Source organism: Dermochelys coriacea, chromosome 1 (genome assembly GCF_009764565.3).
Source record: "Dermochelys coriacea isolate rDerCor1 chromosome 1, rDerCor1.pri.v4, whole genome shotgun sequence".
NCBI classification, from domain to species: domain Eukaryota; kingdom Metazoa; phylum Chordata; order Testudines; family Dermochelyidae; genus Dermochelys; species Dermochelys coriacea.
Window position 1 is genome coordinate 7865076 of NC_050068.2, and position 226732 is coordinate 8091807.

Genomic DNA, 226732 nt, shown 5'->3' on the forward strand with positions numbered 1-226732 from the left:
AAGATTACCGATATTATTGTAAAGGGGTCCCTCATACACACGCAGCTGGGTGAGGGCCGCTTCTCCACTCACACCTGATTAACAGCGTACCTCTGCCAAGGCCTCTTATGGGCCTCAGCCAAGTCAAGGGCTCCATTATGCTCCAGGCAGAGTAAATGACAGAGCCTGTCCCCACTTGTTGTATCCTTGTAACTAGGCCTGGCTGAAAATTGTCTTTCATGGGAACTGTGGCTCTTCTGTCAGCTGGGCTATATCACCCATCATGCCTCAGAGCCAGGGACTCCCATGATGCAATGCCTCCCCTCTGCAAGAAGGGGGACTGAGGTGCATCATGGGTGATGTAGTCTGACCTGGGGAATGGAAATATTTGGGGTTTTCAGCCTAAAATGTTTTGGTACTCACATTTGTGCAGAAAATAAACATCTTCTGTGGGAAGAGAACCCCCGTCTATAATACTGCAGGGAGCTGAGGAGAGTCAAGCTCGGGATATTTGAATAGCTTCAGCATCTGCCTGAGAAATGGAGATTGCCTCCTGTTGCCTCCTGCCTGTGGGAAGGATCAAGTGGCCCCATCCCCAAATCCTCTGACTTTAGCTAATCATTCAGCTACCCTTCATTCACTGGAGAGCAGCTCTTCACACTGGGCTAGCAGTTTTCAAACTGTGTGCACAAGAATGGGCCACTGCTGTCCTTTTCAAGAATTAAAGCGAGACCTTTAAAGATCTCTGGTGCTTGCCCAGCTGGTTCTTGCTGATGTGCTCAGGAGCTAGTTGATCGCCCTGTGTGCAGTCAGGAGGGGATTTCCCCCCAGGTCACATGGGCACTGACCTTTGGGGGTGTTTTTTCCTCCTTCCTCTGCAGCATGTGGGTGCAGGTCACTCACTATCGTCGGGATATGTCTCATTTAATCATTTCCCCGCCATGGCAGGGGCCTCAGGCATTGGTGCACCTTGGAGCCTCCTGTTCTCTGCCTGTGGCATAGTCCAGTCTCCTGTGGGCTGTAATACATTGGTTTGATTTGGGTTGCTGGGTTTATATACAGGAGGCCAGACTGGATGACCTAGTCCCTCCTCTTTTCCATTGTCTCCTAAAGGCACATTGAACTTGTTCTGTTCAGATGTGGTCCATTACGCGTCACTGTACGGTTTGAAGCTTATCTAGCAGACTCATGTGGCTGCATCCATACCCACCAAGGCTTCCCCCTTCTGCCTACCCAGCCCGCGCCCAGTAAGTGAATAAACAGGCTGTGTCGGGCCAGCAGGGGGCGTGAGGGGCAGTAGCTGTAGCATCTCTGCTCACCTGTGCAAATGCCAGGGGTCATCAGGAGGGTTTAAACCCAGGCCCTTAAACACCACACCGCTGACATCTGCTGCTTGCGTTAAAGGAGTAACTCCATCCGCTGGCAGCAGTGGTAGGCTGTTCTCACTAGAGGGGGATGTGACACACTCTGTGTTCGTGCACATTGCAGTATGGCATGACTGAAGCTCGGATGTGCACCCGAAGCATGAGGGGAGCTCTGACCTGCACCCAAATTAGAAGCCAGTGCTGGTTACAAGGCACCTACTTTCCCCAGGTGCAGAACTTTGCTAAGCACTGGGAGGCCGTGTATTGCGGTAGCCATGTTCCACTCCAGAGGTGGCTGCATTTCAGCTCGGGGGAGGGGGAGCAATTCCAGTCTCTCATCAATAAAGCCCTTCGGATGCAATGTGCCACAGGGGAAGGTGGTTGTTAATAAGAGGCTGGCCGGGGGTGAGTTCCGGGGACAGCGCCTGAGTGAGACCGGTTGTGCATTGTCCTGCAAGCCAAGCAGCCAGAGTGGGATGGTTTCTACCCAAACCCAGCTGTTTGGCGTCAGAAGGAGAAGGTTTCAGAGTAGCAGCCGTGTTAGTCTGTATTCGCAAAAAGAAAAGGAGTACTTGTGGCACCTTAGAGACTAACAAATTTATTAGAGCATAAGCTTTCGTGAGCTACAGCTCACTTCATCGGATGAGAAGGGTCACCGAGTGTTTCCAGGAAACCCAAACTCCCCTGCGTAGAAATGTGCAACCTGGCCAGCTCCCGAGCACACACACGCTCTGGAGTTCACAGGCCACAAGCAGAGCCAGCCCCCTGCTCTCACGCAGCTCTGGGCAGCCGGAGTGGAGATGATGATGATGATGATTATTGCCTGAGCCCGTTCCCCACACTGGCTGCAGCAGCTGTGTACGGCTCCGTCCTGAGCTGTGCAAGCCTGGAGTAGGAGGCAGTGTTGCTCAGAGCCGAGCGAGGGTGGATCTCTCTCCCTAGAAGCAAGAGGGGAAGCTGTCAGTGGGAGAGATGGAGCAGCCGTGTCTGAGAGCAACCTCCCTCTAAGGGATCCTCTGTGTGTGTGTGTGTGTGTGTGTCCCTGGTGCCTTGGATTCCCGCCTGTGCCCGTAATCTCATGGCTGGTTTTACATCCGTGCACAACAGCTGGGTTTGTTCCATTCTGTGATCTCCAGAAACAAAGGCACTTGAGAGCCGGACGGACACACGCCCAGCCGCCTTGTTGTTATTAGACACGGAGGAAGGCGACAGCCCCGTGGAGTTCGCTGCGTCGTCTGCAGCTGGGGTTTGTGTGGGTGAGAGCGCGAGCAGCAGTGCCTGCCGAAAGAGACCTTGGCTTCCTTGGCTCCAAATTAACATCTGGTAATTTTCCACACCTCTCTGCTCCTTCCCTGACTCCCTGACAAGTGGCTGGAAGGTTGGCCTGGGCCATGGGAGACAAAGGAACCAGGTTGGTTAATATATATATATATATTTTGTTTACAAGGTGGGTTATTCTGCTGCAGATATTGATTCTTGCTCTTGCATTATTTGGATGTTTGCTGGACTGTAGATACCACTAAGGAGCTGTCGTTCAGCCTGCAAATCCCAGTGCATGTCTATCCACTAGGATTTTTTTTGGGGGGGGGGGGAGAGCTAGGCATTTGCTTTGTGTGCAGAGCAGCAGAGCTGTGCATGGTATTTGATGGCCCAGGAGAGAGAATGCAGACTCCAAGCAGTCCGCTCTCAGATGAGACATTCATAGCTCAATGAATCACACGTTATCCTGGGCTCTCGCTCTCGGTGGGCATTTGCCACCCGCCAGGGTGCCCAGCGCACGTCGCTTTGTTTGATCGGAGCGCGGCAGCTCCAGCCCTTGGGAGATGAGGCAGCTAGGCTGGAAAAACGGGACTTTTCAGAAGGGAGGGGGGCTCCTTTGGGTTTTCTCCCTGGCCTGGTTCCCCAGGAAGAGATGAATAGACCGGCGGCGGTTTTGCAACACGCAGCTCCCTCTCCCGGGCTATTTGCTGGGGTTGTTGACATGCTGGGGCAGTTGCGGGGTGGTCACATTTTTGAGGGGCGAGCTGCATTTCCCAGCTTGGGCTTTGCCTGGACCCAGTCCAGGGCAGTGTGGGCTGCTAAGGAATCCTTGTGCATGTTGATTTCCTTTCGGAGCCAGGCCCCTGCTAGTCTCTTGCCTGGGGGAGCAGGGCTGGCTCCCCTGTTGAGTCAGGGATTGCACAGCTGCAGGCTGGGTGGGGGGGGTCTATGGAAGCTGGTTCCGTGACTCCCCCCCACCGCAAATCGCAGTCGCTTTCCCATCTGATCTCTCCAGAATACAAAGCAAAGGGGATCAGGGCTGGTTGGCTCCAGGCCACGTTTAGATTCATGACCCGCTCGCTGAGAGCAGATGGACACAACACTGTCCCTGCAATTGTCTGGCATGGTTTGGGGTTTTGCCGTCTCGCCTGGGAGCGTGCAGGGCTGCATTATGGCGGGGTCCCTTTGGGGAGGGGGTTAATGGTCACCCCCCCACTTCCTGTTCACGTGAGGTGCAGCTGGCTCGCTGGGCAATGTTGTGGTGAGCCATGGCTCTCATGTGGGGTGAGCCAGGACCCCCATTCAGTAGCATGTGCAGCATTACCTAATCAGTTTTGCCAGAAGCTGGGAATGGCTGACATGGATCACTTGATAATTACCTGTTCTGTTCATTCCCTCTGGGGCACCTGGCACTGGCCAGGGGGCTTGTAGTAGGTGTTTGGAGTCGGTGCTGGGGAGAGTCTCCCGGGAACAGCTGTCAGCCCTGGGCAACTTGAACCGCACTGCTGCTTCCCACTCCATACCTGATGCTCATAGGTTTGGATCCGGGTCCATATTTCAAAATCCCCTCCCAGAGCTGCCCCTCCTCCTCCTCCTCAAGGGAGGATGGTCTAGTGGCTAAGACACTGGTCTAGGACTTAGGAGCTGTTAGTTCAATTTGTGGCTTTACCATAGACTCCCTGTATGACCTTGGACACTGCGTCTCTCTATGCCTCAGTTTCCTTACCTGCAAAATGCAGATAAGAATCCTCCTTTTTCCCCACCCACCCCTTGCAAGCTCTAGACTAGGGACTGTCTCTTACTATATATGTGTACAATGTCTCCTCATCTCAGAGTGCATAGGCTTTAGGAGCTAGGCCAGCCACAAAAATTAGGTCCAGGTAATGGTTCCAAGTCCCTTTCCTTCAGTGGATTATTCTATACACATAAAAATTAATTCACCCATAACTAAAATGCACCTTTTGTTTTACTCATAACTGAAATGCAGCCACTTCTGGGGTGGGATTGTGGCAGCTGGTTAACAGCTCACAGCAACACTACACAACAGTGTGGAAAAAGGAGACTACCCTAATTTCTAACCCCAGACCTGCCCATCTGGGGAGTGCAGTCCAACAGCATTTCCTTGCTAAGAAGTACCATATGTTGCACTATTATTTATTTGTATTGCAGTAGCACGTAGAAGGCTCCGTTGTGGGCCAGAGCCCCATTGTGCTAGGTGCTTTTATAAACACGAGAGGGCCTTGTGCCAGGCCCTGAAAGCAGTTCTGCTGGCGTGACTCTACCGACCTGATGGATGTGTTCGTTGATGCAACCGAGGAACTGTCAGACTGGATCCCAAAGTTCAGCCTGAGGGAAATTTTCAAGGCACAAATGGAAGTGCCTTGAAAGTTCCCCCCTTTGTGTTTGAAATAAAAAGGGGTAGAGTGGAGACTTTCCTTTCGCTATTAGCAGTGTAGGGCCTAAGACACACACTGGAGCAGTTATAAGTCCATCCAGCACAGGGTGTTGGTACCTGCGTGTATGCACGCACACACACACTATGGATAGCGGTATCTGTTTCCATGAACTGGAAGAACTAGTAAGCAATGAGAAGTACACAAGCTCTGAAAAACTCTTCCAGTTTCCCGTGAGTCAAGAACCTTGGGTGAGATCAGATGGTTGCGTAGCTCTTAAAATCTTTGATAACGCAGGTTGCCTGTGTGCATATGTACACAAACACACACACTCCTTCCAACCATGGGAGGGAAACGGTGAAGGCTGTCCAGCCTGATGCGTTGTAGTCACTGAGCTAAGGGACTGAATAGGATTCTTCTCCTGACAAGTTTCCCTTTCACAGGGACCCCCTTTTTGCACCATGGTGTTGTGATTAATAATTTAGACCTCAGGTACTTAAGGGACCGTCTCTTCCCATATGTTGCTCCAAGGCAACTGAGCTCAGCTGGCTTATCTCTATTCTCCACTGGAGATCAAGCTGGGACAAGTTCAGCTGCCCAACCGTCCCCTCCCCCATGAGGAAAGTGCCATCATACCTGGGGAAACTGAGTCACTGAGGTTATTGTGCTGAGAAGAACCAAACTCTGCTGCCTGTAGGCTTAGGGCACCTTGCCTCTCTCCCTGAGGCACTACTCTGAGGACTGAATCGTTTATGCCCAAGGTACTTAAGGGACCGTCTCACTCTCCTTCCATCTAGCCTAGACAGCTGGGCTTCCTCTGCCCTGATGTAGCTGATTCGAGTCTGTGCAGGGCCAGTCAGGCTCGGATGTCTCTTGTAACCCCTTCCACGACCACACACAAGGAGAGGGTGGGTGTTAGGGTCCAAACATCTCAGGAGCACAACTATTAACAAATCCAGCTGCGAGGTCATGGCTGTCACTAAGGTCCGCATCGTGGCCATTCTGACCTCCACGGGGCAACAGGACTAGAACTCAGGTCTTCTTTCCCCCAAGTGCTTAAGCTAAAGGAGACTCTCTAATGGCCATTCGCAGTATAGGGGGAGTGATACGCACTTGAGCAGTTCTGATTCCATCCAGTGGGGGACATATATTGGTCCATATACATTATCAGTTCAGGATGACACAGCCAGTTGCTGGGCCCTAACTGGATCTTATCAGTCCAGGGTTGCGCCGTACACAGTGTGTGTGTATGGGGGGGGTGGTTGCTATACCCAGTGTGTCAGTGGGGGGAATCATACCCACTGTGTATGGGGGGGCAGCACCTTACCCAGTGGGGCGAGTGGCAGCTTACCCAGTGTGCCAGTGCAGCAGGGGTGGAGGCTCTCTGTACCTGGTGTGTGTCAGTGTGTGTGTGTCGGGAGGGTGTTTTGTATCCTTGGCACAGAACGTCCCTCATGCTGGGCCCTCGGGAGAAGGTCCTGCTAGGTTGAAGAGAAAAGGGTGAGCTTCCCATGGCTTGGTGCACACAGTGAATACTGCATGCAGTTCTGGTCACCCATCTCAAATAAGGTATATTGGAACTGGAAAAGGTACAGAGAAGGACAACCAGAATGGTTAGGGGGAGGGAACAGCTTCTGTATGAGGAGAGATTAATAAAACTGGGACTTTTCAGCTGGGAAAAGAGACGACTAAGGGGGGATATGATTGACGTCTATAAAACCATAATGGGGTGGAGACAGTGAATCAGGAAGTGTTATTTACCCCTTCCCATAACCCAAGAACCAGGGGTCACCCAATAACATGAATAGGCAGCAGGTTTAAAACAAAGTAAAGGAAGTATTTCTTCACTCAATGAACAGTCAACTTGTGGAACTCATTGCCAGCGGATGTTGGGAAGGCCAAAACTGTAACGGGCTTCAAAAAAGAATTAGATAAGTTGATGGAGGACAGGTCCATTGACGGCTATTAGACAAGATGGGCAGGGACGCAACCCCATGCTCTAGGTGTCTCTAAACCTCTGTTTGCCAGAAGCTGGGACTGGACGACAGGGGATGGGTCACTCGGTAATTGCCCTGCTCTGTTCATTCCCTCTGAAGCACCTGGCATTGGCCGTTGTCGGAAGACAGGACACTGGGCTAGATGGACCATTGGGCTGGCCCAGTAAGACCATTCTGATGTTCTTAGGTAGTACGGAGGCTGGGCTGTTTCGCATCCCCTCCCCCAGGGACTGGTTCCAATCCTGCCTAGAACCCTAGAGGAGCAACCCCCCCCGGCATTTCTAGAGGGGCCTGAGGCATCAGGAGCAACTCGTAGAGAAACCGGTTGGATTTTCCTAGGACACGGCAGGTTTCATCCCTGCTCAGTCCTCCCGGACGGTTCTCTGAGGGCACTGAGCAGCAGGCAGCCCCCCTGGGGGCACAGAGCTCATGCATCCCCTGAGATCTGCCCGGTCTGTCTGTGGAGGCCATGTGCCTTTCTCCTCCCTGGCACCAGGACTCCCACAGCCCCCCGCTACCAGGGCCTCTCCTGCCCTGAAGGGAGTCCCCCCAGCAGAAAAGCTCCACGTGCCTGCGGGGGGTGAAGCGGGCGAGGGCTGATGCTGCCCTGGCAATCGACACACAAGAAAGCCGGAGCCCTGGCTGCCTTGCTGCCCACAGCGTGGAAGGATGGCCCAGTTAGGGTGCCAGCCTGGGACTTGGGAGACTAGGGTTCAATTCCCACCTCTGCCACAGACGCCCTGCATGACCCTGGGCAAGTTACTGAGGGCCAGGTAGCCAGCGGGGCTGGTGTGCTTGTGAAAATCCCCCCAGGCCCCTCTTTGCAAGCACCTTGATATCTTTGTCAAGCGGCCCTTAGGCCGCCTTTGCCTTAGTTCCCCATCTGGGTAGTGGGGGTGAGGATCCCACCCTGCCTCCCAAGGGGCTGTTAAGAAAAACACATTTGGTGATGGGGCCCTGAAAATGCCTCCACAGGGTTGGGGCTGTGCCTTAGCGGAGGTATGACTTGCCTGGCCACGTGTGGAGAACTGTCTGCCCAAGCTGACAGGTTTCAGAGGGGCAGCCGGGTTAGCCTGTATCAGCAAAAACAACGAGGAGTCCTTGGGGCACCTTAGAGACACACTTTTATTTGGGCATAAGCTTTCGTGGGCTAAAACCCACTTCATCAGATGCATGGAGTGGAAAACATAGAAGCAGGTATATTTATACATAGTGAATGAAAAGATGGGAGTTGCCTTACCAGGTTGGGGGGGGTCAGTCTACAGAGGCAATTCAATTTGAGATGCCAGTTGAAACCACCAAGTGGCTCCACAGCACCTCTCTAATTACACTTTTCAGAATAGCAGCCAGGTTAGTCTGTATCCGCAAAAAGAACAGGAGTATTTCTTTTTAATTACTCTAAAAGAAAAGGAGTACTTGTGGCACTTTAGAGACTAACACATTTATTTGAGCATAAGCACATTGGATGAAGTGAGCTATAGCTCACGAAAGCTTATGCTCAAATAAATTTGTTAGTCTCTAAGGTGCCACAAGTCCTCCTTTTCTTTTTGCGAATACAGACTAACACGGCTGCTACTCTGAAACCTTTAATTACACTATTATCTTCACAGGCAATTCACTGCTTATCCGGAGTGAGAAATGCTCTCCCCACACGGGCAGCAGCTCATATCACCGAGTCCCTGCTCTGCGTTAGCTCACAAGTTCCAGTTTCACTCCTGTTGCAGGGAGTGTTTCGGTCTCGCTGGGATAACGGCCAGCAGCCACATGTCCCAGGGCATCTCATGGGGCAGCTTACAAGCAGTGCAGCTGGGACGTAACCTATACCCTGAGCTGGCATTTTCACTCCCATTGACTTTCAACTGGTAGGCTCCTCTGGAAATCCCAGCTCAAATCTCCTCTGCACCTGACCAGAGCTGTGGGCTGGGAGCAGGTGAGCTAGAAAGTGCAACAGGTCACCATCCCAGCAGAGAGTAAAGCAAAATATGAACAGATCTTATAAATATCTGGGGTGGTTGTCCCCACAGGACTACGATGCCTTTTGTTTTCTGCACACGGTGCCTTTACATTCTCTGAGCCCCTGCAGACTCACTCACTCTCTCTCTCTCACACACACACACACACAGAGCGCAACCTCCTGGAGCCTTGACTTTTGTTCTTTCTTGTTGTTTCTCCATGACCTACATTGCACTCAGCCTGAGTTGTTCTTTGCTGCTGAGCATGGCAGGGTGTTCTGGCCACATGGGCAGAGAGTGGGGGAACAGAACATCTCAGGTGGAGGGACCAGGAGACAGAAGGGAGCAGGCAGAGGGAAGGGCTGGCTGTAGAGGAGGAGGTGTAGGCAGGGATGGGGCCTTGGAGAAGGCTCAGTGTAATGCAGATAGCAAAGGGAAGTCAGTATAGAGACTGTGATGGCGGCAGGAGGGAATTGGCCCAGCTTGTGTGTTTGAGATGGACTGGAGCAGGCCGAGATGGGAAAGCGGCAGCAATCATGGTAGGGGAAAATTACAATTTGGGGCCCACTAAAATCCTGCCTCACTTTGAGCCCTGCATGGAGAAATCAGAACCTAGGTACCACTGCAGCCTTGCTTCGCTTTGTGCTAGCTCTTTGCACACCCTTAGTCACCGGGTTTTCTCCTCACCCCTGCCTGAATAACTCTTTCACCACGCCCAAGAAGAGAGGAGCTGCTACCTGCAGCCAGTCCTTGTGGGGGTGAGGCCATCCTGCCGGCTGCCTGCAAACCGGCTTTGGTAATTGTTGTACATGGCTGAGCGTCGGGTGCCGATCTTGTGTCTAGAGGACCGCAGGGATCAGTCAAGCGCCAAGGCAGCAGTCACACAGAAGTGAACCGGACACATGGCCTCTATCCCCAATCTCAGCTCTGGTGGGGGCTCGCAGGCCCGGGGGCGGATGGTGAAACTGACATGTCCCTCCATGCTTCCACCCATCATGTACATATAGGATCGCTTGCGGGCGCTCTGCTTGCACGCCCGCACGCAGAGAGGAATAGATAAGGAAACTGACATTCCACCACACAAGCCCCCGTCATGTACATATAATCTCACATGTTGCAGATGCTCTCTCTCACTCACACACACACACACAGAAATATATTACAAATTTCACATATCCTGCCAGAATCCCCCCTTCATGTACATAGAATCATAGAATATCAGGGTTGGAAGGGACCTCAGGAGGTCATCTAGTCCAACCCCCTGCTCAAAGCAGAACCAATCCCCAACTAAATCATCCCAGCCAGAGCTTTGTCAAGCCGGCCTTAAAAACCTCGAAGGATGAAGATTCCACCACCTCCATAGGTAACGCATTCCAGTGCTTCACCACCCTCCTAGTGAAAAAGTTTTTCCTAACATCCAACCTAAACCTCTCCCACTGCAACTTGAGACCATTACTCCTCGTTCTGTCATCTGCCACCACGGAGAACAGTCTAGATCCATCCTCTTTGGAACCCCCTTTCAGGTAGTTGAAAGCAGCTATCAAATCCCCCCTCATTCTTCTCTTCCACAGACTAAACAATCCCAGTTCCCTCAGCCTCTCCTCATAAATCATGTGTTCCAGCCCCCTAATCATTTTTGTTGCCCTCCGCTGGACGTTTTCCAGTTTTTTCACGTCCTTCTTGTAGTGTGGGGCCCAAAACTGGACACAGTACTCCAGATGAGGCCTCACCAATGTCAAATAGAGTGGAACGATCACATCCCTTGATCTGCTGGCAATGCCCCTACTTATACATCCCAAAATGCCATTGGCCTTCTTGGCAACAAGGGCACACTGTTGACTCATATTCAGCTTCTTGTCCATTGTAACCCATGGGTCCGTTTTTGCAGAACTGCTGCCTAGCCACTCAGTCCCTAGTCTGTAGTGGTGCAAGGGATTCTTCCAACCTAAATGTAGGACTCTGCACTTGTCCTTGTTGAACCTCATCAGATTTCTTTTGGCCCAATCCTCTAATTTGTCTAGGTCCCTATCTCTACCCTCCAGCATATCTACCTCTCCTCCCAGTTTAGTGTCATCTGAAAACTTGCTGAGGGTGCAATCCACACCATCCTCCAGATTATTAATGAAGATATTGAACAAAACCATCCCCAGGACTGACCCTGGAGGCACTCTGCTTGATACCGGCTGCCAACTAGACATGGAGTCATTGATCACTACCCGTTGAGCCCGACAATCTAGCCAGCTTTCTATCCACCTTATAGTCCATTCATCCAGCCCATACTTCTTTAACTTGCTGGCTAGATACAATCACACATACATGGGTGCGCATCCACACGCACACGCAGGCTGCTGCTTCGGGCCCCTGGAAAGCAATAGTTGCTTGTGGAGTCAGCTGGGACACCCCGGCAGATCCTTTGATTTCCTGACCCATTATCCTGCTAACTCTTTCCCTGGAGAGAGCTGGGTTTTACGCTCTGGGGAGGATAATAGGAATATTATCCCTGACCTAACCTCCCGGGTGGGATTTGAGGCTTAACTGACATTTGTCACATGACCGGATGAAAGATTCCCTATAGATCTCTCCTTTGGGTGGGTTTGGAAGTGCCACGCGTTGGCAGGTGAACGGAAAAGCAAGCCTTACTGAACTATTTGCAGGGAAACCGCTGCAACCACTGCTCAGCCTCAGCCAGCAGGAATAGCAGCGCGGGGAGAAGTGATGTTATGTTACACCCATCCACGCACAGCTTCTTTCTCCTACTGCATGCCTTACAGGCCGGCTAGGGATGGGTTAAACTGACAAATCTCTCTCTCGCGCTCTTTTTCCTTTAATTTTCTGGGTGCATTTCCTCTAGTGTGCAACGTTTTGGAATCAAATCCCTTGGAATCTTTTTTTAAAAAAAAAGCTTTGAGGGGTATTAAAATGCCCATGATTAAAATAACATCGGCCTGTATCCTGCAGAGAACAAGCGTGGAAATTAGAAAGAAGCCAGACCCTGGAGGGTTCTGTTGATTTGGCGCAGCTGTAATTCATGTTTTGATCCTGATGTTTCCCTAAATTACAAGGCCCAGGTGTGCCTGGGAGTGTCATTTCAAAGGGGCATGGCCATGGATCTGCTTAGTTATGAAACCTGACCGGTGATGGGAGCCCTTAAGAAGCAAATGCTTAACCAATATTTGACTTTTCCATCATCTTTCCTACATGGAGAAGTTCCTGCATTTCCAAATGCCCGAGTTAACCCTTTGAATGGTAGGGCTGCCTTGAGAGCATCATGCTTGTTGCTCACCTGCTAAAATCTGCAGGCCTGAAGCTTGGCTCTTAAAGTCTGCTCCAGCAGAGTCTGTCTGTAGCACCCCCAGCTGTTGAGATCAGGAGCTGGGTGGGACGAGGAGCTAACTGCTTAGGGATCAGGGTGGGAATGACTAGGGGCCTTGTATGATGCTGAAGGGCAAAGTAGACTATCGTAATTGTTCCCTCCGGCCTTAAATTCTGAGGGGTTCCCTGGACCACTGTGTCATACCCTGGGGCACCTTGTGCTGTGTATTGTACAAACACACGGAGGAAACAATCTACTCTTAGATCTTACAAACTAAGCTGATCCTGGAATGAGATCCTATGTGAAAAGACCCCAGTGGGAGCGGGGAGCTTATGGCACGACCAGTGCCTAAATTGAAGGTAGATTTAACAAACCCCATGGGTAAAAGGTCTGAAAACAGGGGCACCCCAGTTATCCAGACCTCCACTTCTACAGAAGGGTGGCATATCCCCCAAGTGTGCCATACAATTAAGGTTATTAATAATGATTTCATAGGAGGGTCCCATGCGGTGCACTAATGTTCATTGTTCGTGGTGCTTCATCTTCACATGCTTCTTGCGCTCCCCTGGCAATCCCATAGGAGAAGGGGTGAGTTGGTATCTTACAGCTGAAAGCCCGAGGATGGGGGGTAGTAAATTGAGGCCTGCCATCTTTCTCCAGGACATCTCTGGCCACCAAAGAGCAAGGGTCTCTGGGAAGCCGGACGTCTCGGCTTTCAGTGAAATGCTTTTATTTAACAATTACCTCAGCGACATGATGGATGCAACCAGATTCAGTGTCTGAACCCTGCCCACTTCCGCAACTTTCTCTAGCCCGCTTCCGGTGACAGCCGGCAGCATGCACTAGAGGGCGCTATGCCACACCTTGTTTCTGAACGCCTATGAGCAGGCTGGGCAGAATTCAGTTTGTTTTTTATGTAATTTAGGCTGATCAAATTCATGTTTCGTTTTAAGCTTTTAAAAAAATATGGATTTTTACATTTTCACAATTGTGGGGAAGTATGGGAGGGTCAGACATTGCAGGGAGGGGAAGTCAGACAATAATTTAAAGCTTTATAAATGTTAAAACACAAATCACATGTCAAAATATACAAAGTCGATATCCTTAAATCAGACTCTAAGAAGTTTTCAAACAGCATTTTTCTTCCTTTGCCTAGTTGCACATTTCGATTATTGGTTTTCCCTCGGTTTGTGTGTGTTTGATGAAATCGACATTTACTGATAATAAACTAACCCTACCAAGCCTAAGGATCTCTTTTAGAAAGACATCCGGTCTTGATTTAAGGACTCCATGTGATGGAGAACCTGTCATGTCCCTAGCTAAGTCATTCTTTGGGTTAGTTACATGTTGTTAGTGGTGGGAACTGCCTTTTGCATATTTTGTATTTCAGGTTTTTGTTTTTACCAACAATTCTATCACTGTGAAATAAAATAGCCCTTGTTTAGGTAGGACCTATGCTATTTTGCATTCTGCAAAGCCAGCATATGGGAGACCAGGTTAACTAACACCCTCCGTTCTCAGGGCAGTGCTGAAATCACAGGGGATCCTGGTGCACATTCATGAAAGGGAAAGAACCCCAGCCATCACGGTTTGTGTTTCACAGGACATAAAGCAGTGTATATGGGGCAAGGGAACAGTTTAGGGGCAGGTATGTTTTTACTGAGTTTCCACAGGAGTAGGTGAGGTTGTTTTGGAAGGAAGGATGGTCCAGTGGCTGAGCCAAAGGCGTCGGACTCAGCTGACATGGGTTAAAGTCCTTGATTTACCAAGGACTCTGTGTGTGCCACATGAGGCAAATCACGCAGATGCTCTGTGTCTCAGTTTCCCCATTTGTAAAATGAGGTTGATGATAAGAGCTAGGTGTTGTTATTATGAATACTTGAGGGTACCGGCACAGGGAGAAAGGATCCTTTCACTTCTACGTTGCTGCTTCAGTTCCAGTCCAAGATCATTTCAATCTGGCAGGTGTGGCAAGGCCAGTGTAAGCCGTGTTTGGTGGGTCTGGGTCCACTTCTTCCCGGAGCAGCTTCCATATCTCAGCAGCCACCGTCACAACTAGTACCCTTGCTTCACGGAGCCTGGCCGTCCCTTCCCCACAAGGCAGGAGCATTGTGTGGGACACTTGTCCCGCCGCTGCCCTCTTGGCACCTGCTCTGAGGATGTCGGTCACCACGGAGGTCGATCCCACACCACGCATCGAGGTGATATGTCTTTAAACCATCTGCCGCCCGTGCTCCAAAGCTCTGTGCTGGAACTGATGGCAGCATCTCCAAAGGAGTAAACAGCGAGGCAGGCAGCTCCTGCTGCTCATGCGGCCAGGCCGGCACAGTAAACACTGAAACATGTCACCTAATTATTTGCAGCTTCTCTAAACAAGCATCCCCCAATCCTCCCCCAGCACATGTGCTTGCTGTACCCCAGCCAAGGAAAGTCACTGACAACGAGGTGGCGCTTCCAGCCCTGGCCTACTTTGTTTTCACTAAGGCTCAGACAAGACATAGGCTGGGAACTGGCAGGCCCGGATCCTGCAAAGTGTGGAATCCAGCTTGCTTGTTCCATCCCCGGTAGTACTGATGGAGACCTGGCAAAAGCTGGTGCAAGCATGTCCCTTTTAATTGCGAGGATCAAGCATCTGGGCCTCATGGGATTTCCTTCCCCAGTCGTCTGGATAAAGGACCCATAAAGGCTCATGCATTCAGCCCCTGAGGTCCAAAGAATAATCCCTGTAGGCAACCTGCTCAGGGGCATCATTACACGTGTTACGGGGAGTGTCCAACGGAATCATTTCACAGCCACTGCAGTATGTTTCCTTGCAGTCTACAGTTCAGCCACTAAATGTCTCTATGTGCTATATAGAATTCCTGGTAGACAAAGGAGACCAAGCTGGAACATGAGCTGAGTGGAGGCATCTTAGTGGTTGTAGAGTGTTGGGATTTGATGAACGCATCCTGTTTAAGGAGGACTGTGATTCCACATATCATAGCAGACCCTCAGGAGAGTCCTCAGATTGGCCCGGTCCTGTGTTGGGCTATGAAGGGGAGAAATCAGTTATGTTGGGGGGGCAAGGAAAGGGAACCTTTTGCCCCAGAAATGCAAAGTCCCAGTCATAATGAGGGAGTGGAACTAGCACAAGAGTTCCTGCTCTGCAGAGAGACCGGCCTGCCCCGCAGCCCAAAGGGATGTGGATATGTTTCCACATATGTTATGTGGATGCTTCTCCCAGCTTCTGGATCTTTCTGAGGTTTCACCCATCCCTCCCCAAGCGGTGGTGCTATATCATTGCACAGCCCCGGGTGCCTTCTCCATTGCATCTCTCTCTCGCATGCTCTTTCACACACACACACACACACACACACACACACGTTCTCACTTTCAAAGCCCTTCTCCATCTATCCCCACATCACATATCCACCCCATCCCCAGTCTTATCACGTGGTTGACCCCTGTGTTTACTGCCCCCAGAATGCCAGCCTAGATCATTTGCTTCTCCCACAAGAATCTTTGTGCTTTCTCTTATGCTGATGCTTAAACCATGGGAAAACTCCCCATCAACTTTCAGAATGCCGTGGCCGAGTCCTCCTTCGGATCCCTGCTTGGATTCAGAGATTCCAAGGACCTGTCTGACCTCCTGTGTCACACAGGCTAGAGAGCTTCCCTGCATTCATTCCGGTTTGAACTAGAGCAGAGCTTTTAGAAAAACAGCCCGTCTCGATCTAAGAATTGCCTGGTGCTTGTGAGCTCAGGAGGCTCAAAATCCAGAGCTGAAACTGGCAGCTGGCCCTTGTGTGTAACGGCCTGAACCAAAACCCCGATCAGAAATCCGGGGACGTTTGGCTCCGGATGGGAGCTCTGAGACTTGGCCTTGCTTCTATTGCCAGACTGCAGGGGCAGCAGGCCTGTCTTAGATACACGGATCCATCCATCAGCGGTCCCTGGACTTCCTCCCTCCTCCTACACTGCCAGCGTGAGCAAATGGTGCTCCTACGCTGCCTTACAACCCTCCGCAATGCCCACCCCGGCCTGGGCAGCCAGAGACTCGTTACGCTCCTTCTTGCTGATGTTCACCCAGCGAGGTGCTCAGGCTCCTGCCTCAGCGCTGTGGTGGGACCATCAATACCACAGGTCTGGCGGATCTCGCCAGAGGTTGCAGGGCTCTGGCACAGGGCCTGTGTCATGGGGTAACTGAGACTTCAATCGCACACACACACACACACACACACGCCAGGTTGTTTTCCTGCCTCATTACGCTGCGTGGTGGGGGAGATGGGCCGTTTCTGCCATATTAATCCACTGTCGTGTTACCAGGGTGAAGTTTAATCGCTGATTAAAGACCTGGCTGGCACGCGCTGCCTGTCAGAGGGGAAAGGACTTGTTAAGCTGCGGCACCTGTGTTTGGAAGCACACAATACAGGGCAGTGCTGGAGAGGGCAGGTGGGGGACAGGGGCTGCTGAACAGCCTCTGTCTCTTTGCCACAGGAGTTCTCCACCTGGGGCTTGGAAGCCTGCCTTGCCCATCCTGCAAAGTGGGTGCTGGGGCACCGCTGGGGCAATGGGGGGCCCACCCTGGGCTAATCGTGGTCGTGGACATGTTACAGTTCTGCAGTGGGCACAGCCAGGCGAAGGGATTCCACGTGGGACGATCAAACTCCCCTAGCGCTGTTCGCAAGGGGTTCCTGCCTGGATTCCAGCCCCTGTGGGTGTAACATCCTCCCTCCCCCCGTTTTCTGGGTAGTTCCAATTTCTGCTGAACCCTGTCCGCCGCCAGAACCTCCCCCAGTCCCATGACAAGCAACCTGCCCCCTGCGAGGTGCCCAAGCATCTGGCTGCCCCTCCGCATGGTTCCCCTCCCTCCCACAAAGGGCCCCAGCCTAGCTTCCAGTCTTCAGCCAGGCTGAACTGAGCTTGGCCAAGTAAGGGTTAAACCCGCCGGTGAGCAGACCCCAGATCACGCTGAGTGCTTCTGTTAGGTGTCGATCGCCTCTGGGTTTCCCGGGTCATGCCAACTGCGACCTCCGCCCCACCCCACCCTACATGTTCTGACACACGTCCCCTCAGTGCCCACATACGTCCCCTGTCCACAGCTCCGTCTCCACGTCAGCTCCCTGGGGCTCCCCCATGGAGCCGGTGCCAGGGTGCCCAGGCGCTGACTTTTGGTTTTGCCGGTGAGTGCTCCTCTCCACGCCCGGCCCACACCTGAGTGGTGGGCGGGGCCTCAGGGGGAAGAGTTGAGCAGGGGCAGGGCTTCAGGGGAAGAGGACAAGCGGGACAGGGCCACGGGGCGGAGAACGCGTGGAGTGGAGGGTGGGGCCCACAAAAAATTAATCAGCCCTCTGTGCACTGAGCACCCACGGAGTCAGCACTTATGAGCCAGCAGCACTGGACTGGGACTGGGGACGTGGGTGCTGAGTGATCTTTGGGCATCCATGGGGTAAGCTCCCCACTGTGTCCCTGCCCCACAGAGCTAGCAAATCACTTGGCACCGGTTGGCTCTGCCAGCAAAGGCCATTACCCGAGAGTGAGCGGAATTCACGCCTCCCTTCAGCGTTCAAAGGAAATCGATGGCATTGCTTTACTATTCCAGCCTGGCCACAGGCAGCACTGAACTACTCATCAATCTTCAGAACAAAGATCAAACAAGCCCCACTCAATTATCCGCCACTAAATAAGTTGCTCGTTAGCGCAGTGCATCCCCTGACATGTGCCGAATGAGCTCATTAAACTACCAAGCGAATCCATGGCCACACAGACAAGGATAACCACCAGAGCCCCGGATCCTATTCTCCACGGAGAGGAAAGAGTTCACGTTGCTCTTCGTTAGCGCTGGGGGGTTGCCAGCATGTCCCCTCCTGCTCTCACTGGGGGCTGGTTGGCTGCTGCCCTCCGCCGACAGTGTGGCTGTGGGTGCATTTCAGAGGGGCTGCGGGTATGGTGTTTGCCTGGGATCCTCCTTCCAGTAAATGTCTCCTCTGCAGTGTAGACAGCAGCTCCTCCCATGGCAGCTCCCTCTGTAGGCAGATTGTGCGGGGCCAGTGAGCAGCATGGGCTGGTGATATTCTGTGTGGGAGCCAGAGACACCCGCACGGTCTGTCCGTGTCCAGCAGCTCCAGTAAAGAATCCCCTGGCTTTGCTCAGCTGGCAGAGGAGTTGCACAGCCTGCTTTGCTCACAGCAATCAGCTGCCTTTCCCAAGTGTGGTCCCACCCCACCTAGGTATCTATTGCTGATGTACATCAATCCGGCTAACAGTAGCCCATGGGCAGTGGCGGATTACTGGATTATCGGGGCCTGTGCCCAGCCTTGGGCTTCCCTGATGTGCTTGCTGCTTGCCCTCAGAGGGCCTTTATAAAGATGGCTTTAGCTGGGCTTCTGTGGCTCTTTCCTCATCTTTGTGGATGAGGTTGGGTTGGAAACGTTGTCATTCCTGGTATTTCAGTGATTTCATTTTGGGCCCTGGGCAGAACTTGGAAGAGCGGCGGGGGTGGGGGGGGGGAAGAGTGGGGAAGAGTAAAGGCAGGTGTGAGGGCCGGATAGCCTTGTATACCTGGCACCAGCTTGGGACTCAGGCGGTCAGAGAACTAGTCAGGGCTCTGCCAGTGATGCGGTGTGAGATGGTACTGTGCCTCAGTTTCCGAATTCAGAAAACAGGGGTAATGATCCTTCTCTATCTCAGAGGCTGTGCATGTGTGTGAAACTTGGTTTGTTCACATTTGTCAAGCGCTGTGGGCAGTGCTACAGAAAGGCAAAGGGCTGTTAGAAATTCAGAAATGCCACCCAATAGTTAAACCATGTTCTTTTCAAATCGCTGGGGAAAAACCAGCTCAGGTCTGAGTTTGAGTTTTGGGTGGGTGAGTTCTCGTATCTGAATGGCTTGGTCTGCTCCTATCTGCTGTCATTTGTCTCCTGCTGGGGAAGGAGGAAGGCAGAAAGCTGGCCTGGACCTTGACCCTGTTCTCACGCCAGAAAAACTCAGAGCTCCTCCCTTATCTGGTAGAGCAGCGGCCAGTTGGAGTCTCACCGCTGTGTGATCTCCATTATTGCTGTCCTATCATTACGCAGCGTTAGACGAGGGCCCCGCTAGCTGTCTGGGAGAGTGAAATCTATCTGGGCCTGATGTGAGTGGGCAAGGGAGGGCTACTGTACTGTGGAACATAGCTAGAGCTCTCAGGGTCCATCAGAGCCCAAGCGCCAGCCTGAACCGCACCTCAATTTGTAGCGTAGTGGCATGTGCCCAAGTGGGTCGCCCCGGGGTCGGACACTCCCTGCCGTGGGATGCGTCACACGCACTGATCGCTGAGCTGCACCTGGAACTCCCGTCTCGTCATTAGCTGTAGACAGGGATCTAGACAGCCCAGCCCGGAAGCTCAGCAAGGGAATTCACAGCATTTCCCCATGGGTCACTGGTGCAAATGCAGCCTCAGGGCTGCTCTCACTTACACATTCTGGCCATGCCCCCCAGCTGCCCCGTGCCCTGTGAGCTGAGCTTGTGCAGATCCCTTGAGCCATTTCTACATGGCCAGGGGTTTCCCTGCACAGAAAGGTTCCAGGGAGTGGGGGGCTGATTATGCCCATTTAGAGACCCCTTTACGCTTTCAGAGCAACATAAAATAACCTTAAATGTAACTGAGAGGCAGGCCCCTAACTGGGAGCTGGGCTCTCATGTCCTCCCTGGATGTGTGCAGTTGTCAATGATTAAATGGAAGAGCTCCCCAGGCAGAAGCAATAAACTCAAAGAACAATTGCCTTCCACACCCCTGCTGCTGTATTTGGGTTGTTAGAAGATGGCTAGGTGTGTCCTGATGGCCAGGCGCAGGGCATCTGTGTGACAGGCCCACGGCATATTGGGCTGCATTAGTAGGGGCATTGCCAGCAGATCGAGGCAAGTGATTATTCCCCTCTCTTCGGCACTGGTGAGGCCACACCTGGAGTACTGTGTCCAGTTTTGGTCCCCCCACTACAGAAGGGATGTGGACAAATTGGAGAAAGTCCAGCGGAGGGCAATGAAAATGATTAGGGGGCTGGGGCACATGACTTACTAGGAGAGGCTGAGGGAACTGGAGTTATTTAGTCTGAAGAAGAGACAAGTGAGGGGGGATTTGAGAGCAGCCTTCAACTTCCTGAAGGGGGTTCCAGAGATGATGGAGCTCAGCTGTTCCCAGTGGTGGCCCATGACAGAACAAGAAGCAATGGTCTCAAGTTGCAGTGCGGGAGGTCTAGGTTGGATATTAGGAAACACTATTTCACTAGGAGGGTGGTGAAGCGCTGGAATGGGTTCCTTAGGAAGGTGGTGGAATCTCCTTCCTTAAAGGTTTTTAAGGCCCATCTCGATAAAGCCCTGGCTGGGATGATTTAATTGGGGATCGGTCCTGCTTTGAGCAGGGGGTTGGACTAGATGACCTCCTGAGGTCTCTTCCAACCCTAATATTCTGATTCTATGATAGACTGGCCCCCAGTGGTCAGCCCCTCCCTCTATGCAAGTGAAACATCTCATTGCCTAGGAGCACTGGCTATGGTCCTGAGTGCAGCACAGCCTGACCTGCTCAGTAGAAGCTGAAAGGTTGTCCCAAGTGCCGAGATGCCTGAGTCTTCGTTGCCCCTTCCCCATCACCTTATTCAGCCTCACCACTGCTTTTTTGGGCTGTCACTTCTACCCATGCATTCCAATGGGGTAGCATTTGCACAGGTATAATTGGCTGCCGAGGTGCAGGGCAATGGCAAATGGGACCCCAGCAGGTAAAGCAGGGATGAGCAGATGGGTGCCCAGAGACACCTGCATACATGTGTGTGAGATCCCTCACTCTCCCCAGCGCGTCTGTGTAGAATTAGTGTCATGAGAGCCATGTAATAATAGAGCCTGGTGTATTGTCCACGGGCTTGTAAGGTTTACTAAAGTTATTGTTATGCACTGCATGGTGTCCTGAGTGTGGCTCTGAACACGGGGGATTGTAGGGGAGGACTTCAGTCTCCAAGCTTATTTGGTCCTTGGCTATTCTTTCATAGAGTTTAAGGCCAGAAGGGACCATTGGATCATCTGGTCTGACCTCCTGTATCACACAGGCTGTGAAATCCACCCAGTTATCCCTCTGCTGAGCCCCATCACTTGTGTTTGGCTAAGGCACATCTTCCAGAAAGGCAGCCAGTCTGGATTTGAAGACATCAAGAGATAGAGAATCCACCACTTCCCTTGGTAGTTTGTTCCAATGGCTAATCACCTGCATCGTTAAAAATCTGTGTCTTATTTCTAATTTGAATGTGTCCGGTTTCAGCCTCCAGCCATTGGTATTTGTTCTGTCTTTCTCTACTAGATTAAAGAGCCCTCTAGTACCCCATGTTTTCTCCCTCTAAAGGCACTTATACCCTATAATCAAGTCATTTTTCATCTCCTTCTTGTAAACTAAAAAGATTGAGCTCATTCAGTCTCTCACTGTCAGCCCATGGAGCATTTCTGGGGCTCTTTTTTCCCTCGTCTCCAATTTCTCACCATTCTTTCCTATCAAAAACCTTGGGGAAACATTAATTTCCATGTGCTTTTGGTGGTCCAGGGGTTAGGGTGTGTGACCCAGAGATCTCCTGATGTCAACTGGCAAAGGGGTCATAATGGTTACAGGATCTGGTATTTATGTACTAGGTGCCCAACAGGGTTGTGTAGGGTTTCTACAGAAAGCCTGTGTCACATTGAGCCTCGTAATCATTGTGAAATGTACATACGGATAATAGGGAAAGAGTTACATGTATATACTGAAAATTATGTTCTGAAATCTGTGACTTGGTCCCCAAAAGGTGAGACACAGGTTCCTTTCAGGCAAGAGAGGTTCAGTTATCCATCTGGCTACATGTAAACTGGGTATTGTATGGTTCACAATGGACACCCATTGACAGCCTGAGCCGAATGCTAGAGAAGGGATTGTGAGATCTTCCAGAGAGGGAATTGACAGGAAGAACTAAACCAGCAGGATAGGGTCCTGTTTACAAGTGGATTTGGGGGCTGCCACTGGCGGTGCAGAGCTACATTCTGCAGCCTTTCCTGAGGGCACCAGCTGAAAGTGTGGCTTGTCTCATGAAGGGATCGCAGCCTACCTGGCTGAAAAACACTGATGAGCAATACTAGGCTGTAGAAGGAGTGGTCTGATGGTATTTTAGACGTAATCTCTGGTTTCCAACACTTCCAGCTACCTGCTGTTACTTGACTCTCTGTTCCTTGTTAAATACACTTCTTGGTTTAACTACAAACATATCTCAGTGCTGTGTGTTGAGTGGCGCTGAACTTGGGGAGCTGGGGCATGCTTTTCTCTTGGGAGAAGCGGATCTGTGCATTCTGTGAGTGCCCAGTGGCACAGGGGCTGGGTATTCGCTGGATGTGGGCGTTTGAGTGTACCTATTGATAGGCTGTGCAGATATAGGGGGCCTGCGGAGGACGGGAAGACAGTTCTGTCCTGAACCAGCTCTGGGGCATTCGGAAGTAGAATGTCTGGAAGGAATAGGTGTCTGTTGATGCCATCTAGCCATTGTGTTTTAGGTCTTCCGAGGTGTCTTTTCCATCCTGCTTTTAGTGGGTCGAAGTCAAAGCTGACTCTTGCAGAGAAGTTGGTAGGTATTCGGAGCAGATGACAATACCACTTTAGAGAGCACAGGGTGACTGTTTGAGAGAGTGGGACCTGTTTAGTTAGAAAATGGATCTCTTCATTCAGCTTGAATTCCAATCATTTGATGTTTTCGATCATTTGGAGATACTTCATCTAAAAGGCATCCTACTTCTTTTTAATCTTGACAGCGAGAGGCCATGTTTCAGTCCCATAGGTCAGGATACTGACCACCAAAGCATTGTATAGCCTCAGCTTTATCTCGCTATGTAGAAGGATCTATAATTTGCAAAAGATGTTCTTGTTGAAATGCCCCATGACTGAGGACACTTTTGTCTCCCATGTTATCTACAGCAGAATGAAGGTAGGTGAAATCAATGACAATCTTAGCTGGATGGTCACCTGCAGGGGGTTTGAAGTTGCTGCCCAGAATAATTTTGGTTTTACCCCAATTAATTTTCAGGCCAGCTTTTACCATTGAACTTTAGAGGGCTTTAAGTGCTGCAATCAGCTCATCTATTGATTCGACAGCCAGCCCTATGTTGTTGGCAAAATCAACGTAAGTGACATTCTTACTATCCAGGCATGTGCCATAAATTGTTTACTGAGTATCTGGTCAAGCGCATAGTCTGTGATGGCACTGAAGAGTTCTGGGCAGTGACACATCCTTGTCCTGACCTCACTCAGAAGAAGGTGGTTCTTTTCCCATTCACAGGAACGCGACTTGAGCAGTCATCATATGAGAAACAGAGCATTCTACAAGACTTGTGAGTGAGGCCTGTAAGTTTCAAGATCAGCCAGAGCGATTCCCTGTCAACAGAGCCAAGCGCTGCCTGGATTTCCACAATTGTAATGCGAACGGGGAGCTTGAATTCTCATGCCTTCTCAATATGCTGGCGTACTGTAAAAATTGCTCCACCGTGGATCAGCCAGGGGGCAAGCCGGCTTGTTTGCTCTTCTCTTGCTCCTTCAGAGATCAGCGGCTCCAGGCAGCAAGACAGAAGCTAAATTGTTCCCGGGACGGATACAAGAGTAATGGTGCAATAGTCACAACACTATCATTTGCCGCCTTTGTGTTTCCCAAGAGGGAAAACATGCCTTTCTACCAGTCAGATCAGACTGACTCTGTTCTCCAAAAGACAGTGAACACTGTCTGAAACCACGAAAGATCAGCTGGGCCAGAGCTTTTTAACAGCTCTGCGGGGATTCCACAGATTTCTGCTGTATTATTTCCCTTAAGCGTCTTTGTGGCTCTGTGGCTTTCGTCGATAGTTAATTCCAAGGAGCATTTTGTGTAGAATGGGTCAACTTGGGGCAGTGCCTTTAATGTCAGGGTCCAAAGAAATTGGGGCTGCCATTAGGAGCTGACTGGAATGGTTACTCCGGCGTGCCACGCACCTGGCTTCTGTATGGATTAGCTGACCAGAAGTGGAGTCGGCCACGCCGAGTGAATGATCCTTGTCATCAACATGGTCGTGCAAATGTTTATATAAGGAAGTGACGTTGTTCCTGGCAGAAACGTCCTTAAATGCAATAGCTTTCGCTTCCATAAAAGCTTTGTGGTCAGTGTGTTACTGTGAGCTCCATTTAGCTTACGACACCTCTCAAGCGAGCTGGGTGACTCAGAGATCCAGGGCTTCTTTGCTCGTTTTTTGGCCCAGTGACTGTCATGGTGGCAAAGATTATCGGGGACCTGATGTCTGCCCTTGCAGACTCAGCATCCAGATGCTCAGGCAGGGTCTCAGACTGCACAGTGGTTTTGAGAGTGATCGATTTTTAGGTTAGAATACTCGACTCTTGGAAACCCAGCTGTCACTTTGCCTGCACTTTTTAGTCCGAGATGGAAAATTGCAGGGACTAATTTGTGGTCGGTGTTACTGAGCTCGGCAGACCACTAAGTTCTGCAGTTGCTGATGGACGATTTCCAGCACTGGGAGATGATAATGTCATCAGTCATCTTCTTTGTTTGGCTGTCATTACTCGACCAAATAAATTGGTGAATTCGCTTTCTGGGAAAGCAGATGTAATGACGAGCTTGTGAGAAACACCCAACGGCAAAAGGCCTTCACCATTGCTGTTTAAGGTCTCTGGGGTAACAGGTCCGATCATGGTTTTCCATGCTCCACTCAAATTATCAGCGGCAGCATTAAAGTCACGGAGGAGAGTGACGGTGTTGTGATTTGAGACTTGGGAGGCCAAGGTTCAGTTCCCTGCTCCACCACAGACTTCCAGTCTGACCTTGGCCAAGTCACTTAGCCCCTCTGTGCCTCAATTGCCCATCTGTAAAAATGGAATAGCACCTCTCTATCTCACAGGAGTGTTGTGAGGATAAGTACACTAAAGACTGCCAGGTGCTCAAATCCTATGTTAGTGGAGGCCATACATGTACCTAATGGAGAGATAAAACATTGCTTATATCACAGACCTATTTCCCACTCAGAAAGAAGCTTGTTTGTGGTGAGAAAAATAAATAAAACTGTTTTATTTTCCCTGGAAAATTGTCCTGTTTATTTTCCATGAAAATTGGATTCATCCGCACAATTTACTGGGCTTCAATACAGGGATAACTGGGTGAATTTCTCTGGCCTGTGCCATACAGGAGAGCTGACAAAATGATCTAATTGTCCTTCCTGGCCTTAAATATCTCTGAATTCTGCAATTCTAAACAAAATGTGACTAACTCAATCAAAATGGTGAGTGGCTTTGCCTCTTGAGCCTTCCTAAGCCTCTACCTTGCAGAGCCTTTCCAGGAGAGAAAAGCCATGCGCCGGAAGCCCAGCTCCGAGGAGGGTAAGAACTGTGGCTGCTGCTGGGTCTGAGATGCAAAGTCCACTCTGGGTGTCACTAGTTTTCTGTGGTTGCTAGGTGTCAATTTCCCAGTCGCCCCATAAATCAGCCAATGAAAACTTGTGCTGATCACGTGTCAGGGCTGATTCCCCACTCTGGCACTTCAAGTGCAGAAGGTGGGGGCTCGCAAGGATTCTAACAATTAATACTGGCCACTCCAGGCTTGTATTAAATGCCCAAGGTTACAGCTTCTCTCTGACCTCGGATGGGTAGATGCTGCCACCACCCAAGTGCAAAAACCCCTTTGAGAACTTAGGAAGGCGTACTTGGCAATTTCTTCCTGTGGGGTACCCTCAAGCCCTTTCATACACACACCCCTCCTGGGGAAGAGCTGAGAAAGAAAAACAAAGGAAATCAGCTGTTGCCACCAGCTAATTAAACAACATGTGCACAAACCTCTTAGGACACAAAAATCCAATCCTGTTCTTAAAAAAGGTAAATTTTATTAAAACAAAAAAGAAAGAAAATACATTTGGAAACTCAGGATATTACTAGATTTTAAAAAGAGCAACTACAAGGATGAAGCATCAAGAATAGTTCTTGAGGTCCAGCTTAAAGGTTACAAGCAAAACAAAAGCACATGGGGTTAGCACAGAGGAGTCCACAAGCCATAAAGAAATAAAAAAGAGATAAACCTAATTGCATCTTCCTAGACATTCCCTGATCTACTTACATATCTGGGGTTTCAAATGAGTAGTTTCTAGGTATGATCTGATGATTTTTCATACCTGGCCCAATGCTTTTTCAGCATCGCTGCTCTGTTCCCTCTCTCCGGAGAACAACAACAGACAGACAAAGGGGAAGTTTTTTCCCCCACTTTAAAAAGTTCTACCCTTCCCATTGGCTTTTTTGGTCAGGTGCCCACTCCTTTCCTTTTACCTATGCAGGGAGACTTTTTAACCCTTTACAGGTAAAGCAAGTAGAGAACAACTACTAAGAGGGATTTTATAGCTAATTGGCTGGCTGGGTGTCCATAAAAGGGAGCTACCCGCCCCCCCCGCCCTTCATTTATCACAGCATGTCACTTCAATGAGCTGGGGTTTTTAAAGAAACTGGAAGTGCTGCTCATTTACTCCTGCCATTTCAGCAACGCTGAATCACGTTAATGTCTCTTAATAAAAGCCAGTTGTTATTTTTCTAATTCCCCTCTGGACACTTCCAATAACAGCTGGATATTCTCTGCTGAGCACTTAGCTGCCACCTGACACAATGCACCAGAGCTGTGCTTCCATAATTCCAAACTTTAATACAGAGATGATTGCATTTTAGCCAGTCATTCAGTCATTTTTTCCTTATCATTTTGCCACAACGTCATTTCATTGATGGAGGGGAAAAAAGGTTGTTCTGGCCAAACATTTCTTTGTCTTTTGAACCAACCAACCGACCAAAAATTCTTCTCCGTGTTTGGCCTGTTTCATTATTTTGGTGTGAAGCCTTTTCCCCATCTGTCTTGTTCTAACCCCAGTTGTCTTGCAGCTCCATCACATCGTTTGTAAAGCTCCAAGAAGCTGTCTGGTGAAGTTGCTTTTGTTCCTTCTGCAACTCACAAATGCTTTGCATTTTCATGGTTGGTTAATGGGGTAGATTTCATGTTGGAAAGGACTCGGAAATGTAAATATTATTGGCCTTTCTTCTCCTTAGGAAAATAACGCGTGCTCTGGACTTGGTGGTTTAAATAGCCAGTTGCATTTTTGGTTCTGTTTTGAGTTTCATAGAATATAGAAAGGTAGGACTGGATGGGACCTCAAGAGGTCATCTCACCCCCCGCTGCTCCCGCACTGAGGCAGGACCAAGTAAACCTAGCCCCTCCCCGACAGATGTTTGTCCAGAGGAGTGTGTTGGCAAAGGTGGTGGGGCTGGAGCTGGGTGGAGTTTGGCTGGAAGTTGGCAGTACGTTAAAAGCATCCAGGCGTTGTCAGTCTCGGCCGTCTGACTCCCAGCTCCTCAGAGTTGTCTGATTCTGCCTCTCAGTCCCAGTGACAGTTCCACAATGTCCCTCTCTCTCATTGCCCCAACAGACAGACTCACTGTGCCCCTCAGAGCCTTGTCAACGTAGGAGAGGATCGCAGGGTTTGCCTCAGCACCTTGGCCCAGTGGGCTATCCATTCTGGCGCCCATAGCTGATACTTCAGAGGAAGCTGTGGGAAACCCACTGATAACCTTCCATCTAAGAATCTCAAGGTGTTTTGCAAACGCTAATAGGTTAAACCTCCCCACCCCCAAACCCAACAGCACTCTCCCTATTTTACAGATGGGGAAACTGAGGCAGAGAGGAGGAAACAATTTGTCCAAGGGCCCCCAGCGGTCAGAACAGACTGCAGCTCTCTTAACTCACAGTTCGCACTCTGCTCACTAGGCCGTGCTGCCGCTGACATGCTGTCACTCTCCTGCAGCGACATTGAGGACTTCAGGCTCTGGGGCCATTCATGGCACATGTGTGCCCCTTTAGCCTGTGCCCCCAGGCAGTTCTGAACATGGTGGGAGGAGTCCTGAACCAGAGCCAAAGTGCAGGCCAGCAAGTCAGCGTGGGCCAAATTCGTCTCCCGACTGTTGGTGGAACTCCAATGGAGTCAATAGCCTTGCCCCAGGGTCAGTTAGGCTTGCCCTGTCACGTTGGCTGTTGTAGTGGTTCATCGTGAGTACTGTTGCCGCACGAGCATGACACTGCAGAGTTATTTGCTGAGCAGGAGGGGGATTGTGGGACATTCCAAACCATCTGCCCAAGAGATCTTGGCTCTGCGATGGGCTTAAGGTTTGTGCAAACTGTTTATACAACCCGGCAAAGAATGTAACAACCCTTGTCATTCCCATGACGTTCCTCTAAGGCAGAGCAAACAACCTCTCAGACTCCAGACAACCTCCCTGTGAACAGCTGATGGGTCGGGAGGATTTTATATATTGGCAGGGGAAATAAATCGCTGGTGGCATAAAACTGTCCTATTTGCTCTGTAACAAAGATAAGGCACCTAATGTCCTTGCTCCCATTCCCCCTGCACTATGGATGACCACTTGGCTCCAAACCTCTCTGTTTATTTCACTCACTGCCGCTGCAGGAGGTCGGCTTGCGTTCCTCTCCAGGATGCCTGGTGATTAAGAGATTAATTGGTCCCAATATTTCCCTTCCCATCCTGCATTTGGTGTGTGGGCAGAAAGCCGGAGGGATGAGCACCTGTCTTTGACTCCTGTATGCATGATCCAGCTGAGGGGGCAATAGGAAGCATCTGGCTTCTCATCCTTTTTGGGTCAAACTTTGAACTCTGTAGGTTTTCAGGCCCAAGATTCAGCTGGTACACATCAGTATAGCAGCATGGTGTGCTGATTCTGTGCTGCTGCCTTATTTTCCAGGAGCTAAGCTTTCATTTCATAAAGAAATTAAATCTCCAGCTGTTATGGCTGCTGAGATTGCCTGGAAAATGTGACCCCTGCAACTGATGCAATGACGTCTACCTGCATTTGCAAAGAGCCCAAAACCATAACTCGGAGAGGTGTGACCAGCACCATTCATCTCAATAGGGCTAGCTCAGATACATGATGACATATTTAACTTGTCAAATATTAACTATCTCACTGCTCATCAAGTGGGGAAAGGGTTCTTTTATGGTGATCTGTCTGCACAATTTACAGTGACAGGTTTCAGCGTAGCAGCCGTGTTAGTCTGTATCCACAAAAAGAAAAGGAGGACTTGTGGCACCTTAGAGACTAACAAATTTATTTGACCATAAGCTTTTATGAGCTATAGCTCACTTCAGCAGATGCACGCAAGCTTATGCTCAAATAAATTTGTTAGTCTCTAAGGTGCCACAAGTCCTCCTTTTCAATTTCCTGTGAGTGACAGTTCGTTCTAGAGCCATGAGTGAGTGGGCTCAGGAGGTACTGTCACTTTTCCCCATCTTTCCAATCAGGAAAGAGTCTCGCCTAAGGAGCCTGTCAGAACACAGCAGGGCCTTCAAGACCCCCCCGCCCCAAGGGAGCCAATCTCAGTGGGGCATGTGAGCCTCACCGTGGAGAAGCGCAGCAGAGCCTGTGGCTTTATTTGCACCCCAGAGAGGGGGAGCTGAGCTGAGCTGTACTGTGAACAGCTGCAATCTCCTGTGAGTGGCATCTCATGTGGGAGGAGCTTATTTTGTGGGTGGAGCTGAAAAAAATACAACCATCTATTTCCCCCGCAATCTACATTTTTTTTTTTTTTGCATAGGCCCTAATCACATTAATATCTCTGCTAGTGGGGTGGAGGGTCTTGCTTAAGCATCGGCAAACAAAGTGTTAACTCCCTGATCTTGGAGTAGAGTCCAGAGGCCCCATGCAGGATCAGCCTTCTGTTGTGCTCGCTGCTGTACGCCCACCTATAAGAGACACAGCCCCTGTCCAGCTAGTTTGCCAAGCCCCGGTTACAGCATCTGATTGCAAAGGTCATGAGCTCAGGTCAGTTGAGCCAGCGAAGTCTCCCCCAGTGTCTCCCTCTAGTCCGGACCAGAAGCCACGATCTTTGCAGATGGCCCTGCTGGCTGGTTGTCCCCTAATGCAGTGGATGTGCAGATGACCCAAAGGCCTCTCCTCCTGGTAGCACTATGAGGAGTGGAAGTGGAGCATGAGGAGCAGGTTTCAGAGAGGCAGCAGGAACGCAAGGCCAGGTTGCTGCCACTCAAACCGGAGATGATGATGATGATTAATGTGGGTTTCCATAGCGCCTCAGACTGCCAGTCACCGGCCAGGACCCCCATGGTGCTAGCGGCTGTACAAACACAGAACAAAATCACCAGTGTGCCGGGAGTCCCACAATGCACTGAGGCAACCACAGCCGGGCATGGACAGGCCAAAAGGCCTCTGCTGTTGGGGCGGGGGGGCACTCAACACCCATCTGCTTCATATCATCGGTGCCCCTGCCAGAGTTCCCTGAGTGTTTCTCCTTGCTCCCCGGCTGCCTACAGGCCGGGCACACTGGCCTCGTGGTGAGGTAGCCTAGCCCCCGTGCAGCAGTGAGTATGTGCAGCCAGTGACTCATGCTGGAGCTGCTGCAGGTTGGCAGGGCAGTCGGGGGCTCCCTGCTCAGTCGGGTCAATTTCCAACGTGACCATCCTGCAAAGCCTGGGAAACGGTTCCATTCCCTGGGGTGCGGTGGCCATGTGGTGGGTGCAGTAAAGGTGCTGGCTGCAATGGGATCCTACACAAACCTCAGTGCTGTACGCCCCGTGTATCTGCAATGGGCTGAACCAAGACATCCACCTGGGATCCTCGCAGCCCCTGCCTGGATCCAACCCCCGGAACCTAGGGACAGTTGGGCCCATCTCTAGTCCTGAGAGCTGGCTTCGGTCTGGCCATGCTGCTCCCTAGATGTGTGGTGGGGAGCCCAGAGCGCAGGGTTTAGCAGAGGCGAGGTCGGGGCTGAACCTGCAGCATCTGATACCTTGTTACTCCAGGCCGGGAGTTACACGGCCTTACTCAGAGACGTTAAGGCCAGGAGGGACCATTGTGATCATCTAGTCTCACCTGCTGCACATCGCAGGCATTTACACTAGCTCAACCCAGCAAGTGACCCCTGCCCTATGCTGCAGGGGAAGGTGAAAACTACCCAGAGTCTCTGCCAATCTGACCTGGGGGGGAATTTGGTGATCAGTTAGACCCTGAGCATGTGGGCAGGACCCACCAGCCAGACCCCTGGGGAAAGAATTCTCTGTAGTACCTCAGAGCCCTCCCCATCTAGTGTCCCATCTCCAGCCACTGGTGATATTTGCTAATAAGAGTCATGGATGGGCCACGTGCCATTGTAGGCACTCCCATCGTACCCTCCCCTCCATAAACATATCAAGCTCAGTCTTGAAGCCAGTTAGATTTTTGCCCCACTGCTACCCTTGGGAGGCTGTCCCAGAGCTTCAGTCCTCCGATGGCTAGAAACCTTCATCTCATTTCAAGCCTAAACTTGTTGATGGCCAGTTTACATTGGTTCTTGTGTCCACATTGACCCTTCACTTAAATAACTCTTCTCCCTAAAGTGGCTCTAATAGTGAGGCCTTGGGTGAGGGTCTATTGCAAGAACTGTGGAGGGAGGCGCCAGACTGGAACAGCAGGGGGGTGCCAAAGGTGGGTGGGGGAAGCAAAATTAATTAACAGAGCTCTGGTGTTGCCTCCAGGGGTTGAATCCTGGTTCCACTGAAATCAACGGGAATTTTTCCAGTGACTTCAGTGAGGTTGGGATTCCTCCCCAGGAGTAGAGAAGCAAGGGGTGCTGAAAGCCAGGACCAAAGTGCATTGGAATAACTGGACATGCTGCAGGCTGGGGAAAGGTGCATTGGCAGAGCCGGGTGCTGGGGTGTGGAATAGCTAGGCATGCTGCAGTCTGGATGTACGGTGAATTGGTAGAGCCGGGTGCTAGGGTGTGGAATAATTGGGCATGCTGCAGGCTGGGGAAAGATGCATTGGCAGAGCCGGGTGCTGGGGTATGGAATAGCTGGGCATGCTGCAGGCTGGATGTACGGTGCACTGGCAGAGCTGGGTGCTGGGGTATGGAATAGCTGGGCATGTTGCAGGCTGGATGTATGGTGCACTGGCAGAGCCGGGTGCTGGGGTGTGGAATAGCTGGGCATGCTGCAGGCTGGATGTACGGTGAATTGTCAGTGTTGCAGGGGGCAGTGGGTAGCTGGCACTGCCTGTTTTATGCTTGGGTGAAGCAACAATTTTCATCAGCCCGTCTCCTTCACCCCCCTCCCATCTGCCCATGCTGAAGCCTCACCTGGCCGGGCCCTGTAGGCGCAGGGCGCCCTGTATGTGCTTTCCTGTGCGCTCCAAGCGCTGGCAGAGTGCGCAGGAAGGAAGGGCGTGGGCAGTCTCTGAGGGCGCCCATCTCCTTCCCCTGCAGCACAATGCTGTGCTGGCCCCAACCAGGGGTGCCTGGGCCAGGAAGGCGGCAGCAGTGTTTGTGTGCACAGCTCTCTCGCTACCTCCAGATGTTTCCGCTGATATGCTGGCACCCTGCCAGCCCACTTCCCATGCCACCCTCCAAGCCTGCCAGGGAAAACTCAGGCAGGAGGATCCCCCAGCTCTTGCAGGACATTGTCTCAGCCCGTCACTGATCCAGTGTTTTCTCCTTCCATGTCCCTTCATTTCCAACCCTGCCCCGCCCAGGTAGCCCTGGCCCCTGCAGCTGGTGTGTGATCCGGGTCCTGGGTGAGGATTAAAAGCCCTGAATCCCTTTACACCTGCAGCCACTGCTGCTGAGTGAGCAGGCTCAGTGCTGGGCTCAGATTTCTGCTGCCTTGGCAAGACCCCTCGACGCTGAGATCACAGAGCCCCCCCCCCCTCACCACCACCACAGCAACAGCCCTGCAGTCTGTGCCCCTGGATCTGTGCACCCGGAGGCGGCAGTGCACCATGGCTCCTCTCTGCATGGCTCTGCCCATTTTCCTTAACCAGTGGTGTTAAGTGCTAGGCTTTTTCTCTCAGGGACGTGCTCCAGCTCTCTCTCTTTCTCTCTCTCAGTGCATCCGAGCACCTCCCTGTCTGGAACGTATGTAGCCTCTTCACGCCCCTTCCCAAACTCAATCCAAACCTGCATGAAGGGTCACCAGAGTTCGGCAAATGCTCTGGGTTCTCACCCCAGCTCTGCCACTGATTTGCTGGATGACCCTGAGCCAGGCTTGCTCACCTGGCTGTGCCTCAGTTTCTCTCTCTGTAAAACAGGGATGTTAATTCCAACCGACATCAGCAGGAGCTAGATTTTTGACAGTGCAGATTTGACCCGGTGCAGCTGGTGTATGCTTAGCTCCCAATGTGTGTGTGTGGAGCTGGGGCTGCTTGCAGACATAGAGATGGGGTCCGCACATCGGCCCACCAGCCCTAAACCCACCAAGTTCTCCCGTCTGAGAGCATCTTTCACTAATAGAAAACAGCCGACTGCAGTTACGGGGAGCCGTGATCGCACTCACTAAGTCTGGGTCTTACGGGGCAAGTGGGAGGGGCACATGCAGACCCCACTTTGCATGCTTTAGCGGAGAAAATCTGGGTTTGAGAGCTGCACCCGCAGGCTGCCTGGCAGATGGTTGGTCAGAGGTGCTGTTGGTGCAACAAGTCTTTGACAACGTGGTTTCTCTGCACTGGGACACCCCTGAACAATTTCCACTTTGACAAATGGGCTTTTTCTGATGGAAAAAAACATTTCACAGGCAAATGCTCAGCCGCCTCTAAGGGTGGAACTCTCGCCTGCATATGCATGAAGCTGGATTTGAACCAAAGCACTAAAAGCGACTGGCCTTTGCCAGTACCCAGAGCCATTCATCTGCTATCTGCATTGCCTTTGCCACACCTAACTTTATGGTCAATCCAATGATCTTGCTTTCTGTCTGGTCTTTGATTGCTTCTCGCATGGAGATTGCCCTGCCGATAACCTGCGGTTATAGAAGGAGGTGGGGTAGTTTTAATTCATCAGCGTTTTTGGAAGTCCATCGAGCTTATGAATTATAGAGTTACCGGAACTTTTATTTCTTAAAGGGAGTATTGACGGGGGGAAAAATGAACCGCCAGCATTAGAAGGCCTGAGCTGAACATACAGAAGGAGAGGGTGCTAGCGAAGAGAGCTCTCCTCCAGCCCCAGAGAGCAATTCATAGTGCATCTGATAGCAAACAGGAATGTGAGCCAAAAAGGAAGGAGAGGAGCTGACGGAAGGGGGAAGAGGGAGAAAGCGAGAAGCGCAGTGTTGACAGCAAGTCACCAGCCCTGGCCTAGGGCTTAGAAGAGCTTGGCTCTGCTGCCAATTCCCTGCGGGATCTTGAGTGAATCCCATAGACCATTTATCAAATGTGACTGACAATTTTGGATGCCCCAGTTGTTGGGCACCCAAGTCACTGGGCACTTTTATGGAAGTTGGCCGCAATCATTCTTTGCCTCAGTTTCTCCTGCATGAAACGGGGATGACAATTCTTCCGGTCTTGTTCCCTTTGTCTGTTCAGATTGAGTGTTGCCAACTCTTCCAATTTCGCTGTGAGCGCTGTGATACCTGATGATTTCCCTTCAATCCCCAGCTCCTGGAGTCATGGAATTATGTACAGATTGCAACTTTCATTTCTTAAAAACAGTAAAGGCCATTGCTAGCCTCCCTGGCTGCATAAGAAAGCCAGGAAAGGGAACATGAGTGCCCGCCGGGGGTTGGCACTACTGTCAGCTGAGTGCTCTGGGGCAGGGTGTGTGCAGCACCTGGCACAAGGGGGGGGCTGATCTCTTTTCTTAGGGGGTGGGTCTCCAGAATATAAATGTTAATCCCTTTGGAATTGATGGCAAGGGACACTACTCAACAGGATCTCCTCCCCCCCGCTTTTTCTTTAAACTCATCTTCTCCTCTGGCTCATTTCCCAGGCTGAGTCCCTCCCGGTCCCCATGGTCACTGGGCTCATCTCAAGGAGTGTCAGTTACACCAAAACAAATATCCCAGGGGGACAAAATGATCCGTGGGGAAAAGGGCTAAGAATGGGGTGCACGGGGCTTGTTCGCTTTGGGGCGAACTTGGGCACGGCCTTCCAAAAAGGGGCGTGGTCCCTTGTCTCTTAGGGTACATGTAATGCTGCAGTTAGACACTCACAGCTGGCCTGTGCCAGCTGATTCAGGCTAAAGTGCTTGGGATAAAGGGCTGTTTAATTGCAGTGTAGATGCTCAGGCTCGGGCTGGCACCAAGGGTCTAGGACCCTGCCAGGGGTGAGGGTCCCAGAGCTTGGTCTGGATCCAGCCTGAGCCCAAATGCCTGTACTGCAATTAAACAGCCCCTTAGCCCAAGTCAGCTGGCATGGACCACCCGTGGGGATCTAATTGCCTTGCAGACGTACCCTCATACACATGGGCCTGATTCAGCACCCATTGATGTCAGTGGCCTGGGTTTCCCTCCAAGAGGAAAAAAGTCATGGTTTCAGCCAGCTGCGGAGTGTGTGTGTGGGGGGGTGTTCTGCAACAGCTGCCCACCCCCATCCCGGCCATGCTTTGCTGGGGGAAATTCCCAGGCTCGCTGCTGGAAAAGCCACGGCTGCAGCCTGGGTGCTGCTGCTGGTGAAGCGCGCCCAGCTACTTCCGCAGCACCGGCCGCTGGGGGATAAGTTGAACCGCTGCAATCGCTGGCCCAGCCCATGTGCCTCACCCCTGACCCAATACACCCAAGAGGAGAAGAGGAGGTCGGTTCTCCATGATTCAGTTGATCCTTGGCCGCCCTGCTGGGCTTACCACCATGAGGGCCAAGTTTTGTGACCAAACGCTGAGTATCTGGGATGGCTTATAATAAAACCGCAGCAGAGTGTAATGCACAGTGTGCGTGGGAGAGATAGAGAGAGAGAGGAAGCACACGCCCAGAGACTGCAACGCCTGCCATTCTTCAGCTTGCATGGTGGGCTTTGATCCTGGCTGATGGTGACTGCCATGTCTGTATGAAGCCACGAGGCACTGCGATAACAAACTTAGACCGTTATACCGCACTGGGATTTTTATTTAAAAGTTTTAACTAGGCACAGTTAGATCTGGTACCTCCAATCCATCCCCTTTGAACTTGGATCTGGCTCAGATCTTTGCAGCTCAGGCTTAACTCTTAACAATGTCTAGTTTCCACCCCATGTGATGTAGGGTGGTCAAGTGCCAGGTTTTTGACTGGAAAGTCCAGTTGCTGACATTGTCCAGTCAGATCTACTGACCACACACCCAATGTCCAGTTACTGCAAGTGGGGGAGGCAGGAAGGTGCCAGGTCATCACCTGCTCCAGTCCCTACTCAGCTGGGGCCTACTCCTACCTTCATCATTTGGATGCAGCTTCCAGCACCGACTCTGCAGGCAGGTCCCTCCTGACCTGGGGGGGCGGGGGTGGGAGGGGAAAAGCAGCGAGCGACGGGGGGGAGGCAGGAAAAGGAGTGGATGGGGTGGGGCCTCAGGGGAAGAGGCAGAGAAGAAGAAGGGCAGGGCGGGGCTTTGGGGGGGAACAGGTGGGACAGGGGTGGGGCCTCAGGGAGGTTCCCGTACTCCTGCTGGAGTGTCCAGTTTTTAAATATTACCAAGTTGGCAACCCTAACATGATGTGTGATTCATTGTCCTCCTTTGTGACACCAGGGGCTGATGGGACAGGGGGTGAACTAGTGTGGCATTAGTTCTGTACAGCTGGACTGGGTTTCATTAGTTCTGTGTGACTGGACTGAGTGTCAGACACATAGATGAACATAATTTGTTGGGGAAGAGTCAACATGGCTTTGTAAAGGGAAATCATGCCTCACCAATCTATTAAAATTCTTTGAGGGGGTCAACAAGCATGTGGACAAGGGGAATCCAGTGGATATAGTGTACCTAGATTTTCAGAAAGCCTTTGACAAGGTCCCTTACCAAAGGCTTTTAAGCAAAGTAAGCTGCCATGGGATAAGAGGGAAGGTCCTCTCCTGGATTAGTAACTGGTTAAAAGATAGGAAACAAAGGGTAGGAATAAATGGTCAGTTTTCAGAATGGAGAGAGCTAAATAGTGGTGTCCCCCAGGGATCTGTATTGGGACCAGTCCTATTCAACATATTCATAAATGATCTGGAAAAAGGGGTAAACAGTGAGGTGGGAAAAATTGCAGATGTTACAAAACTACTTAAGATAGTTAAGTCCCAAGCAGACTGCGAAGAGCTACAAAAGGATCTCTCAAAACTGGGTGACTGGGCAACAGAATGGCAGATGAAATTAAATGTTAATAAATGCAAATTAATGCACATTGGAAAACATAATTCTAACTATACATATAAAATGATGGGATCTAAATTAGCTGTTACCACTCAAGAAAGAGATCTTGGAGTCACTGTGGAGAGTTCTCTGAAAACATCCACTCAGTGTGTAACGGCAGCCAAAAAAGTGAACAGAATGTGGGAATCATTAAGAAAGGGATAGATAATAAGACAGAAAATATCATGTTGCCTCTATATAAATCCATGGTACGCCCACATCTTGAATACTGTGTGCAGATGTGGTCGCCCCATCTCAAAAAAAAGCTATAATGGACTTGGAAAAGGTTCTGAAAAGGGCAACAAAAATGATTGAGGGTCTGGAACAGCTTCCATATGAGGAGAGATTAATAAGACTGGGACTTTTCAGCTTGGAAAAGAGACAATTAAGGGGGGATATGATCGAGGTCTATAAAATCATGACGGGTGTGGAGAAAGTAAATCAGGAAGTGTTATTTACTCCTTCTCATAACTCAAGAACTAGGGGTCACTGTAACAGGGTTCACTCAGCACTGTGGCATCTCCTGCTGGCTATCTTGGGAATTAGCTCTGTGCCCTCTTCAGGTGGTGTCTCGCCACCATCATTCCTGCTCTAGGACCCACATCTCTCCAAGGACCGCGGCATCCTCTTCAATGACACAGCCCTCCGGCTGTGCCGCACACTGTGCTCCCCCCTTCCGGGGGACCTGCAGTCCATTGTTCAGCCACTTCCCTTAGTGGCTACTGTGTCTCACTTTTCCGGTCCCTGCTAGCAGCACTGCTCTGTCCAGGGTGCTGGCAGTTCTCTAAGCCCTCCAGAGACACAGTCCTTCCTCTCTGGGCTCCCAGCGGATAACTGCCTTCCTCTGCCCTACAACTCCCTTTTTATGTAGGCCTGCTTGGCCTTGATTGGCTGCTCCTTTCAGCTCTTCTCTGATTGGCTGCCTCCTGCACAGCCTCCCTAGGGCTCTATTAACCTCTTAGAGCCCACTGTAGGGCAGGCACCCCATCATAGTCACCAAATGATATTAATAGGCAGCAGGTATAAAACAAACAAAAGGAAGTATTTTTTTCACACAACGCACAGTGAACCTGTGAAGCTCCTTGCTGGAGGATGTTGTGAAGGTCAAGACTTTAACAGGGTTCAAAAAAGAACTAGATAAGTTCATGGAGGATAGGTCCATCAATGGCTATTAGCCAGGATGGGCAGGGATGGTGTCCCTAACCTCTGTTTGCCAGCAGCTGGGAATGGGTGACAGGATGGATCACTTGATGATTACCTGTTCTATTCATTCTCTCTGGAGCACCTGGCATTGGCCACTGTCAGAAGACAGGATACTGGGGTAGATGGACCTTTGGTCTGATCCAGTATGGCCGTTCTTATGTTTAAGCCCTAGGAGAAGTGTGCTTCGGGGCTCCATGCTAGTAACTGGAGGACATTAGCCTGCATCACAGACTCATCCCATAATTCAGAACAATTGGCAGCATCTGACCTGAGCAGCTGGTAACAGGAAAGGCAAAGGGTATCGCAGGTCCGGACTGGGGATCAGCAGCAGGGCTTTGTGCATGAGTGGGGGGCTGAGGCCTGCAGGTGGAGATGGAGTTGCATTGGCAGAACTGGAGTGGGGAGCCTGGGACCGACATAGCATCAACGGAGCTGTGTGTGGATCCAGGCCTGTATGTCTACCAGGAGCCTCTCGTCATGCACTAGTTCACCAGTGAGGGGCTCTGACAGAGCTATTTGGAGGGCCCAGACCTGCAGTGGGGGTGCAGCAGGCTGAGAATAAGGCCTGGCGAGGGCCCAGAACTGCAGCCAGTCAGTACTGCAGGTCACTGGACGTCTCTGTACTTATATTATGCTGTTCAAGAAACTGCAGGTCCTCCCAGTGTGCCTGTCCTTCCTCACTTTCTCCTCCCACAACGTACGCATGCAGGAAGTTTGCCCAGCAGCTGCCTGGCCCTGAGGTGCTACTAGGCCTCATTTCATGAGTGCTAAAAAAGTACAAAATTCTCCCCGTAAAGGAAATAAATAAATCAGCAAAGGGATGAGAGAAGGGGCCGCTTTGCGCTCTCAATCGCATCCGTGTTTCATCTATAGAAAATAATGAAAAACTTCAGCTGTAACGGCCCTGGGGGAATAGTCTGAGCCTTGTGGCTGGGAATGCAGCGAAATGTATTAAGAATTAATAACACATGAAAGCAATAGCCTGAGCCATTTGATGCTTGTAAAAATTTGTTGCTGAGCTGAATTTGTTCTCGTTTTGCCTGCACCAGTAAGAGGTGCGGAGGTGCTGCACGATCCCCATTGGTTTGCTGACAAGCACCTCTCTTCAGCGATTGGTGGCTGAAGATGGCTTGACTAAGCCTTTGGAGTGAGCAATGCAGTCATCTTGAACTCGCCTTAGGGCAAACTTTACAGCACGTTGCATTATCCCTTACAATCCATAGGCAATATTTTTCTACACAATGCATGATTAATCTGTGGAACACACTGCCACTAGAAGGCATTGAGGCTGGGTGCTAAGCAGGAGTTAAAACTGGATCAGAAGTTTCAAGTTACATTTGACTGGATAAAAACATAGGTGGAAGGAACATAAATCCACATGCTTCAGGACATACACCAATCTCTAGCTGATGGTGGTCAGGAAGAAACATCTCCTAAGAGAAGGTTATTGCAGAGTTGTCTGTTTCAGGATTTCTTTCACCTCTATTTGAAGCATTGAAATCTGAGAGATAGGATACCAAGTTAGATGGACTACTGCTCTCATCCAGTGTGGCACTTCCTATGTCCCTATAAACGCTGCTGGCAATTGCAATTGATGCTAGAGCTGTGTGAAAGTGCAAAATGTTGACATTCCACTTTGGGGCCTTCCATTTCACTTTTTCTTTCCCTTTTGAAGGCCCGAGATGGTGTGTAGTTTTGTTCTTTCATAGAAAATCTGGAGAAAATGTGAATGATCTAGAGTTGGGGGGATTATTCCTTGCACATCTGTGAAATGATCAATTCCACCTTTTCTTCTCACGGTGAATTGTTCAAAAATAGATCCTGGTTCCTATGAACAGTGCCCAGCACAATGGGTCTTTAGCCTCCAGGCACTTCTCCAATGCACTGGATAAGACTAGGGATGCACTTTACCTTCACAAGCATCTGCCAAAGAGTTTTTGTGACCACATTTTCAGCCTAAGGGTCATTTGCAAACTGTTTGCTTCTCTGAGTCCCAAAAGGATGTGAGTTGTAGCCAAGAATTTTGCAGAAGTCAAGGAGGGATTGGCGGCGATATGGGTAACGAGAACATCCAGCATTCTAGCCATTAGTGCTAACAAAAGAATATTGATAGGGAAATCAAACCTCATGTTTCAGGGTTTAAACCAATCTCTAAAGATTAGGGATCAGGAGGAGATGCTCATGAGGGGCAGATTATTCCACAGCCACTGCTACAGGTCCTTCCGCCTTACTCTGACACATGGCTTGCTGGCTGCTGTCCGAGCAGGACACTGGCCTGGGAGGACTGATCCTGTCTGGCAATTCTGATATTCCTATCATGTGTGCCCATCACATATTTCTCTGGGGAAGAAGGTACCTTGCTTGCTCCACCATCTGAGCCCTTGCCATGGCCGGCCACCCCACCAGCTGCTGTTCCTCACCACCTGGGCACCCCACCAGTTGTGTTTCCTCTCTGTGGGCCACCCCACCAGCCACAGTTCCTTGCCACCTGGGCACTCTGCCAGCCACTCGTTCTGCTCACCGCCTCACCAGACACTTGTTCGCTGGCCGACTGTCAGTTATCTTCTGCTGCCACCTGCCTCTCTGCTGTGACCTCTGCACATCAGTCTCATAGTGATTGTCAGCTCCCTGCAGGCTGGGCAGAAAAACCACCCCACAAGTGATTTCAGCTTTCCTTCAAGCACTTCAACATAACAAAAGGCTCCTAATGGAGCCTATTTAGCTCTATCTTTGAATAGTGGGGAGGAACAGATTAAATCAGACTGGGGACCCTTAGGGAGAGTCCACACCTCTTGGCAGGGACACCTGTCTCCACCCCTTTTACTGTCAAAGAGGGCTGGCATTCAAGCCCCTGGCTTAGTGGATTCCTTTCAGCTGAGGGTGACAACATTTCACTACCTCTGCATTCCATACTAATGCGATTTGTAACCCAACACCAGCCAAAGCTGATCACTTGGAGCTAGACAGCTCTGGTCTGCTAGATACCTATGCAGAGTATGTGTGTTCATATAAATACAGTTTGTTCCTGAAGTCTTCCCCCCCACCCCCCGAACTAGCTGTCAGGGGAGAATTCATTCAGATCCTGCTTACATCCAGAATTAACTGTTTCCAGGAACAAAGCCACTGTTCCATATATGCCCCCAGAAATCCCTGCCTAGGGTTTGGGTCGAGTGCGGTTCTGTTGTGTGGATGCTGGGATTGGCAGTGGGATTGGCTAAACTGGATGCCTGGACTGGGTAAACTCTGCAGTGGAGACACCCTCAGAGGCCTATTTGAAGTACTGTTTCAAGGCTTGAATTCCCTAAGGGCTGGCCTGCACTGAAAACTTACATCTCTCAGGGGTGTGAAAAGTCCACATCGTGGAGACGTGCAGCTATGCCAATCTAACCCCAGGTGTAGACAGCACTAGGTCATCATAAAAATTCTTCCAGCAACCTAGTTACCACCTCTCGGGGAGGTGGATTATGTACAGTGACAGGAGAATCCCTCTCATCTCTGTAGTGAGTGTCTGCACTGAAGCACTACAGCAATGCTGCTGTAGTGTTCTAAGTGTAGACCAGTCTTAGAGACCTGTATAGTCCTCATCATGCACACAGTCCCATGGAAATCAATGGGCTTGCTATTCCTCTCACTTACAATGGTGATGCTCCATTAACTTCAGAGGAGTGACTCCTGATTCACGCCGGTGTAAAGGAGAGCAGAAACAGACCCAACCCAGAAAGAGGTCCGCAAGGCTTTGAAGGGTTGGTCTCTTAGATCTGCAAGCTGTTAAAAGCTGTAGCTGTGATGGCACAAAGGAGTTGTTTGCGCTAAGACTGGGGTCATAGGAGCTTACTTGGGTGTGTTTCCTACATCACAGCTTTGTCCTTTCACAAGCACCCTCCCATGACCCCTGTTCAGAGCTGCTGTGGGAATGACACTACACACGCTTCCCCCCTTCACAAGCATCTGGAAGACAATGTTGTTTTGAGAGAGCCCAGCAAACTTGCTGCGCTTTATTTTAATTGTTTCCCCGGCCTGAAGTGCAGGAGATAATCTTCCAAGATAGCATTAATAGAATTGAAATGCAAGCACAGATTATCCAAGGACAAACCATTATTTGTGGCCTAATGCCAGGCGAGAAAGTTAATAGCATTATAAATCAGGAAGCACAAGGAGATGAAGATCTTTTCAGATCTCCTGCTTTCCTGTCTCCCTTTTTTGGGAGGTGTGGTTGTGTTTGCATGTGTCTCTGTGGTCACAGCTGGGAGCTATGCCTGTAAAATATTCCTGGTAGATGGTTTTACAGTTCAGCCCTAGTTTTAAGTGGTCAGTTTCTGTGGTCAGTTATACCATTGTCGATACAGCACTTAGACTGTTATGTCTCTGGGGCAGAGACCAACTTTGTGTTCTGTGTTTGGAGTCGGAGTCCCTGAGCAGTTGTACCAGTGTAATGAGCTATTTGAGGTACTTCCATGGTTTCCATGGCTGTAGTGTCTGAGCGCCCCTCAATATTTAATGTATTTATCCTCCCCCGCTGTGAGCTAGGGCAGCGCAGTTATTCGGGTGCTACAGATGAGCTCCCTGGCACAGTGAGACTAAGACCCAGATCGTTAAAGGTATTTAGGTGTCACGTCGCTAAGTGTTGCAATGCCTAACTGACTTAGGAGCCTAAGTCTTACTGAAAGACAATGAACCTTAGGTTCCTAAATCAGTTAGGCATTGCAACATTGAGTGTAGACATGTCCAACCCAGGGCTCCCCTGTCCTAGTTTAGCACCATAATCACCGGGCCATCTTTCCTGCCAGAGAGGAGAACTGAGTTCCATGTCTGCACATAGAAGAGTAGAGCACAAGTTTCTGACAGCCTGATTTTCAGACTTTCTGGGCGGGCCCAGCTCCCACTGACTTCTGCTGGACTTGTGCGTGCTCCGAGATTCTGAAAATCAGATCCCAAGCGGCTCTCTTCGGCTGCGTCTTCCCGAGGAAAACAAGTGTTTTATGAGCTCGCATTAACATCCTAGTGAAGACAAGGCAGTTTGTAGTTTTCACCTGTATTCAAGCCTATGGGGAAACTGAGGCTTTAACTCACCGCTAATTAGGCCTGGTCTATCCTACAGAGTTAGGTTGACGTAAGCTGCCTTGCGTTGACCGACTATGGAAGTGTCTTCACTTCAATTTTTGATGAAATTTGATGTCCCTACACCAATTTAGTAATGCCACCTCTCTGAGCGGAGTAGAGTCCAGGCCGATGTCATTAGGTCGATGCGCTGTCAGTGTAGACACTGCGTCGCTTATGTCGACAGTTACTGGCTTTCAGGAGCCATCTCACAGTGCCCCACTCTGACAATACAACTGATACAAGCGCTCCTGGTGAGGATGCTCACCGCCACCACAAGGAGCCAAGTGTGCACCCACACAAGCGATTTTATAACTGCAGTGGCTGTGTGCCGATGTATGTTAGGTCGACGTAGTTTTGTAGTGTAGACATGGCCTTAGTGTGACAACCACTAACTGCCTGGTCTTCCCTAGACTTTTACCTTGAGTTGAGAACACACCCTTTTTCCCAGTGAAAACAAAGCCTAAGGGTGTGCACTAGCTCCTCTGCACTAACTCCCCATGCGGACACACTTACTGTGCATTAAGTGTGCATTTGTGCACATTAGCTGAATGCACTTTGGAAGCGTATTAAGCTAAACCGCCTGAGGGCTCTCACCGTGCAGTAGGAGTATGGTCATTGGGAGTTAGGGAGGAGTAGCTAGTGTGCTTTGAATGCAGACCTTGGCTCACTGTGCACTAACTTCCCCTTGTAGACAAGCCCATGGTTACTGCAATAATGGAGTCTAGGGGCTCAAATCCTGATGTAACATTCTGTCCGAGGGCCTAGCCTGGCAAGGTGCACCATTAGTGGACGTTAAGGAGGCTCGGGAGTCCCCTGGAGAGGTTAGCAGTTGGTGGGGCTGGGCTCCCAGCTGAGACACGTTGGCTGGGGCAACATGTGGGACCCTTGCCTGGCAGCTACCCGCCACTCATTATCTCTCCACTCTGCAGGGCTCTTGCTCTGGCACTTTTCACCAACCATCCACAGACACAAAATATCACGAGCCTCACACTGCTCGCACCACGGCCCCTGTATTCTGTTCATGGGGGATTTTGTGCTGCACCAGACGAGACCTAAGGGGCTGTTGTAATAGAAAAGAAAACCGGATCGGTGCGAGGTGCGGGTTCATTTAAAGTAAAAAATACACAGGCCCTCAGGGCAAGCTGTTCAGGATAGATTGACGGTGATCAATATGCGCTTGTCACAGCTTTAACTCAGGGAACGGTTGGGCTGACTATCCTACAGCATAGCACTGGGGGCAGCTGCAGGGGGTCCATGGTGGAGCAGTGTTGAAGAGGAAGTCCATATAAAAAAGGGGGTTTTTTCGTCCTGGTCTTATTGCCTGCTTCCTGGGAGGGAATTGCTGAGACAAGAAAGTGTGACCCCTCCTGTCTCAGGTGATCTCTTGTGGCTTCCATGGAGGACTTCTCTGCTACTTTGTCCCATGTGTGTTTAATCAGATTTTGCACCACTTATTCAGCACTTGATGCAAGCAAAGGCTTCCCCCACATTAGCTAGATAACGCCCGTGTGATGACAGTACCGTTGGGAGGGGGGCTATAAAATTATCCCCATTTGACAGATGTGGGAAAGCAAGGGAGAGCAGTTCAGTGTCTGCCTCAGGTCAGAGATATGAGTCATTGTCAGAGGCTGGCTCCTGGCTCCCAGACCTGTGCTCAGCCCAGCTAGTTACATTCCCCTCCTCGGTTAACCCTTTCCTCTCTATCTCACAGACCTCCTAGCATGCAGCACCTGAACAGAGCAGGCTTGTAACAGCCTTCCATGTGTTGGTCTGGGGGAGGAAATCTTATCAGAGGCTGATCTGCAACAGCCTCCCATGTGCCTTCCACGTGACAAAGGTCCCTTCCTCCATCTCTCTTGCCCTTGTCCTTCTCACCTGGTGGCATCTTATCCTGGCCTGTTTCCCCGCTGGAGGAGAGCATCTCTGGGGCTTGTGAAGGGCTAGCAGAAAGAGGCCATTCCCAGGAGCCAGATAACTCCTGGCTGCCACTGGTTCCTCTGTGCAGACAAGTCAGAAGATGTGGTGAGGCGGAACAGGGCATTCTGGGAAAAATGAGTTGACGTCCGGACGAAGAATGGGAGGCTCTATCAAGCAGAGGGATACAGGCACACAGCATGCGGAAGGAGGGGTGGAGGCAAGTTATGAAGTGGGCCGTGAGTTATGAGGCTTGGGGAGTATTGCAGTAGTTTCAGCCACAATCAGGTTATTTGTACTAAGTGCTGGCAAACACCGAGGGAGAGAGGCCTTTCCCTGAGGACCTTCCAGTCTAAACAGACAAGACAAAGGGTGTGGGGGAAACTGAGGCACAGAGCAGGGAAGTGACTTGCCCAAGGTTACCCAGCAAGTTAGTGACTGTAGCAGGAATGAAACCCAGGTCTCTTGACTTCCCGCACCCTACACACTGGACCATACTGCTCTGCAAGACCACCCACCACTTTAGTTCCTTTCAGTCCCAGTAGAGCCTTTCCGTTGGATGGTTCTTCAGTGTCCCATGGAAAAGACATTGAGCTCAGCCTGGTTCCCGAAGGCCAGGTGTTCCCACGGCAGCAGGCGGCCCCGGCAGGCTCAGTGCCGGGATTTGTTCCACTTCACCGGCAGCCGAGAAACACGAGTAAAGATGGAAAAACAAACTGAGTCATTTTTCATCCTGTCAGCTCCAATCTGAAAGAGGCTGGAGACCAACGTCCCCCGCACTCAGTGAGGGGTCCCACCAGGTCAGCACTGACCCTGTTGGCAGGGGCGGATGCGGGAGAAGTGTGGGTTGCAGCCTGCACCGGGCCTGCATGGTGGAGCTGGAAGGCAGAAAGCTCTGGTCTCCAGGGCCATGGACCGAGCATCTTTTCTCCAGCCGGAAATTTATTCTGGGCCTGATCAAAGCCCATTGACGTCAATGGGGAATCATTCCAGGCTCTTAAAGGGAACAATGCTGGGTAGCTGTTTCTGGACCCATCAGCTGTTGCATGTTAATATTCCCCTGAGCTCATCAACACCAACGTGTATTTGAAGTAACCAGACTAACCCCAGTGTCCGGGAGATTGTATCTGGCCAGGGGGTGGCACTGGGACGCCCTCTAATTTCAGAGTGTGCGATGCCTGCTCTTCGATCGCCCACCGTCATTAAGTCATTCCGTTGTTTTCTGAGCAACGTCCAGGCTCTTTTGAAATGCACCGTGCGTATGTCCATGCGTGCGTGGATCTCGGAACGAATTGCCAGCGTTGGTTTGCACAGCCGAAACTCTGTGCTGCCTCCTGGATCTTCACCTCTTTGTGCCGCATTCCGTCCTTTCTCTCGCTGGCTGCCACGTCCTAAAAGAGTGGAGAGGGTGCATTTCAATGGCTGTCGTCTTCTTCCTGTGATTGTTTCCTCATTGTCCTCGCTAGCACCGGTTCGTGCAAGAACACCCTCTCCTGGCATTTGTGTGGCCAATAGTTCCATAGAACTTTCTGCTGGCTTTTCTTTCTCGTCTTCCCTTTTTCCGGTGCTTTTCCTTCCTACGTGACCACGTTAACTCGAGATGCTGTTATCGGGAAGTTTCTTGAACAGCAAGTTGCTCCTGAGCAGAAGTGTCTGCATTTGCCTTGCTGTGTCAATGAAGCTCTGGCTGCATAATGAGCACCACGAATATCTGTGGTGGTGGGGAGATGTCCCTGGTCCTATTGAAGTCAGTGGTAAACTGCTCCCAACTTCATTCAGTGGGTGCAGCACTGGGAGGTTTGCTACCCAGGCTTATATAGCCGCTGGTATCTCTGTTGAGTGCCAGTGTAGGTGCAATTGTGATCTTTTTCTGATGGGGACCTCTTGTATGGGACTGGGATGCAGGCAGTCTGGCCTAATGGTCACAGCTGGGCTGGGGTAGGCGGTGAGCAGGGGTCGGAGAAATCGCTAGGGCCGGGTTCAATAAGCAAGAGCCAGGGTCAGAGTCGGGCCAGGGTCAGAGATGGTAGACCAGAGGTAGTCCTAGGCTGGAGTCGCAGTCAGACGGGTGTTCAGGAGACAAGGTGAAGTCTGCAGTCACAGCAGGCCAGAAGTCTGTGTGATTGCCCAGATGCCTTCCTGGGGTTAACTAGTGTGTTGGGCAGTCAGAGGGCTGCAGGGTGCTGTCACTATGGGTCCTTCGAGAGGTGCTTCCTGCAGCGCCCACTCTCCTCAGGGCTCCCTGGCTGCGGCTCTGCCTTGCCCCTGGAGGTACCATGGGACCATCCGCTGTCCCAGGCTCTGCAGATCGGGGTTCTCATCCATGGATCTTTACACCCCTCCCACTGGGAACGGGGGCCATGCAGCTCATTTGGTACGAGTCGCTGAACAGTCGCCCTGTCCTAGAGCAATGGCGTGTGTCCGCTCCCGGAGCCGAGCTGGGAATCGAGAGGGGAAAGGCTCGGCAGCCTGTTACAAGCGCATGCAGTTCAGGCACTGGATGGAAAGTGGGTTCAATTCCCAGCTGTGCCTCAGACTTTCTCAGGCCAGTTCCGTGATCAATCTGTGCCTCAGTTCTGCATTTGTAAATGTGACCGGTGTCCTTCCTTGTCTCCTGGGGGGCTGTCAGCATAACCCAGCTGCTCAGATGTGGGGGTGTGGGTGGGCATGGATAGAACCTTTTATTCTCCTGTGATTGCTTTTATGTGTCTATGTACATTGCCTCTTGGATTCGTGACACATTCGGAGTCCCATGGAGTGATTGACGGGGACTTGTCTGACCTTTTACTAATCCTTGTTTGGAGAGGTTTTGACCATGCTGTTTTCTGCCTTGCTTCTCAGTGGTAACGAGACGGCAGCCTACAAGTACAGGTACCGGCTTTTCTATCCGCGTGTCTGCATGCCTCACGGAATGCTGCATTTCGCCCCCTGACATCACGCCCCTGGCCAACGAGGGCTGGACCATTTGCTTTTCAACCCATTCAGTGCTGCACCCCCCCACCCCTCTGCCTCTAAGAGTGAGCTGGATTGTGCCTGATGCATTGGCAGCACAGCTAGTATGTTCTACCTGAGCATACCTGGTCTATTTAGTACCACTGCAGGTGTGTTCTACCAGCACTGCTTAGTGCATTTAATACCACCACAGGTATATTCTAACTGAGCATACCTGGCAATATTTTGCAGTGCATCTGCCTGGTCTAATCAGCAGCAAAGCTTTTAATTGCATTATAAATATTTGACGAATCGTCTGGTGTTTATTCTGACACTGGGTGGCCTTTTTGCCAGCACGACACAGTTCTCGAGCTCGATCTCCCCTTCGTGATCCCACTGTGCACTTCATTTGTTTCCGTCTGTAAAAGGGCTTAGGCTGCAAACAGCCTGTGCAGATGGAAAATCCTGTCTGTCAAAAGGCCCCGCCTTGTGCTTTCTACCTAGCAAAGCCATGGTGAAAGGTTCGTGTTTCTGCAGAGCCGAGGGAACGTACTACCACCGCCGGAGCAGAAACACAGGGTGACCCGTGTCTCCAGTGCTGTCACTGCAGGGACCTCATCCAATTGAATTTGACAGTTGGAGGAAGCTTGATGGATCCAACTGGGATGCTACAAGCATAGGCTTTTTCACTCCTGCCGAGGTCATAGTGTCCCGGCAGAGTCCCCAGTGGCTGGTCTGGAGCAGGTCCTTTCTTAGACAGTGGGTAGCACAAACCATAGAGTGAAATGCAAAGGAAGCAGACCCTTTCAGAACTGTGACTAGGGTTGCCAGGCGTCCGGTTTTTGACCGGAACACCCTGCCGAAAAGGGAGCCTGGCAGCTCCAGTCGGCACTGCTGATTGGGCTGTTAAAAGTCCGGTTGGCGGCACACCGGGGGCCTGGGGCTAAGGCCACCTCCCAGCCTGCCCTGACTCCACAGGGCTCCCGGAAGTGGCCACCAGGTCCTTGCATCCCCTAGGTGCATGGGCAGCCAGGAAGGCTCTGAACGCTGCCCCCGCCCCCAGTGCCAGTTCCGCAACTCCCATTGGCCAGGAACCGCGACCAATGGGAGACGCGGGGGCGGTGCCTGCAGGCATGAGGGCAGCACACGAAGCCTCACTGGCTGCCCATGCGCCCAGGGGCTGCAGGGACTTGGCGGCCACTTTCTGGGCAACAAAATGTTGATAAATGCAAAGGAATGCACACTGAAAAACATGATCCCAACTATACATATAAAATGATGGGGTCTAAATTAGATGTTACCACTCAAGAAAGCGATCGTGGAGTCATTGTGGAGAGTTCTCTGAAAACATCCACTCAAAAATATGCAGCGGCAGCCAAAAAAGCGAACAGAATATTGGGCATCATTAAGAAAGGGATCAATAAGACAGAAAATATCATACTGCTACTATATCAATCCATGGTACCCTCGTGCTTTGCATGCAGATCTGGTCACCCCATATAAAAAAAGGTACATTGGAACTGGAAAAGTTACAGAGAAGGGCAACAAAAATGATGAGGGGTATGGAACGGCTGCCGTATGAGGAGAGATTAATAAGACTGGAACTTTTCAGCTTGGAAAAGAGACGACTGAGGGGGGAGATGATCGAGGTCTATAAAATCATGACGGGCATGGAGACAGTGAATCGGGAAGTGTTATTTACTCCTACTCATAACACAAGAACTAGAAGTCACCAAATGACATTAATAGGCAGCAGGTGTAAAACAAACAAAAGGAAGTATTTCTTCACTCAGTGCAGTCAACTTGTGGAACTCATTGCCAGGGGACTTTGTGAAGGCCAAAACTATAACTGGGTTAAAAAAATAATCAGATAAGTTCGTGAAGGCTAGGTCCATCAATGGCTATTAGCTAGGATGGTCAGGGATGCAACCAGATGCTCTGAGTGTCCCTAGCCTTTGAGTGCCAGAAGCTAGGAGTGGACGACAGGGGATGGATCACTCAATGATTGCTTGTTCTCTTCATTCCTTCTGGGGCACCTAGCTCTGGCCACTGTCAGAAGACAGGATACTGAGCTAGACGAACCATTGGTCTGACCCAGTCTGGCCATTCTTATGTTCATATGACCCAGATGAAGTAGCATAACAAATTTGCGGTCACCTAGAACATCATGGTTGTCAGTATACTGGACACCATAACAACTCAGAGTTTAGCAACAGATGTTGAGCTAGAAACCAGGCCTTCCTGTTCCAAAAATCTCAAGCTTCTTCCAGTTGAGCTAAAGGAGAATCTAGCCCCTGTCACAGACAGTATCCTGGGCTTGATGAACCATTGGTCTGACCCCGTCTGGCCATTCTCATGTTATTAGAGTTCAGACTCAAGATACCTCAATGTTTTAGGGTGCCCAGCATCTGATCTAGGGGTTGGAGCCATCTGGCCATCCTTGCTTGCCATGCCACGCCCATCACTGTGATGTCTAAGTGCTTCTCAGATATAAGTAAGGTGACCACAAGGTCTGGGCAGGTCTGTCTATACTACACAGAGAGCGTGCCTCCCAGCCTGGCGAGACAGATGGGTGCTAAAAATAGCAATCTGGACACTGGGGCACGGGCTAGCCACCTGAGTCCACGCCCGTCTACCCCTTTGGTCCGAACTCAGGTGGCTAGCCCGAGCCACCACCCATGCTGCAATGTCCATACAGCTCGCGCGAATCTGTCCTCCCAGACTGGGAGGCCCACTGTAGCCTGTGTCTCCCTCGCTCCCTGAAGCAAGGTTACTGTTGCATTGTTTCACAGCCGTGATTTTAGGGGGTGGCTACTGGGCGGGAAGGTCAAAGACAGGCTAGTCCTGCCCGAGGCAAGGGCAGTTCGTCCATGCTAGTCATGCCGGACCTGACTGTGGCATTTGATTTGCTGCCAATCACCGAGTTCCCCTGCCTCCGAGGAGCTGCAGGGATGAATGGAAATGGCCTGACATAGCTCAGGTCCTTCCTCTCTAACAAAACCTCCAGGGTCGCTATGTTCCTTTGCCTCCAGCCTCCCACAGGGCTCAGGCTTCTCCTTCATGTCGTACAACATCTGTAGGAAGCCGCTGGGGGAACTGGTGAAATGGCCCGAGCTGAAGCACCCTCAGTACATAGGCAGCACCCACCCCTGCTTGCCCAGTGCCTGGCCAAAGTCAGCCCCTGGGTGGGGAGCAGTTGAATGCAAGCCAGGCTGAGGGGCGCTGCTCGTATGAGGACGGTGGACTTCCCATTGTGCAAGTTCATCCCTTTGGCTTAGCTCCCTCGTCCTTCGCACGCTCCCGCACACCCAGCAGCCTCACCACTCGTCACGCTGTTACGCCTCCAGCTGGGGAAGGAAGAAAGAGGGAGATTGTTGTTTCGATTTTTAAATACTTGGAGGCACCCGGCACTCCTGAGGCTCCTGTCAGGTGGAGAGGGTTATCTGGTTCTTCCCTTCCACTCCTGCGGACTGAATCCAGACACCGTGGCAGCCCCAGGGCTGGTTGAAGCAATTCTGATATTTCTCCCAGTCATTTGCACGAGCCCTTTGGCAAGGGCTTTGGGACCCACTCGGATGTAAAGGGCCGCACAGACGCAAAACCATCACTGTTGCCAGTCCAGCGCTGAACGATGCAATGCAACGGAGCTTCTGCTTCTTCCCACGGGAGGCCGTTTGACAGCCTGATGGATTGCATCTGAAAGGGAGCCTTCCCAAAACTCTGCTCACATTTTTCTTTGCTTCATTAAACAAACAACACTATCCATCTTCAGAGCACGTCACCAGCCTGTCCAGGAACTCCTCACTTAACGTCGTCCCGGTTAACGTTGTTTCGTTGTCACGTTGCTGATCAAGTAGGGAACATGCTCGTTTAAAGTTGCACAATGCTCCCTCCTTACGTCGTTTGGCAGCCGCCTCTTTTGTCCCCGGCTTGCAGGAAGAGCAGCCTGTTGCAGCAAGCGGGTGGGGGCTTGGAACCAGGGTGGGCCGGCAGCCCCCCATCCGCTCCCCCCTCCCCTAAGTTTCCTGTGTGGCTGCCGCCCAGCAGGCTACCAATTGCCGGCAGTTGCCGTCCCTCCTCCCACTGCCGTGTGCTGCTCCTGGGATCCTCCTGCTTGCTGTGCAGGGGGAGGGGAGAAGAGGGGAGCTAATGTCAGGGTGTCCCCCTCCCCCCTACTCCTGTCCCCCCCCACCGCTTACCCCTTCTCCATATAGAGCAGGGTGAAGACAGAACAGGGCTCAGGACAGAGAGAGGGAGAGACCGCAGCTGCTGTCTCAACTTCCTGATCTTTTAAAAGGCAATGTACTTAGGGTGGGGTCAGCATACTTAAAGGGACAATCCGCATCTCTCTTTCTCTCTCTCTCCCACACACAGGGCGTGTGTCTCTGTCTCTCTCTGCCATGCTGTCTCCCCTCCCTCCATTCGTGCTGCCTTGTAGAGTGTGAGGCTCCATTAACAACAATGTGTTAACCCTTGAGGGCTCAGCCGAGTGCTAGTTCATCATTTAGCAGCAAGGCATTCCCTGGGAAATATCCCACCCTCTGACTCCACCACCTCAACCGAGCTTCACAATCATCATTGCTATGTACAATATTAAATTGTTTGTTTAAAACTTAGACTGTGTGTGTATATATATGTATGTATATATATAATATAGTTTTTTGTCTGGTGAAAAAATTTTCCCTGGACCCTAACCCCCCCATTTAGATTAATTCTTATGGGGAAATTGGATTTGCTTAACATCGTTTCACTTAAAGTCACATTTTTCAGGAACATAACTACAACGTTAAGGGAGGAGTTACAGTATGTGTTAATGCTTCACGCCCCTGTGGATGGAGGATGTCCTGTAACAAATGCATCACCACCCAGGGGCTTTGCAGTGAGGTGAAACAAGCATGGCACTTTGGAACGTCATGGTGACAGCAAAGAACCAAACCCTTAGATCATCAGTTGCTACAACTTGAGCTGAAGGAGAATCTGTCCATTAGCGGTTAGCGATCTAGGGCCTGTCGACACCCATGCACTAGAGAAGGGGCCATTGCTCATACACACTAACCAGGTGTGACGAGGTGGGCTTTTCCCCCTTGTGATGTTGCATGTGAGTCTTACTGTCCTGTACTAATACTGTATGTACCTCAGTTTCCCTGTGTACTGCACCAATGCCTAGGTGGTGGGAATTGGGTGTGTGACTTTTCCTGAGGCACTCAGGGCAGGTGAGGCTGCCCAGCTGCTTGCCCATAAGCTATGGACAATGCCACTATAGCCAGGGCAAAAGACCTACGTGGCTTTGGCCTTCTTGAGTCTGACCTCAGAGCATTCAGCATCCCCATTCACCATGCGCTTCCCACAGCGAGTCCACCTGAGTCCCGACTGGCTTCTTTTAGAGCAGTTCCAGAGCATCGGCCCGTTGACACAACACCAGGTCATTACCGTATTATCCACATGGAGAAACTGAGGCACAGAGCAGTTACGTGCCTTGCCTGAGGTCACAAAGGCGAGTCCCTGTTAGAGCTGAGATTAGAAATCAAGCGCTCCTGCTTTCTTGTTCGGGGACTGGAGCACAGATCTCCAGCTGCATTCAGTGTGTGGACCCCATCGAGGACAGAGAGACTGGTATCCATCAGATCTCTGGACTCGTATGGGCTTGAGGAATAAAATCTCCGAGCAATCTTCACCAAGAGAAGAGACATAGTTTTAGGATCCAGTGGTTTGTGGGTAGCTCCAGCCATTGCTCATTGCAAGCTGGCTGCAAGCCACCAAGGGCAAGATTTTGCTAAGCATCTTGGCAGCATGATCCAGTGGTTTCATGGATTACCAGAAGGTTGAGCATGCACATTTAAGGACAACCACCCTGCTCCGAACGCTCAGAGGTATGGATTGTGGCTTGTGGCGAGATGGGCAAAAACAATAACAAGGGAGAGAATAACGCTGAGCGTTTCTTTCTTTCTTCAAGGAAATCGTTCATTAACAAAAGCTATTCCCCAAGCGCCAGCCCAGCAAGAGCCATGAAACCACTTACGGCGCATCCAGGCAGCCTGCTTCATTGTGCTTTCAATTTGTTTCCCTCCGTCTTTCACCCACACTCTCGTCCTTGTCCTCCGTGGCTCAGCGTTTTCCCCGGAGGAGGCTGGTTGCCTGGGGACCCACGTGGAAGGAGTTGGTGACCTTCGGTTCTGTCCCACGCCACAGACACCTGCCGCAGCAGTACGGCCGGTGACTAGACACGGCTCTGTTAGCTGAATGAGATGGAGCAGGCGGTGTAGACTGGAGTGAATCGGGTTCAGTGTCATGTCTGCTAAGTGCATTTACGACCACAAGCTCTGCGTTAAACTGACTGCTTTTTTCAGGCCTGGCAGAAGGGATCTATATGATCATCTAATCTGATCCCCTAAGTAGCTCAGACCAGAGGATTTAGTCCATTGATTCCTGCAGTGAACTAAATACATAGTGGCTGAACCAGAGTGTAGCTTTTAGAGAGACGTCCAGTTTTGATTGTAAGGCCTGATTTTCAGTGGGTGCTCAGCAGATCCTAAAAGCACGCTCCCTTGTAAGATGTCTCAAGTTGAGCACCCAAAATTTGAGGCACCTAAAGCCAGGCCAGGGCTTCACCGCTCTGTGGCCTCCATTTCCCCAACTGTCAAACAGGGTGATAATGCAACCTCTCCTTGCAGGGGAAGGGGAGGGGTCAGTGACAATTGGTTCATTACTGATCATGGGGCACTTAGATCCAGTGGTAACGAGGGCCGTGTAAGTGTCTAGCTCCCCGTCTCTTAACTGTGTCCATCTGTACGTGCAGTAGAAAGGTCACGCGCCGAAGGCACTGTGCATGCCAGCTCGTTCAGAGCTAGCGTGGGTATGTCTCCTTGAGCTGGGAATTCCCCCTCCAGCTCCAAAAGTATGCAGACCCTTAGACTGGGAAAAGACCTGTTTAGGCATTTGTCACGTGTCCGTTTCCAGCCCAAATGGAAGTGCTCCATTCCCGAAGGCAACGCTGACGTCCCCAGAATGGCTACTTGCTGTCAGCTGCAGTCACAGGGAAACATCTCAAAACGGTCGCCTCCGGGAGGCAGAGGGGAAACTCAGCAGCTGGTTTTCTGACACTGATCAGTAGCGACCGTCCTGGCAAACTCGCTGACAGGGAAATTCCACTTGGTTCTCAAAGAACTTTCTGATGACAAATAAACACCCTTGGAATGGTCTAACTTTCCTGCGCCCTGGAGCAATGACAGGAATTCAGATGGAAGGGGGCCGTTTAATCTCTTTCCAATAACAGAGTGAAACGTTGTTTTTTTCTCTCGTTCTGAAATATTGGTTTGTAATCCAGACAGTACAAACAGGCATAAATCAGTCACTTCAGTAAATACAAACTGTTCATCTCATCCATCAGTATCAAGAGCAGCTTATGTCATGGTTAGTGCTTTCATTCGTTATGGGACTTTAACAACCGGATACATTCAGCCTGACAGCCCTTGTTATTGGTATCATGGTAGCACATTGAACCCGCGACCAAACTCAGGGCCCTGTTGTTACCCACGAGACAGTCCATGGCTGCAAAGAGCTTACACTCAAAAATGAGGCAGATGAAGGGAGGGGAAACTGAGGCACGGTGATTTGCTCACGGTCATACGGCTCGATCCTTGATTAACGAGGTCGTTGATCACTTGGTGATTGCATGTTCTGTTCATTCCCTCTGAAGCACCTGGTGTTGGCCTCTGTCGGAAGACAGGATACTGAGATGGATGGAAAAATTGGTCTGACCCAGTGTGGCCATTCGTATGTTTTGATACAATGGGTCAGTGGCAGAGCTAGAAAGGGAACGCTGCTCTCCTGATTCCCTCTCCAATACTATCTCCCCAGGACCACACTGCCTCTCACTGCCTTTGGGCCTGCAGCCAGGGGGAGGGCTGCCCCTTCTCCAGTTTCCCAGCAATACCACTTCTTCCTTGGAAGAACTTGGACAGCTCTTCCCTCCGGTTGGTTCCCTTCCAGGGAGTGGCTTCATTTGCTCTGTTGACACCATATGACCAAGGTGTGAGAGGCAGGAACTGCTGGCCTGGGTCACCTGAGATAAGGCAGGGTTACAAGAGGTGAATTGTTCCTGTGATGTCCACTCACTCCAGTGGCTGCTGTCCTCGCATCTGGAGCCCAGGGAGCTTGCAGAAACAAGGCACGGATTGTGGGTGGCTGTTAGCAGGCGTGAGCCATTCCCTCTCTCGGTCTGGCCTGGCAGGCACCCTGTGGAGCAAACTGCACTAAACCCACCGTCCTAGAAATGCCACGAGCCGTCCCAAAGGCCCTGGCAAGAGGGGAGTCACAAGGGTGGGTCTGGCTCTGGATTTGGAGCCAGCCCTCCCAAAGGAGCCAGGGGCACTTTATCACAGGGCTTCTGTTGGACACATTTCCAGGTCAGCTAGTGTTGGGATCAGAGGCAGGGGAATCCAGCTCCTGGTTCCCATGCTCATGTACAGCACTGTGCACAGAATGGAGTAGGAAGCCAGGGTCATTGCGGTTTTGGGAAGCAGGACTTGAAGTAAGTGGAAGCTGTGGTTGGGCCTGCCCTTCTCTTTGGGTTGGCAGAGCAGCAGGCCCCTCCTCCTCGGGTGGGGTGGCGAGACCTCCCCCAGCTGTTTCTATTGGCTTTATCACCTCCTCTGCCCCATGATCAGTGTGGAGAGATCAGAACCTGCTGCTGCTGCAAGGGGCCCCGGAAGCCACAGACCTAGAGTTTGGTGAGAAGGGGGGGCGGGGGGGCAGTGAAATTGTCTCCTGGTTCTGCAATGCCACATTGGTCCAGGAAACCCCAGAACATGGCTGGTTCAGATCCAGGTTCCATCCCTTCCAAGCAACACATTTGATTGGGTGACGGGGAGGGAGTCCCAGTTTGGGACGGTCTATAACTTTAAGGGAACAGGGAGCAGGCACATGATTGCTAAGCAGCACTTTCCCTCCCCCTGCACGATGCAGATCTGGAAGAGCCCAGAGTTTGCTTGTCAGCAGCTTGAGATAATGGCGAGTGGTGCTGACTGTTCCGAATCAGGCTGGGTTAAGAAACAGCCTTTCAGCCCGGGAAAAGCTCAAAGGGAAGAGATCTGTCTTGCTTTACCCCTGCACTGTTAAGGGAGATGTATTGCAAAAACACATCGCAACGTGCAAACCACCGGGGGGGAGCTGCTTTCAGGGGCAGAACAGCAATAAGGCACAGGTCAGGCTTTGCCAAGGGGAAGAGTTGTGTCTGAACGGAGCAGAGAGCGAAGCCCGACAGAGAGAAGAACACGGTGATTAAAAGCCGAGGAGGAATCGCTGTATTGGCAGAACCTAGAGGGAGCCATTGTGTGGGGTTAGAGCTGTTTGAGCCACTTTCTGCCTCGTGAAGCGAACATCCTGCCCTTAGATCCTGTTTGTTTTTCTATGCAGGGACGGGCATGGGAATAAAAAATTGGCCACTTTTGGAGGGGCACTTTTTGTGCCCTGTGGCCAGAGGAGCTGGTTCTCCTCCCCCACCTCCACCCCCGCGGCCAGAGGACAGCAAAGGTGATGATGGCTCCTGATGGGACAGGCGGAGGTAGGAGCAAGCTATGGGATTCTACGGCTGCTGGGGACTCCCCCATCTTGGAAAGACCACAGTCTTTACTGGGATTTAAATGGGCCCTAGGTTTCACAGGGGGGTGAATTTCACCTCTAGTGCAGTGTGAAGTCCCCTGGCCTCTGCAGCACGGATCTGTCTGCTGGCCCCTCGCTCTCCGCCTGTGGCTGAGGTTTCCTGGCTAGCCTAAGCCACCCCCTGCATAGTGTGTAGCCGCAGCTCAGATGCTGTTGTAGAGCTGCCCACCAGTGCCTTGCCACAGGAGATCCTGGCTTTGCAGCCTCGGCAGTCAGCTTGGGCTTGCTCAGGGGCTGAGAGGGGCTCCTGGAATATCCTGTGGATCCTATCGCTCGGGGCATCCCAAAGACAGTCAAATCGGAGGCCCTCCTGGCCAAGCCGGCCTTGGAATGCCGAGAGACCTGTCAGAACGCCCAAAGACCATCATGTGGGCATGACATCACGAGTACGCGCTGTCTCTGGCTATCCATGTGGCTCTGAATCCCTTCACCGGCACCAGATCCAAGCTCAGATCAAAGCCAGACTCATGCCTCCCCCAGTTCACCTTATTCTGACTCCCTCAGCACCAGGGGATGGGCTTGGGGCACACGCTGGGCTTTCTCTTCTGCATCTTTCTTACCCTGAGAAACCACCCGGAGCCCTTCCACAGTGACTGAGCCATGGAGCAATTCCCAGCTAGTCCCCCCCTGCTCCCTCCCTCTCCCCAGCTGCTGGAATCCTTCCGTGGGCTTTGACCACGAGGGGCTGGGCTGGTAACACTCTTGCAGTGCCTGCCATGTGAATGTGTCCGTCAGGAAGGTGCGAGATTCAGGCATGCTGGGGAGAAACTGCTGACAATGGTTCCGTTTTCCCGAGGGTTTCATACCCTGTTCATGGTCAGTTTCCTCTGACTCCAGAAGCTCCTGTTACGATGTCTTGCTCTAATGACTGGCCCTAGTGATTATAATGACCTGCTACTTAAGCTGTGCATACACTAGAAATGCTGGAGCACCGTAATGTAGACACTTACCCCAGCAGCGGAGGGGTTCTTCCATCGCTGGTCTAGATCCACCACCTCTCCGAGAGGCAGTAGCTAGGGTGATGGGGGAATTCTGCCATGGCTTGAGAAGGTGGCACACTCTTAGCCTGGCAAGCCAGTGTCCAGTCGTGGGCCATGTCTTCCATGGCAGCCTGCTTCGGGGGCTTGATTCCTCCTTGCCCAAAGTGCTGTCGTTACATTCAGCTGCCCCTAGGAGACCTCACTGTCCCAGCCACCCCGCTGCACTTGCTGCTAACCTTGCTCCATGGAGCCCAGAAGCTGGGAAGGCAGCTCTGATGGCTTCTAACAAGGAAATATCGGAACTCCTTACAGCAGCTGTCTGCCAGCAGTAAAGAACAACATCTGTGCTAATGCACATAGCTTGGCTGCCAAGCAGCATTTCCAGAATACCATTGGCCATTCCAGGCAATGCATCGGAAGATTTCAGCAGTGAACATACTGCAGCGAGAGCCAAGCCAGCCTTGGGCTGCTCCCACTGGCAAGAGCCCTTAGGTTTTGCTATGAGGCCTTCCCTTGCATTGACAGGCAGCTAGTAGAAAAGGCATTAGCTGGCTCTGCAGGAGTATGGGGCGTTGGAGAGCGTTGCAGTGATTGGATGGGCTACCCTCTGAGGTGCTGAAGAGACAGTTGACTTGGTGCAGGTGAAAGGGGCCAGTTGGAGAGGCCTGGAGAATGAACTCCTGTGTTTATCCCCAGGACGGGCACAGCGTAGGTACAGCCTGGCAAGCTTTCCCCGCGGGTGGGAATTATCAGGGCAAACCTCTCCTGCACCCCACTGCAGGCCTCTCCAGCGGGAAAGGGCTTCCAGAGACAAGGCTGTGCCGTGCCGTGTCGCCCCCAACCTAGAGCCTGATTAAGCCACACGCGATGATGAGTCATTCCTGTGCTAGGCTCCAGCCAATCCGCAAACCAGGAGCTGGTCTGGTGACCCTCAGGCCGGGTATATAAGCCCCACGGGAAGAACTGCAGCTCAGTCTGCCCAATGTCACTTCATGGCTTCGGACTCTCCCCTGCCTGAGAGTGGGGAGAGACCCCTTCAGGCCTCAGCCTGCTCCTGCCTAGCTCCCAGCCCTGCTCTTGCTTTGTTCCCTACCCATGATTGACTCCTGACTCCAGCTTTGACTTCTGGCTCCGGTTCCTGGCCTGGCTGCCTCTGCTCCAACCACTAGACCCAACTACCACGGCTCCAACACTAGGCCTGTCCCTCCATGTCTTGGCTTCCGACAAAGGGAGTCTAAATCTCCATGGGCAGCCCAGTTCTGACCCCCTCAGCGGAGCCAGCTAGTTGTGATGGGGTTAGCCGTAGACTAGAACTGGTTGGCAATTTTTTGACGCAAGGTCTTTTGCCAAAAACACCGACTCATCAAAACTGAAACCCTTCACGAAACAGCGTCGGTTGAAGGATGCTCCCGACGCAAAACTTTTTTTTTTTTTTGGTAAACAAAAAGTTCGGCGATTGTTGAACTGGAAAGGTTCTGCTTTTTGAGACAAAATGACTTTTTGCTTAGAAATGTTGGTAAATATTCACTAGCACAAGGTTGAAATCGAAAGAAAACATTTGGAAATGATCAAAATGAAATGGTTGCAGTGACCCAAACTGAGTTTGGGGGGGGAGGGGTTTTGGTTCACAGACGCTTTTGAGATTTGTATTTTTTGTCCTGATTCAAAATGGGAGAAAAGTTGCAAATGTCAAAAATTCTCAGGGAGCGAGAAAAGCTTTTCCCTCTCAGCCCTACCGTACACACCTGCCCACCGAGAGCGGGACTCAGCCCAGCTTCCCATTTCATATAGGCCACCAAACAGGCATTGGATGATACAAATTCAGATTAGTGGCATCGCGACAGCTAATGCAGTTTGCCGGTCCCCGGAGCTATGCAGTCTCCCTCTCAGGAGACAGCCATCCACAGCTCTGGGCTCATCTTCCTTCCCTTGACACCAGTATCTTTTCCACTAATGTTGATGGGGCCAGCCTAGATTTACGCTGGGCTTGTCTAGGTGCAGAGTCACCCCGGTTTCAGTTAAGACGTCTTCATGAGAAAGTTGCCCATGTTTAACTAAACCAGTTTAAAATCACATTTTAAGAGAAACTGGTGGGAAAGGCTGTGTGGATGTTTTGATCAGGCTCATTTCAATGTAGTGTGAGTTACAGGCGCTGAGTTTTATTTTTCCCTGTGGTTGCTCCCCACTGTTCTCCCCAAGGTCCTGCCCCCACTCCGCCCCTTCCCCTGAGGCTCTGGTCCTGCTCCTTCTCTTCCCACTTCTGCTCCACCCCCTCCCCTGAGGCTGCCTGCCCTCTCGCTGCTCTCAGCCCTCCTAAGTGCCTCCTGTCTGCCACCAAACAGCTGATCGGAGGCCCTGCGCCGAATAGCTGATCAGCGACCCTGTGCTGAACAGCTGTGGCTGGTGGGTGCTGAGCACGCACTTTTTTCCCCCAAGGGTGCTTGAGTCCCGGCGCACCCATGGAGTCAGTGCCCGTGAAGTGAGTCGATTACCTAAGCTAAACCGAAATAAGCCACTCTTCACCGCAAAAGAGTGTGCACACTGGGTTTTGCACCAGTTCAGTTATGCCAGTGCACTCTTCTTGCATGTAGACAAAGCCTAAGTGAGAGGAGAATCTGGCTGTCCCTCACCCTGAACAATCATTAAACTGTTACAGACTTGACAGCAGTTTTGATTTAAGTAAAAAAATAAAACCCAGCCACCCTCAGACAAACAGCTGCTTTGCAAAGGGGTTTTGCATGTTGTTTACACAAGCATATAAATGATCCCGCTTCAGGAAGCCCGTGCGTCACTGGGGAAGCTGCTCCCAGCTGGGGACTCTGTGGTTTGGACGGCGCAGGACGGCGCTGACTTACTGCGGCCATTGTTCTTTAATTAAAACGCCACAGTCTGACTTCAGCTGAGGCACAAGGCTTTCCACCACAGTTCTGGGCCATGCGTGCCAGAGAGGAAGGGAGAACAATGGATCCAAAGAATGACCCACGTCCAGATGAACTGATCCCCGGAGCAGTCTTCTCCCTATTTTTGCCATTAATTTTCTTCTTTTAAAAAGCAATGACCCACAGCCTCATGCGGAGAGGCATGGTGCCAGGCACCAGCGTGGATCAAACTCAGGACCTTCAGCACTGATCCTGGCACTGAGTTAAGCGACAGCTCTGGTAGATGTAAGAAGCAGGTTGTTATAATCACTGAGGGCCAGCCACAAGGGGGCGATATGATCTAATTTGCTAAGCTGTTGTAAGATGCCTTGTCTTCTGACCACCATAACATGTCCATGGAAGCCCTCAAGGACAAGGAAAGATACGTGAGACAGTCCAAGCAGTGCACGTTGCAGGAAACAAGCAACATTCTCCCCTGGGGGAGGAAACGGGCAACATGGAAGGGGGCAGGGGGCCAAGTCTCCACAGGGACTGATGGCCCCCACATCTGTGGCTCATGGGTCAACCTCACATGGAGGCAGTCACTCTCCATTGCTTCCAGTGTCAATCACTCTGCTGCTGATTGGAGAGTCCGTGCTATCTGTTGGTCTCAGGGTTTTATACAGCCACCCATCACCATAGCATCTGGGTGCCTTGCATGAAAACTCAGTAGCAATAGCAGAGTCCCTAGTGAACTTCATGGAGTCTCTGGTGCTTTTCCCTTTTCAAGGTTCATACTCCGTCTGGGGTAGGGTTTGGGGCAGGGGGTGGTTGGGGCGGGAGTTTGGTAGGGGGTTGGGAATAGAAGGGGTGTTTGTATTGTGAGTCACTTTTGGCAGAAAGGAAGGGTCTGCAGCATTTCCCAAAAATGGTCAGACTCAGTCTCATCTCCTGTGGAAGTTCGATCCAGTGCCAGATCCCCTCGGTCAAGCGTGCTTTGAACCCAGCTCTCATCTGTTCCGTCCTGGACTGAGATTTGCTCCTTGCCGGGCCTGTGTGTCAGTTTCTTGCCGATGGATGAATGTCCACAGGGTATAATGAGTTGCAGGACTGTGCAGCCAGCCCTGTCATCGAGGGGGGGTGTGGCTATGGCGGGCAGAATGGCTCCGTCCCCTCTGAACAGCCACGCCTGCACCATATGCAGATATGACAGCAGACAGCTTTCCTTCGACCGCTGCTTACAAGGAGGGAGCATGCCAGCCAGCTGCCTTTCCTCTGTCCACACGTGCCCTAGCCCCAGTGCCGAGCGAGCACTGTGCGTCTGCTCCTAGCGAAGCAGAGAGGCTCCAAACTTCGGTGTGTTAATGGACAACACTAGTCTAACCTGGCCCTAGGACTCCATGTGAAAACACTGGAAGGTGAGGAATACGCCTGCAGCTTGAAGTGTGGATGTCCCCAGCCGGACAAAGGGGATAACCTTGCCTGGTCTCACGACACTGTTTAAGGCGAGGTCCTGGTCTCGTCAGGATCATTCAGTCTGACCTCCTGCATAGTTCAGGCCATGGAGTGTCACCCAGTAATCCGGGCAGTAAGCATCATCATTTGTGGTTGAAGAAGCGGGTGGGGAAGGCAGGGAAAATGAGACACAGATGTTAAGAGAATTGCCCCAGTTCTGTCTGTGGCAGAACTCAATTCTCAGGAGTCCTTGCTCTGTGCTTTAACCAGCAAGCCCGTCTCCTGGGCCTTGCCTTATTGCCAATTTTGCCGCCCCAAGCAGTCGCCACCGAATTGCTGCCACTGAATTGCCGCCGTGGGACAGGGACTGCTTCCCCATTCTGAATGCCACCCCAAGCACCTGCTTGGAAAGCTGGTGCCTGGAGCCAGCCCTGCTTATTGCATTTCTAAATTAAGACTCCGTTTGTTTGCAGAGTTTTTTAAACCGGGGTAATGTTCTCTAGAACACTAAATAAAAGGCTCCAAGGAGCTCTCCGATTCATTTGAGAACAGGGGGGGGCGGGGAAGGAACCTCAACAAACTAAGCCAGTGCTAAATCAACAAAGCATTCCCTGCTATTTACTCAGCTTTCCATTCCAGCTCCCTGCAAAGGCAGACTGACGTGAATCCAATCTCAGCAGCCGGGGGATGCTGAGCTGCTCGACCACAATTTACAGGGTGGAATGACTCTGTCTGGAACAGACTTGTTTATCAGCAGTCCAGCGTAGAAATCTAAATTGGACTTTGCCGACACTCACCACAACCTGTGGATTGGGAGTGTTCTGTATTTCTGCCACTCCTAGAAACATAGAAAGTATTTAATTGTAGCCTTGCACAACTTAGGAATCATAGAATATCAGAGTTGGAAGGGACCTCAGGAGATCATCTAGTCCAACTCCCTGCTCAAAGCAGGCACAATCCCCAATTTTTTTTTTTGCCCCAGTTCTCTAAATGGTCCCCTCAAGGACTGAACTCACAACGCTGTGTTTAGCAGGCCATTGCTCAAACCAAATCATAGAATATCAGGGTTGGAAGAGACCTCAGGAGGTCATCTAGTCCAACCCCCTGCTCAAAGCAGGACCAACACCTCAAGCTTAGCAGGGTACTGTATTTTGGGTTGGTTCTTTGGGGAAAGAGAAACAGCAAAGCAAACCAACCCATCCGTTTTCCTGTCCGTCATTTCCTTACCTCTGAGAGGGCTCATTCTGTGCAGATGTTTGTCCCGGCCAGACATTTCAAAACAATTTGGGACCTTGAGACGGATAGACCCCAAGTCTGTTGACTCCTACGGTGCAGTCCTCTCCACCAGGCAGCCCTGCCCCGCTGAGTCCCTGAGCAATAACAGGGATCTGGTCTGGGAGAAGAGGAATGTAACCTATCAGCTCCATGCATCACAGAATGGGCAGGGGACGGAGCGATGTGCAACCTGTGTGGAGGATCAGAGCCCCTAGAGATGCACAGGTCTATTGGCCCATCCAGTCCCAGCTAACGCAACATTGTTCCCTACGGACCATTCCTTGGTGGCTTTGATGGGCTCTATCATGGCTCAGCCACACTCTCCTCTGTGCCTTGCAAGCCGGAAGAGGCCGTTCCGCAGCAGCCAGAGCTGGGTGCCCTGCAGAGCTGAATTAGACAAGGTCCCACAAATGGCAGCACGAACTGAGACCAGGGCTCAGACCTACAGCGGTGCTGAAGGCTGGTGTGGCTTTGCAATCATAAGTGCCGACTTCCACTGTTCCTGGTGGGTGCTCGACCCCACCCCCACCCTGGCCCCGCCACTGCACCGCCCTCGCCCTGGCCCCATTCCACTCCTTCCCCAAAGTCCCCGCCTCGCTTCTTCTCCGCCTCCTCCCCTGAGTGTGCTGTGTCCCCACTCCTCCCCCCTCCCTCCTGGAAAGTCCTAAGCGCCACCAAACAGCTGTTTGGTGGTGGGAAGCACTGGGAGGTAGGCGGAGGAGCGGGGACGCCGCACGCTCAGGGTGGAGAAAGAGGTGGGGAGCTTGGCTCCCGGTGGGTGCACAGCACCCACTAATTTTTCCTGGTGGGTGCTCCAGTCCCGGAGCACCCACGGAGTCGGTGCCTATGTTTGCAATCGCTGTCTAGCATCCTGTGCTTGGCCGGTGCGGCTAACGCTTCGGACCACACACCGTGCAATGCATTACTAAAGGCTGTGGCTTGGTCTATTAATCATGTGATGAATATTAATAGACTGTTTATTGGTGGGGCCTTAATTTAAGCTCTGGTTTCACACACACACCTCCCTTCGGGCTGCTTGGGGAGTGCTTACCAGGCAGATTTGGGCCTGGCTGAAGCTGACTCATTATCGCATTGTAAACACTTTATCCGGCTTGATGGGAGAAATCAGAGCCTCTTCTGGGCATCTCACTTAACCAAATCTCTGCTAGCTCAGGCAGGGCTGACAAGAGGGGAGGAGAAAGGGCAACAATTGTGCTGGGGCCCTGAGCTCCTGGGGGGCCCCCAAAACATGGGTAACTGAGACGAAATGGGAGGGGATGGGAAAACAGCATGTACATTTCGTTTGACGGGCCAGGTTGCAGGGGCCTCAGGCACTGGGGCACACAGTGGTTTAGTCTCCTGAAGCCTGTAATACTTTGGTCTCATTTCAGTTGTTGGGCCTGGTGTGTGTGTGTGTGGGGGGGTGGGTGGTGATCTTGGGGATCCAACCTTCCTGAGCTGCAGGTTAGAGAGAATTCTAAACTCCGAAGACATCTACATGCCCACCACAAGGCCTGCATGGTGTCCTCTTACTCTTCCTTTGCACCCATAGAGTCATTGCTCCGCAGGATCTCAAAGCACTGTACATGGGTGTGTGAGCTGAGACTCTCAATCCCTCTCCAACAGGCTGGACTCTGTTAGGGAAAAAGGTTCCCTCCCGTCCAGGGTTGGGAGGGTAGCCTTCCCTGTACTTCTGTATTAGCCAAACAAACACAGAGTTGTGGCTCTTAGACAAAATGAGGCACTTTAATGCTAGCAAGTACGACAGCTGAAGGGCTCACCAATTGCCTACACAGAGGAAAATGGCAAAGCCCTGAACAAAGAACAAGGTTGAGTTTTTATAGCTTGGCTCAACATGAATTGTGACATTTCTTCCAGATCAAACTGGTTAAACCCAGTCTGTTTGAGTCCTGTGGTATGAACATGGAGGCTTCTATCCTTATAAGGAGTTCTTTCCCCGCGCAGGAAGTAAAGGTTACACATAGTTCAAATTCTTTCTACCCATAAGCATAGAGAAAAGACAGAAGCATAGCTTTACATGATTGGGTTTTTTTCTTTTCTTTATCAGTTCCCCCCCTTTGAGCCTGAAGATAATTATCTTTCATGGCTCATTATTGATTGTTTAACAGGTTCATATGCTTTTCATCTTGGTTAACGCCACCCTTTTTTCCATATAATATTTTCGCTGGGGCTATGGCTTTGGTACATGCGCGCTGAAAGAAAGTACAACTGGACATACAACAGAACAGCAGGCCTGTAATTATAAAGAATCCCATTCTGTACACAAACAAGATTTTTAGCCATTCAAAGTTAGGCAACCAGCTAGTGAGCCAGACCCATAAGTCAAAGCCAGTGCTGAGAGCGGTAGAGGCTTGCTTATGGACGAAAGCTGATACGCTGGCAATTATATTTGTGTCTGTAACTATACGACCACTTTGGTTTACATACAGGAAACATGAAGTGTTAAGGAAGGTACATACTCTTCCTTGCGTACTTAAGAGTTGATCCAGAGCCAACCTATTTTGCATACTGTAGCGAGTTAATGAGTTTATTTCTTCTTGCAGAGCTTGGATTGCATCTCGGGTGGCGTTTGCAAATATTTCCATTTCAGCTGACATATTTTTTAGAGCATATTTGAGTTGGCCCACCCCCATCCACGGAAAAAGAATACGGAAGGCTCGCATACCTGCGCTGCCTTCTTCAACAATAGTGTTATATCTGGTATCTCGATGGGTTCGTCAAGTTGTGTCCTTGTTGTCCATTAAATTTCTACGATGCATCCCCCCTGGCCAGGCATAGGCCACGTGCATCATCCCAACCAGTTTGGAGGCAAGGTTTTTCCTGCCCAAGTGCCACATACCCACCACAAATGGTGGTCTACTAATATTATGCTATTGTTGCCCTTATTGCCCCCAACATTTTGAGAAACGTCCTGCAATCATCCTACTAGGGACGAGGCATCATCAGGATCAGGTCCTATGCCTCCCAGATTCCATAATGTCATTTTTTTTTGTGAGATTATACCCCACATATCCTTCATGACAATAGCTGGCCGCCTCAGTACCATTAGGATACTGCAAAAGAGTAGCACCTGCATTTATTCCTAAAATTAGAATTTTCTCACATTGGGCTTTTGGGTATTTTCCCAGGCTCGTTTTACCTTGGGAGTGCAGTGACCTTTTTTCTACACAAAGGGGGCCTTAACAAGCAAGTCTGGGTGATGATTCGGGATCCAATTCCTAAAATCCATGGATCCCCTACCCCTTTTCCCTTTTTGGCCATACCATACTTGGTCGTTTGTATTTAACCAAGAATCAAGAAGTGCTGGATTGGCAAGATGGGGAAACCTTGCAAGAAATGAGAGGAGAGGTGGGAACACACCCAACAATTACTAAGATTCCATGAGTTGGTTAGATTTTGGGCTAACTGTAAAAACATGTTTTTATCCCAACCCCCTAGGGCAAAGTTCCAGGTTAATGCCCATAGCCACACATACTTTATAAACACTAACAACTAGTAACAAAACAAAAAGTAACACAATAATTGTAACAGTATAACTAATGCTCCAGAATTCTGTAGCTGCTTCTGATCCTGCTGACCGACCGGTACACAGTTCATGTAGGAGCGTCGGTCGTGATGGCCGTCGTTGGAGATGTTGGAGCAGGAACCTTTTTACAGTGGCTGCAGTGCACCCATCTATTGATGCCCTCGATCTTTACCTCAGTCGGAGTAGTCAGAAGGACTTGGGCAGGGGCCAACCACCGTGGTTCCAGGAAATGCTTCTTTCGATGGATTTTAACACAGACAAAGTCACCTGGAAAAAGAGATTTCAGAGTAGCAGCCGTGTTAATCTGAATTTGCAAAAAAGAAAAGGAGGACTTGTTGCACCTTAGAGATTAACAAATTTATTTGAGCATAAGCTTTCGTGAGCTACAGCTCACTTCATCGGATGAATTCGGTGGAAAATACAGTGGGGAGATTTATATACATACACAGAGAACATGAAACAATGGGTGTTACCGTACACACTGTAAGGAGAGTGATCACTTAAGATGAGCTATTACCAGCAGGAAGGAGGGGGGGAAGGAGGAAAACATTTTGTGGTGATAATCAAGGTGGGCCATTTCCAGCAGTTAACAAGAACTTCTGAGGAACAGTGGGGGGTGGGGTGGGGGGAGAAATAACATGGGGAAATAGTTTTACTTTATGCAATGACTCATCCACTCCCTGTCTCTATTCAAGCCTAAGTTAATTGTATCCAGTTTGCAAATTAATTCCAATTCAGCAGTCTCTCATTGGAGTCTGTTTTTGAAGTTTTTTTGTTGAAGGATAGCCACTCTCAGGTCTGTAATCATGTGACCGGAGAGATTGAAGTGTTCTCCGACTGGTTTTTGAATGTTATAATTCTTGACGTCTGATTTGTGTCCATTTATTCTTTTACGTAGAGACTGTCCAGTTTGACCAATGTACATGACAGAAGGGCATTGTTGGCATATATCACATTGGTAGATGCGCAGGTGAACGAACCTCTGATAGTATGGCTGATGTGATTAGGCCTATGATGGTGTCCCCTGAATAGATATGTGGATAGAATTGGCAACGGGCTTTGTTGCAAGGATAGGTTCCTAGATAGTCTCTACGTAAAAGAATAACTGGACACAAATCAGACGTCAAGAATTATAACATTCAAAAACCAGTTGGAGAACACTTCAATCTCTCTGGTCACTCGATTACAGACCTAAGAGTGGCTATCCTTCAACAAAAAAACTTCAAAAACAGACTCCAATGAGAGACTGCTGAATTGGAATTAATTTGCAAACTGGATACAATTAACTTAGGCTTGAATAGAGACTGGGAGTGGATGAGTCATTACATAAAGTACAACTATTTCCCACCGTTCATCAGATGTTCTTGTTAACTGCTAGAAATGGCCCACCTTGATTATCACCACAAAAGGTTTTCCTCCTTCCCCCCCTCCTTCCTGCTGGTAATAGCTCATCTTAAGTGATCACTCTCCTTACGGTGTGTATGATAAAACCCATTGTTTCATGTTCTCTGTGTGTTATATAAATCTCCCCACTGTATTTTCCACCGAATGCATCCGATAAAGTGAGCTGTAGCTCACGAAAGCTTATGCTCAAATAAATTTATTAATCTCTAAGGTGCCACAAGTACTCCTTTTCTTTTTTTTGGAAAAAGAGAATGTGCACAAGTATCAAGTGGTAAAGGTGGGCATCCTTTACTTTGGCCCACGCATCACTTAACGCATCTTGCAACATGTGACAATAACCCGCAACTTATCTTGCCCGGCCACTAAAGAAGTTTTCGCTGGGACAAACCTGTTTACACTGATACGGGGGATTTGCAAGGGTTGGCCAAATAGAATTTCTAACGGTGTCAATGAATGTTTCTATGGGGTCTATTACGCAGATTGGTTAACACTATGGGTAACACCTCAGGCCACTTTAATCCAGTCTGTTCACATAGCTTTGCTAAGTGGGTTTTTATCAGCCCATTCACCTTTCCACTTTTCCTGAACTTTGTGGATGATAGGGGGTATGCAAGGCCTGTTTTATGCCTAGGGCCTTCGCTAAGTGTTGAATAATTTGGGAAGTGAAATGGTCCTAGGTCACTTTCCAAATGAGTCATTACTCCAAAGTGGGGAATAATATCCTTGAGGAGGCACTTTGCTAAGGATACTGCATCTGCTTTTCGAGTGGGGAAAGCCTCAACCCATCCTGAAAAAAGGTCAACCAGGACAAGCAAGTGTTTTAGTCCTGTCACTGGTGGTAAATCCATGAAGTCCATCTGGACCGCAGCAAATGGGTACTCAGGCAATTTGCTATGTCCCATAATTTGTGGTTTGATTGCTCCTTGATGATTATGCCGTTGACACAACCCACACGGTGCAGTGATGGCCTTCGCAGCTGCATGGACCCCTGGAGCAAAAAACAACTTTTCCATCTGAGCCACTAATCCCCCCTTTCCCAGGTACGAGGCCAGATGGAGTGCCTGGGAAACCTGAGGGAGGAGTTGTCTTGGAAGAACCGGACGACCGTCCGGGGTGACATAGAGGTTGTCCTCATTTTGGTGGCATCCAATGGATTTCCAACGGTTAACTTCGGCCAAGGGCGTCGCCTGCTGGGCAGAGAGCAAAACAGCCGGTGTCACTGGTTGCAGTAGCGGGGTGCCAAAAAAAGGAAAGGGGCTGGAACCCCATAGAGGGCAGCATAACGGGCCGCCAAATCGGCTGCAGCATTTCCCTTGGAAACCTCATCTGGCACGCGGGAGTGGCCCTTACAGTGCATAACTGATACAGCCGCAGGAAGTTGAATAGCCTCTAACAAGGCAGAAATCAGGGCAGCATGGGAGATCTGAGAGCCACAGGAGGTAAGGAACCCACGATGTTTCCAAAGTTGTCCAGTAGACTGGCACACTGAAAAGGCATATTTAGAATCAGTATAGATGGCCACAGTTTTGTTTTCAGCTAATTGGCAGGCTCGAACAAGAGCCACGAGTTCCACTGCTTGCACCAACTTTTGAGGAGGTAAAGAATGCGCTTCAAGCATTGTCATCAAGGTAACAATTGCATAGCCAACTCGTAAGGCTCCAAACTCGTCCCGATGGACAGATCCATCACAAAACAATTGGAGGGCAGGATTCTGCAATGGAACATCTGAGATATCAGGACGAGGCGTGGAGATCAAATCCACCAAGTGTAGGCAATTATGAGGTTCCCCGTCCTCAGGCAGAGCCAAAAGGGTTGCAGGATTCAGGACTTCCAGTGGTGTAAGGTAATAGTCTGATTGGTGAGCAAGGCCAACTCGTACTTGGTCAATCTGGCTGCTGTGAGGTGCTGTGTGGAACCACGATTGAGAAGCGCTGCAACGGCGTGAGGCACCTGAACTAGAAGAGGGTGATTCAAGGTAAGCCCCAAAACTTTTTCAACCAACACGGTGGCAGCCGCAACAGCGCGGAGACAAGGCGGAAGACCCAGAGTGACTGGGTCAAGAAGGACTGAAAAATAAGCCACCGGTTGCTGGCCAGGTCCAAAGGGCTGAGTTAACACTCCAGAGGCCATGCCATATCGTTCATGGCAGAATAAGGTGAAAGGCTTAGCATAATCCGGTCTGCCCAGAGCTGGTGCAGAAGTTAATGCCTGTTTGAGGGCTGTAAAGGCGTTGTCCTGTAGAGTCATCCATGGCAGGGGTTCGGGAACGGAATCCAGCAGCAAATTGGCAAGGGGGTGCACTAACTCCGCATAAGCAGGAATCCAGGCTCTAAATAGCCACTTGCCCCTAGTAACTGGCGGAGTTGTTTTTTTGTGGTAGGCCTAGGCATGGTAAGAGTGCTTTCAATCCTGTCTTGAGTAAGTGCAGTGGAGACATACGAAATACGATGCCCTAAATATTCCACCTCAGGTTGGGCAAACTGTAGCTTGGAAAACATCACCTTGTGACCTTTTTCGGCCAATGCAAAAAGAAGGATTTGAGTATCTTGTACGCAGGCATCCTTGGCTGTAGAGCGTAATAGCAGATCATCAATGTATTGTATCAAAGTAGAACCCATAGCCAACGAAATAGAGTCCAGATCGTGCTTTAAATACTGGCTGAAGATGGTAGGGCTCTCCCTGTATCCCTGAGGGAGGCGGGTCCATACGTATTGATGTCCATCAAAGGTAAAGGCCAATAGGAACTGTGAGTCTGGGTGCACAGGGATGCTGAAGAATGCTGAAGACAGATCAATCACAGTGAAATAAGTAGCTCCTTGGGGAATAGCAGTCAAAACAGTTGCAGGATTGGGAACAACCGGAGCTCTCGGAATCACAATAGCATTAATCAGTCGGAGGTCAAGCACGAAACGGTAAACTGGTTTGCCATCAGGGCTAGGCTTGGGTTTCTTAAGAGGAAGAATAGGTGTATTACAAGGGCTGGTAGCCTCTTTAATGATTCCTTGAGTTAAAAGCTGTTGTAGGACTAGCCGAATGCCCTCTATGGCCTCTTTAGGTAATAGATATTGCATTTTTCGGGGCAGAGGGATTTCTGTACGGTAAGTGATATAGACTAGTTCTGCTGACTTCAAAAGTCCAGTTTCAGTGGAAGTCGAGGCCCACAATGCTTCAGGAATATCAGAAAACTCAACAGGGACAGTGGGGGCAGTGGGTGCAGATGTAGCAGCTAACAATGCCATTACCGTAGCTTCAGGGACAGAAGTAGGGACTGAGAGATATAACCCATCTGGGCTCAAAAAATAGTTGCTCGCAGTTTACATAACAAGTCTCTGCCTAATGGATTTGCAGGACAGGAAGTTGCAATTAAAAAGCTATGATCCTCTGATAATGGGCCAAGCTGGACCGTTTGCTCAGCAGTTAGAGGAAGGGCGCACACGGTGACATCAACGCCTATAGCCTTTACAGTTGCAGAAGTAGTAGGAAGGTTGGGGTCCTGTAGAGTACTTCTATCTGCTCCGGTGTCAACTAACATTGAATAAGTTTTTCCTCCCACCACAATGGGAAGTTCCGGGTGGTTTGCATCCAACTGCACTGTCCAAGAAGTGGAGGGGGTTTCTGGCCAGGGGAGCGAAGCATTGTGGGTGGCTAGCTTTCAATCAGTACTTCCTTCTTCTCGCCCCCTTTCCTGAACCCTTTAGTAGGCTTGCATGAGAGGGTCAGCTGACTGGGGGGGGGGTAATTCGGGCACTGGGCAGCCCAGTGTCCCTTTTGTCGACACCGCCGGCACTCATCTGGCCCTGCCCTCCCGAGCCATGGCTGAAAGTTCTGACTTTGTGGTCCCCATCCCTGGGTAGAGCTGCCTCCCCTTCTGCCTCGTCCCCGAAAGCCTCCCCACCTACGGCTGGCGTCTCATCCCCGAGGGCCGTCTTGAAAACCTTGCAACTGCAGAGTAAGAAGCTTTTCGGACCTCCTAGTGTCTAATTTCTTCTTATTCCTCCAAGCATGGGCTGCTAAACCCACCATCTCCTCCAGCGTTTTGTTTTCATAAGCTGGTTGACTATACACATACTTCCGAGCGAATGGCAATAGGTTTTTTACATACTGGCCGATCACTTGTGTTTTTGCTACAGGGGAGGTTGGATCTAAGCCGCCATGGTTTTTCAAAACCTTACAAAGGCGGTGGAAAAATTCCCCTGAGTGCTCATCATGCTTCTGAACGCATGCATCTACTTTTCCCCAATCATAAACAGGCTTAGACATATCCTCTAATGCTTCTAAAATTCGCTTTCTCATATTATCCCACTCACGAATGATCTCCGGAACATCCCAATCCATTTCAGGTTTCTCTTGCGGATAAGCCGCCTTGCCTCGCACCGCCTCTCTGGCTTTCTTATACGCCATTTCCTTCTCACCTTCACTTAGCACTTGATTCAAAACCATCTCCACATCATCATAGTTACAATTATACATTGTGAAAATACCCTTCAACTTTTTAATAAATTCTTCCGGACACTTTCGAAATGGGGGAAAAATAGATGACCAATTCATTAGATCTGTGCTGGTAAAAGGGACATGCACCATTTGCGTTCCCTCCCTACCACTTGGCAGTTGTTGCATGGGCATTTGGACTGCACTAGCCATTGCAGCACCAGTAGCTTTTGCCTTAGGTGTGCCTTGAGAACTATGAGAGCGGGTTTTTGCGGGCGTTGCGTCACTGGGGTGTCGTGGATCAGGACGTGCCACCTCCCTTTTAGAGGAACCAGCCTCCTGAACATCCCCCGACTCTGTGTCAGATGTGGATGCATCGGGGTCGGGCTGTGGTACCCCGCCCCACATCCAGGTACACTCTTCCAATTGTATAGGATCCCCTGCTTCTTTCAATGGGAGTTGGATAAATAGACTTTGGCGCTTTTGGCTTCCAGTCAGCGTTACCGGATTCCGGATTATAGGGTGGAGGCCGCACGGACAAGGTCGTCTCCTTACTGGCTTCTGCCATGGCTTTAACTTTTTCTACCTCATTTCGTAAACTAGTAGTTACACTGGTGCTTTTGCGCCGTTCGGCTTCTCTTATCCATACATCAGAATACTTAAGTTGCCGCGGTTTCAAATCATACAATACTTTCCGTATATGAACAACATTATGTAACTCAAATGTTCCTTCCCCCGGCCAGCGATTTCCTGGCTCCCGGTCGTCTTGCGTCATTCCCACCCAGGGACCTTGACACAAAAATATAAACCTATACACAGCTTTGTTACTATCTGATTGTAAGGCCTTGATATCCCTATCATAATGTTTTAACATATAGCCCAGAGGCATAGAAGGATCAACAGTTCTACTGGACCCCCACGCCCCCATCTTTTCCCAAAGACAGAACCCCTGACTGTTGTCTAGACAATCACAAAGGAAAAATTCAGAACTCATGAAGTTCCCACTGGCCAGTGTTCACCAATAGGTCCGGACCCTAGTGTCTTCGGGACGCCTTATTTCGCCGAAACGATGGGTGGAAGCAAGACGGGAAGCCTTCGGGGTTAAAGCAACCCGGGTGCCGGCAAGAAGGATTCAGAGTCCCAACCATCCACCGTTCCGGAGAAGCGGCGATCCTGGACAAGCCCCGAAATTGTTAGGGAAAAAGGTTCCCCTCCCATCCAGGGTTGGGAGTGTAGCCTTCCCTGTACTTCTGTATTAGCCAAACAAACAAAAGTTGTGGCTCTTAGACAAAATGAGGCACTTTAATGCTAGCAAGTATGACAGCTGAAGGGCTCACCAATTTCCTACACAGAGGAAAATGGCGAAGTCCTGAACAAAGAACAAGGTTGAGCTTTTATAGCTTGGCTCAACATGAATTGTGACATTTCTTCCAGATCAAACGGGTTAAACCCAGTCTGTTTGAGTCCTGTGGAGTTTTATATCCTTATAAGGAGTTCTTTCCCCGCGCAGGAAGTAAAGGTTACACATAGTTCAAATTCTTTCTACCCATAAGCATAGAGAAAAGACAGAAGCATAGCTTTACATGATTGGGTTTTGTTTTTTTTTCTTTATCGACTCCACCTGAGCGGCCTGGCTGGGCTGTGCATTTTCTCTCGTGGCTGCATGTTTTGCTCCAGAATCTCAGCTTTCATTTCAGAATGTTTCTCGGGGTGTTGTGGCGGCAAAGAGAGCCTTGGAATGCTACGCCGATGTCTGCCTGAGTCTGCCGAGAGCCTGCAATGATAGCGCTCAGAGAGGTGGGAACTGGTCCTGCTTGTTGCTATGGGTTGTTGGTTCTGGTGGTGCGGAAAGATAACTCACGTGTCAATGTTGTTAACCGTTTAGCTGCTGATCAAAGCATGCCCGAGAAAGACTGTCGTAATAGGCAGATCTTCACACTCTAGTGAGAAGAAAAGGAGTACTTGTGGCACCTTAGAGACTAACAAATTTATTAGAGCATAAGCTTTCGTGAGCTACAGCTGTAGCTCACGAAAGCTTATGCTCTAATAAATTGTTAGTCTCTAAGGTGCCACAAGTACTCCTTTTCTTTTTGCGAATACAGACTAACATGGCTGCTACTCTGAACTCTAGTGAGAGTGATCTTTCATTTTGGCAGCACAGTTGGGTGGAGCTGGGAGAAGCACCACCCTTCTTTTCCCCTAAATCGGATTCCTGGACATAGGCAAGTATCCTGTGATCTGCTGGCTCTCAGCCCGGAGCCTTAACTACCTCCCATGTCTAATTAGTGACTACTTTAATTGCATTGTGACAGCTGATATCTAAGATGCAGGGTGACAGGCAGGACAGTGCACAGGTGGATTAATATCCTCTGAGCTCCCCATTCCTTTCCGCCGTTGTCAGGAGAGGTGGCTGACGCCTGAGCTCCCCTCAGACTGTCTCGTAGGCTTTCGGGATCTTTTGGAGCCTTTCAGCAGCCCTGGCTAACCATTTCGCCTCCCACTGCTCCTGGTGCCAGCTTGGCTCAGCCTGTGCAGGGAGCCGGGGCTGCAGCAAGCTGAAGAAAGGGAGATAATAGAATAAGGGGGAATATTAAAAAGGTCAGGATCATCCCAGGGCAGCGCTTTGATTCGCAAGGCCCGTTTGGCAGCAGCAGGCTCCCACTGCCACCCGTTCTTATCCAATCCTGCAAAGCTCCCCTTGGGCCAGCCCCAGCCCCGCAGCACCGGCGTGACGCCATTGACACAGAATCTGAGAAGTGTCAGGCTCGAAATGTTGTCGAGTCCAGCCCCTGTGCTGAGGCAGGGCCAAGTACACCTAGACCAGCCCTGACAGGGGTTTGTCCAGCCTGGTCTTAACATCTCCAGTGAGGGGATTCCACAGCCTCCCTCGGACACCTGTTCCAGAGCTTCACTGCCCTGAGAGTTAGAAAATTTTTCCTGATATCTGACCTAAACCTTCCATGCCATAGCTTAAGCCCATTACTTCTTGTCCTACCTTTAGCAGAAATGCAGAACAGTTGATCAATCCTGTTGAGAACAAACCTGAACTGTTCTCAGGTCCTCCCTCAGTCTTCTTTTCTCAAAGCTAAAAAACCTCAAGTTTTTTAACCTTTCCTCGGGTCAGGTTTTCTCAACTTTTTATCATTTTCGTTGCTCTCCTTTGGATTCTCCAATTTGTCAGCATCTTTCCTAACGTGTGGGTCCCAGAACTGGACACAGTTCTCCAGCTGAGGCCTCACCAATGCCGAGTAGAGCAGGACAGTTACCTCCTGAGTCTTACCTACCACACTGCTGTTAACACAGCCCAGGATGATGATAGCATTTCTTTGCCACAGCATCACTTTGTTGACTCATATCCGACAGGTGATCCACTATAACTCCCAGATCCCTCTCAGCAATGCTGTGAATGGGACATTTTGACAGTGTTGGAACTTTTTTCTGGTTTTCTTCCAGAATGAAATTCTAGCAAAATTGACCCCGTTTCACAAAGTTTGATTCCAACAGAACTGCATATTCTGGTGGAATACGGTCCTGTTGAAATGTCTCCGACCAGTGCTAGGTGATCATTTTACTGCCAATTAAAACTGGGTTGGATGCAGTCATGAGAATGGTTTTTTTGTTTGTCCATCCAGCATCTTTCATCTGAGGATCTCAAAGCAGCGTCCAAATACTAATACCCTCACCCTCCCTCCCACCCTGCCATGAAGTAGGTAAATATCAGGAGCACCATTTACATATGAGGTGCAGAGAATGTAATTGACTTGCCCACGGTCATACAGAATGTGAGAGGCAGAGTGGGGAACTGAAACCAGGGGTCCAGAACCTTTGCCCCATATTTAACCACTCAACTGTGTGATGGCAGCTCTTGGGGTCTAGAGATGCTGACCTCTGCTGCGTGACAGGAGTACAGTGCTTTGTAACCCTTTCCAGCGTCAGGTGTCTGGGGCTTGGAGGGAAAGTTCAGTCTCTTCCCAGCACTCCTGTATCACATCCCAGAGTGCCCAATACGCCATTTGGCTAAACAATTGACATTTGTGTAACAGGTTGGTTACATGTGGAATGTCCCCTCTAGTGGGTGTTTTCATAGTGTATAGGGGTTGCTCAAGCGATAGGCGTCTGTGCTTTTCAGTGATGGACATGCCAGGTGCATTCCCTGCTTATGGCATGTGGTGGTGGGAACTCTATGGGTTCATTTGTTAGTGGGAGCTATAGCAGGCGAGTGAGAGAGACAGAGGAAACTGAGGGCTGGATCCTCAGCTAGTGTAAATCATTTGTTGCGGCATTAAAGTCAACTGACTGTGATGCTTTTCACCAGCGGAGGATCTGGTGCAGTAGTTTCATTTCTTCCTCTCCTCTCAGCATCACCGCTAGAAATCAGGGCCCTGTTGTGCTAGGCACTGCACAGATCCATGTGCCCAGGAAAGCGCCAGAAGGGGGGACAATGGAAATCAGATGGTTGAACAGGAAACAGATGAGAGATGATAGGCACAGATCAGAGATTTCAAGGCCAGAAGGGACCATTGTGATCATCCAGTCTGACCCCCTGCATAGCAAGAAGCTCTGCTCTAGGAATTATTTGGGGACAGGTCGGACACCTGTCCCCAAATAATTCCTAGAGCAGAGCTTCTTGCAAAACAGCCATTCTTGATTTAATAATTCTCAGTGATGGAGAATCCATCACGACCTCTGGTAAATTGTTCCTGGATAATTGTTCACTGGATAATTAACCTCACCATTAAAATGTATCCTTTATTTCCAGTCTGCATTTGTCTAGCTTCAACTTCCAGCCATTGGACCATGTTAGATCTATCTGTGCTAGACTGAAGAGCCCCTCAAATATTTGTCCCCCATGTAGATCCTTAGACTGTAATCAAGTCACCCCTTCTCTTTGTTAAGCTCAATAGATTGAGCTCTTTGAGCACTACAAGGCAGGGTGTCTAATCCGCTCCTGAGTGCACAAGTCGGAGGCTGGATGTCATGGGAAAGGAGGATCTGGAGGTTGAGGGAGACGTTCAGTTTTTGACAAGTTGAGTAGACCTCCTGTGGCTGGCAGATGGTGTTGTGGATAGTGGTGGCATGCGGCTCCATTCAACTCTGCCCCCCAGCCCTGTCCATTCTCATTCCCCTAACTTCTTGCTGCAGCTTTTCACGCTGGGCCAGTTAATTGCACACTTGACTTCTAGAGCGCCATCCCTGGCGAAGTGCCACAGTGTCTCAGCCTGAGGGAGCCAACCGGTGATCTGTCCTGGCCCCTTCTTGCCTAGCGCTGGCTGGATTAAATCTACTATGAATGGGGCTTTCTCTGGTTTGACCTGATTGCATTACACTGCCTGCTTTGCCCTCTGCGGGTGGAGAACGGAGCAGTCTGGCTGCCCCTGGCTTGTGGAAGTCCAGCGTCAGAACAGGGCAGCAGTCCTGGTTGTGCTATTGGTGGGAGTCAGCAGATGGCACCATTACAGGCAGGCTCTAACTGAATGCGCGGGCAGGTAGATCTGGGAGGAAGTGCTGTTATCAGGCAGTGGGCCATGGAAGCTAGGGAATTCGAGAAATGAAGCTGGTTCACTGAGTCTCCCTGACTGACAGGGCAAAGACAGAGCCACTGTCGACAGGAGACACCTAGGCAAGCAAATAAAAGCACAGCAGCATCCCAGTGAGGTGGAGGGAAAGACAGGAAAAGAAAGCAAGGAAGAGATGGAGATGGAGATGGGGGTTGCTTTGGGGCACTATCCAAGTAGCCCCATGTTTTATACCAGCTCTGAGAGATGGGTACCAATCCTGCACTGGATCAACTCTTTCTTTGGTGAGTCTGATTGCCTTCTCGAGTTAAAAGGCAGCCTTCCAGCTGGCAGGGCTTGTCCGGATCTTACTGCCTACTGAACAGGTGAAATCTTTCAGCAATCTTCCAGCCCTCTCCTGTGGGATTTGGGTTTCACAGCATTCCCTTCCACTCCACCCTTTCCTCCGTCAGCAGGTACGTCTGTACCGCAGTCCCTGCAGCTTGTGTAGACATCCCGGGACTAGTTTTACTCTAGCTAGCTTGGGTCCTGCTGCAGCAGTGAGGCCATGGTAGCCCAGCATGGATTCTGGGCAATTCCTCTCAGGGTGAGCGCAGGCTGCTGCCAACCCACCTGCAAAGCGCTCACACAACAGCAGAACCAGAACCTTGTGACCCTGCACCCCTCTAATCTGGTCCTCAGAGGTGGGTGAATCTCCCCTGGGTCCCCACAACCCTCCCATCCCCTGGATCACTTTGCGCCGTAAATCGGTTTGGACCCTCCACCAGAGAGAGTGTGCCATGTAACGGGACCCTGCAGCCCGCTGAGCTCCCTGAGCTTGCAGGGAAGTTGACAAGAGCTGCGAGTGCTCAGTGCCTTGCAGAACCGGGCCCAGAGAGAACTGCAAGCACTCGATCTCTCAGTGAACAGGGTCCAGCAGTGGGATTTGTCTTAGGTACTTACCTGGCCCCCATCACCAGAGCATCTGAGCATCTCACAATCTTTATCCTCATACACCCCATGGGGCTGGGCAGGGCTGTTATCACCATTGAACAGACAGGGAACTGAGGCACAGAACGGCTAAGTGATATGCCCACGGTCACACACGAAGTCTGTGGCAGAGAAGGGAATTGAACTACCAGCGTTTTCTCTACTGGCTGGAATATCCGACCTGCTCAAGCGTAGAACTATATTGCCCTCTGGTGAGCAGAGGCCCACCCAGGCCACAAGCGCTAAGACGAGTCACAGTTGACAGCTTGAGCACCAAGCGCCAGCATCTCTGGAGTTGGAGATCCTGAAATCTACACCTTCCCCTCCCCGCTTGAGTGTAGAAGCAGGGGAGGGTTTCCGTGTGCACCAGCTTGTAGCAGGAATGCTGGGAGCAGGTCTTGCCCTGATTGCTAAGCGCTGCCTGCCAGTGCTCTATTGGATTGATGGGCCCATCCTTTCACCCGGCCTGCCCGCCTACTAAAAACATGCCACCCTGTGGTTTTAACCTTTTGATCCCCAGGCTGCTGAGCTCTCAGGAGTTGCAGGCATCCTTTATTTTTCAGCAGGACCTGGCTATTTCTATCCCTCCACGGCCCTCTGCTGAACGCTTAGCACTGAAGAAAGGTTGGCCCCTTGGCTTCTCAGATCCAACTTATTAGCTTCTGCTGCGAGGAGAAAGCATTGGAGATTTATGATCACGTAAAGCAGAGAAGAGAGAAACGGAGCCATTCCCAGTCCATTAATGTAATATAGTAGCTTGGCGGGGCCTCCTAGGCCAGGGTTGGAATAATAACTGGAAGGTGGCACCTTTCACTAGGGGAGATTTATGGGAAAGGCTTTATTGAGGGGGTCATTACACCCTGCCAGAGCTGTGTTATCTGCCACAGGCCGTGATTGTGTGGCGAGGACTGTCCTGACTGTGCAATAAATCGGGAGCTGGGTTTGCACTCGGCTTTGCCTGTGAGGTCTGTGTGACTCCAGCGCATAGTTCCTGCAGTACACGGTGTCTACGAATGAGACCAGCTTACTTTGGGACGTTCCAGTGGGGTTCAGAGTATGGCCTCCTCCTAACTCAGCAATATCCCCTCCAGGTTCCTGGCTGGGACTGTGGAACAGCTAGGAAGAGACAGGCAGACTCACCGCCGCTGGCCACCCCTGCAAACCCAGCCCCGGTTTTACGCTTGGCCCAGTGCATGCTGGGACAGATCCATGAGCCCTGTGGGGTCAGTGCAGATGTTATCATTGGTGCTACGGTAGCCCCTTGTGACGGGGTGTACTGCCCCCCTTGGGGACAGCCTGGTACACAAAGCCAAAGCCACCTGGGGCAGTCAAGATGCCCTGCCCCTCCTGGGGCTGGGCCCTGTAAACAGGAACAGGCAGTTGACTAGGGGACGACCAGAAGCTGAGCTGGCTGCTACAGCTTGCGAGCCCTCTGTCATGCCCTGAGCAGGGCTCCAGGTTTTCTGACTCTAGGTTTGGTGGCTCTGAGGCTAGGGCCATATGAACTGACTTAAGCGGCACCTTGCCCGACCTGCTGCTTGGCAGTCTGCTGGCTGGGGTCACTTGGGAGGGACACTCCTAGAGGACCTAACTGAGATCAGGGCCCCATTGTGCTGGACTCACGCAGTAAGGGAGAATCTCTGTCCTGAAGGGCCTGCAATCTAAATCTACAAAGGAGGTGGTTTTGTGTCTATTACACCAGTGGGTAAACTGAGGCATGGAGTGTAGTGATGCAGGAAGTCAGAGCCAGGAATTGAACCCCCACCTCCCAGTCCCCGGGCTCTTAACTGCAAAATCATCTAAGTGCGTCAGCAGGAGGAGTAAGTAGGAACCTGGACCGTAACACCAGGAGTGTTAGCCCCATGGCAGCTGTTTGCGCTGCATATTTCGGGATTAACTCAGCTCCAGATGGCATCCATCTCCAGCTCAGCACAGCCTGGCTCAGTAGAGGCCAAAAGGGAGTTTTAGGTTAGTATTAGGAAAAAATGTCTAACTCTAAGGAAAGTTCCACATTGGGATGGATTCCCGAGGGGGCTGTGATCCCCATCACTGGAGGTTTTTAAGAACAGGTTGAACACCTGTTAGGGCTGGTCTAGGTTTACTTGGTTCTGCTGACATTGCTCTGGGTCTCAGTGCAGTTCCTGAATCCTACATGGCTTTGGCTCAGCCTCCATCCCTCACAGCTGCACCATCTTAGAGGCAATTTGCTCAAGGTCTTACTGCTCCTCTGACGGTACTTCCGAGCGGGAGATCAGACAGCTGCATAGAAAGGCAAATGGGCTACGGCTTCTGGAGGAAGGAAGCAGAGGGACCCTGGTTGTTTCCACGCTGTGGGTCTGTCCCTAGCAAAGGAACGGCCCAAATACACGGAACTAACTAACCAAAGGGTGACAGCTGCATGAGCGCTAAGCACCGGGGCCACATGAACTGGTGCCATGTCTCTGGGCGAATTGCCCAATGAGCAAATGAAGGGGAGAAGTAGCAGACCCAACATAGTGGAGCAGGGGGTTTGATACTATGACTCTCAAAATCTCCCTCAGTGAATTAATTTGAATGGATTTGGGGAGAAACACTGTCTGGTGGTTTGAAAACTGGCTTCAGTGCTATAGATGGAGAGACAGGTCTTGTCCTGCTGCACTGCTCCTGGACTTGTGCGTGAAAATCTCCAGATGGTCTAGAACTACTGAAGCTGCTCCTACTCCATCTCCACGACCAGCCCCAGGAACAGGGGGTGTGGAAGAGGTATCTCTATGCCCTTTGGGGCCACTGGCAGCTGGTGCAAAGTAGAACAACCCTGAGGTTGCTCTGCTTTATGCCAGAGATTACTTGGGTAACTGGTTGGACCCAGGACTGACAGATGTAAAGATGGCAAAAGTCTACCCTTCCCCCTGCCCACCCCCAGCTCTCTGAACTGTGCTGAATGCCACTGCCATGCAGCCACGGATCTAGGCCGAAGTGTAATGCTAAACATTAGTGGTATCTGTTTGGGGGAGTTGCCTGCTGGCACATAACTCAGGGATCAGTGTTGGGTTTGGTCTTATTTACCATCGCCATGAGTGACCTGGAAAAGGGAGCAGAGAGCATGTCCGTGTGCAGCTCACACCGACATGTGAGGAGCTGCAAACACCAGGACGGAGAAAGAAGCCAAAGGGAGTGGGAGGTTAGAAACTGTGGAACAGAGATTGGCATGAGGAGAAAAGCAGGCTAATGCACTGTGGGGGAGCCAGGTGAAAGCAGAGGAACTTGGTGGGAGACTCCCAGGAAGGTGTGACACTGAGTGATAGTGGGGTGAACGTGCCACAGATACAACCAGGGCCAGCAAAGCCAAACGGCAGCAAATAGGCCTGGTGGGGCGCAAGCTGTGTCCACAGCAGCACAAAGCTGGACAGGAATGGCACCTGGGGGGACTGTTCGGTTCTGGGCATGTTGGGAGCAAGTGTACCAGGAACTGGATGCCGTTCAGAAATGAGCAGGAGGAAAGACAACAGGAGCTAAGTACTGTGGACCCCTGGCAATCAGAGCCCATACGCTGGGGTTGCAGGGGGCAGAATTTTGCCCTACGTGTATAATGTGGCCGAGAGGAAGTTAAGTGATGGTGATTTCGCTTCGGGGGGTTTGCTAGGTAGGGGGACCAGATGTCCCGATTTTTGGGTCTTTTTCTTATATAGGCTCCTATTAACCCCCACCCCCTGTCCTGATTTTTCACATTTGCTGTCTGGTCACCCTATCTCTAGGAATGATGGGATGTGCCTAAGGAAAGTGTATGCTGAACATCAAGGTGGGAGGGACGCTCAGGGGAGCATGCCTCTGGTGGGTGGGTGGGGGGCACATATGGCCCTAAGCGAGCGCCGAGTCTGATCCACAGCTCCCAGGACTCATCCTCTCTTGACGCATCCTGCTTGCCCCAGCATGTCGCTGCAAGAAAACATTTTGACCGCTGTCAGCAGGAGCATAAAAACCTCTGGTGAATTGCTGGTGTTGGCAGCGACCCCCGTGTGTGCTCCCCTCTCTTGCCAACCCCCCCCCACACACCACTCCAAGATTGGAAAGTGGCTCTGGAACCTGGTCAGACTTGTTGGCACATGCAGCAGCATAAACTGACCCAGCCTCCTGGCGCGCCCCATGGTGACCCCCATGATGCCCTGAGTGAGCTTAGATCTGGTTCAGAGCCAGCAGGCCTCTGAATTCTGTCTTGGCAGCTCAGGATTTCAGCTGCCCTTCATTGGTCCGTAGACAGGAAATGGCAGAAGACAGCTACGGCTGCCATTACAACGCCAGTGCCCCGTGTTCCCCTGGGATCCAGCAGGCTCGGCTTCCTTTCTTGTCCACTCCCAGGCCAGAGCCACGAGGCGGCTGCGATCAGCCCGCTCCCTCAGTCGCACCTTGATTTCTGTTACAGTCACATTACACCGAATTGAAATCCGTTCTATCTTCCCCCCTTCCCGAAGGAGGGAGGGGGAAATGGAGGAGTGTGGCAATGAAAAATTCATGCAGGCATGACTAAAATATGAGCTTTTCCAGGAAAACGGAACGCGTTTTCACCTCCTTTGCCTGGGGCGGGCTGTAAAATACGCCGGGGGCCGGTTTGAGGTGAATAATGGGATGGGGGAGGAAATGCTAATGGAATCAGAGCTGCTAATTAAAGATCAACAGCACTAGGACATCTCTGAGCAGCTCCCCCGTTAGTCCTCATGGGCTCATTCCTGCAGTGCTCCCAGCCAGAGACCACCAGTTCCTGGGCACTGCAAAGGGCAAACTTCGCTGCAACTGCCTTTTAATGCAGGCTCGGATTGCATTTCAGAGCCATTTAAATCCCCAGCGCACGCCCCACTGTTACCTGAACTTAAAGAAGTAACTCCATTAGCTGGCAGCAGTAGGTGGCTGTTATCCTCTGCAGACTAGCCACTAGAAGGGATCATGGCATACACGGACATATTTTTCAGTACTCCCTCTGGACCCGGTTGCTGTACACACCAGCTTGTCCTGCCGGTTGGTTCTTTTTGTGCACGGACTCGGTGCTTCCCCCTGGAATTCGCCCGGGCAGGTGGGATTGTAAAGCTTCTGGACCATGACTTTCAGTGTGATCTGCCCTTGCGTTGAACGGCACCTCGTGGTATAAAATGGAGATGGTCGTACTCTGCCCTGGATTCGTGGGCTTGGATTAGGGTACTTCAGTGGTTTGGAGAGCCTTAGATGGAGGGCTAAACAGCGATGTTTCGAGTCAGTTGTTGCAGCAACCAGAGGTTAATAGACAGGAGCTGGGTGCTTCCTGTGAAGGTGATGGGAGCTCAGGCTGCTCGCTAGTCTGTAGGGAATGCTGGCAAGCGGGCGTGTGTGCTGTGCAAAGGCCTGGTGGTAGCGCCTCACTCTCTCCAGGGAAGGAGCTGTGTAGCTGAGTTCCTGGGCTCGGTAATTGCTTGTGATGCAGCAAACTGGGTCAGTTGCTGCAAAGGAGAGGGGCACCGCCTGCTCTGGGTACGGCAGGCCAGGGAGGAGATGGAAATGTTTCGCTGTCCTCAGGACATGACACCGAGTTGGGCAGGGGAAGAGCTGGGGGTGGTGGCGGGGGAGACTGAAAATGATTAGAGGAACACATGACTTACAAGGAGAGACTGAGGGAACTGGGCTTATTTAGTCTGCAGAAGAGAAGAGTGAGGGGGGATTTGATAGCAGCCTTCAACTTCCTGAAGGGGGGTACCAGAGAGGATGGAGCTCGCCTGTTCTCAGTGGTGGCAGATGACAGAACAAGGAGCAGTGGTCTCAAGTTGCAGTGGGGGAGGTTTAGGTTGGATATTAGGAAACCCTATTTCACTAGGAGGGTGGTGAAGCACTGGAATGGGTTACCTAAGGAGGTGGTGGAATCTTCATCCTTAGAGGTTTTTAAGGCCCGGCATGACAAAGCCCTGGCTGGGATGATTTAGTTGGGGTTGGTCCTGGTTTGAGCAGGGGGTTGGACTAGAAGACCTCCTGAGGTCCCTTCCAGCACTGATATTCTATGTTTCTATGATTCTATAACTGAGCAAAGCAAGGCTATAGAGGGGGTGAGCTATCTCTGTGTTCATGGGCACGTGCGGCTGTGTTTTTGGTGGTCAGGTGGGCATGCATCTTTCTGGGTGTGTCTGTGTAGTGCCTCTCTGGAAGCTTTGATTTTCCCTGTGTCAACATCTCTGTGTTCTGGATTTGGGCTCACCTGTGTGTGGGGTTCCTTTCCCAGCCTGTTTGTGGGCACGCGTACCCGCCTGCTCCACTTCCCTACGTGTGCATAGGGAGCTCTCCGCCTCCATGGGACCCTACTGCAGAGCTACCCTCAGTGAGCGGGGAGCAAAGGCGCTGGCTAGGGTTGGCATCTCGTTGGTCCTCCGCCAAGCCCCCCTCGCTCTCTTGGCTGAAGGAGCCTGCAAATTGGCCAAAGTGAGCAGGGAGCCAGTGTCCTCACCTGCCTTTCTCGCAGCTGTCGCTGGGCCAGAGCAATGAGCACTGACCCTCCTGCCACTGCCTCTTGGCGCATCACGCCTGCAGCCTACTGACAGAGAGGGGGAGCCTTTGCCCTCGAAGCCCAGAGGATGCACAGCGCCATAAACAGGCCAGCGCTCGCTTTGACGACGGAGACAACTTGGCTGAGGGGCTGATTCCACAGTCTTCAGGGAGAACCTCTCTCTTTTTCAAAAAGAAAAGAGCTACAGCTCACGAAAGGTTATGCTCAAATAAATGTGTTAGTCTCTAAGGTGTCACAAGTCCTCCTTTTCTTTTTGCGAATACAGACTAACATGGCTGCTACTCTGAAACCTCTCTTTTTCAGTCACTCTGAGCTTCCCGGGGTGGCTTTCCCCCCTGGATCACAAAGCTCTGGAATGAACTGAGCTTCCCAATCCCCCTGGGAGGGTCTAGTACACCCACTTTGTAGCTGGGGGAACCTAAAGCGTGGAGAGACCAAGTGATGTGCAATCACAGAGCGCGCCAGAGCTAGGAATAAAACCCATGCATCCCGAGCCCAGCTGGTGTTCTGACCGCTAGGCTACACTGTCACAGCAGTAGAACACGCTGACCCCACATACCTTTGCCTCAGGATGGAGGGGAAGATGCCACCCTCTATCAGTGAAATGGAGAGTGCAGGCAGCATTCGTTGGGTAGGATGCCACTGCACTGCCTTTGAAATGACAAGGAGTCAGAGCAGCTGGCAGGGACATCAAAGGGAAGGGAAGTATTATTCCAATTATGCCGCGATTCTCTGAGCATCCGTGAAGCTGTTGCTGCTTCGTAGCGAATGGGGAGCAGAACAGAAGCACAAAGAATCTCTCTCCAGCTTCACTGTGTGCAAACAATAACCCCCAACATCTGCAGGGAGTCCGGCTCTCCATTGGGATGGCACACAACCGATTTGGGAGAACAAGAGCTGAAGATGTAACATTGGGCAGGGGAGCCTGGGGTGGCAAAGGTGTTGACAATTCTTAGCACCGGGAAAAGCTTCAACACAAAGCATTTAGCTGCTGCTGAGTCAATAAAGCAAGACTGAGTTTGGGTTTCGGCTTGTCATCTTCTCTCTCCCATGCTGTGGTTGTTTATTAGCATTACAATAGAGGCCCTGACACAGATGGGGATTCCATCACGCTGGGTGCTGTATCATAGAATCATAGAATCATAGAATATCAGGGTTGGAAGGGACCCCAGAAGGTCATCTAGTCCAACCCCCTGCTCAAAGCAGGACCAAGTCCCAGTTAAATCATCCTAGCCAGGGCTTTGTCAAGCCTGACCTTAAAAACCTCTAAGGAAGGAGATTCTACCACCTCCCTAGGTAACGCATTCCAGTGTTTCACCACCCTCTTAGTGAAAAAGTTTTTCCTAATATCCAATCTAAACCTCCCCCATTGCAACTTGAGACCATTACTCCTCGTTCTGTCATCTGCTACCATTGAGAACAGTCTAGAGCCATCCTCTTTGAAACCCCCTTTCAGGTAGTTGAAAGCAGCTATCAAATCCCCCCTCATTCTTCTCTTCTGCAGACTAAACAATCCCAGCTCCCTCAGCCTCTCCTCGTAAGTCATGTGCTCTAGACCCCTAATCATTTTTGTTGCCCTTCGCTGTACTCTTTCCAATTTATCCACATCCTTCTTGTAGTGTGGGGCCCAAAACTGGACACAGTACTCCAGATGAGGCCTCACCAGTGTCGAATAGAGGGGAACGATCACGTCCCTCGATCTGCTCGCTATGCCCCTACTTATACATCCCAAAATGCCATTGGCCTTCTTGGCAACAAGGGCACACTGCTGACTCATATCCAGCTTCTCGTCCACTGTCACCCCTAGGTCCTTTTCCGCAGAACTGCTGCCGAGCCATTCGGTCCCTAGTCTGTAGCGGTGCATTGGATTCTTCCATCCTAAGTGCAGGACCCTGCACTTATCCTTATTGAACCTCATTAGATTTCTTTTGGCCCAATCTTCCAATTTGTCTAGGTCCTTCTGTATCCTATCCCTCCCCTCCAGCGTATCTACCACTCCTCCCAGTTTAGTATCATCCGCAAATTTGCTGAGAGTGCAATCCACACCATCCTCCAGATCATTTATGAAGATATTGAACAAAACGGGCCCCAGGACCGACCCCTGGGGCACTCCACTTGACACCGGCTGCCAACTAGACATGGAGCCATTGATCACTACCCGTTGAGCCCGACAATCTAGCCAGCTTTCTACCCACCTTATAGTGCATTCATCCAGCCCATACTTCCTTAACTTGCTGACAAGAATGCTGTGGGAGACCGTGTCAAAAGCTTTGCTAAAGTCAAGAAACAATACATCCACTGCTTTCCCTTCATCCACAGAACCAGTAATCTCATCATAAAAGGCGATTAGATTAGTCAGGCATGACCTTCCCTTGGTGAATCCATGCTGACTGTTCCTGATCACTTTCCTCTCCTCTAAGTGCTTCAGGATTGATTCTTTGAGGACCTGCTCCATGATTTTTCCAGGGACTGAGGTGAGGCTGACCGGCCTGTAGTTCCCAGGATCCTCCTTCTTCCCTTTTTTAAAGATGGGCACTACATTAGCCTTTTTCCAGTCATCCGGGACTTCCCCCGTTCGCCACGAGTTTTCAAAGATAATGGCCAAGGGCTCTGCAATCACAGCCGCCAATTCCTTCAGCACTCTCGGATGCAATTCGTCCGGCCCCATGGACTTGTGCACGTCCAGCTTTTCTAAATAGTCCCTAACCACCTCTATCTCTACAGAGGGCTGGCCATCTCTTCCCCATTTTGTGATGCCCAGCACAGCAGTCTGGGAGCTGACCTTGTTAGTGAAAACAGAGGCAAAAAAAGCATTGAGTACATTAGCTTTTTCCACATCCTCTGTCACTAGCTTGCCTCCCTCATTCAGTAAGGGGCCCACACTTTCCTTGGCTTTCTTCTTGTTGCCAACATACCTGAAGAAACCCTTCTTGTTACTCTTGACATCTCTTGCTAGCTGCAGCTCCAGGTGCGATTTGGCCCTCCTGATATCTTTCCTACATGCCCGAGCAATATTTTTATACTCTTCCCTGGTCATATGTCCAACCTTCCACTTCTTGTAAGCTTCTTTTTTATGTTTAAGATCCGCTAAGATTTCACCATTAAGCCAAGCTGGTCGCCTGCCATATTTACTATTCTTTCGACTCATCGGGATGGTTTGTCCCTGTAACCTCAACAGGGATTCCTTGAAATACAGCCAGCTCTCCTGGACTCCCTTCCCTTTCATGTTAGTCCCCCAGGGGATCCTGGCCATCTGTTCCCTGAGGGAGTCAAAGTCTGCTTTCCTGAAGTCCAGGGTCCGTATCCTGCTGCTTACCTTTCTTCCCTGCGTCAGGATCCTGAACTCAACCAACTCATGGTCACTGCCTCCCAGATTCCCATCCACTTTTGCTTCCCCCACTAATTCTACCCGGTTTGTGAGCAGCAGGTCAAGAAAAGCGCTCCCCCTAGTTGGCTCCCCTAGCACTTGCACCAGGAAATTGTCCCCTACGCTTTCCAAAAACTTCCTGGATTGTCTATGCACCGCTGTATTGCTCTCCCAGCAGATATCAGGAAAATTGAAGTCACCCATGAGAATCAGGGCATGCGATCTAGTAGCTTCCGTGAGTTGCCGGAAGAAAGCCTCATCCACCTCATCCCCCTGGTCCGGTGGTCTATAGCAGACTCCCACCATGACATCACTCTTGTTGCACACACTTCTAAACTTAATCCAGAGACACTCAGGTTTTTCCACAGTTTCGTACCGGAGCTCTGAGCAGTCATACTGCTCCCTTACATACAGTGCTACTCCCCCACCTTTTCTGCCCTGCCTGTCCTTCCTGAACAGTTTATAACCATCCATGACTGTACTCCAGTCATGTGAGTTATCCCACCAAGTCTCTGTTATTCCAATCACGTCATAATTCCTTGACATCACCAGGACCTCCAGTTCTCCCTGCTTGTTTCCAAGGCTTTGTGCATTTGTATATAAGCACTTGAGATAACCTGTTGATTGCCCCTCATTCCCAGTATGAGGCAGGAGCCCTCCCCTCACAGACATTCCTGCCTGTGCTTCCTCCCGGTATCCCGCTTTCCCACTTACCTCAGGGCTTTGGTCTCCTTCCCCCGGTGAACCTAGTTTAAAGCCCTCCTCACTAGGTTAGCCAGCCTGCTGGCAAAGATGTTCTTCCCTCTCTTCGTAAGATGGAGCCCGTCTCTGCCCAGCACTCCTCCTTCATGGAACACCATCCCATGGTCAAAGAATCCAAAGCCTTCTCTCCGACACCACCTGCGTAGCCATTCGTTGACCTCCACGATTCGACGGTCCCTACCCAGGCCTTTTCCTTCCACGGGGAGGATGGACGAGAACACCACTTGCGCCTCCAACTCCTTTATCCTTCTTCCCAGAGCCACGTAGTCCGCAGTGATCCGCTCAAGGTCATTCTTGGCAGTATCATTGGTGCCCACGTGGAGAAGCAGGAAGGGGTAGCGATCCGAGGGCTTGATGAGTCTCGGCAGTCTCTCCGTCACATCACGAATCTTAGCCCCTGGCAAGCAGCAGACTTCTCGGTTTTCCCGGTCAGGGCGGCAGATAGATGACTCAGTCCCCCGGAGGAGAGAGTCCCCGACCACCACCACCCGCCTTCTCCTCTTGGGAGTGGTGGTCGTGGAACCCCCAACCTCAGGACATCGCATCTCATGCCTCCCAACCAGCGGAGTCTCCTTCTGCTTTCTCCCCCCAGACATATCATCTGGTCCACTCTCCGCAATGGTACCTGTGGAGAGAACATGAAAGCGGTTAGTTACCTGTGTCTGTGTTACTGGAACCCGGACATTCCGCTTACCTCTTCTGGAGGTCACATGTTGCCAAGCTTCTTCACTGGCCTCTTGGCTCCTCTGTGCAACCTGCTCTACATCTTTAGAGCTTTGTGCCCCTAGAAGGCTATCCTGAGTTTGGTCCAGAAAATCCTCAGTCTCTCGTATACAACGCAGGGTCGTTACCTGTTGCTCCAGACCTTCAATCTTTTCTTCCAATATGGAGACCAGCTTGCACTTTGTACAGACAAAGTCGCTTCTGTCCTGTGGAAGAAAGACAAACATGGCACATCCAGTGCATGTATAAACCTGCAGAGAGACCAGCTCTGCCCTGGCAAGCTCGTAATCTATATAGCCAACACAAAGGGTGTGAGGGGAAACTGAGGCACAGAGGGGGGGGAAGTGGCTTGCCCAAGCTCACCCAGCAGCAAAGCAAGGACTAGAACCCAGGTCCCTGACTCCCAGGCCAGAGCCTGCCCCACTGAAGCATAGTGCCTCTCAGGGGCTGAGTCGATGAACCTTTTCAGAAGGGTGGATTAGGTGGGTGAGAGCTGCCCAATGTTGACAGGTGGCCTCTGAAAGGGGAGGGAGAGTTGGTGAAATTGACACACAAAGGTGACCCGCAAGCTCAGAGGCAATGTATTGTGCTGCGTAACAGTCGTGTTATGTAGGGTGTGAGACACGGAAAGGAAAGACGGGTCTCCCATAGAGTGTCCTGATTAATGTGACAACCTCAACTTTAGAACGGGGGACATAGCGCTGCATCCCATCAGCTGTGGTGGGCCAAGAGTAAATGAGCTCCTATTCCAATGAGGGGTGACTTGGAACGGACCCTTGGGCTTGTCAGTTCACTCACCGCCTCTGTGGCACCCTGTGACATGGGGAACCTCCTGGAAGGGAAGTAGGTGGCCAACTCCCATTGAGTTCCAGTGCCTAAATCCTTCCAGCCCCTTCAGAATCTCAGCAAAAGTTCCCGCAGTGCTCTGAGTGCCTGCCGGTGCTAGAAGCATTGGAATAGCCTTTGTAAAGAACAGATGTTTTTCTAACACAGAGATCCCATCTTGGGCTGGCTGACCTGGTCTTTGTCTAACCCAGATTCTGTTAAAACACTTTGGGTATGTTGGATCCAATAGAGATGAAGGAGCAAATCCCAAGCCCTGCCTAGCCCAAGGCAGGAAGGCCGCGGGAGCTGGGACCCTGTACACTCCTTGGCATGTTTACCTGTTGTTACAGAGATTACGTGAAGAATAAACTCTTTGGGATAGTCCATACGGCACCAATGGGGTCCTGGTCCCTGACCGGGAGTCCAACATGCTGTTCCATACAATGAATCATAGCAAGAACTCACAAGTAATATTCTGAAACAGCCTGTGGAAGTTCTGGCAGATCGTCTCAGCTCCTAGGAGCTGCCAGGCTGGAACAGACCAACACCCCACCAAATCCAGCAGCCCGTCTCAGAGCGTGGCCAGCACCACATACTGCAGCGGAAGGTGCAAGAGTCCAAATGACAGAACAAGGAGCAGTGGTCTCAAGTTGCAGTGAGGGTGGTCTAGGTTGGATATTAGGAAAAACTATTTCACTAGGTGGGTGGTGAAGCACTCAAATGGGTTACCTAGGGAGGTGGTGAAATCTCCTTCATTAGAGGTTTTTAAGACCCGGCTTGACAAAGTCCTGGCTGGGATGATTTAGTTGGGGATTGGTCCTGCTTTGAGCAGGGGGTTGGACTAGATGACCTCCTGAGGTCCCTTCCAACCCTGATATTCTATGATTCTATGAATCTATGAATCTCCACAGTGGGCAACGAATAGCTATTTATCAGTGTTAACGTCCGCTGGTGCTTGTGCAGTGCCTGATCCCTGGGCTGACACCCCAGACATGGAATCAGGCACCTCCAGAGCCAAGGTTCCCCAGTAGTCATGGGCTGTCACAATTTATATTCTCTGTGGGTCAGGCACAGAGGGTGACTTGTAACACACTCACGAGTGGGTTATTCTTGTATTATGAAGGGGTAAATAGGAGCAGCTGATTTCCCTTCTCTGCACCAGTCAGCGCGTCCTATACCTCCTCTCATTCAGCTTCTCAACTACACAACTCCAGTCTTTTCAGTTTCTCCGGCTGTGGGATTCTCGCCAGGCCTATCTAATTATTCTCACAAGCTGCCCCCTGTCTTTCTGTTCCATCTTTTTGGAGATAGGGTGACCAGAACTGACCCTGGTATAGCTAGATAGCATAGTACAGATGGCTAGAGCGTCTCACTGCGCCCTCCAGGTTTGTCCCCCAAGTGGTTACAGTTCTGTCAGATCCCAGCGATGTATGCCACAATCTCAAATTGGTCCTCTCAAGGCACCTCACTTTGCATTTCCTGGCACCGCCATCACAGTGCCCATTCCCCTACCTCCGCTAGGTCCCTCTGACATTCCTCTCTGCCTTCTCTAGCCCTGATTAATCTCAGTGACTTTGTGTCATCTGCATGTGTCCCCTGTCCCCGTTCTCTCCCTCTTCTAAAGCATTAATAATTACTCTAAACACCATCCCTCGCATGGAGCCTTCTGGCATCTGCTCCCTTTAGCCATGATGAAAACTGATCATTTAGCCCCAGACTTTTGTTTCCTGTCTCTTAGCCCACTGTAAATTCAGGGCGATACTTCACCTCTCAGTCTGTTAGTTTCCCTAATAGCCTCTCATGAGGGACTTTCCAAAGGCTTCTTCAAAGTCCAAATAAATTATATCAATCATAACTAATCTCCTTTATTCCCTGTTCTCAGAGAACTCGGGTAGATTAAAGAGACACCAGATTCCTTTCCTATCAGTCTAGGTGAAGATATTCTAAGCAGGCAGAGCTGGGTGCAATGGGCACTAACCCCATAGGGAGTCCCAGTTAATTTTACCCCATCTCTATCCATGGAATGGACTTAAACATCCATTTAAATCAAGGGAATGACTCCCTTTGCCTTCAATGGGCGTTGGATTAGGTGCATAGCTTCCTGGAGTCAGGCTGCCTGCATTCTCTCCCAGCTCTGCTGCTGACGCTGGGTGACCATGGCGGAGCTGCTCTGTGTTTACTCCATGGGAGGTGCTGGGGACCCTCGGCGATGACCAACATCACAGGCTAACCAGACAGACGCTCTCAGGAGGCATTTCATACAGCAGTCAGACTCAGGAGGACGCAGTGAATTATTCCCAACCTGCAATAGCAGATCCTCTCTACTGGCTCGGCACAATTATCACTCCACCAGCCTCCTTAAAGAAACCCCGTGTTTGACTTTCTGATGGCAGCTGGGATCTGGACGTGCAGCAGAGACAAGGGGTCCATTGCCAAGCACCGGGCGGTTTGTCGCTAGCAGTCAGGTGAGGATTAGCCCCTAGTATGGCTGCTTCTTCCGAGGGATTTTCATCTTCCTCAGCATGATGCATGATGCTAACATAGAATCGTAGAATATCAGGGTTGGAAGGGATGTCAGGAGGTCATCTAGTCCAACCCCCTGCTCAAAGCAGGGGCAACCCCAACCAAATCATCCCAGCCAGGGCTTTGTCAAGCCGGGCCTTAAAAACCTCTCAGGATGGAGATTCCACCACCTCCCTAGGGAACCCATCCCAGTGCTTCACCACCCTCCTAGTGAAACAGTGTTTCCTCATATCCAACCTAAAACTCCCCCACTGCAACGTGAGACCATTACTCCTTGTTCTGTCATCTGCCACCACGGAGAAAAGCCAGGAAGACAGCTCTCAGCCCAGACTTCTCCTGCTTCCTCCCTCAATGCTCCCTGGTTTCTCGCAGCTCCAGAGCGAACGTATCTGACTCCGCACAGAGCATCAGCTTTGGAGAGAATGTTTTCTAAGGCCACGGGCCTAGGGTGACCATACATCCCGTTTTTCTGGGACACCTGCCCCTTTTTTAAGCCCTGGCCTGGACAGGCTGACTTTTTTGGGCAAAAATGGCCCGTTCTGGCCCATTGCAAGTTTCTCGGATCAGCTGGCAAGAGCAAAGGGAACAAATGTCCAGTTTTGCCAAACAAGTGGGTTGAGCCCCCAGGGCAGTGCGGGGCTTGGGCAGTCAGCCCTGGGGCGGTGCGGGGCTCAGATGGACAGCCCCCAGTTCCAGGCGCTGTGGGGCTTGGCAGTCAGTCCATGGCAGTGTGGGGCTTGGGCGGCCGACGCTAGTCCGGGTGGCATGGGGCTCAGGCAAGCAGCAATGCCAAGTGGCTTGGGACAGCCCTGTGCAGGGTGGGGAGTGTCTCAGGTGAGCAGCAACACCAGGCAGCTCAGGACAGCCCCGCACGGTATCCTGATTGCACTGGTGACAGGCCCCTTTAATAGGGAGCAGGGTCAGAGCACGAGTGACTGGCCAGCTGTCTCCCAGCTGGGCTTGAGAGAAGGCACCTGGTCTATATAAAGGAGAGCTGTGTGACAACAGACTGAGGAGGGAGGGTTTAGGTGAATGATGCAGGAAGGCTCATGTAGTGGGCCCTGGGAAATGAGGGGAAGAACCAGTCTGGCAAGGGCAAGCTGGGCCTAGAAGCAAGGGATTGACTGGAGGGGGATCCCTGGAGCAGGGGTAGGACTCTCCAGTGAGGAGGTTGGGGAGTGGAACTCTGTGGGTGGCAGGAGAAGGCTCATGGGGAGACATGGGTCCTGGAAGTCTCAGGTAGGAGACTTGGAAAGTGGGGTGCTGGGAGAGGAGCTGAAAGAAGCAGGGCAGATGGGTTACTCACTCTTGGGTGAGTCACCTGGGGATGGTGCCCTTTGAATGGGGGTGAAGCGCTACCGTGTTGTACCTGGGGTTTCCTTTGGGAGGAACTGATTTTTCCATGAGGGGTCTGCTGACTGTGGTACTATGAATAAAAGGATTTGAATTTTCTACTGAGAAAGACAGTATTCCTTTGCATGGGTGACTAAAGGGGACAAAGGCAGGCATTGGTGAGACCTCACCTAGAATACTGTGTGCAGTTCTGGTCTCCCATGTTTAAAAAGGATGAATTCAAACTGGAGCAGGTACAGAGAAGGGCTACTAGGATGATCCGAGGAATGGAAAACTTGTCTTATGAAAGGAGACTTAAGGAGCTTGGCTTGTTTAGCCTAACTAAAAGAAGGTTGAGGGGAGATATGATTGCTCTCTATAAATATATCAGAGGGATAAATATAGGAGAGGGAGAGGAATTATTTAAGCTCAGCACCAATGTGGACAGAAGAACAAATGGGTATAAACTGGCCACCAGGAAGTTTAGACTTGAAATCAGATGAAGGTTTTTAACCATCAGAGGAGTGAAGTTTTGGAATAACCTTCCAAGGGAAGCAGTGGGGGCAAAAGATCTATCTGGTTTTAAGATTCTACTCGATAAGTTTATGGAGGAGATGGTATGATGGGATAATGGGATTTTGGTAAGTAATTGATCTTTAAATATTCAGGGTAAATAGGCCAAATCCCCTGAGATGGGATATTAGATGGATGGGATCTGATTTACTATAGAAAACTCTTTCCTGGGTATCTGGCTGGTGAATCTTGCCCATGTGCTCAGGGTATGGCTGATTGCCATGTTTGGGGTCGGGAGGGAGTTTTCCTCCAGGGCAGATTGGAGAGGCCCTGGAGGTTTTTTTTGCCTTCCTCTGTAGCATGGGGCATGGTTGACTGGAGGGAGGCTTCTCTGCTCCTTGAAGTTTTGAACCATGATTTGAGGACTTCAATAGCTCAGACATGGGTGAGGTTTTTCATAGGAGTGGTGGGTGACATTCTGTGGCCTGTGCTGTGCAGGAGGTCGGACTAGATGATCAGAGTGGTCCCTTCTGACCTTAGTATCTATGAATCTATGAATCCTTGGGGTATTGGAGTCTGCCACAGAAGGGGCCACCCTATCACATAGGGAAACTGAGGCACAGGGGGAGCGATATGCCCAAGGTCACACAGAGCTGGCAATATAACGTGAGTGTCCCAAGCCCTAGCCTACCTCCCCTTCTGCTAGACCACGCTGCCTCCTGTTAGCTCAAAATAGTGAGTGTTAGCTGCAAAATGTGCTGCCAGAATTCAGTCATCTGCTCCTGTCCCCACCCTTGAGAAGACTGCTGGCTTTAAATAGTCTCACAGTCACAACTCAGGCCCGGCTGCCATTGATTTCAGTGGTGGCTTGCTTGAGTGATGACTGCACTCTGCTGGGTTTTGTCCAGCTTGGAGAAGGTGTTAAAAGATCAGCTAATGCTGATGGGAGCGTCTAGCAAACTTTAGGGACTCTGGTACTACCGGATTAAGTACTGGGTAGACAGACAGATTATGTCAAAATCCATATATATAGATGCCTCAATAAGCCCTGGGCTTGCCTATATTGTGTTTTGGCTACCCTGGTTTAGCTATGCCAGTACAGCTGCATGCACCTGTGAAGTTCACCCTGGTTTCAAAGTCTCTCTTCTGTTGTTGCTAACTAATCTTTCCCTTCCTTGTTTTGCAGAGTATTTAAGAAAGCGAGTCCCAACGGAAAGGTGAGTCCATCATCCTTTATCTTTGGGTTTTGAAAGCCAGGAGCAGGGTATGTCAAAAGCCATTTTTTCAAGTGTGCTCTGTCAAAATTCGAGGGCCGCTTGTGTGGCCGTGATGTGACAATGTCTGAATGTGCTATGAAATGGGTGCATGAAGTTTAATGAAGGGAATACAGAAGTAAGTAACCTGGCTGATAAGACATTTTTAAACCACAAAATGTACAATGCTTATTTCAAAATAGGGAAGCTTGTTCTTCATTTTATGGTACCCAAATGTCTGCTAGATGCTTCTTGGAAGATATGGGGAGCAATGGCCCCTGCCTCACACTGCAAAATTCAGATCTGGACACAGTCTTGACAGCCCTGGGTGTTCACATATCATGAGTCAGGTCCAAAAAAATCTTGAGATTGGTGTAAAAATGAGTTTGTTTGTTTGTTTTTTACATAATGACTTTTGGGCTCTTTTTTTATTTGCCTTTGGCTTCTGAGCTATAAGGGGTTTGTGATGGGTTCCCCCCTTGGGGTGCTGCCTGGAACTGGGGTACAACTGAGTCCCCTGACCCACCAGCCTGGGCTCCCACTCACCCTGTAATGCTGTGACAAGCTGCAGACACGCTCCTGGTCTCTCACTTTCACCCGCACACAGGTAGGGACATGCCCAACTGCAGCTACACACATGGGTGCTGAGATCAGCTCTGTATGGGAAGGCTCAGCTAAAGCACCTCCCAGTCCCTAAGGCATGCACCCCTCGCTGGAGTGTAACCCAACATTATACTGTTGTGCACTTCACAGAAAACTGAACGGCATAAGCTCATGAAATTCGCCTCCTTCCTCAATGTGGAGAGAGAGATGCAACAGCTTTCTGCCCCAGTTAGGATTTCCACACACTGGTTTTAGACAAAACAAAAACAGATTTTAAGTGATGATAAGGAATAGCAAACAGATCAAAGCAGATTACCTAGCAAATAAACAAAATGCTATTTAGACTTAATATACTAAATCGGTAGGATATAAATTAGGAAATTCTCACCCTGGGTGTTAACAGGCTGGCACATTCTTAAGGCACAAGCTGCCTTGGCTCTCCCAGGTGTTCATACACAGCCTAGCAATCCCTTAGCATGGGACCATCACTTCCCTCCTGTTCAGTATTCCTCAGGTGTTTCCAGGGGTATTGTAGGGAGAGTGAGGTACCATCATGATGTCATTGTTGGAATCTGAGTAGAAGCGTCATGAGCACTGTTCCCTCTACGCTGTGTGCATGTGGACGTGCACACAGAGCCTAAACGCCACACACATGGCGAAACACCCCGCACACAAAAATTTGCACAGAAGCACAACAATTTGCACAGAAGAAATTTTTTGCGCACACGGCCTGTCAAAAATTAGAGGGAACGTTGGTCATGAGACTGGTCACGGTCAGGTGAATGGCCTGAAGAGTGGGACTCTAGAACAAGGGCAGAACAGAACTAGGAACCAAGGGGTGGGGGATTCCTAGGTGACGGTAATGGACAGTCATGGGACCTCTATATATTTTACTGCGTGAATCGGGCGTGTGGTTGTACCATGAAGGTTTTATGGACTATTGTACGTAGAAATGAATAGATTACATCTGGGGGCAGGCCTTGGTATCAGACAGTGAGAGACTGTCCTCTTTTTAATGGCTGGCCCAAAAGGAAACTGGGGCAGATGCACTGACTACATGACCTGCTGCCAGCGGGTGCTCTACGACAACAAGGTGGTATAACAGATATGAACAAGGCTCTGGAGCTTCCCCTCTTAATGAGCCAGTTCATCACAACAGCTCTGGGTCAGTAACAGCTTCACAGCAGTGATGACCGCAATATTGGCCCTGAGACCAGAACTCGGGTCTCGAGAACAGAACTGCCACTGTTTTGCTGGATGACCTCGTTGATCACTTTCCCTCTGGGTGTGTCTCTTTTCCCCGTCCCACTGTTTGTCTGTTTAGCTTGTAAGCCCTGTCTCTTCCTATGCATTTACACCCCCTGTGCAATGGGGCCATGGCTGAGGCCTCTGGGCAGCACAGCTCTACAAATACAATACATACTCCTGTGGGAATTCTGCGCTACTGCACATGCATATAATTAATAAGCCACACATTTTAAATTTTTTGTGCAGAAGAAAGTTTCTGCTGGAATGTTGCTGTAGTTCTGCCTTTTGCCCACCAGAGGGTGCTGTGGTGCTAGAACAGAGCCGCAGCTCCCAACCAGCTAGGGAAGAGAAAGAGCCTGCCTTCTTTGCAGCGTCTGTCAGGCCAGGTCAGGAGACAGGCGCTACTGGGAGACAGACAGTGTGGTGTGCTGGGGGGGTCAGACAGAGGCTCATAAGGGCTAATGGGGGAGGACAGACTGGGGCAGGGACTGAATGGGAGTGCAGGTGCAAGGCCACAGTGAGGAGGGAGGTGCAGGGCCACATCGTGATGGGGCAGAGGGTGCAGAGCTATATAGGGACAGGGTGGCTGAATGGGGGCACAGAGACACATGGGGACAGGGGAGGGGATTCAGGAACACATAGGGATGTGGTGGCTGAGTGGGGGCACAGACGGGGACAAGGGGAGGTGGTGCAAGGACACATAGGAAAAGGGGAGAGGTTGAGTGGGGGAATAGACACATGGGGACAGGAGGAGGGGGTGCAGGGCAACATGGGGATGGAGGAGTGGATGTCTGAGTGGGGGTGGAGGGACACATGGGGACAGGGCAGATGTGCCTGACTGAATGGGAGAGGCTAGGGGTCAGCCATGGTCTGCATGGGGGAAACTCCCTAATAGTCCCTCCCCGCGCGCGCGCACACACTCAAAAACAAAACACCTGTTCAATACTTTTCCCACCCATACCCAACAACCTTCCAAGTTCACACCCAGGCTCCTTCCCAGCAATTACTTCCCCCTCCTTCAGCTCTTCTGTTACTTCGGACTCCCCCCCCAGCCTTTACACTTCTTCTGAGGGGTGGAAGAAATACAGTTCTGTATTGTAGTATAAATGAATTATTACTCAGTTCTGTATTAATATGCCTAGTAAAGAATCTAGTTGTCAAAAAAAAATTTCCTGAATCTTTTTCGTTGTCTGTATTTTACAGAAATACTTGCTGACATTTATTGTGAAATAAATGACCAAAAATTATTGAAACTGTGATTATGTTGTGTTATTTTGACACACAAAATATGCCGAATTTGAAAAATTGTACACAGAATTTTTAATTTTTTGTTGCAGAATTTTAAATATTTTGGTGCAGAATTCCACCAGGAGTTACCATAGGTTGGAAGCCATTTTTGAGGAGGGTGTGTACAGAAATTAGCAGCTGCTTGGCATGAAAATCAGAAGTTTCATGTATTTGCTAACTCAGAAATGGCCTGGGCAACCTGCTCAGCAGAAATCTAGCCTCTCAGTGCAAAGGGCAAGTATTTGGGCAACATGGACTAGGGTTATTTGGACAAAGTCAGAAGGGAGTAAATGCAGGGCTTAGAATGAAATGGATATTGCATCCTTCAATATGGAGCCAACTTTCTTAGGTGCAGAGCCAAAGAAACATTGAGAGATTGGATCATAAGGAAACGTGATTCCTCTTGCTTTACATTTGCGCCCATGCAGAGAACCAGTGGAGCATTTTGAACAGATAATAGAAAACCTCTGATCATATTGTCAAATCCAGTGAGTGTGCATGCAGCACATTTTGCACTCTTATAACTTGGCCAAATGAAAATGAACTTTCACCAGACCACGTCTGCAATGGAAGGACCACGCCTCTGCTAAATTTCAAGTTTTGTCTGTGTCCTTCTGAGGTGCTAGAACTATGTTTTCAAAATGCAAACTTTCTCCTTTATAAGGATCAAAGAGTGTACTCTGCTTTCTTTGTCCTCGAAAACCAGCGCTCCGTTTTGCTCAAACTTTTCAAAGCCCTGTAAGGGTACATCTATACATCAAAACAAAAAAAGGGAGATACCTCCGCACAGATCAGCTGACTCAGGCTTGCAGAGCTCAAGCTGTGGAGCTACCAAAAGCAGTGTAGATGTTTGGGCCTGGGCTGGAGCCTGGGTTCTGAAACCCAGCAAGCAGGGAGGATCTCAGAATCCAGGCTCCAGCCTGAGCCTGAATGTGAGCTGTAGCTCACGAAAGCTTATGCTCAAATAAATTTGTTAGTCTCTAAGGTGCCACAAGTCCTGTTTTTCTTTTTGCAGATACAGACTAACATGGCTGCTACTCTGAAACCTTATGTTGCTACTGTTAGCCCCACAGCGCCAGCCTGGCTCAGTGGACTGCTGCTGCAGGGCTGGTTTTGCTGTGTAGGCATAGCCTTGGATGGGAACACAGCAAATTTCAGTCTCAAATGTCCAAGTTTGACAAAGCTAGAAGTAAAGTGGGGGGAAGGAGAGGAGGAGGAAAAGGGGAAAATTGTGACCCCCCATACACACAGTTTCCCTCCCGCCTTTCTTAAAGTTTGAAATTTATCAACGTTGGGGGAAATTTTTTTTTCACATTTCAGAACATTTCAACCAGCTTTGGAATTGGATGGAAAACGAGGTGGGAAATTTCATCAAAATCTTTCCCGGTTTATTTATTTATTTATTTTTAATTTTTAAAAATGTGAGAATTTCATCAAAATCCAAAAAAAATCCACTCCCAGCTCTGGGTTAGACACATCTGAAAAGAACCCTTGAGCCTGGAGATGCCCAGGTAATCTTAACAAGAGGCATTGCTTTGCATTCACCAGCACCAGACCTCATGTGTCTACTCCCCCACTGCCCAAAAATAAGTTTAATTATTTTTTTTTAAAAACCTTTTGAAGAGACAGGCCTATGTGTACCCCCCTTTCCCAAAGGATTCCCTGTCTCCGGACCAGATTATTCCGCATCTCATCAAACTAAAACTGAAATCTGACGGCCAGCAAAGCTCTACGTACCCGTTGACACACTAGCAGTGATCGGTGTCCTATTCTGTGCTCCTCTACCACTGGATTCAGGCCCTCATAAGGGGTTGGATTCTCCTTTGTGACAGATTTAACTCCACTGGGTGCAATGGGAGTGAACTTCGGATTTGCACTGGTGTAAGTGAGCACAGAATTGGGCCCAATCTTTATAGCAAGCCAAATAAAGAAGACAAAGCTAGAAGCTGCCATGTGTCACAGGTGCATTACAGTGCCCTTGCTCTGCAGTTGTAAGAGAAGCCTCTAGTTGAAATAGTTACTTCTATTGATTGCACACCAGTTGGTTAATGAAGTCCTATTTATTGTGACTATGTAGTGGTTACTCAGCTGTCTGGTCATACTACATAGGACTGCAATAGCCCATAGTACAACTGTCCCACCAAACTTAAAGGATGCCCTTAGACTTCAAAGGCTAGATTTCTTCCAGCCCTCCGCATAGGGGTCAGATTTTCAAAAGGGCTCAGATCCCATAGAGGTCCTTAGAGAAGGGTAGATTCTCTGTGCCCAGCAGTTCCCTGTGTGATGCTGATAAGCAGTTTCACAAGAGCACCCAATGGGCTGAGCTGCTGAAAATCAGTCCCCTAAATGGGGACTCATCGCTGCAGAAAATCTGGCCCCTAATGGAAAGTGGGACCCTTTGTCATTTTGAACTTTACCAGTTTCTCAGGCCAGAACGGTGAAGGAGGGTTAGAGCAATCCAAGGGTGTCTGAATAACTGACTGCCATTGATACTGTGCTTTGCATCCAGATAGCCCAAAGCACTTGAAAAATGTACATGTACTCTCTAACGCTCTACTTCACCCTGCATGGGAATGCAGCCACCTCTGAGGTGGAACACAGCCTCTGCTTAACAGCACACAGTGATGCTACCCAATAGTATAGAATTGACGGCATGATTCTCAGTCACCACAAGGACTCTTCAGGCCACTCTGGTAGTGTAAAAAAGCCATAGACTGGGTGGAAACAACTCCCTGAGAATCCCTCGTGTGCTTGAGTCCTTCCTAGCTACTGCAGAGCTAGTGTGATCAGAGCACACTGCAGAACAGCTATTCTCTGCTTACCAGGGCCAATAGGTGAGGCTATGAAAAGCGCAGTGTAAATTAGAGCAGCCCTGAGGCTGCTCCAGCTTATGCCAGAAGCTGGGGAAACCCTTTTGTGGCCCCAGAATACAGGGAGCACAAAGCTGATTTAAAGCAACCTCCAACCCAATTGCCTTGATCCTAACCCCAGATGCAGTGACTTGGCAGAAATGTGCATTGGAGGGAAGACAGCTACTGGCTGAGTGGCCAGCCTCACTTCCTGCAGCACCCTGGATTCAGGGGCAGGACTCCTGCCCAAGTACCTCCCTTGCCTAGCCCTGCTTATCTGAGGAGATCGTGACCCAGTGGTAAAGAGACCAAGAAGGCAGGAGTGTGGAGTGAAGGGAACACGGGGAGGTGATCCAGTGTGAGGGAGAAGAGAGAGAGAGTGGGGGGATGCAGAGTTGGATAAGCACCATTCCTCGCTGCCCCCTGGGCCTGCAGTCTCCCAGCGGTCCTGGCTACAAGGGAGAGTCAATGCAATTGCTCAAATGTTGCAAGCTAAGCCTTAAAAGGGGCTGGTCGTGCAGGGAGAGTGTTGAAAACAGACAATGGTCTCTTGAGCTCTCTCTGCTGCTAGATGACGAGTCCCACTCCGTCACATCACTGTGAAATTTGGTGCAACGGGCGTGTGCAGAGAGAGCCTAGGGATGGCAAGGGGAGACTCCAGGGGCTGACATATTTCAGCTGTGAGGCTAGGACACGAAGGGCCAGGCTGGGGAAGGGGAGAAGGGCTCCACCATGAGTGTGGATGAGATGGTGCTTGTGTGGGGGTGGGGGAGAAGCCACACAAGGCATTGAGAGTGTAAGGATCTGCCTGAATGAGCTCATAGCAGCTGGTAAGGTGGTAACAATGCTAGATGCGCCTATAATAGTCTTTCCTCTGGGGATCTAAGTGGTAAGCTGGGGAAAGACAATGCAAGCTGTGTCACCTGGCCACTAAGGGACCCGCAAAGAGTGATTTTTCCCAGTAGGTGGGTGGGTGAGGATTTCACCACAGAAGCTGGGAGGAATCCCTGAGGGGCTGGACTCTTGCTGATTTGACACCCAGAGCTCAGTGATTGCGTATCAGTTGTGTACAGTGCAAATATTTCCACCCTTCTCATACATTGCTGGCCAGGCAAAGGCCTCCCAAGTGCTGATTTCTGATGTCAGAGAGCCCCTGTGCAGCCGAAACGCTACTCTCTTTTCTGCTCACCCGAGACATTGGGGCAGTGAAAATCAAAGATGACTATTGAATAGCTGCTGGGCTTGGAAGCTTTAAAGCAATTCACAGAAATAGATTAAAAAAAAAGTTCCTAGAAATGCCACAAACACCTAAGCAAAGTAGAGCTTTCCATCCAGAGACCTCCACGTGCTTTACAAAGGGGCGGGGGTGGGGGTTAGGATTATTGCTATTTTAGCAGAGGGCAGTTGAAGCATAGGTAGATTAAAGGACTTGCCCATGATCACATACTGAGTCAGTAGTGGAGCCAAGGATTCATAGCGTTTAAGGTCAGAAGGGAACATTAGATCATCTAGTCTGACTTAATGTACAACCCAGGCCATTCAATTTCTTGGGGCTCTTTTTTTAATTGGACCATGCCCTCCCCAGCATGATGCAAACCAGCCTTAGCCCCGGCCCCCACACTGTTCTCTAACCCCACCCTCCGTGAGTTTGGGCTGCTTTGTAGACCATGTCATTCTGACAAGCCTTTGAGCGGACTCTAGGCCAGGGGTTCTCACAACACATTTTTAGTGACCTCAGAGCGCAGCCACCAACTCTTGCTGTGGGCCGCCGTGACGATTTTTCCTAAAATACTTACGTAACCTAGGATAAAGAAATACGACTGCACGTCCAAATGCCGACCCGTCTCTGTCCCTGCAGCCCTTCAGCGAGAGCCCGCCCTGGGGACGGTGGGTTGGGAAGTCACCGTCCACCTGAGGTGTGCCAGGCTCTCTGGGCCTCGGGCGGGAGCTGCCCAGGGGAGCGCCCCGGTGACCAAATGCTGCAGCTGCCTCCACTGACAAGAGCTGCTTCAGGCACCGTGCACACCGGCCCCCTTGTGTTTCCAGAGACGCTGCCGGAGCCCCTGAGGAGGCTGCGGGGTGCAGGGCACCCATCCCTGCGGGCGGCACCAGCGCAAACACCAAGGTGGTGCATCTCGCTGCCCTTAGTAACAGCGATTCAGGAGCAACAGCTGGGCGCTGCAGGGAAGGGCCATTGTTTTCCGGGAGAAGAGGCTGAGGGCAAGGGGGTGTGTGACACCAGCTATTTGGGGGGGGTGGCTGAACCTTTAAATTGTGCCCCCAAATATCAACATATACAGTGGCCGTCTTTGGAAACACGGCTCTAGGTGTTAGTTAAGGGGGCCTCACCTAAAATGTCTTTGATGGAGTGCGTGTTCACACCTCAGCTTGGGAAAGGTGTGACTCGATCTCTGCAGATCCTTACACGCTGCTGGGTTATTGTTAGCAGCAGCGCTCAGCCGCTAGGCTGGCACTGGGGATCGGGCCCCAAGAAGGCTGGAAAACCCAAGGCAGCAGCTTCTTGGGAATGGCTGCTTTGCACAGAGAGGCTGAGCCATGAATAGTCATACCTGGGTGTGATCCACCAGGCTGGGCTCCGTGGAGAGGGGCTGTATTCAGTAGGGGGCAGCCACCGCTTTGCAAGGCGAGGTGGCAAGAGCTCCAAATGCCCAGAAATCGAGGCCACACAGAAGATCGACTGGTGGGGTAATTAATCCGGGAGTTGAATAGAAGCTTGTTTTCTGAATGTCTCTGTGCGTACAGCTGGCCAGTGAGTCATACTGCTGGCTCGCTAGCGCCCGCGCTCTAAATGTGATTGAGATGGAAGTTGATTCAATAAACTAATCGGATGAATCTTGGGGTCGGGGAGCTAATGAGTTGCATCTGGAATTCCAGGGGCGGTGCGGGCGAATTCCAATCTGATTTGTTCTGACAGCCAATCAGACATCTGAGCCTGGGCGGCGGGCAAGGCGGGGGATGTGTGTTCTCATGGATAATGAAGAGGTAGACCAGAATGGGGGGGGAGGGGGAGGAAATTTAAGGGCCAACCCAACCCTGATGTGACCTATTGACTGCAGTGAGTTTACACTGGGGTTGGCTTGATCCTTACAATGGGTTTTGTTGAGGAATAGATTCTTCTCTCTGTTAAACCAAAGAAACTCCAGTGATTTCCACTGGGATGCCCTAGATTTACATCTGTGTAAACGAGAGAATCATTTGACCCACACTGACTAGCGGCCCCTAACAGATCTAATACATTAGATGCAAAGGAATGTTGGCTGGTAGTTAGAGCAAAAGACTAGGGGATTCCTGGCTTCTATTCCTAGCTCTGTTGCTGATATTAGTAAAGTCACTTAGCCGCTTTGTGCCTCAGTTTCCCTTCTGTAACATGGGGATGACAGCACATCCTCCCGGGGGGGGTGGGGGTTCTGGGGCTTATTTAATGTTTGCAAAGCGCTCTAGGATCCTGGGGCTAAGGGTGCTGTAGAAAAGCAAATAACGTCACTAATATACTGGTAGCATCGCGAATATATGAAGCAGCCCTCGGGCAGGAATAAACCACCTGGACGCAGCTGAAGCAGTGACTTCACATTTCTGAACTGGTCATTGGAGGCTTCCTAGGACACGCTAAGTGGAGAAAGTGGTATCTTCCATTGCTGACCATAAGAACGGCACCCATGAAAGCAAACAACCTGCACGTGGTCGTTCTATGGAGGGAGCCCGCTCCCCAGAACACGCAGAATGATTTCCAGCAGGGTGGCCGATGAAGGTCCTTAGCTCACTGTGAAGTGCTTGGATTGTCTGTCCTATCACCAGAGCCCCCATCACTGAATTAGCAAAGTTATGTGCACTCTAGGGAGGATGTAGCCCCTCCTGTGAATGGCGAGCTATGGCCAACAAGTTCCTTTTCAAACTAGCTCCTGAAAGCAATAAGCCAACAGATCTGGAGCCATGGACGGGCTTCCTGGTGTTGCCCGCTGGCCAGTGTGTTATGAATGTCTCTCTGACCCCAGCCCCCAGAGGAGACGAGTCAGGCACAGTGCCCGGCTAGGCAGCCTGGCTATTTAGTTCAAGCAGCAGACTTGGTCATGCTTTCAGCTCTGCGGATGCCTCGTTCCATGCCAGGTGTGTTGGCCGAGATGGAGATTGTCCCTTCTGCTCAGACAGGCAGGTGGCAGGAGCGTGTGGCCTGTGCTGGGGTGTGGGGAGCTGGATCAGCAGGGGAGAGGCAATGAAGATAGGGGCAGCAATGCAGCTACGGGAGTGGCATGTGTGCACAGCACTTCTGAGAATGGGGAAGGATTTGCAGAGCCCTGCAAATCTGTGGATAGCTGCTTTATAGCCGCAGACCACGCTTGCGGGTCGTGGGTCGGCTGCAGATACAAATTTTGTATCCATGCAGGGCACTCCAGATTTGCCAGTGTAGAGTAGCTAGGATCGGGGAATTTCAGGGTCAAAGTTTATTTACATTTAGCCATAGCTTAATATTTGGTAAGGGCTAGGGTGATCAGACAGCAAATGTGAAAAATCGGGACGGGGTGAGGGGTAATAGGAGCTTATATAAGAAAAAGACCCCAAAATCAGGACTGTCCCTATAAAATCAAGACATCTGGTCACCCTAGTAAGGGCTCCCCCAGAGGGTGAAATTCACCCTGTGCAGAGGGCTAGCCCAAGGCCTACGCACCATTTAAGACGCTCCTAACTACCCTGTACCACAGCAGCTCCATCTCCAACCCACCACTGTGAATGTCTTAGAAGAGGCATTTTTACAGCTTTTCTATCGGAAAGCTGTCGGCATTGCTGCTTTCACCATATAACACACACAGCCCCGCCGTTCCATCCTCCCCAAGAGCTGGAGCATCTGGAGAAATTCTCCGTGCATTAACCTCATGTTGTCACGGAGGAAGTGTCTGCAAGGACTGGTTTTGGTTTATTGCAGGGCCAGATTGACAGGCCCTATGAACCCCCGGGAACGAAGAGCAGGCCTTGGGCAGATGCGTCCATTGGTACAGACAGCTCTAGCCGGCATCAGTCACCTGAGGGCAGGATTGGCTGTTCCGCGGAAGCTTAGAAATGCCACGTATCGGATGGAGCTGCTCTCTGAATGCGTTGGTGGCACGAGCTCTCGTAGTTATTGGAAGAATATAACTGGATCTGTGCATTGTACTCTGCTCTGGCTCTGCCTCTGTGCTGCTGGACAATGACAGCAAACCCTGCATACGCATAATACCTGGCTCTTATACGGTGCTTTTCATCCATAGATTTTAAAGAGAGGGTACCTCTCACACTGCCTCAGTTTCCCCACCTGTAAAATGAGGACAATGGTGCTTATCCTCCCTTAAAACTTATGGATGAATATCATGTCACCCATATGGGCAGCAGGTGAACCCCCCCCCCAGCCTGACCCCTAAGCTGCCCCTGGCCACCAGCCCAGATCACTGACCAGCCTAAGCCCTGAGTTCCAGGCCGCTGGCTGGAGCTGAGGACCCCCTGGCTTCAGGAGAGAGGGTTGGAGTAAGGGCAGGGCCTCAGGGAAGAGCAGGGCAGGGCCACAGTCTGGGTTAGGGGAGGCTTAACCTCCCCTGGCCTACGATACCCCCTACCCGCGTAGCGCTAGGAATAGAACCCAAGTCTTCTGACTCCTAGGCCAGTGCCCCTTAGACCCCACTGTATCTCCCCCAAAATAGCAAAGATTTTACCTGCTACAGACATCTTTAGACCAAAGGGGTTCAGCTATAGAGCCAAATCCGGACATACCTAATCAGCTTCTCCAGGGCTAGTCTGGCTTGGCACCAATGTCGCTAAATCAAAATCTGCCTCATAGACTCCCTTAAACCACAGGTTCAAATCCCGAGAGCAACATCTTGGTCCCCTCATCCTGGTGAGGCAGACAAATGGAGCGTTGGGCAGTTTACGATGTGTGGGTCTTACTGGACGAGACCTTAAAAATGAAAGTCTGCTCTGCTCTCTATTATTCAGTGACGTTTATAGCAGGGTAGCTGCCAGCAGCACCTTCCAGATTCAGGGCCCAGGTGTGCTAGGCGCTGCATGTGCACATAAAATGCTCTATAACTAGTTTCCCTTTGCTCGTTTTCATCCCACCTAGCTACGACCCTTTGGGTCCCCCTGTAGAATTTTTCCCCCTCCTTATTATTTCCCAGAAGATGAGGACTTGCGAAGTGGACCTTGTTATTCCTGGGGAGCAGAAAAAAACTAAATTCAAATGGCTGGATCAGCGCTGACCGGCGCACTGCCATTTTATGGCTGCAGTTGGTGTGAGCAGGCTGCCCTCTGTAGGCAAAGCGTCAGAGCAGCTCACCCCAGCACAAGGTGTGGGAGCGATTGTGTCACCCTCCAGTGGACACAGCTGAATACACTTGCTGCAGATTGAAATCTGCCTTCGTTCCTTGGAGGGCTGTAGTTTTGGAGCAGAAGGTCTTGCAGCTCACTGCAGGTTTGGTGCGGAGCATAAGGTGCGACCACAATTAGTGGTGTGGCTATGGATGCTGTTACACCAGCTCAGAGCCAGGCAGCCTACCTTCTCTGCCTGCCGCACAATCCTGACTCAATACAGCCAGACTAGGGTCTCTTAAAGGGACCAGAGCAAGGCTATTGTGGCCACCCTTTACTAGTGTAACGTAGTATCACAGTTTCAGAGTAGCAGCCGTGTTAGTCTGTATTCGCAAAAAGAAAAGGAGTACTTGTGGCACCTTAGAGACTAACAAATTTATTAGAGCATAAGCTTTCGTGAGCTACAGCTGTAGCTCACGAAAGCTTATGCTTTAATAAATTTGTTAGTCTCTAAGGTGCCACAAGTACTCCTTTTCTTTTTGTAGTATCACAGTGTGCATCAATTCTCCCTTAAGTGGCCCGTCCGCTAGGAGAGAACAGCCTACTGCTGCTACTAACTAAAGGAAATGCTCCTGTAGCTCAGGTGCAAGAGGTCTGTGCTTTGCATCTGCAGGTTGTGGAGCTGAACCCTCCTGGCTGTTCGACTAGCTCTTGGAAAAACCCTTTCCTTCGTTCGACAGAGAAACGCTTTCCCCAGGCTGTGTTTCTGCCCCAGTGCTGTGTTGCTAGCACTTGGAGCTGTACTCGGAGTGGAAGGAGACCCTCGACTGGCTTGGGTCTGATCCTGAATACGCTGGGGGGAAAGCAAATCCCTTGAAATACTGACATCTGCAAATCCGGAGACTCGAGATTAAAGCCAGGACACAGCAACCTTTATTCCCTCTATAATGGATGAGGTTCATTACAGCCCTGAATACCGGCTGCTGGGAACCCTGCTGGTTTGCTTTCCCCACACAGAATCCAGTGGCGTTTAATTGCCTGCAGCTCTCAGCACATTGGTGTGTCTCTCCACCAAGCGGCACTCTCTTTGCTTCATCAGACAATGGCTCTACTGGCACCTCTGGCAGGCATATCACAGCCGGGGCTCATTTTTGTTCTGTGGATGACAAAGCCCTAGGCTTGCTTGTTTATCTTGCTCTGTACAGGGCATCAAGTGTGTTGCTTGAGCAGTGCTCTGGGAGAGATTGCTCTCTTTGTTCCCGGTTCCACTGGGCTCGGCTGGAGATAAGCACAGAATAAGAGGTGCGTTGGCAAGGCCTCCAGATAAACAGCGGGGTTTTGAGTTAATTCCCAGCAGGTGGAAGATGCCACATCAACAGCCTTGAAGGATGAAGACATCTGTATCTACAGAGCAGGCAGTGCCTATAACCTACTGCACCCAATGTCAGCCCCTGCCCTATCTCGCTGGCCCCACTCCTGGGGTCCGTTCCAGACGCTGGGGAACATCCAACACCCCTTCTTCCAGGATCTAGTTCATTAAACCAACACAGTTCAATAAAACAAAGGCTGACGTCCTGCAGCCTCTTCTGCTATTTGATCAGGGGTCTCTGAATTTCCCCTGAAGGGCTTTTGCCCTTGCCCCTTATCGTAGGTCATGCCATGCAGGCCGTTCCCTCTGGCTGGCAAGCAGGAGTCATATGCTTCCTGTGGGGTCTGTCTCTCTGGCTCCCAAATGAGCAGCACTTTGACTTCAGCAGAGCTATGTGGACTTACTCTAGTGGAGAATTTGACCCTATATTGTTGCTTTATTTATTATTTTAACAGCGTAAGCAACCCCCTCTTGGGCAGACAGCAGGAATCGATCCCAGGACCTCCAGCACTCCAAGTACCTTGATTGCTTGAGTTAAAGGAGCAGTTTCTATGGGAGCAGCAGTAGCAGACTCAGAAACCTCTTCTGTGTCTCAGCCAGGAGAGGTGTGTAAAGATGTACGCTCCTTGTGTGTGTGTGTGTGCAACAGTACCACACACTGCCTTACATATCGACCCATCCTTGTGTGATCCTGAGACCCCTGTAAGCCACAGCTCCTCCTTACGCCCATTCAGACTCCTTTATACCTACCGGCACCCACAGGCAAGGAAGGCTTAGCTGCTGCAGCTTGCTCGCCAAGATGTACGATAATGCAGCTACGCCTTAGAGGAGTTACTGTTCGGTGATGCACAGCACCCTTCTCACCACCAGGGGGCCCAAATGCACCGCCCGCCAGACATGCCAAACCCGTGGGAAAAACACAGAAATTGGGCTTGTTTTTGGTTTAATTGGCTTGTGAGTTGCTTGTTGGCTAGTTTTTGGCTTGTAGCTTGTTTGGCTTGTAGCTTGTTGCTTCTTTTTTTTTTTTTGGATCATCTCCCGGCAAGCAGGGGCAAGGAGAGGAGAGAGTCGGGGTGCACAGTGGGCCGACCACAGACCCAGACTGCAGGCCGGGGGATCTAGTCACATAGAGTGTTGGGGTTCTTAGGGACTGGCTTGTTTTGAAATGGGATTAGCTTGATTTTTGGCTTATTGTGAAAGGCGGGGTGCTTATTTACCACGGGAAAGTTGGCAGCTGTGGTGCCCACGAGACTTTCCATCCTGAAGACAAAGTGGGGACATAGGCCAGGCATCAGGTTCCAACAGAGGGGGGTGACTATGAAACAGCATAGTCTAGTCGTGAGGGCACAGGGCTGGGAGTCTGGAGAGCCAGGGTCTAGTCCTGGTTCTGACCTACTGTGCTCCACGTGACTTCCCCTTTCTGTGCCTCAATTTCCCCCTGCATCGTCCTGTCTGTTTAGCTACTTCCTCCCCTGAAGAGTTGACACTACCTTACTACGTGTAGGCCCAGTGCTTAGCACCATGGGGCCCTGGTCTCAGTTGGTGCCTTTTGGTGCTACGATAATACAAATAAATAATAAACTGAATCTGAGTGCCTATTGCAGTGAGGGGGTCGTCATAGAAGAGTCGATATGGTGCTTGGGTTGGCACAGAGTGGGGTTACCTGCGTCAGTCCAGAGGAAAGGCAGTTTGTTTTTTTTCCCCCCACTGCCTTGACAGAGAAAGCACACGCTTAAAGCGGCTGCAATCAGTGTGAAATATGACTGGAGCTGTGTTGCTGGAATTGGTGTGACCCTGGGCTTAGCTGGAACTGACTTTACAACTGCAGGGAGCATGAGCTTGCCCCGCACGCCAGCTGTAAGCCTTGGAAACAAGAATGCTGCAAGGCTCAAAGAGGGACTTAACCAAGCGATTTAATAGGCGCTTTCCTACAGAATGTCCCATACGCAGATGCTGCTGCAGACAGGAGCAAATGTTTTAGGGGGGTTACATGGGCAGAATTAGATGCATCTCGGGGCCTAGATACCTCAGGGATGGCTGCAGATGGAGCCAGCTTTTAGCTTCTTTATGAACCTCTGGGCTGCTGAGTCGTAATGTTGGTATTCTGTCAGCTAAAGCAGGCATGGGAGTGCCTAGAGTGTAGTACTGCGAGATCTCAGTTCTGCCCCTGATCCCACTCTGGGATCTTGGCCAAGTGTCTCAGTTTCCCCAGCTACAGTGGGACTGCTGATACTTGCCCACAGCTGCAGTGGCTTTGAGAGCTCTGTCGGGCGCGACAATGGAGAAGAGCTGGGGGTAGGACTTGGGTCTGTAAACTGCTCCTGTTGGCTTTGGATCCTCTGTATGCTCAGAACGCTGTGCCATGGGATTTTGCCCTGGCTTTGGGGATGTGTGAGTGACGTCAAGTGACCTAATCCCCCAGTGTCGGCAGATGAGTTCTTCTGTCAGCCTAGCTACCTCTTGGGGCAGTGGAGTAACTACAGAGACCCCCTCCCCTCACTGTAAGGAGTGTTCATATTGCAGCTGGGCCTCCTTAGATATAGACATAGCCCCAGGCTGTCTGCAGGGCTCTGTCACCAGTTGTTGCCTCCTCCGGAGGGAATACCAGGTGTGTCCGAATCAGAGCTAATTTCTCTGCATCTCCTCCCATCACGTGTCAATTCCGAGCTGCCTTGGGGAAGGGGAAACGGTTCAAGGTCCCCTTCCAGCAGGAGAGCTGGGCCTGAGCCAGCTGGTGGTTCAGGAGCTAGGCTAGATTCAGTTCCTGGCTCTGACTTGAGCAAGTCCCTCAATCTTTCTGGGGCCGTTTCCCATCTGTGAAATGGGGATACTGACTGATCCTTCCTCTGCCGGGTCTGTAAGGCAGAGACCATCTCTTGATGTGTATATACAGTGCCTAGCACAATGGGCTCTTGATCAAGGTGCTACTATCACGCACATAATAGTAATATTGAATCTCAGCTGTCAATTTCCTGGGAAATTTATCCCCCATCCACTCATCTACCCCACATCCTGCCACACAGAGCTGTGTGTGGGAGAGAATGAGGCCGTGTAGCGGCAGCGCCCCCAGTGGACATCAGCTAGATCAGCAGTGCTCAAAGACGCAGTGGAGACGACTCACCCTTAGAGCAAAGCCACACTAGGTCTGCCCTTACAGAAAAGCCCTGTAGCATTTAGCAGGGTTGGATGGAGACTTATGACCTGAACAGGGAAGGAGATCCTTTGCACGGGTGGCTGTTGAACCAGCTCATAGCTCCTTCATGTGGCAGGGACACACTGCCCACTGAAGTCAGTGGAAAGACTCTTAGGAACTTCCTTAAATTGGGGCCATAATTCTCTCTCCAAATATTGTTGCCTGACCCACAGAACTGGCAGCGGGACAGCTCTGGGGCACTGCAGTCTCTCGAGCTTGCCCACCAGTGTGGAGTTTGTTCCGTAGTCTTTGCCAGCTGGGCACCAGACATGGCTCTCCACTTGGGCCATTCCAGCGGAGAGCAGAGCGTGGCACGCTGGGTGCTGCCTGCACGGCCGAGGCCTCGCTAGGTCCCTCCTGGCAAATGCATCAATGAAGCTGGACTCTGCTGGGAGCTGGCCATCAGCCTTCCCCGCCACTGCTGCCCGTGGAGATGCTCCACCCCGCCAGTGCTACGCAGCCGGCTACCCGCTGCCGACAGCAAGACGCAGCCAGGGATAAAGTGCAGCTCCGAGGCTGTAAATGTTAAAAAACAAAACAAAAACAACCACCCCCCCGATCCGTGGATGGGTACTTTTTATAAAATTACACTGATATTCTGTAGAATCAAAAAGTTATGGTAAGGCCGCTTGAGTGTTCAGCTTTAATTGGAGCCACGCTGGCAGGGAACATCAGTCCTCTTCTCTCATGGCAGAGCCGTGTTGAGCCTGCTGCTAAGGAAGAGCCAGTTCTGAGCGCAGGCCAATGATCTCTTTATGCAAAGCGAGCTGTGGCAGCACCTGTAATTAAAGCAATTCCCCAGTTAACACAGTTCGGCCAGGAGACAATTAGAATTGAAACCAGCTCTGTTTTCTTCCTCCCTTCCCCTGTCTCCAGATGAACAGCTTGTTTCTCTCCAGGCTGCCCGCTTCCACTTATCCAGAGAGCAGAGCAGGGGCAGGCTGGTCCTGCCAGCCGCAGGAAGCCTGATCTGAATTTCAACAGCTCATGAAGTGGGGGGGCATGACGCATCGCGGCAATGCCTGCAACGCAGTGGGAACTGTGTGCATCAGTTACCCAGGGGTGTGCACGGTGCACCCTCTCTGCTCCTTGCTCAGCCGGAGGCTGAGCTGGGAATAGAACTCGGCTCTCCTGAGTCCTATCCAGGGTCCTAGCCACTGGCCCACACTACCTCAGCCCAAGCAGGGCTTGTCACGGAGTCCCCGGGGGATGCTCTGGAACTGCTCCCTACGAAGCCAGGCAGGACTCTGGGGAAGTCTCCTTTCTGTGAGCAGACGGTCTGCAGGACACACAGCTCACCCGGCTTCCACCTTCCTGGGCCTGACCTCAGACCATTCAGTATCCTCTGCCCCTCCGTGCGCTTCCCATAGCGAGTCCCCCCAGGCGGGATCCTGGGGAAGCCAGAGGGTCCTGCCCCCCAACTCCGCAGTCAGACGTGACTCAGCCAGCCAGTAAAACAAAAGGTTTATTAGACGACAGGAACATGGTCTAACACAGAGCTTGTAGGTGCAGAGAACAGGACCCCTCAGCTGGGTCCATTTTGGGGGACAGTGAGCCAGACAACCACATCTGCACTTCACTCCATGTCCCCAGCTAGCTCCCAACTGAAACTGTCTCCAGCCCTCCGTCCTCTGGGCTTTGTCCCTTTCCCAGGCCAGGAGGGCACCTGATTCCTTTGTTCTCCAACCCTTTAGCTCTCACCTTGCAGGGGGGAAGGGCCCAGGCCATCAGTTGCCAGGAAACAGGGTGTCGGCCATTCTCTGTGTCCAAACCCCTGCACACACCTGCTCTCTAGGGCTCTGCAATGATCATACACCCTTATCCCACCCCCTAGATACTTAAGAACTGTATAGGGGAAACTGAGGCACCCCCACACTATTCAGAGGAAACATTAAGAACAGTCACACTTCGTCACAGGGCTCGAGAGCCGTCCTAACACGGGCTTGTAGGCCCTTGCATGGTTAAGCAGGGGCACATGGATGCTGCTGCTCATTAACCTGAGCAGGCTTGCTTCACTGTTTCCCTTGCCCTCCCCCCACCATTGTGTTACAGGGGGAAGCTGTACAGAGCATGCCAGAGACTCCTGGAAGGCCACACGGTTCTTTGTTATTGCTACTGATTTTATGGGGAAGATGCCCAGATGCTACAGTGATGGGTGACTGAATCAAACCCTTGGGGGGAGTTGAACGCAACACCGCCAGAACTTGCACACTGCTGATGCTGCTCGCTCGCTGTGTCTGGGTCATTTCTTTGCATTTGCTGGAGTCCCTAATGGAATCAGAGCTCCCTTGCTCAAGCTGCTGAGCAGACACGTAGCAAGAGCCTGAAACAGGCAAGACAGACAAGGGCTATAAGAAAGGGACTATTATCCTCATTTTGCTAATGGGAAACTGAGGCACAAAAAGACAACAGCGCAGACCCTCAGTGGTATTTAGGTGCCTCCCTCCCAGTGGGAGTTGCAGTGCCTGCAGTGGGGAGTTTGAATCCCAGCAGTACCTACTCGTGGTTTTACTGCTGCCTTCCCTCTTTGTCTGACGTGGAAACAGTCAGCTCTCTGGGGCCAGAATTTGGGTGAGACCGGACACAGCCCGGACCCCCGCCTGGGGTTCTCAGGTGCTTCCACGATCTTAAGCCTGCAATCCACTGGGCCATTGTCATCCAGCCCTTGCCAGGCATATGTCTACAGCTCATCCGCCCTGCCCGTTACTCCGCATGGCAGTCGGATGCCCTTTCCACGGAGCCAAGAGCCGGTGGATTGTGTGCAGGGAGCGTGCGTAGGTGACCTCATTTTGTAGAGCAGAGCTGGGCACAGGCCTCCTGGCACCTCCCGTCACGGTCACAGGGCTTGTTTTATGGGCCGTTAACAATCGCATGTGTTTATACAACCCTCTCCTTCCAAGTGCTGCTGAGAAGTGGGCCCGCTCGCAGCCAGAGCTCTGAAGGGAAATGGAATTAGCCAGGAGACCACATGTTCCTAGGCCAGGCTGCTTCCCTGGCATCTTTTCAATCTCATTGTCCTCTCCGCTGATGCCATTCTGTGGCTGTTTGGATTAACCCCCTGCCACAGGGTCTGACTCTCAGGAACCGCGCACACAGCCTCTCCCACCCAGAGCCCTGGGCTGGCACGCTCCAGCCGCCTGGCTCTCGGACTGACCCGCTGTGAGGCTCGCTCCATGGTATCTCTGGGGCAGCGTGGTCCTGGGGCCGGGGCTGGAGCGCTAAGCAGGCGCTAAGCGGGGGGCCTCCATTGGGAAGACTTGAGCTTGTAGGAGAGGGAGTTGACCGCAGAGAGAGGGGGGAATGGCTTTAGTGAGGAATGAAATTCCAGGCACCAAGGGCAGGCTTGGGGGTAAGAGCAGGAGAAGGGATGGGGTAGCAGGGCCGGAGGAGGGGGCAGGGGCCCAGAGGGGGCGGTGTTGGGGCCAGACGGGGAAGGCCGGAGGAGGGGGGCCCGGAGGGGGCGGTGTTGGGGCTGGTCCCCGGCCGGAGGAGGCGGTGAAGGAATCTGGAGGGAGGAGTGATGGGAGAGGAGAGGGCCAGCACTCCTTGTTGCAACAGAGCTGGGGAGAAGCAGGGAGGCCTGCAGGAGTCACGGCCGCTGGGTCGGAGGAGGAGAGCCAGGAAGAGCTGTGTTAGACACCGCTGCGGGGTGGTGCTGCATTGAGAGCTCAGGAGAGCAGTGGCCTTTGAGTATTCCTCACCAGGCTGTTAGTAACGACTTCTAGGTGGGGCCAGGAGCTCTGTGTCTATGGCCTCTTCCGGCCAGGGAAGGGCAAAAGCTCCGTGACTCTTCCCAGCCCCACCTAGTCGCACCAGGGAAGGAGACTGGTTAAGGGAGCAGCTGCAGGTCTGGAGTCTCGGTTATAGTCCTGGCTCTATCACTGTCTCCCTTTGGGCCCTGGGGCAAGTCACGTCACCGCTCCGTGCCTCAGTTTCCCCATTGGGACCATGAGGGTAGTAATGCTGCTCACTCCCCTCGGCAAAGTTCTCTGAGCGCTACACCCTTCCAACCAAAGATGGCAGGTCCCTTTCCCGTTCAGGCTTGGATGCCTCCCTATTAGTCGCGACTATCCTTACGGCCGTTAGTGGAGGTGCTTAGCGAGTGAGCGCAGCAAGTCGCAGCCAAGTACCCGCGACAAGCTCTGGCCCCGACAAGCTGCCAGTCCCTGCTGTGTTTTCATTGGTGGAGTCCCACAGGGCCTCTTTGGTCAAAGGACGGGAGCAAGAAGAGCGGCACAGCGGCATGAGCCTGGCACCTGAGACCAAGTCCCCTTGCGGCCCCCGAATCTCATGTCCAGACCTGACACCTCCCCTTCCTGCAGGGGGCAGCACCAAGGCCTTGCTCCTTCCCATCCCCCGCTCCTAGGGACCGGTGCGGCTTCATGGTTCACGCCCAGCTCTGGTTGTCTTAGTCCATCTCTTGTGATGCCCAGCGGCTAACGGCTTGGCGGGCGCCTCGCCATGCCATCTGGTTAGAGAGCGGCTCCCCCGGGAGATCCTGTCACACAAGCAATCTCAGAGCGCTTTGGCAGGGGCACATCTGGGGAGCTGGCACCTGGGAAAAGTTTACAGCACAGCAGAAAGCAAGCAGCCGGGTGGCCAGCCGGTCCTGAGCCACAGCCAGCTTCATTAGCGGGGAGATCGGCAGCGGGGCACTTGCTACCGATCGGCTGCCTGGAGTCTCAGCGCCGAGCAGGGAAGGGAAAAACTATGTAATGAGAAGCAGGGGCCTTGTCAAGCTAGCCGGGCGTAGGGTTGCCAACTTTCTAATTCCAGAAAACCGAACACCCTTGCCCCAAGGCCCCGCCCCTTCATGAGGTCCCCGCCCCCGCTCACTCCATCCCTCTCCCTCCGTTAGGACCACACATTATCACAGCTGCAATGGGTCCGTTAAAGGCCCACTCCTGAAGCCTAAATACAAATCCATACAGCACAACCACAGAAATGCACCTGTCCAGGTACCTCTATAAATAAATCTGTAGAAACTGACTTCCACACCTACAGGCAGATACACATGTGTATTCATGTGTACACATCTGGCATGCACTAACACATATACTTCCATATTATTTAATATTACAATTGTTGTTCAGTGCCTAGAGACCCCAGCTAAGATCAGGGCTCCAGGGTGGTAGGTGCTGAGCAGACACATAAAAAGAGAGAGTCTGCAACAAAGAGTTTATAATGTAGCTAGACAAAGGTGGGGAGAAATGTCTGGTACATCGGCTCTTCTGCAACTACCAGTCAACAACATTCACTTTTTAAGAAATAATACATTGCTTTTAGAGTGCCCTCCTCTTTTAAAAACTTGATATGAAATGAAAACACACATATTTTATGTCATCAATCTTTTTGTGCACAGGCCAGCGAAAGGAATAAAAGTCAAAGAGTTAGGCTGCAAATTGTCTTTACCCAGGTATACACACATGCGGCAATACACGCACCTCCCTAAACAAAGACACACAGTCTCTTACACACATACAATGCATGCACACACCTACACAGAGACACTTTTTCCATACACTTTCCCAGGGGCTGCCTAAGTCATCCAACCGGGAAGGGAGGAGGGTGGGCTGGAGGGGAAAAGATGTGGTGGGAGGGGCGGGAGTGGAAAATGCCCAGATGCTAGGGCGTTGGGCATCGCTATGAAACCTTACGATAGGTTGGGCCAGGGTGATTTTATATCATTTTCCATTACAGCTAGAAGTGGAAGCACAGGTCCAAACACACATTCACACCAAAGCACAAAGGAGATTTCCATATTGATCCCTCTGCACCATAAGTATCAGGCCATCCCTGCGGGACCCAGAGGTCAGGGCGAGCACTGACAGGATCCCAGCCCTTCCTAGAGAAACACTTGTCTCCCGTCACTCAGAGCTGCAGCACTTTAACTGTAAGTTGGCTGCTTCTTCCCCTTGGGGTCCTTGCAACAGATGAGGGGTGGGGGGCAAGAGATACAGCACACATACAGCCAAAGTGATCAGGGTGCTGCTAGGTGCCTGACTTACTAGTTGTTTACTGTGGTCAGTTCTACCTCCTTTCCTTGTAGATGGACAATGGGTGAAAGATACCGTAGCCTGTGACACAAACACTGGTGACTTGTATTTCTTTCTTCAGCGCTGTGTGGGGAATTCAGCTTTCAGAACTTCTCATTTAAGCAGATGATTGTCCTCCAGGCAGGACTTAGGGGCCAAATCATGATAAAATCGGACACCGACAAATCAAGTATAAGCCACTGGATTGATTAGGGGCTTTGCAAATCTTATTTAAAGCCATGTCAGATGGATGTGATATACAAAAAGTTGTGCTTCCAGAACATCTAAACCAGCTTGTAAGCTGTCTGATACCATTCGTTGGTTGCATGTACATCTAATAGCTCGTCTCAGAGAGTCCCTCCGACAGCCATATTACACTGATTCAAATCTTCACCCCTCTGCTCTCCCTGCTTACGGATTTGTTTTGGAGATGGAGCCAGAGAGACCCCACCCATGCAGGCACCTCAAATAGGACTAACTGGGATAACTAACTGACTTCCCGCGGGACGTTCCTTCGGCCACAGGGAGAACTGGAAATATGTAACACAGGTAAATAAAGACATGAGGAATCCAGCCTGATGCCCCAGCTAGCCACATCGGCTGTGCCAAACAGAGGATTTTCTCAAGCTTGTTAACGCATTTAAAATAAGAAGATTAACTCGAACTGGGTTTCTGGATGCACCTGACTGGATTCTGGCAGCAATCCCAGTGAGCTGTTTTTACCTTGTTACTGTCTAGAAAACCATATGTTCACTGATGATCATTGCCCTTGGGAATGCGAGCTCGTGAGAGGAGAGAACCCCCCTAGCTAAACTCCAGATAAACCCCAAATCAAGGCAAAATTCAGCCCAAATGGCCAAGTTTTTCCTAGTTCTGGGATGAAAGCATGATGGACGCAGAGCCTTTAGGTGTTTCCTGCTTGAAACCATGAATTTCATCCCTTGCACCCAAACCCTAACTCGGTGCAGGCCCAGAGTGTTATATTGATTTGCTTGATACTTCTGGTGTATTCAGCAAAGGCTTGGTAATGTAACGACTGCCATCTTGGTCATCACCAGAGATTGGCCCTGGGACCTTCAGAGCTACACAAATCTGCCTCTACAGCTTGAGCTGAAGAACAAGGCCCCTAGCTGGGAGATGTAGCAGCTTCAGCCTGCACAGAGCAGGCATGTGGGCTGGTGGGCAAAGGAGGGGGGATTCATAACAAACGCTGATTTGCGGGTTGCCATAGTGTCAGAAAACCTTTCCTCCAATGAAGTTTGAGTTTCAGGTTTGTATTGCATCCGGGTCTCTCCTTTAGGAAATGATCAGGAGACCCAACATGACGGAAACAGATACAGCTCTCTGATTCAGGGAGCATCCATCATCCGCTGGTGGGAACGGACTGAGCAGAGGGTAGTTGAACCAGAGGTTTTCTAGCTATCCGACCAGGCGAGAGCTGGACGATCCAACTGCACTTAGGGTCCATCCCATGGAACAGATATACACAGCAGCCGAAAACTGGCACCATAATGGAAACGAGACCCAGGCATGAACTCATAAACAAGCTGTCGTGTTTAATGGGGTTATCCTATATATTAAAAGAAAATCATTCAATAAATAACCAGGAGGAGCAATGGGAGAGACCTTCCCCAGAGTAGGGTCCTTTACCTCTTCACAAAATACTGAGGATTTTCTTTTTAATGTTAATTCTTGTCCTACTTAAGGACCCTAGTGGTGAAAATTTGGCAAACACAGTGGTTTTAATGGCTCATTCTTGGCCAGTCCAGCCAAGTGGGGGACCTGGAGTCGACTATTTAGATCTGGATTAGACCATGAGAATGTCCATATTGGGTCAGACCAATGGTCCATCTAGCCCAATATCCTGCCTTTTGACAGTGGCTGGTGTCAGATGCTTCAGAGGGAATGAACAGAACACGGCAATTTCAAGTCACCCATCCCCTGTCGTCCTATCCCAGCTTCTGGCAGTTGGAGGTTTATGATTTTCTTTCAATATACCCAGAGCATGAGATTGTCTTCCTGACCATCTTGGCTAATAGCCATTGATGGACCTATCCTCCATGAACTTATCTAATTCTTTTTTGAACCCAGTTATGCTTTTGGTCTTGACAACATCCTATAGCAATGAGTTTCATAGATTGACTGTATGTTGTGTGAAGAAATACTTCCTTTTGTTTGTGTTAAACCTGCAGGATCTAAATTTCATTGGGTGTCTCCTGGTTCTTGTGTTATGCAAAGGAGCAAATAACACTTCCATATTCACTTTCTCTACACCAGTCAAAATTTTATAAACCTCTATAATATTCCCCCTTAGGTTTCAGTGGTAGCTATGTTAGTCTGTATCAGCAAAAAAATGAGGCGTCCTTGTGGCACCTTAGAGACTAACAAATTTATTTGGGCATAAACTTTCGTGGGCTAGAACCCACTTCATCAGATGTATGAAGTAAAAGATACAGGAGCAGGTATAAATACATGAAAGGATGTGGGTTGCTTTACCAAGTGTGACGTCAGTCTAACGAGATAAATCAATTAATAGCAAGATACCAAGGGAGGAGAAATAACTTTTGAAGTGGTAAGAGAGTGGCCCACTAGAGACAGTTGACAAGAAGGTGTGAGTAACAGTAGGGAGAAATTAGTATTGGGGAAATTAAGTTTAGGTTTTGTAGTGACCCAACCACTCCCAGTCTTTATTCAAGCCTAATCTGATGGTATCCAGTTTGCAAATTAATTCCAGTTCTGCATCTTCACATTGGAGTCTGTTTTTGAAGTTTTTTTGTTGAAGAATTGCCACTTTGAGGTCTCCAACGAAGACTGTAGCTGCACATTGAGTGGATGTTTTCAGAGAACTATCCACAATGACTCCAAGATCTCTTTCTAGGGTGGTAACAGCTAATTTAGACCCCATCATTTTGTATGTAGAGTTGGGATTATGTTTTCCAATATGCATTACTTTGCATTTATCATCACTGAATTTCATCTGCTATTTTGATGCCCAGTCACCCAGTTTTGTGAGATCCCTTTGTAACTCTTCCCAGGCAGCTTTGGACTTAACTATCTTGAGTCATTTTGTATCATCTTCAATTTTTGCCATTTCACTGTTTGCCCCTTTTTCCAGACAATTTCTGAATATGTTGAATAGGACTGGTCCCAGTTCAGACCCCTGGGGGACACCACTATTTACCTCTCTCCATTCTGAAAACTAACCATTTATTCCTACCATTTGTTTCCTGTTTTTTAACCAGTTACTGATCCATAAGAAGACCTTCCCTCTTACCCCTGACAGCTTACTTTGCCTAAGAGCCTTTGGTGAGGGATCTTGTCAAAGGCTTTCTAAAAGTCCAAGTACACTGTATCCATCAGATCACCCTTGTCCACATGTTGTGGACCCCCCTCAAAGAATTCTAATAGATTGGTGAGGCATGATTTCCCTTTACAAAAGTCCTGTTGACTCTCCCCCACCAAATTACGTTTATCTGTGTCTTATAATTTTGTTCTTTATGATAGTTTCAACCAATTTGCCCACTACTGAAGTTAGACTTACCAGCCTGTAATTGCCAGGATCACCTCTGGAGCCTTTTTTAAAAATCAGTGTCACATTAGCTACCATCCAGGCATCTGGTACAGAGGCAGATTTAAGTGATCGGTTACATACCACAGTTAGTAGTTCCACAATTTCATATCTGAGTTCTTTCAGGACTCTTGGGTGAATACCATCTGGACCTTGTGACTTATTACTGTTTAATTTATCAATTTGTTCCCAAACCACCTCTAGTGATACCTCAATCTGGGACAGTTCCTCAGATTTGTCACCTAAAAGGAATGGCTCAGCTATGGGAATCCCCCTCACATCCTCTGCAGTGAAGACCAAAGGAAAGAATTCATTTAGCTTCTCCACAATGGCCTTATCTTCCTTGAGTGCTCTTTTATCATCTCGATTGTCCAGTGGCCCCACTGACTGTTTGGCCACCTTACTGCTTTTGATGTACTTAAAACACATTTTTTGCTGTCAGTTTTTGTGTCCTTTGCTAGTTGCTCCTCAGGTTCTTTCTTGGCCTGCCTTATTAGACTTGCCAAAATTTATTCTCCTTTCTATTTTCCTCAGTAGGATTTGACTTTACACATTTAAAGGCTGCATTTTTGCCTTTAACTGCCTCTTTGATTGTTTTTCTTTTTAATTTGGAATATACCTTTAATTTGAGCCTCTATTGTGGTGTTTTTAAATTGTCTTCATGCGGTTTGCAGGTGTTTCACTCTTATGACTGTTCCTTTTAATTCTAATTTCCATTTAATTAGCTTCCTCTTCATTGTGCAGGGTTCCTATTTTTGACATTAAATGCTATTATCGTGGGTTTGTTAGGCATTTCCCCCCTTCAAGAATGTTAAATTTAATTACATTATGGTTGCTATTACCAAGTGGCTCAGCTAAATTCACCTCTTGGACCAGATTCTTTGCTCCACTCAGGACTAAATCAAGAAGTGCCTCCCCGCTTGTGGGTTCCAGGACTAGCTGCAGAGGGGTGTAGAGATATAAAGTAAATTATGCGATGACGTTGCACTCTATATGATTTTATGAAAATATGCTAATGAGTGTGAATATAATGTAACTGGAATATGCTTCTTGCAAAAGGTCTCTGGTAAGGTATCATTACAAAGCTTATAATCTACTGAGTGTGGTCATTCTATTTGTATGTATGTATCATTCTTGTATCTGAAACTAGAAATATGAAATATAACTCTGAGGTCCTATTGTAATTATGCAAAGTATGGGCCATTAATGGTGGTTTGGAATTTTGATGGCTCCCATTAACTAGGACAATTGACAGTTGATGGCTCTGTTTACTTGTAAGTCTTCCTGTATACCTGTGGGCTGGCAAGGGGTAATAAAGTCTTACAGTGACAGTGATCATGTCACCTGAACTGGAATCCATCTTTAACCTGGTGCTTTTCCATTTAGAGGGAGTGGTGGGAACCCAGAGAGGGACAAAGGATTCCCACCTTGTGCAAAAGTTATACAAGGGGGTGGAACAGAACAAAGGAGGTTGTAGTCATGAGACATCCCCTAGCTACCACCTGAACTGGAACAAGGACTGTACCAGGGGAAAGGATTGGATCCAGAGTAGGAAGGAGTCCAGTCTGTGGAAAAAGCTTACTGAAACATCTCTGAGGGTGAGATTTACCTGTATTCAGTTTTCTTACTGTATTAGGCTTAGACTTGCGTGTTTTATTTTATTTTGCTTCGTAATTCACTTTGTTCTGTCTGTTATTACTTAGAACCACTTAAGTCCTACTTTTTGTAATTAATAAAACCAGTTTTTACTTATTAATTAACCCAGAGTATGTATTAATATCTGGGGGGGGGGGGCAAGCAGCTGTGCATACCTCTCTATCAGTGTTATAGAGGACGAACAATTTATGAGTTTACCCTGTATAAACTTTACACAGGGTAAAACAGATTTATTTGGGGTTTGGACCCCACTGGGAGTTGTGTATCTGAGTGCTGGAGACAGGAGCACTTCTTAAGTTGTTTTCAGTTAAGCCTGCAGCTTTTAGGGGACGTGGTTCAGACCTGGGTCTGGGTTTGTAGCAGGCTAGTGTGTCTGGCACAACCAGGCAGGGCACTGAAGTCCCAAGCTGGCAGGGAAAACAGGCTCAGAGGTAGTCTCAGCACATCGGATGGCAGCTCCCAAGGGGGGTTCTGTGACCCAACCCATCACATGGGTCTTGCTGTGTCCACCTCCAGAGCTAGAGGAGCACAGTGGCTTCATTAGCAATGTTCCTTGCTGGTCATTCTAAAGTGTCCATGACAAACAGGGCGGTTAATTATCACTGGTGGCCAAAGAGGCTAAAATCTATTAAAGAATTGTTAATGCTGCTCCTTAAACTAGATATTATGTCCCACCCCTCTGCCCGCCAACAGCCATCCCAGAGATCACATCTCACCACCGCACAGAACATGTCCTGTCCCATGACCTGGAGACAGCTATCCCAGAAATCACATCCCAACCCACCACCCACCAGACCATGTTCTTTCCCCATTGCCCACCATCCATTCCTTCCCCATTGCCCCCATTACCCACCAGAGCACCGCCATCCTGGAGACTTTAGATATTCTGCTTTGGTGGAATTATAGCACTGCTTCCCCTAATCAAAAGGTGAGCATTTTTAACACTTTAAGAGTAGGCTAAATTCACCAGTAAAAAGCAAACAGTCCTAGAGGTTTTAACTGGAAGTGAACTGAAACCACACTGAAAATAAAAGGTCTTGCACCCCATGTAGTCGGGCTGGGAGCCACTGCCTTTGTATTCTGGCCTCTCTTGGACACAAGCGGTGTTGAGGAAAGGTGAAATGATGGCAATGCTTTGTCCTGCTTCTCATTCCCTTTGTGTTTGTCTCTTCTCCTTCCAGCTCACCGTCTACCTTGGGAAGAGGGACTTTGTTGACCACATAGATGTTGTGGATCCTGTTGGTAAGTCAGCCTTCGGTTTGGTTTAGTGCAATGTAACAGGGACTTGGTTGAATTCACAGGGCAGACATGATGTTACTAGAAAACCCTGTGTGCTGGTAGAAGATGCTTTTGTTTTGTATTAACTCCAAGTACAGCACGTCCAGAACTTTGTTCTTTCATAACAGGTTTGTTGCACATTCCAATTAGGCATCAGATTTAGAGGTTTTCCACAGGAGCATGTTCCCTCCGTTGCTAATGGGGTTTGTTCCAATGCCAATTTTAAGCATGAGGAGAGAATGTTCTCTCCTCTAACTGCTAAATCATTGGATTCTACACTCCTGAGATTGAGCATTATTGTTACGGTAGCACCCAGGGGCTCAGGATAATGGCCCCACTGGGCAGGATGGTGGAAGACCGTTCATGCCTCAGAGAGCTCACATTATTATGCAAAGGCCCAATGCAAGTTGATTAAGTACTATTATTCAACACTTGGATTGCAATAAACAATAAGATCCAGATAAAACAATACAGTAGATAGGAGCAATCCCAGCTGGCTAGAGGCCTCACAAGAGGGTCTTCAGAGGGGTTTGGAAGGAGACAGGGCAGAGGTTTATGGACTAGTTCTAGCCATAATGATGCAGACCCCTTGCGTGGACATGCAGTGCCAGCATAAAGAGGGACTTGCAGCTCATGGCATATACGTCCGCCTTGACACCGCTTCAGTGCATCAGCGGCCTGGGTTTCCATTGCTGTGGCTGTGTTGTTGTGGCTGCTCAGGCAGGGAGACGCCCGCTGCACACAGCCCTCAGTGACCTGTCGTGCTCTCACTTATCAAAGTCGGTGGCAAAACTCCCCATGACTGTGGTGTCTGCAGGATCGGGCCATCGGTCAGCATCAGATTCTGCTTCTGACCCAAACTCGGCAAGCAGAGACGCCCAGATTTGGAGAACGCTTCCCTTTTAACTCCCCTCCAGTTGCAAATGAGCTGGTTTCTGTGTGTCTAGGCCATGCACGTCCCAGGATAACAGCTTCACTAGCTCTGGGGGGAGGGTTATTTTTTGTTTCATGCGTGAAATTCCGAAAGCGGTTTCTGATACAATAAGAGGAGTTCCGGCTGTGCAGCCGCTGAAGACTAGTATCCCCCTTTGGAAAACAACAATGAACTTGCCCCATTTTGGGTGCAGTGACTCTTTCTTATCAGGATCCCCATGGGGGCTTGTCATGTGTGCAGCTCACATGCCTGCGAAGCACTGTCGGGATTTCAACACAGCACACAGCCCCCTGGGCTGAAGTGAGCTCCTGGAAGGGTTTGACACAATGGGATTCTGATTTGTGGAGGGGGAACTAGTTCAGCTCCGTTCCCAGCAGAGTTCCCGGTGACGCTGGGAGATCATTTCCCAGGATTTTACTCCACCTTATTTATTATTTGTATTGAAGTTGCACCCCTAAGCCCCTGCTGAATCATAGAATCATAGAAGATTAGAGTTGGAAGAGACCACAGGAGGTCATCTAGTCCAACCCCCTGCTCAAAGCAGGACCAATCCCCCAACTAAATCATCCCAGCCAGGGTTTTGTCAAGCCGGGCCTTAAAAACCTCGAAGGATGGAGATTCCACCACCTCCCTAGGGAACCCATTCCAGTGCTTCACCACCCTCCTAGTAAAATAGGGTTTCCTAATATCCACAGCCTAGACCTCCCCCACTGCAACTTGAGACCATTGCTCCTTGTTCTGTCATCTGCCACCACTGAGACTAGCTGAGCTCCATCCTCTTTGGAACCCCTCTTCAGGTAGCTGCTATCAAATCCCCTCTCATCCTTCTCTTCTGCAGACTAACCCCAATTCCCTCAGCCTCTCCTTGTAAGTCATGTGCTCCAGCCCCCTAATCATTTTCGTTGCCCTCTGCTGGACTCTCTCCAATTTGTCCACATCCCTTTTGTAATGGGGGGACCAAAACTCGATGCAATACTCCAGGTGTGGCCTCATTAGTGCCGAAGAGAGGGGAATAATCACTTCCCTTGATCTGCTGGCAATGCTCCTACTAATAGAGCCCAATATGCCGTTGGCCTTCTTGGCAACAAGGGCACATTGCTGATGCATATCCAGCTTCTCGTCCATTGTAATCCCCAGGTTGGAGATTGGAGATACATTATGCTAAGCACTAGACACACACGTAATAAGACAGCCTGTGCCCCAAACACCTTAAAATTTAACCAGACACCAGCCCTGTCATCCTCTCCATTTCCCAGCTTGGAAACTGAGTGCAGAGAGATCCAGGGATTTGCCCCAGGTCACATGGGGAGTTTGTGACAGCTGGGAATTGAACCCACATCCCCTGAGCTGGTGCTACAAGACCAGCCTTCCTGCTTCTGTCCCTGGGTAACATTGTCAGAAGTGACTTAGGTACCTACGTCTTTTGAAAATGGGACCTAAACCACATAGTCACTTTTGAAAATGTTCCCCATGCTGTGGCTCTCTCTCACTTATCTCTGCCTGGGCCTGATCCAAACCCCACTGATGTCCCTGGGAGCCTTTCCGCTCCCTTCGCTGGGCATTGGGTCAGGCTGTCTGAGAATGGGAGGCAGCCATGGAGAGACTGTCACTGTAAAAGTGCCAGTAAGGGAGCAGTGGCTAGCTCGGGGTTGCAAATCCGGCTCAGCTCAGCAATAACCAAAAACTGTTACTGTCTGAGGGCAATTAAAAACATAAGAACAGCCAGACTGGGTCAGACCAAAAGTCCATCTAGCCCAGTGTCCTGTCTTCCCACAGTGGCCAATGCCAGGTGCCCAGAGGAAATGAACAGAACAGGGAATCAGCCTGTGATTCATCCCCTGTCGCTCATTCCCAGCTTCTGGCAAACAGAGACATCATCCCTGCCCATCCTGGCTAATAGCCATTGATGGACTTATCCTCCATGAACTTATCTAGTTCTTTTTTGACCCCTGTTAGTGTCTTGGCCTTCACCACATCCTCTGGCAAAGAGTTCCACGGGTGAACTGTGGAATTTCATAATTCCCCTGTCATAAGAATTTTGCATCACAAAATCCAGTCCATAGTGGTACAGGATGGGGCGGCCCAGAGAGACTGAACTAGAGCGACCACCAAGGGAGTACTTCCATCAAGGAAATAATAGGCAACAGTTTGGAATTGGCCTGACTGAGGGCTGAGTAGTCAGAGAGCCAGGAGCAGTGGTCTCTTGCTATGTGGCTGAGGTGCAACAGGGCCTGGAATATCGTGCTTGGACCCAGGTACCATGTTGGCAGAAATATATTGCCAAATGGGTGGGCGTGACGAGAAGAGCAACAGAAAGGATCAGGAGAAAGGAGGGCTCCATTTATAAGGAGGTGCCACAGGGTGACTGGCCCCTTGAAGGGGAAATGGGGCCAGCCCTACCTGTCCCATAATTAGTGGCCTCCCAGCTTAAGCAGGCAGGACTAATAAGGTCAGATGACAGCGTAAAACACTTGAGTGGAAAGACTTAAGGGAGCCTGAAAGACTTAAGGGAGCCCAGAAGATAAGCGGAAAAGGAGCCCAAGTGGGCAAAAGACCTTATTGTTTGTTTGGACTTCAGTTACCCTGAAAGGTGACTGGACTCGGAGCTGCCCAGCTGGTGGGATGAGCCGCATGAATCCCTAAGAGATGGAGCACCCTAGTAATGGGGAAACTGAGGCAGGCTGTTGCAGCGCCACCCTAGGCCACAAGGGGGGGGTTCGGGAGTGGTTGCCCGGCCATGGGAGGACAGATTAAAAGAGATGAAAATGTGCAGGTTGGCAAAGTGACTGCTAAAGTGGGGAAGCAGAAGTCTCCAAATACTTGAACCCTGTGAACAGCAGGAAGAGAGGAGAATGACTGAGAGTGGTCCCTGGAGGTAGAACAAAGAGGAGCTGGGTAAAATTAAGGCCAAGGTTCAGCAAAGCACTTAGACACCCGTTTGAAATAAATGGGACTTAAAGCACATGCTTAAAGTCAGGCACATGCTTAAGTGGGTTGCTGCATCTGAGCTTCAGAAAGGGAAGATTGTGGCTGAATATCATTACGTGCCCTTAGTGTGAAGGCATTTTTTCTGTGCCTGCCATGAGTCAGCTCCCTGAAACCATCAGCCTCTGGCAGCCAGGCCCCCGCAGGCCTTGCCCTCTCTGCATCGGGCAGTGAATGGCACACGCCAACACCCACAGCCTCGGAGCGTTCCCTGCAGTGCCCAGCCCCTTCTCACTGGACACTCACAGAACTACCAGGCCGGCTGTTCCCAAAGGAACAGGAGACGCCAGCTTGTAAGATTCAACCCGAGACCAACACTTTGCTCCATACCACAGCCCTGAGCTAGATGCATAGTGAAAACAAGAATAAGTTTATTGTCAAAGACCAGAGATTCAGGAGCTAGTGTGTAAGGATGTTGGAAGCCAATAGTTACATCTCAAACAAAAACATGCTTTCTAGAGACTAAACTTAACTAGCCGGTTACCCTCCTATTGAAAGACGTTTGCTCCTCCAGAGTCCTCCTCAGCGTTTTCAGCCAAGGCTGATGGAGACCCTGCTTTCATGAATGCGAATGCACGGTGCCTGGCAGGACACTTCTGAGAGTACCAATTCAGGACAAATTGCTGAGAGCAGGGCAGTTACAGCCCAAGGCTGGGGTTCCTTTGCACACCAAGGCAGACAGAGAGGACTTTGGTTTTATCCCACTGGCTAACCACAAGTCACACAAGCAATTCCCTTAGATACTCCTGTTTCCCAGTATCACCACCAGCGCCACTCATTATGGGGACAAATGGTTATGAAAACCAATACCCCAGTAAAAGAAAAAAAGTTCTCCCGATCCCAAAGGACCAAGCCCCAGACACAGGTCAATATACAAATCAGATCTTACCCACAAATCACGCTGTTGCCAATCCTTTAGAATCTAAAATCTAAAGGTTTATTCATAAAAAGAAAGAAATATAGATGAGAGCTAGAACTGGTTAAATTGAATCAATTACGAGCAGTAATGGCAAAGTTCTTGGTTCAGGCTTGTAGCAGTGATGGAATATACTTCAGGTTCAAATCAAGTCTCTGGAGTACATCCACAGCTGGCTTGGGTCATTCAGTCCTTTGTTCAGAGCTTCAGTTTGCAGCAAGGTCCTCCAGAGGTCAGAAGCAGGATTGAAGACCAGATGGAGGAGATGCAGCAGCCTTTTATAAGCTTTCTCTTATGGGTGGAAACCCCTTGGTTCTCCTGTGCAAGATCACAGCAAGATGGAGTTTGGAGTCACATGGGCAAGTCACATGTCCATGCATGACTCAGTTCTTTACAGGCTGATGCCATTGTTTATACGTTAGTTTGAACGTTCCCAGGAAAGCTCAGATGTGGGTTGGCATCTCCCAAAATTCACTGTTAGCTAAGTGTTTTTTGATTGGGAACTTACTGAGAATAGTCCCTTCTCAAGAAACTGACCAAATGCTTCACTGAGGCTACTTAGAATTAAAACACATTGATGCAAGTACATAGCCAATATTTATAACTTCAACTACAAAAATGATACACCCATACAGATAGCATAATCAGAAAATCATAACCTTTCCATAGACACCTTACACGGCAACCTTTGTACAATATTTGCTGCAAATATATAACAGTGTTTGCAACAATGATCTATACGTCACAGTTTATGTCAATAACGTCACAGCCGTTACTTCCCAGGTGCTGGATCAAGGGGTGTCCTCTTTGCCTTCTAGAAGTACCCCCCAAATTCATTGTCTTTACTCAGACACAGGAAACCTCCCGTGGCTTGTTTCTTTTCCTTTGTGCTCCTTCCCAGTGGACTTCACATCTCTTTGTTTACATTTGACCTTATATCCAAACAGGCATCCATTAAAAATACAAAGCTTACTGTGCCTATTTTAAATCCCGACCAAGAGAGACACATTTCTGGAGGAAAACCTGGTTTTCACCAGTGCTAGTGACTAATACTTTGATACAGACTTTAACCATGTATTTCCAGGATATATACATAGCTCTTTACACAGTATCTTTCAGAGTCAAGTTACACTGTTTGTCTTGAGACGCTTCCCGTCCTGTCACCAATGCCTGGGAACCTGTACCAGAGTCAATTTCTAATTCTTGTTTTTATTTTTATTATGCACTTAGCTTCCCCGGATTAATTACACAGAGTAGCAGAGAACATTGCTTCTCCATTTTCTCTCCTCTTGCACGTGGTGGCTTTTTTCATATTTAACTACAGTCCTGCCTTTGATTATTTTAGCTAGGGGGAAAAAAACCTTTTCAAATTACTAATTTCTCCTCCCTGGGAATTTTCAACCTGACTCATCCGCGTGTCGAATCTAACTTAACTTAATCCAATTTAACTTTTGTTGATATGGATTCTTCTGCTTTGTTTTCATGTAGCTTCTCCTGCCCTTCCCCACAACAAACTAATTAATTTCAGCACATGGCTGCCCCTTATTAGTCACAGATTGGAGCACAGAGCCTTCACTGGCTGACATGTTTGTTTGTTTTTATTCATGTGCGTTGCAATACTTTCCTAGAGTGGGTAGCGCAAGATTGTTAGCCCGGAGGTACTCCACGGCATCTCCTGGCAGTGGGCCTCAGCCATTCTCTGCTGTGTCCATCGTCACGTCCTCCATCAGCACCATAAACACACATAGGACTTTACAGACATGCCAGGCTATGATCCTGCCCCAAGGAGTTTGCAGTCATGCTGGGTAAAGTGCTTAGTACACCTGTGTGAAGCTGCTCAAAGCCGCAAGCCCTATGGCTGAGATTTCTGATGAAAATGGGAGGGAGGGGGAGCGGGAGCAGGAATTGTTTTCATCAAACTGTTCAGCAGCAAAATTTGACTTTTCCTCTAAAACCTGAAAACACCCCGGTTGTTGCTGGTTTGATGAAAAATCAAACCTCTAGAAAGAAAGCAGGAGCTCCCTGTGAAAGGGACTGGTTGGTGGCAAGCCCAATTTCCCAGCCAGAAAGGTACAATGGAGTGTCTTGATCAGCCCTAGGGCCCCTTTGAGATGGGTGCCGTAGAGATACTGAGTGGGAGACAGTCCCTGTCCCTACGGAGCTCACCAGCTAAGCAGACAAAATGGACAAAGGGTGGGAGAAAAGATGGATCCCGGTTCCCGTTTTATAGCTGGAGAATTGAGGGGCCTGCTCAGGGTCTTGCCCGGGGAGTTGGTGGTAGAACTGGGAATGGAGCCCCATTCTCCTGAGTCCCAGAGCAGGGCCGTGACCCAAATTCGGCTCAGAGGCTTGGCCCCTCTGTGGAGATAAGGCACACCAAGGGATAGTGGCAAGTGACCCTGGTGGGTTCTGCGATTCCAGCTCTCGCGGGAAGAGGCACAGAGGAGATGCGCTTGGCTAGACGTGTAGCTCAGGAGAGGAGTCGAGGGAGGAGTGACGAGCGCAGAGAGGGACTGGGCCAAACCCTCCAGCTGGGGTGTTTCTGAGGACACGCCACCTTCCCTAAATCACAACCAGCAAGCAGATGCTTTCATGCTGTGAATCTGCCCCAGAACTGGATGGGGGGGGTCTCTCTGGGCTGGGTCCCTAAGCCCTCATCCCAATCCAGCCTGTTTGTCCTCACCATCCTGGCGTGGCACAGATCGGTCCTGCCTACATCTCACACCTCGTTTCTTCCCATGCTCCTGCTATGCTGCCCTCCTTTAATGTCCTGCCCCTGCCTTCATCCCCAGCAGTGCTTTGTTAGGAGTGAATTAAGGAAGGTGCAACAGATTTACAGAAGAGACAAGGCAGCATTTGGGTGCAGCATGTTAACCTGTGGAACCTGCTGCCACAGAGTACCAATGAGACGATCATAGGAGCCAAACAACCTGCAGGGTTCTCTAGGGCTCCCTAGTGTAGCAGAGAAGGTGCGACCATTTCATAGAATCATAGAATCATAGAATATCAGGGTTGGAAGGGACCCCAGAAGGTCATCTAGTCCAACCCCCTGCTCAAAGCAGGACCAAGTCCCAGTTAAATCATCCCAGCCAGGGCTTTGTCAAGCCTGACCTTAAAAACCTCTAAGGAAGGAGATTCTACCACCTCCCTAGGTAACGCATTCCAGTGTTTCACCACCCTCTTAGTGAAAAAGTTTTTCCTAATATCCAATCTAAACCTCCCCCATTGCAACTTGAGACCATTACTCCTCGTTCTGTCATCTGCTACCATTGAGAACAGTCTAGAGCCATCCTCTTTGAAACCCCCTTTCAGGTAGTTGAAAGCAGCTATCAAATCCCCCCTCATTCTTCTCTTCTGCAGACTAAACAATCCCAGCTCCCTCAGCCTCTCCTCATAAGTCATGTGCTCTAGACCCCTAATCATTTTTGTTGCCCTTCGTTGTACTCTTTCTAATTTATCCACATCCTTCCTGTAGTGTGGGGCCCAAAACTGGACACAGTACTCCAGATGAGGCCTCACCAGTGTCGAATAGAGGGGAACGATCACGTCCCTCGATCTGCTCGCTATGCCCCTACTTATACAACCCAAAATGCCATTGGCCTTCTTGGCAACAAGGGCACACTGCTGACTCATATCCAGCTTCTCGTCCACTGTCACCCCTAGGTCCTTTTCCGCAGAACTGCTGCCGAGCCATTCGGTCCCTAGTCTGTAGCGGTGCATTGGATTCTTCCATCCTAAGTGCAGGACCCTGCATTTATCCTTATTGAACCTCATTAGATTTCTTTTGGCCCAATCCTCCAATTTGTCTAGGTCCTTCTGTATCCTATCCCTCCCCTCCAGCGTATCTACCACTCCTCCCAGTTTAGTATCATCCGCAAATTTGCTGAGAGTGCAATCCACACCATCCTCCAGATCATTTATGAAGATATTGAACAAAACGGGCCCCAGGACCGACCCCTGGGGCACTCCACTTGACACCGGCTGCCAACTAGACATGGAGCCATTGATCACTACCCGTTGAGCCCGACAATCTAGCCAGCTTTCTACCCACCTTATAGTGCATTCATCCAGCCCATACTTCCTTAACTTGCTGACAAGAATGCTGTGGGAGACCGTGTCAAAAGCTTTGCTAAAGTCAAGAAACAATACATCCACTGCTTTCCCTTCATCCACAGAACCAGTAATCTCATCATAAAAGGCGATTAGATTAGTCAGGCATGACCTTCCCTTGGTGAATCCATGCTGACTGTTCCTGATCACTTTCCTCTCCTCTAAGTGCTTCAGGATTGATTCTTTGAGGACCTGCTCCATGATTTTTCCAGGGACTGAGGTGAGGCTGACCGGCCTGTAGTTCCCAGGATCCTCCTTCTTCCCTTTTTTAAAGATGGGCACTACATTAGCCTTTTTCCAGTCATCCGGGACTTCCCCCGTTCGCCACGAGTTTTCAAAGATAATGGCCAAGGGCTCTGCAATCACAGCCGCCAATTCCTTCAGCACTCTCGGATGCAATTCGTCCGGCCCCATGGACTTGTGCACGTCCAGCTTTTCTAAATAGTCCCTAACCACCTCTATCTCTACAGAGGGCTGGCCATCTCTTCCCCATTTTGTGTTGCCCAGCACAGCAGTCTGGGAGCTGACCTTGTTAGTGAAAACAGAGGCAAAAAAAGCATTGAGTACATTAGCTTTTTCCACATCCTCTGTCACTAGCTTGCCTCCCTCATTCAGTAAGGGGCCCACACTTTCCTTGGCTTTCTTCTTGTTGCCAACATACCTGAAGAAACCCTTCTTGTTACTCTTGACATCTCTTGCTAGCTGCAGCTCCAGGTGCGATTTGGCCCTCCTGATATCTTTCCTACATGCCCGAGCAATATTTTTATACTCTTCCCTGGTCATATGTCCAACCTTCCACTTCTTGTAAGCTTCTTTTTTATGTTTAAGATCCGCTAGGATTTCACCATTAAGCCAAGCTGGTCGCCTGCCATATTTACTATTCTTTCGACTCATCGGGATGGTTTGTCCCTGTAACCTCAACAGGGATTCCTTGAAATACAGCCAGCTCTCCTGGACTCCCTTCCCTTTCATGTTAGTCCCCCAGGGGATCCTGGCCATCTGTTCCCTGAGGGAGTCAAAGTCTGCTTTCCTGAAGTCCAGGGTCCGTATCCTGCTGCTTACCTTTCTTCCCTGCGTCAGGATCCTGAACTCAACCAACTCATGGTCACTGCCTCCCAGATTCCCATCCACTTTTGCTTCCCCCACTAATTCTACCCGGTTTGTGAGCAGCAGGTCAAGAAAAGCGCTCCCCCTAGTTGGCTCCCCTAGCACTTGCACCAGGAAATTGTCCCCTACGCTTTCCAAAAACTTCCTGGATTGTCTATGCACCGCTGTATTGCTCTCCCAGCAGATATCAGGAAAATTAAAGTCACCCATGAGAATCAGGGCATGCGATCTAGTAGCTTCCGTGAGTTGCCGGAAGAAAGCCTCATCCACCTCATCCCCCTGGTCCGGTGGTCTATAGCAGACTCCCACCATGACATCACTCTTGTTGCACACACTTCTAAACTTAATCCAGAGACACTCAGGTTTTTCCACAGTTTCCTACCGGAGCTCTGAGCAGTCATACTGCTCCCTTACATACAGTGCTACTCCCCCACCTTTTCTGCCCTGCCTGTCCTTCCTGAACAATTTATAACCATCCATGACTGTACTCCAGTCATGTGAGTTATCCCACCAAGTCTCTGTTATTCCAATCACGTCATAATTCCTTGACATCACCAGGACCTCCAGTTCTCCCTGCTTGTTTCCAAGGCTTTGTGCATTTGTATATAAGCACTTGAGATAACCTGTTTAACAGTGGTTAACCACTGGAACAAATTCCCAAGGGAAGGGATGGATTCTCCGTCTCTTGACACCTTCAGAGTCACGCTGGCTGCCTTTCTGGGAGGTGCTTTAGTCTGGCCCAAGTGACTGGGCTCAAGCCAGAGGTAACTGGGTGAAATTCTCTGGCCTGTGTTGCACAAGAGGTCAGACGAGAGGATCTAATGGTCCCTCTGGCCTTGGGATTGATGGACGATGATTTGACGGTGTTATAATGAGGAGGACACAACGGATCAGCTGCTGGGGTCAGGGAGAAAGCCTTCCCACTGCACCTGTGTGGTGTTGTATAGCAGGTGCATATATAGGACTGTTGTCCCAGGGCCTGCTTCAAAACCCGCTATGGCCAGCAGGAGTGTTTCCTCCCTTTAGATCAGGCCTGCAGAAGGGATACCAGGCCTGGATGGACTCTCGTTCTGCTATGGCCAAACCTTTCCCCGCTAACCCTGCATTCTACGGAGCTGAGAGTGCAATTGGCTCATCTCTGCTCCTGGGAGGAGAGCAGTTGTCCGGTGAATGGGCTCAGCTGGTTCGATCAGCAATAGGACTTGATTCTCACAACAAGTGATTTCTCTTTGGGCCCAGCACATTCCACCTGTGCTCGCTGCTCTCAGTGTTGCGCAAGTGGGAGGGTAACATTTATGAAGTGTGTTTTGTCATCCGGCTTCCTAATTCCCACTGGCAGAGAGGAACCTTTTCTCTACTCCAGAGGCCACCCCTTTATTCACTTTGGTCCCCATCCTCAAGATATTTAGGCACCTCGCTGTCACTGAAATCAATGGGAGATGGGCACCTAAATACTTTTGAGGATCTGGGCTTTCCTGCTTAGTCCTTATGCACCCCACTGTTCAGTGTGGATTACATGTCCCCCTGGTGGCTGGGTCCACAGAGAGTATAACTCTGCTACGGGTCCCTCCTAAGGGCTTATAGTCCTTTGACTCAAGCATTAGCCTCTCATGGTTCTTGCTCGGGAGGTCCCAAGTTCAATCCTTGATGATGACCAAGATGATGGTCCGTGATAGCTTTGGCCTGCTTCAGAGCCCCAAGGCTTGGCCTGGTGTGTGTTTAACCGTCAGTAAAGTTAGTGAGAGCAAGGAGAGGGTAAACGCCCTAGAGCTCATGAGGGTCATGTAAAGGGAAGTTTTCCTTGCGTATTCACTATAAAGTGGGTTGGGCACATAAATTGCAGTGCCTCTGTCACAGGCTGTCCAGCCGGTTGGATCAAGGAGCCTCGCACAATGGCGGGTCAGGCAGAATTGGCAGAACCCTGGGACACTCAAGAAGCAGCCCTGGTACAACTCACGATGGGAGCTGCCTCTGGAGGGCAGTCATCCTCCGTTTGATATGTGGCAGCCAGTCCATGCCCCAAAGAAATGTGCTTGAATCCACAGCCAAGAAAGAGGTGAGCCGTAGTCTCCCAGACGAGCTACTGCAGAGAAACGCCTCTTGACGCACTCACCAGTGCGTACATGGCTGGGTGTCAAAGGCTCCTTGGTTCTAATCCCAGCTCTGATTTGTGAGACCTCTGGCAAGTCACTGAAGCCCAGATCCTCAAAAGTATTTAGGCTCCTAACTTCTAAAGAAATCAATGGGAGTTAGACACCTAAATACCACTGAAGATCTGGGCCTTAAAACTCCCTATGCCTCAGTTTCCCAATCTGCAAAGTGTGGATAATATTGCCTGTCCTCAAGGTTGTGAGGCCTAATGTTTGTAAAGTCCTTTTGGATCACTAGAGCTGGTTCTGGTGTGGTGGAGAGAGCTGGACCGAAGGGGAATGAGCTGGATCAGAGACAGGGTCCCATGCAGGAGAGAGGGGGCATGATGGAGATGGTGTGTGAGGCAGGTGGGGAACAGGCAGACCTGGCCTTTCATAATCTGTAGGATGGGATATTGTGGGACACCAGGGAATTGTGTTTACGGGACACACCTGAGATTCTCCCCCCCCACCCCGGCCCCAATACAAGGGAGACTAGTTTGTGCTCTGAATTTCCCTTCTAATTCTGCCTGTCTTCTCTTTCAGATGGTGTTGTGTTGGTTGATCCAGAGTACTTAAAAGAAAGGAAAGGTAAATGCTTTGCCATTTGGTTCCAGCTGACTGCCATGTTTAACTGGGGCTCCAAAACCCACATTGGGGAAAGCAGCCTCTCCCCTGTTCTGCCAGGGCATCCTAATGGGCTTTTCCAGTCCCCTTCTCCAAGCCCGTAGATTACACTGACCAGCAAGGAACAGAAGCCCCATTGAAAACATGCTTGCTTTATACGGCAACAGAAAAGAACAGCCACGGCTCCTAAATATCGCTGGGGATGCAGGTAGATCAGTTATCTGCCGCGCCAAAGTGGGCTAGAGACCTCCTGACAGCAAGGAGAGCACCCGGTGCGCAGGGCTCATTAGGGATTAGCAGCAGTGTTCAGCACCTCTACTAGAAGAAGTCACACGGAGAATCTCAGCCTAGCAGAATAGGTGGGAGGGGGGATTTGCCTCCAAATAACCACATCTCCGAAAGGCCCCACGTGGCGCTGGCAGGAAACCTCAAGGCTAAAATCTGTTCTCTTAAGGATCTTGATTGTGAAGACTGGCGAGTACAAAGCATTTCATTCAGCTGGAAAACTGCGCCCTGGGTCATAGAGAAAGAAGGAGCCTGGTTTGGTTGTTACGGCACTTGACTAGAACTCAGGGGAGAGCTGGATTTGAGTCCCAAGTCTGCCAGGGACTTCCCCTCTGTGACCTGGACAAGTTACTCAACCTCACACTTTCCTGTCTGTGAAACGGGGGTGTGCGAGAGGGCACACTTACCCTTGGAGTGCCTCCTTGTGTTTGTGTGTGTGTAATGTCACTGGGGTCCTTGGCCCTAGCGCCTCCTATAGGCAGGCTGCCTGCCTCTCTCTGGGTCTTCTGGGGCTTAGCCCTCTGGCCAAGTCATAACGTTCAGGGGAACTAAAAGGTTCAAATGAAAATCCAAATTATCCTTCCACCCCCTGGGGCTATGGAAGTAGTTCTGTGTCCATCTCTCAGTCCCATCTCAGAACTCCCTCCCACAGCAGCCTACCCTGCTCCCTGGGTTTCTTTATGTAGGAGCGTCCTGCCTTGTCTTCTGTCTCTGCCTGGATCTTGCTGTCTTTCCAGGGCCTGGCACAGGATTCATTCTGTCCTTGCAGCCTGCCTCGGTCTGCCTGCCCCAGGCCTGTCCCAGAGAGAGGGAGCTCTCCAGCCCATCCCTCCTGGGTCTTCTCCCTTCATCTGTGTCTGAGTAGTCCTCTGCAGTTGGGGTCAGTCACTCTAACTCCATTATGAAGTGCCCCTAGACTGGGGACAAGGCTGATGGGTAGCTGCTCAGTCATAGGCCAGGTTTGCCTTCAAGGACCTGCCAGGCTGCGACAGGGTATCACAGGTTGGCTGGCCCTTTAAGGGTAGTTGGGCTCAGCCCTGCGTGTACCAGATAAGCACCCACTCTCCTCCCAAGTGGGGTGATTTCTTAAAAGGGCTAAGAAAACTCAGTGTAGAGGTGGAACCGCAGGCAGCAAGTTGGGTGCCTGTGGAAGACCCTGAAACAGGATCTTGCAGGGGGCAGGGGGTGACTCAAGGGAGGTAGCCAGGGAGTCAGCACTCTGTCCCAGAGCACAGAAATGCAAAGGTAGCCCAGAATGGCTGGGAGCTGAGCCCAAAGTGAGGGCTGAAGAATCCAAGTGGATCAAAAGAACTTCTTGTTTGTTTGGACTTTTGCTACCCAAAACGGAACTGAACTTGGAGAGCTGAGCCATATGAATCCCACAGGAGAGACAGAAAGACTTTTGGAGGAGGAAACTGAGGCAGGGAGTGCCTGCAGCACCACATTCCGCCAGCAGGGGGTGCTACAGGGCAAGGGAGGGTATTTCCTTTTAACCCCCTCTTAGATTGCGAGCTCTCTGCAGTAGGGACTGTCTCTTACTACGTGCGTACGACACCTAGCACTACTCTGTTCTGTTCAGGTTTTTATGCAGCGTGCCCGTCACCAGAGTCCCCGAGTGCAGTGACTAGCACCTGTGGTTTGTTCTTTCTCCCTTTGTTTTCCCGGATTGTGCGGGGTCCTTTTCCTATTGTATGGAAGCTGTGCACGGGGCTTTTGTGGGCAAGAGGCCAGGCTGACACAGCACCCTCCATCCCAGTTCAGCTCTCTAGGCATGACTGTAATGGAAACACTAATTGTGCTGGAACAGAGATACTGAGCACGCAGATAGAGACAGCCCCAGCTCTGCAATCTACGAGAGACAAGAGCAGCAGAAGGATGGGGATCTAATGTCCAAGCTAATGAACAAGACGATGTTGGCCCAGCTTTGCTAGTGACGTGTTGGACCGGGGAAGAGACTGATCTAGGCTCAGCTCTAAAACAGTTTGGAGGAGGGGTTGAAATCATTCAGAACCCTCCTGCCCCCACCGTCACCCGCACTCCAGAGGTGACAGGAGAGGCGCTGAATGATTTCTGAACGAAAAGGGCGGCGGGAGAGGCTGTTATTTAGGCCTTCGGACCTTGCTGCAGGCGGCAGGGCTGGTGAGACTGGAGTCCGCACGGAGCCAGCCGCCCAGATCTGGAGTGCGGCGGCTGGGTCCCATCCCCCTAGTCTAAGTTCTTTCTTCTGGGGGTTTCATTTGATCGTTTCATTTTCTGTGTGTGGCTGTGGTACTGTGAGACATCGACGGAAGCAAATGCCCCTCGACTCGAGTCATTAAATCCAGGCTCCCACCCCCGTGTCTCGACTGCCAGCTCCGTCTGTTCTCCCCCCACTCCCGCACACACATGAAAGTGCATCTGCATGTCAATCTTTCATCAAACACACAAAAATCTGCCGTGTTAGTGGCTGCCCGTGGCCCTGACCCTCCTCTGTTACACCAGTGGGAATCAGAAGACCCTCCTTCCTCATTTATGGGCCTGCTCTTGTGGCTAGGCCAGTGGAGTAGGAGGCAGGAGATCTAGGATCAGATGCCAGTTGTGCCACACGTTGCCTGTGGGAACTTGGGCAGAGCACTTTGTCCGTCGGTCGCCTGATGCTGACAGTGGTGAGAGAATTGGTGCTGATCTCTCCCGTTTGATACCTTCTGTCCCCACAGTCTTTGTCACGCTGACTTGCGCCTTCCGCTACGGACGGGAGGATCTGGACGTGCTGGGACTGACCTTTCGGAAGGACCTGTTTGTGGCCAACATCCAGGCCTTCCCTCCGGTCCCTGAGGAGAAGAAACCCCTGACGCGACTCCAGGAGCGACTGATGAAGAAGCTCGGCGAGCATGCCTACCCCTTCACTTTTGAGGTAGGAGTTCCTCCAATTTCATTGTCCTTTGTCCCCCTTTGTCTCTCCTGCCCCTTGGGTGGTGCCTTCGTCCCAAGCCAAGGCAGGGCTGGACCAGATCGGAACGTGGATGAGATGTCTCCACAGAAACTCCGGATCACTGCAGGAAGTGGTCCTGGCAACACAGTGGGTGGCGCTTTGCCACCTGTGCTGGGGGAAAAAAAGGGACCACAAGTATCACCCACAATGTGCTAGGAGCTGCACATATACACGGAAGGTGCAAACTCCTACGATCAAAGGGCTTGATCCAGCAACAATTGGCCCTGAACCTGCCAATTAAGAGCTGCTCACGCAGTCTAAGAACAACGGCTGTATTGAGCCCATACAGGTCTCTGCAGGAGATCAGACTAGAAGATCCCAATGCTCCTTTCTGACCTTGGACTCTACGAATCTATATTTACATTTTGGACTTTAAATTCTCCCAATAGTTTCAGTTGGATACAGGATTCATTTTCCCGTTTTGTCCCAGGCTGCTGGGCAGGATTGCTGTGTGCTGTTTAAAAACTGTTGCTTTCCACCCCGGAGGTGCCTGCGTTTAGATGATGGGGTAAAGTGATCCCTTGATAACTCAGAGTTTTTAATCTAAGTTTGTGGAGTGCTTGGCTGAGAGCCCCTCTCTAAATGTCCATCGTTATTCTCAGCTCAGCAGTTTCAAACAGTTCCTCTGCACCAGGCTGTGATTGCTCTAAGCTAAATGAGCTCTCCCTGGCGTCTGGAATGCAAAAAGGAGCAGCTTGATGGGTGGCTGGAAAATGTTGTCTAAAATTAGAGAAGCAAAGTGGCCTGTCCTGCAGCCTCCCATACTGATTAACGAGTAACCGACGAAAAGAAAAATATCCAATTATAATGGAGTGGTCTAACATCTGCTCCTGTTGCATCCGCTACCTCCCCCGATCCTGGGCAGGCACTTTGCTGTACTGATCTGGGCATCACAAGATCTGTCTCTATTCCTGCCTCTACCGCTGACCTGCTGGGTGACCACCGGCATGTCACATCACCCCTCTATGCCTCGGTTTCCCCTCCCATCCTTTGCCTATTTAGACAACTCTTTGGGGCAGGGCGTATCTCTCACTACACATATATACAGCACGTAGCACAACGGGGCCCAGATTTTGACTGTAATAAAAACAATAAGCCTTTTCCTGGAGATCCCTGATCATTCCAGGTTTGAGTCAGATTGAAATCACACACAGAAGAGCCTTCTCTGATTTACGTCTTTTGATAAAGAAGCATGCTAGAATAGCATTTTGGCAATACTGCCCAGTTATAAATGTTACACAGAGCCCAGGGCCACGCACGGGGCAATTACACATTACAGCTAATACCCCACCCACAAGTTATTCACAGTTAAACGGTTCTTTAAGCATTTTCACTAGCGGATTTGACAAGAAAATCAGGCATAAATGCATGCCAGGCTGCAAATCTCCTAGATTTCTCATGCTTCTCTGTTTCTGGGTTTATATACTCTGTTTTCCCCTCTACCCTTTGACCAGCCCATGCGTTAATAGGCTGGATTACAGATGATAGCCCAAACTGAAGAGCTTTCAACTGGAGCAAGTCCCAGGCACCAGGCTCGGGGCAAAAATAAATAAATAAATAAACACTGTGCTCTCTTACAGCCCCACCCACAATTCCATGCTCCACCCACCACCCCAGAATAGCTGCACGTTTCTGCTTTACCAGCACCAGTGAGATAGTTAACATTATGTTTATATTATGCTCATTTTGCATCAAGGCAAAGCCCCATTGTAGTTCATGCCAGTTGTCAGAGCTGCGGTTGCAGGCTCTTTGCAGTTTTGGGAAGGCAGCGCTGCAGTGGGCCACATAGGGAGAGCTTTCCTTGCAACCCTTAGAGCTAGGAACTGTTTGTAACATACACTTTTAAATTCTGCAGTCACTGATGGGGCCTTAACAATACCCTGCACCGGTGATGTATGCCTCACATTGGCTCAATACATCTAGTCTAGCCCAAGATTGTTTCCTACAGCATATTCTCCTGTGCTATGTTCAGTCTAAGCCCAGAATTACTCAACTAGTGAGGTTTCTGCCTCTTCCATGGAGAAACTATTCCACAATCAAATAGATCTCACAGCTTCCAGTAACCAGACAGACATCCCATTAGAGCCACTAAAACATGCACTGGTCTGAGAATCCTGCAAACACAACAGAGGAGAGGGCAGTCAGGGGAACTTTAATGTAACTAGCAGCCTCTTCTGCTCCCTGAACCAGGGGATAAGGAGGCTGTGGGGTGCCACTAAATCAGGGGTGGGCAAACTTTTTGGCCCAAGGGCCACATCTGGGAATAGAAATTGTATGGCGGGCCATGAATGCTCACAAAATTGGAGTTGGGGTGCGGGACGGGGTGCAGGCTCTGGGGTGGGGCCAGAAATGAGGAGTTCAGGGTATGGGAGGGAGCTCTGGGCTGGGGCAGGGGGTTGGGGGGTGTGAGGGAGGTGAGAGCTCTGGCTGGGGGTGTGGGCTCTGGGATGGGGCTGGGGATGAGGAGTTTGGGGTGTAGGAGGGTGCTCCAGGCTGGGACTGAGAGGTTCAGAGGGCGGGAGGGGGATCAGGGCTGGGGCAGGGGGTGTGGGCTCTGGGGTGGGGCTGGGGATGAGGGGTTTGGAGTGCCAGGGGGGTTCTGGGCTGGGATCGAGGGGTTCAGAGGGCGGGAGGTGGATCAGGGCTGGGACAGGGGGTTGGGGCATGCGGAGAGGCTCAGGGGTGCAGGCTCCAGGTGGTGCTTACCTCAAACGGCTCCCAGAAGCAGAGGCATGTTCCTTCTTTTGAAGAGCGAGAGGGGGCCATTGGAGCGCGTAGGAGCTTGAGTGGGGCCATGCTGCTGCTTCTGGGAGCCGCGTGGTTCGGCCCCCGACCCTGCATCCCGGCTGGAGCTCCGGACTGGGGCAAGCCCCAGACCCCACTCCCCAGCAGGAGCTTGCAGGCTGGCTTAAAGTAGTTTGCCCACCCTTGCATTAAATGCTACAGATTGTAATAGCCGGTGGAATAGGAGAGAAAGCAGTGCTTAGGTACCACAGTGATATAGACTGCGTAAAAATCTATAGCTGGATAGAGAAAGGCCATGTTCTAAGGGTGAATTATTATTTGTATTACCATAGTGCCAAGGAGACTCAGATATGGACGAGACTCAGTCATGGACCAGCCCCATGGGCGGCGGGCATCGTAGGCAAGGGGAGGCTGTGCCTCCCCAAACAGCCTACCGTGGCCCCGCTCCCAGGCCAGCGTTCCTCCTGCAGCGACTCGGGGCTACCAGGGCAGCTGGTGCTGGGCCGAGCTGCCTGCCCGACGCTTGGGGCTGGCTGCGTGAGCACCGGCACTGGGGGCATCCTGGGGCTGGGGGTGCAGCGACTGTGCTGCCCAGACACCCAGAGCTACAGGATGGGGGCCACCCGGGGCTGGAGGTGCGGCAACCACGCCCCCCAGGGGCTGTGGGCACTGAGGCTGTGGTGCACCAGGGCTGCTGGGGCCTCACCACCGGCCATCCCGCGCTAGGGCCAGGGTGCTGCGGTGGGGGGGTGTTGGGCTCCTGTGCAGGAGGGGGAGGTAGAAGGGGGGACAGAAGGGAAGGGGAGGAGAGGGGCCTCAGGCACAAGGGGAGGGGCCGTGGGTTAGCCTCCCCGGGTGGCCGGGTATTGGTTGGCAGGACAAGCTGTGGTCTCTGCACATCAGCAGCCTGACTGTCCTAGGCCTCCTGGCGGAGAGTATTGAGGAGGACAGTGAAGTAGTGGTTTAAGATCGCAGGCTGTGCGCAGCCGGCGAGCACAGACACATTCGGCTCCACCACGGCAGAGCAGAAAAGCAAACCAGCAAGATTTCCCATGAGTGAGGCCGCAGCTAAGCTCCCTGGGGTCACCAGCTTTGTAAACACTCCCATGCCCTTGTAAAACAATGTTAATTCCTCTGAATCCCACAGATTAAAAATGTATTTATACATTTGATAACCTCTTGGGTTTGGGATATTTAAAGGGCTGCTTGCTTTAAAATAGATCCTGAATTGAGAGAAGGGAGGGTTGTTTGTTTCTTTTTAAAAATAGGGAGGGTTGCAAAGCCTAATCTGAACAGAAAGTTTTTGATGGTTTCTTCATTTCTGTGAAAATGGTTCCCACCCCACACCCCCCATTTAAACCTGATAATTCCCCATCTCATACTCTAGTACCTGAAAACCAATAAGTGAAACTGACTAGGTGTAGTATCTGTTCTTATCAGTTTAATATCTGATACGTCCTTTATCTGAGGACTATATATTAAATGACTAGAAATTGACTAATAGTCATGAGGATGAGTTAGTTGTGTTACAGTAATGCCCAGAGCCCCAGTAGGAATAACCTCCCCATTGTGCTGGGCACTGTGGGTAACATTTTCAAAAGTGCCCAAGTGATTTAGGAGCCTAAATTCTATTGAAAGTCAACGGGACTTGTGCTCCTTAGTCACGTAGGACCCTTAGAAAATGTTACCCTGGATCTATACAACACAGTCCCTACTCCAATGAGCTATGGAATTACTGAGCAAGGATAGGAAGGACAGCCCAGTCGTTAGAGTGCCAGACTTAGATTCAAGTCCCTGCTCTGCCACAGACTTCCTGTGTGTACTTGGGCTAGTCCCTTAGCTTCTCTGTGCCTCAGTTTACCATCTGTACAATGGGGACAACAGCCCTGCCCTGCCTCCCAGGGGAGTGAGTGAGGATAAAAACATTAATGATTGTGAGGTGCTCAGACACGAGGGTGATAGGAGCCAAGTAAGTACTGAGCACAGGAGGAGGTTACGATAAGGCAGAGTTTCTGTGATTTCAGGACTCTGCCTGCTACACGGAGAAGGTTGCCTTGACCTGGTTGGGGAGGTCAGTTCTTTCAGCTTTTGCTGCTGGTAATTTTGTTTCAGTTCAGTCTTAGTCACTCTAACTTTCTAGTCCCATTAAATTGTATCTAGAGAATTGGGTTTGTCGTCGGACTCGTGGGAGAAGCTGCAGGAAGCACGTTTCATCTCATCTCATCTTCATTCTTATCCGAGGGACTTGTAATCAGCAGCCCCAAAGGAGGACTCCTTGGATGCATCCACGTCCCTGAGAAACCTGGGAGAAGTGATGCATCGCGGAAGGGGGTGGCATGCGGGAATGTAGACAGGCGACAGGCTGGGGACCGAGAGGTGGCCCAGAACGCGACACAGATCATGACATGAAAAGACGCGGGGAGTGGACTGAGCTATGGCACGGAATGATGTGGCACAAGAGGACGTGCCAACGGGACATAAAACAACGAGGTAGAAATGAACTGGAACCGAGCAGAGGGGTGTAAGTTCCAACCAACCAAGAGACACCCTTCTCCTTTCTGTCCCTCACCCACTTACTGGCATCTCAGCAGCTCCCTGCAGGACTCTTCCCTACACCCACTAAAGGCTGTCCGTGTGAAGAGAGACACAAGATAACTATTTATATTATGCTAGCACCTGGAGGCCCAATCAAGGCCTCACTGTGCTGGGTGCTGTACACACACACACACACACACCCCCCCCCAAAACACTGCAGATGACACAAAGCTGGGAGGTATTGCCAATACAGAGAGGGACTGGGATATCATACAGGAAGACCGGGATGACCTTGTAAACTGGAGTAATAGTAATAGGATGAAATTTAATAGTGAGAAGTGCAAGGGATGCACTTAGGGATGCATTTAGGGATTAATAACAAGAATTTTAGTTATAAGATGGGGACGCATCAGTTGGAAGTAACAGAGGAGGAGAAGGACCTCGGAGTATTGGTTAATCACAGGATAACTATGAGCTGCCAATGTTATATGGCCGTGACAAAAGCTAATGCAGTCTTGAGATGCATCAGGCGAGGTATTTCCAGTAGAGATAAGGAGGTTTTAGTACCGTTATACAAGGCACTGGTGAGATCTCATCTGCAATATTGTGTGCAGTTCTGGTCTCCCATATTTAAGAAGGATGAATTCAAACTGGAACAGATACAGAGAAGGGCTACTTGGATGATCCAAGGAATGGAAAACCTGTCTTATGAAAGGAGACTCAAGGAGCTTGGCTTGTTTAGCCTAACCGAAAGAAGGTTGAGGGGAGATATGATTGCTCTCTATAAATATATCAGAGGGATAAATACCACGGAGGGAGAGGAATGATTTAAGTTCAGTACCAATGTGGACATAAGAACAAATGGATATAAACTGGCCATCAGGAAGTTTAGACTTGAAATTAGATGAAGGTTTCTAACCATCAGAGGAGTGAAGTTCTGGAACAGCCTTCCAGGGGGAGCAGTGGGGGCAAAAGACCTATCTGGCTTCAAGATTAAGCTTGATAAGTTTATAGATGAGATGGTATGATGGGATAACATGATTTTGTCAATTAATTGATCTTTGACTATTAGTGGTAAATAGGCCCAATGGTCTGTGATGGGATGTTAGATGGGGTGGGATCTGAATTACTACAGAGAATTCTTTCCTGGGTATCTGGCTGGTGAATCTTGCCCATATGCTCAGGGTTCAGCTGATCGCCATATTTGGGATCGGGAAGGAATTTTCCTCCAGGGCAGGTTGGCAGAGGCCCTAGGGGGGTTTTGCCTTCCTCTGTAGCATGGGGCACGGGTCACTTGCGGGAGGATTCTCTGCACCTTGAAGTCTTTAACCATGATCTGAGGACTTCAATAGCTCAGACATAGGTGAGAGGTTTATTGCAGGAGTGGCTGGGTGAGATTCTGTGGCCTGCGTTGTGCAGAAGGTCAGACTGGATGATCATAATGGTCCCTTCTGACCTTAAAGTCTATGAGTCTATGAGACTGATTGGAAGCTCTTTGGGGCAGAGACGTTCTGTGTTTGTGCAGTGCCTGGCACAACAAGGTCCTGGCCCATTGACTAGCCCCCAAGGTGCGTGCAGACTACAAACAATAATAAGACCAGAGAGTAGAGCTGACAACAGAAAGATGGGGGAGCGCCAGGGAACAGAGACAGTTATGTTCAGTGTCATAATCAGGCACAGCACGCCAGCTGAATGGCTGCTGGTTGAGAGTTTTGTAGGAATTGCGGTGAAGGTGAGATTTGAAGGAGCGCATTGTGGTAACTTCCTCTTGGATACTGAAATCAGGTGGAAAGGGAAGACTAGCACCTGCAGGCTCTCGGGAAGGGCTGACAATCTAGCCGTCGTCGTCTCCTCCGGAGCAAGTGCTGCCTCTCAGCAGCAAACCTTTGTGCAGCGATGGTTTGTAGCGCGGTGCACTGATCTGACAGCAGGGCCCTGGGACTCTGGCGAAGTAGCTTTGTTGTGACTGCCACTCGCTCTGTACCTTGTGTGCGCTAGACTAGCATGGGAGGCAGGGCTCCAGGGTTCTGCTTCTGGCTCTCACACCGATATCCTGGGTGACCTTGATCATTTAGAGACAGAATTTCAAAGTGTGCTGGTGAGTCAGTAGGGGGTGCTCTTCCCTCTGAGTCACGGCAGGACCAATGCCCTAGTGTGGCACTAGGGGGTGCTGTGCTTGGGAAGTGCTATCAGATGAGCTCCGGGCACTGAGATCTTGCTATTCCTGATCATTAAATATCACCTGGCACGTTTTGTAAGAGATTCGGATCCAGCACCCTGGATAATGTCTACTCAGGTAATTCTGTTCTGCCTGCCTACATTTCCCCCTCTCCCATCTGTGCTTTCAGTTGGATCCAGCATTCTTCACTCAGCTGTTATCATGTGCTGTGTTCCCCCTCCGAGGTGGCTGGACTTCAGCGGGGTGAGGTTCTCTCCCCAGGGTCTGGCTAGTGGGACTTGCTCACATGCTCAAGGTCTAACTGATCCCTATATTTGGGGTCGGAAAAGAATTTTCCCCCAGGTCAGACGGGCAGAGAACCTGAGGGGTTTTTGCCTTCCTCTGCAGCATGGGGTCACTTGCAGGTTTAAACTAGTGGAAATGGTGGATTCTCTGTAACTCGAAGTCTGTAACCCGTGATTAGACGACGCCAGTAACTCAGCCAGAGGTTTCAGAGTAGCAGTCGTGTTAGTCTGTATTCGCAAAAAGAAAAGGCAGACTTGTGCACCTTAGAGACTAACCAATTTATTTGAGCATCTGCTTTCGTGAAAGCTTATGCTCAAATAAATCAGCCAGAGGTTGTGGGTCTACTACAGGAGCGGGTGGGATCTGGCCTGTTATTGTTAAATTGTGGATAATTGGGCCCTCTAGTGGCTGACCAGTGGAGCTGCTACTGTAGGTCACAGTGCCTTGTCCACTCATCTCAGCTGGAGCAAGGAACCGCTCCTCCCCTGGGACAGCCATCGCAAACGGAGAGGGGCCTGCCGTGCCAGCATCTGTCGCCCTTCGGTTGGCATTGCCCAGCACACTCGTTAAATGGGCCATGCAGTTTAACTGCTGCTGCCGTGATGCCGTTTCATTAGCAGCCCCTAGGGGTGGGCGAGAGCTGGGCTTGGGGGATTTGAGGGTCTCCATCTCCTGCAGAATGTTCACTGTGATGCTTCCCGGGGTCGCTGCCACTGGCCGTTAGCATGAGGAAGCCTGTCTGTGCCTGTCAGGGGTTAGCTCCTCAGCCCCACGGGCCATAGGCAACTCAATCCCTCCCCTCTAGGCCTACGCAGTGACAGGTGCACCCCAACCCCCGAGTCCTTCGAGCACCCCCTGGAGCATCCAGCCCCTGGTATGCTGATTCCAAAGAAGCAGGACACCCCCGCTTACCAGGTCCTCCTCAGGTCCCTGCTCTGCTAACACCTAGCTCTTAGATAAGTTTACAGTGAAAACAAGGAAACGCTTATTTACCAGTATAGAGACTCAAGTAACCGCCAGTAGGAGTATTGGAAGCACATCTTTACATGTACAATCAAATCATAGCACTCCTCCGAGAGCCTAGACTTACTTAACTACTGCTCGCCGGAGGTGCTTCCAGCCTTTCACAGCTCTTCAGCTGTGATCTCCCATTCATGAGACAAGCCCATGCTGCCCGCTTGCCTCCTCAATGAAAGATTCAGGGCATGTCTCTGCATTCCCATAGATAGCCCAGCAATCTGATGTCTTTACTCCTGAGCAGGATCCCCTCCTGCTGGTTGTTATCTATGTAAATGCCCCCTCTTGAAGATTTCACAGTCTGTTCATGAGTGCTTGGTGCAGTATGCAAACAGGTGTCCGTTGTGAGACGTGCAATGCCCAATACACTTGTGACCACACAGGGAGGGAAGCGTCTGTTACTTCCTGGTTTCCTGCCTTACAAACAGAATTTTCACTGGAGACGCATCACTTCTAAATACACACGTTTCACAGTGATTACCGTGACTCGTGGAGATGTCGCAAGCCACCTTTTAGTGAATTATACTGCATCTATCTGACCTGGGGGACTCTTTGCACCCCCTGAGCCTTCATTAACTGGCACCACGAGGTCTCTGGGTCACAGTCCCAGAGCTGTGGGCTCGCCCATCACCCCTGGTTTAGCCACAGAGCCGTTTGCACACTGAGGTGCAGTGAGAACCTGTGCAGGTCATTGGGGATAGCAGCAGGGCAGAAAGCAGCCCACTGGTATGTGTGTGGGGCTGCTCTGCAGAGGCAGGGAAAGAAAACACTCGGGAGATGCCAGGGCTCTCTAATGAGCCGTCTGACCCCAGCTTGCTGGGCCGGCTACAGCAACCCTCAGTAGCCAGGACATGGATGCAGGCCAGGTTGTCTCTTGCTTTCGACTCCAGTACTCCAAGGGGCCGAGCATCTCCGGCGAGATGCCAAGCACCTGCCCTCGGCTGGAGAGAGGAGCGTACAACATCCTGTAGGAGGCCTCAGCACCTCCCAGGATTGGGCCACTCAGCATGGGGGCCAAATTCCCCCGTGGTGTAACTCCCCTTCTTGCCCCCAAATTCAACCCTGCTCCAACATGGGACACTGAGACACCCTGGAAGTGCAGGTTCAAATCCCTGGGAGGCCGGCTGAGCCCTTCATCCTTCCAAGGTAGATCACTAGAGTCCCAGGCTACGATATAACGAGTGTGTGTGGAGCAGGCAGGTACTTGGTCTCTTCTGTGGGCTACCCCTGGTTACAATCCAACCCTGCCCTTGATTTCTGTTTCAGATCCCTCCCAACCTGCCATGTTCCGTCACGCTGCAGCCTGGACCGGAGGACACGGGGAAGGTAACTTGGTTTTTGTCCTCTCTGTCGGTCAGTAGCTCCCAGCTTCTCCCCGTCTCCACAGAGACATTGCGAGAGCTAAGCCGACTCCTCCAATCCCGGGGGTCTCTCCAGAAGGCCTGGATTGGCTCAGACGTTCTGAGTGCCCCAGCAATGGGCAGCAGCGTCTCGGAGCGATGGCGCTGTCTCGCACCACTCGGAGCTCTTCAGGTGTCTGAGGAGCATGGAGCAAATTCCATCTAACTTCCAGGGGATGATGAGGTGGCCTTAAAGAGGTGGCTCTCTTCTGAAAAGGGGCTGTAAGCCAACGGCAAAGGGGGGGGATCCTTATTTATTGTGTCTCAGTCCTTTCCAGACCAACTTCAAACAAAAAGATTTCTGTGAAGGGACTCTCAGTACTGGGAGTATCATCCTGGCCCAGCTGCGCTGGTGGAAAAACATTGAAGTCGCTACACAATACAGAGATCCCCAGTGCTGCCAGCCCTGCCAGCTCCCCCGGGATCTGAGAGTCAAGCTGGGTTCCTCCCTTCTTATGCTTCATAACCAAATAAATGGTCCACAGGCCAAAAGACACCCTTAATTACCCCACATGAGCCCATTGCTTTCCATGGACTTGCAGAATGGCCCTGTAAATGGAGGATGGCGAACAATTCTGTTAATGCCCCAAAAGAAACAGACTCCAGCTTCCTCTCCCAGAGCCCTGCTTGGTCTGCAAGGCTAAAGGGGGCCCAGACTTGTTGTGGTCACTAAAGCCAGCAGCTCTGGCTCTGACACGCACAACAGGCAGATCTGCTGAGCAAGGAGGGTCAATTTCTACAAGAACAGCCCCGAGGTTGTCTGATTTCTGCATGAATATTAATGATCCCATAGTAATAAACTCCATTAAACTTAGCATGGTATCGTTTGCCCCATTGTCTGTACCCCCGTTTTCACCTGGCACCAGCCTGATTTTCAGGTGCTTCTTGCCTGCCACCTTCTATGGCAGGTAGAAAAGAGTGGCAGGAATTCTTCTATCGCGGGGAAAAGTCGAGTTTTCTCCACTCACTCACCATTCCAAACCAGCTATGGGGATTCTGCTCCAATTCCCCCACATTCCTCCCTCCTGAAAAATGACCCTTTACACTGAGGCCAGATCCTGAACATGTCAGCCCAGAAGATGAGCTTTGTGGAAGTGTAGGAGCATGTGGAAACAGGAATTGGTTACTTGGTCTTAGTGATCGCTATGAGACCACAGCTCAAATGGAGACGTTATAATACCTAGGATTCATAAGCGGGCTAACCGCTTGGAACTTCGTGATAATACTTGGGCTAGAACTCAGATCCTTTTGTTTGAAAGGCCCAGACCCCTGCCACATGAGCTAAAGGAGAATCTCCATTGGCAGTATGGGGGCTATGATACAAGGCTCTGAGGCCTTCAAATAGAGGATAGTGGTGCATGCAACCAGTCCAGGAGCGCAGAGTGGCGCACACACGTGCTCCAGCTGGTACCTTACCGCGTACAGACATATCACAGCTGTTAGACCCTGCTGGGGAGATAAGGAAGGGCCAGGAGAAATGATTTCCCAGCTTCCTTCCCCACTTTGTTCTGCTTTGTAGGCCTGTGGCGTTGATTACGAGGTGAAAGCTTTCTGTGCAGAGAACCTGGAGGAGAAAATCCACAAGAGGTAAACGGAGCCAATGTTTGTATTGACGCCGCCCGGCGGCACTGGGGAGAGAACACAGAGCCAGGGGACAGAGCGGTTCAGCCAGCTGAGAACAGGCCTCAGAAATCAGCTCTTGGGGAAGCCGGTGCTGTGGCCCTGATGGAGCCGAGAGTGCTGACATGGAGCTGCACATGGAGCAGAGCTGTTGCCGGCAGTGTCCCCAAGCTGGAGCGAGGAGCGAAGTTCCCACCCGAGTCTGGCCTGCCCCTCTGGGAACTGGGGTCTGGACCCCAACCGCCCGCATGGCAGCATGGGCCCCAGCTGTGTTCGTTCGCCATGCCAGCCTCTGGTCTGTAATGCTGGGGCAGTTGGTTCCCATTCGTCCGCAGTGCATCCCGTCGCTCACGGGTGGGCAGGGATTGAGAACGTTCGCTCCCCTCCCCTGAACAGCCGTGGGAGGCTAACTCCATCATCCCCTCGAGCATCTCCTGTCCCCCACCCAGCAACTGGCAGCAGCAGTGCGCTTTAACTGTAGCTTCTGCAGGACCTCCTCAGCCCGCAGGGAGCACACAGGGTCTCTGGGTGTGCCCTGCTCTGGGGTAGCATCTAGCCCCTCCGAGGTCTCCTGGAGGGGCATGCTGCATGCAGGTGGAGGGAGGGCCCTGCACTAACCCCTTGCAGCCCTTGTTGGATCGCCCAGTGGATCGCTAGCCCGGAGATTACTCCCACTTACAGTCAGGGTACACAGCGCTTGGGGCCAGGTGGGGGTGGTTTGTGGACCCTCGTGGAAGTGCTAGTCAGAGAGCTCCTGTCAGGGGTACGGTGGGGATGGAGCAGATGCACTGAAGGAGAACAGCAGGTGAGTTTCAGCACTGGCATCCCACTGAGCAGCATGGAAGCTGTTCCCCCCTCGGAAACATGACTGGCTTCATAGGCTCCCCCACACCTCGTGTCACAGAGTCATTAAGCTCAGGTAGTATCTGCCCAGGCCTCCCTCTCCAGAGGTTCTAGACTCTGGTCCCCACTTGTGGCATGGTGGATTAATAACAAGAATTTTAGTTATAAGTTGGGGACGCATCAATTAGAAGTAACAGAAGAGGAGAAGGATCTTGGAGTATTGGTTGATCATAGGATGACTATGAGCTGCCAATGTGATATGGCTGTGAAAAAAGCTAATGCGGTTTTGGGATGCATCAGGAGAGGCGTTTCCAGTAGGGATAAGGAGGTTTTAGTACTGTTATACAAGGCACTGGTGAGACCTCACCTAGAATACCGTGTGCAGTTCTGGTCTCCCATGTTTAAAAAGGATGAATTCAAACTGGAGCAGGTACAGAGAAGGGCTACTAGGATGATCCGAGGAATGGAAAACTTGTCTTATGAAAGGAGACTTAAGGAGCTTGGCTTGTTTAGCCTAACTAAAAGAAGGTTGAGGGGAGATATGATTGCTCTCTATAAATATATCAGAGGGATAAATACCGGAGAGGGAGAGGAATTATTTAAGCTCAGCACCAATGTGGACACAAGAACAAATGGGTATAAACTGGCCACCAGGAAGTTTAGACTTGAAATCAGACGAAGGTTTTTAACCATTAGAGGAGTGAAGTTTTGGAATAGCCTTCCAAGGGAAGCAGTGGGGGCAAAAGATCTATCTGGTTTTAAGATTCTACTTGATAAGTTTATGGAGGAGATGGTATGATGGAATAATGGGATTTTGGTAAGTAATTGATCTTTAAATATTCAGGGTAAATAGGCCAAATCCCTTGAGATGGGATATTAGATGGATGGGATCTGAGTTACCCAGGAAAGAATTTTCTGTAGTATCTGGCTGGTGAATCTTGCCCATATGCTCAGGGTTTAGCTGATTGCCATATTTGGGGTCGGAAAGGAATTTTCCTCCAGGGCAGATTGGAGAGACCCTGGAGGTTTTTCGCCTTCCTCTGTAGCATGGGGCATGGTTGACTTGAGGGAGGCTGTGCAGGAGGTCGGACTAGATGATCAGAATGGTCCCTTCTGGCCTTAGTATCTATGAATCTATGAATCTAAGATCAGTATTATCCTCCTTGTTGTATAGATTGGGAAACTGAGGTACCCGGGAGGGGGATGGGTTGGCACGTGTGTCAGTAGTAGTGGGTGCCAACCCCATGGTAGTGCATAGGAATTGGGTAGTATTTAAATACTTTGAGCACCCTCTAGTGGCCCTTGCGATTGCAGAAGCCACCAGAGCCAATGGGGAGGTAGCTAGCGTTGGGTGTTTGTAAGTTCATTAAGAGGCTGATCTGAAAGCCTGCTGTGTCCCTATGGTTTCCCCGTGCTCGGATTTAGGCTTGGCAGAATTCGATTTTTAATTTTTTCCAATTTGGATGGATATTACTGGTGTTTCTTTCCAAGCATTTTTCCCAATTTTGATCTATTTAAATTCTCACAGTTACAGGAAATTCTTGAGGCTCAGACAATAGTTATGTAATGCCAAGAGATGCCGCGATTCCAAAAAGATCACACTTTAGGCATATTAAAACCCAAATCGTGTCTAAAACTCTAGGGTCTCCCGCAGCCTTTCTCTTTCTTTGCCTAGCTGTAAGTTTTGATTGTTGCCGTCTGGAAATCTTTTTGTGTTAGTTTGTGTGTGTCCGGTGAAATCAACAGATAAAAATCGAATCTTTCCAAGCCAGCTGCTAATGTGTGAAGAGCAAAGACAAAGGCCCCTTCTCCTCCCATCTCACTGTCGGTGAGGTTGGGTCAAGGTTAGCTGTTGTGACAGGTCCCAGGGTAATCTGGGTGAACTGACCCTCGCTCGAGTCAACGCTGAACCCAGCTCAGTGGCTCATGGCTCCTAGGGGCTTCCAGCAGCCTGCTGCTCTCAGGGAACAGCAGAGAAGCACCCTCCTTTCCAAGGTGCCTGAGAGCGAGAAGGAAACCATGCGTTCCCTGACTCCACCCAGGCTTGGCCCTGGGTGAGAAAGCCAGGTGCACCATCTGGTGGCCATCTGACTTGCACATAGACCTCGGAGGCTCTCCTGAGACACCGTTTCCTACACTGGGGGGAGATGCTGCTGGCCTTTCTCGATGGGAGCGTCTTGGTGTTTCTGGGTGTGTCCTGTCAGGAGATGACAGGGAACCTGTTATTTCATTTGCCCCTAGCAAGGTCCTGATGTGCTGTGACCTGAGACAAGCCAAAAGACTGAGTCGTCTAGTGGTTAGAGCTGGAGTGTGGGCACCAGGATGCCTGGGTTCTGTCCTTAGCACTGCCTCTAAAGAGTCACGTCACCTCTCTCCCTGCAGCTGGATAAAGGCGGGATCCAAGGAGCCGGCCTGGGCTGGGAAGGGGCTCGTGGAGCCCTGAGGCACTGCCAGAAAAGAGGGGAGTGGGAGAGGGAGATGGGGGGGGCCCTTTGATTTGTTGGTGCCATGGCAGGACTGGATCAGGTCCTGCATCATTCTAATCCCACCCCTGGCTCTGGGTCTCAGTCCTTCCCTCAGGAAGAGGTGATTAAAATGCTCCCCCCTCCCGAGGGGGGATGGCAGGGTTAATTGGTCTGTCCGAGTTTGGGATGCCAGGGAAGCCTGCTGGCACCCCGGGGCAGACCCTCGTGGGCTCGGGCTCAGCCTCTGCCTCCGTTATGTCCCGGCAGGAATTCCGTGCGCCTAGTGATCCGCAAAGTGCAGTACGCGCCGGAGAGACCGGGCCCGCAGCCCATGGCGGAGACCACCCGGCAGTTCCTGATGTCCGACAAGCCGCTGCATCTGGAGGCGTCCCTGGACAAGGAGGTACGACACCCCCCTGCTTCTCCCTGGGGCTGCTGTGTCGCTCGGCTGCGTGGGGCTCTCATGCCGGTGCCTAACGGCTGCCCTGAGCCCTTAGAGCGAGGAGCAGGTCCCGAGGGAAATACCGGGGATATATCCTGGTGCCCAAATTTGCAGTGGGTGCAAACGGGTTCCACGCCATGGAAGGCCTCACGCCCCCCCCCCCGCATTTAACTCAGCGCCAAGTGCAGCCCTGGGATGAGGGCCTGGTGAACCGATGCTGCAAAGGGTTGGCAGAGACCCCAGCTGTTTGATCCCCGCACAGCTCTTGCTGGGGGGAGACCTTCTGTGGGTTGTTGTTAATAAACATTGGTATGAGGGTAGCCCCCCGGCCATCCCTTGATTGGGGGGGGTGCCCTGACATGCACAGGCAGAAAGCCCCCCTCCCACCTGCCTGCTGCTGACATAGGCTGGGGCCCTTGTTCCTGCAGATTTACTATCATGGCGAGCCAATCAACGTCAACGTCCACGTGACAAACAACACAAACAAGACGGTGAAGAAGATTAAAATCTCAGGTAAAGGGGGCGCCCGCGTTCCCTGAATCGATCACGCAGAATGGCAGGAGGGGACCGTCACAAGCTGTCGCAGCTGGGCCAACCCTTCCTTCCATTGCGCTCCCTGTAAACCCTCTCCCCAGCCTCTCCCCCACATGATGAATCCCCTTCCCACGCCCTCAACTGCCTGACTTCCAGCATCCCCTCCCCCATCCAACCCCGCTGGAGCCCTTCCTCCATTATCTATCCCAAGACATCTTCTCCCAACCTGCCTCGCCTCCTGGCTGGCTCTTTTCCCGCACCCCCAGAGATCTGCTCCCACCCCACTCCCCTGGCATGCTCTGGGAGCATCCAGCCGTCTGCCTAAGGGCAGAGTCCGGCTGGGTGACCCTCACATGGCTGAGAGCAGTGGTGGGCCAGGGAGCCGAGACCGCCTCTATTCCCAACTGTGCCACAGACTACCTGGGTGGCCCCGGCTGAGTCACTTCACCCCTCGGAGGCCCAGCTCCCCATCCGCAAAGCAGGGAGCACAGTGCTTTCCCGACCTCGCTGGAGGACTGCCAGGGCAAACTGGACCCTTGTGAGAGACTTGGGTACCATGCTGAAGGGGGCCAGATCAGCCCCCAAATAGCGTTCTCCCCAGAACAGGCACAGTGGGGGCACTGGCAGGACCAGTGCCCCTGACATGCCTCGGGCCTCAGCCTTGACTCCAAGGACCACCTCTCCCGGTTCATGGAGCACTTCAGTCCCCAGGGCTGCCACCCCAGCCCCTTCCACCAGCGCTGCATTCACAGAGCATGGGAAAGGACGTTCCTCCCACTCCAGGGACCAGCTGGGCCATATGGCATTTTCCCAGGGGGCCCTTGAGCCAGGCGGTTACAGGAAGATGCAGCCGCAGGCTAGTGAGGAAACGGGGCTGGAAAGGCGAGATCGGAGAACGGGAGATGAGCCCATCACTCTGCTCAGCCACGGAGGAGGGGCACGTAGGGGAAAGACACCTGAGATCTGTGGCTGATGAGTGAGGTCAGGGTGCTCTTATTGTTCCCACGAGACCGTAAATGGGGAGGAATGGCCAGCGCCAGTAAGGACTGAGGAGTAACACCCAGGGCATGGCCCCACTGCGATAAAAACCCCCATGGCCCTGAGTCTCAGCGCCCGGATCAGCTGGCTTGGGCTGGGGCTGGGGGGCTGTAAAATTGCAGAGTAGATGCTTGGGCTGGAGCCCAGGTTCTGAGACCCTCCCCCCCCACATGGCATCTCAGAGCCCAGACACCAGCCCAAGCCCGAATGTCTCCAGTGCAGTTTTGCAGCCCGAGCCCCACGAACCTGAGTCAACTGACCCGGGCCAGCCGTGGGTCTTTTGTTTCAGTGCAGACGTACCCACAGGCACAGGCACCGACTCCGTGGCTGCTCCAGGGCTGAAGCACCCACAGAAAACAATAGTGGGTGCTCAGCACCCACCAGCAGCCCCGCAGATCAGCTCCTCCCTCTCCTTCCCAGTGCCTCCCACCCACCAGCATCAGCTGTTCCGCGGTGTGCAGGAGGTGCTGGGAGGGAGGGAGGGGGAGGGGGAGGGGGCAGAACGGGGCAGGGCAGGGGTGGTAAGAGGTGGGGCAATGATGGAGCAACAAGAATTAATGTGATCCTAGTATGTGTAAACCTACACATGAGTAGGGAGGCGATTTTACCTCTGTGTACAGCATTAGTGAAACCAGGACATTTTGAGAAACTGGAGAGGGTGCAGAGCCACGAAGCGATCTGAGGGCTGGACAAAATGCTTTAGCTGAGACTCAGAGAGCTCCGTTTGTTGGGTTTCTCAAAAAGAAGGTTGTGAGATGACTTGATGACTGGGTATAAGAACTTTAATGGGGAGAAAATAATTGGTGCAAATAGGCTCTTTGATCGAGCTCAGGGGCTCTCAAACTGTGGGTCGCAACCCCCTAAAGTTATTAGGTGGGTGTCACGAGTACATGCATGAAACAGAGCAACTGTTATAAAATGTATCATTTAAATCTAGCGTTTTAGAAAATTACACACATCTTTCCCTCGCAACATAGTGCATTTCCTTCCAAAAGTATTGTAAATGTCTCAAGCAGTGATCACTGTTCCTCAACAATATATATATATATGTGTGTGTGTGTATTATCACCACGGTAAGGAAATTGGACTCTGAGGGTTGCAGTATTGTGTTGTGCAGGTTTGTTGTCTTGAGACTAAAAAGGTGAGACTGAGGCAACAAGAGAGGGCCAATATTAACAAACATACAAAGATCACTTTTCACAGCAGACCCGCTAGCTAGCAAGTCTGCTGTGAAAAGTGATATTAACATACATATAAAGATCACTTTTCACAGCAGACTTCGTGCCTGTTGCCCCCCTTACTTCTGCACTGCTGCTGCCCAGCTCTGAAGGCAGCGCTGCTGTCAGCAGCAGCACAGAAGAAAGGGGGGCAATCAGGCACTAAGTCTGTTGTGAAAAGTGATATTGACACAGTTTCTTCATGTGTCTCCCCACCCCAGTATTAAACAGTAACTATTTAAAAAAATAAGTTTTCTGCTTATAATGATCATTAGATAAAAATGTAGTTTAGTCATACTTTCAAAGCGGTGAGAAAAGGTCAATTCTTTTTAAACAATAGGATTATAAATTTAGCATTTAAAATAGTGTTAAATATAAAAACTGTTGTTTTTAATTTATAAGGGGGAGGTTACCCTAAGAGGCTTGCTGTCTGACAGGGTCACCCATACAAAGAGTTTGAGAACCACTGATCTAGCTGACAAAGGCAGACCAAGAACCAATGGCTGGAGGCTGAATCCAGACACATTCAAATTAGAAATAAGATTCAAATGTTTAACAGCGCAGGTGATTAGCCACTGAAATTAACTCCCAAGGGATTCTCCATCTCTTCATGTCTTCAGATCCAGACTGGCTGCCTTTCTGGAAGACGTGCCTTTGCCAAACACAAGTTTAACTTTGCTCAAACACAAGTTAACTGGCTCAGTAGGGAGGTAACTGGGTAAAATGTAATGGCGTGTGATAGACAGGAGGGCAGACGAGATGATCTAAAAGTACCTTCTGGCCTTAAACGCTATATAAGATGTTATGGACTAAAGGGCCTGGTGTCTATTCCTGTCCCCGTTCTCCTTTATCACTGCTGGGCTGAGTTACCAGGAATAGGGGAAGGGGGTGTTGATTCCTTATGTCTCACTATCCCCAGAAATGGTGCTGGGACCCTATCACTTCCCAGCCACCGGTGCCTGTGGTGCCACCACGTGTCCCTAGCTGCCCAACAACACGGCTCAGGCTGGCTGGTGCTCTCACGCCTGCTGCACTGAAGCACACCCTAACCTTGGCCTTCCCTCTCTGTCTGTCTCTCATCCCCAGTGCGCCAGTATGCGGACATCTGCCTGTTCAACACTGCTCAGTACAAATGCCCCGTTGCTGTGGAAGAGGCAGAGTGAGTATGCCCACTCACTTCCTTTGGTAGTATCACAGCCGTGGCTCGTCTCCAGAGATCATGCCACATCTCACCATGCTGGGGCTCCCCACTGAGCCCGAGGTTAGCAGAGGAGCTCGGATTTTCCTGGCTCTCTTCTGCTTCCTACAAGCTCGAGGACCATTTAAGAACCGATCTCCAGGACTATGCAAAACTGGTCTCTTCTGCCCCACAGCCCTGCCCCCCATGTGTGCATCAGAGTCAGAGCAGCTGACTTTACTTACTTAAATAAGGCTTAAGTGATGGGGTGAAGCCCCTCTGGAACCAGGAGGGAAAGAACTCATAGTCTAGAAAAACTGCCAATCAACCAGAGAGACAGGCGGGACTTCTCTTTAGTGTAAAGGGTTCTGAGTCAGGAAGCCCTCTATAAATCCTCTGGCTCTCTCCCAGCTAGAGAGTCAGAGCTGTGGACCTGTTATGAGGCATAGCAAGTACTTTGACTGGGTAAGTGGAGTGATGGGATGGGATGGAAAGGGATCTGCTGCTGTTCTTTTGATTTTGGGTTTCGTTTAAAAGGAAATTTTGGTACCGTTTCTTTTCCGCTAACCCCCTCTGAACTTGGTCCCGCTGATTTGCCATGGCTTTACCACTTTTCACTCCTGTCGGCCAAGTTCTGAGTCCAGGATCTTTATCGTTGCCGGTGTATAAAGACCCCAGCTTGACTTGTAGGCCCAGGCTGAGTTTGGTGGAGAAATATCTCTTGACTTGTGATCTGGAGTCCTTGAGACAACAAACGGAGGCCCCACGGTGCTATTTTTAAAACGTCCCTTTAAATTGTGCTGGATGCATATAGGGCTGTTGCATTGCCATGTCATGACATAGCTCAGAGTTGTGATATTGCATCACCCCGATGATGTGGCATCAGTATGTGATGACTCTTCATCGCCGTGGAAAGCTGTTAACATTGTAACACAGCTTCAGTGCTGCGTGGGCACCCTGCACACAACAAAGTGATTCTGCTCTGCTTGGGGCCATGGCAGCCTTTGTTCAGACTGGCTTTTGATCACATCTCAAAACTCAGAGTGAAACGCAATCAAAACCACTGAGCTTTACATGGCTTCTGCCTGAATTCTCTCGGTTAACTGGCAACTTGCTCCGAGAGATTGGGGTTCGTAGATGAATTTAGGCTTTCAGGTGTTGTCAGGAATCTGCAGCAAACACCGTATCTTGCGATTGTTCTGCGAAAGGTGAGGTGAGCATGTTCAGAGCCCCATGGGTAGTTCTTGCATAAGGATTTCGCTGTGTCACAGAAAGGAGGCCACTTCCCAGCTCCACACCAGGAATCACCGTGATGGTGTCAGGCATTCATATGATCCCCAATGGGGCTGACCCATCAGGCTTGTATTTGCCGTTGCATTGTGCTTCAGATGTTTTCCTTTCTCCTAGAGAGATGGGAGATCTGGGACCCCTTGGGGAGGTGCAGGTGTTGGTTCAGTCCCATACATTACATCAGTTTCATTCACCCACGTTGTTGTCCTCAGTGACGTGGTGGCTCCGAGTTCGACGTTCTGCAAAGTCTACACACTGACCCCTTTTCTTGCCAACAACCGGGAGAAGCGGGGCCTGGCCCTGGACGGGAAGCTTAAACATGAAGACACCAATCTGGCTTCCAGCACATTGTGAGAGCTCCTTCCTCCCTGCCCTGCATGTCTGAGTGGTTTGTTTCTCCCAGCAATGCGGATGGGTCACCTAAAGAATGACTGTCGTGAAGAATCCCGGTGCTACTAAACACCAGCCAAGTCCCCAGTCTTGCAGAGCTCTTGGCATAGCCTTAACTCTTAAGTACATGAGTAGCCCTGTTGATGTCAATACCAGTTGGCTTCAGTGGCACTGCCCGTGGGCTTAAACATGTACTCAAGTGCTTTGCTGCATTGGGGTTGGAACCTCAGTGTTGGCACCAGGATCAGATATCGTAGAAGTGAGACATTTAAAAGGGTCCTGGCCAGGGCCCTGTAGAATACCCTCTAGGGGGCAGAATTGTATTGCCTGCCTTTCAAGGGATGGCATGGGAGACCTAATGATAGCTCTTTCTATTGCTAATTTCTGGGATTCTAAAAAGATGATAGCCAAAACTTTCACACCTGGCTGCTTAAAGGTAGACCCTCCCCAAAATGCCACTCTAGGTTCCCACCATGGATTTAGGAGCCTGCGCACCCAGGTTTGAAAACTTCAGCCAAGGTCCTTAGCTAGTCCCTTTGGGATTCACAAAGGTATTTAGATGCCTAATGCCCCTGGCTTTCACTTTCTATTGATTTTCATTTGAGTGTATCTCTCTCTCCATCTGTTATCAGAGGAGAGCCTGGGAGAGCCTCTGGGATTTTTAGAGCGATGAGTCCATTTTCACTCCAAAAACGGTTTGGCTGGTTTTCACTTCCCCTATTATTTGCAGCTGAAAAGGATGTCGTTTCCCAAATTTGACATCCCTTTCCAGTTAGTCACTTTTCCCTTTTAAATATGTGAAATTTCAAAATGTCGCCTGATTCCCTGGGGAAACTGCCATTTTGCAAAAGTGTGGTGAGATTCGGGGAGTTGGGAAACGGCCCGGTACTGTGAGTCTATGTTTGGGGTACTTTGCGGGGAATGGGAGCTACTATTTTCACTCGCTTCTAATAGAAACTCCTGGCAGTCATTTTCTTACAAATCCCTCATCTGTCCTTACTTCTAGACTAAGAGATGGAGCCAATAAGGAGATCCTGGGAATTATTGTCTCGTATAAAGTGAAAGTGAAGCTGGTGGTGTCTCGGGGAGGGTGAGTATCTTCTTCCTTCTGCGGCTAATTGCAGCCAAGAAAAATCAAACCAACCTTTTCTCTGCCCCAAATGAAGGCAAGGGCGACTCGATGCAAATTTATCCAGTCACTTAAATCTCTACCCTCATAGGCCACACCCTCCAGCACATGGCCACACCCCATGGCCGCACCCTCCCGCATGTGGCCATGCCCCTAAGTTTGAAAAAGAAGCTGCACGGAGCTTTCAAACACTCATGAAGGAAGAAACGTTTGCGGTGTTTTTTACGTTGAGGGTTTGTTGAATCTTCTGTCTGGCCCTGAATTGGGATAATGTTCACAGGGCTGGGCTATCGGCTCCTTGCTTTGGCCCAACAGCATGTGTTGGTCAACTCTTTGCATGGCTGCCCAATACATGCTCTGAGTAGTGTGGTCGCCGCTCCCCGTGGCTGCTTCATTTGGACACACTGTAGCCTGCAGTGATGCTTGTGTTGCTCCAAATCTCGCTCTCCTGGCTGTGACCTGCTCCGGCTCGAGTGCAGGTGAATTCTTAATGGGTGGCAGTGTTTTCTCTGAGTGACTTCAGTGAGCTTTGGCTCAAAGCCTCAGTGCCTTTCCTCTGTGGATCTCAAAGCACTTCACAAGCACCGGTTAATTCTCCCAACACTCCTCTGAGCAGCTTGCCCTGGGCCATGCAGCGAATCAGTGGCAGAACCAGATATGGAAGCTAAGAGTCCTGATTCCTCATCAACAAGGCCTATGACCCGTAGCACAGATCAAATGGTCTGGCAGTCACCCTAGATTTCGGGAAACTAGGAAGAGCTTGCTCAAGAGAGGGAGTTGGCACATAACGCTACTAGGCAGCCGCACTGAACTGACACGGGGCTTGGCTATTTTCGGATAGAATCAGCGACAGATGTTTAACTACTAACTTGTGTTAGCAATAGGTGATGAGCTACAAGGCATGAATATGCTAACCTCTAGGATAAGGGCACCCCAGATTATACAGGTGAGGAAGTTCATAGAATATCAGGGTTGGAAGGGACCTCAGGGGGTCATCTAGTCCAACCCCCTGCTCAACCAGGACCAATCCCCAATTTTTGCCCCAAATACCTAAATGGCCTCCTCAAGGATTGAACTCACAACCCTGGGTTTAGCAGGCCAATGCTCAAAGCACTGAGCGATCCCTCCCCCTGCTAGTTAGAGCTGGACATGGAAGGCTGGGCTTCTCAATGAAAATTCATGATAGCGCCCAGGCCCTATAATAGGCTGTGTAGCAGGAGCTAGCTTTGCATATTTGATTCTGTCTCTTCAATGTTATCTACCACCAAATCTGGACCATTGGATGCATTAGGCAGGCCAGGGACAGGGCTGGTCCTTTGTCTCGCACCACCAGGTCCCCAGGGAAAGGTGGGAATTGGAGCTTTCCGTGGCTAAGGCTGGGCAGTGCCCTGTGCATGCAGGTCTTTGCCATGCAGCTTGGGGTTCCCAACAAAACTTTGAACTTGTCAGTTTTTATTCTGTGGAGTCTGATTCCGGGGCAAGAACCCTGTTACCCCCGGCTCATTAAATCAGTTTCAGTCAGTACAATTGTTGTTAACCAATCACAAGGATCAGGCAACAAGGCTAGGGGTGCAGTGTAGACATCCCCTTGTTTACCATGGAAGGGGGTGGGGAGGTTTGAGGGCCCCGCTAAGAGCAGCTTCCAAAGTACAGTGTGGTGGGGTCTCTGTAGGGGGCATTGGACCTAAGGGTTACAGTGGATGAGAAGCTGGATATGAGTCAACAGTGTGCCCTTGTTGCCAAGAAGGCCAACAGCATTTTTCAGCTGTATAAGTAGGAGCACATCGAGGGATGTGATCATTCCCCTCTATTCGGCATTGGTGAGGCCTCATCTGGAGTACTGTGTCCAGTTTTGGGCCCCACACTACAAAAAGGATGTGAAAAAATTGGAAAGAGTCCAGCAGAGGGAAACAAATATGATTATGGGACTGGAGCACATGATTTATGAGGAGAGGCTGAGGCAACTGGGATTATTTAGTCTGCAGAAGAGAAGAATGAGGGGGGATTTGATAGCTGCTTTCAACTACCTGAAAGGGGGTTCCAAAGAGGATGGATCTAGACTGTTCTCCGTGGTAGCAGATGACAGAACAAGGAGCAATGGTCTCAAGTTGCAGTGTGGGAGGTTTAGGAAAAACCTTCCACACTGTAGGTTGGATATTAGGAAAAACTTTTTCACTAGGAGGATGGAAAAGCACTGGAATGGGTTACCTAGGGAGGTGGTGGAATCTCCTTCCTTAGAGGTTTTTAAGGTCATGCTTGACAAAGCCCTGGCTGGGATGATGTAGTTGTGGATTGGTCCTGCTTTGAGCAGGGGGTTGGACGAGATGACCTCCTGAGGTCTCTTCCAACCCTGATATTCTATGATTCTATGATTGGCATGTCCTGGCTGCCAACCTGGGGTGTGAAGAGAACCTTGGATTCACTCCCTCAGGAGCCTCCTTCCTATACAGTAACTCAGGGAGAGCAGGAATTCAGCCAGCAATAAGACCTGGGTTCAATTCCTGATGCTGCCACTGATCTGCTGTTACCGGCCCCTGAGCCTGAAGAGAGGCTAGTGATACTGATGCCTTGTTCTACACGGAAGGGTAGAGAGCGACTGATCATGTCTGTGACGAGCTTTGAGATCCTTGCAGGGAAGCTGCTCTAGTAGTACAAATCCTGTGTCACCAGGATCTGTCTCTCATGACAACCCATCGCAAGCAGCTGCGGGAAAGTGATGTGATGAGGCCTTGTTGTGCTGATTAGATCCTGCAGACAGGTGGGCTCAGCAAATGACAGCCGGGGGAGATGCTTAGCCACTAAAGGGTGGCACAACATAGCAACCACTGGGGACGGGTACTGGGAGGGACGTGGCTCAGAAACCCACCCGTGGCTCCAGGGAGCTGCCCAGTGGTGGAGACCTGACTCCAAACTCCACATGCTCCATGGCAGCCCCTGGATCTTTAGGGAGCTCTCACCTGTGGGGCTGATGGGATGCTAGGTACTTGCTGGTCACCATCACTAGCTGGGTGTGGGCTGATGGGTTGGCCCATGGTGCTGTTTCCTTCAGTGGGAGGCAGGCTTCTTGGCTGGAGCTTTGCCTTCTGATCCGGCACTAGTCTCTGTAGTTCCTTTTACTAAGCCAGCTCCCAGCTCTCCTCTGACCCCCCGTCCCACTTACTTGAGCCCTGCCCCTCCTTGCGGGCTCTGATCTAGCCTCTGATTTGAGCCCGTTTCTGGCTAACTGTCCTCGGCAGTCTGGGCTCTAATGCTGTGCTGAGCGCATCACCTGTGCCCTGCCTCTGTCTCTGTGCCAGCTGAATGCTCAGATTCTCAGCCCTAGTCCTGGAGATGGACATCCGTCATCTCTGTCCCAAATCCATCCCTTCCCACCTGTGGGGTGGGACCTGGCTGGGAGGGGCCTGCTCGGGATAGATCCCAGGGTGATGACCCCTTCCCAGGTAGGGGCGTGAGATCTCTCTGCTTGTAGGGGGGAGGCCTCATTTATCTGTTGTGTAACCTTCCCCTGATGTTATCTGCTGACATCCTGCTTGCGGGTCCTGGCAAGTCAGAGGTCAGGAGTCTTTGATGGGCAGGCGCGACTGAGGGACTTGGTCCTGCCTCCGTGCCAGGCTGGTCTAGGTGACCTCTCGAGGTCCTTTCCAGTCGTACATGCCTATGATTCTACCAGCTGCCTGGTGGGGAAGGCTGGTTGTTATGTCCTGTCTCTAGCCCCCACTTCCCCAGTTCCTCCTCAGGCCCTGGAGCACCCCATAAACTGCTCTGCTGGTTCCCACGGATACGGCAGGAAGCGGCACATGTCATAGAGAGGCCCGCTTGAGAGTGGCGTAATGGGGGACCCCAGCAGGACCTGGGCTAGACACACACGTTCAGGGCAGAGTGATCATGCCAGGGGCTGTGGAGTCGGGAGTTGATCTCGGGCCTGGTTCCTGCGTTCTGACCTGTTGGCTGCCTGTGCTTTTTTTTTTTTTTTTTTAAACTGGTGACTAATTTTCTTGTCTCCTTTGGACTCTGCCAGCCTGCTGGGAGATCTTGCATCCAGGTAACGCTTTCCAGCTCTGCCCGCTCTGGTGGTGCCACGCGGACGCTGGCAGCCCGGCTTTGTCATTTGTGCTCTTTCAGACTCCTCCTTTGTTCTCCTCATCCTGGTCACCCCTCGCCAGCTTTTCCTTCATCCACTTGGTCTTTTCTTTTTCCTTCTGTTCCTTCTCCACCCAAACCCCAGCATGTCTTCCCGGCTTCCCCGCGGGAGGAAGATGACAAACTCTGCCGATAAACCCTTCACTCAGTTCCGTATTTACTGCCTTTAGCAATCCCCAGACTGGAAGGCGCTGCCCTCTGTCAGTTCAGGGACGCTGCCTATATAACTGCAGGGTCGTTGTAAGCATTTGAGTTACCAGTCGGGACGTACTGGGTTTGTCACCCAGCCTTTTCACTGACGTGCTGTCAGGTGCTCTGTGCCCAAAGCAGCCGTGCCCAGGGGTTGCAGAGTGAGGGGAACTAGGTGGTGGCTCCCAGCACTCTCCTGTTGGCCCAGGGCAGGTTGGCTCTGAGTGAGTGAGGGGAAAGGCGCGGAGACAGTTGATATGTGCTCGTATGGTAAACCAGCAGGTCTCTGAGCTGCTGTCTTGTTCTTCAGAATCTCTGCTGTCATTTAAAAACTCCCCTCCACGGTTGTTTGCAGTGGTGCTGTGGTCCCAGGAGATGAGAGCCACAAGGTGGGTGAGGTCATTACTTTTATTGGACAAACTTCTGTTGGTGAAAGAGACAAGCTTCCGAGTTCCACAGAACTTTGTGTCAAAAGCTTGTCTCTTTCACCGACAGGCCTTGGTCCAGTAAAAAATATTACCTCACCTGCCTAGTGTCTCTCATTTAAAACCAGTACATCTCTGGCCAGGTCTGCACTACAAACGAACGTCGGTAAAACTACCTCACACAGGGGTGTGAAAAGTCCACAGTCCTGAGCGACGCAGTTCCAGCGACCTACCCCCTCGGGGCAGTCAGCACCGTCGATGGGAGAGCTGCTTCTGTCCATTTACCTACTGCCTCCTGTGGACTCACCGACCGATGGGAGAAGCTCTCCCAAGGGTGTAGTAGCATCTTCACGAAAGTGCTACAGTGGCCGTGCAGAGTCCGGGAGCAGGGCTGGATTTGTTCTCTACCAATAGGCCACCATGAAAGATTTACTGCTGCTGCGGCATGAAGGTCTCTCCACAGAGACCGTCTCAGCAAGTGACTAGCCACAAAACAGTTTTGAGCCCAGGGAAGGGAGGTGAAAAGGGAAAAGGGAGGGAGCCCAGTGGAACTGATCTTCTGCCAACTCAATGGTGCTGAGCCACAAAGAATAGAAACCGATATTTCCCTGAGAATAAACAAATGCTGGACAGCCGGTGAGGCTGGGATGACCTGTCATCTGGTCCCATGTCTTTCAATTCGTCTCTGTTCCTAAGTCTGTAGGAAGATGTTTTCCAGCTGGTTATTTAATTTGCAACTAATTAGAGACCGTTTTGCAAATGTCCCAGACATCCAAAGGATAAACTGCAGATCTTGTCAGTGCAGCACAGACTTAGAAGTTTTGTGCAACCTTCCTATCGCATCCTTTTCTCTGGTTTCAGAGTAGCAGCCGTATTAGTCTGTATTCGCAAAAAGAAAAGGAGGACTTGTGGCACCTTAGAGACTAACAAATTTATTTGAGCATAAGCTTTCGTGAGCTGAAGTGAGCTGTAGCTCACAAAACCTTATGCTCAAATAAATTTGTTAGTCTCTAAGGTGCCACAAGTACTCCTATCCTTTTCTCTGTCCTCCTTCCCTGGCCTTCCCTGTCGATCACCACTTGGTCTGTTACATTGCACGTTCTGCGTGCCCTGACTTGTCTACCTGTGCTGGGAGGAATCGGCTTGAATGAGGAGAAGAATAACTGGTGCTAATGATGGGGACCATGCAAGGGCATGAATCGAGCCTTTCCATTCAGAAATGTGTATGTCACGCCGTGCGATGGCTTTATCACGTATTAAACTCTACCTCACACACATTATGTAGGGCAGTGAGAGGAGCCTGGTGCCATCTACAGCATGTCTGGACACAACTAGAAATCACAACTAAAGCTGTCGTTTACCTCCTTCTGGGTAAGCTGCAAAAACCATATGTTCCCAGGCTGAGCTCAGACTGGCTGCCTGGATTGGCCTTCTGAGCCTGGGCTGATGTGTGATTGCTGCTTGTCCGTGTATATATGATTTTTCCACCTCACTCAGTAGCCCGTGATCACTGTGCACATGCCCCCGTGTATGGCTTAGTGTGGCTTGGAGAGTCAATGCTGCAGCGAGAGGCACTCTAGGTAGACCAGCCGCAATACATGCGATGGACGCATTAACTATGTGATGGACGTGTTTCTGAGATGGGGGACTTGAGTTATGTTCCTTCTCAGACAATCTCCCTCTCCACCATTGCAACCGGCTTCTCTCCTGTTGTTTCGTGATGGGGATTGGATGGCCGCTTGGGTTGGTAACAGAGAGAGCACCTGGCATCTTGTGGCTGCCAGTTCAGATTTAGCATGGGTCAAGAGCTGCTACCACCTGACAGCTGTGCGTTGGCCAGGTGTAGGTAGCATGTGGCCTCAGTCTGCTCCATCAGAGACAGGTAGCCCCAAAGCTGTTCTCACATTTGGCTCATTGTTGGCAGCCTTTGGTGGAGAGGCCAAGGATTGAATGGGTCCTTGAGTCTGATCTTCCCTCTCACTTGTAGAGGTGGGCCGTGTGGGGGAAACCCGCCCAGTCTCTGCTGATCCCATATTTATGCTGGGACTGAGCCAGATTTCAGTCAGCAAGGCTATCTCCTTGCATCAGCACTGAAAACCAGACTGACTTGGCCATCTTTGTTTTCACGGGGTCTAGAGGGGCAGCAGCCCTGCAGCTAATCTCAGAGTGAACTGGCTGCAGAGAGCTTCTCGGACTCTCTCCAAATCCAGAAGTTCCTAGTATAGAGACGCACAGCTTAGCTTTCCGAGTCTCTCCCGCTTCTGCCCCTACAGCCGTTGAGCATGCTTCGAGGGAGATGACTGGCAATTCATCCTGAGTAGGGCTCTCAGGCCTTTATAACAGCCAAGGCCATTGAGCCTGCTATAGGAGGGGTAGAGAGGAGACACTATCATTTCAGGGGTATAACACTGTTCTCATTAGCTCCAGCTTTACTCCTTGAGACTCCATGTACTTCAGTGTCCATGTGTCAGCATGTGGTTTAGTATCACTACAGTAGCTGCTACAGTGATAGTCCACTGACTTCAACGGAGTCCCACCTGCCTTAGAATCATAGAGTCATAGAAGATCAGGGTTGGAAGAGACCTCAGGAGGTCATCTAGTCCAACCCCCTGCTAAAAGCAGGACCAACCCCAACTAAATCATCCCAGCCAGCGCTTTGTCAAGCCGGCCTTAAAAACCTCTAAGGAAGGAGATTCCACCACATCCCTAGGGAACCCATTCTAGTGCTTCACCACCCTCCTAGTGAAACATGGGTGTGAGAGGAGAATCAAAATGGTGACTATAAATCCAGGATCAAAGTGCGCAGGATTTACACTGATGTTACAGGGAGCAGAATCTGGCCTCCACTCCAGATGAAATGCTTCTTTTGCAATTGGAAAAATACTTCAATCTGTTAAAAACAATGAGGAGTCCCGCCCAAATAAATCCGTCAGTCTCTAAGGTGCCACAAGGACTCCTCGCTGTTTTTGCTGATACAGACTAACACCGCTACCCCTCTGAAACCTGTCTTCAATCTGTTGCGGCCGCCAAAATACTCCAATCCACCAGCAAGTGGCACGAGAGAGCTGCTTTCAAAGCTGGCTCTCCTCAGCAGCACCATGTAGACACACTACGATGCTCAGTGTCTATACACCATGCTTCAGGGCCGGAGCCTGCTCTGTGGGCGTCAGTGGTGGAATTTCAGTTGAGGGCAGGAATCGGGCCCATCCCAGGGCAGGACAGAGAATTTAATTAAAAATACCTGCCGTGTCATTCTGGAGCCAGCTATCAAAGCCCCCGCAGGTCTGGTCGCCCTCATCCATCGCTTCTCATCCGGGTCTCCGGGTCTGTTTCAGTGATGTTGCTGTGGAACTGCCTTTCACACTTATGCACCCCAAGCCCAGGGAAGAACCCTTGCACCGGGATGGTGAGTTGAACCCGTTTTTAGTCCCCTCTTGGCTTCGGGACTTGCTCTGCTGTTCTGAACCAAGCCAGCCGGGCAGGGGTGTCGCTGGCTGGGTGGGTTTGTTAGATACAGAATTGGCCTGTGCCGGAATTGAGATTTCAGACCATCTCTTGTGTTCGAAAAGGGGTCCGTGTAAACACTAACAAGCAGCATACTGGCGGGGAGGGAGGAGTCAGACTAGTAGCAGCTGAAAGTCCCATAGTGTGTGGGCTCCTGCTGGGCCTGCAGATCCTGGAATCGCCTAGAGACCACGTTGCATGTGCAGTGACACAGCTGCAAATGTCCCTTTGCCTGTGTAAATGATGCAGTAGAAGTGGTGTAGGCCCTTCATCCTTCTGAGGCAGATAAATTGACCTCCATGTGGATTGCCATAGGAGAACTCGCTGGCTGCTCCATGTGGATGGTAAAGATCCGTGGTTCTCTTTATATGAGTCGGGGTGTTGATTCCAGCGTTATGGCAAAAGTTTCCTCTCCCCAGTGCTGCCATAGAATCCATAGGACTGGAAGGGACCCCAAGAAGTCAGCTAGTCCAGTCCCCTGCACTCAGGGCAGGGCTAAGTATTATCCTATGCAATGTATGGGTTGATTGCCACTCTCCACGCCAGAGATGGTAGCATTTCAGTCCTGGTCTGGTGCAAATCCCATTCCCATTGATTTCCAATGGAGTTTTGTCCAAGCAAGGATGGCAGGATTGTGCCCAGAGCTTGTGGTGCTGTGGGATGAAAGAAGCTGTGTAATGGTTATTTATTATTTTGTCAAGTAACTAACCATGTGCAATAATTTCCTGTGTTTAGTTCCAGAGAATGAAGCTCCCATAGATACAAATCTCATAGAGCTTGACACAAAGTAAGCTAAAATCATCCTAGAGCCTGTATGGGAATGTTGACTCATTTGCATATGAACTCAATCAGTGATCAACTCATTTGCATGTAACTCAATAACCAGCTAACTCAGCTAGACGTAATTCGGTCAATATCATTTCCAAGTAACAGTCAATGATTAACTCACGTGAACGTAACCTTTAATGCATGGGGTGTATGTTTCTTTTCTTTCTTTTTTGGCATGATAACCACCTTGCATGAGTTTTGCAACAGGAAAAGCATAGTAAGAAACCACCTTCTCTGTCTCTGAGTTGTATTTTGCTCTGTTGCATCCATGTCATTGTGTTGTCACAGCCGGCCTTGGACTTCACACAGTGGAATCTGGTTTTAGTGAGTGTCGCTTGAGGGAGATGTTAAATTCTGTGGATCAAATCATAGGCCACCCTTGGGTGCCTAAAGCTGAATCCATATTTAGCCACCTACTGTTAAGAGGGGTCTGATTTTTCAGCAGGGCTGAGCATCTACAGCCGCTCTCATTGACTTCACTGAGTCCAGCCCCTGCTGTCGCAGGCAACCAAGGTGCAAGTCAGGCGCTAACGGACAAATTTTCAGAAGTGGTCACTGATTTTGGGTGCCTCAAATTTTGGGGTAACATGATGTGGCATCACCAAGCCCTGGCTTCTCAGAGGGGCACATGCAGCTCTCGTGGCCTTCAGTGGGAGCCATGGACACTCGGTGCTGCTGAAAACCAGGCCCCAGGCTTTTCAAGTTGGGCCTAGAAATTGGGGGGCCCCCAGATCAGTGGTTGATTGAGATTTTGGGGTGCAGGGCATTATAGGGCACCTCTGAAAACCAGACTGCTTATTGAGGTGCTGAAATATGGCTGCTGGGATTTGAAAAGCTCCTAAGACTTAGAGGCTTTGCAAAATCCCACCCCTGGGTGCCTATGGATGGGCACCCAGAGTGTCAGCCAGATTTCCAAACTCCAGAACCCCTAGATCCTGACGCATTTACCCCTTGCCTAGAAAGATGAGTGGGGATTTGGGCTGACTGGTTTTCTGTGATGTTGTCCAAGTCGAGAAAGGCTCTTGCGCCTTTCTGGGGGCCATGAAAAGCATACAGTACTGAATGTTAGAGAACGTGTAATAGCCTGGCTGACCTGCCTTGGTACGAAGATGCCTGTTAGAAACACACTGTCATGGCAGTGTGGAAATCTGGCTTCTCCGTACAATGTGATCCAAGGAGCTTGTTCTCAAGTGGCCTGACGCTGTGGAGGAGAGATGCCCACATCACTCCTTTTAACAGAATTCAACTGTGTTGCCCGCCTCAGAGTGAAAATGTATTTAATTTGGGAGTTAGATCAAAGCCATTTCCCAGATGAGTTGTGAGCCAGTAAATTCTCCACACGGCATGGAAATTCAGGGCTCTCTTCATCAGAATTCGTCTGGTACCTGTCTGCTGGAAACGCTTTCTCCTTCTTTCTGCCTTCTCTGCTCCTTATTGCATATTCCACGTCCCCTCCACCCTATCTAGCAAATTGGTAGCTTGGAAGCCAAATCAGCTGTATTGATGATATCACTGTAGAGATTTGCTTATATCCATCCCTGTTCCGGTACTTAGATCCCCCGACCCCATTGGAATTTTGGGATCCAGTTCCAGTAGTAAGGCTTTGAGTCGACAATTCACGGGAAATACCTTTATTTCCCAAAGGCTGATGTACTTTTTACTAAAGGAAGTACATCCTGTATACTGTACTCAATGTCACTATAAACCCTGACTATGATAATACTTCCCTAAGACTAAGCAATATAGAGAGCTGGCAGGAGGACCCACAACATCATCCCGGTGTCCCCTGGTCTTGGGTGTCCAGTGCATCTTCTGAGCTAAAGTGTGATGCTCAAATCCCCTGTTTAGATTTTGTATCCATGTGCTAGCTGCACTGGGTTGCGTCAGTCAGTGGTTTGTGTCCGCCTGTCTCGGACACATCCTCTTGCAGCGGCTGCAGGCCTTCCTGTGAGAGCGGATTCCACTCAATCAATTTCTGTGTTTTAACGCAAAAACAACCCCTTTAAACAGGCTTAATCTGCCTAACTGCAGGAAAGCTAATGCACTGCCTAGCAACTCATCCCTGGTTATTTTTATAGCAAGCGCCATCTTGCATAACCCATATTCCTTCGCCCCTCTGCCCTCTCTATATGCCACACAGTTCCTGATGAAAAGACCCTTAGTTCCTCTTCAGCCCTGGTTATGAAGATGAAAAAAGCCGAGAGGATTAAACAGGTTTAGGGGGTGATCTGGGGGCAGAGATCAAAACCCTGGGCCAAAACAACTCCAAACTTTGGGAGTTATTTGAAACTTAAATGCTGTGGGTTTGGACCATGGTTAGTTGGCTGGTGCCAATATCTCCTCCTGCTATGCCGAGGGTAACTCCACCACTAAAAATCACTCCGGGCTCACTGGGAGAACCAAGAGGTGACTAGACCTCTGTTTGTGGCTTTGATTTCAGCCCCGCTCTCAGGTCCTGCTCCCTTGCACGATACGACCGCGTGAGGCTGTTTCCAGCTATGACGTCTCACTGGGTGCCTGGCAGGACCGGCCCTCGCAGAGCCTGTACTGAGCAGCAATGGCCTCTGAGGTTCTGATCATTGTAAAAGGCGCCTTGGAAACCCTTTGCTCCTGTAACTGACGTCTGATCCCCACTCCTCATCCCTTACAAAACGTCACTGCTGACTAGATGTATCTTTAGCTCAAGGGGAGCTTCTGCTGTTGTGAGGGTAGGATCCCCATACCCTTAAACTGAGCTGGCCCCACAGGATGCCCTATATACACTGCGTCTCCCCCTCTCTGCTCCCTCTGGCACTCATTTCCCAGGGGCTGCTTTTGCTAGCTGCTCCTGCCGCTCATTTTCCTCATAGCGAACCCAATAACAGCAGAGACCGAATGAGACTTCCCAACCTGTATGATCAGGTGAGGCCAGAGCCAGCCACCTGCCCCTAGTTGCGAAGCAAGGTCCCAGCACGGGCACCAGGGGACACAGTTGCCTCCCATCCGTTCCATTGTAACCTTCTCCCTGTGTCTTCTGCCAGTGACGACGACATTGTGTTTGAAGACTTCGCCCGGCAGAGACTGAAGGGCATGAAAGACGACAAGGAGGAAGACGAGGAGGGGACAAACTCACCACAGCTGAATGACAGATAAACAGGATTCTTTTAACCAGTTTTGTTTGTTTCCAGTAACACTTCTGCATTAGGCTTCTTATATTTTGTATGATTTTTTTTTTCTACATGTACCGGGAGCCTATGGATCACCCAGATGGTGACGGCAATTATAACCTTACAGCTGTGCCATATTTATCACTGTGCATCTAGCTACCTAGGCTGAAGTCTTGTCAGCTGTCTCAGAGAACGAGCACAGGGCAGCGGGCCGGATCCTGAGGGGGATTGCAGCAATCAGGTGTCACCGACGCTCAAACCCCTTAGGATTTGGCCCCCTCTAGTTCCTGGCCCTGTTTTCACTCTGGAGCAGCTGCTCTCAGCCCTTTCGTATGATCTGCATCTTTTATGCATTTTGTATAATCCAGACAAGACAAATCTTTGTTACGGGGGTGGGAGGAAGGGGTAGGGCAGACAACGCGTGTGAAAGGGTTTATTTTCTAGGCAAATTGTTTTCACTGCAGATGGGACAATGTATGAAGCGGGCACAGTTCCACACCCTGGCTGGAGAACAGTTGTGACACCAATCAGCTGACCGCACTGAGTCCCGGGCTGTAACTTGCCCTCCCTGCAGTTCACAGCCTATTGGCAAAGCCTGCGGGTCTGTGCTAAGTGCCTACTCTTAGCACACAGCTCTGTGCCCACGCCCCAACCTCAGCACTGCTGGCCCCCAGCCCCAGTCCCTCACCTGGCTGGCTGATGGCAAGGAACTCCCTCCCTCAAGGGCAACTAGACGCCCCAGTGTGGGTCCCATGTTGGCCTTTCTTTGACTCCTGTACCCCCACCAGGATCCTAGCCCCACACAGGGTCTTGCAGGAAGTAGTGGAGGACTTGCTGGGCCAGGGCGCTCCTGCTGGCCACTCAGGAAGACTGTGCAGAGCTCCCTGTTAGCTGCAGGTAGGACTGGACAAGGGTTCCTGTCTGGGGGAAGCGTCACCTTACGTGATCCCTGCCCGTTCCACTCAGCTTCTACAGAGTCAGGAGAAAGGGGCTGCTAGGGGATCGACCCCAGTAGCTTAGTTTCTTCTGCAACACACTGTCCCCCCTAATCCGGCATGTTTAGAGGAGGGATGACGGGAAATGGCTTTTGTGCTCGTCACCGGCGAGAGAGATGGTCACCAGCAATTCAGACAAGTGTGCTGAGAGCGCTGGCCCCCAGTGTGGACACCGTAGGGTTGGGGAACCGCTGCTCTGGGATCTCCTTCCCTGAATTGTTGATGAGCCTCTGCACTGGGCTTCCCGTCTCTCATCCTGCACCTTGTGTGCCATGCCATGGACTTGGGCTGCTCATGATCGCAAGCTGCAGCTGTTCCACAGTGAGTTCTGATGCCCCCGGCGCATGGGAGGCGGTGGGCACCAGCCAGCCCAGCCTCAGTCTGGTCAACTGGCACAGTTGCTCTTTAAGGATGGGGCCGGCTGCCTTTGGCCATTGCCAGGTGGTGAAAGGGTCTATGGTAGGCGAGAGGGACCAGCTGCAGGAGGCAGGAATCAGTCAGTCAGACGAGTGAGTTGCAGCGTGTGCTGCCAAAGGCTGATATTTCTGGCGACTGCTCAAGCCGTTAGCACAGGGACACACGTGCCTCACTGTGAACTCAGCCACCTGCTCTCCCCCCAGCCGGCGCGGAGTTATCGCAGCACAGAGGCTGTGTGTAGACCAGGCCATGCCCTGTCCCACGCTGTTCCCCACCCCATAGGCCTGGCGTGTGGCTGGGGTGCTGTGAAGTGATGAGTGCTGGGATCCCTAGGGTTAAGGGGGGAAGGCGTGAATGGCAATTTCCGGGCCTAGGCATGACAAGAGAAACAGGCAGGATTGTAGTCCCAGTCCCTTCCACCGCGGGAGCAAGGGGATGGTCCTAGGAAGAGGCATTAGAAGGAGGTTCCTGTTCTCTGGGCTTTGCCTTTCTAGTTCCTCCATAAAGGCTATGGACGAGGCTGTTTGAGTCGTAAGGGACCAATTCTGGAGGCCTTGCCAAGGCAAAACGCTCTGAGGCCCGTACGAGGTTTGGCTGGGTTTGGCCTGTAGGACGAGCCCCCGCAGAGTGGCTGGAACAGGGTAGTAAGCTGCACATTCCGTGTTTGCATTTATTCCATTGGAGGTAAACTCTGCTTTGGGCCCCCATATGCTCCACGGCCGTGCGCACACCTGACCCTAGGAATGCAGGAGAGAAAAATCCTGAAGAGGTCCATGGTGTTTGATTTCCAGGGCCAATGGGATTGGACAAGGCTGATCCTGTGACTGAAGATAATGCTTTGAAGCCAAAGTATCGTCGCGTCTTGGAAACCCATAACATCTTTATCTTCTGTGCCGGGACTGCAGACGAGTGTGTGTATATATATCTCACACACATACACACTCACGCACTCGTCAATAGTGACTAGATTAGATTTAAAGAAAACCTTTCACACTGGGAGAAAGCAATGGCCAGCTCTCCTGTGTCAGTCTGCAGCCTGTAATCCATTCCTCCCTCGTGGGCCTGTCAGCCCTTAGGACACTGAGGACTCAGACAACCCCCATCTCCATGCTCTGTACTGAAGGCTTCCCTCAGGGCTGGATTTGGTCCATCTTTGCTCCCCTCTCTTCCTCTGCTGTCCAGGATTATTTAACTGTCTAAATGATTTGAGAGCTGGTTTAGAGGAAAGATGCCCCTTGGGATAAAGTTCTGTTGTGGTGATCTGCATCCATGTGGGATCTTCTGGAGAAAGCATGGGAAACCATCTTCTCCTGTCAAGCCCTGGAGAACCCAGGGTGGGTGCTCTCCACATGATATATTCTCCACGCCTAGTCTGGGTACCCTGAGACCTGCTGATACTGGTGTTTGCAGTGTTGTGGCTGTGTTGGTCCCAGGATATGAGAGCGACAAGCTGGGTGAGGGAATAGCCTTTTTGGGGGTGGAAGAACCAAGCTTTTGAGCTCCAAGAGCTCTTCTCCAGGACTGGGGCTGGTACTCAGGGGGACACAGCTCAGTGCAAGGTGGGACAGGTTGTTAAGCATAAGGGGGTAACATGTTGCCAGAGACCAGTTACAGAGAAGTGGGAAATTAACACCTCCGCAGTCGTAGGACAAAGGCTGGTTTGTAGGTTATTAATTGTAACGAGCCATAAAACCAGGCCCATGCTTTTTGGTGTCTAGCAGCATTCTCCATTTAAGTTCCCAGGCTCGTCTTTTGAAGGCATTGTGAAGGTTTCCTTTGAGGAGCAGGAATGAGAGAGCTGATACAGAGCAATCGTATTGTGAAAAGTGTTTGCCCGTGGTGATAGGGTGTTTTGGTCTCATTATTTTGCTGTGTGGGTTCATTCGACAGTCTGGTTTCATACCCATAGTTATTGTTGTGGCATTTTCTGTAATGGGTCTTGTACATCACATGTTGTGATAGGCACGTGTAGGGCCCATGTGTCTTGAAAGGCAGGTCGGGTGGAGTGCTGGTCATTGTAGCAGCGGGAGATGTCTGCAGGTTTCACATCTGTTGTTTTGGCAGAGTCTGGTGCCACTTTGAGTGGATGGGTCTGGATCTGTCTTGCTTCTGCTGATGAGGTTGGCGGGTTTGGGGGTTGTTTGAAGGCCAGAAGAGGGGGTTCAGGAAAGATTGAAATGCTGGGACTCTTTAGAGTGGAGATGAGTAAGAGAGGGCATGAGGAAGGCGCACAAAATAATGGGATTGAGAAAGGAAATCAGTTGCTCTTATTTACCCTTTCACAATACAAGGACAAGGGGGCGCTCTGTGAAACTGAACCCGATTATAACAGATTCCTTACACACAGCACAGAAAAACTTGTGGAACTCACTACCCCAGGACATCCAGGCGCAGAACAAAGTAGTGTTTAAAAGAGGATCTGACAGTCAGATGTGACAACAGCCACAATTTCAGGAGAGGGGCTAAAAATTATAATATTTTTAGAAGGGATCAAAACCTGCAGGCTTCACGCATTAGCCCACTTCTAACTGGTGCAGTGGGCAGGGGCAGGCTAAGAAGATATTTCCCCCATGGCAAGAATATTCTGTGCACTGGGAAGCTCCTTGTACCTATCTCTGAAACATCTGTTCCTGACCAATGATGAAGCCAGGACCCTGAGCTAGTTGGTCTGACCCATTGGCAACAGAAGGTCTGGCTGACTGCTGCCAGGTTGTCACTCCCTTGTGGGCAGAGCCCAGGAGGACTGTAACATGTAGGCAGTGGCTGGGAATGTCACTGACTGTCAGGTGGGGCTCGGGACATTCTGTTGACGCTGGTTCGAATCCGGCACAGGCTAAGATCTCACAGGGAAGCAATTATACTAACGGCGGCCCAACGTGCTAGTTTGGGGTAGGGGTGGGGAGGAGCCAAGGAAGAGTCTCCCATTTAGTAAATGCTAAGGAACACCTCAGAGCTGTACCTGATGGGGCCGGGGGTGGGGAGATGGCCATGTCGTCCCTGGGGATAGGGACGTTATGAGTGTTTAAGATAGGGAGCAGCATGCCAAAGAGAGATGGCGTCTAGGTTGGGATGGGGGCTACGTTGACTGACAGCTGCCTGCAACCTGCTTTCCCAGCTATTTGCCTCTCCCCCGGCCCATCAGCATGTTTCTTCTACCAGCTTAGTCTCCCTTAAACTCAGTGGGGCGGCGGCCATAGGTGCTGGAACTGGGCATGCTGGGGGGGGGTGTGTGGCAGCACCCTGTGACTGGACGTAGATTCCATTATGTACAGGATTTACAGCTTGGTTCACTGGCTTTCAGTACCCTGCTCAGATGCTGATTGCGTTTGCACAGGGGTAGCTCCAGAATAGCACCACGGACCCCCCCCCCCCAGCAGAGCTGCTGCAGAGCTCACCAGCGTAACTCAGCTCAGAATTTCGCGTTGTCATTCCTGGTGGAATTGCATTGTACCAAACCGCGTGACCCCAGGGATTAACGTGCCCCAGTGAAAATTCCCTAGGGCCTGAGCCAAAGTTTACTGAAACTAATGGCAGCCTCATTAAGCCTCTGCTTGACTTCAGAGGGCTTTGGATCAGACCCTTAACAGTGTTTCACTTCCACCTCCAGGTGTGTGAAATTTCCCTGCCAACAATGTGCTGGATTTGGGACAACTGCATGTGCCAGTGGGTAATTTACCCCAGTAACAGGCCCTCTCACAGCCAGCTGTGCTCGCTAGCTTGACCAGTGGTGTTGGCTCTAGCGAGGGCCGAGCAACTCTGGCTCCTTGGATGTTAAGACCCATAGTGTTACACGCAATGAAAGCAGTAACAATCCGTCCTCCATGAGAAAAAAAATAACCCAGACAACAGTGGGTGAGGAGATCGTGTATAGTCAGACAGCTTCTGCTGTCTCATCCCCGACACACTCATCGAGACAGTAGCGAGCTCGCCAATGAGTTAGTTTATTCATTACTCACCTGCATTCAGCATGAACGTTTGGAGACCGTGCATTGCCCATTCGATCTGTATATACGCACGTCGGGCACGCTAGAGCAAGAAAACCAACCGTTGTTATTTTTAGGTAACCTGACTGGGCAATGTGGTACTTTTTGTAAAGTGGTTACTTTGTACTGTTCATTGATAACTTGCTTCTTCGGTTTCTCCCCTGTATCTGTGATGTTTCTGTGTTCTGTCAAATAAATTATTCTAGTTTATTAAACTCAGAGAAGGAACCACAGCCCTGCCCATGTCTGAGGCTTTATTTTGTAGCTTAAGGATGGTTGGGTTCACGTAGTATTGTGTCTTGGGAGCCAGAGATGAGGCCATTAAGGGGCAAATGCTGATCTGGTTACACTGGTGTAAAGCTGAAAGAACAAAGCTGACAGAACAAGGAGTAATGGTCTCGAGTTGCAGTGTGGGAGGTCTAGGTTGGATATTAGGAAATCCTGTTTCACTAGGAGGGTGGTGAAGCACTGGAATGGGTTACCTAGGGAGGTGGTGGAATCGCCTTCCTTAGAGGTTTTTTAAGGCCCAGCTTGACAAAGCCCTGGCTGGGATGATTTAGTTGGGGATTAGGTCCTGCTTTAAGCAGGGGATTAGACTAGATACCTCCTGAGGTCCCTTCCAACCCTAATCCTCTATGAGGTGATGAAAGAACCCCATTGAGTGATGCTGGACTTACAATAATGTAACGGGATAGAGTTTAGCTGGCAGGGCGCTACCTGCTGTCAGATGCAGACATGGCAGCCATTAACTTCCATTGAGGCCCTGCACATGCACAGAACTCACCAAAATGTAAAAAGAAAAGGAGGCACCTTAGAGACACCTTAGAGATTAACAAATTTATTTGAGCATAAGCTTTCGTGAGCTACAGCTCACTCCATCGGATGCATTCAGACGTGATACCTTCGGCCCATGCCAGCCCTGACCCTTGGAACCCTCTCCCCCTACTTGCCTTTCAGTAAAGAACCAACTATGTGGCCAATGCTCAGTAAATGCTCTCATGTACTACCCCAAGGCCTGGCATTTCCAGTTTCTCAGTGATCTCTGGGTCACTTCACATGCATTGTGTAACCTAGCTCCATTTGCATACAGCCCATTGAGTCTGGCTCAAGAGACTCGCACTGGGGTTATACCCATTGATTCTAGGCCTGAAGTTGGCCTAAAATTTTTACTCAGTCCATGGCTGGGACCTCCTTGTGCCTGCGGAAATCCATTTTGGACTGAGAAGATTGGCTTCCCCATGGACTGTGAGGTTTAGAAGTGTTTATGACTAAAGATAGCGCCAGCTAGTGTTCTCTCTCACCCCAGTTGTCTTTGGTGATTGTTATTCTGGCTTTAGGCTGATCTGGCAGAGCAGAGTCTGGCCCCAGATAAGGACCTTTATAAATAATCGAGTCTTCCTGGGCGTTGGAGGCAGAAGCAGCTGAGAAGGAACAAGGTCCTTGAGCCCCATCCTGTCAATGCTGGCATTACATTGATCACGTGGGGTACACTGCCCTGCCCCTAGCGGCACCAAACAAAGGTGCTGAACGTCTATGGTCCCTGCCAGTGTATCCTGGGGAAACGCTCCTGCCCATGTGATAATCCCTTTCCCCCTCGGAAAGTGGTCTCGGGTCTGCACAGTTGTGAGCACAGCAAACAGGAGGCAGAAAAGCCTGCTACCCTCTCCCATAAGAAGTGGGTGCTGCGTGCGATGGACCGAGCAGCACCGGGCTGCTCTGCAGGACAGCAGTGAAAAGTCCTGGGGAGTGGGGCGGGGGTGGTCACAGCAGACTCTGGCCCCCTGTGGCCTCTGGGGGGTGGGGGGGTGAGGTGGCTCCTGGTGGTGGTGGGAGGAGCAGGAAGCAGGCCCCCCCTCCCTGTCTCTTCCATGGCTTTATCCTACTTTCACCGGAGCAGCTGCCCTGGTTTCAGGGGGTACAGGACCCAACCCCCTGGACTCTGCCCTGTGCTGTCTGGCCAGGGCGGGCCCAAGGGCCAGGAAGAGGCAGTCCCAGCTCAGTGATGAAGTGATTCCAACAGACAACGCAGGCCATGCCTCTTTCCCCGCAGCCACAACGCACCCGGCTGGAAGGGGGTGGTGACAGGCTCTAGGGAAGGGTGCTGCAGACACCGGGGAGCAGATTGTGGCTCTTTTCCTACAGCTCCAGGCCTCCCAAGAAGAAAAGATAAAGCTGCAGCCTGCGGAAAATCTGGGGTATACACCACTCGTCTGTCCATGTCTCCTGCAGCCATCTGGCTTCGTCTCCGTCACGCTCCTCCATGCGCAGCTTGGGTTTTTCCTCACTGCCTTGGAGAGAGGAGGGGGCCGCTCTCTGCTGGCACATCCCCTCATGGGACAGGAACTCCTCCATTCGCTGGGTCTTTCACGCCTGAATGGGTGGGGCTGACAGAGGCCGTGCTGGACCAGCCCAGCTCTGAGGGTCCTCCAGCCCAGACACCTGTCAGTGAGCCATGAACGCCCAGAGCCAGGTATAAAACCCCTGCAGCAGCTGTGGATTAATCTGCCCCCATTAGGTTTCATGCTGGGCTCTAATAATTGGAGACCAGCTCAAGCCCCAAAGCCCAAGGTTTAACATCCTTGCGGGAATTTTTGTGAGCATTTTCTTTGCTCACGCTGGCCGTGCTGGTTATCCAGCGAACTACCCGCTCCCTGCTTCGAATCGTAGTTCCTGGCCTCAGAGACAGCCTGAGTTCCCTAATGCCACAGGGATGAGAAAGGATTTCCTTTGCTCAGCTGTGAATTTGCCACCTTTTCATGTCAGTGACTGGCCCCTGGTCCTTGTGTCACGAGACTGAGAGAACCGAAGTTTCCGATCTCCCAGCACTGGACCAGTCACTGTTTCATAGCCTCTTGTGTCCCTGTTTAGTCATCGCCTGTCTAAGGCTAATAAGCCCATGGTTTTCAGTCCCTCGAGTAAGAGTCATTTTCCCAGGCCCTCGCTCACTTTCAACTCCCATCTCTGAACCGCCACTAACTCTGCCATACGCTTACAGAGCTGGGCTGACCAGTGCAGCTCACAGGCACCAGCTGAGGCCGCATCATTGAGAACAGGATTATACTCATCCGTGTTTTCTGGCCTTTTCCTGCCTGCCTCCAGAGCTGTGCAATGGTATTTCCCACTCCTGACCCACCCCCTGCCCCGCATGCTGGGGCCAGCCCCCCAGCTGTACGGTTGAGCTGGCTGTGGCTAAGGCGGCTGGTACAGGGAGCTGCATGCCATACACAGCCACCCAGAACATGACACACAGGAGTCGGGCTGCCTGTGGGACTGTGCACCCTGGGGGTAGGCTGAAGCCCAGTGTAATCAGGGGCTGGCTGAGAATCAATGTGTGATAAAAGATAAAGAGAGCTAGAGCTTCCTAGCTTGGCCAAGCACTGGCCGGGACAGCGGGGCATGGGTAGGGGATGTGATACTAGCCTAGTGAAGGGGGGAAAAGGATGGGAATCGTTTAGTTTTTTCAAGGATGGGGTAGTAGTGGCGGCATGTAATTAGAAAACAGTGAAGTGGGAGGCTGAATACCACAAAAATCTTGGCCGTCAGCTGGGTTCAGCTGCTGGGAAGTCCTGAAACAAACCTTATCCCCCACCCTATGTCTCCTTCCCAAGGTCCCAAACAACCTGGGGGAGAGGGAATGAGGGAGGGAGCGGGGAATGGAATGAGTGGGGTGGGGCCTTGTGGAAGGGGCAGGGTAGATCCTGGGTTGATTTTAAATTCAAAAAGTAATCTTGTGCTGTAGCTCATGAAAGCTTATGCTCAAATAAATTTGTTAGTCTCTAAGGTGCCACAAGTACTCCTTTTCTTTTTGCAGATACAGACTAACACAGCTGCTACTCTGAAACCTGTTATAAAGTGGGAGGATCATCACACTAATGTCAGTGTCCTCGTAGAGGCCAACATCTTCAGCATTGAGGCCGATTATCCAGCACTGGCTGAGGTGGAGCGGGCACTACCATACACCCAACTCACCAAAGAAGAAAGGAAATGGGGAGGCCAAAAGAAATGTTTTAAAGACACCCTCAATATAAACATCAAGAGTGTAGCATCGACACCACACATTGGGAGACAGCAGCCCAGGATAGGGATAGCTGGCAAAAACTTGTCAAAGAGGGACCGTCTATTTTTGAGGAAAATTGCCTTGCCCTGGTCACAGAAAAACGCCAAAAAAGAAAGGAAAGACAACCGTCACGCAGCAATCGAAATAAAACCTGTGAGAGACCATCCTCAACCTCGTGAGATCACTGATGATGGAAAACAGAGCCCGTGAAACTAAGCTGCTATCTTTTTTGTTATGAGATTACAAGTTGGTTGATAAAGATAATAACGTTGACATAATATACTTTGACTTCTTTAAGGCATTTAACTTAGTGCTGCAAATTTTGATTAAAAAACTAGAAAGGTATCAAATTAACATGGCACACAAGTGGATTAAAAGCCGTCTGATAGGTCTCAACATGTAATAGTGAAGGGGGAATTTTCATTGAGCGTGTGTTTTTCTACGGGTCCCGCAGGGATCAGTTCTCCGCACTATGCTATATTTTTTATCAATGACCTGGAAGAAAACAAAATCACTGAAAGTTTGCAGATGACACAGAAGTTGAGGAAAGAGAAATAACGAAGAGGATAGGTCCCTAATACAGAGTGATCTAGAGCGCTCAATAAGCTGGCATAAGAAAACAATATGCATTTTAATACAGTTAAATATAAATGTATACATCTGAGAACAAAGCTTGCAGGCCATACTTACTGGATGGGGGACTCTCTCCTGGGCAGCAGTGACTCTGAAAAAGATTTGGGGATCATGGTGGATAATCAACTGAACATGAAGTCCCAGAGTGACACTGTGGCCAGAGGAGGCATAAACAAGGGAATCAAGTAGGGGTAGAGAGGTTATTTTACCTCTAAGTTTGGCACTGGTGAGACCACTGCAGGAATCCTGTGTCCAGTTCTGGTGCTCACAAGTCAAGAAGGATGTTGATAAATTGCAGAGGGTTCAGAGAAGAGCCACAAGATTGATTAAAGGATTAGAAAACCAGCCTTATAGTAACAGACTCAAAGAGCTCAATCTATTTAGCTGAACCAGAGAAGGTTAAGGGATGACTTGATTACTGCCTATAAGTAGGTACACAGGGAACAAATATTTAATAATCAGCTCCTTAGTCTAGCAGAGAAAGGTCTAACATGATCCAATGGCTGGAAGTTGAAACTAGACACATTCAGACTGGAAATAAGGTGTACATTTTTAATGATGAGAGTGCTTAACTACTGGAACAATTTACCAAGGGTCATTGTGGATTCGCGATCACTGACAATTTTTAAATCAAGATCAGATTTCTTCTAAGACCCCTGCCCTAGGAATTAGTTTGAGGCAGGTCTCTGGCCCATGCTATACAGGAGGGTCAGACTAGATGATCACAATGGTCCTTTCTGGCCATGGAATCGGTATATGCCCTCTACTAACATTTTCAATATATACACAATACTGTGCGGGGTGAGTCTGGAGCGCCAACTAAAGCTTAATCCCCTGGACTCTCTTCCTCCCCATCATCCCAAACACAATCTTGTATGCGTACTCAGTACCACAAGCCAAGCAGGAAGGCAGTGATGTTGCAAAGGACAGGCGCCAACTGCTGCTGAAAGAAAACAAGGACAGGCCACGGTCTCATGGGAGCAGAGTTACACAAAGCAGGTGGAAGGCAAAGACTGGCTGGAGCTCTGGCTGTGGCTGAAGACAAACATGCTTATGAGCTGAGCCCCGCCCCCACCCAAAAAAAAGAGCAGAACCAGCTGAGACCGAGGCCAAAACGGAACTGAAGTGATGCACAGGACCTCTGAACAGGAGTGAATTCTTGTCCCCTATGAATCTAGCTAACTTACTCTCTCCTTGCTCACATTCACTTTCTTCACTGAGACTTTCAGCAGCCTTTGCATGATCTAACACACCACTTTGTGACACCCACACTACACAAAACCCTGCAGTTAAACATACGCCAAACTTCAACAGCATGTTGTCGTGTATATTTGTTACAACAATTCACCCCGACATCCTCTATCATAAGCTCTGGTCCTACAACTGGAGCCTGTATGCTCACAAGGCATTCCACTGAAGTCAACGGGGCACCGCTCAGGCATATGTGGCTGCAGGGTTTAGGCATTCCAGTGTAAGATATCTGGGGCAGGGATTTTGTCTGTAAAGCTTTACATGCAGCTATGGCTCTGTAACAGTGATCAACACAGAAAGGGATTGGAGGCTAGATAAGAGCCTAAACGATCAGACACTTCTCCTGATGAAAAGTGCTATGTGTGAGCTATGGGGTATTATCCACACTGTCTAGGCCTTAATTGCACAAGAGAGGTCAAAACTTCGGAATTATGCTAGGTGTCTGAGTGTTGAAAGGCTGCTGCCTACATCACAGGAGCCATAGGCGTGAACTGCCTGGTGCGCTACAGTTTCATCAGTGGAACTATTTTCATGGTATTAAAACTTTACTGAACCGTTGCTTTCTTAGGTTGTAGATTTTCCCTGGGGGTGTGGGAAGCCAGCTCACATCTGCTTGGAGAAGCAGTAAGTGACACAGGCCACATGAGGGCAGTCTGAGGGGGATGCAAGAACTAAAACGGGAAAAATGGCGACAAACGAAACAGATGTTTAAAATTCCTATTGTTTTAAATAATTCAAATTGTAAAACTTAGACTGAAGATCATCGTTCAGAACAGAGTGTCCCGTAGACGCAGGGTTACATGTGCAAGGGCAGCAGATTTTAGAGTGTAAATACAGGAAAAAAAACAGTCTGAGTTTTCATAACAGGAAGACAGATCAACTGTTCCTGTGATACTTTGCCCAGTCCCAGACATGCAGGGAGCCATCACTTGCTGCTGATAACAACATTTTTGGTTTCCAAGGATGCCAAGCATGTGTTGTAACCAGGGGAAAGTCACTGCCGTTGTCCATGCCACTGAAGATATGTCCTTTGTGACTAAACAGTGGCTCTGCTTCTCCACCAGACTCAGGCCAGCTCCGTGTGTCATAGATGTGAACTGTTCCATTGAAGCCTTTGTTAAAAGAATAAAGAAGAATGTCAGATTATAGAAATGGGCAACTGTTCAGCTTGGTCCAGAGCCCTAACTTGAACTCGCACTGTAGGGCAAGTAACACTGAGGAACACTGCACTCCAGTTCACACATTCCACCCGGGCAGGACAGGAGAGATTGAACAGGCTACAGTCCTGGAGTCAGAGAGACCAGGTATTTATCCATGACTGGAAAGAATATAGTACAGGCTCAGGTAACTTGAGAATTCATTCACCTACATTTGTACCATCCCAGCTGAGACAAGACCTTGTGTTCATGGTGTCCAAATAGGAACACTGCCTGGTAGCCTAAATCTGTATATATGTACATGATTGGCACTGTTGAACAGACAGCATTTACCAACAGCTTCCACACAGTTTCCAGAGTGAATTTGCTTTCTAACTAGAGGAGGAAACTAGCTCTTCACATACAATAGGGTGACAGCTATTGGCATATACTACAGTACAGAATCATAGGACTGGAAGGGACCTCGAGAGGTCATCTAATCCAGTCCCCTGCACTCATGGCAGGACTACATAATAACTAGACCATCCCTGACAGGTGTTTGCCTAACCTGTTCTTAAAAACCTCCAGTGACAAAGATTCCACAACCTCCTTAGGTAATTTATTCCAGTGCTTAACCACCCTGACCGTTAGGAAGTTTTGCTAATGTCCAACCTAAGTCGCCCTTGCTGCAATTTAAGCCCATTGCTTCTTGTCCTATGCTCACAGGTTAATGAGAACAATTTTTCTCCCAATCCTTGTAACAACCATTTATGTATTTGAAAGCTGTTATGTACCCCCTCAGTCTTCTCTTCTCCAGACTATACAAACCCAATTTTTTCCATCTTCCCTCATAAGTCATGCTTTCTAGACATTTAATCATTTTTGTTGCTCTTCTCTGGACTTTCTCCAATTTGTCCACATCTTTCCTGAAATGAGGCCCCCAGAACTGGACACAATACTCCAGTTGATGCCTAATCAGCATGGAGTAAAGCAGAAGAATTACTTCTCGTGTCTTCCTTACAACACTTCTGCTTATACATCCCAAAATGATGTTCGCCCTTTTTTTTTTTTCTTTTAAACACAACACAGTGTTACATTGTTCACTCATATTTAGTTTGTGATCTACTATGAGCCCCAGATCCCTTCCTGCAGTACTCCTTCCTAGGAAGTCATGTGTGTGTGCAACTTATTGTTCCTTCCTAACTGGAGTACTTTGCATTTGTCCTTATTGACAATTTCATCCTATTTACTTCAGACCAACTCTCCAGTTTGTCCCAAACATTTTGAATTTTAATCCTATCCCCCAAAGCACTTGCAACCCCTCCCTGTTTGGTATTGTCCACAAACTTTATAAATGTGCTCTCTATGCCATTTATCTAAATCATTTATGAAGATATTGAACAGAACTGGATCCAGGTCCAATGCCTGATAACTACTACTACGAGACAGTATCTAAAGCTTTAGTAAAGTTAAGTTATACCACAACTACCACTTCCCCTCCATCCACAAGACTTGTTACCCTGCTAAAGAAAGCTATCAGGTTGGTTTGACATGATTTGTTTTTGACAAATCCATGTTCACTGTTACCTATCACCTTATTATCTTCTAAGTGTTTGTATACTGATTGCTGGATTATTTGCTCCATTATCTTTGGAGGTAATGAAGTTAAGATGCCTGGTTTGTAATTCCTGTATGGTGAGTGCTGAATGATTCTACAGCAATGTGAAGGAGCAATCTGTGGTGAGGAACCTGAGATGAATTCAGGTCAGTGTAGAGCACTGATGGAAGGGGGGAGGAAATGGAGAAGAGTTATTTCACCTGGGGCCTGATTTTCAGTAACTGGAGACCCAACTTGCACGTATGCATTTGCTTAAGCACTAACCACACATGCTAACCAGGGATCTGCATGCACACCTGAGTTAAGCGTGTGCACAAAAGCAGGTGCAGGCCTGGGATTGCACTCAGAGCAAATGCATGTGGCTGTATTTGGGGAAGCTGCACCCACTTGCCATCTTGTCCCAGGCACTGCGCCAAACCCTACCCTGCTGTAACTCGACTGAAGTCCATGGGTTACACCAGGGCTGAGTCTGGTCCATCAAGTTGTTGTCGTCATTTTAGCACTCTGGGAGATGAAACACACAGCTTATCTCCATCATGGTCCTAGGAATCACCAGTCACATAATCTCACTCCAAACTGACAAGCCACATTATAACACAAGGAATCATGGGTAGACAGATCGCCATGGGACAAGGCTTCCAGTACAGAGTCAACCAGATCTGAAAACACATGGCAAACAAATCCCCACCTCCCGAGAGTTACCTGAAATGGCAAGGCATCCGTCCAGAACAGGAGCCCAGGAGACGCACAGGAACTCTGCGCTTGGGCTCGCTGCAGAAACTTTGCACTTGGCTGATTTCAGAGGCTTTGGGATATTTCTCAAGTCCGTTAGTGTGAGCTGTCCTCCAGATGAGAGGCGAGCTATAGTGGGTGCATTCACATCAGAGCCCTGCAGACCAGGACTGACACCCATGCACCACTGCTCCCCACTGAGTGCCGAAGGAACGGATGCATCACCCAGGGGACTCTGTGGCTGTCGAACATCTGCCAGGCACAGCTGCCCCTTCACGCAGCAGGCCAGCAAAGTATTACAGTCCAGGAATTCCAGGCCACTGACCTCCTCGCTGCTACTGGAGGCTAAGAGAAGAGGAAGAGAACCTCAGACTTCACAGGATGCTCAGCTACAACTGCTAGGTTCAGAAATTGCAGGGGTGACAAATAGATCAAACACAGGGTTAAACACATTCCCTTCTGTGGAAGCAGACTTGGAAGCTGCTTTAGAAAGTTTTCGGGCAGGACTAGTAGCAGGGAGCTGGTGTATGCCCTAGGTCTATTACAGTACAGGCTCAAATGCTAAGGGCCAGGTTCTGCTCTTGCTGGGGGGAGTTAACCCCTGGGCGGAGGAAGTGCACAGGTGAATCTACCCCAACACAAGGGTAGTTCCAAACCCAAATCCCCCACTCATCAAACTGCATACGAGTAAGGCTACAAGACCTCCATGACAACAGGGAGTCCCGCAGCAACCCAGTCTCCAAAGGCGGCAGGGGACCATCCTGCAGCTGACCAGCTGCCATGGGGGTGTAGGGGGGAGGAAGGGGGGGAAATGGACCCTGCACCACTGTGGGTGGCAGGACCCCTGTAACTGACCGGCCACAAGCAGGGACCCCTGAGCTGTCCAAGGGCCCTCCTGCAGCTGCTGCACGCAGCCAGCCCCTGCCTACCCCCCTCACAGCTAGTTGCAGAGGGACCCGGAGCTGCTCAGCCGCCTTGGGTGGTGGTGCCCCCCACCCCAACTACTGGTCAATAGGATCCCCGCAGCTCTCCATTTTGTCAGGGATGTTTTTAGTAAAAGTTAGGGACAGGTCACAGCTTCCATGAACTTTTGTTTATTGCCTGTGACCTGTCCATGACTTACTAAAAATATCCATGACAAAAATCATAGCCTTACTCATGAGCCCCCAAGCTATACTCTGGTCCTCACCACTCAGAGCTCCGCTACTGACAGAAAAGCAGCACGTTGGCATGGTATCACGGAGACACAAATGCACAACGCCAGCTACCTTTCACTATCGACCTGCACTTCCCAATGCCCCCTCAGTACAGCCAGCCCCAGCTGCTGGACATCTGTAAGCCATTGGGACTAGTAATTCAAGTGTTGTCTCTCAGGAGTTGGATCTGTTGGGAGTGAAGACTTATTTAGGCCTGACAGAAGCCTGCTGTGTATTTTAAGAGACTGTTCTGATAGTGTGTAACCCAGTAAGCAAAAGGAGAACTGTGTATGTGTAAGAAATTGCAGAGTAATTATGCTTGTGAGAACAAGGAAAGATAAAGTAACTAAGAATCTAGAAGAGACCAGTGTGAACTAACACTAAACCTGTACTGATGGGAGAGGAGAGTTAACTGTGGTGAGATTTTCCTGATGAGCTTCCAGCTGGTGAGTAACTGACCACTACTTGCTAAGTGTTTTGCCTTAAAAGATTATGTAGACCCATCTGCTGAGTAAGTGAATATCAGTCCAACAGGGCAGAGAACCCGGATCCTGGAATGTGGAATTATCCAGGCTTTGGACAGAGTTAGGGTAACATTTACAGAAGGGACTAAGATCCATTGACTTTCAATGAGATTTAACTACCTAAATCACTATGGCCCCTGCGCAGTGGAGCTCAAAAGTGCCAACACACAGGTTATTCTGAGACTGTTGCATTGTGGGATTGCAGCTGGGGGACTGCTTATACTGGTGCAGGTGTGTGTTCATGCTGTCATTGTGCCAGCAGAACTTTACCAACTGGGAGCTTGTATCACTCTGAAATGGAGAATAACTATACTGGAAGAAATGGAGGAGTTTGTCAGTAGGAGGAAAAATTAAGTGTGGATATGCACCAGGCTCAAAAAAGGGGAGTTTTGCTGGTACAATTTTCTAGCATAAACCACAGCTGTCATAACTATAAAGGGAAGGGTAACCACCTTTCTGTATACAGTGCTATAAAATCCCTCCTGCCAGAGGCAAAATCCTTTCACCTGTAAAGAGTTAAGAAGCTAAGGTAACCTCGCTGGCACCTGACCCAAAATGACCAATGAGGGGACAAGATACTTTCAAATCTGGAGGGGGGAAAAAAGGCTTTTATCTGTCTGTGTGATACCTTGGCTGGGAACAGATCAAGGATGCAAGCCCTTCAACTCCTGAACATTTAGTAAGTAATCTAGCTAGAAAATGCATTAGGTTTTCTTTGTTTTGGCTTGTAAATTTGCTGTGCTGGAGGGAATGCGTATTCCTGTTTTTGTGTCTTTTTGTAACTTAAGGTTTTGCCTAGAGGGATTCTCTGTGTTTTGAATCTGATTACCCTGTAAATTATTTACCATTCTGATTTTACAGAGGTGATTCTTTTACCTTTTCTTTAATTAAAATTATTCTTTTAAGAACCTGATTGATTTTTCATTGTTCTTAAGATTCAAGGGTTTGGGTCTGTGTTCACCTGTACCAACTGGTGACAATATTATCATCAAGCCTTCCCAGGAAAGGGGGTTTAGGGCTTGGGGGAATAGGATTCCAAGTGGTCCTTTCCCTGTTCTTTGTCTAAATCACTTGGTGGTGGCAGCATACGGTTCAAGGACAAGGCAAAGTTTGTACCTTGGGGAAGTTTTTAACCTAAGCAAGTAAAAATAACTTAGGAAGTTTTTCATGCGGGTCCCCACATCTGTATCCTAGAGTTCAGAGTGGGGAAGGAACCCTGACAACAGCCTAGGAGCAACTGAAAATATTCCGCTTGGTCTACAGCACAGGTTCAGAACCTTGGGGTTATATCTGGGTTCATGGTGTTGCAACCACCACCCGCTCTTCATGGCTAGGTAAGAGGATGCCAAAAGCTATGTTTTGCTGCGACGAGGTCAACATATGGAAAAGTTTGAAGATAAATTTGTTGTAAGTGCCTAAGGGACTCAGGTGCCTAAGTCTCATTGGCTTTCATTGGGATTTAGGCACTTTTGAAAATGTTCCCCTGAAAACCACTGGCTTAAAGAGTGCACTGTTTAGGTAGTCTATTGGGAAATCTCCCCCTAGCCCCAGCTTTAAATACCTGCTGTGTAGATGTTTTTCTTTGATTCAATCTCTGTAATTTGGACATTGTTGACTCTTGAGCCATGAAGGACACAGGGGGTTCTGGTCAAAGTGGTTGCAATTTTAGTCCAAGGTTTCTTGCTGTCATTTCCCGTGGGGATGGTACTTATGGATTTAATAACATCTATTTGAAGGAGACACATAATGAACTATAACAGTGCAAGTACTGAATTACCCGTAGTTACATTTTTTTTTTTAAGTGTTTTGTGAAGATGCATTACAATTCAACCCACAGTTGATATTTTAAATCCTCTTCCAAAGGCACAAATACCTTTCACAATAGTTGAGCAGGTATGATAAAATGGTCTACTTAAAAATCTAGACAACCCAATATAAAAGTGTTAAGCAGGTCACTTGTTTTCAGTAAATGACAGAATAAATAAAATAATTGCAATAAATACTTAGCACTTCTCTTCCATAAACTTCACAGTGCTTTACAAAGTGGGGATCTCCCTTTGACAGATGGGAAACTGAGGCACAGAGAAGTGATGCAATTTGCAGTAGGCCACAAAGGTTCAGAGTGTAGAGTCCTTGTTTATACTGCTGAAAGCTCCTGCTTCGGAGTGATGCCAATGAAGTGAATGGTACAACTCCTGTGAGTAAGTGCTTGCAAACAAGACTAGGGGATTTACAATCTGGCCCAAAGCAAGTCAAAGACAATAATGGGAACAGATCTGAGGTGTCCTAACTTCCAGTCTGACTGGGCTGCTGCCCTAGTGACAGCACAGCACACGCCAGTGGTTAAAAACATGAAATTGTCCTTTCAGCTAAACATCTCTGAGGCCAGTTGCAGTGCAGGGGATTCGGCCATGTAGCTAGTAACAATGAGTGAAGATCAACTAAATGCATCCACAGACAAGTGCTGAAAATGGACTCGAGGACCTATAATCTGCACTGTGCAGCGGAAGCTTCCCAACAATGGAAAGCTCAGATGGTGGGTCAGAGCCCCAGCTCGCTCCTGGCCAACTGTGGCTCTCTACACAACATACAGGCCAAAAGTTTCCAGTGACTAGTGATTTTGGGGGCTCAATCTGAGACACTTTAAAGAGGCCCAATTCTCAGAGATGCCGCTCACCCGCCCTTCCTGGGGGGTCTCAGTTGGGGCCCCCATAATGCCCAACCTTTTTTGTCCTCCATAATTCCATAATGAGAATCATTAACACTCTGCCCTTCTCTAGCACCTTCCATCCAAGAGCCTCCAAGTGCTTCACAATTAGGGGAGGATTAATACACCTGACCCCCCCCCCGCCTCCGGTGAAGTAGGGAAGCTCTAGCCCTCTTGGGCAGCAGGGCTGAGCGAGTTGCCAATGGTACTTTATACATCACCCGTGTTGCAGGAGGACTGTGCAGAGAGGAGTTAGCGGCAGACTGTTTACCTACCAATTTAAACTCGTGTAACAGCTGCTCAGACATGCACTCACCAGTGTCCTCTGCTGCCAACTGCCACACCTGCAGGGAACTATCTGGTGGGCCACTTGTTACCAGCAAGCTGTGAAAACAAGGAAACCAGATGCAAGCTCTTCATTAATGGGAAGTGGCCTTTCCCTTCAGGGCTGGTACATGCTGGGATGACTGGTATGTCTGTTCTCTCCGTTTCCTCCCACCATGCCCACAGCTCAGGCTCTGTTACTCCCATCCTGCACCTAGGGCAGGGACAGGCACACCTGTGGCATTAAGCTATGCTAGTGCTGCCTGTATTTGGGGACCTTGCAGGAGTCTGCCTGGTTCCCACCCCACCGTAGTTAGAGCAGCCCCAGGGTGATGTCATTTATTTAGCATATTTGCAGCACATACCAAGACTGAGCAGAACAACGTGAGCAAACACCGAGGAAGGGAGACTAGCGGAGGGGAATCCGCTGAAGAGGTGGGGCGAACAGGTAACAGAAGTTAGCTGTTTCCATGGCCCTCGAATGGCCATGAGACAATCCTTGCAGAGCGTCCAGCGTTCTCCTTGGCAGGGACACTCCGGCCCAAGAGAAGTGAGAGTCCAAGGCATAGCAGACAGTGCCAGTTGCTCGAGTCCTTGGAGAGCCATTGGGACCTAACCGACACCCAGGGCTGCTTTGCCTTTTCGTTCCTGCCCTGCTTTAACGTCAGCAATGGACTCGCTGCCTCTAACTAAAGCACTGGAAAATATGCAGGGAATGATCTGTGGCGGCTTGGGGAGAGGAGGGGGAAAGGGGAGAAGGAGCTGAGGGTCAGTGAAGGAGGCTGTTTGCAGGAGCTGCCTCCTAAAAATGCCACCACCAGGGCAGTCCTTTCTGTCCCCCATGGAGCTGTCAGTGGTTTCTCACCAGGAAGGGGTGCTGCTAACACTGCCTCTTCTCTACAGCTGCTCCCTTTCTGCTGGCTCCCCTGATGTCCCCTTCCCTGCGTGACACATGACAGGACAGCAAGAGTAGAGCGACCAGCTGCCCCATGAACCCCACCAAACAAGCCTGAGCACTTCTGTACTGGGGAGGCAGGGGAAGGAGATATCCCAGAGAGTGAGATACCTAATGCACCTCTCCTGGGCGAGGCCATGTAGAAAAACTCCATAAAGGGAGGACCACCAGAGGAAGAGAAAGAAGTGAGTCAATGGAAGGCACAGGGGAGTATACACAGGAGCGCATGGGGGAGGGGCCAGGAGAGGCAACATCACATCAAAGAGGGCAAGGGGTGAAAGATGGTGAATTGGGGCAACAGCAAGAGAAAGTGAGAGAGGAAACTGACCTGGCACGGAAGGGAGAAGGATGGAGCCACAGCCCTTTCAGCTAGGGGATTTTCACATATGTTCCTGTTTTACCGGACCTCCCTTGGCAGATAGCCCGAGTATTTGGGGGGGTGGGGGCGTTCTTTAGAGCCCTTGTTATGTTCATTTTGCTGGCCAGCTATGTTAAAAACTGTCAAGTCTTGTCAGGTGGCTCTTAAACTGGCCAGGGAAAGGCGAGTTTTCATCGAACAAAACAATCCAACACATCCATTCAACAGGAACAAGAAAGTCCCCATCCATATACCTGGTGTCTGGCACATGCCGCAGGCCGTACACAGGGTGGTCAGAAAATCCACCACGTTCCACCTTGAAATCTCTCTCGGGACACAAACCCTACAAACCAGAAGCAGACAGATGTCGTTCTTTAGCACATAATGCCGCTAAATTCAGCATACCTTCACTCTTTCAAGGTAACCCCCGGGCAATACGTCAGGTCTGTAAGGGCTGAACTCCTCCGTCACAGTTAATACGGTTGATTTATGCAGTGTTTTTCATCCTGAGAGATCCCAAAGCACTTTGAAAAACTGATATGCAGGGAGTGTTTCTGCACCCAGCTCTGGGGAGAAGCCTAGCATATGACCATTGCACAGTCTGGGACAAGACATGAGGAATACTATATCCAATACAACTTCAAGGGGATGACCAGAGCTGGGGTGTGGCCAGGCACCAGGGTTTAACATTCCTGCTCCTGGAGTCATTGGAGGTTCCAAGGCATTTCTCATTAGCAGCCATGACTTTGGATTTACAACTCACCTAAAAGACAACATCTCCAACAGCAGAGTGCCCTGTTCCCTCAAACTGGGGCACTGGCCAGCGGGGAGCATGCCACCCAGTAACCAAGCACCGTTTTCTGCAGCACTGGGAAGCTCGTCCATTTAAGTACTAACTTAGTCTGCTTCCACTTTGCCTGGGAGATCAGCAGAGAGCACAGCACAAGATGGTACAGGAGAGGTACCAATACAAAAACGTTTGTCGGGGGGTACTATGGTATTTGTTCTAAGTGCAGAGAGATGCTAGGGGTTCCTTCAGAAACCCAAGGGTGCGAATCTGAAACACTGCCAGATCACAAAAGTTTCTGTTCTGGGGGTGGGGATGAGAGTCTGTCAGAAATGAGGAGAGGTTCTCAAATGACAACATAGGGAGCAAACTGGCAGTGTGGTCTAGTGGACAGAGCACTGGATTGGGACTCAGAAGATGTGGATTCTATGCCCTACTTGCCTGCTGGGTAACCTGAGACCAGGGGCTTTGCTGCTCTGTGCCTCAGTTTCCCTGTCTGTAAAATGAAGACAATGAAACTGATGTCAGATGCAGATGTAGAGTGCTCTGAGATCTATAGAGAAAAGTGCTAGAAGAGCTAGGTATTCTTATTCTGCATGCATAGAGTCTGCAGGCACTTAGTGCGGTAGAGGAGTCCAAATTTGACTGCAAATGGATTATTTAAACTAGCTGAGTAATGAGGGTACCAAGAAAAGCAGCCCAGGAGTCTGCACAAACTAACTCCAGAGCAGCTGGTCTCCACACATTCATCCACACTGCCCTGCGATAGGAACCTCCTCCTAAAACTAATTCTCCAAGTCACTTCTCTCTCCTCTTTCAATTCCTCCTGAAAACTTACCCCAGCCCTATGACAAGTCAGTCCACGCTCACAACCACAGCGCCATACTCAGATGGAAACGTCAAGATGCATCCATGCCTTCACTGAGTGATCTCAAAGTATCTCTTGTTCTACCTTGTGTATCTAACCAGGTCATGTCTACATGCAGCCTGCAAGTTCTTCAGGGGGTAGACCCTGTCTTTTTGCAGGTTTCTGTAAAATGCCTGCTGGCTGTGCACATTTGGGGGAGATAAAGAATTTGAATACCACACAGCCACCATCACCTGCTTCTCTTTCACATACAGTTTTTGAGGCAACAGAAGCTGGAGAATTTCATTTCTTCTGGAGTTTTCATATCCCGCTACACAGACACCTAGAGTTACAAAAGAGACAATGATGAGATGAGTTCAGGATGAGCCTGCTCATTCACTGGGAACAATCCTCTGATAGGGAATTTAAGAATTAGGGTGTTAGCTGTACTGTGGGAAATCTGTCTCAAATCACAACGTGCTGCCATTGGATCAATTTACCTCTCTCCTCTACATCTGCAGAAGTCTCACCCTTCTAACCCGTTTTTTTCTTCTACTCTGGTATTTTTTACCCCAACAAACTTCTCTTTCATTGTTTTCCCATCTCATTTTACTCTCCACAGAATCACACCACTGTCTCAGCTACAGCACATAGTGCTTGTCTAGAGGCACCAACTGGAGTTGCTGACACACACCTAATCAATTTCACTTGGCCAATGCTGCTGGAGGAAGTGCTACCTGCACAGTCCAGGGGGTGAAAGGTCACAGTAAGGTAGGAGAAGCATCGCCATACAGCAGCATTCCCAATCCCCTACAGCAGCCGAGGACTGAACCTGTGTCTGGCACCTGCATGTAATGCTTCCTCAGCAGAATGAGCTTGACAAAGATCCTATCGCTTCTACTGCTGCTCCTGTTAAGGCCACTGGAAGGGTGTTGCAGACACAAGCACAATTTTCTTAGACTGAGGCAAGGTTGTAGAAACAATAAAGGCTTTTATGGCAACAGCCCCTTTGGTTGGCCAGTCTCCTGCTCCCTCAAAAAGTCCTGGACTGTAGGGTATGTATTACAGGGGACAGACAGGTTTCAGAGTAGCAGCCGTGTTAGTCTGTATTCGCAAAAAGAAAAGGAGGACTTGTGGCACCTTAGAGACTAACAAATTTATTTGAGCATAAGCTTTCATGAGCTACAGCTCACTTCATCGGATGCCTTTTCATGAAGTTGATAGATTTCCACTCTATACGGCTAAATTCAGTGCCTTGCATAATGACAGGTTTCAGAGTAGCAGCCGTGTTAGTCTGTATTCGCAAAAAGAAAAGGAGGACTTGCAGCACCTTAGAGACTAACAAATTTATTTTGATGAAGTGAGCTGTAGCTCACGAAAGCCTATGCTCATATAAATTTGTTAGTCTCTAAGGTGCCACAAGTCCTCCTTTTCTTTTTAGGGGACAGACAGAGGCAGCTTTCATAGGGATGGCAATGTCTGGGGATATGGAGGGAGGCCAACATAGATCCACAGGAGCTGAAGGAAGAAGCTATATAGGATCTCTTGGGCTGAGTTGCTGCATCAGTTTCAATAACCCTTCTCCCTCTTAGATCCTCTCCAAAGTGCCTATCCCCATGGTGTCTGGGGTTGAAGGTTTGTAAGATCTTCATCTACTCTGTCTAGTCTACAAGACCCCAAAGTCTGCAGTTTCAGGTTAACATTTCCTAGGAACAAAAAGGTTAGATGTACTGCTGCAGAGGAGAACTGACACTGGAAAACAGTGATTCCAGCTCAGCCTTGTGCTCTGTATGTTTCAGAAAAAAATATTGTGGTTTAGCCTGACTAAAAAGTCTGTTTTTGCAAGAGCACTCTCACTCTTCGTGGGCACATAATTCTGAACCCTCCCTCCACCAGGAATGAAAACATGTAAACCGCTCCAGGAAGATCCACGTAACATGGCAGGCCAGGAACACAGCTACTATAGCCAACATGAGTATATACCAACTGTCACTGCAGTCTCCCATCCTATAGTTTCCTTTTTGTTAACAGGTCCATGTACAGGCTCTGTCACAGAGTCTGTCTTATTACACAGACAGAGGTCAAACTGCACCTGCTCGCACTAACCCTGAATTCGGCTCAAGGTCATGAATCTAGGAGAAGAGGCATTAAGAAAATTAATATGAAGCAAAATGAATTAAATGGCCAACAAGCCATGGGTGTGGATGTTTCAGAGGGATGTTAATGGGATACAGAACATTTCAACTAGTGTCCGGTGATTAAAAAACAGTTCACAGGAACACAGAAACTGCCATACTGGAACAGATGAGCAGTCCATCTAGCCCAGTATGCTGTTTCCGACAGTGGCCAGAACCAAACGTTTCAAAGAAAAGTATAAGAACTTTTCAGCAGCAGATGTATAATAATCTGCCTGAACGTAGGCCTCCTCCTGATCTCTAATAGTGATTGGCTTAAACCCTGAAGCACAATGCTTAAAATCCCTGCCAACATTTTGTCATTAATTATAACACTGAATATGCCTGAAGCTCCTGATCTACCTTCTCTAGATCATTCATTATTTTATACACTTTTATGATGTCCTCTTTTATTCATCTCCTTCTAAGGTAAGAATCCTAATCTTTTAAATTTGTCTTTTTAATAGAGTGTTTGCAGGTCCTTGACTGTTTTTATCATTGCTCTTCTATGAACCATCTCTAACTCTAGTTGTTAGTAAATTATCATCATCTGATGGCTGTTGAGTGGCCCGTGTGAATTAAGTCTGGGGTCCATATCACAAAATTTACCACAGTTGATTATCTGCAGTGTTGTTGTAGGCATCCCAAGATATGAGAGAGACAATGTAGAGGAGATAATCTTTTATTAGACTGACTTATCTTGGTGGAAGATACAAACTTTTGAGGTACACAGAGCTGTGTGACCCAAAAGCGTGTACCTGCCACCAACAGAAGTTGGTCCAATAAAAAAAATATTGCTCACCCAACTTGTCTCACTCCAGATTAATTAGCAGATGACCTAGCCACAATCTTTCCAGGGAATCTTCTGGAAATCTATTCTGTACCTATTGCTGTGGATTGACAGAAGAGTTCATCTCTCCAGGGCTGTTAAATGGGCAACTTTCACCAGCGCTAAATTCACCCAGAAATGAATATGGGAGCCACCAAGTTCTGAAAACAGCGACTAATTTTGCCGAGCAAACACAATTGAAAGGACTCACTTTTTTCTCCTATCCATTCAATGACTCTTGTCGGCTCTTGGAGCTCAAACACATGCAAATCATTATATCTGAAAGCAACAACAGCAAAATGGCATTAGAAGCGGGGTGCTGGAGGAATTTGCATAGTGGGGGTGCTAAGAGCCACTGAACCAACCTGCAAACCCAGCAGGTGATGGAAACCACTTCAAGCCAGGGGCTGCGGCAGCACCCCCAGCAGCTGGGCATGAGAACAGCCCCCCGGGAAGGCAACGTCTCTCACAGGCAAGTGGCGGATGCCCGGGGCTAGGGCGCTAAGCATGAGATCGCTCGCGCGCGCCTCGTGCTTCCTGTCTGCACCGCCCAGGCCCGTACCATCGGCCCCTTGCTCACCCGGGGACACTGAGGCAGGCAGCGGGGAAGCCACTTGCCCCAGGCCAGCGGCAGGGCCCCGAGCCGGCCCCCGCGCGGTGAGCCCGGGCCGCTCTGGGGGCTGGGACCCGACCGGCGCTGACGTGCGGAGGGGAGCTCGAGCCCCGGGGGTGGGGGGAGGGGCCAGGACCCGGCCGGGATCTCGCGGCGGCCCCGGGCCCCCGGGCGGGGCACTCACAGCCGCAAGGACTCCAGCAGCCAGGCCTCCGCAGACTCCTCCGCCATCCCGGGCCGGGCGCGCGAGCCGCCCAGAGCGTCACGTGGCCGACGCCTGCCCCTCCCCCCCGGCTGTCACGTGATCCTCCGACACGTGACGCCTCTGGGCTCCTACCATCCCTGCCCCGGGGAGGCGGCCCCGCCCCCCCCGCGCGAGCCCAGCCGCGTCGGGGGCCGGCCGGCCCCGAGCCCGCCCACTGCGGCTGCGCAGCCGCCGCCTCGCCCAGGCGCCTTCCTCGCCCCCCCCCCAGCCGCCCCTCCCTCTGCGCATGCGCACAAGCCGCTCCGGCCTGCAGCGCGCTCCGTGCGCGGCGCGGGGGCCGGGCCTGTCCGCCCGTGGCCCCGGTTCCCGCTGGGCTGAGCGGCGTCAGGCCACCGGCCGCCCGGCCCCAGGCCCTCCGCGCAAGGGGCGCCCCGGGGGCCGCACTGCGCGAATGGCCGTTTCGGCCCGTGCGAGGGGCCAGGCCGCGGCTCCGTCCGGCCCCGGCCCCGGCCCCGGCCCCGGGACCCTCCTCTGCGCCCGCTCCCCGCTGCTGCAAGCCGAGGCCGCGCCCCGTCCCTGCCCAGCCCGGCGAGCCGCCCTCCACGGCCGGAGCCGCCTCGGACTCGTAGGGCGCGCGGGGCCCGAGGCTCGTGCAGCGCTACGGGCTCGGCCTTTGGAAACTGTATGGAGGGTGCGTCTCCCCGGGCAGCCAGGCCCGCCCCCCCCCGCCACCTGCCCCCGCCCCTCCCTCCCCCGCCTGCCCCCCCGCCCCTCCCTCCCCGGCCTGCCCGCCCGCCCCCTCCCCCCGCCACCTGCCCCCGCCCCTCCCTCCCCTGCCTGCCCCCCCGCCCCCTCCCCCCGCCACCTGCCCCCGCCCCTCCCTCCCCGGCCTGCCCGCCCGCCCCCTCCTGATCCCCGGCCTGCCCACCCCCGCCGCACCCCCTCATCCCCCCGACCCTCCTCCTCCGCTTCTCCCTCCCCTGCCTGCCCCCGCCCTGCTGCACTCCCTGATCCCCCCGACCCTCCCCCTCCGCCTGCCCTCCGCCCCTCCCTCTCCTCCCCTGCCCGCCCCCACCCCGCCGCACCCCCTCATCCCCCCGACCCTCCTCCTCCGCTTCTCCCTCCCCTGCCTGCCCCCGCCCTGCTGCACTCCCTGATCCCCCCGACCCTCCCCCTCCGCCTGCCCTCCGCCCCTCCCTCTCCTCCCCTGCCCGCCCCCACCCCGCCGCACCCCCTCATCCCCCCGACCCTCCTCCTCCGCTTCTCCCTCCCCTGCCTGCCCCCGCCCTGCTGCACTCCCTGATCCCCCCCGACCCTCCCCCTCCGCCTGCCCTCCGCCCCTCCCTCTCCTCCCCTGCCCGCCCCCACCCCGCCACACCCCCTGATCCCCCCGGACCCCTGCCCCATCCGATCCCTCCATCCCCTGACTGCCCCCCCGGACCTGTACCTTTCCATCCCCCCTGCTCCTTGTCTCCTGACCGCCCCCAAAACCTCTGCCCCTGACTCGCCACCCCATCCAGTCCCCTCTCCTTTGTGACTGCCCCCCCAGGACCCATGCCCCATCCAACCACCCCTTCTCCCTGTCCCCTGTCTGCCCCTGGAATCCCTGCCCCTGACTGCTCCCTGCTGCCCCATCCAACCCCCTCTCCTTCCTGATCCCCATTCAACCCCTCTGTTCCCTGCCCTCTGACCGCCCCGAACCCTATCCCCCCCCGCCCCCGACCAACCTCCTGAACTCCTCTGCCTTCTATCGAACCCCCCCCCCACTCCCTGCCCCTTTACCACGCTGCCTGGAGCACCGGTGGCTGGAGGGGCTGGAGCCAGCCACACCACCGTGCAGCACAGAGCACCGGGTCAGGCCGGGCTCTGCAGCTGCGCTGCCCCCAGAGCTCACAGCCCCCCTGCCCAGAGCATTGCGCCGGTGGCACAGTGAGCTGAGCTTGCGGGGGAGGGGGAACAGTGGGGGAGGGGCCAGTCGCTCAGGGGGTGGGCAGGAGAATCCCGCGGGCCTTAGTTTGCCCACCTCTGATCTAGACCATCCCTGCAGGTGTTTGTCTGACCTGCTCTTAAAAATCCCCAATGACGGAGACTCCACCACCTCCCTAGACAATTTATTCCAGTGCTTAACCACCCTGACAGGAAGTTTTTCCTAATGTCCAACCTAAATTTAAGCCCATTGCTTCTTGTCCTATCCTCAGCGGTTAAGCAGAAAAATTTTTCTCCTTGTAACAACATTTTATGTACTTGAAAACTGTTATGTCTCCTCTCAGGCTTCTCGTCTCCAGACTAAACAAACCCAGTTTATTCAATCTTCCCTCCTAGGTCATGTTTTCTAGACCTTTAATCATTTTTGTTGCTCTTCTCCGGACTTTCTCCAATTTGTTCACGTCTTTCCTGAAATGAGGCCCCCAGAACTGGACCCAATACTCCAGTTGATGCCTAATCAGCGCGGAGTAGAGCGGAAGAATTACTTCTCGTGTCTTGCTTACAATACTCCAGCTAATACATCCTATAATGATGTTTGCCCTTTTTTTTTTTTTTTTTTTTTTTGCAACAGTGTTACACTGTTGACTCATATTTAGCTTGTGGTCCATCATGACCCCCACATCCCTTTCCACAGGACTCCTTCTTAAGCAGTCCTTTCCCATGTTGTATGTGTACAACTGATTGTTCCTTCCTAAATGGAGTACTTTGCATTTGTCCATATTAAATTTTATCCAATTTACTTCAGACCATTTCTCCAGTTTGTCCTGATCATTTTGAACTATAAAGCTATCCTCCAAAGTACTTGCAACCCTTCCCGGTTTGGTATCGTCCACAAACTTTATAATGTACTCTCTATGCAATTATCTAAATCATTGAAAAAGATATTGAACAGAATCAGACCCAGAACTGATCTCTGCAGGACCCCACTCGTTATGCCCTTCCAGCTTGACTGTGAACCACTGGGAACAGTTTTGCAACCAGTTACGCACCCACCTTATAGTACCTCCATCTAAGCTGCATTTACCTAGTTTTTTTTAAACCCTGTTATAGTCTTGGCCTTCACAACATCTGGCAAAGAGTTCCACAGGTTGACTGTGTATTGTGTGAAGAAATACTTCCTTTCCTTGTTTGTTTTAAATCTGTTGTCTATGTCATTGGGTGATCCTGGTTCTTCTGTTATGTGAAGGAGTAAATAATTCCTTATTCATTTTCTGCACACCTTTCACACGTTTATAGGCCTCTATCATATCCCAGTTTAGTCATCTCTTCTCCAAGCTGAAAAGTTGTATTAATCTTTTCTCATAACTAAAAGGATTATGGTGCAAGATTATAAAATATTTCAGTGTCTTTTCCAGACTAGGAACAGACTCCAATGGGAGACTGCTGAATTGGAATTAATTTGCAAACTGGATACAATTAACTTACGCTTGAATAAAGACTGGGAGTGGATGAGTCAATAACTTTGAGCAACACAGCTCTATCTGCTGGATATCTTGGCAGAGTAGATGTGTTCATGTAAGTACAGTTTGCTCCTGAAGTCTCTCCCCCTCCCAGCTAGCTGTCAGGGGAGAGCTCATTCAGATCCTGTTTACATCATGATTGTGGCCAGCTACCGTGATGGGCACTTATTGACTTCTTGTAAACCCAACACAACCAAGTTCTGATTTCTACCTAGTTTACTGTACCAGGCTTGAAGTGCTAGGAACGGCCAACTACTGTAAACAAAACACAACAAAAAAAGAAACAGTATTGTTTCTGGGGAAGTCTTGCCATCTTTAATCGAGCAAGATTTCTATCACAGTCAATAGGGATTTTGCCTAAGTAGGGGCTTCAGGATTCATACTGTAAGTTTTTCTAAATTATTAGTTTCACACAGTTCATTGTAGAGTATTAATGACTAGGGTAGGCATTATTTCTTTCCTAAACATTCCTGTTGTTGCTAAGATCACAGTGAGTATATTTACATAGCCCTTGGAAGTGAGCCTCTTAGCCAAGTAAATGGCAGTGGTGGCGTAGAATCCAGTGTAAAATTTGTATTTTCTTTTGGCTTTCACTGTCGCAGAAGAAGTAAGCTGTAAACCCAAAGGCTCGCATGTTTGGAGGGATTCTGGGGAATGTTCAAAAGCTGCTGGGACGAGGCATTAGATGCAGGGTCCAGGCGTTTGGACTGCAGTGGTCCCCATTGCCTGAGGAGAGTCATACGTGAGGTCTGCCCCTGGAGTGCTGGCCTAGAGGCTCAAAGCCAGGAACAGTGGCTAAACTCTGCCCAGCTCCAGTAAGCTAAGGGCATGGGGAAGTCACTGCATGGATAGTCTCATAGTAGTCTCAAAAAGAAAAGGAGTACTTGTGGCACCTTAGAGACTAACAAATTTAATTTGTTAAATTGTTGTTTAATTTGTAACAGACTAACACGGCTGCTACTCTGAAACCTGTCATAGTAGTCTCAGTGTCCACCCGGGGGAGTGTGAGCAGATCTGTCAGAGCATCCTGGGCTAATAATTGACCTGTTAGGAACAGACTCCAACGGAAGACTGCTGAATTGGAATTAATTTGCAAACTGGATACAGTTAACTTAGGCTTGAATAAACACTGGGAGTGGATGGGTCATTACACAAAGTAAAACTATTTCCCCATGTTTATTCCCCCCCCCCCGCTGTTCCTCAGACGTTCTTGTCAACTGCTGGAAATGGCCCACCTTGATTATCACTACAAAAGGTCTCCCCCAACCCACCCCCCCGCTGGTAATAGCTCATCTTACCTGATCACTCTTGTTACAGTCTGTATGGTAACACCCATTGTTTCATGTTCTCTGTGTATATAAAATCTCCCCACTGTATTTTCCACTACATACATCCAATGAAGTGAGCTGTAGCTCACGAAAGCTTATGCTCAAATAAATTTGTTAGTCTCTAAGGTGCCACAAGTACTCCTTTTCTTTTTGCGAATACAGACTAACACGGCTGCTACTCTGAAACCTGTCATTATGCAAGGCACTGAATTTAGCCGTACAGAGTGGAAATCTATCAACTTCATGAAAAATCTTGTACAGATACAGACAGACATCATCTTCCTTTCCAAATGCAAACAGATGGACATCATACCAAAAGGACTGAAGTTAAAAAATCCATTACAATCTACATACCACACAGACTATGCTGACAGCTTGTGCCACACACTCTCAAAGAAACTGCGGAACCACCTGATCAACAACATCCTCTACAGCAAACAGGGAAAGATTAAGAATGAGCTCTCAAAACTGGATACTCTCATAAAAAAACAACCTTCCACACAAACTTCCTTGTGGCTGGACTTTACAAAAACTAGACAAGCCATTTACAGCACACACTTTGCTTCTCTACAAAAGAAAAAGGACACTAAACTATCTAAACTACAACATGCCACAAGGGGCCACAACAGTGGTTTCCTCAACCCACCCAGCAATATTGTTAATCTATCCAACTATACTCTTAGCCCTGCAGAAGAATCTGTCCTATCTCGGGGCCTCTCCTTCTGCCCCTCCACCCCTACGAACATGATACAGTTCTGTGGTGACCTAGAATCCTATTTTCGATGTTTCCGACTCAAGGAATATTTCCAACACACTCTGAACAACATAATATGTATGGGGAGACTTTGGCAAACCAGTAAAGTGCCTAAAACCACTATGGCTTATTGCTAAAAGCAGCCAAGTCAGCAGGCTGTAAATTGGCCATTCAGCACTCTCAGTTTGACCATGGTAGGAGTGGGGGTGAGGGGGAAGTTTTGGGTGCCACAGAAAGGGCAGCTTGACCCATGTCCTTCCTGATAAGAACTGTGTTGAAGTGGCTGGTACATGTATTTTCCAGGAATGTCTTTTGGGGCCTCAAGGCTGCAAACTCTGGAAAAACCCGCACCTGGTTAATCAATAATCAGAAGGAACCTCTTGCTTGACTATTGAAACTGCTTACTTAACAAGTTTTCTTTAAGGGACTTGTCATTCTATTACTAATGTATAAATAAGGTGAAAAGTTTGAGGTAGTTGGACTCTTTTTGGACTCTCCCTCTGGATACATCTTGCAGTCCCCACCGGCAGACGGAAAATTTGGCCACAAGAAGTCTGCCACTGTGCCACTCGAGAGCCACATTCAGCTTTGGTAATTATCAAGGATTGGGGGTGTTTTACTAACCTTTTGCAGGCATGTGTTAGTGCTTGAGACTAAGTAAAGTTTAGCTTTAAGTGAAAGCACTCTTGTGTTGTCCTGTTTGTGCCAGCCATCTATCGGTCGGAGGGACGTGTCTCCCCTGATTTATTTCCTCACACCACCTCGCACAGAGTAAAAGTTACCAAGAGCTTTGGGTTGAAAGAACCCCGGGTAACAACTAACCCACAGAGACCTTCCTATCAAGACTACAAAAAGAAGGATTCTGGGTGGACTCCTCCTGAAGGAGGAGGAAACAACAGACTGGACTTCTACATCGAGTGCTTCTGCCAATGTGCACGGGTTGAAATTGTAGAAAAGCAGCATCACTTGCTCTATAACCTCAGCCCTGCAGAACATAATGCCATCCACAGCCTCAGAAACAAGTTAACAAATTTATTTGAGCATAAGCTTTCGTGAGCTACAGCTCACTTCATGAAGTGAGCTGTAGCTCACGAAAGCTTATGCTCAAATAAATTTGTTAGTCTCTAAGGTGCCACAAGTATTCCTTTTCTTTTTGCGAATACAGACTAACACGGATGCTACTCAGAAACAAGTCTGACATCATAAACAAAAAGGCTGACAAAGGAGGTGCTGTCATCATCATGAATAGGTCAGAGTATGAACAAGAGGCTGCTAGGCAGCTCTCCAACACCACTTTCTATAAGCCATTACCCTCTGATGCCACTGAGAAAGAAACTACACCATCTGCAAGAAACTCCCTGAAAAAGCACAAGAACAAATCCACACAGACACACCCCTAGAACCCCGACCAGGGGTATTCTATCTGCTACCCAAGATCCATAAACCTGGAAATCCTGGATGCCCCATCACCTCAGGCACTGGCACCCTGACAGCAAGATTGTCTGGCTATGTAGACTCCCTCCTCAGGCCCTATGCTAGGTGCACTCCCAGCTATCTTAGAGACACCACTGACTTCCTGAGGAAACTACAATCCATCGGTGATCTTCCTGAAAACACCATCCTAGTGTAGATGTAGAAGCCTTGGATGTAGAAGCCTCTACACCAACATTCCACACAAAGATGGACTACAAGCCATCAGGAACAGTATCCCTGATAATGTCACAGCAAACCTGGTGGCTGAACTTTGTGACTTTGTCTTCACCCATAATTATTCCACATTTGGGGACAATGTATACCTTCAAATCAGCAGCACTGCTATGGGTACCTGCATGGCCCCACTGTATGCCAAGATTTTTACGGCTGACTTAGAACAACGCTTCCTCAGCTCTCGTCCCCTAATGTCCCTACTCTACTTGCGCTACATTGATGACATCTTCATCATCTGGACCCATGGAAAAGAAGCCCTTGTGGAATTCCACCATGATTTCAACAATTTCCATCCCACCATCAACCTCAGCCTGGACCAGTCCACACAAGAGATCCACTTCCTGGACACTACGGTGCTAATAAGCGATGGTCACATAAACACCACCTTCTACAGGAAATCTACTGACCGCTATGCTTACCTACATGCCTCCAGCTTTCATCCAGATCACACCACACGATCCATTGTCTACAGCCAAGCTCTACAATACAACCACTTTTGCTCCAACCCCTCAGACAAACACCTACAAGATCTCTATCAAGCATTCTTACAACTACAATACCCACCTGCTAAAGTGAAGAAACAGATTGACAGAGCCAGAAGAGTACCCAGAAGTTACCTACTACAGGACAGACCCAACAAAGAAAATAACAGAACGCCACTAGCCATCACTGTCAGCCCCCAACTAAAAACTCTCCAATGCATCATCAAGGATCTACAACCTATCCTGAATGATGACCCATCACTCTCACAGATCTTGGGAGACAGGCCAGTCCTTGCTTACAGACAGCTCCCCAACCTGAAGCAAATACCAGCAACCACACACCACACAACAAAAACACTAACCCAGGAACCTATCCTTGCAACAAAGCCCGCTGCCAACTGTATCCACATATCTATTCAGGGGACACCATCATAGGGCCTAATCACATCAGCCACACTATCAGAGGCTCATTCACCTGCACATCTACCAATGTGATATATGCCGTCATGTGCCAGCAATGCCGCTCTGCCATGTACATTGGCCAAACTGGACAGTCGCTACGTAAAAGAATAAATGGACACAAATCAGACGTCAAGAATTATAACATTCAAAAACCAGTCGGAGAACACTTCAGTCTCTTTGGTCACTCGATTACAGACCTAAAAGTGGCAATTCTTCAACAAAAAAAACTTCAAAAATAGACTCCAAGGAGAGACTGCTGAATTGGAATTAATTTGCAAACTGGATACAGTTAACTTAGGTTTGAATAAAGACTGGGAGTGGATGTGTCATTACACAAAGTAAAACTATTTCCCCATGTTTATTCCCCACCACCACCACTGTTCCTCAGACGTTCCTGTTAATTGCTGGAAATGGCCCACCTTGATTATCACTACAAAAGGTTCCCCCTGCCCCCCGCTCTCCTGCTGGTAATAGCTCACCTTACCTGATCACTCTTGATACAGTCTGTATGATAAAACACCCATTGTTTCGTGTTCTCTGTGTATATAAAATCTCCCCACTGTATTTTTCACTACATACATCCAATGAAGTGAGCTGTAGCTCACGAAAGCTTATGCTCAAATAAATTTGTTAGTCTCTAAGGTGCCACAAGTACTCCTTTTCTTTTTGTGGATACAGACTAACACGGCTGCTACTCTGAAACCTGTTAGGAAGTGTAGCAGAGGTGCTTTTGCAGAACTGGGATTAGACATAATTAGAAGTGTCACAATGTTGTCACAATTTAAACATGAATGGAATGGAGGATGGATCTAGTCTGTTCTCAGTGGTACCAGATGACAGAACAAGGAGTAATGGTCTCAAGTTGCTGTGGGGGAGGTTTAGGTTGAATATTAGGAAATACTATTTCACTAGGAGGGTGGTGAAGCTGTGGAATGGGTTACTGACGGAGATGGAGGAATCTGCTTCCTTAGAAGTTTTTAAGATCAGGCTTGACAAAGCCCTGACTGGGATGATTTAGTTGGGGATTGGTCCTGCTTTGAGCAAGGGGTTGGACTAGATGACCTCCTGAGGTCCCTGCCAACCCTGATATTCTATGATTCTATGAATGTTACTCACCTTCCAAGGAACTGAGAAATTTGAGCTTTTTTAAAAAATGCCAAACTGATGACCAAAAGGAGAAAAAGAGTGCTTCCAATTACAGTTCCCAAAGTGATGTTGTTATTGGAAACTTGGAAAGAAACAAACACAGAACATTACACTTTGCAGTCAGACTTACAGATACAAATGTCATAAATATTTAAGTAGCAAATGTAGCTTGTCATTATACGGAGTGTGCATGTCTCTCTCTCACACACACATACAGACAGAGCTATCTTGTGTAAATTATGTAACAATACTAATAAAGGAGGTTTGTCAGGACCCTCAAACATGCAAACTTTGCAAAAACACATCTGTCTAATTAACGGTCTGAGGAAACCTCTTGCTTTACCTTTGAAATTGCTTGCTTCAGAAGTTTTTTGGATGGACGTTATTGTTATACTAACACAATAAATAAGGGAGGAGAAATTTGGGCTACTTCAGGTGTTCTCAAACTTCAATGCACCATGACCCCCTTCTGACAATAAAAATTACTACACGACCCCAGGAGTGGGGACCAAAGCCTGAGCCCACCCAAGCCCCACTGTCCCAGGTGGGGAGGCCAAAGCCAAACCGCAAAGGCTTCAGCCCCAGGCAGGAGGCCTGTAACCTGAGCCTCACCATCTAGGGTTGAAGCCCAAGGTCTTCAGCTTCAGTCCCAGACAGTGGGGCTTGGGCTTTGGTCCCAGACCCCAGCAGCCTCACCATCTAGGGTTGAAGCCCAAGGTCTTCAGCTTCGGTCCCAGACAGTGGGGCTTGGGCTTTGGTCCCAGACCCCAGCAGCCCTGGCGACCCCATTAAAACTGGGTCACGACCCACAGTTTGAGAACTGCTTGGCTAGATGGATCACTTTGTGAACACATCCAAGGGTCCCCAACGGCAGATGGAAGATGGGCCATCGGACATCTGTCACTGTACCACTTGAAAACCACTCCACCAGACTTCATGACTTATTAAGGGTTGGGGTATTTTACTAGCCTGTTGCAAATGTGTGTAAGTGCTTGAGACTAAATAAAGTGTAGCTTTAAGTAAGAGCACTTTTGCATTGTACTGCTTGTGTCAACCATCTATCAGGCGGACGGCTGTGTCCTCATTGATTTATTTCCTGCCACTGCTTTGCCAAGAATGAAGTTACCAAAAGCTTTGGGTTTAGAAAACCTTGGGTAACAGGCAGACATCATTAGAAGTTCTGTGAAGCAGAACTGTCTGGGCCAGTAGGGTGCTAAGAGAATAATGTTGGCTCTGTTGCGATGTATCTTTCCTACAACTTGTGGAAATAGGGGAATGGAAGGAAAGGCATACTTGAGGTTGTTCATCCAGGACAGCAGAAAACAGATGGCTTCTCTGGAACAATGTAGGTCAAGCTTTCTGATAGTTCAAGATGCAAAAAGGTGTATCCCACTGTGTAAATATCTCACTTAGGACTATGATGTGGACATCCCACTCACGGTTTGCTGAGAAGTTTCTGCTTAGTCTGTTGGCAAAGACGTTGTGAACACAGGTGCCGGAACTGCGGGTGCTACCGCACCCCCTGGCTTGAGAGCCATTGAACCAGAATGATCTTATGCTATGATATGACTACATCATATGGCTTCTCAAATATAGAACAGAAATATTTATTGAACTCTTCAGTCTTTTCTGTATCATGATGTGGCTCCTGATGCACCAGTTTCAGAGACTGACGACTTCCAGACAGAGGAGACAAGACCTTGCTCCTCCTTGTTTGTTTATATAGACGACAGTGGTGATATTGTCTGACATTATCTATATGTGGAGCAAGCGTATGAGAAGAAGGAAGGTCTTGCACGCAGACCTCCCTCAGTTCCAGTACATCTATATGTAGTCTGACCTCTCGTGGGGTCCAGGTACCATGAGCAGTGTGGTTGTCCACATGAGCACCGTACTCCAGGAGGGAGGCATCCATCACAATGATGGCTCTGGGGGTGGGAGGGCTGAATGGAACACCCACCAGGACCATTTCCAGGTTCGACTACCAGTCAAGGGAGGTGATAACTCTGGTAAAAATGGCCACCTTGGAGTTGATGTGGTCCTTGTTTGGCTGATAGATCAAGCAGAACTAGGCATTGCAAGTAAAGTAGGTATATGCAGCCACACAGATGAATATAATTAATATAATGAATGAATATAAATGAGAAGCTAGGAACTGTAGAAAATTGACAAGGGGAACAAAAGGACACAAAGAGAAATTTATGAGCCAGCAGAGGTCAGGACAATAAGTAGGAATTATTTAAGGAACAAAAAGAATTCTAAAAGTGGTACTGATCCATTACTAGATGCAAATGATAAACTTATCCATAATGCAGAAAAGTCAAAAGTATTCAATAAATATTTCTATTCTGTATTTGATGTTTGATGTATTTGATATATGATGTAGTCATATCATATGATGTTGATGAAACACTTTCCATTCGGATAGAAGGATATTAAGCAGCTCCACTAAAGTTAAACATTTTTAATTGGCAAGTCCAGATAACTTTCATCCAAGTCTTTGCCTACATCTCTGGGGATCATACTGTCACTGGCCACTGTTGGAAGACAGAATACTTATATGGACTATTGGTCTGACACAGTGTGGCCATTCTTTTTTGTTCTTAAATTCCAGCCTACATGCATAAGGTGTAGAAAAAGTCATATCCCAAGAGATGATGTATGTCCAGCTAGAGGAAAAAGGTGTAATGAATACACAAATTATGGACATTTTGTAGTGTTTACCACACCAAAGCAGTCAGGGAGTTGACTTATATTACAGATAATCAAGAACCATTATTCCCCTGATCTATCACATGTGATGGATGACACAGAGTCTGCCTGGAGAGTGTAACTGAATATTCATGGAAAGACGATCAACTTAAAAATGGACTTTGGAGCTGATTTTACAGTCATCTCAGAAGGGACTTACAATAACCTTGAAGCCCTCATAAAGCTGAAGTCACATGACACAGCTCTGACTAGCCCTGGAGATACTCTGAACTGTCTGGGCCAGTATACCACAAAAATAACTTACAAAAAGAAAAGTTTTGCATTCAGAGTGCATGTGATCAAAAGCGCAAAGACCACCAATCTTCTCAGCTGCAGCATGGCATCCACGATGGGCCTAGTAAGAAAGGTGGAAGAACTCAATGGAGGATTTGATGTTTCTGAACTTTTGAAAGGACAGTACAAATCAATGTAAGAGACAATGCTGCACCATAAAAGGTACAAAACCTGTACAAGACAGACCTTGGAAGAGACTAGCTGCAGATTTATGCAAATTCAGAGGACATCGTTACCTGATTGTAGTGAACTATTTTTCCAAGTAAATAGAAATAATGTACTTGAAAGACATAACAGGTTGCAATGTTCTTGATAAACTAAAGTGTACTTTTGCTCATTTTGCTTTTCCAGAATAACTAGGGACAGACAACGGATCAAAATTCACTGCAGCAGAATGTAAGTCATCCTGAACAAAATATGATTTTGACTATATTACTAGAAGCCCACATTACCCACAAGCAAATGGAGAAGCTAAGAGAGCTGTACAGACAGCCAAGAAAGTCTGACAGCAGAAAGATCCATTCCTGGCAACTCTGACCTACAGATCAAACCACCAGCAGCTACTGGATATAGTCCAGCACAACTCCTGATGGGAAGACAACTCAGAAATCTGTTCCATCTTTGGAAAAGAATCTATCCCCAAAGTGGCCAGACATGAAGAGAGTAGCCAAATTGGATAAAAGAGCTAGAAGAGCTTATGAACACTTTTACAACAGACATCACTCAGAGAACTGCCAGGTCTAGAACCTGGTGACTATGTTCTGGATGGAGAAAAAGAATGGACAACTCCACCCATCGTAAAGAAAAATAATATAGTGCCCAGATCATATGTAATCATATGTGACTGTGGAGAGTTCAACAAAAACTGTCAACAGCTACAGTTTGTGCCTCAGAAAGAAAAAAGAAGACAACGACTCAAGGATTCCAGACTCACCACATCTCGTCATTGCAAGTAATGGACAGCCAGATGACCAAGTTGTTACATATTTGGGTCATGTAATTAGAAAACCAATATGATTCAGACATGCTTAACAGACTGATCCATATTGAACTTCAAAAACAACATGATAGTGTAAATTTTGCAAATGGTAGGAATGTAGAACATAAAAGGGGAGCTGTAATAGAATACTAGACTGTATTGTACTGTTTCATCACTAGGTGGCACTGTGCACAGCATTGTTATTTAAGCTAACCTCAGGCATCTCTGGCAGAGCATTCAAAGATCTTGTGATGAACACATCTGGTGTACCAAAGCTCTGTAGCCCGTCCATATCTGTTACAGCGGTAAGACAGTGGTTAGCAAACTTTTTAGAAGTGTGGCTCTCTTACAGATACAGTGGGTGCTGCAGGGCTCTACCCTGGGTCCAGTACTACTCAACATTTTTATTAATGACTTGGATAATGGAGGGATCCAGATAAGCTCCCTACCCGAAATGGAAGTCGAAGTGTCTGTCATCAGCTTCTTGGTTGATAAAGATGGAGAAAACAATTCATACTGGAGAGGACCCTTCCACCAATTTAACAATGAAATGACTTGATAGGGGACCTGCACCCTTGTGTTTATGTGATGTCTATTGGGTAGATAAACAGATTTTACCCCCATTGTATGCAGCATACATGAAATCTGGCATGCTTTGTGATATATGTGCAGAGGACCATGTGATCTTGAAGTGTGAGCCAGACTCTTACTGATGTTTGAGGGTGAGCCTGCAGCTGGCTGATGGGATTGACTAAGATGTTGAATCTGTCCTGAGGTAGATATGCCTGAACTCGGGTTTGACTTGGGTGCAAAGTTGTAGAATCTGATGGATGGAGCTGTTTAATTGCTGAAGTGATGTTACTTGAATGAGCCAATCATTAAAGTGTGGGTATACTTATAGATTCATAGATTGCAAATCCAAAAGAGACTATTGTCCTCATCTAGTCCGACCTCACATATAACACAAGCCAAATAACTTTCCCAAAATAATTCCTAGAGAAGATCTTTTAGAAAAACATTGAGTCTTCATTTAAAAATTGTCAGTGAGGGAGGATCCACCACAATCTTTGGTAAATTGTTCCAGAGATTAATTACCCTCACTGTTAAAAACGTATGCCTTATTTCCAGTCTGACTGTGTCTAGCTTCACTTTCCAGCCATTGGATTGTGTTATACCCTTCTCTGCTAGATTGAAAAACCTGTTATTAAATATTTGTCCTCCATGTAGGTACTTATAAACTGTAATCAAGTCGTCCCTAAACCTTCTTTTTGTTAAACTAAAGAGATTGAGTTCCTCAAGTCTATCACTATAAGGCATGTTTTCTAATCATTTAATCATTTCTGCGACTCTTAAATCCTCTTCAGTTTATCAATATCCTTCATTAAGTGAGGGCACTAGAACTTGACACAGTATTCAATCAGTGGTTGCACCAGTGCCAAATGTACAGGTAAAATAATTTTTCTAGGATCGCACCAGTTCTTTCAGCCACCATATCACATGGGGAGCTCATGTGCAGTTGATTATCCACTACAACCACCAAATCTTTTACAGAGTCACTGTTTTGCAGGTGACTAACCCATCCTGCCAGTATGGCCAAATTATTTGTTCCTAGATGTGTACTTATAAATAGTTTTATGCCAAGAACATTTCACTGTGGGACCCCTGTAGAAAAACACACTCTCAATGATGATTCCTCATTTACAGTTACATTTTGAGATCTGTAAATTAGACAGTTTTTAATCCATTTAATGTGTGCCATATTAATTTTATATTGTTCTAGATTTTTAATCAAAATGTCATGTGGTACCAAGTCAAACATTTTACTGAAGTCTAAGTGTTTTACCTCAACATTATTATTTTTATCAACCAAACTTGTAATCTCTTCAAAAAACATATCAACTTAGTTTGACAGGATCTATTTTCTACAAACCCATGTTGATTGTCATTAATTTTATTACACTCCTTTAAGTCTTTATTACTCAAGTCCCACATCAGCCGCTCCACTATCTTGCTGGGATTAATATCAGTCCTATAATTACCCACATCATCTCATTTACTGTTTTTAAATATTGGCACAACATTAGCTTTCTTCAGGAACTTCCCCAGTGAACATCAATATTAATAATCCAGCGAACTCCTCAGCCAGCTCTTTTACGATTCCTCAATGAAAGTTACTAGTACCTGCCAATTTAAAAATGTCTAACTTTAGTAGCTGCTGTTTAACATCCTCCTGAGATATCAGTGGAATAAAAAGAGTGTTATCATCATCATATGATGAGATTACAACATCTGATTTTCCACAAATGCAGAACAGAAATATTTATTGCACATCTCTGACTTTTCTGCTTTATTATTGATAATTCTACCATTTCATCAAAAATGGACCAGAACAATGATCAGAATTCTTTTTGTTCCTAATATATTTTTAAAAAACCTTCTTCTTACTGTAGAGTCATAGAATCGTAGGAATGGAAGGGACCTTGAGAGGTCATTTAGCCCAGTCACCTGCACTCATGGCAGGATTAAGTATTATATAGACGATCCCTGACAGGTATTTGTCTAACGTGCTCTTGAAAATCTCCAATGATGGAGATTCCACTACTTCCTTAGACAATTTATTTCAGTGCTTAACTACCCTGACAGCTAGAAGTTTTTTCTAATGTCCTATATAAACCACCCTTGTTGCAATTGAAGCCCATTGCTTCTTGTCCTATCCTCAGAGGTTAAGGAGAACAATTTTTCTCCCTCCTCCTTGTAGAAACCTTTTATGTACTTGTCAGGGTTCCCTCCCCACTCTGAACTCTAGGGTACAGATGTGGGGACCCACATGAAAGACCCCTTAAGCTTATCTCTACCATCTTAAGTTAAAAACTTCCCCAAGGCACAAATTCTTCCTTGTCCTCGGAATGGTACCACTGCTGCCACAAAGTGAGTTAGACAAAGATTTAGGAAAAGGACCACTTGGAGTTCCTGTTTCCCCAAAATATCCCCCCAAGCCCCTTCACCCCGTCTCCTGGGGAGGCTTGAAAGTAAACAAGGTGAGCACAGACCAGCCCCTTGTGTTTTTAGGACTAAAAACCAATCAGGCTCTTAAAAGCAGAACTTTATTATAAAGAAGAAGTAAAAGAAGCACCTCTGTAAAATCAGGATGGAAGGTAATTTTACACGGTAATCAGATTAAAAACACAGAGGATTCCCCTCTAGGCAAAACTTAAAGTTACAACAACAAAAAAACAGGAATAAACCTCCCTCTTAGCCTAGGGAAAAGTCACAAGCTAAAACAAAAGATAATCTAATGCATTTCCTTCCTATTACTTACAATTTGCAATGTTAGATGCTTAGTTCAGGTATGGCTTTAGGAGATGTATTTTCTCTGCCCTGGTTCCTCACTGTGCCGGAGAGAAAAACAAAGAAACCCAAAACAAAAACTTTCCCTCACAGATTTTAAAGTATCTTCTCCCCTTATTGGTCCTTTTGGTCAGGTGCCAACCAGGTTATCTGAGCTTCTTAACCCTTTACAGATAAAGGAGGGATTTTATGCTACCCTTAGCTGTATGTTTATGACAGTACTTGACAACTGTTATGTCCCCTCTCAGTCTTCTGTTCTCCAGACTAAACAAACCCAGTTTTTTCAATCTTCCCTCATAGATCATGTTTTCTAGAAATGTAATAATTTTGTTGCTCTTCTCTGGACTTTTTCCAATTTGTCCACATCTTTCCTGAAATGTGGCACCCAGAACTGGACACAATACTCCAGTTGAGGCCTAATCAGCACGGAGTAAAACGGAAGAATTACTTCTTGTGTCTTGCTTACAACACTCCTGCGAATACATCCCAAATTATGCTGAACTATGCTGAACTATGATGTTTGCTTTTTTTGCAACAGTGTTACACTGTTGACTCATATTTAGCTTGTGGTCCACTATGACCCCTAGATCACTTTCCACAGTACTCCTTCTTAAGCAGTCATTTCCCATTTTGTATGTGTGCCACTGATTGTTCCTTTCTAAATGGAGTACTTTACATTTGTCCTTGTTAAATTTCATCCTGTATACTTCAGACCATTTCTCCAGTTTGTCCTGATCATTTTGAATTTTAATCCTATCCTCCAAAGCACTTGCAGCCCCTTGCAGCTTGGTATAATCCACATCCACAAACTTTATAAATGTACTCTCTATGCCATTATATAAATAATTGAAAAAGATATTGAACAGAACCGGACCCAGAACTGACCCCTGTGGGATCCCACTTGATATGCCCTTCCAGCTTGACTGTGAACACTAATAACTTATAGTAGCTCCATCTACCCTTGTTTGTTTATGAGAAGGTCATGTGAAACAGTATCAAAAGCCTCACTAACGTCAAGATGTACCACATCTACTGCTTCCCCCCATCCACAAGGGTCGTTATCCGTCAAAGAAAGCTATTTAGTTGGTTTGACATGATTTGTTCTTGACAAATCCATGCTGACTGTTACTTATCCTCTTACTGTCTTCTAGGTGTTTGCAAATTGATTGCTTAATTATATGCTCCATTATCTTTCTGGATACTGAAGTTGAGCTTACTTGTCTGTTTTTCCCCATCCTTAACTCTGCTGACCATAGCTTTCTCCTTGTGTCCCTTTGCTTACTGATCAATTTTTTTACAATTTCTAACTTTTGATTTATTACTATCAACCACCCATTCCTTCCATTTATTATATACAATAATTATGTAATAGAATAGAATATACAATTATTTCTTTCATTTGCTATTCATTATTTTATATATTATTATTTGGTTTCCCTATTTTCTCAAGTGAGCAGCACTTTGTGAAAACTCTTGGGCCTACTGATAGACTGAAGGGCAATATTCTGTACTGATAGAGGGAATTTCCCACTTGGAATTTCAGGTACTTTCTGTTTGCCAGGTTGTTATGTGAAAATACCCATCCTGAGCTGTAAGCCAGTCCTGAGGCTCTAAGGATGGAATTATAGAGGCTAGGGTTACCATCCTGAACTTGAAACAGCAGGTGAAGGCATTAAGCTGCCTCAAGTCCAGGACTGGGCATCAGCTTCCTCCCTCCGCCCCCCACCATCTTCTTCAGGATTAGATAATAACGAGAAAAAACCCTTCCCGCTGAACTTTAGAGGCACTTCTTCCACTGCTCCATGATTTAGAAGTGAGTCCACTTCCTGCTATAAGAATGTCTTGTCATAGGGGCCCCCTGAATTGGAAAGAATGAATATGCCACTTCTGAAGGTGGAGCTAGTTTGACAGATATCCCAAGCTGAACTATGGACTCTGCTCTTACCGGCACTGATGAAGTATACCAGTATCAGTGGTTGGTACTGTGGATGAAATTCTCACCACCAAAGACAGTAGTGATGATTCAGGCTGAGCACTCACCATTAGGTTGCTTGGTACTGCAAATGACTTCTGTGTTGAGAAGTTTGGTACCGAGTGGTCGTCAACCCCAGAGTCATGGTGCAGTTTGCATTCCAAGGATTCACTAAAGTTGGTATCGGAAAGTCAGCAACAGGGGAAGTATGGAACTTGATTTGATATGGTATCAGCATTGCTCAGCAACATGTCTCTGTGAGGCTGTCAGAGAGACCCGCTCTGGGCCATGAACTTTCTTGAGAAAGGAGGTTGAGGCAGTCTTTTTCTATGAGGTCGTGATTCGTGTGACCTAGACTTGTGCTCTCCAGTGCAGCATTGTTCTCTTTTACCCCTTTCAGTTGACTTAGATGCTTTTCTGGTCTCAGCAGACACCTTCTTAGTTGAGAGAGCCTGGGAGCTTGGAGTTGAGCTGGAGCTCACAGGAACACTGTGCAATGAAGGCTGCTCAAGCCTACCAGGGCCTTTCTTCTCCAGATCTGAGGGCTGAAGAATAATGTAAGGCAAGCCTCTCTCACCATCTGTGTCTTTTTATAAACAGAATGCAAACAAAACTTCTGTCAGGGATGTGCCCTTCCATGAGGCAAAAAAGACACCTTGAGTATCCATCGTTCAGAGGAATGGCTGCATTGCAAGATGGGCAAGTCTTGATGCCAGGAGTCTTCGGTTCATTCACAAGGGCTATATCCCGGTACCAGGTAAATCCCTAACTAAGAATTATTTTTTAAATATATACTAATGGGCACTAACAAATACTAATACCATGCTAAGCTGACACTATACTAATTAACTAGTTATTTACAAAAGCAGTTTTTGGGTCAAACAGTGTGCAAGAGATATGGATATAGTGTTACAAGCATTACATTTCACTGCAATGGGCAATAAGGAGTAACTGAGGGATGGTTGGGCCCCCTCCACTTTATGCCTTCTCGTGGGAATGTGTGAGGACGTGTAAGGTGCAGACATATCCCAAGGACACTGCAGGCCAAAATAATCTGAACTTGATTGTGTGGGACACATGCATTACAGAAGTGGACTATCTGTGGACTATCATTTGAAGAAGAACTGGGGATATGGGAATTTAGTGAGTTTACAAAAAGAATTGGAAAGTAACACTTGGTTAAAAGGAATGGGTGACTCAACCCACATTGGGGGATGTAGGCTTATAGTCAGATAGACAAATGCTACATAAGTGAATAGAGAAAGTTCAAGGGCTTTGAGTAGGAATAATTGGGACCAAAGTGCTACACAGGAAAAAAAAAGAAGTGCATGACATTCTTTCCCATACTCTTTTGCCTCTGGTGTCCATTTAGGGCCAGATTACGATACCCTTACTTATATTGAATAGTACCATAATACCCCAAGATCCTACTGAAGGCAGTGGAGCCATTTCTGGAGTAAGGTATGTTATGATAATTGGTCTATAAATTTTACCTGCTTGGGAATTAACCATGAAAAGAAGGCCAATTTATTTAAAATAAAGAATTTTATAAACAGGTACAAGAAAACCATACAGAGAGACTGAATTAGTCCAAACGATAAAGGCCTACTGATATGGTTCAATGACTGTGCTGAGATTGGATTTCATAAGAAAATGTGAGAACAAAGTTGTCTATGCCAAGTTTACGAAAACAGATTTAACTGGTGAACAAAATAATGAGGGAATGAACCAGGGGGTCACCCAATGAAATTAATAGCCAATATGTTTAAAACAAACAAAAGGAAGTACTTTTTTACACAATGCATAGCAACCCATGGAACTTGTTGTCAGAGAAATATTGTGAAGGCCAAAAGTATAACTGGGTTCAAAAAAGAAATAGATAAATTCATGGAGGGTAAGTCCATCAATGGCTACTAGCCAAGATAGTCAGGGATGCAATCCTATGCTCTGGGGCTATGGCTACACTACAGAGCATACAGCGGTGGAGCTGCACCGATGCAGTTGCACTGCTGTAGTGCTGCTAGTGCAGATGTTCTAAGCCGACAGGAGAGAATTCTCCCGTTGACTTAATTACTCCAGCCCCCATGAGTGGTGGTAGCTATGTTTGCAGGAGAAGCTCTCTCACCGACATAGCACTGTCCACACCGGCACTTAGGTTGGTGTAACTTACATTGTTGGGGGGGTAGCTTATTCATACCCCTGAACAACATAACTTATACTGATGTAAGCTGTAGTATGTACATAAACTGGGTGTCCCTAAGCCTCTGACTGCCAGAAGCTGGGAGTGGACGACAGGGGATGGATCACTTGATGATTGCCCTCTTCTGTTCATTCCCTCTGAGGCATAGGCCACTGTTGGAAGACAGGATATGAGGCTAGATAGACCATTGATCTGACCCAGTATGGCGGTTCTTATGTTCTTATCTCATCTTCCCTGACATCAAGACATAAGGAACAGACCAGTCTGAATGATTGTCTTCCAGACAGGAAGGCCATTAGTCCTTCCTCTTGTGTAAGGAACTTAGTTTTTCATCTGTGAGACCTGAAAGTCACTATATCATCATGATATCCAGTCCTCAGCCCATAAGGGGGGATACCTAATTGTCAGTACCTCAGAGGCACAAAAGATCCTGTTCTGTCTTCCTTTTCTTTTTGTGTTACTTTCTATCCAACTATTTTTCCTGCTATCCTCTCTCTCACTTTTTTGGCTTTTCATCAGATCCTAAAATCAACAGAACTGCACACATCAGCACAGCGAGACGAGATAGCCCATCCATCCCTTGCCCTGTCTGAGCAGAAAAGACCCAACCAGATGATGTTCCTGACTGGAATGTGATTCAGGGTCCAATCAACAGATGTTGTGGCTGACCTGCCAGCCTAAAGCATCCATTTGTGACCGACCAGCCTACCCAAGTGTCCCAAGAACATCAACAAACACTATATTTCCGCCACTTTTTCTATCCTCTCTCTCTTACACCTTGTGTGTGTCCGTCTGTTAAAAGCAGAAATGAATACCCTTCATACATCAGGGCTGAGAATAAAATTAACCCTTTCCCTTTCATCAAAGAAAGGCTGTTGGTAAAAATAAGACACTGATATTTTGCCTCAAAAAAAAAGAAAGACTTTAATAAGATTTAATTGTTTATACTGCATAATCACTCAATTTCGGTTTCAATGTAAATGCTTGTTTTGATTTCTTGCTCTTTTTTGTGATTGATCAATAAACTTCCAATTTTAGAATGAATGCTTTTGGATGTTTGCCAAGAAACTGAGTAAACCAGGGTCTCTATGGACCCCCCTCCCCATGAAATTTTGTAATAC

At 49.8% G+C, this 226732-nt stretch overlaps 2 protein-coding genes and 1 pseudogene across 15 annotated transcripts; 2 read left to right on the forward strand and 1 right to left on the reverse strand.

Annotated features, from left to right (window-relative positions):
* Positions 1 to 1992: 1992 nt before the first annotated feature.
* ARRB1 (arrestin beta 1) lies at positions 1993 to 184029 on the forward strand. Of its 11 annotated transcripts, XM_038404906.2 has the most exons (17): positions 2039 to 2754; positions 48447 to 48476; positions 98356 to 98386; positions 127703 to 127763; positions 140527 to 140571; positions 143589 to 143785; positions 153891 to 153950; positions 155544 to 155611; positions 159220 to 159355; positions 159823 to 159907; positions 163270 to 163342; positions 164863 to 165000; positions 166047 to 166130; positions 170188 to 170211; positions 174259 to 174329; positions 175163 to 175214; positions 178276 to 184029. In XM_038404906.2, the coding sequence occupies exons 1-17, from the start codon at positions 2735 to 2737 to the stop codon at positions 178385 to 178387; spliced, it is 1287 nt and encodes a 428-aa protein (XP_038260834.1). In that variant the 5' UTR covers positions 2039 to 2734; the 3' UTR covers positions 178388 to 184029. The 11 variants fall into 11 exon arrangements, with proteins under 11 accessions (XP_043359945.1, XP_038260849.1, XP_043359948.1 ...); XM_038404921.2 differs by lacking the exon at positions 48447 to 48476 and having other exon boundaries at positions 1999 to 2754; XM_043504011.1 differs by lacking the exon at positions 175163 to 175214 and having other exon boundaries at positions 2036 to 2754.
* Positions 147982 to 148111, forward strand: LOC119850266 (annotated as a pseudogene).
* A 6415-nt stretch (positions 184030 to 190444) lies between the features above and the next one.
* WDR73 (WD repeat domain 73) lies at positions 190445 to 204867 on the reverse strand. Of its 4 annotated transcripts, none has more exons than XM_038371396.2 (8): positions 204722 to 204867; positions 204136 to 204203; positions 201176 to 201264; positions 199542 to 199630; positions 197967 to 198034; positions 196505 to 196669; positions 193194 to 193568; positions 190445 to 190849 (listed from the first exon to the last, which is right to left on the reverse strand). In XM_038371396.2, exons 1-8 carry the CDS (start codon positions 204766 to 204768, stop codon positions 190614 to 190616), a joined length of 1137 nt encoding a protein of 378 aa, XP_038227324.1. In that variant the 5' UTR covers positions 204769 to 204867; the 3' UTR covers positions 190445 to 190613. The 4 variants fall into 4 exon arrangements, with proteins under 4 accessions (XP_038227324.1, XP_038227314.1, XP_038227344.1 ...); XM_038371386.2 differs by lacking the exon at positions 204722 to 204867 and adding an exon at positions 204290 to 204375; XM_038371416.2 differs by lacking the exon at positions 196505 to 196669 and having other exon boundaries at positions 204722 to 204864.
* Positions 204868 to 226732: the final 21865 nt, after the last annotated feature.

Coding starts and splice junctions, on each gene's coding strand:
- WDR73 (XM_038371386.2), bottom strand. CDS start 204,360: ATGCCCAGCTGCTGGGGGTGCTGCCGCAGCCCCTGGCTTGAAGTGGTT. Junction 196,670..197,966: donor GTTGGCAGCAGAGGACACTG/GTGAGTGCATGT, acceptor TCCTTCAAATAG/ATGTTATTAAATCCATAAGT. Junction 190,850..193,193: donor CGGATGCCTTGCCATTTCAG/GTAACTCTCGGG, acceptor CTTTTAACAAAG/GCTTCAATGGAACAGTTCAC.
- ARRB1 (XM_043504006.1), top strand. CDS start 2,735: ATGGGAGACAAAGGAACCAG. Junction 163,343..164,862: donor GTTGCTGTGGAAGAGGCAGA/GTGAGTATGCCC, acceptor TGTTGTCCTCAG/TGACGTGGTGGCTCCGAGTT. Junction 170,212..174,258: donor CTGGGAGATCTTGCATCCAG/GTAACGCTTTCC, acceptor GGTCTGTTTCAG/TGATGTTGCTGTGGAACTGC.